At 48.4% G+C, this 288,358-nt stretch overlaps 5 protein-coding genes and 1 long non-coding RNA gene across 11 annotated transcripts; 2 read left to right on the forward strand and 4 right to left on the reverse strand.

Annotated features, from left to right (window-relative positions):
* The first annotated feature begins 5,979 nt into the window (after window positions 1-5,979).
* LOC140399284 (uncharacterized) lies at window positions 5,980-136,663 on the forward strand. The gene is made up of 4 exons (XR_011937672.1): window positions 5,980-6,081; window positions 101,524-101,651; window positions 116,728-116,782; window positions 135,506-136,663. It is a non-coding gene; the product is annotated as an uncharacterized lncRNA (long non-coding RNA).
* usp20 (ubiquitin specific peptidase 20) lies at window positions 81,888-159,531 on the reverse strand. Of its 3 annotated transcripts, none has more exons than XM_072488755.1 (25): window positions 159,393-159,531; window positions 155,644-155,741; window positions 137,670-137,723; window positions 135,227-135,289; window positions 132,683-132,814; window positions 132,322-132,424; window positions 131,449-131,518; window positions 130,155-130,268; window positions 128,087-128,165; window positions 117,887-118,322; window positions 117,226-117,363; window positions 116,630-116,742; window positions 115,701-115,873; window positions 114,579-114,673; window positions 112,689-112,722; window positions 111,927-111,972; window positions 108,705-108,885; window positions 107,423-107,549; window positions 103,690-103,859; window positions 103,281-103,362; window positions 101,486-101,594; window positions 99,380-99,482; window positions 92,040-92,108; window positions 91,632-91,823; window positions 81,888-87,507 (listed from the first exon to the last, which is right to left on the reverse strand). In XM_072488755.1, exons 2-24 carry the CDS (start codon window positions 155,722-155,724, stop codon window positions 91,666-91,668), a joined length of 2,730 nt encoding a protein of 909 aa, XP_072344856.1. In that variant the 5' UTR covers window positions 155,725-155,741; window positions 159,393-159,531; the 3' UTR covers window positions 81,888-87,507; window positions 91,632-91,665. The 3 variants fall into 3 exon arrangements, with proteins under 3 accessions (XP_072344856.1, XP_072344857.1, XP_072344858.1); XM_072488756.1 differs by having other exon boundaries at window positions 155,644-155,733; window positions 159,393-159,522; XM_072488757.1 differs by lacking the exons at window positions 81,888-87,507; window positions 91,632-91,823; window positions 92,040-92,108; window positions 101,486-101,594.
* Window positions 159,532-161,297: 1,766 nt separating this feature from the next.
* c22h9orf78 (chromosome 22 C9orf78 homolog) lies at window positions 161,298-180,794 on the forward strand. 2 transcript variants are annotated; one of them, XM_072488758.1, is made up of 9 exons: window positions 161,298-161,476; window positions 165,270-165,329; window positions 166,482-166,533; window positions 168,909-168,979; window positions 169,465-169,545; window positions 171,238-171,435; window positions 172,736-172,872; window positions 175,424-175,522; window positions 179,833-180,794. In XM_072488758.1, the coding sequence occupies exons 1-9, from the start codon at window positions 161,391-161,393 to the stop codon at window positions 179,922-179,924; spliced, it is 876 nt and encodes a 291-aa protein (XP_072344859.1). In that variant the 5' UTR covers window positions 161,298-161,390; the 3' UTR covers window positions 179,925-180,794. The 2 variants fall into 2 exon arrangements, with proteins under 2 accessions (XP_072344859.1, XP_072344860.1); XM_072488759.1 differs by having other exon boundaries at window positions 161,311-161,471.
* Window positions 180,795-196,776: 15,982 nt separating this feature from the next.
* Window positions 196,777-215,597, reverse strand: LOC140399286 (torsin-1A-like). 3 transcript variants are annotated; one of them, XM_072488760.1, is made up of 5 exons: window positions 215,349-215,592; window positions 211,903-212,168; window positions 202,732-202,907; window positions 199,508-199,635; window positions 196,777-197,914 (listed from the first exon to the last, which is right to left on the reverse strand). In XM_072488760.1, exons 1-5 carry the CDS (start codon window positions 215,542-215,544, stop codon window positions 197,670-197,672), a joined length of 1,011 nt encoding a protein of 336 aa, XP_072344861.1. In that variant the 5' UTR covers window positions 215,545-215,592; the 3' UTR covers window positions 196,777-197,669. The 3 variants fall into 3 exon arrangements, with proteins under 3 accessions (XP_072344861.1, XP_072344863.1, XP_072344864.1); XM_072488762.1 differs by lacking the exon at window positions 199,508-199,635 and having other exon boundaries at window positions 197,732-197,914; window positions 215,349-215,596; XM_072488763.1 differs by lacking the exon at window positions 202,732-202,907 and having other exon boundaries at window positions 197,755-197,914; window positions 215,349-215,597.
* A 5,023-nt stretch (window positions 215,598-220,620) lies between these two features.
* LOC140399287 (torsin-1A-like) lies at window positions 220,621-242,992 on the reverse strand. The gene is made up of 5 exons (XM_072488764.1): window positions 242,780-242,992; window positions 235,894-236,159; window positions 234,438-234,613; window positions 229,786-229,913; window positions 220,621-224,772 (listed from the first exon to the last, which is right to left on the reverse strand). Exons 1-5 carry the CDS (start codon window positions 242,955-242,957, stop codon window positions 224,507-224,509), a joined length of 1,014 nt encoding a protein of 337 aa, XP_072344865.1. The 5' UTR covers window positions 242,958-242,992; the 3' UTR covers window positions 220,621-224,506.
* A 3,356-nt stretch (window positions 242,993-246,348) lies between these two features.
* On the reverse strand, window positions 246,349-265,442 carry LOC140399288 (torsin-1A-like). The gene is given in 9 exon segments (XM_072488765.1): window positions 246,349-248,276; window positions 251,217-251,344; window positions 252,993-253,006; window positions 253,008-253,031; window positions 253,033-253,170; window positions 256,075-256,340; window positions 259,627-259,807; window positions 262,824-263,055; window positions 265,108-265,442. Coding segments are annotated over 7 exon segments (948 nt in total). The 5' UTR covers window positions 259,763-259,807; window positions 262,824-263,055; window positions 265,108-265,442; the 3' UTR covers window positions 246,349-248,034.
* Between the last annotated feature and the right edge of the window lie 22,916 nt (window positions 265,443-288,358).

The following is a 288,358-nucleotide window of genomic DNA, read 5'->3' on the forward strand; positions in this document are numbered from 1 at the left end:
CAGCTACCTACATCCTCCCGAAGTATGATAGACCCGGACACCTCAAAACAGAATTAAGAATACAAGTTAGATTGGGACCTTATAAAGAACCCTCTTTGCCACTTTTCAGCATTGCAATCCCATTCATTTTTGCAAGAGTAACTATCACTGACTTCAGATCAACAACTATCTGGCGCCTTCCTCATCTTTTTTGTTGCCTAGGTTACCTGAACAACATTGGACAGGTCAAGCCCAACACAGTTGTAACGTGGGAAATGCAACTGACCAGCACGGTAGCACTGTGGCTTCACAGTGCCAGGGTCCCAGGTTCGATTCCCCGCTGGGTCACTGTCTGTGAGGCGTCTGCACGCTCTCCCCGTGTCTGCGTGGGTTTCCTCCGGGTGCTCTGGTTTCCTCCCACAGTCCAAAGACGTGCGGTTTAGGTGGATTGGCCATGATAAATTCCCCTTAGTGACCAAAAGGTTTAGGAGGGATTATTGGGTTACGGGGATAGGGTGGAAGTGAGGGCTTAAGTGGGTCGGTGCAGACTCGATGGGCCGAATGGCCTTCTTCTGCACTGTATGTTCTATGTTCTAATAGCCTTGCAAGATCCCCGGCCAGGAAAGCATTAATGATCAACTCAGCTTTTCAGTTGAGGGAGGAATGTTGGCCAGTACACTGGGAGAAATCATCTGCTGTCCTTTGAGATGGTGGGCGGGAGCCCCTGGTCCCCCAGCCGCGTGTTTCTCAGTGGCGCGCCGTTCGCTGGCAACAGGATTCTCTCTTCCTGCCTCTGGTCAACAGGATCTCACGTTGAAGCCACCCTACGCCGTCGGGAAACCCGCGGGCGGGGGGGTGTTGCCAGTGGGAAAAGTGAATCCCAACGGCTGGAGAATTCCAGCCAATTTGTGAGAACTTTCACCGGCACCTGAGAGAGAGGGAGTGTTGTACCCACAATAATGACGCGTAGAGAGTAAAACGGTAAAGAAGGCTTTAATAAGCTAAGAGCTAGCCTGGTGCTGAGACGGGTGCTTACTGGGTGCCGCCCACAAGGCGGCCCCTTATATACGGCTTCCAGGTGGGCGGAGCCAGAGGCAAAGTCCCCCAGGGTTCCAAGCCCGGTCTTAAAGGGGACATCACCTTACATGATGATAAGGGTACAGTAATATAGTAACCGTTCATCACATTCACCCCGTTTTTAAAACAAAGTCCGGCGGGGGTGAAGTGCCATCATAAGTCCATTCGTTTCGGCAGCCTGATCGTCCTCATCGACCTCCTCAGCTCGGGCGGGTGTGCGACGGACACGGACGTCTTAGTTGAGGGTACATCCGGGACCACGGTGGTCGGAGCCTTGGTCCGGGTCGGGGTAGGAGATGGGGGCGCAGGGGAAATAGCTGGGGCTGGGGGGAGTGGCGCCAGCGCCGGCGGGGTGTGTAGAGGGGGGGGGGACGCTTGGGGGCGCACATGGTCGGTGTCCACCGGGGAGTGGGACCGGGGAGCAGGGTGTTGTGGATGCCGGGTCCCGCAGTGGAGCTACGAGGGAAGGGGCGTCTGTAGTGGGGGAACCAGCGGGTGCAAGATCCCGGAGGGAAACCGTATCTTGCCTGCCATCGGGGTACTCGACGTAGGCGTACCTGGGGTTCGCGTGTAGTAATCGGACCCTCTCGACCAGGGGGTCTGTTTTATGGCTCCTCGCGTGTCTCTGGAGAAGAACAGGTCCCGGAGCCGTCAGCCAAGGTGGAAGCGAGACCCCGGAGGTGGACGTCCTGGGGAAGACAAACAATCGGTTGTGAGGGGTGTCATTCATGGCCGTGCAGAGGAGCGACCTAATGGAGTGGAGGGCGTCGGGCAGGACCTCCTGCCAGCGGGTGGTTGGGAGACGTCTCGACCGTAGGGCCAGAAGGGCAACCTTCCAAACTGTCGCGTTCTCCCTCGCCACCTGCCCGTTCCCCCGCGGGTTATAACTGGTCGTTCTGCTCGAGGCAATGCCTTTGCTGAGCAGATACTGACGCAGTTCATCGCTCATGGACGATGTACCCCGGTCGCTGTGGATATAAGCGGGGAAACCAAACAGGGTGAAGATGCTGTGCAGTGCCTTTATCACGGTGGCTGAGTTCTTGTCGGGGCAGGGGATGGCGAATGGGAAGCGGGAGAACTCATCGATAATGGTGAGGAAATAGGCATTGCAGTTGGTGGACAGGAAGGGGCCCTTGAAGTCCACGCCTAGTTGCTCAAAGGGCCCCGAGGCCTTCACGAGCCAAGCCTTGTCTGGCCGGTAGAAGTGCGGTTTGCACCCTTCTGATGCATCATCCGTCTTGTGCGAATCATGGGGGTGGCCATCTTGTCGGCGGCCATCTTCTTGACCCGATACGTGCGACCAACGGCGGCGGCCATTTTACGAATCCAACTGGGCTGCACGGTAGCATTGTGGGCAGCATGGTAGCATTGTGGGATAGCACAATTGCTTCACAGCTCCAGGGTCCCAGGTTCGATTCCGGCTTGGGCCACTGTCAGTGCGGAGTCTGCACATCCTCCCCGTGTGTGCGTGGGTTTCCTCCGGGTGCTCCGGTTTCCTCCCACAGTCCAAAGATGTGCAGGTTAAGTGGATTGGCCATGGTCAATTGCCCTTAGTATCCAAAATTGCCCTTAGTGTTGGGTGGGGTTACTGGGTTATGGGGATAGGGTGGAGGTGTTGACCTTGGGTAGAGTGCTCTTTCCAAGAGCCGGTGCAGACTCGATGGGCCGAATGGCCTCCTTCTGCACTGTAAAATATATGATAATTCTATGATCATTCGTATAATTAATTGAATGTTTGCCTTTCCTTTTACTGTCAACTGCTTTTGCATCGTTTGCTGAATATATTTACGAAGATTGTTTGAAAGATGAAAGTAGGGCAAGAAGAATATTTGGCTTAACATCAGACCGCAAGGGCTATCTGGATATCTCTTATTTTTTTCATAGTAAGTACAGGAAACACAACAGTTCGATATAGATCACAAGGAAACCACATGAAACTATAGTTCTGGAGTCAGCCTTTTATTCGGGCAAAACCCCCCCACGTAATTTCACACCAGGTCTAAGATCAGGTACAGAGCCATCTCACTTCTCTCTCCCCACAATGCATGATTGTACCGGTGTATTCAGCAAACAGATACGGGGCGGGATTCTCCTTTGCCCGACGCCGATATCGTAATCGGCAATCGGGTGGAGAATCCCTGCCGACGCCCAAATCGGGGGCGCCGCCGGTTTGAAGCCGTCTTTTCAGTCTCCCCCCCCCACCCACTCTGAAACGGCGTCATCGCATCATGCGGCGCACGCCGTTGGAATGGCGTTGATGCGTCATTGGCAGGCCCTCCCACAAAGCTCCGCCCCTGATGGGCCGAGTTCCCGACCGCGCGGTTGACGTGTGGTCTGAACGGTCGGGAACCCGGCGTGTCGGCTGCGGACTGCGTCCTGCACCGCCACACTCGGCCGGGATCCGTGCCGCTGGCCCGGGGGGGCTGGGGGGACTGGTGGGGAGTGGTCAGGGGTGGCCTGTGAGGTTGCATTTTGCGGGATGGGTCCGCGCACGGCCGGCTCCGTGTTGTACGGTGCAACCGCTGCGGGTCCTTGCCGAACGCATGCGCGGCCAGGAACCCCGCCATTCTCCGGCCGTTTTCACCGCGGGCGGCGGGAGTTTCACCCGGTGCTGCTGCTAGCCCCTCACTGGTCCTGGGATTGTGAGGGTTTGGTGCCGGTTTTGCCGTCGAAAACGCCCCCAAACTCTCTGTTTCAGCCGGCAATTAGCCGCTGAAATGGAGAACCCAGCCCATACTGTTTTAACTACTCTCATGGTGACATGGCCATCATGTATCCCTCGACCAACACCCTGGAGCAGCCGACCTGTCATTGTTTATTTTCTCAAAATTTAGAGGAGCCAATTATTTTTTTTCCAATTAAGGGGCAATTTAGCCTGGCCAATCCACCTGCCCTGCAAATCTTTGTGGGGGTGAGACCCACGCAGACACGGGGAGAATGTGCAAACTCCACACTGACAGTGACCCGGGGCCGGGGTCGAACCGGGAGCGCCGTCAAGCTAACCACTGCGCCACCCCATTTATTGATTGCATTGTTGACAGTGTTGCTGTGTGCAAATTGATCGCCACCATCCCTGAAAGTCCGTAATTATGGAATCTGACGGCCCCGTCTGCCCGCCTCCAGGATCATCAGGCCCTGTCGAAAGACAGTGGATCATTGGCTGGACCAGGGTGGCAGTGCCAGGGTGCCCAGGTGGCAGCAGGAGTGCCAGAGTACCACCCTGCCCAGAGCCCGACCACCCGGCGGCCTCAGGTGGCCTGGGAGTCCCTCCCAGGTGCCATTAGGCCCGGTCCATGTTTGTGTGGACCATCGCTAAATGGGGCAAAGGTGAGGTCTCCCAGGCGCTGTCGTTTCTTCCTGGGCCTCGGGAGAATCGGGATCGACATATTTCAGAGAGCCTCGCTGCTCTCTTAAACATCTCAATCTGGATCTCGCGAGGCATTCCGAGCCTCGCAAATCTCGCGAGGTACCGCTTTGTGTCACCGAGTCGGGCGGGACGGGGCATTTAGGTCACGCCTGCCTTCAAGGAGGAAAGGGAGAGGGAGAGGTTTGGGCAGCAGGTTCCGGAGCTTCGGGCCCAACACATTAAGGGACGGCCACCAATGGTGAGGGATAGGACCAGGGGTAATGACAGACTGAGAGAGGGAGGGGTGAGGCACGGTAGCACAGTGGTTAGCGCTGTTGCCTCACAGCTCCAGGGTCCCAGGTTCGATTCCCGGCTTGGGTCACTGTCTGTGCGGAGTCTGCACGTCCTCCCTGTGTCTGCGTGGGTTTCCTCCGGGTGCTCCGGTTTCCTCCCACAAGTCCAAAGATGTGCAGATAAGGTGGATTGGTCATGCTAAATTGCCCATTAGTGTCCAGAAAAAGGTTAGGCGTGATTACTGGGTTACGGGGATGGGGTGGAGGTGTGGAGTGCTTATTCCAATGGCCGGTGCACATTCAATGGGTCGATTGGCCTCCTTCTGCACTGTAAATTCTATGATTCTAGACCACGGAGGGATTCAATAAAAAGAACGTGAATTTTACAATTGAAGCATTGCTTAACTGGGAGCCAATGCTTGGCAGCGAGCACAGGGGGCAATGGCATACAGGGACTTGGTATGAGTTCGGACGCGGGCAGCAGAGTTTTGAAAGGCGTCAAGGTTACGCAGGGTAGAGTCCGGGCACAGGCGTGTATGGATAGGCATTAAAGTGACAATCCAGTTCTCCTTCGCAGCTTACGTTTTCACCATCCTATCAGGCTGGGCATTTCAAATCCTCGCCACTCATTTCATTGTTAGGATTTTGTGCATGTTGGCTCTGTGCATTTTGCCAATCGCCTTAATTAACTCTTTGGTTTTGACCCTTCTGATACTGGGACAGTTTTGTATTGTCAAGTCATAAATTTTGCTTTCATCAAATAAAGATGGTAATTTACATCTATGGGAAAACGTTAAGTCCAGCCCCAAAAGAGGAAGAGACTTGAATTTGAAACCGAACATGAATGGTATAATACCTCACGCTAGTCCACGCACAATCATGTTCGATAAAGTGATTGACAGAGTTGGGAAACAATAGAACCATCCTGTATCAATAGTAACTCAGGCTAACAGAGTGTGACAACCAATTAGAGGCAAGCCGGGCTGATCAATTTCATGGTTTCGCTGTAGGTTGGTTGCACCGTTCCTCACGTTGCATTTTCTTATCAGCGCTGTTCCCACACGGGTGTAGGTTATGAAATATAACACGTCTGCATAACAGGAAATTAATCAGTATATCTTTTTAGAAAAATAAGTGACTAGGAAAATGTGAATCATTAACAGACGAACCCGTGTCAATGCTCACCTAACTCAGAGAGGGGCACCTCCTCGGGGAGGAGGGGGGAGGAATTACAGTCACGCCGTATCCTGTGCTCATCTGGGGAATGGGCTTGGGTGGTGTGCTGTCTCAGAGGTTGATGCAGATTCGATAAGCCGAAAGGTCTGCATTGCACTGGAGGGATTCTATGATTGCTGTGGGTCAGGAGTCACATGGAGACCAGACCAGGTCAGGGAAGCTGATTTAACTCCCTAAAATTTAATGAACCAGGTGAGTTTTGACGACAATAGACAATAGTTAAATGCTCACCAGTAGACAATAGACAATATTTAAATGCTCACCAGCAGACAATAGACAATAGACAATAGTTAAATGCTCACCAGCAGACAATAGACAATAGACAATATTTAAATGCTCACCAGCAGACAATAGACAATAGACAATAGTTAAATGCTCACCAGCAGACAATAGACAATAGACAATATTTAAATGCTCACCAGCAGACAATAGACAATAGACAATAGTTAAATGCTCACCAGCAGACAATAGACAATAGACAATATTTAAATGCTCACCAGTAGACAATAGACAATATTTAAATGCTCACCAGCAGACAATAGACAATAGACAATAGTTAAATGCTCACCAGCAGACAATAGACAATAGACAATAGTTAAATGCTCACCAGCAGACAATAGACAATAGACAATAGTTAAATGCTCACCAGCAGACAATAGACAATAGACAATAGTTAAATGCTCACCAGTAGACAATAGACAATAGACAATAGTTAAATGCTCACCAGTAGACATCTAATTCCAGATTTAAAAAAATGAAATTCAAATTTCACTAACACACGCCAAGATCGCTAATACACACCGAGATCACTAACACACGCCAAGATCACTAATGAACACCGAGATCACTACCACACACCGAGATCACTAATACAGGCCGAGATCGCTAACACATGCCGAGATCACTAACAAACACCGAGATCGCTAACATACGCCGAGATCACTAATACACACCAAGATCACTAATGTACACCAAGATGACTAACACACGCCAAGACCACTAACACATGCTGAGATCACTAATACACGGCGAGATCACTAATACACGCCGAGATCACTAATACACACTGAGATCGCTAATACACGCCGAGATCACTAATACACACCAAGATCACTAAAACACCGAGATCACTAACACACATCGGGATCACTAATACACACTAAGATCACTAATACACACTGCGATCACTAATACACGCCGAGATCACTAACACACGCCAAGATCACTAATACACGCCGAGATCACTAAAACACCGAGATCACTAACACACATCGGGATCACTAATACACACCGAGATCACTAATACACACCGCGATCACTAATACACGCCGAGATCACTAACACACGCCAAGATCACTAATACACGCCGAGATCACTAAAAACACCGAGATCGCTAATACACTCCGAGATCACTAATACACACCGAGATCACTAACACACGCCAAGATCACTAATACACGCCGAGATCACTGAAACACCGAGATCACTAACACATATCGGGATCACTAATACACACCGAGATCACTAATACACACCGCGATCACTAATACACGCCGAGATCACGAACAACACCGAGATCACTAACACATGCCGAGATCACTAACACACACCGAGATCACTAATACACACCGAGATCACTAATACACGCCGAGATCACTAATACACACCGAGATCACTAATACACGCCGAGATCACTAATTTTTATTTTTTTTAAATAATTTTTATTAAAGGTTTTCATAAAATATCAGTAACAAAATGGAAAAGAAACCCAACAGGGTTAAGTACAAGACACAGTCCAGAAAAACAACCCTCCATACCCCCTCCACCCCTGTACATAAATAATAAATTAACATTTACACCCCGACTTAATACAACAAGTATATACCCCCCCCCCCCCTCAGACCCTCCAGTGTAAATAACAAAAACAACAAAAAATATAATGCCGGGAATCGAACCTAGGACCCTGAAGCTGTGAAGCAACTGTGCTAACCACTGTGCTACCGTGCTGCCCTTGTGCTACCGTGCTGCTATTGATGATAGTTCTATTAATATATGAATGACTAAGCATTTTTTACAGCTTATGAAATATTTGGCATGTATTAAATATATTAAATTTAACTCAAGGGTCATGGTGAGTGAACAAGCACGATTGTCAATCTTGAGGCCCATTGAGAGGAAGAAGGGCCATTAATGCGGCCCACTCACTGGCCTAGGTTGTCCATCACTGCTCTAGACAGAGTCAAAGGAAGGCTTGAATCCCCTTGGCTGAGGGCTCCATAACCAAGGTTCAGAGATTTAGGGTACGGCTAGGAGGTTTAGAGGGATGTGGAACTCACTGCCTTAAAGAGCGGTGGAGGCAGAAACTTTCATATCATTTGGAAAGTACTTGGATATACGTTGACATGTGGTAACCGATGGGGCTCCGGACCAAGAATTGGAAAGTGGGATTAGGCTCCTTGTCCACCAATGTGGACACAATGACCTAAGTGGCTGTCATAATATCCACTTGTGTATATAATGAGATGCAGACAGGCAGTGATTGACACATAGGATAACCAATCAACACACACGACACAGAACAAGCAGTCACCAGACAGGACACTACCACTATAAAACACACAAGGCATAAAGACTCTCCCTCTTCTCACAGGATACAGCTACAGAGATAGTTAGAGTGCACAAGGCCGTGAGCACTGTCTCCATGTGACAGAGAGCTAATCTGGTCAAGCCAGTCAGTGGTTATCAGTTTAGGTTTGTAATAATCCACAGGAGGCAGGGGTTCCATCACCACACCAGTATTTATTTGCAATAACTTGTATACACGAGCAGCTCCAAACAGGGCTGCTTGCATTCCAGTCAACTTAAGACTGCCTCACAAAGCCTACACAGGTGCTTATATGGGCCCCCTCAATGAGCTATCATTGAGGGAGCTCATACTCCAGTTGGCCAACCAATAATGCCAATTGGAGGCCATTACAAGATTAATAGAGTGTCAACCCACAGCAGATTATGTACAGCAACCAGCAGGTTCAATAAAACAGTGTTGGACCATCTCCCGTGTCGGAAGCCTGTTTCGAGTCTCACTGCATCCAGTTGCAGTCAATGTTAAACCAACTCAGATAACACATCAGTGGCCTCCTTCTGTGTTGTACACTATGATTCCACAATGCCAAGATTCTAACCTCGTATGATCCAATCCATACAGTCATTACCTTTTTTATTTTAAAAAAGTGACAAACATTTTCTCCGGGTTTGTAAAACACTGCGATGTGATTGTATCAAACACGCCATTGCGTTGTCAAGACAACATTGCGATGGAGGTAATGCAACATGCTCTCCCTCCCAAGGCAATGTCACATGCCGAGGCGTCAGGTGACTCACTGAATCAGCTAGTCAAGCCTCTGGCAGGCAAAATATATCAAAGCATTTAACTTCAAGGATCGCATTTGCTTTACTAGCTGGCTATGGAACTAACTAGGAAGATTTAAAAAAATATTTATTCATGGGGTTTGAACGTTGCCCAACCCTAAGTGATCGTCAGAAGGTGCTGGGTGTGGCGCACAAAGACTCCGTGAGACGAATAGAGTGAAGTCGATGAGGCTTTATTAAGCGTGTCTGTTCCCCAGCAGCCCGATAGTAAACTGGCCTGCGAGGGAAGGCACCGGCTTCTTATACTTCGCCTTCAGGGCGGAGTATGAGGTCAACGGCCAACCAGGACCCGGGATCTGTCAGCCAATGACATTAGGGCTTCCAGTCCCTCATGACCCCCAATACATACTACCACATTCACCCCTTGTCAAAAATGAACCCGGCGGGGTGATGCTTCGTATGGTGGTAAGGGTTTACAGTACTGGTCCTGGGAGGATAGAACAGTTACATGGTAGGACCGTATTGGACAGTATCGTCCTGTTACAACTATTTACAGAGGATATAGGAAAAACAAAATGTTCATTGGACAGTCCATCTTTGTTTTACATCGACGCCACGAGTCGGTCGGGCGGTCTGGTCGTCCGTGTCGATCGCCTCGGCCCCGGCGGTGGTGGTGGTGCTTGTACCAGCGTTGTCACCTCCGGGAGCCGCACGGTTTCAGCTGTCGGTGCAAAGGGGAGGGGGACTGATCCTCCTGGGAAGGGGGCGGTCGCGGGGTGTGGCGGTGGCAGGAAGGGGGGCGGTTGGGTTGATGGTGCCGGGGGGGTGTGCGTGGTGCCGGCGGGCGCCAGATCCCGCAGGGAGACCGTGTCCTGTCGGCCGTCGGGGTACTCCACGTAGGCGTACTGGGGGTTTGCGTGGAGGAGGTGAACCCTTTCGACCAACGGGTCCGCCTTATGTGCCCGCACGTGCTTTCGGAGCAGGATGGGTCCTGGGGCCGCCAGCCAGGTCGGCAGCGACGTTCCAGAGGAGGACCTCCTAGGGAAGACAAGGAGATGCTCGTGAGGCGTTTGATTAGTGCTCGTACATAATAACGACCGGATGGAATGGAGAGCGTCCGGGAGGACCTCCTGCCACCGTGAAACTGGGAGATCCCTGGACCGTAGGGCCAGTAGGACGGCCTTCCAGACCGTGCCGTTCTCCCTTTCTACTTGCCCGTTCCCCCGGGGGTTGTAGCTGGTCGTCCTGCTTGAAGCTATGCCCTTGCTGAGCAGGAACTGGCGCAGCTCGTCACTCATGAAAGAGGACCCCCTGTCGCTGTGGACGTATGCGGGGTAACCGAACAGCGTGAAGATGCTGTTCAGGGCTTTAATGACTGTGGCCGCGGTCATGTCCGAGCAGGGAATGGCAAAAGGGAAGGGGGAGTATTCGTCCACTACATTAAGGAAATACGCGTTGCGGTCGGTGGAGGGGAGGGGCCCTTTGAAATCGAGACTGAGGCGTTCAAAGGGACGGGAAGCCTTAATCAGGTGCGCTCCATCTGGCCTGAAAAAATGCGGTTTGCATTCTGCGCAGATGTGGCAGTCTCTTGTGACTGTATGGACCTCCTCTAAGGCGTATGGGAGATTGCGGGACTTGATGAAGTGGTAAAACCGAGTGACCCCCGGGTGGCAGAGGTCCTCGTGGAGGGCTTGGAGGCGGTCAATTTGTGCGTTGGCACATGTCCCGCGGGATAGGGCATCAGACGGCTCGTTCAGCTTTCCGGGCCGGTACAAGATCTCATAGTTGAAGGTGGAGAGTTCGATCCTCCACCGCAAGATCTTGTCGTTCTTGATCTTGCCCCGCTGTGCATTATCGAACATGAAGGCTACCGAGCGTTGGTCAGTGAGGAGAGTGAATCTCCTGCCGGCCAGGTAATGCCTCCAATGTCGCACAGCTTCCACTATGGCTTGGGCTTCCTTTTCCACTGAGGAGTGGCGGATTTCTGAGGCGTGGAGGGTTCGGGAGAAGAAGGCCACGGGTCTGCCCGCTTGGTTAAGGGTAGCCGCTAGAGCTACGTCAGAGGCGTCGCTCTCGACCTGGAAGGGGAGGGACTCGTCGATGGCGCGCATCGTGGCCTTTGCGATATCCGCTTTGATGCGGCTGAAAGCCTGGCAAGCCTCTGTCGACAGAGGGAAGGTCGTGGTCTGTATTAGGGGGCGGGCCTTGTCTGCGTACTGGGGGACCCACTGGGCGTAGTATGAAAAGAACCCCAGGCAGCGTTTCAGGGCTTTTGGGCAGTGCGGGAGGGGAAATTCCATGAGAGCGCGCATACGTTCGGGGTCAGGGCCTATTATCCCATTGCGCACTATGTAGCCCAGAATGGCTAGCCGATCGGTGCTAAAAACGCACTTGTCCTCGTTGTACGTGAGGTTCAAGGCTTTGGCGGTCTGGAGGAATTTTTGGAGGTTGGCGTCGTGGTCCTGCTGATCGTGGCCGCAGATGGTTACATTGTCGAGGTACGGGAACGTGGCCCGTAACCCATGTTGATCAACCATTCGGTCCATTTCCCGTTGGAAGACCGAGACGCCGTTTGTGATGCCAAAAGTGACCCGTAGGAAATGGTATAATCGCCCGTCTGCCTCGAAGGCTGTGTACTTGCGGTCACTTGGGCGGATGGGGAGCTGATGGTAGGCGGACTTGAGGTCCACGGTGGAGAAGACTTTATACTGGGCAATCCGATTGACCATGTCGGATATGCGGGGGAGAGGGTACGCGTCTAGTTGTGTGTACCTGTTGATGGTCTGGCTATAGTCAATGACCATCCTTTATTTCTCCCCTGTCTTCACTACTACCACCTGCGCTCTCCAGGGACTATTGCTGGCCTGGATTATGCCCTCCTTTAGTAGCCGCTGGACTTCGGAGCGAATGAAGGTCCGGTCCTGGGCGCTGTACCGTCTGCTCCTAGTGGCGACGGGTTTGCAATCCGGGGTGAGGTTCGCAAACAAGGACGGGGGTTGCACCTTGAGGGTGGCGAGGCCGCAGATAGTGAGTGGGGGTATGGGGCCGCCGAATTTAAACGTAAGGCTCTGTAGGTTACATTGAAAATCTAAGCCCAGCAAGGTGGGGGCACAGGGTTGGGGAAGGACGTTAAGTTTGTAGTTTTTGAATTCCCTCCCCTGTACCGTTAGGGTAACTATGCAGAATCCCTGGATCTGTACGGAGTGGGATCCTGCAGCTAGGCAAATCTTTTGTGCGCTGGGGAAGGTAGTTAAGGAACCGCGTCTTACCGTGTCGGGATGTATAAAACTTTCCGTGCTCCCGGAGTCGACTAGGCATGGCGTCTCGTGGCCGTTAATTAGGACCGTTGTCGTCGTCGGCTGGAGAGTCCGGGGCCGAGCCTGATCGAGTGTAACCGAAGCGAGCCGTGGTTGTAGTAGTGGGGTGGGGTCCGTTGTTGCCGTCCAAGATGGCGTCGGGGATGGACAAAATGGCCACCCCCATACATCGCCCGTGGCTGAGGGGTCACAAGATGGCGTCGGGGGTGGACAAAATGGCCGCCCCCATGCGTTGTACAGGTCGGGGGCGGTCCAAGATGGCGGGGCCCCTCCTCCCCTCGTGGTGGTCGGGACCCAAAATGGCGGCGCCTGTGGGTCGCACATTGAGTGCTGGGGGGTCTGGGGGGGCGCTAGGACCGCGCGGAGTTCCTGCATTGCGAGCGCCCGGGCCGCGGGCGCTAGGACCGTGCGGAGTTCCTTGACTGCGAGCGCCAGGGCCGCGGGCGCTAGGACCGCGCGGAGCTCCCTCGCCGGGGACAGCGGTGGTCGGGGCCCAGGCTGGCGGGTCAGTACTGCGAGCGCTGGGACCGTGAGGAGCTTCCTCGCCGGGGACGGAGGTGATCGGGGTCCAGGTAAGTTGCGCCGGCGGGTCAGGCGTGGGGCGCGGGACGGGGGTGAGGGCCCAGGTCGGCGGCGCCGGCGGGTCAGGCGTGGGGCGCGGGACGGGGGTGAGGGCCCAGGTCGACGGCGCCGGCGTGTCAGGCGTGGGGCGCGGGACGGGGGTGAGGGCCCAGGTCGGCGGCGCCGGCGGGTCAGTCGTGGGGCCGCGAGCGCTGGCACCGCGCGGAGCTCCCTCGCAGGGGACAGCGGTGGTCGGGGCCCAGGCCGGCGGGTCAGGCGTGGGGCGCGGGACGGGGGTGAGGGCCCAGGTCGGCGGCTCCGGCGGGTCAGTCATGGGGCCGCGAGCGCTGGCACCGTGCGGAGCTCCCTCGCCGGGGACAGCGGTGGTCGGGGTCAAGGTAGGTGGCGCCGGCGGGTCAGGCGTGGGGCGCGGGACGGGGGTGAGGGTGGCGTTCGGGATGAGAAAAACCCCCTCCTCTCCGTGGAGAGTGTTGGCCGGCACCCAAATCGGGAGCGCCGGCGGCGGGTCGTACATGGACTGCGGGGAGGGGGGTTGGGGAGCGTAGGCGGCGTGCAGGGCTCCCAGTTCTCCCGGGGCCGCGGTGGTCGGGACCCAAAATGGCGGCGCCAGCGGGTCGCACATGGCGCGCTGGGGGGGTTGGGAGGCATAGACTGCTTGTAGGGCTTCCTGTGCTCCCGGGACGGCGGCGACCACGCGGGATCGGCACACCACCGCATAGTGGCCCTTTTTCCCGCAGCTTTTGCAGATGGCTGCGCGGGCCGGACAGCGTTGTCGGGGGTGCTTCGCCTGGCCGCAGAAATAACAGCGGGCGCCCCCGGTGCGACTCGGCGTTTGGACTGCGCAAGCCTGTGGGGTGTCCGGGGGGGGGGGGGGTAGGGGGTTTGCCGTGGCGGGTACGTACGGGGCCCAATGGCCTGCCGCGCGGTCGGGGCCGTAGGCGCGGGTATTACGCGCGGCTACGTCCAGCGAGGCTGCCAGGGCCCGTGCCTCTGAGAGTCCTAGCGACTCTTTTTCTAGAAGTCTTTGCCGGATTTGGGAGGATTGCATACCTGCAACAAAAGCATCGCGCATTAACATGTCCGTATGTTCGTTTGCATTCACCGACGGGCAGCTGCAGGCTCTTCCCAAAATCAGCAGCGCGGCGTAGAACTCGTCCATCGATTCTCCGGGAGCTTGCCGTCTTGTCGCGAGCTGGTAGCGAGCGTAGATTTGGTTAACTGGGCGAACGTAGAGACTTCTCAGTGCTGTGAAAGCCGTCTGGAAATCGCGGGTGTCTTCAATGAGGGTGGAAATCTCCGTGCTCACCCTCGAGTGCAGGACCTGCAGTTTTTGTTCGTCTGAGACTCGGCCTGTGGTCGATGTGATGTAGGCCTCAAAGCAAGTCTGCCAGTGTTTGAAGGCTGCTGCCGCATTCACTGCGTGGGGGCTGATCCTCAGGCATTCTGGAATGATCCTGAGCTCCATAGCCCTTTTTAGGCACGCTTAATAAATTGTGGCGCACAAAGACTCCGTGAGACGAATAGAGTGAAGTCGATGAGGCTTTATTTAGCGTGTCTGTTCCCCAGCAGCCCGATAGTAAACTGGCCTGCGGGGGAAGGCACCGGCTTCTTATACTTCGCCTTCAGGGCGGAGTATGAGGTCAACGGCCAACCAGGACCCGGGATCTGTCAGCCAATGACATTAGGGCTTCCAGTCCCACATGACCCCCAATACATACTACCACACTGGGGAGCTGCCTTCTTGAACCACTGCAGTCCATGTGGTGTAGGTACACCCACTCTGTGGCTAAGACCGCGAACACTCCTGCCCAGAGAGGGAGGGAGGTGTGTGTGTGTGTGAGAGAGAGAGAGAGGGGTGCATGTACCTGATATGCGAATCAACTTTCCAGTATCACTCCTCCCATTAAAAATGACAAAAGGAAAGACTTAATTTTTTTTTAAGAAGAGAACTTTTTAGAATACTCATTCCTAAATGGGTATTATTTCCAGGGATTAATTTTAAGGAGCCCGAGGAGGGTGTCTTGGCCAGGGGCTAATATCATAGATTATCATAGAATTTACAGTGCAGAAGGAGGCCATTCGGCCCATCGAGTCTGCACCGGCTCTTGGAAAGAGCACCCTACCCAACCGCACACCTCCACCCTATCCCCATAACCCAGTAACCCCACCCAACACTAAGGGCAATTTTGGACACTAAGGGCAATTTATCATGGCCAATCCACCTAACCTGCACATCTTTGGACTGTGGGAGGAAACCGGAGCACCCGGAGGAAACCCACGCGCACACGGGGAGGATGTGCAGACTCCGCACAGACAGTGACCGAAGCCGGAATCGAACCTGGGACCCTGGAGCTGTGAAGCAATTGTGCTATCCACAATGCTACCGTGCTGCCCCCCATTATATAATATGAGGGGGTCATTCAGCTGATGAATGTGTTTGTGACTGTGTGACTCTTCCTAATTCCTAATATATGGTTAGATACAACTTGAAAACACTTGTTTACAATTGATTTCTGTGTTGGCACCTATTTCATGACAAAAAAAAGGATCATTGACATCATGAGACTGCTTGGGGTCTCCTGGTGCACTTGAGTGGCCACTAAGGGTTCCACGGCTCAATGTTTGGGAACCCCTGCTGGAGATGGTGGACATTGCTAGCACTGTGCATCAGTGCTGGAGGGAGTGAAAGTTTGAAGTAGTTCATGGGGTGCCAATCTTGCCAGGTGCTTTGTCGCGTATGGTGTTGAGCTTCTTGAGTGCTGCAGGAGCGGCATTCATCCAGGTAAGGGTAGAGTATTCCATCACAACAGTTCACTTGGACCTTGTAGATGGTAAACAGGCTTTGGGGAGTCAGGAGATGAGTCACTCACTGCAGACTTCCCAATCTCTGGCCTACATTTGTAGCCACAGTATTGAGATGGCGAGTTGAGTTCAGTTTCTGGTCAGTGGTAACCCCCAGGTTGGTGATGATGGGAATTCAATGATAGCAATGGCAGAGAGTGTCAAGTGGAGCGTGTTAGATTCTCTCTTGACGGAGATGCTTGTTGCCTGGCACTTGTGTCACACAAATGTTACTTGCAATTTGTCAGCTCAAGCCTTAATGCTGTCCAGGTTTTGCTGCATTTGGACATGGACTGCTTCAGTATGTGAGGAGTCACGGACGGTGCTGGACATTGTGCAGCCATCAACAAACATCCCTACTCCTGATGGTGGGAAGATGGTTGGGCCAAGGACACAACACTGAGGAACTCCCGATGTCCCAGGACTGGGGTCATTGACCTTGAACAACCACCACCAATTTTGTTGCGCGAGATATGACTCTAACCAACGGAGAGACTGCCCCTGATTGCCACTGACTCCAATTTTGCTAAGGCTCCTTGATGCCTCATTTAGCCAAATGCAGCCTTGGTGTCAAGGGCAGTCACTCTCACCTCACCTCTGGAGCTCAGTCCTTTTGTCCATGCCTGGATCAAAACTGTAATGAGTGTGGTGATCCACTGTAATAGGAGATGTAAGGTAGGACCTGTACTACAGGTTCGCCGGTAGCTCCTGCCGGCTGGCTCCGCCCATGGAGAACTGTATAAATATGTATGACCTCCAGTGCCCTGCCATTTCGCCAGCTGCAGCAGGAGGCCACGCATCTGACTGTAATAAAGCCACAGTTGTACCCAACTTTAGTCTTTGTGCAATTGATCGAGCATCAATGAGGTCAGGAGTTGAATGGCTCTGGTAGAACTCGAACTGAGAACCAGCGTGAAAACCATTGCTGATTAAGTGCTGCTTGTTTGGATTTGGATTTTGTTTATTGTCACGTGTACCGAGGTACAGTAAAAAGTATTTTTCTGTGAGCAGCTCAACAGATCATTAAGTAAATGAAAAGAAAAGGAAATAAAAGAAAATACATAATAGGGCAACACAAGGTATACAATGTAACTACATAACACCGGCATCGGATGAAGCATACAGGGTGTAGTATTAATGAAGTCAGTCCATAAAAGGGTCGTTTAGGAGTTTGGTAACAGCGGGGAAGAAGCTGTTTTTGAGTCTGTTTGTGCGTGTTCTCAGACTTCTGTATCTCCTGCCCGATGGAAGAAGCTGGAAGAGTGAGTAAGCCGGGTGGGAGGGGTCTTTGATTATGCTGCCCACTTCCCCCAGGCAGCGGGAGGTGTAGACAGAGTCATTGGATGGGAGGCAGGTTCGTGTGATGGGCTGGGCTGTGTTCACGACTCTCTGAAGTTTCTTGTGGTCCTGGGCCGAGCAGTTGCCATACCAGGCTGTGATGCAGCCAGATAGGATGCTTTCTATGGTGCATCTGTATAAGTTTGTAAGAGTTAAGGAGGACATGCCGAATTTCCTTAGTTTCCTGAGGAAGTATAGGTGCTGTTGTGCTTTCTTGGTGGTAGCGTCGACGTGGGTGGACCAAGTCAGATCTTTGGAGATAGGGCGGCACGGTGGCGCAGTGGGTTAGCCCTGCTGCCTCACGTCGCCGAGGTCCCAGGTTCGATCCCGGCTCTGGGTCACTGTCCGTGTGGAGTTTGCACATTCTCCCCGTGTTTGCGTAGGTTTCGCCCCCACAACCCAAAGATGTGCAGGCTAGGTGGATTGGCCACGCTAAATTGCCCCTTAATTGGAAAAAATGAATTGGGTACTCTAAATTTATTTTTAAAAAGATCTTTGCAGATGTGTACCCCTAGGAATTTGAAACTGCTAACCATCTCCACCTCAGCCCCGTTGATGCTGACAGGGGTGTGTACAGTATTTTGCTTTCTGAAGTCAATGACCATCTCTTTATTTTTGCTGGCATTGAGGGATAGATTGTTGTCGCTCCACTCCACTAGGTTCTCTATCTCCCTCCTGTATTCTGACTCGTCGTTATTCGAGATCCGGCCCACTATGGTCGTATCGTCAGCAAACTTGTAGATGGAGTTGGAACCAAATTTTGCCACGCAGTCGTGTGTGTACAGGGAGTATAGTAGGGGGCTAAGTACGCAGCCTTGCGGGGCCCTGGTATTGAGTACCATTGTGGAGGAGGTGTTGTTGGTTGCAATGCCAAAGATACCTCCCATCAGGACAACAGCAGAGATGCTGTCAGCAGCCATAACCAGTGTCTTCAGACACTTCTTGCTATAACATGGAGTGAATCAAATTGGTTGAAGACTAGCATCTGCGATGCTGAGGATTTGAAGATAACAAGGCAAGGCCAGTCTGACTGTTGTTCATGACAGTATGTTGGCTACTGCTCCTGACAGTGTGTGGCAGTAACCACATGTATTACATGTATTACGGTAAGGCCCGTATAGTAGAGGTACATGGGTAAATCCCTGCCTGCTGGCTCCGCCCAGTAGGCGGTGTATAAGAGTGAGTGCTCGCCGGTGCTGCAGCCATTCTGGTTCCAGCTACAGGAGGCACAACATCTTTGCTCAATAAAGCCTCGATTATTCCACTACTCTCGTCTTTGTGGTAACTGATAGTGCATCACTGTGGGCACGTTACTAACTATTTGGACAAGCTAAGTGGGGCAGGGCAAAAGTCAAATTCTTGCTGTCAGGCGCGTGTGACTGATCTTCAGCATAATCCTCATCCCCCCCCCATCCATCAGTTACTTCCAAAGACAAAATGGAACTGAAACCACCTTGCCAGAAATAAATCATTGTCATGACACTCATTAGAAAGAATATAGAATTCCCATTGTGAATGGCGCAGTCATACAGCAAGGTTAAGAACATCAGGTTTGATAATGAACTCGACTATGAAATGGCCTGAAAAAATGTTAAAGTAAAGCACATCGAAGAGGCAACACTGATTGGACATCATGTTTTTAAAATGTTATAAATTTAGAGTACCCAATTCTTTTTTTACCAATCAAGGGGCAATTTAGGACAATCCACCTACCTTGCACATCTTTGGGTTATGGGGGTGAGACCAACGCAGACAAGGGGGGAATGTGCAAACTCCACGCAGACCGGGATCAAACAGACAGGGCCGGGATCGAACCCGGGTCCTCGGTGCCGTGAGGCAGCAGTGCTAACCACTGCGCCACCATGAACAGCATGTTGTAATACAGAAGCTCGTCAAACGCACAGAGTAATATGAATAGCGGAACAGCTGGGTGAATGCCTGACCATCTCTAAAAAATGATAGACTTACAGAAACAATGCGTGAAGTCTTGTCGTGTTGGGTGTTCCGATATACTGGCTGTGGTTCGTACTTCACCAGTTAACCTGTGGACCCAGCCCTATCACTATCTTAGAGAGGCACTCAGCACATGGTCTATGTCTGAGTGGCACGCTGTGAGCTCTGTGCTCTGAGCTATCTCCTGCTGGAAAGAGCGGGAACTGTGGTGTTCCCTGTTTTATAGTGTGTGTGCTCTCACTGGTGATTGGCTGCGATGTTGCATGTGTGTTGATTGCCCCTCTCACCTTAAACCTATGCCCCCTAGTAATTGACCCCTCTACCCTGGGGAAAAGCCTCTGACTATCCACTCTGTCTATGCCCCTCATAATTTTGTAGACCTCTATCAGGTCGCCCCTCAACCTCCGTCGCTCCAGTGAGAACAAACCGAGTTTATTCAACCGCTCCTCATAGCTAATGCCCTCCATACCAGGCAACATTCTGGTAAATCTCTTCTGCACCCTCTCTAAAGCCTCCACATCCTTCTGGTAGTGTGGCGACCAGAATTGAACACTATACTCCAAGTGTGGCCTAACTAAGGTTCTATATAGCTGCAACATGACTTGCCAATTCTTATACTCAGTGTAAATATGGATATCATGACAGTCTGAGCGATAAAGATGCTTTGGAAAATCTCTAACTCAGTGTTACTGAGGCCAACTGTGACACATCCAAGGCACTGCAACTGAAATTAACCAGTGCTGGCCTCATTGGACCGAAGAGCCTGGTAGATGAGCAAACTGCTCCCACTGTTAAATACATCCAACAACTACAGCTTCCATTTGTATGGTGGACCTAGATTATCATAGAATTTACAGCGCAGAAGGAGGCCATTCGGCCCATCGAGTCTGCACCGGCTCTTGGAAAGAGCACCCTACCCAACCGCACACCTCCACCCTATCCCCATAACCCAGTAACCCCACCCAACACTAAGGGCAATTTTGGACACTAAGGGCAATTTAGCATGGCCAATCCACCTAACCTGCACATCTTTGGACTGTGGGAGGAAACCGGAGCACCCGGAGGAAACCCATGCGCACACGGGGAGGATGTGCAAACTCCGCACAGACAGTGACCCAAGCCGGAATCGAACCTGGGACCCTGGAGCTGTGAAGCAATTGTGCTATCCACAATGCTACCGTGCTGCCCTAACAAAGCACGGAAATATCCTAAGGTGCTCGGCAGAGCAGCAGATAATATTTCTGGCCGATGGCATTGTCAATTTTCAGTTTTATTACAATGTAAGTGCATCCCACTCACAAACTCTCCCTGGCCTTGTAACTGCTTCTCAGTGTACATGGGCAGAGGCAGATAATGGTTGGAGGCAGATAATGGTTGGAAGTCATTCAACGAGACTCTAGTTTCTGGAGATTGCTTATTGATTTTTGTGGCGGTAATTTAGAAGCTGCCTATAAGTGTGTATGTTTAATGTAATGTTACAATAGCAGCAGTGGTGTAGAGCTGGGAAGGCAAATGGTTGCTGAGGAGAGCTCGCAAAAGAAGTCGCAATTCTAAAGCTCCATTCTCACCAATCATGTCATCATAAATGTTCAGGGGAACGTGGTTCTGAATTCCCGTCTCCTCATTTCAAAGTCTAAGTTTCAGCTCAGTGGCTTCAACTGCACAAGGGAAATTTATTCAACACTCTTAATTCTGTTTTCCTCTTCCTCAGCCACCGCTGTTTTGCAATGAAACACAGAATCGACCCACGCGGGTCTGACGGGGGAGGGCTGATCCAGTATCCCGTGGAGTTTGCAGAATACGAGCTCCACCGATAAGAGGGCGGGGACACTTAATTAAGTGGGCGGCACGGTAGCACAGTGGTTAGCACTGTTGCTTCGCTGTGCCAGGGACCCAGGTTCGATTCCCGGCTTGGGGCACTGTCTGTGCGGAGTCTGCACGTTCTCCCCGTGTCTGCGTGGGTTTCCTCCGGGTGCTCCGGTTTCCTCCCACAAGTCCTGAAAGACGTGCTTGTTAGATGAATTGGACATTCTGAATTCTCCCTTCGTGTACCCGAACAGGCGACGGAATGTGGCGACAAGGGGATTTTCACAGTAACTTCATTGCAGTGTTTTTTTTATAATACATTTAGAGTCCCCAAATCATTTTTTCCAATTAAGGGGCAATTTTAGCGTGGCCAATCCACCTACCCTGCACATCTTTGGGTTGTGGGGGGCAAAACGAGAAACAGTTGAGGAAAATATAATTTAAGGGGAAGTTAGATAAACAGAGGACGGTGAAGGCAATAGAAGGTTTTGTTGATGGAGAAGAGGAGGCCCGTGTGGAGTGGGACTGACAGTGGTGCAGTGGTAATGGATAGTAATCCAGAGGCCCAGACTAATGCTCTGGGAACGTGGGTTAAAATCCCACCATGGCCGCTGCCAACAAATGCTGGGCCTGCCCAGCGACGCCTAAACCCCATAGGGTGGCAGGGTAGCACAGTGGTTAGCACTGTTGCTTCACAACTCCAGGTCCCAGGTTCGATTCCCGGCTTGGGTCACTGTCGGTGCGGAGTTTGCACGTTCTCCCTGTGTCTGCGTGGGCTTCCTCCGGGTGCTCCGGTTTCCTCCCCCAAGTCCCGAAAGACGTGCTGTTAGGTGATTTGGGCATTGTGAATTCTCCCTCAGTGTACCCGAACAGGCGCCGGAGTGTGGCGACTGGGGGGTTGTCATGATATGCAAACATGCAGCTAATGAACACATAGGATAGGACACGACCAATGAGCAGTCAGGACACTCAGGGGTGGTATCTCACTATAAAAGGGATGAGGCACTCACACCCCGCCTCTTTCCACAGACCAACATCTACAGAGTGAGACAGGGTGTATCCTCAGCATCACACCCCAGCACGTGGCTCAGAGCAAGGCTGGTTCAGTTAGACTCTGTTACCACATTTAGATTAGCGGAGAGACAAACTCATTGAGAACTGTGCTGATAGTTCAATAAAACCCATTGAGCTCACTTCAAAGACTGGAGCATCTTTTACTCAAAACTACATCAAGTGTTGTCATAATATACACCAGTATATCATGGTGCAGATAGACACACACTGATGGACACACAGCGGGACCAATCAACACACACATCACAGCCAATCACCAGTTAGAGCACACACACTATAAAGACAGGTGGCATCAGAGTTCCCGCTCATTCAAGCTGCAGCCTCCTAGTAGGACAGAACTCACAGCCTGCAGCACAGATCTTCACCATGTGCTGAGTGCATAGGCTGGTTAGGACAGGCATAGGTCTTTAGTTCAAGCTAATATCGTGTTAACCCACAGTGAAAGTATGTTCAACAGTTTCTAACTTTAATAAAATAGTGTTGCACTATTTTAAATGTTGGTGGCCTGTATGTGTTCCACGGATCCAGAGCACCCAACACATTACTTGTGTTATTCCAAATTACAGAACACAACAGGGGGGATTTTCACAGTAATATCATTGCAGTGTTATATAAGCCTACTTGTGGTAAAAATAATAAAGATTATTAATAATAAAGATTAATAAGTTGAAAGAATGAAGACATAAACACAGACACTAACATGAACTTGTCTGGCCTCTTTCTGTGCTGTAGGTATGTCACAATAACCTGTGGTGTGTTTACATTGGCTCTTTCTGTGTAGTGACTGAAGTTTTGATGGTCAGCAGCAACAATTTGTAATTGTAACCCAGGCAACGGCTGGAATGAATCGCTGCCTTCGAGAGAGGTTGGGGCGGAGAGGGCAAAACTAAACAGATGCCCTGGATTTTAGTCCCGGGATGAATCAATACTGTTTCGAGTCTAACCTAATTCTGACGCCACCGTCGTAAAATATCTTTATTATTTCAGCATTTCTTATATAAACAACTGCCACGAATAACTGTGTCTCTGACAGATTTACGAAGCGATCATACAATGGGAGGGTATGACCTGTTATCACCCAGCCTCCACGCTTCTGCTGAGTGAATAGTAGCAGAGGATAAAGCCGGTGATAATGGCATTTATTTAAATAAAAGAATCAATAATGAGCTTCACTTCCTGCTCCAGGTTTGCGCCCTTTGCTACATCCACCGCTACTTGAGAGGCTGTGTTTTCTTTTGTCATCCTGTGCGTGTCTAGTCTGGAATAAGCAGCTACCTCCCAGCCCATCAGCACATTGTTTTCCCCCCCTTCCCGAGACAGATTAATTACTTCTCTTTGTAGCATTACTATGAGGGAATACATAGAATTTACAGTGCCGAAGGAGGCCATTGGGCCCATCGAGTCTGCACCGGCCCTTGGAAAGGGCACCCTACTTAAGCCACACCTCCACCCTATCCCCGTAACCCAGTAACCCCACCTAACATTTTTTGGACACTAAGGGCAATTGATCATGGTCAATCCACCTATCCTGCACATCTTTGGACTGTGGGAGGAAACCGGAGCACCCGGAGGAAACCAACGCAGACACGGAGAGAACGTGCAGACTCCGCACAGACAGTGACCCAAGCCGGGATTCAATCCTGGGACCCTGGAGCTGCGAAGCAACTGTGCTAACCACTGTGCTAATGTGCTGCCCAGAAATAAACATATAGAATGGTTGAGAGACTCTATCATTCGTTGTGCGCTGTTACATTTTAAGTCTTCAAGGGTAAAGGTAGTCTTGTTTAAAGAGTGCTCGACAATCCCAACAAAACTTTAGCACGTCTTGAAAGAGATAATGGTCGGATTTATGTTCTCATCGAAGAAACAACGTCTTTGGCAGTGCGGCACTCCCTCAGTACTGACCCTCTGATAGTGCCGCACTCCCTCAGTACTGACCCTCTGATAGTGCAGCACTCCCTCAGTACTGATCCTCGGACAGTGCAGCACTCCCTCAGTACTGACCCTCTGACAGTGCCGCACTCCCTCAGTACTGACCCTCTGACAGTGCAGCACTCCCTCAGTACTGACCCTATGACAGTGCAGCACTCCCTCAGTACTGACCCTCTGACAGTGCAGCACTCCCTCAGTACTGACCCTCTGACAGTGCCGCACTCCCTCAGCACTGACCCTCTGACAGTGCAGCACTCCCTCAGTACTGACCCTCTGATAGTGCCGCACTCCCTCAGTACTGACCCTCTGACAGTGCAGCACTCCCTCAGTACTGACCCTCTGACAGTGCAGCACTCCCTCAGTACTGACCCTCTGATAGTGCCGCACTCCCTCAGTACTGACCCTCTGACAGTGCAGCACTCCCTCAGTACTGACCCTCTGACAGTGCAGCATACCCTCAGTACTGACCCTCTGACAGTGCCGCACTCCCTCAGCACTGACCCTCTGACAGTGCCGCACTCCCTCAGTACTGACTCTCTGACAGTGCAGCACTCCCTCAGTACTGACCCTCTGATAGTGCAGCACTCCCTCAGTACTGACCCTCTGATAGTGCCGCACTCCCTCAGTACTGACCCTCTGACAGTGCAGCACTCCCTCAGTACTGACCCTCTGACAGTGCCGCACTCCCTCAGTACTGACCCTCTGACAGTGCCGCACTCCCTCAGTACTGACTCTCTGACAGTGCAGCACTCCCTCAGTACTGACCCTCTGATAGTGCAGCACTCCCTCAGTACTGACCCTCTGATAGTGCCGCACTCCCTCAGTACTGACCCTCTGACAGTGCAGCACTCCCTCAGTACTGACCCTCTGACAGTGCAGCACTCCCTCAGTACTGACCCTCTGACAGTGCAGCACTCCTTCAGTACTGACCCTCTGACAGTGCAACACTCCCTCAGTACTGACCCTCTGACAGTGCAGCACTCCCTCAATACTGACCCTCTGATAGTGCAGCACTCCCTCAGTACTGACCCTCCGACAGTGCAGCACTCCCTCAGTACTGACCCTCTGATAGTGCCGCACTCCCTCAGTACTGACCCTCTGACAGTGCCGCACTCCCTCAGTACTGACCCTCTGACAGTGCCGCACTCCCTCATTACTGACCCTCTGACAGTGCCGCACTCCCTCAGTACTGACCCTCTGACAGTGCCGCACTCCCTCAGTACTGACCCTCTGACAGTGCAGCACTCCTTCAGTACTGACCCTCTGACAGTGCAACACTCCCTCAGTACTGACCCTCTGACAGTGCAGCACTCCCTCAATACTGACCCTCTGATAGTGCAGCACTCCCTCAGTACTGACCCTCCGACAGTGCAGCACTCCCTCAGTACTGACCCTCTGATAGTGCCGCACTCCCTCAGTACTGACCCTCTGACAGTGCCGCACTCCCTCAGTACTGACCCTCTGACAGTGCCGCACTCCCTCAGTACTGACCCTCTGACAGTGCCGCACTCCCTCAGTACTGACCCTCTGACAGTGCCGCACTCCCTCAGTACTGACCCTCTGACAGTGCAGCACTCCTTCAGTACTGACCCTCTGACAGTGCAGCACTCCCTCAGTACTGACCCTCTGACAGTGCAGCACTCCTTCAGTACTGACCCTCTGACAGTGCAACACTCCCTCAGTACTGACCCTCTGACAGTGCAGCACTCCCTCAATACTGACCCTCTGACAATGCAGCACTCCCTCAGTACTGACCCTCTGACCGTACAGCACTCCCTCAGTACTGACCCTCTGACAGTGCGGCACTCCCTCAGTACTGACCCTCTGACAGCGCAGCACTCCCTCAGTACTGACCTTCTGACCGTACAGCACTCCCTCAGTACTGACCCTCTGACAGTGTGGCACTCCCTCAGTACTGACCCTCTGACAGTGCGGCACTCCCTCAGTACTGACCCTCTGAATTCTGTGTTCACATCTTCGGAGTAAAACAATCTACTGACAACTTTTATGGTAATCTCGTCCCAAACCCCACATATTACGGGCCGAAGATCGATACTCTCACGATCGGAGCATCCCGCAACTTAAGGGCTGGATTCTCCGATTGCCGGCGCCGAAATCGTATTCGATGATTGGCCGGAGAATCCGTTTTTACGCCGAAATCAGGGGGGGGGGGGGGCGCAGTTTCCCGGATGCTCCGCCCCCTCAAAAACAGTGTCATGGCTGAGTGCGCTGCACGCCATTGGGACGGCCACAGGATGTCACCTGAGGCCCTCCCCCGACGCTCCGCCCCCTGATGGGCCCACTTCCCGACAGCGTGGGGCGCATTTTCTCTCAGTTTTCGGGGATCTCGCCTGTTGGCTGCGGACTGTTTCCAGCGCCGCCACAGTCGGTGGGGAAGGAGCCGTTCCGCTCGCCGGCGGGGGTCGCGGGGGGGGGGGGGGGGCATCGGCAGGGACTGGGGCAGACTGGTGGGGGGTGGTCCGGGGTGGCGAAGGGGGTTACAGGGGGCGCTGTCTCGCAGGCCGGATCCGGGTGTGGCCGGCGCCATGTTGTGGGGCGCGGCCGCCGCAGGTCGCCGCCGTGAGCACGCGCGGCCACAGACCCGGCCATTCTCCACCCGTATCTGCAGGTAAAGCCGGGGGCTTTACGTGGCGTGGCTGCTAGCCCCCCACCGGGCGGAGCAACGGCGCAGAGGCGGCCCCGACTTTTTGGCCGGAAGACCAGACCCTTCCTCTGGAGAGAGCCGCAGAATCTGAGAATCCAGTCCTCAGTGTTGACACTGGTGCAGAATTTGTGGACGTTGATGACAGCAAATCTAGCGTCGCTACTGGACCGATTCAGCGACTGTGGAGGGGTTCGAACCGGCGCCACGTGGAATACAATCGAGTTCAATGAGAAACGGGGCCGGATTGGCCGGGTCCGTGATTGACACTCGGGAGGCTGACAAGCTGCAGCCGCACATGGACATTACACTCCCCACACACACTCATCCCAGACAACAAGATGGCACTGGTTGTGCTGGAGCACGCCCGTACAGCTGATGGATTGGCTGGGGCCAGAGGGCACCTAGGGGGATGGCCTGGGAGAGGGACACCTATTCGACCCGTGGCCCTAAGTTCACCGTGAGCTGTCAGCGGCGTGCGCTGCCTTTCCGGCTGCGGCTATCGTGTTCTGTGCCCGTCCACCCCGACCCCACAGTCCATCTCCTGACCATCCACCGCTACTCGCCCCCGGCCCCGGCAGAACCCCCCCTTCCACCCCCAGCCAGCGGCACAATTGTCAGCAAACTATGGCGATGTTGGACACCTCCTGTACCCCCCACTCTCTCAGCAGCCACGACGCCTGTTTCACGGTTTCTAAAAGCACAAGTGAACCGCGCCGTCGGGAGCTCGGCCCATCGGAGGCGGAGCATCGCGAGGGCCCCGGAGAATACCGAGGCCCGCTAATGACATGCAAACAGTGTTTACTGTACGTGCGTTCCGGACCGCACTGACGCCGCTGTCGAGGTGACGGAGAATGGAGATTTGCCGTCAAATTGGCGCCGGCCGGGATTTTAGCATCGGAACGTATTCTCGCGTTTCGCGATTTGGCCGTCAATCAATGGAGTACCTGCCCAGGATTTGTATATGTTCTGGGTTCAGACTCAACCACCATCTTTTTGACTGAACTGGTAAAGTCTTACTTCGTAACTCCCCAATGTCAAACTGCGACAAGGGAGTAAATAGCGCCAGCAAAGGAAGGCAGGGATATGTATGCATTTCCAATAAAGTGAGGAATTCTGAAATCCAGAAAACATTGTTCACTCACCACAACGCTGAATACTGGAAACTCTCACAGAGCTGCCCCTTCACAAAGATCTCTGCGCAACAGGCCCCCAGTGTGGGTCAAAGGACTAAGTCATACAAATAACATGCTTGTAAAGGCAGGGCGGATGTTGGGTACCCTGTAATAGATGATTCCCCCTCCCCCTCCCCCTCAAACCCCCCCCCCCCCCCCTCCCTCCCCACCCACCCCCATGATGCCTCAAAGCCTCTCCACCAACTACAAGGTTCAAGTCAGGAGTGTGAGATGGAAGATGGAATATTTGATTGGACTGAACCAGCTGCAGGAACATTTTTTTAAAAAGCTTGGCCTCATCCAGGACCAGCGGGCCACGGAGTCTCCTTAGTGGGCCATGAGGTGCGGGAAGAGAATTGGAACTGGAATCACCCTGGACAGGATCTTTCAGAAGCCTATGTTGCTGGCGCGATGGGTTCAGTCAGAGGTTACCCTCTCAGCATGATGTCGTTTGACCCGCCCCTTCCATTTTATCTCGAATTGGATTGGTTTATTGTCACGTGTACCGAGGTTCACTGAAAAGTGTTGTTCTGCGTGCAGCTCAAACAGATCATTTTGTACACGAAAAGAAAATACATAATAGGACGAACATAAAATACACAATGTAAATACATAGACACAGGCATCGGGTGAAGCATCCAGGAGTGTAGTACTACTCAGTAGAGAAGATGGGTGAAGAGATCAGATCAGTCTATCAGAAGGTCATTTAGGAGTTTGGTAACAGCGGGGGAGAAGCTGATTTTGAACCTGTTAGTGCGTGTTCTCAGACTTTTGTATCTCCTGCCCGGTGGAAGAAGTTGGAAGAGAGAGTAACCCGGGCGGGAGGGGTCTTTGATTATGCTGCCCGCTTTCCCAAGGCAGCGGGAGTGTAGACAGAGTCAATGGATGGGTAGCGAGTTCACGTGATGGACTGGGCTGTGTTCACATCTCTTTATATCTCAAATAGGGGCTGGTTTAGAACAGTGGGCTGAACAGCTGGCTTGTAATGCAGAACAAGACCAGCTGCACGGGTTCAATTCCCGTACCGGCCTCCCCGAACAGTCGCCGGATTGTGGCGACTAGGGGCATTTCACAGTAACTTAATTGAAGTCAATTTGTGACAATAAGCGATTATTATTATTATATTGAGTTGAGAAATACAGCAGGAACATCCGAAGGCAGCCGAGGGGCTGTCCTCTGCTTTTCCGACCCAAGACAAAACATCGGGGGTGTAATGTTCTGTGTTGTGGCCGTGGTAAAGATGCACGCAGATTATCTAAGTTCTTTGACGAGTAAGATAGTTTATTCACAAAATGAACACATGCAAAGATAACAAACAAATTATAATACAAATGGTAACGAATAAGTGAATTCTCCTGGAGCTACTTCTAATGTGCCTGTCCTCTAGTACGACTTACTACCAACTGCTGATCTGCAGAGTCACATGGTGGAGCATCATCCTCACCTGCTGGTCGGAGGTCGTACATTCAACATTGCTATGCATATCCCCACAGGGGGCGGGAGGGCGGGGTGGTGGGAGTGGAATTCTGCACTTTGGTTAATTGGCCATTTCCGGCAATCTCTTTTGATGTGCTGAATGGTGCATCCCTTTACTGTGCCTGAGTCAGAATTCTAGAATCTTCTGTACTGGGGAGCAGAATGGCCACAAGGATAGCAATAGTTCAAGGGAAAGATCCACCCCTACCTTCCAAGGGCAGCTAGGGATGGGCAATATTTGTGGCCTTATGGCATCAAGCACATGTAAAACCCACAGTCTAAACATAATAACCGCCAACCAGAGCATCCTCCTGGGTACTGTAGTGATCTGTACATCTGCACATACATCTGCACATACACCAGGGACTGCAGACAGATGTAACAGACACAGCATCACTAGAGGGCATCAGAGACGGGTATAAAGGGTCCAGCCCAAGTAGGATCTGCCTCTTTCAGAAGCACAGGGCTAGTGAGCAGCAGCACACAGAGACAGTTCAGCATAGGCAGTTCACCTTAGCTTCCCTGGTCATACCTCTTGACTGTATTATATCTAGTTAAGCTCTGGAAACAGAACGAACCCATTGAATTTGTGTTAACTGGAAGTCTACAATCTTTATTCAGACTTAGAGAATAACATCAGTACCAATAGTCATAGATCAAAAACTATGATTGTGAGTTTCCACCTGACTCGCCCACTTATACCTGTTTCATCAGATGTAGAAAATGTGAAGATGAACATTATTGAGTAGGTTTAAAATAAACGCAGAAATTAAAATTCCGTTCAGTGCATCCAAAACGGACCACTGAAACTCGCCAAGACCTCTCCGCCGGCACCACCTAAACCTGCAAATGTTACCACCGGGGGCAGCAGGCGCCTGTTCGACGCCCCACCACGGCAGCTGGTGGAGTTTAAATCCATTTCACCAAAATCTGGAATTGAAAACTCGTCTCGAGAAGGGTGACCACAAAACTACGATCGATGTTTTTTTTGCCAGACCCACCTGGTTCACGCATGCCCTTTAGGGAAGGAAATCTGCCCTTCCCCGGTCTGGAATACACGTGACTCCAGACTCACAGCAACATGATTGACTCTAAACTGCCCCCACTCTGAAATGGCCGAGCGAGGCATTCAGTTCGAGGGGCAATTGGGGGGGGGGGGGGGGGGGGGGGGCGGGTAACAGGCGCCGATCTTACTCGCCCTGCCCACGTCGTGTTAAAGAACAGGAACCACTGCCTTCATCTCAGTCTAGCCCAATGTCGCAAACCCCTTCCCCAATTATACATTTGCCAAATGAGATGAAAAGAAAAAATGAAAATCGCTTATTGTCACAAGTAGGCTTCAAACGAAGTTACAGTGAAAAGCCCCTAGTCGCCACATTCCGGCGCCTGTTCGGGGAGGCCGGTACGGGAATTGAACCGTGCTGCTGGCCTGCCTTGGTCTGCTTTCAAAGCCAGCGATTTAGCCCAGTGCTACACCAGCCCACAGCCACCAAATCCACATCTTCGTTAAGGGGGTAGCACTTAAGGGGCTATCTCTAAGGGGGCAGCACGGTAGCACAGTGGTTAGCACAATTGCTTCACAGATCCGGGGTCCCAGGTTCGATTCCCGGCTTGGGTCACTGTCTGTGCCGAGTCTGCACCTCCTCCCCGTGTGTGCGTGGGTTTCCTCCGGGTGCTCCGGTTTCCTCCCACAGTCCAAAGACGTGCAGGTTAGGTGGATTGGCCATGATAAATTGCCCTTAGTGTCCAAAATTGCCCTTAGTGTTGTGTGGGGTTACTGGGTTATGGGGATAGGGTGGAGGTGTGGGCTTGGGTAGGGTGCTCTTTCCAAGAGCTGGTGCAGACTCGATGGGCCGAATGGCCTCCTTCTGCACCGTAAATTCTGTGATTCTTTGGATAACAGCAATGAAGGGTTTTCGTGGAACTCTCTTTCGGCTTCATTCTTGAAAGAGAAGAACACAGCGCAAAGAAAAGGGAGGCCTCGTAAAAAATAATAATGAATGTTTATAAATCATGACATCTGCCTTCTCTGCAAAATCCAGAAACGGCTTTTTTGACTTGGGCCTAATTAAATAAAATGTCAAAGGAGCTGGATGTCAGCCTTGCCACAAGAACCATCTTGATGATCTACAGCCCAGCCTTTCCTGTAGGCTGCGCCTCATAACTTCAGCCTTACTCATTGGTCGTTAAGCGACAATTGTTGGCCAGGGCAGCTGCCCTACCACAAGTGTGAGGCAGCAGATGAGCCTGAGGGTCTGTCAAAGCCAGGTTTATAGGTTCTGCACCAGCAAACAAGTCCCGAGATGTTTAGGCAATATTCTGCTCGCCACAGCAACGTCATAAATCCTTAAATAAAAACAGAACATTCTCGAAATACGTGGCCGCTCTGGTGGAGGGAGAAGCTTATAGCTTTGGGTCTTCCCTGGAGCTGTTCTGAAGAGAGGTCAAGAACCTGAAACATTGACGCAGTTTCCCTCACCACGGATGCTCCCAGACCGACTGAGCATTTCTGACATTTTTGGTTTTTGAGGGTGCTATTGGCTGCACGAACAACCAATTAAGAAAACCAGTCGAATTCAGATTGTGGATCATTTGGGTTTGCTGGAAGCAACAGATATTCATGCACAGAGAACCGCTCTTTGCAAACAAAAAAAGGGATATGTTCAGCCTTGTTCCTTTTTGAATTAGCCGGGAGCTTGGACAGTCTATAGTCCCCCAGCGAACCCATTTAGCTGTGTGTTTCCTGGCGCTTACAGAAGGCTATTCAACGCGACTCGCATTGAATAAGGGGCCTGTGGGGCGGCAAGGTGGCACAGTGGTTAACTCTGCTGCCTCACGGCGCCGAGGTCCCCGGTTTGATCCCAGCCCCGGGTCACTGTCCGTCTGGAGTTTGCACATTCTCCTCGTATTTGTGTGGGTTTCACCCCCACAACCCAAAGATGCGCGGGGTAGGTGGATTGGCCACGCTAAATTGCCCCTTAATTGGAAAACAAAATGAATTGGGTACTCTAAATGTATTTATTTTAAAATAATAACGGGCCTGAATGTGGAACGTGAACGCCGCACGCAGTCCCGTTTTGTACAGTATAGATCTCTGATCACCAGATTTCGACTCTCTCCAGCATGAAGGCACCCCCCCAACACCCACGGAGGGCAATCCCAGCCGGCACATGCACACAAACAAAATGCCAACTTGGCACCTTGGCAGTGCCAACCTGGCACCCAAGTGGCACTACTAAGGTGGCACACTGGCACTGCCAGGGTACCAGGTCACAGAAGCAGTGCCAGGGCATTACCCTGCCCAAAGGGCATGCAGCTGGGTCTCTCCGTCCTCCTGGGAGACCAGTGCTGAACAGCCCTCCCCGGGGTCTCTGAGGCAAAGGGTTTGAATCCCAAAGCCTAAGGTACCTCGGGAATCTGCTCATTAGAGTAACATTACTGATTCGCTCTAATATGCAGATTTGCCAAAAGGTGATCCCGCCCATTGTGGGCAGGATTCACGTCGCAACGTCTCTCGAGATCGCGTTGAATCTCGTGAGGCGTTGCGAGCCGGGTAGATCCCGGGAGCGTTGTCTCCCGACTTTCAACGACCCTGCCACTTTTCCAGCGCAGCGTGGCCATTGAACCGTGCCCTGGAGTTCCTTCTGCTTTCACCATGGCAATGCCTCAGCAAATCAGAGTCGACTTAGAACATAGAACATTACAGCGCAGTACAGGCCCTTCGGCCCTCGATGTTGCGCCGACCTGTGAAACCACTCTAAAGCCCATCTACACTATTCCCTTATTGTCCATATGTCTATCCAATGACCATTTGAATGCCCTTAGTGTTGGCGAGTTCACTGCTGTTGCAAGCAGGGCATTCCACGCCCTTACTGAGTAAAGAACCTACCTCTGACATCTGTCCTATATCTATCTCCCCTCAACTTAAAGCTATGTCCCCTCGTGCTAGACATCACCATCCGAGGAAAAAGGCTCTCACTGCCCACCCTATCCAATCCTCTGATCATCTTGTATGCCTCAATTAAGTCACCTCTTAATCTTCTTCCCTCTAACGAAAACAGCCTCAAGTCCCTCAGCCTTTCCTCATAAGATCTTTCCTCCATACCAGGCAACATTCTGGTAAATCTCCTCTGCACCCTTTGCAATGCTTCCACATCCTTCCTATAATGCGGCAACCAGAATTGTACGCAATACTCCAAATGCGGCCGCACCAGAGTTTTGTACAGCTGCAACATGACCTCATGGCTCCGAAACTTCTGCAGCCTTCTGCCCTGCAGTAAATTGTTGTGATTGTTTGAAATTTGGAATTCTTGCAGTTGTCCTCAGGAGTGCAAGACGCAAAGCTTCAGCAACATTTCTCTCTTTTCCGCAATATTCAAGTTCTGCTTTTATTTCAAACTTTCAGCATCTGCAATATTTTTCTTTTGCGTTATAAACTCTTAATTGGCGTTCTTGGAGCATTCTAAACTGAGTCTTTCCATGTCTTTGCATGATTCACCTTTAACTATACATAAGATCTGAGTCAAAACTGTAATATGCTCTACACAGTTCCTTCATTAATGCAGCAGCCACTTTAGAACATTCCAACTTGTATCCCATTTTCCTGAGAATGATAGCCTTCGATATATTTATTATTAATGGCGCGTTTCTTCTCTCCATCATCCCTCAGTATTTCCCCTCTCCTCTTCTGAACTCATTTTCACACGGTAAAGACAGAGTGCGGTGGGCTCTGCTCCCTCATCAGCACCTCTTGGTGCTCAGATGTGGCGACCCTGATGGGTTATTGCTCCCTGGGTCTCGAGTGCTTGGCTGTGAAGTGCCGCACCTACAACGTCCGCGGGAATTCACTTCTGCCACTATTACAGCGCTCTATATTCCACCGCAGGCGGAAGTGGAGAAGGAGCTTGATGAATTGTTATAACTAACTTTGAAAAGAAATACCCGGAGGCCTTGTTCATCGTCGCCGGCAAGTTTAACCAGGTCAATCTCAAGAGTGTATTTCCAAGGGCCACATGGTGGCGCAGTGGGTTAGCTCTGCTGCCTAATGGCGCCAAGGTCCCAGGTTTGATCCTGGCTCTGGGTCACTGTCCGTGTGGAGTTTGCACGTTCTCCCTGTGTTTGCGTGGGTTTCGCCCCCACAGCCCAAAGATGAGCAGAGTAGGTGGATTGGCCACACTAAATTGCCCCTTAATTGGAAAAAAAACTGAATTGGGTACACTAAAATTGTTTTTTTAAAGAGTGCATTTCCAAAATTTTACCAACACATCTCCTGTCCCACCAGGGGCCCTAACATCCTTGACCACTGCTACACAAATATCAAGGGTGCTACCGCTCCATCCCCCGACCACATTTTGGAAAATCGGACCACAAGACGGTGCTCCTTCTCCCGGCATACTAGCAAAACCTGAAGCAGGAGGATATGGTTAAGAAAGTCGTGCAATGCTGGTCTGAGGTAACGAAAGAGCTCCTACGTGGCTTCTTAATCAGTGGATTGGCCCAAGTTCAAGAACTCAGGAGCCAGCCTAAACGAGTATGCTGCAGACTTCATTAGTAAGTGTGTTGAGGACTGTGTGCCAAAGAAGATCGTACTAAACGGAAACCATGGTTTGACCGGGAGATCCATTCCCTATTGAAATCCAGGTCTGAGGCATTTAAGATGGGAGACCTTGACGTCGGTAAGGCCATCAGGGATGCCAAGAGACACTACCAGACCAAGTTAGAGTCTTGGACTGCTGTTACCGAATCAGGTCGATTGTGGCAAGGTTTACACAATTGTGATGAACGGTTACTGCCTTATCATCATGTAAGGTGATGTCCCCTTTAAGACCGGGCTTGGAACCCTGGGGACTCCGCCTCTGGCTCCGCCCATCTGGGAGCCATACATAAAGGCCTGCCTCATGGTCTGTATAGCAGTCAGCTCTCGTCCATAGCTGTAGCATAGTTATTAGTCTAATAAAGCCTTCTTTACTGTTTAATCTCTAAGCATCATTATTGAGGGTACCTCAATTTATTAGGCTAAACTAGATTCAGGATGGACGCAGGCCTCAAACCAGAGAAGTTCAATCTGGAAGCACGAACGCCGGAGGCAAAGGAAATTTTAAAATACTGGCTGCGGTACTTCGAGGCCTACCTGGACTCCGCAGAGACTCCCATCCTGGGGCCACGCAAGCGGCGCCTACTCCAAGCCCGGGTGAGTCACAGAATCTCCGCCACGCTCGAAAATGCGACGACTTATGAGGAAGCGATTGAGTTGCTCCGCAAGCGGTTTGTCAAACCCGCCAATGAGGTGCACGCGCGGCATCTGCTCTCTACCTGCCGGCAGCGCTCGGGGGAATCGCTCGACGAGTTTGTTGAGAAACTCACCGCGCTGGCCAGGGACTGTGACCATCAGGATGTGACAAGGGAAGTCAATATGAACCTGCACATCAGGGACGCTTTCGTGTCCAGCATCCGCTCGACCTACATCCGGCAGCGGCTGCTCGAAAACGGGGCAAAAGACCTCCAGGAGACGCTAATGCTCGCCTCCTTGCTGGAGGTGGCCCGACTTAACTTGGGTACGTACCCCGCGGACTCTGCCAGCCCCCCCCGGACTTCCTCAGACTCGCCCGTAGTACAGGCCTGCGTCACGCGGCGACCCGCTCACCATGGGGGCACACCTTGCTACTTCTGCGGGCAGGGCCAGCACCCACGCCCACGTTGCCCAGCCCGCTCCACGATCTGCAGCGACTGCAGGAAGAAAGGGCACTTTGCGAGGGTCTGCCTGGCCAGACCCAGGGGCCAGAAAAACAAAGAACAGCCGGCCCGAAAATCAGGCTCTCAGGCCCGCAGGCCTCGCAATGCTGCTGCGCACCGACCCGACACGCCCGCTTCTGACGCGTCATCAGCCTCGTGCGAATCATGGGAGCGGCCATCTGGTCGGCGGCCATCTTCTCGACCCGACACGTGCGACCGACGGCAGCGGCCATTTTACGACTCCGACTACCCGCGACTGGGTGCGATCACCCTCGATCAAACTCGGCCAAAACACCTGCAGAACTCCATGATGCAGGTCCAGGTCAACGGGCACGACACTGCATGCCTCTTTGACTCCGGGAGCACGGAGAGCTTTAGCCACCCTGAAACGGTAAGCCGCTGCTCCCTACGCACCCATCCCGCATCCCAAACCATAGCCCTCGCATCTGGGTCCCACTCGGTACAAATCACGGGGTACTGTATTGCAGATCTCTCGACCCAGGGTGCCAACTACACCCGTTTCAAATTTTATATCCTCCTTCACCTCTGTGCACCCCTGCTGCTCGGACTGGATTTCCGGATGGTCGTGGATTATAGCCAGACCATAAACCGATTCACGCAGCTTGATGCGTACCCCTTTCCTCGCATCGCGGAAATGGTAAATCGGATCGCCCAATACCGAGTCTTTTCCACGGTCGACCTCAAATCTGCCTACCACCAGCTCCCCATCCGACCAAAAGACCGCCCCTATACTGCCTTCGAAGCAGCCGGCCGGCTCTTCCACTTCCTCAGGGTCCCCTTTGGTGTCACAAATGGGGTCTCCGTCTTTCAAAGGGCGATGGACCAAATGGTGGACCAGTACGGTTTGCGGGCTACATACCCGTACTTGGACAATGTCACCATCTGCGGCCATCATCAGCAGGACCATGACGCTAACCTCAAAAAGTTCCTCCAGACCGCCCGAGCCCTTAACCTGACCTATAACGAGGGCAAATGCGTTTTCCACACCACCCGGCTGGCCATCCTCGGCTATGTCGTGGAAGACGGGGTCCTAGGTCCCGACCCCGACCACATGCGCCCCCTTAAGGAACTCCCTTTCCCCCGCAGGCTCAAGGCCCTCAAACGGTGCTTGGGGCTTTTCTCCTATTACTCCCAGTGGGTCCCCAAGTATGCGGACAAAGCCCGCCCACTCCTAAAGACCACCACTTTTCCCCTCTCGGCTGAGGCTCAATTGACCTTCAACCGCATCAAGGCCGACACATCAAGGCCGCCATGCACGCGGTGGACGAATCCATCCCTTTCCAGGTAGAGAGCGATGCATCAGACATCGCCCTGGCTGCTACCCTCAATCAAGGAGGCAGACCAGTAGTGTTCTTCTCCCGAACCCTCACCGCCTCCGAGATTCGACACTCTGCAGTCGAAAAGGAGGCACAAGCCATTGTGGAGGCTGTGCGGTGCTGGAGACACTACCTCGCCGGTAGGAGGTTTACCCTCGTCACCGACCAACGGTCTGTCGCCTATATGTTCGATAACACGCAATGGGGCAAAATAAAAAACGATAAAATTTTGAGGTGGAGGATCGAACTCTCCACCTACTCGTACGATATCAAGTATCATCCAGGGGAGCTCAACGAGCCCCCAGATGCCCTGTCCCGTGGCACATGCGCCAACGCGCAGGAGGACCGCCTGCAAGCCATCCACAATGACCTCTGCCACCCGGGGATTACCCGGCTCGTCCATTTCATCAAGTCCCGCAACCTACCTTACTCAACCAAGGAGGTCAAGGCCATGGTCAGGGCCTGCCAGGTCTGTGCGGAGTGCAAACCGCATTTCTATCGGCCAGACAAGGTTCGGCTCGTGAAGGCCTCGGGCCCCTTTGAGCGACTGAGCGTGGACTTCAAGGGGGCCCTCCCGTCCACCAACCGTTATGCCTATTTCCTCACCGTGATCGATGAGTTCTCCCGTTTCCCATTCGCCATTCCCTGCACCGACGTGACCTCAGCCACGGTGATTAAGGCACTGCACAGCATCTTCACCCTGTTCAGTTTCCCTGCTTATATCCACAGCGACCGGGGTACATCGTTCATGAGCGATGAACTGCGTCAGTATCTGCTCAGCAAAGGCATCGCCTCGAGCAGAACGACCAGCTATAACCCACGGGGAAACGGGCAGGTGGAGAGGGAGAACGCGACCATGTGGAAGGCTGTCCTTCTGGCCCTGCGGTCGAGAAATCTCCCAACCACCCGCTGGCAGGAGGTCTTACCCGATGCCCTATACTCCATTAGGTCACTCCTCTGCACGGCCACAAATGAGAACCCTCACGACCGATTGTTTCTCTTCCCCAGGAAGTCTACCTCCGGGGTCTCGCTTCCACCTTGGCTGATGGCTCCGGGACCTGTTCTTCTCCGGAGGCACGCGAGGAGCCATAAAATGGACCCCCTAGTTGAAAAGGTCCAACTGCTCCACGCCAACCCGTTACGCCTACGTGGAGTACTCCGACGGCAGGCAAGATACGGTTTCCCTCCGGGATCTGGCGCCCGCTGGACCCTCCACCACAGACGCTCCTTCCCGCGTCGCTCCCCTGCAGGACCCGTCGCCCCCTACAACACACCCCCTTCCGGCCCTACCACCCGTTGGTGAGCTCCTACCGTGCGCCCCCCTTGCGCCCCCCCTTTACACACCCCGCCGGCGCCGGATCCGCTACCCTCGGCCCTGCCTAGTTCCTCTGCCCCGACCCGGACCGAAGCTCCGACCGCTGTGCTCCCGGATGTGCCCTCAACCGGGACGTCCGTGCCCGCCGCACCACCGCCCGAATTGAGGAGATCGAGGAGGACGATCCGGCCGCCGAGACGGATGGACCTATGATGGCACTTCACCCCCACCGGACTCCTTTTTAAACAGAGGGTGAATGTGATGAACGGTTACTGCCTTATCATCATGTAAGGTGATGTCCCCTTTAAGACCGGGCTTGGAACCCTGGGGACTCCGCCTCTGGCTCCGCCCATCTGGGAGCCATACATAAAGGCCTGCCTCATGGTCTGTATAGCAGTCAGCTCTCGTCCATAGCTGTAGCATAGTTATTAGTCTAATAAAGCCTTCTTTACTGTTTAATCTCTAAGCATCATTATTGAGGGTACCTCAACAATATAACAGGTTATAAAGCAAAGTAGAGTAGAATCTCTGGTAACTTCATTCCAGGAGAAAGAATTTCCCCTCCTCGAGAGCCTCCAATCTTTGGCTTTCTCCGTTGAGACTAAGGACCAGGTTTTCCTGTCCTTCCCATTGTGGGAATCATCATGAGCGGGACGGAAAGATTGACAGATCAGCCAAGGATCCATTGGCTCCAAGAATCCTTGCCAACATTATTGAGTACATTAAAGGCTGAGACAGGCAGATGTTTTGCACAGTAAGCGAGTTAAGGGTATTGGGAGCGGGCAGGAAAGTGGAGTCGAGGCCAGGATCAGATCAGCAATAATCACATTGAATGGTGGAGCAGGCTCGAGGGGCCAAATGTCCTACTCCTGCAAACAATTCAATGCTCATCAGTCGAGGTTAGATCCAAACCCAGGTCCAGAAGGAGGTTAACATGGCGTGCTATCCCAACCACAGCAGATACCTGGGAACCCCACCACCTGCAAGTTCCCCTCCAAGTCACTCCCCATCCTTGTCGTGTTGGGTGTTCTGATGTACAAACGATCCAACACGGCTGGAGATGGTGTAACTCAATTTTATTTACTACTTAACTATAACAGCACACTGCTAACTTGGGTATGTGCATTACCAGCTAATCTGTGGACCCTGTCCTATTACTATCTGGGTGAGGCACAGCACATGGTGAATGTCTGAGTGGCTCGGTGCTCTGAGCTCGGTGCTCTGAGCTGGCTGCTGCTGGAATGAGCGGGAACTGTAGTGTCCCCTGTTTTTATAGTGCGTGTGCTCTCACTGGTGATTGGCTGCGATGTTGTGTGTGTGTTGGTTGGTCCTACTGCATGTCCATCAGTGTGTGTGTGATTGCACCAAGATATGCTGATCTAAATATCATGACAATCCTGACTTGGAAATATATCGGCCGTTCCTTCACTGTCGCTGGGGCAAAATCCTGGGACTCCCTCCCTAGCAGCACAGTGGGTGTACCTACACCACATGGACTGCAATGGTTCAAGAAGGGGGCTCACCACCACCTTCTCAAGGGCAACTAGGATGGGCAATAAATGCTAGACTAACCAGCGACGTCCACATCCCGTAAATGAATAAGAAAAAAAACAACTGCTTGCCTTCCTTTTGCCAATGACATGGCAACCGTCATTGTTTCGTGAAAACAAACTGGTGCTGGCCAAAAGCTGATTCCATAATCAATTCCGCACACTGCCCAAGTAAGTATCTGTTTAATGGAGATAAATTTGTCCACTAAAAAATTTGCATATCTCGTAAACAACTAAGACCAACGGTTCAGAGCAGTTGAACATTGGAGGCACAGTCTTGCAGGTGGTATCTGGGTGAAATCTGACACAAATGAACAGGTCACGATGTTGGAGACATCTCTCAGTTAATGTTCAACTTGCGTAGTTTAGTGAGTTCTTGTAAATTTCCCCTTAGACTTTCTCTCTTGCCGAAGATGTTTGACGTGCCTGTAGTAATCCAGGAGTCACAGAGGGGGAGCTTTAAAACAGTTTTATTCTGTACTCCAAAAGTAAGGCCTCACCTGAGGGGCTCAACACAAATCCCCCAGCCCGGGACGGCATTTGTAGGGCTCGGTAACGAGTCCTAGCTGGCGAGGCCTCTGCCCGTTACCATGGGAGCTTCTACTCAAAGAGGCCCCACAGGGAGAGAGATATGTGATTCCCCCTGCTCCTCCTGAGCGTGATCACAGCGTCTAAAATGCCATTCTTTGTTTGTGCATTCCCAAACATTTTTCCTGGTGTGAACCCACATTAATTCTCCATACTTTACGTAACCCGAGAAAAGATATTTGGGGTGGAGGCGGGGGGGTGTCCTCGCTGAGCGGGAGTGTGGGACGCCTGGCTTCAGCTGCTGAGCAAGAGGGGTGCTGGGTGCGCGGGAGGGGGTGAGGTTGACCTCGATGGGAATTGTTTCAAACTATAGGATGCTTTTCAAAAGACAAATGCCTGCCTTTTCACAGCCTTTTTTTTCTTGCGGCAGGGGTCAGGCCTCGCCTGCGGCACACCATTGGGTCCATTGTCCATTGGGTTACATCCACCATTAGAAAAAAATGCAACGATTTAAAGCAGTGATGGGTATCCTTGTCTGGAACTGCAATCAATTTAAATGGTAAAATGAGAGATTGATTGGACGCACAGTGAGCGCCCGGCTCTCCCAGTTAATGTTGTGAGCAATCAGCAAGCAGTTGCCCTCACTTTATGTGCGAATCACTTCAGCCAGACCAGTAGTGTCGTGTTAGGTACACTGGTCTAACACTGGCTGCAACAGGATGCAGCTTAGATCAGAAAGATACTCCAGACCTTGAAGTTAGTTCAATCAGGTTTATTGAACTAATAGTACAGTGAGCACAGTTCTCTGTGAGTTCGACTCTCTGCTAACTTAAGTGTGGTTACTCTGTCTGACTGAACCAGACTAGCTCTTAGCCATGTGGTGGGGGTGTGAGATTGTAACAACACCCTTGACTGACTCTCTCGATGTTCACCAGTGGAAAGAGGCGGAGTGTGAGTGCCTCGTGTCTTTTATAGACAGATCCCACCCCTGAGTGTCCTGCCTGCTTATTGGTCATGTCCTGTTCTCTGTGTCCATTAGCTGCTTGTCTGTATATCAATATGTGTATGTGTGTGTGTGTGCCTGCATATCATGACAGGTAGGAAACAAATCCGGACGGAGGACAGCGGAATATGGCGGCCCTGCGCGTGGGCAACGCTCAACAAGATGTCTCGTGGGACGCACTCAGAACTCTGATGGCCACGTATGCCCCCCCCCCCTGGCTGCAGGCTGCCCACCGCTGGCTCAAAGGGACCTGACAACTATGAGCAGCCAATTTGAGCTCGATAACAACCTTTGCTGCCTCAGAGCCTGCGACCCCAAAATCGCATCTCGCGACCCCCGACCCACAGTTTGGGAAGCTAACCAGTGCCCTAAGGTGCTACTCAACCACAATACCGAGGATGGAAAACTATAGTTAGCAGCTGAGACTTCGGCTGCTTGGGCAATCCCTGGTGCACCAGCAAAAGACGAAGAAGAGATGTAAAGGATTTTTTCGGTGGACCTTTCAACAAGGGCCACGGGATAGCAACAGAGAAGACTTGCATTGACCTAGCACCTTTCATAACCACAGGATAACTCTTTGCAGCCAATGAGCAACTTCCGGGGTGTTGTCACTTTTGTAATGCAGGAAACACGGCAGCCAATTTGCACACAGCAAGATCCCAATATGATAAAGGTCAGATTATCTGCTTCAGAGGATGAATCTTGACCGGATCGACAGGGAAACCTGTCCCTGACCTTCTTCGAAATAGTGCTTTGACATTTAACTTAGAGTGCAGACAGATGGGGCCTCGGTTTAATGTCTCATGCGAAAGAGGCACCACCGGCAGTGCAGCACTCCCTCAGTACTGGGCTGGAGAATCAGCTTCGATTTCTTTTCATCGAGTCTCTGGTGTGAGACACAACCTTCTAACTCCGAGACACTGCATCATTACCCACCATACTGCAGCCTGCTCTCAATCGGTGGTAGGATTCAGCTTCGACACCGTCAATGACAGGAACCCTGACTAATTGCGCATCCCCCAGCTCAAGGCGCCATTAACCCCTCTGTTGTACAGAGAGAGTAGGGGTGGGATTTTAGGGTTCTGTAGAAGGAGCCCCTCCGCGACGGGTCCCCCATTAAACCCAATGCACTCTGTTTCGTGCAGTTCAGCTACTCACCACCATTGCCAACCGAGGTATCAAGGATGCTACATCTATCAGTATACAACAACAACTTGCAATTAGGAAGTGCCTTTAACATATTAAAACAACCCGAGGCCCTTAAAGCAATATCTAAAGTTGACGCTGCGTCGCAAAAGCAGATATTACAGCACCTGATCAAAAACTTGTTCAAGGAGGGACTTACTAAGGAGCATCTTTAAGGTGAAGGAAGAGATTTGCGGAAATTAGAGCAGGTGAGGCCCAGATACTAATGGCGGTGTGTTACAGTTCATTCAGAGGATCAGAGTTGCTGTGGCAACAAACACGATAGTGATGGGCGAGACACCAACGTTCTTTCCATCACATGACCAACGAGGAATCTTTCCCGCTCTTTCCGAAGGTGCGTGGATTTGTATTTTGTGACACTCTGGCTGTTTGGCCACATTGTGAAGTTGTCAAGTTCTGGGATGGGACTTGAACCCAAACCTCCTGACTGAGAGTCACGGATGTTACCCCCCACCCCCCCCCCCCCTTGCCACAAGACATCCCATTAATGGTGGAGCGATGGAAACACGGGACACACAAGGGGCTAGAATTGGAAGAACACAGATTTCGGAGGGTTGCAGGGCTGGAGGAGATCAAACAGACAAGGGAACAGGGCGGCAAAAAGTGGAGGGATTTTAGCACAGGGATGAGTATTTCAAATTTACAAGTTGGCGAGATAGCTACTAGAGGAAGTCAGGCCAGTCTAATGTGGTGGACAGCTTCAAATTCCTCATCACCAACAATCTGTCCTGGTCCACCCACGTCGACTCTACGGCCAAAAAGCACAACAGCGTTTATTAAGGAAATTCGGCACGTCCACAACGACTCTCACCAATTTCGAGAGATGCACCATAGAGAGCATCCTATCTGGCTGCATCACAGCCTGGTATGGCAACTGCTCGGCCCAAGACCATAAGAAACTACAGACAGATGTGAGCACAGCAGGGTCCATCAGCCCGCCTCCCACCCATTGACTCTGTCTACACTTCCCGCTGCCTTGGGAAAGCGGGCAGCATAATCAAAGACCCCTCCCACCTGAGGTATTCTCTCTTTCAACCTCTTCCATCGGGCAAAAGATACAAAAGTTTGAGAACACGCACTAACAGATTCAAAAACAGTTTCTACCAGACTCCTGAATGATCATCTTACAGACTGAAGTGATCTTATAGACTGAAGTGATCTTATAGACTGAACTAATCTTCCTACGCATCGTCTCTACAATTGTAGCACCAAATACCATGGGCGGGATTCTCCAATAATGGGGCTATGTCCCCATGCCCGTGAAAAAACACGGGCGAATCACTCCGGACTTTCTTGAAGAGTCCAGAGTGATTCTCCTACCTGGAGAGGGCTATCAGGGCCCTGGAATGGTCCTCGCAGCTCCGGCTGCCGTTACGGGGCCCTGCACTTCCGGTTGGGGGTCCGCACCTACGTCGGCCGCCGCGCGCGACATGGCGGACCGCCACCAAGAAGATAGGCCCCTCCCGAGATCGCGCACGCCCACAAATCGGCGGCCCCCGATCGGTAGCCTGGCCGTCCTGGAGACACCCCCCGCCCCCCGGAGAAGGATCTCCCTGCACCCCCGAGTCCACAGCCGCCACGCCGAGGTCCCGACGGGTGGGACCATGAGAGAACCATGCCGTCGGGCACGCGGCCAGCTGCACTCGGTGAATCACCGCGGGGGGCCTCTTTCAATGGCCCCCGACCGGCACCGCGCGACCGGGTTTGATACCCATTCTCCGCCCCCGAGCCGATCGCGGATTTCCGCCTGGAGGCTCGGAGAATTCCGCCCCCTACACTTCACCCAAAATCTATGTTTATGTATTTTCATTATGTGTCCTCGTATATTTATCGTATGTTCTATGTTTTCATGTCTGGAGCTATCTGTTTGGACTGTACGCAGAATAAAATCTAAATCTAAATCTAATCTCAATGCTGATTCTGCCAAAAAATAATCTTCCAGATGATTCATTTTGGAAGAACTGCTCTGTATGACGAGTCAGACACTTTCTGGGGTGACTGTTGGTATGATTCAGTGGGCACTGGGCACATTAAGGAAACGTGAACAAATCTAATATCAAGTGGTAGTGAAATGTGTGCTCATCTTTCAGTGCAAAGACAAAATAGCCTTCAGAGCAGCAGCTGACGTGGCAGCGGATTTGGATCCCGGCCTGACAGTCTAGGAATTTGCCTACACATTGTGTCACCATGGGGCAAGGTGCAGTGCAAGGACTGGCGCTTTCACTCAAATTGTTGTTTGAGAACTCCGAGGCTGAGTCACCCCTTGCCAATCTCACCCCGCCCCCCCCCCCCCCCCCCGCACCTGAATGGCAGCGCAGAAAAGGAAAGTCTTGCCTTCTTACAACGCCTTTTACAAACTCAAGGGGTCCCAAAGTGGTTTGCAGCCAACGCAACACATCTGAAGTGTAGCCACTGTTGTAATGTGGCAAATGCTTCGGGCCAGTTTGCGCACAGCAAGATCCTGCAATTTGATTGTGACCAGAGAATCTGCTTTAGTGACGTTAGCTGAGGGATAGAGACGGGACAGGACACTGGGGAGAACTACGCTGCTTTTCTTCAAATAGTGCCATGGGATTTATGCAGCTCTCCTCAAAGGTCAGACAGGGAGTTGGCACAACATCTCATCTGCAAGATGGCACCTTCAACTGTGCAGCACTCCCTCAGTGTTGTTGGGGCGCCGGCCTAGATTTTGTGCTCACGTTTGTGGAGTGGGTGATTTGACCCAAATACTGCCCAAATATTCCTTGTCAGGAAATGGATTTTAAAAAGAAACGTTCATTCACGAGATGTGGATCAGCCAGCATTTATTTCCCTTCCCTAATTACCGTTGAGAAGGTGATGGTGAGCTGCCTTCTTGAACCGTTGCAGTCTCTGAGGTGTAGGTAGGGTGTGGTTGATACTTAACTGCTCTCCAAAATGGCCTTGTAAAGTGTCATGTGAGAGTACCTTTAAGAAATGGGTGTTTATAAAAATAGCTGTAGTGGATGTCCCTTTAAGAAATGGATGTTTATCAGTGATGTCAGAGCGTGGGTGGAGCTAGGCTGTCTGTATGCTTTTACTTTTGCTTTGGGCTGTCTGCTACAGGGTCTGTTTGTTTCGTTTTAGTTATGGAAAAGCTGCAATCACAGCAAGCTGTGTAGGAATCTCTGCAAGCTTATGAATTTGGTGATTTCAAAGTGGTAACTGTTCTCAGTAGTGAAGCTAAACGTGATGTCTTTCTGTAAAGAGGGTTTTTTTGTCTTATGGATGTTGCAAGGAAAGATTAAGAGTTACTTAGAGAGTACTGTATTCTTTGGTGGATTTATTGGCGTTGATAGTTGTTAAGATGTTTACTGTGGGTTTATATACTGTGGGTTGTTTCCACTGGCGGGTGAAAGCAGAACTAGGGGGCATAGCCTCAAAATAAGGGGAAGTAGATTTAGGACTGAGTTTAGGAGGAACTTCTTCACCCAACGGGTTGTGAATCTATGGAATTCCTTGCCCAGTGAAGCAGTAGAGGCTCCTTCATTAAATGTTTTTAAGATAAAGATAGATAGTGTTTTGAAGAATAAAGGGATTAAGGGTTATGGTGTTCGGGCCGGAAAGTGGAGCTGAGTCCACAAAAGATCAGCCATGATCTCATTGAATGGCGGAGCAGGCTCGAGGGGCCAGATGGCCGACTCCTGCTCCTAGTTCTTATGTTCTTATAAAGTGTTAATTGGTTTCATAAATAAACATTGTTTTAATTTAAAAGTACTTTAACGCTCTGTTGCACCACACCTGTAAAGTAGGCCCGGGTGTTTAGCATAACCAAAATGTATTAAAGGTTGTGGGTCAGGTGATCGCCATGATACACTTTGGGGTTCTCTAAACCCTGGCCCATGAGAAAAACCACTCAGTTCAAGGGCAATTCGGGATGGAGCAACAAATGCCGGCTTCAGTCGCTGATGCCCACGTCAAATGAAGGAATAGATTATTTCCCAAAATGTGCGGACAGCAGCAGCAAACTGGCACCTTCGGTATCATCTTTTTCATCCTAAATGGCAACGTTGAACTGAGGAAATACAAACAAAACAATCACAAAACAGGAGGGAAGGGGCAACAGCCACTACCACGCGCACATTATTGACACTGCAGAGTGAACCAGACGGTAATGAATAAACTCAGGGAAGAGTCACAGATATGCCCGTTCAGCCACTGCTTAAATCACTTGGGTTTTGCATTGAGGTTTAGGTAATCCAATTGTGCAGTAACTGTGCGTTTTGGTGTCTGTGTGGAGTTTGCACTAAGTTATAGTTTCCAACATGCTGGGAAATGTTTTAATGGTTCGCATAAGGAAATGAATGGAAAATAACAAATACAAAGCTGAGAGGATGAAATTGAAGACATTTAAACACATCTGCACCCCCGCTTCAACCGGTGCCGTCCTCTCCTCCAATGCCCCTTCAATGAAGGGTTTTAATAGCTGTGGTTAGTTCAGTGAAAGAGCGGTTTGTAAAGCAAACGCTGCCGGAATGACTCAGAGAGGAAGGGACAAAGGTTTCACCAATCCAATTAGATGGAAGAAGGGTGAATCGGACTCTTTTCAAGCTTTTATATTTGAATGTGTTTTTTTTTTAAAAAGCATTACTCACCTCCCTAGTATTATAGGAGGGTGGTAAGTGTGGGAGAGATTCCTCGTTAGTCAAGTGATGGAAAGATAATGGGTGCCTCTACCACCCCGATCCATAGCTTCCAACCATAATGTGTATTGTCATGTGAGAGTACCTTGAAGAATTGGGTGTCTATAAATGTGTATATAAATATCTGTAGTGAGAGTACCTTTATGAAATGGGTGTTTATTATTGCAGTGATGTCAGAGAGTGGGTGGAGCTGGGCTGTCTGTCAGCTTTTTACTTTCGTTTTTCAGCAGGCTGCAGGGTGTGTTTTAGTTTCGTTTTCAGTGTTGGAGCTGAAGCCAGACCAAGCAGGTGTACTGCTGTTCTCTCTGCCATCAAAAGACTATCTCTTGATCATTTGGTGAATTCAGAATTCTAAATGTTTTCAGTCGTGACTTTAACCTGATATGATTCTGATAAAGGTTTTGTTTTTAAGTCGTATGGATGTTAACAAGGAAAGCTTAAAGGTTTACTTAGTGTTGTAGTCTTTGGGGATTGTATTTGAATTAATGGTTGCTAAGATGTTCACTGTATCTTTTTAAAAGGTTAACTTGAGTTCATAGAATAAACATTGTTTTGCTTTAAAAAATACTTTTCCATTTCTGCTGTGCCACACCTGTAGAGTGGGCCGTGTGCTCCCCATACCACAATCTATTAAAGGTTGTGGGTCAGGTGAACTCCATGATACACTTTGGGGTTCTCTAAATCCTGGCCCATAACAGTATGTAAAAGTGTACGTTGCCACAGCAACTGAGCTTCCTTGTGGAGGGTGCCTGTTGACTCAATTAGCTGGATGGCTAGTGTCGATCAAATTGGTGCCAACAACCCCTGTTCCATCTGATTCCATCAATCCCTGTTCCAGCTGGGGTGGATTCGGTTCCTGTCCCCTTGCCTTATCCGTGGCAGAGAACGAGGTGCTGTGGGTTCCATCTGCCTTCAGGTAGAGAACTGAAGAAGTAGCATTATTGGTAATACATTGCCAATAATCACCACAGATGACATTGAACAGGATATCAAAGTTTTTTTAAATTAAATATTTTATTGAAAGTTTTTGGTCAACCAACACAGTACATTGTGCATCCTTTACACAATATTATAACAACACAAATAACAATGACCTATTTTATAAACAAAAAATGAATAAATAATAAATAACAAAAATGAAAACTAGCCCTAATTGGCAACTGCCTTGTCACAAGTAACACTCTCCAAAAATATAATTTAACAGTCCAATATATAATTATCTGTAGCAACGACCTATACATACTATACAGTATATATTAACAATCCTGAGAGTCCTTCTGGTTCCTCCCCCCCCCCCCCCCCCTCCCCGATCCTGGGCTGCTGCTGCTGCCTTCTTTTTCCCATTCCGTCTATCTTTCTGCGAGGTATTCGACGAACGGTTGCCACCGCCTGGTGAACCCTTGAGCCGACCCCCTTAGGACGAACTTAATCCGCTCTAGCTTTATAAACCCCGCCATGTCATTTATCCAGGTCTCCACCCCCGGGGGCTTGGCTTCTTTCCACATTAGCAATATCCTGCGCCGGGCTACTAGGGACGCAAAGGCCAAAACATTGGCCTCTCTCGCCTCCTGCACTCCCGGCTCTTGTGCAACCCCAAATATAGCCAACCCCCAGCTTGGTTCGACCCGGACTCCTACTACTTTTGAAAGCACCTTTGTCACCCCCATCCAAAACCCCTGTAGTGCCGGGCATGACCAAAACATATGGGTATGATTCGCTGGGCTTCTCGAGCACCTCGCACACCTATCCTCCACCCCAAAAAATTTACTGAGCTGTGCTCCAGTCATATGTGCCCTGTGTAATACCTTAAACTGAATCAGGCTTAGCCTGGCACACGAGGACGACGAGTTTACCCTGCTTAGGGCATCTGCCCACAGCCCCTCCTCGATCTCCTCCCCCAGCTCTTCTTCCCATTTCCCTTTTAGTTCATCTACCATAGTCTCCCCTTCGTCCCTCATTTCCCTATATATATCTGACACCTTACCATCCCCCACCCATGTCTTTGAGATCACTCTGTCCTGCACCTCTTGTGTCGGGAGCTGCGGGAATTCCCTCACCTGTTGCCTTGCAAAAGCCCTCAGTTGCATATACCTGAATGCATTCCCTTGGGGCAACCCATATTTCTCGGTCAGCGCTCCCAGACTCGCGAACTTCCCATCCACAAACAGATCTTTCAGTTGCGTTATTCCTGCTCTTTGCCACATTCCATATCCCCCATCCATTCCCCCCGGGGCAAACCTATGGTTGTTTCTTATTGGGGAGCCCCCCAAGGCTCCAGTCTTTCCCCTATGCCGTCTCCACTGTCCCCAAATCTTCAGTGTAGCCACCACCACCGGGCTTGTGGTGTAGTTCCTCGGTGAGAACGGCAATGGGGCTGTCACCATAGCCTGTAGGCTAGTCCCCCTACAGGACGCCCTCTCTAATCTCTTCCACGCCGCTCCCTCCTCCTCTCCCATCCACTTACTCACCATTGAAATATTAGCGGCCCAATAATACTCACTTAGGCTCGGTAGTGCCAGCCCCCCCCTATCCCTGCTACGCTGTAAGAATCCCTTCCTCACTCTCGGGGTCTTCCCGGCCCACACAAAACCCATGATGCTCTTTTCAATCCTTTTAAAAAAAGCCTTCGTGATCACCACCGGGAGGCACTGAAACACAAAGAGGAATCTCGGGAGGACCACCCTCTTAACCGCCTGCACCCTCCCTGCCATTGACAGGGATACCATATCCCATCTCTTGAAATCCTCCTCCATCTGTTCCACCAACCGCGTTAAATTTAACCTATGCAATGTGCCCCAATTTTTAGCTATCTGGATCCCCAGGTAACGAAAGTCCCTTGTTACCTTCCTCAACGGTAGGTCCTCTATTTCTCTACTCTGCTCCCCTGGATGCACCACAAACAACTCACTTTTCCCCCATGTTCAATTTATACCCTGAAAAATCCCCAAACTCCCCAAGTATCCGCATTATTTCTGGCATCCCCTCCGCCGGGTCCGCCACGTATAGTAGCAAATCGTCCGCATATAAAGATACCCGGTGCTCTTCTCCTCCCCTAAGTACTCCCCTCCACTTCTTGGAACCCCTCAACGCTATCGCCAGGGGCTCAATCGCCAGTGCAAACAATAATGGGGACAGAGGGCATCCCTGCCTTGTCCCTCTATGGAGCCGAAAATATGCAGATCCCCGTCCATTCGTGACCACGCTCGCCACTGGGGCCCTATACAACAGCTGCACCCATCTAACATACCCCTCTCCAAAACCAAATCTCCTCAACACCTCCCACAAATAATCCCACTCCACTCTATCAAATGCTTTCTCGGCTTCCATCGCCACTACTATCTCCGTTTCTCCCTCTGGTGGGGCCATCATCATTACCCCTAACAACCTCCGTATATTCGTGTTCAGCTGTCTCCCCTTCACAAACCCAGTTTGGTCCTCGTGGACCACCCCCGGGACACATTCCTCTATTCTCATTGCCATTACCTTGGCCAGGACCTTGGCATCTACATTTAGGAGGGAAATAGGTCTATAGGACCCGCATTGTAGCGGGTCCTTTTCCTTCTTTAAGAGAAGCGATATCGTTGCTTCAGACATAGTCGGGGGCAGTTGACCCCTTTCCTTTGCCTCATTAAAGGTCCTCGTCAGTACCGGGGCGAGCAAGTCCACATATTTTCTATAGAATTCGACTGGGAATCCATCCGGTCCCGGGGCCTTTCCCGCCTGCATGCTCCTAATTCCTTTCACCACTTCTTCTACCTCGATCTGTGCTCCCAGTCCCACCCTTTCCTGCTCTTCCACCTTGGGAAATTCCAGCCGATCCAAGAAGCCCATCATTCTCTCCCTCCCATCCGGGGGTTGAGCTTCATATAATTTTTTATAAAATGTCTTGAACACTCCATTCACTCTCTCCGCTCCCCGCTCCATCTCTCCTTCCTCATCCCTCACTCCCCCTATTTCCCTCGCTGCTCCCCTTTTCCTCAATTGGTGTGCCAGCAACCTGCTCGCCTTCTCCCCATATTCGTACTGTACACCCTGTGCCTTCCTCCATTGTGCCTCTGCAGTGCCTGTAGTCAGCAAGTCAAATTCTACATGTAGCCTTTGCCTTTCCCTGTACAGTCCCTCCTCCGGTGCTTCCGCATATTGTCTGTCCGCCCTCAAAAGTTCTTGCAGCAACCGCTCCCGTTCCTTACTCTCCTGCTTCCCTTTATGTGCCCTTATTGATATCAGCTCCCCTCTAACCACCGCCTTCAACGCCTCCCAGACCACTCCCACCTGGACCTCCCCATTATCATTGAGTTCCAAGTACTTTTCAATGCACCCCCTCACCCTTAGACACACCCCCTCATCTGCCATTAGTCCCATGTCCATTCTCCAGGTTGGGCGCCCTCCTGTTTCCTCCCCTATCTCCAAGTCCACCCAGTGTGGAGCGTGATCCGAAATGGCTATAGCCGTATACTCCGTTCCCCTCACCTTCGGGATCAATGCCCTACCCAGCACAAAAAAGTCTATTCGCGAGTAGACTTTATGGACATAGGAGAAAAACGAGAACTCCTTACTCCTAGGTCTGCTAAATCTCCACGGGTCTACACCTCCCATCTGCTCCATAAAATCTTTAAGTACCTTGGCTGCTGCCGGCCTCCTTCCAGTCCTGGACTTCGACCTATCCAGCCCTGGTTCCAACACCGTATTAAAATCTCCCACCATTATCAGCTTTCCCATCTCTAGGTCCGGAATGCGTCCTAGCATCCGCCTCATAAAATTGGCATCATCCCAGTTCGGGGCATATACGTTTACCAAAACCACCGTCTCCCCCTGTAGTTTGCCACTCACCATCACGTATCTGCCCCCGTTATCCGCCACTATAGTCTTTGCCTCGAACATTACCCGCTTCCCCACTAATATAGCCACCCCCCTGTTTTTCGCATCTAGCCCCGAATGGAACACCTGCCCCACCCATCCTTTGCGTAGCCTAACCTGGTCTATCAGTTTCAGGTGCGTTTCCTGTAACATAACCACATCTGCCTTAAGTTTCTTAAGGTGTGCGAGTACCCGTGCCCTCTTTATCGGCCCGTTCAGCCCTCTCACGTTCCACGTGATCAGCCGAGTTGGGGGGCTTCCTACCCCCCCCCCTTGTCGATTAGCCATCACCTTTTTCCAGCTCCTCACCCGGTTCCCACGCAGCTGTATCTCCCCCAGGCGGTGCCCCCCCGCCCATCCTCTCCCATACCAGCTCCCCCCTCTCCCCAGCAGCAGCAACCCAGTAATTCCCCCCTCCCACCCCCCCCCGCTAGATCCCCCGCTAGCGTAATTACTCCCCCCATGTTGCTCCCAGAAGTCAGCAAACTCTGGCTGACCTCGGCTTCCCCCCGTGACCTCGGCTCGCACCGTGCGACGCCCCCTCCTTCCTGCTTCTCTATTCCCGCCATGATTATCATAGCGCGGGAACCAAGCCCGTGCTTCTCCCTTGGCCCCGCCCCCAATGGCCAATGCCCCATCTCCTCCACCTCCCCTCCTCCCCCCATCACCACCTGTGGGAGAGAGAAAAGTTACCACATCGCAGGATTAGTACATAAAACCCCTCTTTGCCCCCCACATTCGCCCCACCACTTTGTTCGAACGTTCTTTTTAATAACCCGCTCATTCCAGTTTTTCTTCCACAATAAAAGTCCACGCTTCATCCGCCGTCTCAAAGTAGTGGTGCCTCCCTCGATATGTGACCCACAGTCTTGCCGGTTGCAGCATTCCAAATTTTATCTTCTTTTTATGAAGCACCGCCTTGGCCCGATTAAAGCTCGCCCTCCTTCTCGCCACCTCCGCACTCCAGTCTTGATAAACGCGGATCACCGCGTTCTCCCATTTACTGCTCCGAGTTTTCTTCGCCCATCTAAGGACCATTTCTCTATCCTTAAAACGGAGGAATCTCACCACTATGGCTCTGGGAATTTCTCCTGCTCTCGGTCCTCGCGCCATCACTCGGTATGCTCCCTCCACCTCCAACGGACCCGCCGGGGCCTCCGCTCCCATTAACGAGTGCAGCATCGTGCTCACATATGCCCCGACGTCCGCTCCCTCCACACCTTCAGGAAGACCAAGAATCCTCAGGTTGTTCCTCCTTGCGTTGTTTTCCAGTGCCTCCAACCTTTCCACACATCGTTTCTGATGTGCCTCCTGCGTCTCCGTCTTCACCACCAGGCCCTGTATATCGTCCTCATTCTCGGCTGCCTTTGCCTTCACGACCCGAAGCTCCCGCTCCTGGGTCTTTTGTTCCTCCTTTAGCCCTTCGATCGCCTGTAGTATCGGGGCCAACAGCTCTTTCTTCATTTCCTTTTTGATCTCTTCCACACAGCATTTCAAGAACTCTTGTTGTTCAGGGCCCCATGTTAAACTGCCACCTTCCGACGCCATCTTGGTTTTTGCTTGCCTTCCTTGCCGCTGTTCTAAAGGATCCACTGCAATCTGGCCACTCTCTCCTCCTTTTTCCATCCGTATCCAGGGGGGATTCCCTTCTGGTTTACCGCACAGTGTTTTTAGCCGTCAAAATTGCCGTTGGGGCTCCTATCAAGAGCCCAAAAGTCCGTTTCACAGGGAGCTGCCGAAACGTGCGACTCAGCTGGTCATCGCCGCACCCGGAAGTCTCAGGATATCAAAGTTAAAAAGAGATGAGGTAAACCAAACAGTAGGACAATGCCTAGTTGGGTGGTGTGAAGTCTGGGCAGACTAAAATAACTGCAGCTCTATCGTGTGCTGTCTGGACACAGGGAAGTGGGTCTCATTCCCGCCTTTCTGGCTCGAATTGACTGGCTGTGCTTTTAAATTGAAAAGTCGGTAGCTCCAAGCTGGCCAATTCCGAGTTACATATTCAGATAAAATCATTTGGTCTTGGCCTATTTTGATGTGAAGCCTCAGTGTGGTTGGAGCAGTAGTAGTTCCTCCACCAGCCCTGGAAGAGACCCAAGAAGTCAGGTCTTAAACACAATTTCCCAGTTGCCTCTTGGCCCAAGGAAATCTTGAGCCTCCCCCACCCTGGGCCTCCTCGTTTCATCTTTTGAGGGGGGTGGCACGGTGGGTTAGCACTGCTGCCTCACAGCGCCAGGGACCCGGGTTCAATTCTGGTTTTGGTGTCTGTGTGGAGTTTGCACTTTCTCCCCGTGTCTGCGTGGGTTTCCTCCGGGTGCTCCGGTTTACCCCTTTTTAAAATTCTGCTTTCAAAAATACACACTTTCAAAGCTTCTTTTTAACAATGCTTTCTCTCAACTGCTTCCATTGACGTTTCACTTGCAGGTTTTACTTCTTCCCTCTTCAGAATTTATTATTTTTCACAGTTGTTTTATCGATCAGTTCCCAGACTATATTACTGTGGCACCAAACTTTTGATTTAGCTCTGAAGTCTGCTTCACAACTTTAAATCTGGTTACTGCAGCAGGTTCTGCCTGTCATTACTTAATAGTTCTCTGTTACTGTACCATTAACCTCAGGCTTCTTGGAAACTGCTCGTCAGTTCTTTAGCTCTCTGTACTTGTTTTCTTAACCAATACTACATGATATGGCTTTCTTCACGCAAAGCTCAGAGAGGTGTTCACTCTCCAGCATTCTAAACTAACTGCAAACACATTCAGTTAAAACTAAATTCAAAAGGCCTTTTGACATTAAAAAGGGCCCCAGGGCATTGCTGCCTATGGCGCTGAGGACCTGGGTTAGAATCCTGGCCCTGGGTCATTGTCCGTAAGGAGTTTGCACATTCTCCCTGTGTCGGCGTGGGTTTCAACCCCACAACCCAAAGATGTGCAGGATAGGTGGATTGGCCACGTTAGATTGCCCATTAATTGGAAAAAATAATTGGGTACTCTAAAAAAAATTTTTTTTTAAAAGGGCCCCATGTTAAGAAGTATTGATTCCATGCTTCTTCAACCTCATATTTACTTTTGACTCCGTAACCTTCTCTAAGCACAAAAAGAGCACAGTTGGAACTGAGCAAACCCGCACACATACAAAAACCTTTGTCCAGCATGAACCTAACAAGAGATTTTACCCTTCCAGACACAGCAACATTAAATTAAACCCATTTAAAATTGTAATTTATTTCTAATAATTACCAATACAAATACAATAGTTATCTTACCAGGTCTGGCGTACAGGTATATAGGTATCTGGCTTACATGTGACGACAGAACCCCAGCAATGTGTTTGGGTCTTAACTGCCCTCTTAAATGGCCAAGCGCGCCACTCTTTTTAAAAAATGTTTTAAAAATAAATTTAGAGTACCCAATTAATTCTTTTCCAATTAAGGGCAATTTAGCACGTTCAATCCACCTACCCTGCACATCTTTGGGCTGTGGGGGCGAAACCCACGCAAACACGGGGAGAACGTGCAAACTCCACACGGACAGTGACCCAGAGCCGGGATCGAACCTGGGACCTCGACGCCGTGGGTTAACCCACTGTGCCACCGTGCTGCCCCAAAGCACGCCACTCTTAGTTGTGTTCAAGATGGGTGCTCACCATCAGCTGCTCAAAGGCAATTAGGGAAAAGCAATACATTCTGGTCTGAACAGCAAAATTGGCATCCTTGCAAATTAATTCTTTGTAATACTTAATGAACCAGACTCGCTTCGTGTACTGAAGTAGGACTTAACGTGCGGACTGCAGGGGCAGGGGCAGCAGCACCATTAACCCAGCGAACCTGACACACCCCCCAAACTCAGATTATGGCAAGTGGGAATATCTTTAAAGTCTCAGTTCTGCAAAGGTGGAATCCAGAAGAGGTCTAGTTCTGGGAGCATAATGAACAATTTTTATTGTTGTAGGGAGAGAAACAACATGTCAATCTGATGAATGTGATATAAAATAGTTACTTTAGAGATATTAGTTAATGTAATGTAGAAATAAGCCACTTTGATTCTGGCAGATAGAGACAAAGGGATTTGAGACCGCATGGAAAAAGCAGGAAGAGGTGTGTCTATGAGAGTGATGCTGCATTGATAGGGGCCAGAGAAAGGGATTGGAAGTGAGCCAATCAGAATAGATCAAACAGGTCAGGAGGGATATAGGCTGACCTATGGGCGTCGAGTATGTGAAACTTGATACCATTTGAATTGATTTGCAGAGATCCCTTTGTCTCTTTGTTCATTCGCTTTCTGGGATGTAGGAGACTGGATGTCTCTTATGTTTCTGTGAGATGAATTAAGCTTGCAAGCTAAATAAAATAACTTATTTTTACGTGCGAATCCATCTCGACTTTTATTGAGGCCAGACTGACGGAGAAAGAAATTTGGGAATCAACAAATCAAAACTAGGAGGGGGCGATTTTGAGCTCACACACTCTCCACCAGTGAGAAACCCGGAACGTGCTGAAAATCCCGAGAGAATCAAAAACGTGATTCTCTCGCCAGTATGATTGAGTTTCGGAATTCGTCCCCCCCCCCACCCCTGCCGCCCACCTCCCAACCACATCCCCGTCCGGTGGAGTAGTGCGAATCGCGCCTTGGGAGCCCGGGATCCTCATTTAAATGCATCAGAGGGAAAGGGACATGCCCAGGTTGGCACTGCCAACTTGGCACTGCCTGTGCACCAGGGCAGTGTCAGGGCTGGACCCTAGCGGGAGCCCCATATGTGTGGTGGACTGCGGGGGTGGTGGGGGTAACGGATATTGAAGGGGGGGGATGCCGGCGATGCATGTCGGAGTGGGGAGTTTGGGCTTTTGCCGGTGATGAATTTCGGGGGTGGGAAGGACCCCCAGGGCCAGAGTGACGGTACATCACTTTGTCCACTCACTTATTTTCAAAACTCCGTGAAAAATCCCGCCGCAGGATTCGCACCGTTTTTCTCAATTTAACAGACACTTTGCCGCTTATTGGTAAGACTCCGCCCTCGGAGTGTAACAACTCTTTGGGCTAAATTCTCCGTTATCGGCGGAAAGTCCGCCGATCGGCGCAAAAAACGGCGCAAATCCGACTTGCGTCACGTCGGAAAAATGGGTCGAAAGTCTCCGGCCCGAAATGGGCTAGCAGCGACGTAACGGGATCCGTGCTTGCGCAGTGGTTCACGCCGTGCAGCGTCATACGCGCCGCACGGCGTGACGGCTCATAAGGCCGCGCTGCTCCCCCCCACCCGACCGCAACACCCGACCGGAACACCCGACTGGATGGCTGGCCGCCGCTCAGCCCCGAGGTTCGAGTCACGCGATGTGGAGGCGCTCCTGGACGCGGTGGAGCAGAGGAGGGACGCCCTGTATCCCGGGCACGGCCGCAGAGTTGCCCCACGCCACAGCCGGCGTCTGTGGAGGGAAGTGGCAGAGGCCGTCACCGCCGTGGCCCTGACACCACGGACAGGCACCCAGTGCCACAAGAAGGTGAACGACCTCGTCAGAGCAGGCAGGGTGAGCCTCCCCATATCCCCCCCTCCCCCATATCCCACCCATCCCCATATCCCCCCTCCCCCACATCCCCCTCCCCATATCCCCCCCTATCCCCCCTCCCCCATATCCCCCCTCCCCCATATCCCCCCTCCCCATATACCCCTCCCCATATCCCCCCTCCCCCATATCCCCCCTCCTCCATATCCCCCCCTTATCCCCCCTCCCCCATATCCCCCATATCCCCCCTCCTCCATATCCCCTCTCCCCATACCCCCCTCCCCCATTACCCCCCTCCCCCATATCCCCCGCCCCATATCCCCCTCCCCCATATCCCCCTCCCCATATCCCCCCTCCCCAATATCCCCCATATCCCCCCTCCCCCATATCCCCTCCCCATATCCCCCCTCCCCCATATCCCCCCTCCCCCATATCCCCCTACCCCATATCCCCCATATCCCCCTCCCCCATATCCCCCCTCCCCATATCCCCCTCCCCATATCCCCCCTCCCCCATATACCCCCCTCCCCATATACCCCCTCCCCCATATCCCCCCTCTCCCATATCCCCCCTCTCCCATATCCCCCCTCCCCCATATCCCCCCTCCCCCATATCCCCCTCCCCCATATCCCCCATATCCCCCTCCCCCATATCCCCCCTCCCCATATACCCCCTCCCCCATATCCCCCTCCCCATATCCACCCCTCCCCCATATCCCCCCTCCCCCATATCCCCCCTCCCCCATATCCCCCCCTCCCCCATATCCCCCATATCCCCAAGTGAATCCAGCCCTAACCTTAACCTCTGCAATGCACGCGCAACCGATGGCGTGCATTCATATACCTGCCTAACAGTGTTGCCTTTTACCCCTGCCACCCCCCCCCCCACAGGAGAAGCGCGCACACAACAATAGGGAGCATGTGAGGACTGGAGGAGGCCCCGCTGATGAGAGGCCACTGACCGAACACCAGGAAAGGGCCCTGGAACTGGCTGGCGGACCTGAGGACCGGGAGGTTGCTGATGCAGAGGTCGGGGGCGTACTAGCAAGTGAGCCACCGACAGCCCGTCCCCATATCCCCCCTCCCCTATATCCCCCTTCCCCCATATCACCTGATCACTGCCTGATGTCTAACCATGCATGCTTCATTGTGTATCGCAGGACCAAACGTCCAGGCACCCATCCCCGCAGATGCAGACCGCCCGCAGGATGCCCCTCGGAGGCCACGGGACACGGAGAGACACGGACCCTCCAGCATGCGACGCCCGCAGGATGCCCCTCGCACACCACGGGACACGGAGAGACCTGGAGCAACAGGGAGACGACACCCCTGTCACGTGCGGGGACCACCCAGCGACGAGGGGGGCAGCCACAGGCCCCCGTCACATCCGAGCCAGGACACCACTACCCAGGACACCATTACCCAGGACACCACTACCCAGGACACCACTACCCGGGACACCACTACCCGGGACACCACTACCCAGGACAACACTACCCAGGACACCACTACCCGGGACACCACTACCCGGGACAGCACTGCCCAGGACACCCCTACCCGGGACAGCACTACCCAGGAAGACGAAATACCGGACAGTGACTCAGAGTGGATGGGTGGAGACCCACCCCAAAGTGCCATGGACTCAGAGTGGGACGAAGAGCACGAAACAACGCCACTGCTGTCACCAACACCCTCCACCATCGCAGAAACACTCACCTCGGTTGGGCACTTTAGTGATGAGGCGTCTGCTACACTCACTGGTGCGCACAACACAGCCGTCCCGGTACAGCAGGTGGAGGTAGGAGCAGCAGAGGGGCCGGGCGGTCGGAGGGCAGCCCAGCCCAAGCGAACATCTGCCGCCCAGATGGATCCCCGGTTCCTGGAGTTACCACACCCACACATAGATCCGATGCAACCACCGACCCGGAGACGAGCGAAGAGGGTGACGGGCGGCTTGCGGCGGCTGCAGTCGCAGGTGGAGGAGTCCACCCGCGTCCAGGAGCTGGGAGTGGTGCCGGTCATGCGTGCCACCCAGGCCGACACCGCACGGGTGGCGTCCGCGGTGGAGGCAATGGGTGCAACGGTGTCAGACATGGGGAACGGTTTGCGAGGCCTGGGGCTTTCCGTGCAGGCGGCGTCTGTGGCCCAGGACATGGCTGCCCTCTCACAGGAGGCCATGAGCCAGTGCCAGCGCCAGATGGCAGAGGCGCTCAACGCCATAGCCCAGTCTCTGCAGGCCATGGCCCAGTCTCAGCAGGCCATGTCCCAGTCTCAGCAGGCCATGTCCCAGTCTCTGCAGGCCATCGCTGAGGGCATCGGCGCCAGTGGCCATGTGCGAGCCGGCGTCGCACTGTCACAGACAGGGTTTGCCAACCCCCTGGGCTCCATGGCTGCAAACCTGCAGAACCCTGTCGACACCAGCACGGGCCTCCAGGACTGGCAGCGCCAGATGTCGGGGGGGCGTCGGATGGCCAGTCCGTTCGCATCCCCCACCCATGTAGAGGCCTGGGGGCCATCGGGCACCCCGAGGGAGGAGGAGGTGGTGTGGTCTGTCCCGGCTCCCCCTGCAGGGGAGGTCCCGGTACACCGCGACACCTCGGACTCCCCCCCTTCCGTCCCAGGTGCATCGGGTGGGCAACGGGCTGGACAGGCTGGCAGCTCGCCATCCCAGTCGCCCGGGCCGCAGCCTGGCCCATCTAGGCCAGGACGCCCCAGGAAACGGCCGCCAAAGGGATCCAGTGTCAGAGGGCAGGAATCACAGGAGTCCACCTCCAGTTCTGCTGTACCGTCTGGGGAACCACGTAGACGTAGTCAAAGGGCCCGTAAGGCCAAACAATTAGACACTGAGTAAGTTGGCACGGGTGCAGGGCACAGATGAGTTTTAGGGGCTAGGTCACGTGCATGAACTCGTTTGGTTATTAAAGTCAATGTTACACCTACAGAAACTGCCTTTGTGCTCTGTTCAAAGCGTGCGGGGGTGTCATGTACGTTGAGCGCAAGTGTGTGTGTGAGGGGTGGTCTTACCTCAGCCTCAGGTGAGTCTGCCCCCTTCCCCCTGGGCCGCCATCAACATCCCCCGGGCAGAGGACGGGACCGTGCGCTGCAGTGTCACAGCCGCATGCAGGGATGGTCCGGGTGGATGGTGGTACTGTGGCCATGGGTCAGACATAGTCCAATGATGTGGAGTCAGGAGCTCACCGCAGGGCGGGTTGTCATCATCCTCCATGGCCTGCAATAGACACGCGTCCACCCGCAACTGTGTGAGCCCGGCCCGTTGTGCCGCAGGTGGATCGGCAATGGGGGGGGTGGTGTGCATGCGGGTGGGGTGGGTGGGGTTGGGGAGGGGGGTGAGGGTGCTGGGTGGGTGGATGGGTGGGGGGTGTGGGTGGTCGGCTGTTGCCATCGTGTGCGGTCTGTGGCCATACTACCCGATTCCCACGCTCATCTAGTCAGTGAAGCGGGCGGCTATCAGTCTGTCCCGTGCCCGCTGGGCCAGCCGGTAACGGTGGACAGCCACCCGCCTGTGTCTACCCCGTCTGCCCTGACCATTACCCCCATCCCCCTCATCTGGGAGGACTGCGCCTCTTCCTGCTGCTCCTCCACTCCGCCCTCCTCTGCCTGCGGCACATCGCCCCTCTGCTGGGCTATGTTGTGCAGGACGCAGCACACCACAATGATGCGGCCGACCCTATCTGACCGATACTGGAGGGCGCCCCCAGAGAGGTCCAGGCACCTGAAACGCATCTTCAGCACGCCAAAGCACCTCTCTATCACTCCCCTTGTTGCTACATGGGCATCATTGTAGCGGTTCTCCGCCTCATTGCGTGGCCTCCGTATAGGCGTCATCAGCCACGATCGCAATGGGTAGCCCCTGTCGCCCAGCAACCAGCCCCTCAGCCGGGGATGGCGTCCCTCGTACATGCCGGGGATGGATGACCGCGACAACACGTATGAGTCGTGTACACTGCCTGGGTAACGGGCACAGACGTGCAGGATCATCATGCGGTGGTCGCAGACCACCTGTATGTTCATCGAATAGGTCCCCTTCCTATTGGTGAACACGGCCCTGTTATCTGCAGGTGGCCGCACGGCGACGTGCATCCCATCAATCGCGCCCTGGACCATGGGGAACCCGGCCATGGCAGAGAAGCCCATGGCCCGGGCATCTTGGCTGGCCCGGTCCACGGGGAAGCGGATGTAGCGGTGCGCCATGGCATATAGGGCATCTGTCACTGCCCGGATGCACCGGTGCACCGATGTCTGCGATATGCCGGACAGGTCCCCACTCGGTGCCTGGAATGACCCCGTTGCATAAAAGCTCAGGGCCACCGTAACCTTGACGGACACGGGGAGAGGGTGTCCCCCGCCAGTGCCACGCAGTGACAGGTGTGCCAGCAGTTGGCAGATGTGTGCCACGGTTTCCCGCCTCATCCGGAGTCTCCTCCTGCATTCCCGGTCCGTGAGGTCCTGGTATGACTGCCGGGGCCGGTACACACGGGGCGTCCTCGGGTGCCTCCGTTGCCGTGGGGCCGTGACGTCCTCCTCCCCTTCCTCGTCCTGTCGGTCAGGTGTCCCTCCAGCCTGGGCGGCTGCCGCCTGTCCCTCTGCGGCAGCCTGCGCCGCCTCTCTGGCACGCTCCTCCTCCTCCTCCTCCTCATCCTCATCCAGGGCAACATAGACATTAGCGGCTGCCGCCACGGCGGCCAACATCGCTGGATGATCGGAAAACATGACGGCCTGGTGGGGGGGGAGGGGAACGACGACATGTCATCATTGCCCATATCCCCTCCTCCCCCCAGCCAGGTGGCATGGACCGCATGGGTCCAACTGTTGGAGGCTGGCACCTGGCCAGGTGGACCAACTCACTTGCCCTCGCAGCCCCCTACTGGGCACGGACCCCCCTCCCCCTCCCCGGAACGGACCCCCCCCAACCTCCACCCCGGCACGGACCCCCCCCCCCCATCCCCCTCCCCGGCACGGACCGCCCCCCAACCTCCTCCCCGGCACGGACCCCAACCTCCTCCCCGGCACGGACCCCCCATCCCCCTCCCCGGCACGGACCCCCCATCCCCCTCCCCGGCACGGACCCCCCTCCCGGCACTCCCCCGGAGCCCAGCCCACTCTAACCACCCCCCTCCCCCCCCCTCCGCACACACACACACAACCCGAGACACACCTCTCCCCACACATTCAGACTGCGGCCACGCCATCGCCTGCCCAGAGCCAACCCCCCAGGCCGTCACTCACCTCCACGCTGGTCGGCGTGAACCTGGAGCACAGGGTCACGCCGATGGAAAGGAGGTTTAATTTACGTCGACGTGAACGGTCATCACGTCGACGGGTCTTCGGCCCATCCGGAAGGGAGAATATCGGCAGGCCGAAAATCGGCTGCCTTGCGCAGACCCGTGACATTCTCCGACGGCAGCTGCCACATTAACGCCCCGCCGACTTTTCTCCCTTTGGTGACTTCGGCAACCGGCGGGGGCGGGATTCACGGCGGCCAACGGCCATTCTCCGACCCTCTGGTGGGTCGGAGAATGACGCCCCTTATCTCCTCTGCAATAATTGGAAGGCGCCGGGCAATTGATCTCCTTCTGCAAAACCATCCATATTATCCATTATTTCTCCCCTAATGTGAGCAACTGTAAATTATTGCTCGTTTCAGCAAAGGCTGTACTGCAGCCGAGAGAATCTCAGAGAGAGTCTCAGAGATAATCTCAGTTAGTCTTTCACTTATTCCATCAATTGCTGAAGGCAACATGAAATAGTGATTTAAAAAAAAAAAGTTGTCAAGACAAATCAAATTTAGCTAAAAACAGTTACATAGGACCAGGAGGGGGCCATCAAACCCCTCGAGCTTCTTTCATCATTTACTCAAACCTTGCATGTATCTTAAGCCCCCCCACCCTCCCTCCCTCTGACCTCAGCAACTGTCTGTGGGAGAAAATTCCAGATATCCGCTGCCCTTTGTGTGAACGGGACAGGTCTAATTTTAAAGTAGCAACTCCTTATCTCCTCTGCAATAATTGGAAGGCATGGGGCAATTAATCTCCCCACCCCCCCTCTCCCCCCACCCCCAAATATGGTGAGCAAATCATTACCCCCAGTTAGCATCACTTTCCATCTCATCAGCGAGATTGAAGTTGAATGCAGCGGACTCCCAGGAATTAACCGGCTCCCCAAGCGAGACATCACGTGGCTGTCGTTCACAGCTTTTTAAAAATGTGAAGCTGGCGCAATGGCTGCTGAGGGGAACTGAGGAGGTGTGTAGCCATTTCCATTTTTGTGCATCAATGGCTGCTGCTGCCCCAGTGCTCAGGGTGGGGGGGAAAGAGAGAGGGGCTTCTCGTCTGTGAGGCCTTCAAATCACCTTTAAATATTGTGGGTACCTATAACAAGGGAACTATACCTGCTGCCTGTCTGTCCTACTAAAATTGTCCAGGACAGAGCCCTGTTCTTGGTTCATTGCTGAAGGTCACTAACTCCCTTTGACTGTGAGCAGCCTCTAGCTTCGCAGCCAATTGCTAATTGCCTTGCTGGTTGTGAGAGCACTTCCCAGCTGCAGGTTGTGTTTGCTGCTTGCTCCTGCTGGTGGCTGCAAATGCCTGGAGGCTGCTGTCGTTGTTTCATTATTTTACTGTGGCCGGAAGAAAGGATGTTTTTTCTGGGATACCTGGGGCCTGGTGCACTGGACTCGGGAGGACGTGTGGGTCTGACGGGGGTGTGGTCCGATTTGAGGTGGGAGGACGTTGCGGGACCTGGTGCATGGCATTGATCCAGCCACCTGGTGATACCGTTGGGAGGTGCTTTCGCAGATTACTGATGTGGTGAGTGCTGCGTATGACTGACGTGTCGCCGCGGGTCAGTCACACTGCAGGTCAGAGATGTTCAGTTGCACCTTGAGCTCCAGTGGAGCGTGTGGATGCCGGGATTTGGTTCTGGTGGGATCGCACCTTATGGAGGGGGGAGGGGGAGAGGTGTGGGAGGGCGCCTGTGTAGCTGGGGTTCTTGGACAGGGGTGGCACTGATGCGTAGATGAACAGATTGCTTCTGTGACGGATTTGTGGACGACATTGTAACAATATGGATGTTGTATGGGAGATAAAGGGTTAACAATTTCACGATGGTTAGCACAGTTGCTTCACAGCTCCCGGGTCCCAAGTTCGAATACCGGCTTGGGTCACTGTCTGTGCGGAGTCTGCACGTTCTCCCCGTGTCTGCATGGGTTTCCTCCGGGTGCTCCTGTTTCCTCCCACAGTCCAAAGATGTGCGGGTTAGGTGGCTTGGCCGTGCTAAATTGCCTTCAGTGTCCAAAAAGGTTGGGTGGGGTTATTGTGTTACGGGGATAAGGTGGAGGCGTGGGCTTAGGTAGGGTGCTCTTTCCAGGTGCCAGTGCAGACTCAACTGGCCAAATGGCCTCCTTCTGCACTGTAAATTCTTTGATTCTATGTAAATACATCTCACCACCAGATGGTGATCAAGAGCAATCGCATATATCCGGGATTCTGGGAGAAGATGTTCAGGCGTGAGAGAGAGTAGTTGTGTACTTGAGAGTTCTGTAGAGATAGTTATAGCATAGTTTATTTTAGTAACCTTGTACTTAGGAATATGTTGAAATCTAGTTTAAAGTAGGGTTAATAAATCAGCTGTATTAATTTACATTGCTTGATGTTCTTTGTTCAACACTTCGCATGCAAGACATCCAGACAAAGAAAACAGAGAACGCCAGAGTGATAGCACATTCTCGAGCTTGTCCTCTGTTGAAAAGCCTATGAGGGTGATACCCTGTGTTCGTTTTTTCTTGTGAAGGTGAGCTGTGTTGGTGCCAGTGTGGAGCAGTGATGTTTCCTCGTTGTTTAATGGTTAGGGTAATAAGTGGAATGTTATGTGGCTGATTTTCAAATCTTTGTTACTGTTGACTGTTTAATAAACAAAATATTCTCAAGTGGATTCTTGTACACGTGCCATGTTAAAACTTTTAATCAATCAAACCTTGAAGTTTGCCTGAACTCTAGAAGTGTCAGCACCATAGAGACAGCAGCCAACAATCAAACACTCCAGAGCCGGGTTTCAGCGCTGGGGATAACCGCGGGATCAAAGGGTGAGCGCGTGGATCGGGGAGGGCACCTGAGCACGGTCTCCCTGATGTTCCCTGGTGTCTAGGGGCTCCTGATGTGGCCGTGCGTAAGCGCGCAGAGCGAGGTTCTCCAGCACAACTGGCTCGCTGGCTGGCACTCTGAGAGAAGACAGGACATGCAAGGGTGGGGGAGGGCGTGAGAGATTTGAGGGACCCCGGATGAAAGCATGAAGATTGGATGTGGGGAGAGTGCAGGGTGTCGGCCAGTGATTTGTGGGGGGGTGGGTGGGGTGGCAGGCGGAACTGATGCCAGGAGAGAGGTGGTAACTTACCCTTGCAGCTCGTTGGAGGTCATTGGTCTTCTTCCATTGGACATTGGACGCTGGTCATGCTGCCTGAACTGACAGCCGCTGCCTCCCAGGCGGTATTGGAGGTCCCGCTGCTGGCCCTCCGACCCCGTCTCACATCCGCGCCGGCGAGCAGACTGACCTGGTCGGCATCTCCAAAGCGAAGAGCAGGTCTGCCGCTGCCATGCTCGAGTCTTGACTGGGAGTGAGTGGTGAAGGAGCGTTTAGAAGCAGCTCCCTCTTTCAGCGGTGAGACGCTGAGGCGGCAGTAATGGCGAGAAGCTCGTGGGGACTTATTTCCGGCACTAAGTACGGGCCGGGAACGCACCAACAACGGCCTTCGAGAACCACCCCGCCAATCACTCCCAAAATGACACTTAGAACATTTTCCTTTAAATTGCATCCGATATGTTTTCCAATATGTCACAAGAATGGATGCATCGGCGAACAAATGACTGGGGAATGGGCTCACGCCCTTTGATGAAACCTCCAAGAATAGATCTAATCACAGTTGGCAATCCCGCTCTGTCTTTTGATCATTGACCTGCCAACTAATTTGAACGCGCAATGAAAATATATTGCTGGAAAGAGAGACATGTTGCTGAAGCGCTTGACGGGAATAAGGCAAGAATACCAAATTTCCAACGTCGCGACAAAGATATATGAACAGCAACCCAAGTGTAAACAGGATCTCTGGAGACCAGAACACCAAGGCTTATTCAGAACATGATTAAGTTCTGTGCTAAGTTAACAACTTGCAGCCGTTAGTACCAGTGCGCACTGTGCCAAAACAAAACGCAATTTCATTGCACCACTGCAGGGAGCTACAAAGAGACATCAAACTAAGCGTCTGGCTGAATTTTTAAAAAGGTTTTTAGAATGTTGGAGGGAACAAAGCCCTTTCATAACATAAAGAAAACACCTGCTACCATTTGTAAAGTGCACAAGCAGACCCTGAGGATTATTAAGGACATGTCTTGACCCTGACGTCGCGTTATGAGATGATCTGCCAGAGGGTAGTAGTTCACAGCCTGATTTCGGAATTTACACAATCAACCCTTGCTTTACCAAGAAGCAGGAGATGTAACAACTCCTTTAGCACAAAGATTGTGAAAGAAATGAGCGTTTAATATGTTCCACTATAAAAGAGGATGCACACTGGTGATATTACCACATCAAATTGTCCTGTGATCATTTTACATTAATCATAGAATTTACAGTGTAGAAGGAGGCCATTCGGCCCATCGAGTCTGCACCAGCCGTTGGAAAGAGCTCCCGACTTAAGCCCATACGTCCACCCTATCCCCGTAACCCCACCTAACCATTTTGGGCACTAATGGGCAATTTAGCATGGTCAATCCGCCTAACCTGCACATCTTTGGGCTGTGGGAGGAAACCGGAGCACCCGGAGGAAACCCATGCAGACACGGGGAGAACGTGCAGACTCCGCACAGACAGTGACCCAGCGGGGAATCGAACCTGGGACCCTGAAGCTGTGAGACAGCAGGTTGGGTGTGTCAACCGCACCTCAGGCGAGGGGCAAGGTTGAGAAGGTCATGAATAACTTCAGCCGGGGGGGATTGAACCCACGCTGCTGGCCTCGCTCCGCATCACGAACCAGCTGTCCAGCCAACTGCACGAAACCGGCTGAAGCTATAAATTCCTGGTGACAGATTATGGACCTGTTCTGGTAATGACTAGCTATGGATCCAGATGAAGGTCTGCCCTAGTGCACCACTATGCGACAAGAGAATTGGAACTTGATTAACACAGGTAATTGTTTTGCCCGAATCCCCATTAACTAGTGAAAATATTGATCTGATAGTATCAAATATAATGGCACAATACACACGCACCTCCCCTTTCTGAAAATTAACAATCCACGTTGCAAATAACAAATGGTTCTAAACTTTCAGAGTGAATGGAAACAACACATCTGCGAGCCCTTTGCACCAGTAGCTTAATCTACTTTTCAAATTGTGGAAATAATGGGTGATTCATTTCCAGTGCTTGTTTATTCAGTGTTCATAACACACTCTTCAACGTGTGAAAAATCAATTCCATCAAAGCTCCGCTCAGCAGGTCTGCCGACCTTAACCCTCCTCATCCTGAGCTTTGAGGCTATTTGTCTATCTCGAGTTTCACACCTTTCGTCACCTCCTGCCTTGGCTGACCTCAGCACACACACACACACACACACACACACACACACAACTTCCTCTTGTGAAGAATATACTTGAAGTCCACATTTCAGTTTTCACTGAACAGGATTCAGCTCATTATCAGTCTCTCTCAGCAACTAAACACATCCAGTCCCAGGGGTTTAGGCTAGTGACTTTCCTGTGGCACGCAGAGGTTGTGTTTTTGTGGTGACCTTTTGACACTAAGGGGCAATTTAGCGCGGCCAATCCACCTGACCTGCACACCTTTGGACTGTGGGAGGAAACCGGAGCACCCGGAGGAAACCCACGCAGACGCGGGGAGAAAGTGCAAACTCCACACAGTCACCTGGCGCTGTGAGGCATAAGTGCTGACCCACTGTGCCGCCATGCCGCACTACTGTGCCATGATACCGCCCAAGTACCTGGCTTCGACTGTGTCACAGTCAGGCCAGTACCTCACTCTGCATCGATACTGCCATTTTTCATCGCGATACTGATGGGGGACACTGATCTGCTCCAGTACATTAACAGAAAATGCGGGATTAAATTCAGAAGGTCTGGCAGTATCTGGGAAGAGGGAAAACCAGAATTGATGGTCCTTTTATGATCTGTTCCAGTGGCGCTCTCAGTGACATTCGAAGCAATCACCAGGAACTATTTCAATCAAGTCTGAAAGAGTCATCTTCAATTCCCCCTTCCTCCCCCCTCCCAGGATGGGAAACACATGGTTCAAACTCCACTGTAATATTCATTTGACTTCAAGTCCCCCAAAAATTGTATTAATTCTTTGGGACAGTGGTAAGTAGATTACAATTGATTTAACTCAATGATTTATAAAATGCGACATCAATTTAGTCAGCACTTTTAAAGTAAATTTAATTTGCGTTCAGTTGACAGCGAGGTCGAGATGGCTCTGATTAGGAAGAGAATGAGGAAATTAGGGTTGAGGAAAATGTTGAACAATGGTCAGACAACTTCGCTATCAACAATTGCTGCTCAGTCATTTCTCAGCCCAGATTTCAAATCCCCTGCGATTTAAAAACTATGTGTGAAGAAGTGTATTTGTTGCAATGCGAAAAGTATAACAGGTAAGGCAGACAACTTAGAGCTTGGATTAGTACTTGAGACTATGATGTTGTTGCCATTACAGAGACTTGGTTGAGGGAGGGACAGGATCGGTAGCTAAACGTTCCAGGATTTAGATGTTTTAGGTGGGATAGATGTAAAAGGGGTGGAGAAGTTGCACTGCTGGTTAGGGAGAATATCACAGCTGTGCTGCGGGAGGACACCCCGGAGGGATCATGCAGCGAGGCTATATGAGTAGAGATCAGGAGTAAGAAGGGTGCAATCACAATGTTGGGGGTTTACTACAGGCCTCCCAACAGCCAGCGGGAGATAGAGGAGCAGATATGGAGGCAGATTTTGGAAAGGTGTAAAAGCAACAGGGTTGTTGTGATGGGAGAGTTTAACTTCCCCAATATTGACTGAGACTCACTTAGTACTAGGGGCTTGGATGGGGCAGAGTTTGTAAGGAGCATCCAGGGGGGCTTCTTGAAACAATATGTAGATAGTCCAACTGGGGAAGGAGCCGTACTGGACCTGGTATTGGGGAATGAGCGCAGCCAGGTCGTCGGAGTTTCAGTAGGGGAGCATTGCAGGAAAAGTCACTATAATTCGGTAAGTTTTAAGGTATTGTTGGATAAATATGAGTAGTCCTGGTCTGAAGGTGCTAAATTGGGGGAAGGCTAATTATAACAATATTAGGCAGGAACTGAAGAACCTAGATTGGGGGCGGATGTTTGAGGGCAAATCAACATCTGACATGTGGGAGGCTTTCAAGTGTCAGTTGAAAGGAATACAGGACCGGCATGTTCCTGTGAGGAAGAAAGATAAATACGGCAATTTTCGGGAACCTTGGATGACGAGTGATATTGTAGGCCTCGTCAAAAAAAAAAGGAGGCATTTGTCAGGGCCAAGAGGCTGGAAACAGACGAAGCCTGTGTGGCATATAAGGAAAGTAGGAAGGAACTTAAGCAAGGAGTCAGGAGGGCTAGAAGGGGTCATGAAAAGTCATTAGCAAATAGGGTTAAGGAAAATCCCAAGGCTTTTTACACGTACATAAAAAGCAAGAGGGTAGCCAGGGAAAGGGTTGGCCCACTGAAGGACAGGCAAGGGAATCTATGTGTGGAGCCAGAGGAAATGGGCGAGGTACTAAATGAATACTTTGCATCAGTATTCACCAAAGAGAAGGAATTGGTAGATGTTGAGTCTGGAGAAGGGGGTGTAGATAGCCTGGGTCACATTGTGATCCAAAAAGACGAGGTGTTGGGTGTCTTAAAAAATATTAAGATAGATAAGTCCCCAGGGCCTGATGGGATCTACCCCAGAATACTGAAGGAGGCTGGAGAGGAAATTGCTGAGGCCTTGACAGAAATCTTTGGATCCTCGCTGTCTTCAGGGGATGTCCCGGAGGACTGGAGAATAGCCAATGTTGTTCCTCTGTTTAAGAAGGGAAGCAAGGATAATCCCGGGAACTACAGGCCGGTGAGCCTTACTTCAGTGGTAGGGAAATTACTGGAGAGAATTCTTAGAGACAGGATCTACTCCCATTTGGAAGCAAATGGACGTATTAGTGAGAGGCAGCACGGTTTTGTGAAGGGGAGGTCGTGTCTCACTAACTTGATAGAGTTTTTCGAGGAGGTCACTAAGATGATTGATGCAGGTAGGGCAGTAGATGCTGTCTATATGGACTTCAGTAAGGCCTTTGACAAGGTCCCTCATGGTAGACTAGTACAAAAGGTGAAGTCACACGGGATCAGGGGTGAACTGGCAAGGTGGATACAGAACTGGCTAGGCCATAGAAGGCAGAGGGTAGCAATGGAGGGATGCTTTTCTAATTGGAGGGCTGTGACCAGTGGTGTTCCAGAGGGATCAGTGCTGGGACCTTTGCTCTTTGTAGTATATATAAATGATTTGGAGGAAAATGTAACTGGTCTGATTAGTAAGTTTGCAGACGACACAAAGGTTGGTGGAATTGCGGATAGCGATGAGGACTGTCTGAGGATACAGCAGGATTTAGATTGTCTGGAGACTTGGGCGGAGAGATGGCAGATGGAGTTTAATCCGGACAAATGTGAGGTAATGCATTTTGGAAGGTCTAATGCAGGTAGGGAATATACAGTGAATGGTAGAACCCTCAAGAGTATTGAAAGTCAAAGAGATCTAGGAGTACAGGTCCACAGGTCATTGAAAGGGGCAGCACAGGTGGAGAAGGTAGTCAAGAAGGCATACGGCATGCTTGCCTTCATTGGCCGGGGCATTGAGTATAAGAATTGGCAAGTCATGTTGCAGCTGTATAGAACCTTAGTTAGGCCACACTTGGAGTATAGTGTTCAATTCTGGTCGCCACACTACCAGAAGGATGTGGAGGCCTTAGAGAGGGTGCAGAAGAGATTTACCAGAATGTTGCCTGGTATGGAGGGCATAAGCTATGAGGAGCGATTGAATAAACTCGGTTTGTTCTCACTGGAACGAAGGAGGTTGAGGGGCGACCTGATAGAGGTATACAAAATTATGAGGGGCATAGACAGAGTGGATAGTCAGAGGCTTTTCCCCAGGGTAGAGGGGTCAATTACTAGGGGGCATAGGTTTAAGGTGAGAGGGGCAAGGTTTAGAGTAGATGTACGAGGCAAGTTTTTTACGCAGAGGGTAGTGGGTACCTGGAACTCGCTACCGGAGGAGGTAGTGGAAGCAGGGACGATAGGGACATTTAAGGGGCATCTTGACAAATATATGAATAGGATGGGAATAGAAGGATACGGACCCAGGAAGTGTAGAAGATTGTAGTTTAGTCGGGCAGTATGGTCGGCACGGGCTTGGAGGGCCGAAGGGCCTGTTCCTGTGCTGTACATTTCTTTGTTCTTTGTTTGTTCTTTGAGTACACAGAGGGAGAATTCAGAATATCCAATTCACCTAATCACAGAATTTACAGTGCAGAAGGAGGCCATTCGGCCCATCGAGTCTGGACCGGCTCTTGGAAAGAGCACCCTACCCAAGGTCAACACCTCCACCCTATCCCCATAACCTAGTAACCCCACCCAACACTAAGGGCAATTTTGGACACAAAGGGCAATTTATCATGGCCAATCCACCTAACCTGCACATCTTTGGACTGTGGGAGGAAACCGGAGCACCCGGAGGAAACCCACGCACACACGGGGAGGATGTGCAGACTCCACACAGACAGTAAGCCAAGCCGGAATCGAACCTGGGACCCTGGAGCTGTGAAGCAATTGTGCTATCCACAATGCTACCGTGCTGCCCGAGACAAGCAGGTCTTTCGGGATTTGTGGGAGGAAACCGGAGCACCCTGAGGAAACCCACGCAGATATGGGGAGAATGTGCAGATCCACACAGACAGTGACCTAAACCGGGAATCGAACCCAGATCCCTGGCGCTGTGAAACAACAGTGCTAACCACTGTGCTGAAGTTAGGGCAAAGAACAAAGAACAAAGAAATGTACAGCACAGGAACAGGCCCTTCGGCCCTCCAAGCCCGTGCCGACCATGCTGCCCGACTAAACTACAATCTTCTACACTTCCTGGGTCCGTATCCCTCTATTCCCATCCTATTCATGTATTTGTCAAGATGCCCCTTAAATGTCACTATCGTCCCTGCTTCCACCACTTCCTCCGGCAGCGAGTTCCAGGCACCCACCACCCTCTGTGTAAAAAAACTTGCCTCGTACATCTACTCTAAACCTTGCCCCTCTCACCTTAAACCTATGCCCCCTAGTAATTGACCCCTCTACCCTGGGGAAAAGCCTCTGACTATCCACTCTGTCTATGCCCCTCATAATTTTGTAGACCTCTATCAGGTCGCCCCTCAACCTCCTTCGTTCCAGTGAGAACAAACCGAGTTTATCCAACCGCTCCTCATAGCTAATGCCCTCCATACCAGGCAACATTCTGGTAAATCTCTTCTGCACCCTCTCGAAAGCCTCCGCATCCTTCTGGTAGTGTGGCGACCAGAATTGAACACTATACTCCAAGTGTGGCCTAACTAAGGTTCTATACAGCTGCAACATGACTTGCCAATTCTTATACTCAATGCCCCGGCCAATGGAGGCAAGCATGCCGTATGCCTTCTTGACTACCTTCTCCACCTGTGTTGCCCCTTTCAGTGACCTGTGGACCTGTACTCCTAGATCTCTCTGACTTTCAATACTCTTGAGGGTTCTCCCATTCACTGTATATTCCCTACCTGCATTAGACCTTCCAAAATGCATTACCTCACATTTGTCCGGATTAAACTCCATCTGCCATCTCTCCGCCCAACTCTCCAAACAATCTAAATCCTGCTGTATCCTCTGACAGTCCTCATCGCTATCCGCAATTCCACCAACCTTTGTGTCATCTGCAAACTTACTAATCAGACCAGTTACATTTTCCTCCAAATCATTTATATATACTACAAACAGCAAAGGTCCCAGCACTGATCCCTGTGGAACACCACTGGTCACAGCCCTCCAATTAGAAAAGCATCCTTCCATTGCTACTCTCTGCCTTCTATGACCTAGCCAGTTCTGTATCCACCTTGCCAGCTCCACCCTGATCCCGTGTGACTTCACCTTTTGTACTAGTCTACCATGAGGGACCTTGTCAAAGGCCTTACTGAAGTCCATATAGACAACATCCACTGCCCTACCTGCATCAATCATCTTTGTGACCTTCTCGAAAAACTCTATCAAGTTAGTGAGACACAACCTCCCCTTCACAAAACCATGCTGCCTCTCACTAATACGTTCATTTGCTTCCAAATGGGAGTAGATCCTGTCTCTAAGAATTCTCTCCAGTAATTTCCCTACCACTGAAGTAAGGCTCACCGGCCTGTAGTTCCCTGGATTATCCTTGCTACCCTTCTTAAACAGAGGAACAACATTGGCTATTCTCCAGTCCTCCGGGACATCACCTGAAGACAGTGAGGATCCAAAGATTTCTGTCAAGGCCTCAGCAATTTCCTCTCCAGCCTCCTTCAGTATTCTGGGGTAGATCCCATCAGGCCCTGGGGACTTATCTACCTTAATATTTTTTAAGACGCCCAATACCTCGTCTTTTTGGATCTCAATGTGACCCAGGCTATCTACACACCCTTCTCCAGACTCAACATCTACCAATTCCTTCTCTTTGGTGAATACTGATGCAAAGTATTCATTTAGTACCTCGCCGATTTCCTCTGGCTCCACACATAGATTCCCTTGCCTATCCTTCAGTGGGCCAACCCTTTCCCTGGCTACCCTCTTGCTTTTTATGTACGTGTAAAAAGCCTTGGAATTTTCCTTAACCCTATTTGCCAATGACTTTTCGTGACCCCTTCTAGCCCTTCTGACTCCTTGCTTAAGTTCCTTCCTACTTTCCTCATAGCCTTTTAGCCCTGACAAATGCCTCCTTTTTCTTTTTGACGAGGCCTACAATATCTCTCATTATCCAAGGTTCCCAAAAATTGCCGTATTTATCCTTCTTCCTCACAGGAACATGCTGGTCCTGAATTCCTTTCAACTGACACTTGAAAGCCTCCCACATGTCAGATGTTGATTTGCCCTCAAACATCCGCCCCCAATCTAGGTTCTTCAGTTCCCACCTAATATTGTTATAATTAGCCTTCCTCCAATTTAGCACATTCATCCTAGGACCACTCTTATCCTTGTCCACCAGCACTTTAAAACTTACTGAATTGTGGTCACTGTTCCCGAAATGCTCCCCTATTGAAACTTCTACCACCTGGCCAGGCTCATTCCCCAATACCAGGTCCAGTACCGCCCCTTCCCTAGTTGGACTGCCTACATATTGTTTTAAGAAGCCCTCCTGGATGCTCCTTACAAACTCTGCCCCGTCTAAGCCCCTGGCACTAAGTGAGTCCCAGTCAATATTGGGGAAGTTGAAGTCTCCCATCACAACAACCCTGTTGTTTTTACTCTTTTCCAAAATCTGTCTACCTATCTGCTCCTCTATCTCCCACTGGCTGTTGGGAGGCCTGTAGTAAACCCCCAACATTGTGACTGCACCCTTCTTATTCCGGATCTCTACCCATATAGCCTCACTGCCCTCTGAGGTGTCCTCCCGTAGTACAGCTGTGATATTCTCTCTAACCAGTAGCGCAACTCCGCCACCCCTTTTACACCCCCCCCCCTCTATCCCGCCTGAAACATCTAAATCCTGTAACGTTTAGCTGCCAATCCTGCCATTCCCTCAGCCAGGTCGCTGTAATGGCAACAACATCATAGTTCCAAGTACTAATCCAAGCTCTAACTTCATCTGCCTTACCCGTAATACTTCTTGCATTAAAACATATGCACTTCAGGCCACCAGACCCGCTGTGTTCAGCAACCTCTCCCTGTCTGCTCTGCCTCAGAGCCACACTGTCCCTATTCCCTAGTTCTCCCTCAATGCTCTCACCTTCCGACCTATTGCTCCCGTGCCCACCCCCCTGCCATACTAGTTTAAACCCTCCCGTGTGACACTAGCAAACCTCACGGCCAGGATATTTATGCCTCTCCAGTTTAGATGCAACCTGTCCTTCTTATATAGGTCACACCTGCCCCGGAAGAGCTCCTAGTGGTCCAGATAATGGAAACCCTCCCTCCTACACCAGCTGTTTAGCTGCTCTATCTTCCTATTTCTAGCCTCACTGGCACGTGGCACAGGGAGTAATCCCGAGATTACAACCCTAGAGGTCCTGTCTTTTAATTTACTGTCTAGCTCCCTGAACTCCTGCTGCAGGACCTCATGCCTCTTCCTGCCTATGTCATTAGTACCAATATGTACAACGACCTCTGCCTGTTTGCCCTCCCCCTTCAGGATGCCCTCTACCCGTTCGGAGACATCCTGGACCCTGGCACCAGGGAGGCAACGTACCATCCTGGCGTCTCTTTCACGTCCATAGAAGTGCCTATCTGTGCTCCTGACTATAGAGTCCCCTATTACTATTGCTCTTCTGTGCTTTGACCCTCCCTTCTGAACATCAGAGCCAGCCGTGGTGCCACTGCTCTGGCTGCTGCTGTTTTCCCCCGATAGGCTATCCCCCCGACAGTATCCAAAGGGGTATACCTGTTCGAGAGGGGGACAACCACAGGGGATTCCTGCACTGATTGCCTGCCCTTTCTGGTGGTCACCCATTTCTCTGCCTGCAGCTTGGGTGTGACCGCATTTATATAACTGCGATCTATGACGCTTTCCGCCACTTGCATGTGCCTAAGTGCATCCAATTGCTGCTCCAACCGAACCATGCGGTCTGTGAGGAGCTCCAGTTGGGTGCACTTTCTGCAGATGAAGCCATCCGGGACGCTGGAAGCCTCCCGGACCTGCCATGTCTACATGGACTGAAGTAAGGCTTTTGACAAGATCGCTCATGCAGATTGGTACAGAAAGTGAAGTCACATGGGATCAGAGGTGAGCTGGCAAAATGGATACAGAACTGGCTCAATAATAGAAGACAGGATAGCAATGGAAGGATGCTTTTCTGATTGGAGGGCTGTGACTACTGGTGTTCTGCAGTGATCAGTGCTGGGACCGTTGCTGTTTGTAGTATATATCAATGATTTGGAGGAAAATGTAACTGATCTGATCAGTAAGTTTGTGGATGACACAAAGGTTGGTGGTACTGTGGCTAGTGATGAGGACTGTCAAGGATAGAGCAGGATTTAGATCAGTTTGAGACTTGGGCGAGAGATAGCAGATGGAGTTCAGTACGGACAAATGTACGGTAATGCATTTTGGAAGGTCTAATACATGTGGGAAATATACAGTAAATGGCAGGACAATCATGAGTATTGACAGAGGGATCTGGGTGTACTGGTCCACAGGTCACTGAAAGTGGCAACAAAGGTGGAGAAGGTAGTCAAGAAGGCATACGGCATGCTTGCCTTCATCGGCTGGGGCATGCACAGAGTGGCTAGTCAGAAGCGTTTTCCCAGAGTGGAAGAGTCAATGACTGGAGGACATAGGCTTAAGGTGGGAGGGACAAAGTTTAGAGGAGATGTGCGAGGGAAGTTTTTTTTACACAGAGGGTAGTGGGAACTCGCTGCCAGAAGAGATGGTGGAAGCAGGTACGACCGTGACATTTAAGGGGAGTCTTGACAAATACATGAATAGGATGGGAATAGAGGGCTACGGATCCCGGAAGTGTAAAAGGCTTTAGGTTGGACAGGCAGCATGGTCGGCGCAGGCTTGGAGGGCTGAAGGGCCTTTTCCTGTGCTGCACTTTTCTTTGTTGTAAGAAGGACTTGTAACAAGGGCCTGCCCAATCATTTAACTAGATCAGACAGCCACCGTCACATGCATTCACCAGGAAAAATTCATAGAACCCCTTTAGCGCAGGAGGCCATTCGAGTCTGAACCGATCTTCTTAAAGAGAACCCTACCTAGGCCCATTCCCCAGCCTTTGGACACTAAGGGGCAATGTAGCACAGTCAATCTACCTAACCTGCACATCTTTGAACTTTGGGAGGAAACCGGTGCACATGGAAGAAACTCAGGCAGACAGGGGGAGAAAGTGCAAACTCTACACAGTCACCCAAGGCCGGAATTGAACCCGGGTCCCTGGTGCTGTGAGGCAGCAGTGCTAACCACCGTGCCACCATCTGCTCCTTTCTGGATTAACTCACCAAACTAATGCAGCCTGCCCCATGGTTGGGGGCTATTTTAGGTAAACTTTAAAAAATATATATAAATTTAGAGTACCCAATTCATTTTATCCAATTACGGGGCAATTTTTGTGTGGCCATTCCACCTACCTCGCACATTTTTGGGTTGTGGAGGCGATACCCACGCAAACACAGAATGAGCAAAATCCACACGGACAGTGACCCAGGGCCAGGATCGAACCTGGGACCTCGGTGCCGTGAGGCAGCAATGCTAACCACTGCAGCACCGTGCTGCCCCCTATTTTTGGTAAACTTGACAGAATTGTCCAGACAAATATAAATTGGACACTGCTACATTTAATTAAATGAAAACAGAAAATGCTGGATCAACTCGCAGGTCTGGTTTAGAGCCGAAACGTTAACTTTTATATTTCTCTCTACAGATGTTGCCAGTTCATTCGGCATTTTGTGCTCTTATTTCAGATTTCCAGCGTCCACAGTATTCGGCTTTTGTATTTTAATTATTAAATAATATTATTTAATTAATGAGCTACTAATAACGTGCAACAAAAAACTATGACTGCACCACCTAGTGATCAGAGATAGTAACATTTACCATAATTGGTTTCACAATTATGAAAAACCCCAGTGACAAATATTAACTGTACATACCTCTTTTCCTGGGTTCTCCCATTTTACTTTGGGGTGCCACAATACTAGTTGACCACCCTTCTCCTTACCCTGTCTGTCACCCATTCTTCAATCTCGCTGGGTCGCAGTCTCTTGTCGCCCCATCTGATCTTACACCTTCCTGACAGTCCCATCGCCATCATTCATCTCACCACCTGCCCTCTACACCCCTCTCTCTCGGCAACAGATAAACCATTTCAATGTCTTCTCGGTTATTTACTTGTGCCGGGGATCTTTTACTCCCATCCGAGGGGCAGGCAGTGACTTGGTTTACCGACTGTGCAGCAACCCCTCAGTGCTACACTGGAGCCAGATTTGTTTTAAAGAATGGCTGTACTTCACAAAAGGGGTCGATGACCAACAAGGTGTCGACTTTGCATGTTGGTCTGCTGGGAGAAACAGCTCAGGATTTTCTGTTCAAAAGGGAAATGGAGGAATATTTACGATTACCTTACAGCCCCGGGCCAGAAGTGTTGAAGAAATGCACAACTATCCCAAAGCATCAAAATAAGCAGGTTTGCATGTACTTCCTGTAGTGTTGGGTCCCTTTCTCTTTTACAGAATTAACAATAATTGACCATTTTTCCTATACCTCGAGAAAGTCAGACACCTTGAGGGAGCAATTGAGGGGTTTTACCGAAGGTGGCAGACATTTGTTTATTTAAAGGAGTTAGTCACGGTTAGTTGCTGGTTAAGGTTGTGTGAGGGGTTAGGCAATGTTTGTATTGGGTTTTATTCAGCTTTGTTATTTTGCATTATATAACATGAAATTTGGGTGGCATGGTAGCACAGTGGTTAGAACTCTTGCTTCACAGCACCAGGATCCCAGGTTCAATTCCTGGCTTGGGTCACTGTCTGTGTGGAGTCTGCACTTTCTCCCCGTATCTGCATGGGTTTCCTCCGGGTTCCACCCACAGTCCACAGGTGAGTAGGTTAGGTGGACTGACCATTCTAAATTGCCCGTAGTGTCCAAAAAAGATTAGGTGGGGTTACAGAGATGGAGTGGAGGTGTGGGCTTAGGTAGGGTGCTCTTTCCCATGGGTCAGTGCAGACTCGATGGGCCAAATGGCCTCCTTCTGTACTGTAAATTTTTTAAGTAATTGATCATTTTTTAGATTGCGGAAGTCCGGAAGCAATAAAGGGTAAACAAAATGTTCAGGTGTGATTTGGTTTTCTCCCACTAAGAAGTTTGGAGATAATTGGAAAATCATAGAAAATGATCCAGCACATTTTGATTGCCTATTTCTCCAAACTGAAATTTAGAAAATTACCTTCAAAACCTTTACCTCATAGAGATTCACATTCTCCCTTACTCAAATTCATTGACTTATTAGTATGGGGGCGAAGCAAGGAGGCCCAAAGTGAAAACATGCTACACTACACGATGATCAACTTGTTATCACAATCGACAGCCAGCCTTTTGCGAAGCGAATGTTCAAATTTTGGTAACTGGATTCAAATGAAATGGTAGCAAAGGCAGATTTTTAGGAACTGCTCACTTAAATAGACAAAAGTTATGAAAAAGTGGGAGATTAGCCTACGTTGAGAAACAAGTTTCACAGAAACCCAAGTTCAAACTCCAAATAGTGACCCTCCAAAAAGGGAAAAGAAAATTTGAACAGAATGCACATTTCTAATCTATAATCATGCTGTAATTGCGCAAATGGGCAAGTACGGACATGTGCCAATACAGTGGGATCCCCGATTCGAACTCATAGAAAACCCCACTGCCCGAGTCAATGCGCGTGAAGCTCAAAACTGGATGAGAAAGGCAAACTGGCCCCGCATTGTAAAGACTGGGTTGAGTTTGCACGTTCTCCCCATGTCTGCGTGGGTTTCCTCCGGGGGCTCCCATTTCCTCCCACAGTCCAACGATGTGCAGGTTAGGTGGATTGGCCATGCTAAATTGCCCCTTCGTGTCCAACAGTTAGGTGGGATTGCAGGGATAGGTGGAGGAGTGGGCCTGGGTGGGGTGCTCTTTCAGAGGGTCGGTGCAGACTCGATGGGCTGAATGATCTCCTTCTGTAATGTGGGGATAGTATTCTATGACTTCTGAGAAATTCCATGATGCTGTAAATTAGAGGTGATTACCCAAGTTCCAATCTCAATTCGCTGAAGGGTCCATTCTGAAGTCAAACACACTGATCCAGTCATACATTACACCAAATGCATTTCCAAAGATAGAATTAAGATTTCGGCAACTGAGACATCAAGTGTATTTCTATAAATATATTTAAGTAATACAAAAACATTATGCTATTCGATGGCAACACAATTTAGGAGAATTTTTGCAATATTGAATTGGACATTCATGCAGGGTAGTCTTTGCCGTATAATGATGGCGAAATCTTTTTTCTTATTTCAGAAATTCTTCTGTTCTTTCTGGTTACTGAACCGAGCGTTTCGGAAAATCAGCCTTTTGACGAGAAACTCATTTCACTATATGTGTGGTGCAAGAGATTGCAGGTTAATCACACAATGTACTGTTCATTTCCCCGAAATCCTGTTCTCTAGATTTGTAAATGTTGCCGATCACCACAAATCGCACGGAACGTCAAAAATATGAGCTGTGGAATTTTTCCACTGGGTCAAACAGAATGGCTGTATTTAGTGCAGCGAGACTAAAATCCTGTCACCAGCATGTGCCTGTAGCAGACTAATCAGCTCTGGGCTGATTGCACAAATGTTTGTGAATATAAAAAATATCTAAGGAATGAACAAAACCTTTAAAAGTACATAAAAACATAACTAAATCATAATTGCCAGAATTGGTTATGGTGATCAATAGTTCAAACCGTACAATGGAATGAAGGAATTAACAGAAACTATTCATACCATTTATTTCACTTTATTTAAGTATCTTATGCACTCAACAGCTCCGCATTACTTATGAAGCAATAATGAAACTCCATCACGTTAAGTGTATAATTGTGAGAATAATTTAAGTGTCCAAGTTGTAGTCACTACATAAAATAAAGATTACAGCAGATTAATCCCATCTTTACAACTGTCAAGGTAACACATTATTTGACATTGAATCAGCAGTTTGGCCAACACAAGTGATTCACATTCCAGCTTAAAACCAGAGTAGCAAAAAGTGGATCATTTTGAAAGCTTAGCAACAAGGTGCAGCATTATGGTGTTTTTCCTCTTAACATACTTGTAAAAATTAGTCATACGCATTGATAACATCTCAAAACTGAGGAGGGAACGATATAAAGGCAAAAGTCCATTAGTTAACAGAGGCATCCTGAAAAAGGGAAGGGGAGAGAACATTTTGATAATGGGACACCAATCGACCCCTACTCTCAATTCTCGACACATGGGTTCGATCTTGGCTTTCTACGTAGCATGTTCAATAGATAAGGTAAACCTTGAACCCAGGAATATTCAAGTCCCAAGGAGAGTGACTGACACCTGGTAAATGCTCCTGCAAGCACTTTTCAATGCAAATCCACCAGATGTGGCAATATGCCACTAACCAGCTAAATCAGACCTCTTAAGGGCCAAGACCCATCCAATTATAGGTGATGGATCCTCCACTGTCCAGTCCTAATCTGGTACACGACACTGGCAATTAGGAATATAGGAACAGCCATTCAGTCACTCGAGCACCTTCCAATCAGGCTGCGCCTGGTCTGTACCTCAATTCCACTTACCTGCTCTCCAAACACAACTGCCTCCCCTCAACTTAAAAAAAAAAAAATCTGATCTCACTCTTGAAAAGGAATCAATTGACCCAGTGTTCACGATCCATTTTGGGAAAGATCCAGATTTTCTTTCTCTTGTCTGCGGAAAAAATGTTTCCTGATTTCGCTCGGAATGATCAAACTGGATTTTAAACAATTGTGACCTCTTGTTCTGTGTTCACCAGCAGAGAAAATTAATTTCCTGTGCCTACCCCTTCAACCAAATCCCTTTACCACCTCAATTAGATTTTTAAACATGGGCGACCGGCATTGTTGGAAGTACGTTTAAAACAAAAATTCTGGAGGATTTCAACAAATGTTCGGTTACGAAAATAATTTGCGCCACATTCTTCCTTTCAAATATTTTAAAATGTGCGTGCAATAAAAACAAAGCTTAATCGATGGAAACTATTCCCGAAGAAACCGCACTGAAATGAATATCAATCTGGCAGTAGACCTGGGCGCAGTGTGCTTAGTACACCTAAATCAGTGCGTACACCAGCCTGAAAATATAAGACATATGTGGACAACTGCGCTTACACCAAGTATGTTACAGCTGGCAATATTGTGCTGTGTTTACAGAAGTATCGAAATATTAATGCAGGGGGCAGTCAGTCAATCGACCCACTGTTGTTACTGCGACCATGCTCTAGGGCACTGCTCTTCGTCAGTGTATTCTAAAAATGTGAAAAACAATATATTTTTAAAAAGCATCATGGCTAGTTCACCTCCATATTCTTCCCCCCCCCCCCCCCCCACACATGCCATATCGAATTGCAAAAAAAGAAAATCAATCTTTGGAGGTTTTGCACCGGTTTGGATACGGTAGCTCTTAGATGAGCTTGAATTAAAGTCTTGGTATCCAGTTCCTCTCTCTGCCACACGTGCACTGGCAGGTCTCATGTTTGGCGAACCTCCACTGCTCCGACATATTACAAGTCTTGCATACAGCATGCCTCACACTTTAATGGCCGCCTGCAGCTTAACACTCACGCTGGTGTGGCTCACTCTTGGATAAAAGTTTCAGCTGACCAAAAACATTTCAGCGCTATTCACTCGTTTCAGGGTCTCTTGCAAATGTAGCCGAGATGGCGGCGCAGCGGTAATATCACACGGGCTCACGCTCTGGGGACACGGGTTCAAATACCACCAAGGCAGCTGATGGAATTTAAAGTCAATTCATAAATCTGGAATAGAGAGTTGGTTTCAGTGATGATGACAATGACAACCATCACCGATTGTTGTAGAAAACCATCTGGTTCACTCAGGTCCTTTAGGAGGGGGGGGGGGTGGGGGGGAGAATCTGACGTCCTTACCCGGTCTGGCCTATAGGTGAGCCAAACCCACAGCAATGTGGCGGATTCCTCGCTGATGGTTGAAATCGCCGAGCAATTAGGAATGGGCAAATTCTGGCTGTGATATCCCATTAAAGAATAAATGTAAAAAATGCCTATTGTTAGCAATACCCGGGGATATCTGCTATCGACAAACTCATTTATGAAATATAATTTTTGGTGGACTTCTTCACCCCGACTCTGCCCTTCTCGAAGCCTCACCCTCCAAAACAAAAACAGATGTGTGAAGTTCACTGCTTTTGAAAAAGCAGTCACATTTTGTCACATTGATTAAGTTACACTCAACACAGATACTACCAAGATACCGGAATCTTTAAATCATGGATCAAGCTACATCAGGACGAATATCTGAACTGCATTATTAGCAAAACATCTCACTCGATTTATAAATTGCTTGTCAAAAGCAAACGTCTTTACAAAGTTACTTGAGGGAAATTACAGGATCATATTTTCCTTTTGTTGGTTGGGGGAAATGGTTACTCAAGAAAAATCATTTGATAATTAAACTGTGGTGCAGTAATTCAGTTTAAGGTTAAAATGTGGAGTCTGCTGCGGGGGAGGTGATCAGGGAGCAGTTGGTGGCCAGGCAGAGGTCAATGGAGATGAGCCAGGTAATTCACCACTTAATACTGCAATTCACCCGAGGCCTAAGATCGCTTTCGCATTTGCCTACTCTGCAGATTGGTAGACATGCGGATATACTTTCTGTAGAAACATTTACATCCCCCCTCCCTGCACCCCACCCCCCCACTATCGTCGTCTTCGTCCCTTCTGTACAAAATTAAAATAAATAATTCTTGTGCTCCGTTCTGAGCATGCAGAAAAGTTGGCAACAAACTTCATACAGCAAAACAGGGCTAACGTCAGACACCACACCGAAATTGACAAAAGTACAACATACAAAATTCCAAACTATTCAAAAGGAATGTGTGATTAAAATCAACTTTTACAGACTGTTAATAAAAAATACTGCAACTATCCTGTTAGGCAAAACATTTCTGTGCTCGTCAACTATATACCCAGTACGTTGTACTGAACTGCCTGGATAGAAAGTTCACTTGCTTTCAAAGATCCAGGGCCTAATTTTTTGCGTCAGGGAAGGTGGCATGAAGACAGATCTGGGCCTGCCTGCAGAGGGCAGAAACGTGCATTTCACTTCAACCCAAATATCTTTTGACAGACAGAGGGAGGATTGGTTTGGGTCATGCACAACAAAACGCCAAACTCAAAAAACGAGAAAAAAATTTCAGGTCTACCAGCTAAGAGAAAGAAGCTCGCGAATATTTTATTTACTCAAGGACGATCAGATTTACCACTGCTAAAGAAATGTTTAAATGCTCAATACACTTTCCCCATAACTCTGGCATTCAACATTTTCAACATGGTTGATGAATTAATGGATAAAACCTTGAACCGGTCGGTGCAACACGAGGTTGTGGTCCATTTAAGGGGTAACTGGCTGTACGCCATTATAGAACTACTGCTAATGACACCCACTAGCTTCCAGAATTTAGCCAACCAGTTTTATTATTTAAACGAATCATCCAATAATTTGAATTAAGCAAAATAATTTGGTCTAGCAGGAAGCTAATGTGTGAATTGTCAGTTAATTAAGTAACAGAATCAAGGGGAGGCCACACAGCCGATTTGTTTAAATATGCTAATTTGTCAAGGAGTAGATCACAGAGGCCCTTGAGCTGTTTTACTATTTAATATCATGGCTAACCTCCTCCCTCAACTCCTCTTTCTCTCAATCCCCACAAGAAAGAGAGAGTTCAAAGGATTCACTACCCTCCCGTGAAGAAATTTTTCATCACAGTTCTGGGCTGTCCTCTTTGCAATTCTCTATCACGATGCTCAGACACTGAACATCTTCAAGACAGTTCAATAGATTTTTGGATACCAAGGCAGTTAAGGGATTTGGGGATAACAGGACAAGGTGGAATTGAGGCGGGATTAGCCGCAATCACATTGGACAGCCTTCTCTTGCTCCTCGTCCTCAAGTTTCTGATCCCAGCCATAGGAAACTTGAAACAAAAATTTCCGACGCAGGGATGAAGTGGATTATTACAGTTTTCTATCAATTTAACCTGACGTGGATCCTCCCTTACATTCTGGATTCTGTCCTCAAGATTAATGCTCACTGCAAATATTGTTGCTACTGTGGATTACTCACTCCTCTGCATAGCTCCCTCAGGTAGTATTATGAAGCTAAAATTTAAAATCAAGGGTTATTTCCCCGCACCGTTAAACTTTTGACACAAAGGGCAGCACGGTGGCGCAGTGGTAGCACTGCAGTCTCACGGCGCCGAGGTCCCAAGTTCGATCCCGGCTCTGGGTCACTATACGTGTGGAGTTTGCACATTCTCCCCGTGTTTGTGTGGGTTTCGCCCCACAACCCGAAGATGTACAAGTAGGTGGATTGAACACTCTAAATTGCCCCTTATTTGGAAAAATGAATTGGGTACTCTACATTTTAAAAAACCTAAAAAAAGAAACTTGACACAAAAACGATGGTGTCAGTGGCACAGCAGATTAAAATGGTGAGTTCCCGCTAGGGGAAATTCCTCACGTTCTCTGGATCATCTGGCCAAGCCCTTTAAACCACACTCAAAAGCTTGCATTAAATGCAACATCAGAACAAGCTAACCTGCAAGGTGGCATTTGAAAAACCTACCTGACCAAAGTTAGGAAATGACGCACAGAAAGGGTGAATAATAATTATCAAGGGAATGACATAAAAATGTTTGCACATATGCTGAGGAGATGCAACACCTGCTGCACAGATTACATTGGAAAACGAGCAACATTTGCAACAGGGTCGGCCAGTGTGGCCAGGCGACATTCAACAGGCAATATTTCTGACTCCAGCAGGCACGTTTTGCATTGTCGCATTGAGAAATGAGACAGCTACTGCTTCCAACTTTACATTCTCCCCCACTGTAAAATGTCCACCAAGACCAACGGGAGAAATTCTCTCTCCAAAAAGTGAAGGTTGTCACTCCTTTGTGAAGGTTACTTTAGTTCTTGGGCTCAAGACCATTTCAGCTGTGCAGCACGAGTGTCAGGCCTGAATCGCTGCTGCAGTTTAGATAAATGACAGACCTGCTTGGAAGACCAACTTGTGTGTGTTTTATAGATACACATCGGAAAGACAAAAAAAAATGTAGACTCTACTTAGATGAAATACAGTCAGACATATGCAAGTACAGCATTATAGTGTTTCGCACTACTATACAATCTATTATGCAACACACTTCTTTTGTCCTAGCCGTACATTTAGTCAGGAAGAAATAAAATAGTTTTTAAAAAAAGACAATTTCTACAGTTAAATTACAAAGTGCTCATGTAGATTCATCACAGGTGCAAACAATACAGTGCTCACATCCTTAACGTCAGGATCATAGCCTGCAAAACAAAGAGATTCATCCTTAATAAGTCTCATTGTTATCAATGCTGCTTAAACAACAGCATCAGCAATTTCATGCTGTTCACCTCAATTTTATATTTCAATCCTCAACTTCTTTATCCGCGGAGTGGCTAGAATGTGGAGACTGCTTTCACTGGAAGTTGTTGGGGTGAATAGCTCATAAAGGGAAGTTGGACAAGTGCATGAGGGAGGAAGGAATAGAAGGTTACACAGATAAAATTGGGCGAACAAAAGCGAAAAATTGCATACCTAAAAATAAATAAAACACAGAAGATGTGTAAATTCCCAGTAGGTCAAACAGCATCGGTGTTAAACTGGAGCCTGATGGGGGAGGCACGATGGCAGTGGTTAGCACTGCTGCCTCACGGCACCGAGGTCCCAGGTTCGATCCCGGCCCCGGGTCACTGTCCGTGTGGAGTTTGCACATTCTCCCCATGTCTGCGCGGGTTCAATTCCAACCTCCCCGAACAGGCGACGGAATGTGGCGACTAGGAGCTTTTCACAGTAACTTCACTGGAGCCTACTTGTGACAATAAGCGATTATTATAAAATATTAACCCCAGATGCCAACTGTTACTCTCGGCACAAGTACTGCCTGATCAGTAGAGTATTTCCATATTTCTCTTTCATTGATTTTAGGGTTACACGATGAACTCAGGCGGGACTCACGAGAAGCATAAACACTGGTAGAGACCAGCTGGGACTAGTAATCCAGAGGTCCAGGCTCAGGCTCAGAGGCATGGGTTCAAATGCCGCAATGACAGCTGGTGGAATTTTATTCAAGTAATTAAAATCTGGAATTGAAAACCACTCTCAGTAATGGCGACCATGAAACTATTAATTGTCGTAAAGACCCATCTGGTTCACGATTGTCCTACCATAGAAAGGTTATGGTGCAGAAAGAGGCCATTCGGCCCATTGAGTCTGCGCCGGTACAAAAAAAAGGAAACCATCCACTCATTTTAATCCCACTTTACCGCGTTTCATGTGCAGGTTCAGGTACCTTTTAAATGAATTGAGTGTTTCAGCCTCAGCCACCAATTCAGGCAGTGAATTCACAACGCCCACCACCCTCTGGGTAAAAACATTTGTCCTCCTGTCTCCTCTAATCCTTCTACCAATCACCTTAAATCTATGTGCGCTGGCTCTTTCCCATCCACCCTAAACAGGCCCCTCGATTAGGTCACCCCTTAGCCACCTCGGTTCTAAGGAAAGCCTATCCAATCTCTCCGCGTAGCTGCAATTTTAAAGCTCAGACAACGTTCTTGTAACTCTCTGTACTCTCTTCACGGCAATTATGTCCTTCCTGTAATGTGGTCACCAGAACAGTCTCCAGCCGTGGCCTAACCGCTGCTTTATACAGTTCCATCATTACGTTCCTGTTCCTGCTTTTGTAATCAATAACTTGCCCAATAAAGGTAAACATTCCATATGCTTTCTTGACACCTTGTCCACCTGTCCTGCCACCTTCAAGGACCTGTAGACATGCATTCCAACATCTCAAACTTAGCTTCCTGTTTATTGAGTATTCCCTGGTTTTGTTTGCCATCCCCAAATGCATTACCGCCAACTCTTCCGGATTGAATTTCACTAGCCCCTTCTCTGCCCACTCAAGCAAACCATTGATCGAGTTCTGGAGCCGACAGCTATCCGCTTCACCGTCAACTCCATGTCGAATTTTTGTGTCATCTGCAAATTTCCCAATCATGCCTCCCTCATTTAAGTCTAAATCATTAATATTTCCAACAAGCAGCAAGGGTTAGAACTGTGCCCTGTGGCTCCCCACAGGAACGTGTCCCCCCTGAGTCACTGGGCCAATTTTGGATCCAACTGGACACCTTCCCATGTATCCCATGAGATTTCACTTTTCTGACCAATCTGTCATGTGGGACCTTGTCAAATGCCTTATTGAAATCCATGTAGACACCATTCCACTGCACTAACCTCATCAATCCTCCTGGTTTCTTCCTCAAAAAATGTTGTTAGTTAGACGTGATTGTCTAACTAACCCTCCCCACCGGCCAATAGCCTGCCCTGGCTTTTTATCAACCTTCAGGGGTGCCAGTCCCTCCAGTACTTCCTCTCTCTCTATGCTTATTATATCTAATATTTCACACTCCTCTTCAACTAGAACATCTGCATCATCCCTCTCCTTAGGTGAAGACAGAGACAAAGTACCCATCGAGAACTTGTTCACATCTTAATGACATGAGTGAAGTCAATGGGGACTGTTTTAGCCATCTCTGAACTTGATTATATCATTCTTCTCTTGGCCAGCCTCCATCTTTTACCCCATTCAATTTTCTTTACTCTTTCATGGGATGAGGGCGTTACTAGCAAGGTCAAAATATGTTGTCCATTCCATTGTCCTTGGATTAAGCGGCAGTTGTTCAGCAGATTGCTGTTACGGGCAGCACGGTAGCGCAGTGGTTAGCACTGTTGCTTCACAGCTCCAGGGGCCCAGGTTCGATTCAGGCTTGGGTCACTATCGGTGTGGAGTCTGCACGTTCTCCCCGTGCCTGTGTGGGTTTCTTCCCACAAAGTCCCGAAAGACGTGCTGTTAGATAATTTGGACATTCCGAATTCTCCCTCGGTGTACCTGAACGGGTACCGGAATGTGGCGACTAGGGGCTTTTCACAGTAACTTCATTGCAGTGTTAATGTAAGACTACTTGTGACAATAAAGATTATTATTATATGTAGGTCCGGAATCACACATAGGCCAGGCCAGATAAGGACTATAGATTTTCTTCCTTTAAAGGACATCAGTGAATCGGATGTTTTCTTTTCAAAAACAATGGTCAACAATGGTTGCATGTTCATCACCAGGTTTTAATTCCACATTGTTATTCAATTCAAATATCATCTGGTCATGGCAGGATTCAAACCACAGTCCCCAGAACAGTATCGTGGATCTCTGGATTGCTAGTCTATTGGCAATACCAGCCCCCTGTCTTCCCTAAATTCTACTTATCCAAAACACAACTGCCCGTATCCTAATTTGCACCAAGTCACTTTCATCCGTCACCCTTTGCTCACTGGCCTGTATCGACTTCCGGTTTGGGAACATCTCGGTTTTAAAACGCTCTTCCTTACTTTCAAATCGCTTCATAACATTGTCTCTCCTGACCTCCGTACATTCCCCAGCACTACTAGCTTCATATCTCTGTGCTAGAACAATCCTGGTCTCTTTGTTCATGGCGGCACGGTAGCACAGTGGTTAGCACTGTTGCTTCACAGCGCCAGGAACATGGATTCGATTCCCGGTTTGGGTCACTGTCTGTGCGGAGTCTGCACGTTCTCCCCGTGTCTGCATGGGTTTCCTCCGGGTGCTCCGGTTTCCACCCACGAGCCCCAAAAGACATGCGTGTTGGGCGAATTGGACATTCTGAATTCTCCGAACAGGCGCCAGAGTGTGGCGACTAGGGATTTTCACAGCCACTTCATTGCAGTGTTAATGTAAGCCTACCTTTGACACTAATAAAGATTATTATTATTCCTGATTTTAATAAATGCTCCGTGGGTGGCTGGAACTCCCTCCCTAATTCTGTTCTCTCCTCCTTTGAATTGCTCCTTCTTTCACCAAGCTCGGAGGTAATTGGATAGTCAGAGGCTTTTCCCCAGGATAGAGGGGTCAATTACTAGGGGGCATAGGTTTAAGGTGCGAGGGGCAAGGTTTAGAGTAGATGTACGAGGCAGGTTTTTTTTTTTTTTTATATACAGAGGGTAGTGGGTGCCTGGAACTCGCTGCCGGAGGAGGTGGTGGAAGCAGGGACGATAGTGACATTTAAGGGGCATCTTGACAAATACATGAATAGGATGGGAATAGAGAGATACGGACCCAGGAAGTGTAGAAGATTTTAGTTCAGTCGGGCAGCATGGTCGGCACGGGTTTGGAGGGCCGAAGGGCCTGTTCCTGTGCTGTACTTTTCTTTGTTCTTTGATATTTCCCTGCGTGTGAAGTTTTGTTTGATACCTCTCCTCTTAAACATCCTATCCTGCTATTCATTAGATCGTTGACTGATTGAGATCTTAGTTCCATCTAAAAGCCTCGTCTCTTGAGAGAATCAATAACATTTTGTTTCCTTCGACACAAACATACCTTTCAACCAATTTTACTCTTGGCTCATCTGTGGTCACATGGCTCTGGTTTCTGCTTCTATTTTCCGCTCCCCCTGTGGACTGTCCAAGTCGGTTTGAACAATATTCTGTCGCATGGCAATTTCCGGTCCCCCACTATAGACGGTAAACAGATAGTTCCACGTCTCCTCAGATATCTGGCCATAATCTGCACCTAGTGACAGAACCAAGTCAACAAACGTGAGCAGAAACTTGGCAAGGGAATTTTGTTCACCACCACAGGTTTATATCAACCACTAGTTTCAGTCTCTACTATCACGGACACTAATACCCCCTTCTGATCCAGAGTGTACTTATTTGGAGATGAGATGTTCATACCAATTGAACTTGCTTTGAACTTCTTCCCCCTCGTCAAACTCCAAATTCGTACCTTGTTTAAGTTGGACATGGCCACTTTTAATGACAGCAATTTTGCTGTTGTCGATCGGACCCGGAGGTTCTGGGAGAAGAGAAGAAAATTATACATATTCAGGAGAGCTTTAGCCATATTCACACTGATACATTTCAGCCCCTCTCACTTCAGGCAATTAATTAGATAAAAGCAACAAAACCAAAGTCCCCAATTAGAAAAAGGGCATCAAGGCAGCCCCATCCAGAGGGCTAAATCGCTGGCTTTGAAAGCAGACCAAGGCAGGCCAGCAGCACAGTTCAATTCCCATACCAGCCTCCCCGAACAGGCGCCGGAATGTGGCGACTAGGGGCTTTTCACAGTAACTTCATTTGAAGCCGACTTGTGACAATAAGCGATTTTCATTTCATTATACTCTGGCCAACTCCATCCCCACCATCTGGCAATTCAGTGCTTTCAGAAACGCTCAACCGCCCTCACTTGCTCCATCTTTTTGGAGGGGGTGGGAGCAAAATAAAAATCAAGCAACCTTAAACATTTTTGTGATCGTCTCTGATACAGCAACATTTAAACATTACAGGATTATAGGCTATTTACGTTCACAACAAAACATCATGGGGCTGTTTTTGGGTGGCACAGTGGTTAGCACTGTGGCTTCACAGTGCCAGGGTCCTGGGTTGGATTTCCGGCTTGGGACACTGACTGTGCGGAGTCTGCACGTTCTCCCCGTGTCTGCGTGGGTTTCCTCCGAGTGCTCCGGTTTCCTCCCACAAGTCCTGAAAGACGTGCTTGTTAGGTGAATTGGACATTCTGAATTCTCCCTCCGTGTACCCGAACAGGCGTCGGAATGTGGCGACTAGGGGCTTTTCACAGTAACTTCATTGCAGTGTTTTTTTTTGTTTTTTTTTTATAAATGTTTTATTGAAAATTTTTTCCCAAACAACAATTTTTCCCCTCTTACAAAGCAAACGCAACAATAACAATACAGAAATTTTAAACAATACACAAGTAACAAAACCCCTTTATCTTTGACCTAAACTAAACCCCCCCTCCCCCCCCCCCTCCCCCTGGGTTGCTGCTGCTGGTCATCTGTCTTCCCTCTAACGTTCCCCTAGGTAGTCGAGAAATGGCTGCCACCGCCGGTGAACCCTTGAGCCGATCCTCTCAGGGCAAACTTTATCTGCTCCAGTTTAATGAACCCCGCCATATCATTTACCCAGGCCTCCAGTCCGGGGGGTTTCGCCTCCTTCCACATGAGTAGGATCCTGCGCCGGGCTACTAGGGACGCAAAGGCCACAACGTCGGCCTCTTTCGCCTCCTGCACTCCCGACTCTTCCGCAACTCCAAATAGAGCTAACCCCCAGCCTGGTTTGACCCGGGCCCTCACCACCCGCGAAATCACTCCCGTCACTCCCTTCCAATACCCTTCCAGTGCCGGGCATGCCCAAAACATATGTGCGTGGTTTGCCGGGCTCCCGCCACACCTCCCACATTTGTCCTCCACTCCAAAGAACCTGCTCAATCTTGCTCCCGTTATGTGTGCTCTATGTAGCACCTTAAATTGAATCAGGCTAAGCCTGGCGCATGAGGAAGAGGAATTTACCCTGCTTAGGGCATCAGCCCACATACCCTCCTCTATCTCCTCCCCTAGTTCTTCTTCCCACTTTCCTTTTAGTTCGCCCACCGACTCCTCCCCCTCTTCCCTCATCTCTTGGTAAATCTCTGACACCTTGCCCTCTCCGACCCACACCCCTGAAAGCACCCTGTCCTGTATCCCCTGTGTCGGGAGCAATGGAAATTCCCTCACCTGTTGTCTAGTAAATGCCCTCACCTGCATATATCTCAAGAAATTTCCCCGGGGCAACTTATACTTTTCCTCCAATGCTCCCAAGCTCGCAAAAGTCCCATCTATAAATAAATCTCCCACCCTCCTAATTCCCAACTGGAACCAGCTCTGAAATCCTCCATCCATTCTTCCTGGGGCGAACCTATGGTTGTTCCTGATTGGGGACCCCACCAGGGCTCCCCGCACCCCTCTCTGTCGCCTCCACTGTCCCCAGATATTCAATGTTGCCGCCACCACCGGGTTCGTGGTAAACTTTTTAGGTGAGATCGGTAGCGGCGCCGTCACCAGCGCCTCTAAACTCGTCCCTTTACAGGACTTTCTCTCCAGTCTTTCCCACGCCGCTCCCTCACCCTCCATCATCCATTTACGTATCATTGCCACATTGGCGGCCCAATAGTAATCGCCCAAGTTCGGTAGTGCCAATCCTCCTCTGTCCCTACTACGCTGAAGGAACCCCCTCCTTACTCTCGGAACTTTCCCTGCCCACACGAAGCTCGTGATGCTCCTGTCTATTTTACTAAAAAAGGTCTTCGTGATTAGTATAGGGAGACATTGAAATACAAATAAGAACCTCGGGAGGACCATCATCTTAATTGCTTGCACCCTGCCCGCCAGCGATAGAGGCTGCATGTCCCACCTCTTGAAGTCCTCCTCCATTTGTTCTACCAACCGTGTCAGATTAAGTCTGTGCAAGGTTCCCCAGCTCCTAGCGATCTGAATCCCCAGGTATCGGAAGTTTCTTTCCACTTTCCTTAGAGGCAAGCCTTCTATCTCTCTACTCTGGTCCCCTGGATGTATCACAAATAATTCACTCTTCCCCATGTTTAGCCTATACCCCGAGAAATCCCCGAACCCCCTCAAAATTCGCATAACCTCTATCATTCCCCCCGCTGGGTCCGACACGTATAACAATAGGTCATCCGCATATAACGAGACTCGGTGTTCTTCTCCCCCTCTAATCACCCCTCTCCATTTCCTGGAGTCTCTCAACGCCATGGCCAGAGGTTCAATTGCCAACGCGAACAACAATGGAGACAGCGGGCATCCCTGTCTTGTTCCCCTATATAGTCGGAAATACTCCGATCTATGTCGACCTGTAACTACGCTTGCCGTTGGAGCCCCATAAAGAAGTCTAACCCAGCTAATAAACCCGTTCCCAAACCCAAACCTCCTTAACACTTCCCATAAATACTCCCACTCCACCCTATCAAATGCCTTCTCTGCGTCCATTGCCGCCACTATCTCTGCCTCCCCCTCCACTGGGGGCATCATTATCACCCCTAATAGTCGTCGCACGTTAACATTCAGTTGTCTCCCTTTTACGAACCCTGTCTGGTCTTCGTGCACCACCCCCGGGACACAGTCCTCTATCCTCGATGCCAGTACCTTTGCCAACAATTTGGCGTCCACGTTCAACAATGAAATGGGTCTATAGGACCCGCACTGCAACGGATCTTTATCCCTCTTCAAAATTAACGATATCGTCGCCTCCGACATCGTCGGGGGTAGAGTCCCCCCTTTCCTGGCCTCATTGAACGTCCTCACCATCAACGGGGCCAACAAGTCCACATATTTTCTGTAATACTCCACCGGGAACCCGTCTGGTCCTGGGGCCTTCCCTGCTTGCATGCTTCCCAGTCCCTTAATAACCTCGTCCACCCCAATCGGTGCCCCCAGGCCTACCACCCCCCGCTCCTCCACTTTCGGGAACCTCAATTGGTCCAGGAACTGCCGCATCCCCTCCTCTCCCTCTGGGGGTTGAGACCTATACAGTTCCTCATAGAAGGTCTTGAACACCTCATTTATCTTTCCTGCCCTTCGCACCGTGTCTCCCCTTTCGTCTCTAATTCCTCCTATTTCCCTCGCTGCTGCCCTCTTTCGCAATTGATGAGCCAACAGGCGACTCGCCTTTTCCCCATATTCATACCTCCTCCCCTGTGCCTTCCTCCACAGTACCTCCGCCTTTCTGGTGGTCAGAAGGTCAAATTCCGTCTGGAGTCGTCTCCTCTCCCTGTACAATTCCTCCTCCGGGGTCTCTGCAAATTCCCTATCCACCCTTAAAATCTCCCCCAGTAATCTTTCCCTTTCCTTGGCCTCTGTTTTCCTTTTGTGGGCCCCAATGGAGATCAGCTCTCCTCTGACCACCGCTTTTAGTGCTTCCCATACCACTCCCACAGGGACCTCGCCGTCGTCATTGACCTCCAGGTATCTCTCAATACACCCCCGCACTCTTGCACACACTCCCTCATCCGCCATCAGTCCCACATCTAATCGCCAGAGTGTTCTCTGCTCCCTTTCCTCTCCTAATTCCAGGTCCACCCAATGTGGGGCATGATCCGAAACCGCTATGGCTGAGTACTCAGCTTCTTCCACCCTAGAGATCAACGACCTTCCCAAAACAAAAAAATCTATCCGGGAGTACACTTTATGGACATGGGAGAAGAAGGAATACTCCCTAGCACTAGGTCTAAGAAATCGCCATGGATCCACTCCCCCCATTTGGTCCATAAACCCCTTAAGTACCTTGGCCGCTGCCGGCCTTCTTCCGGTCCTTGAGCTGGATCTATCTAGCCCCGGGTCCAGCACCGTATTAAAGTCCCCTCCTAAAATCAAGTTTCCTACCTCCAGGTCCGGTATACGCCCCAGCATCCGTCTCATAAATCCCGCATCGTCCCAGTTTGGGGCATACACGTTAACCAACACGACCTCCATTCCCTCCAGCCTGCCACTCACCATTACATATCTACCTCCGCTATCTGCTACGATGTTCTTTGCTTCAAATGCGACCTGTTTCCCCACCAAAATGGCCACCCCTCTATTCTTTGCGTCCAGTCCTGAGTGGAACACCTGTCCCACCCATCCTTTCCTTAGCCTAACTTGGTCCGCCACCTTTAGGTGCGTCTCTTGGAGCATAACCACGTCTGCCCTTAGTCCTTTCAAATGCGCGAGCACTCGGGCCCTTTTTATCGGTCCGTTCAGGCCTCTCACGTTCCACGTGATCAGCCTCACTAGGGGGCTACCTGCCCCCCTCCCGTGTCGACTAGCCATTACCTTCTCTAGGCCAGTCCCATATCCCGCCTCCACGCTCCCGCTCGCTCCCCCAGCGTCGCACACCATCCCCGCCCACCCACTCTTTAGCCATTTCCTTTTGGATTTCCGCAGCAGCAACCCAGTTGTCCCCCCCCCCCTTCTCCCTCCCTCCTCCCCTCCCCGCTAGATCTCTTTCTAGCTTGATTGCTCCCCCCATATTACTTCCGTAAGTCAGCTGACTTCAACTGACCCCGGCTACTCCTGCTCACTCCTCGACCCCCCCCATGTGGGGAACTCCCATCCGCCTTGCGCCTGTCTTCCCGCCTTATTCTTTCTGGTGCGGGAACATCCCTTTACCTGACCCGCCTCTTATGGCGCAGCTCCCTTTCCCCTCCCCCTCCCCTTCCCCATTCTCCAACTATGTCCCGTCTTTCCCCCCTCACCGGCGCCCACATTTCCCCAATGTCTCCCCCCTTCCCTGTTTACTTCTCAATTAACTTCCACCGTAACATTAACAATAACATTTCCTGCAGCATCAGTCCCTCAGTTCCGATCCAATTTCTCTTCTTTGATGAAGGTCCATGCTTCCTCCGCCGTCTCGAAATAATGGTGTCTCTCCTGATACGTGACCCATAGTCTTGCCGGCTGCAGCATCCCGAACTTCACCTTCCTTTTATGCAACACCTCTTTGGCTCGGTTGAAGCTCGCCCTCCTTCTCGCCACCTCCGCACTCCAATCCTGGTATACCCGTACCACTGCATTCTCCCATCTGCTACTCCGCACCTTTTTAGCCCATCTCAGGACCTCTTCTCTATCCTTAAGGCGGTAAAATCGCACGATTATCGCCCTGGGTGGTTCTCCCGCTTTTGGTCTTCTCGCCGGAATCCGATTTGCCCACTCCACCTCCAAGGGGCCCGTAGGGGCCTCAGCACCCATCAGTGAGCTCAGCATCGTACTTGCGTACGCTCCACAGTCCACTCCTTCCACACCCTCAGGGAGACCCAGTATCCGAAGGTTCTTCCTTCGCGCTCCATTTTCTAGGGCTTCGATCCTTTCAGTACACTTTTTATGAAGTGCCTCGTGCGTCTGTGTCTTAACCGCCAGGCCCAGGATCTCGTCCTCAATATCTGTCACCTTCTGCTCCACCACACGGAGCTCTGTCTCCTGGGTCTTTAATGTCTCCTTGAGCCCCTCAATTGCCTGTAGCAACGGGGTCAGCACCTCCCTCTTCAGCAGCTCCACGCACCGTCTCACAATTTCATGCTCAGGCCCCCATGTCGCCTGCGCTTTCTCCGCCGCCATCTTGTACTTCTCTCTTTCTGACCCTTTGGTCGACGATTCCTCGCGCTGCAGCCGCCGCCGCCGGCTTTTTCCTCCTTCGTTTGGGGGGGACTCCCTTCTCACACGCCCCACACCGGGTTGCGTCGTCGAAAAATTCCCCGTTGAGGCTCTTAAAAGAGCCCGAAGGTCCGTCGGAGCTGGAGCCGCCGAAGCGTGCGGCTAGCTAGGCATCACCGCAACCGGAAGTCCCTTCAGTGGCCTTGATGAGGTCTTTTCACAGTTGTTCCCTCTGCTGCTAGAATTCACCTTTGATACAGGCCCTCAGGTCAGCTTGCAGCTTTAAGCTTGCCCTTCCCCCGCCTGCATGCTGGAAGAGGCCCTGTTTATCCTGTAGTTGCAGCCAAATCTTTCACTGTTTCTGCGTGTGTCTGGCAACCAAGAGACATACCCTTCCTGGGGGACACTGTCGGGGGAATATTGCCGCCTTCTTCCCACACCGGGAAATGTCAAACAAATGCCGTGGGGGCCCTGTAAAAGAGCCCAAAAGTCCGTTCCAAGCAGGAGCTGCCGAATATGCGACCTAGCTCTGCATAGCCGCACCCGGAAGTGTCCCTTCATTGCAGTGTTAACGTGAGCCTACTTATGACAATAATAAAGATTATTATATAGATTGCCATAATTTGTCAACAGTCCCATTGCTGTTGTGTCACCCAACGACCAGGATGGCAGGAGACGAAATGAAAAAGAAATACTGACAATAACTACCCAACAGGTCTGGCAGCAGCTGTGGTGAGAGAACAGAGTTAACATTTCAGGTTAATGATCTTTAAAGGGCATCATCCTGGAATGTTTACTTTCGTTCTCACTCCACAGATGCTGCAAGAACTGTAGGGTATTCCCAGTATGGTGTGTTATTATTTCAGATTTCCGGCATCTGCAGTATGATGGAGGAGGAACTTGCTGGACCTTGATCTTTTCCATCTAGGCATTCCTGTGTGCCTACAAATGTGCACAACACTCAAGATGACTTTAGACATCTTACTGATTTTAAAGTCACAGTTCTCAATGTAAAATGGTCATATTTAAGAGTGGAGATAAAAAATGTGCTAAGTTTCAACTTCAATCCCAACGATTACTCTGAACTACTGGAGTTCAGAGAAAACAATATTTTTGACAGAAACATTTCCTACCCATCGTTCCTTACCATTATCTTTGCCTTTGACGAAACCTTCCCACTCACGGAACCATTGCATACTTATGCAGTAAATAACACTGGGAGACTCCTCAGCCTGGAACGCTTTGTTTAGCTGGATGGAAGGAAGATAACAAGGAGGGGGTGTCACAAGAATTTTGTTTACTACCCATTGGATGGTATTTGCATGTATTTAGTTTGCATCCAAGGATTCAAGTATTTTAACACTAGCTGAATTGAGATCAATGGCCCATCAAAAGGTGATTAATTTGGATTTTCAATCTTGATCAATCCTCCCAGGGTGGCACCAATACAGAATTTGTTCTGCCCGAAGAGATCAATCAGAAAATCAGTTTTGCATAAAAAAATGAATAGCCTGCTCTCCATTAACAGCCAGCTCGAAAGCACTTCAGCCGTTTATTGTTAAGTGGTGCACTCCCTCCTTTGTTTTAACTTAAGACCATAAGACATAAGAGCAGAATTAGGCCACTCGACCCATCGAGTCTGCTCCACCATTCAACCATGGCTGATATTTTCTCATCCCCATTCTCCTGCCTTTTCCCCATAACCCAATCCCCTTATTAATTAAGAACCTATCTATCTCGGTCTTAAAGACACTCAGTGATTTGGCCTCCACAGCCTTCTGCGGCAAAGAGTTCCAGATTCACCATTCTCTGGCTGAAGAATTTCCTCCTCATCTCTGTTTTAAAGGATCATCCCTTTAGTCGGAGGTTCTAGTTTTTCCTACAAGTGGCAACATCCTCTCCACGTCCACTCTATCCAGGCCTCGCAGTATCCTGTAAGTTTCAATAAGATACCCCCCTCGTCTTTCTAAACTGAGTACAGACTTAGAGTCCTCAACCGTTCCTCATAAGACAAGCTCTTCACTCCAGGGATCATTCTTGTGAACCTGCTCTGGACCCTTTCCAAGGCCAGCACATCCTTTCTTAGATATGTAGCCCAAAACTGCTCACAATACTCCAAATGGGGTCTGACCAGAACCTTATACAGCCTCAGAAGTACTTCCCTGGCCTTGTATGCTAGCCCTCTCAACACGAATGCTGACACTGCATTTGCCTTCCTAACTGCCGAATGAACCTGCACGTTAACCGAGAATCGTGAACAAGGACTCCCAAGTCCCTTTGTGCTTCTGATTTCCCCATTTAGAAAATAGTCCATGCCTAAGTTCCTCCTTTCAAAGTGCATAACCTCACTTTTCCACATTGTATTCCATAGGATTCTATGATTTCCCACTTATTTGCCCACTCTCCTAGTCTGTCCAAGTCTTTCTGCAGCCCCCCTGTTTCTTCAATACTACCTGTCCCTCTACATATCTTTTAATCATCTGCAAACTTAGCAACAGTGCCTTCAGTTCCTTCTTCCAGATTGTTAATGCATATTGTGAAAAGTTGTGGTCCCAGCACCGACCCGAGGCACACCACTAGTCACCGGCTGCCATCCTGAAAGAGACCCCTTTATCCCTACTCTCTGCCTTCTGCCAGTCAGCCAATCCTCTATCCATGCCAAGATCTTACCCTTAACACCATGGGCTAACGTTGAAGATTCCTTTCACTAGTGTGTTGTTGCATCAACTTCCAGAGTTATGGAAGTTGTATTCACGCACAAGAATTTGTAAGCGGCCAATCTGGCACTGGCAGGAGATCTCTCATGGTTGGGAAGGGAATCAGAGAAAGTAACTCAGGTGGATACTCCAATTCCAGAGTGACACAGAGAGGGGCTGGGAGCAGAATAGCCCCATTGTCACGATACATTGTGCGAGATAATGTAAAACGTGGGACTTTAAAAAAAAAAAAACTGTAGAACTTTGGAAAAAGTATTAGTAACTCTTCCTCCATGGTCACTAATTCAAAACACTGGAAACGTCCTTCACAACAGCACTGTGGGTGGGTGTACCTGCAACAAATGGGAGTTCAGCCGCTCAAGGCGGCACCTCACCTCTAGTTGGCTAGTGACGCCCACACCAAAAGAATTTATTTAAAAACTGGCATTTCCTAGACAAGAATTTAATTCTCAAGAGCTCAAACCACTTCTGTAACAGTTACGTAGCAATTCTACAATAAACAATTACTTTTAGGGTGATGCACTATGATGGCTGACCTTTATAAAAGTGTCAACTTCCATTTTCCTCCTTTTAGCAATTGCCTCAATTTCTACTTGGCAAATGGAACAGATGTACAAATGGTTCACAGCAGGGCCACCTCCAAACCTGCCACAATCACAAGACAAGAATATTGAAACGTCCAGCAACATTGTTAGATGATTGGTGAGTGTCAGATTTATTGAGCCTGCGCCATTATTTTGTCAAACAGCACAATTCTTCTCTTATTACTCACGATGCTCCAACCTTTCTCCTTAGCCCTCACCATCCTTAGTTGCCTAATAAGTATGCGCCGTTTTTAACAATCTTAATTGAATCAACATTTGTGATCGACTGGGATCGTGTGCTAAATATCACGCACCAAGGGAAGCATTTTTTTCTGGGATTTTCTTTCAATCAGCGTAGTTCTGGTTTTAAAAACTGTTTTGAAATCCACAACTGAAAGGATGAGTCATTCCCAAACAAACCTCTTCATTACCGTTCATTATTTTAAGCACCTCTGTCACATCAACCTTGACCTCCCCCATCTCTATGGAACATGATCAAGGTTTATCAAGACTCTCATTTTGACAGGGTCCCATCACCGCAGAGGTCACCTTGCTATATCGTCACTGGACTTCTTCCAAGGCCAATATATTCACCTCGTTAGGTTACCCAAAACATACAGCGCTCTAAATGAGCGTATAACAAAGAACAAAGAAAAGTACAGCATAGGAACAGGCCCTTCGGCCTCCCAAGCCTGCGCCGATCATGCTGCCCGTCAAAACTAAAATCTTCTACACTTCCGGGGTCCGTATCCCTTTATTCCCATCCTATTCATGTATTTGTCAAGATGCCCCTTAAACGTCACTATCGCCCTGCTTCCACCACCTCCTCCGGCAGCAAGTACCAGGCACCCACTACCCTCGGTGTAAAAAAACTTGCCTCGTACATCTCCTCTAAACCTTGCCCCTTAATCTTATGCCCCCTAATGATTGACCCCTCTATCCTGGTTAGCACTGTGGCTTCACAGCGCCAGAGCCCCGGGTTCGATTCCCGGTTGGGTCACTGTCTGAGCGGAGTCTGCAAGTTCTCCCCGTGTCTGCGTGGGTTTCCTCCAGGTGCTCCAGTTTCCTCCCACAAGTCCCGAAAAGATGTGCTGTTAGGTAATTTGGACATTCTGAATTCTCCCTCGGTGTACCCGAACAGGCGGCAGAATATGGCGACTAGGGGCTTTTCATAGTAACTTCATTGCAATGCAAGCCTACTTGTGACAATAAAGATTATTATTATAATGTCTGACAAACACAACATGCAAACAGCTCATTCTGTCATTCTCCTGTCAGAGGTGGTGGATGGCTTCTGTTCACCCTCCCCAAAAGCAGCACAATCGAGGCAAAAAACAAAAGCAGTAACCAATTGACAATTATTCCTTTTGGAAGTGATAAAATAGGCTTTTTTTGTTCAAGTCAAAAATCAAATATCATCAGAACACGGATTAAAAAAACAACATTCTTTTCTTTAGAAACAAACATTTAAGGGTGGCACGGTGGCACAGCGGTTCGCACTGCTGCCTCAAGGCGCCGAGGACCCGGGTTCGATCCCGCCCCCGCGTCACTGTCCGTTTGGAACATTCTCCCCGTGTCTGCGTGGGTCTCAGCCCCCACAACCCAAAGGTGCGGAGAGTAGGTGGATTGGCCATGCTAAATTGCCCCTTAATTGGGGGAAAAAAAAAAAGAATTGGGCACTCTAAATTTATATTTAAAAAAAAAGAAAAATTGTTCACGACCAATTTTCAGGAATCTTTACACTTGCCTGTTGTACAGATATTCCCATACATTTTGGGGCAGAATCACTACCAGATCATCAATGTAATGATACTTATTTGGCGGAATGCCTGTAAAAGGAAGAAAAATTATTGCTACCTGCAGTCATGTTGGAAACAGAAAACAAAAATCACTCAGCAGTCAATCCACACAATGGAAACGATGTCAGGGTGACAGAGCTCAGCACGTTTGAACATCTTACAGGTCTCGGACAGCACACTTATCTCTACAACATTCCGATGCTCACAAGTACACACAGATACTTGCAATTTATGAATGTCTGATCTTTATTTATAAGGATTTCTTCTTTTCAAGAATGATGATGCCCTTCACTTCCAGATTTGCTAAATTCTAGACTTATGCAGGTGCTAGATCCTCCATTTATCTCACGTGCTGACCTCCATGTACGCAGAGGAAGGTGTGGTTGGTGATTGGCCCCGGTTCGGTGAAGGTGTTGAACTTGTTCAGCCACTCTCTGGAGATGTAGAACTGGAGGAGGCTGGGCTCCTTTGCATTGGCCAAAGCTACAACCTTCTGTCTCTCACGGACTGCCTCTTCACTGCTCTTCCTGCAACATACGTTCAAAACATAAAGTAGCTGAGGAAAAGAATGGTAGAGGAGCACAACTCGATATCAAGTCACAGATACTCCTCAAAGCACAAAAAAAGGACTTTACTGCTTTCTAGAAAACTACTGAACCCAGATTTATTTGGCTGGACGATAGAAAATGCAAAAAGCTAACCAAAAAAAGTGTGTGTGTGTGTGGGGGGGGGGGGGGGGGGGGGGGGGGGGGGGGGGCAGTATAATCAAGAAATAACTTTCTACATAGTAAAAGTTTTCAACATCACTTCCAAAATTAATAAATGGACTACACAGCCAAGTGGTATATTATAAAAAGCAAGTGAAATATGATGACAGATTGAGTCCATGAGGATTATATTCGTTGGAGATCAGAAGAGTTGGGGGAAGAGGTGGATCTCATAGAAACCTATATAATTTTAACAGAACTAGACAGTGTAGAGGCGATGGAGAATCCAGAACCAGGGGTCACAGTCTGAGGGTACAGGGTAGACCATTGAGGACTGAATGGCCACCTCCTGCTCCTATTTTCTGTTCAAATCCAAATTAACACAGATTATACACAACACAAAAGATTTAGCCACAGTAAACCTAAACTTGAAATTAATTTAATATCTTCTTCCGGGCATCATTTAGAATACAGGCAGAAGTAAACCAGCACGGTAGAACACGTGGATAGCACTGTGGCTTCACAGCGCCAGGCTCCCAGGTTCGATTCCCGGCTTGAATCACTGTCTGTGCCGAGTCTGCACGTTCTCCCCGTGTCTGCGTGGGTTTCCTCCGGGTGCTCCGAGTTTCCTCCCACAGTCCAAAGACGTGCAGGTTAGGTGGATTGGCCATGATAAATTGCCCTTAGTGACCAAAAAGGTTAGGAGGGGTTCTTGGGTTACGGGGATAGGGTGGAGGTGAGAGCTTAAGTGGGTCGGTGCAGACTCAATGGGCCGAATGGCCTCCTTCTGCACTGTATGTTCTAAAAAAAACAATTCATTTTGGCTGACTTCAGTCATGTCAAACTCTCCTGCGAGGGGAGTACAAAAGAGTACTCAGAAACGTTCAGAATGGAGGCAACTATCTCCCTGCGAAATTAAATGTTCACCCACCAGGTTACAGAATGAACGGTGGAACCATGTTCCAGCAGAAATTAATACATTCATGAGTCGAGGGGAAAAAAATTGGTCAAAAACTCAAAGAAAGGCAACCCTTTCAATATTCAACTTGCTAAATATATACAGAAAATAGTGCATCTTCCCGATGTTCCCTTTCAGAAATGTCTTCCATCAGCCGTGGAGATTTAATTTCAATCTCCGACAATGTTCTCAAGAGTCCATAAGCATGCATTTTGTTTCACGACTAATGAAATAACGCTTTCGTGATTGATAAATTATATTTCAGAAAACATTTGCTTCAGTCTCCAGGTGCTTTTTAAAAAAAAAGTCTTAGAAGCTGAAACTAGAGCAGTTTTGTATTAAAAAGTTAGCGAAGCTGTTCCAATTCAATTCTAAAAGACTAAAGCACATTTTCCCAGCACCAGACCCCATGCTGATCCACTCTAGCAACATTAAGCCTCTGTTCTCCAAAATATGGCAATTCTGGGATGGACGCATGGTGGAAGGCTCAAATGCTGGGTCCCAAGGACGATACATAATATTTTAATAATTTGGCTCCCGAGACATCTTTCTATGTTCGGTAATAAGGGGATCAAGGGTTATGGGGAGAAGGCAGGAGAATGGGGTTGAGAAATCTATCAGCCGTGATTGAATGGCAGAGACTCGGTGGGCTGAGATGCCTAATTCTACTCCTATGCCTTATGGTCCTGTGACATTCATAAAAGCAATTTGAAAAAGCACAGCATGGAATTCCACGGGTCACTCTGAGACAAGAACTTCACAGATCAGAGTCTGAATGCAGAAAGCCAACTAATTTAGATTGAAAATTAGACCTCCATTTGTATTATCAATATAACAAATTAAGGAGCAACACAGTGGTGCAGTGGTTAGCATTGCTGCCCCACAGAGCCGAGGTGCCAGGTTCGATCCCGGATCTGGGTCACTGTCCATGTGGAGGTTGCATATTCTCCCCATGTTTGCATGGGTTTCGCCCCCACAACCCAAAAAGATGTGCAGGGTAGGTGGATTGGCTAAATTGCTCTTTAATTGGAAAAAAAAATGAATTGGGGACTCTAAATTAAACAAAAATATACAACAACTTAACCTATATGGACATATATAAAAGGAGCACAGTTTATACAACTCTTTGTAAAGGGTGGCACGGTGACAGTGCTCCGGTTTCCTCCCACGGTCCAAAGATGTGCCGGTTAGGTGGATTGTCGTGCTAAATTGCCCCTTCGTGTCCAGAAGGTTAGGTGGCATTACTGGGTTATGGGGATAGGGTGGGGGCACAAGCTTAAGCAGGGTGCCCTTTCAGAGGATTGGTGCAGACTCGATGGGCCAAAAGTCCTCCTTCTGCACTGTAGTGATTCTAGGATTTTGCAGGCAGCAATTCAAATTTTGATTCACGGAAAGTATAATTTGAAATAAAACCAGTTTTCTTATTATTGATAGGAAATACTTGGTAGGTTTAGTTCACAACTTGGTGGGGCTGAGGAAAGAGAACTGGAAAGAGAACTGAGTGAGAATCCTTTACGTTATTATGATTGTTGCGTACAATTATAAATTAAACACCCTGGCAGAGAAAACAGTGCTCAGCATGCAAGGTCAATAAGAAAAATTGGCAGTGCTAAAGTCCGGAGTCAAAAATCAGCACAATATACAACTGCCTAGTATCTACCAGGTGCTGAGTTGCACAGGGTTTATACTGTGCAGATGGAAAGAGGAAACAGTGCTCGAGTTTATAAATCTGAAATATTCAAATCTGGACAACTTATACTGCAATGCTTGCACTATTGAGATCTAGTTTATGGAATGGTACACAAATCAAGCTTCCAGAAAGGAAAAGTTGTGAATTGATGTATCATTTAAAAAAAAATTTAGAGTACCCAATTATTTTTCTTTCCAATTAAGGGGCAATTTAGCGTGGCCAATCCACCTAACCTACACATCTTTGGATTGTGGGGGTGAAACCCACGCAGACACGGGGAGAATGTGCAAACTCTCCACGGGCAGTGACCCAGGGCCGGGATTCGAACCCGGGTCCTCAGCGCTGTAGTCCCAGTGCTAACCACTGCTCCGCGTGCCACCCCTTGCAGCACCTGTCACAATGTGCCAAAAAGCTTTACAGCCGATTACGCACTTTTGAGTATAGTCACTGCTGTGATGTGGGAAACGCAAGAGCCAATTCGTGCATAGTGAGGTTCCACATTCAGCTATGTGATTGACCAGATTATCTGTTTTTTGGAATGTAGGTCAAGGGATAATTATTGGCCAAGACACCTGGGGGGGGGGGGGAGGAATTCCCCTATCTATCTTTGAAATAGTCCCATGGGATCTTTTTACGCTCACCTGAGGGGGCAGATGGGTGGTGGTTTAAACGTCTCACATAGATCGCTAGATTTTAAGTGCATATTTTAGGCATAATGATTCAAGTATTCCTCACCTGTAAAAAAGTACATAAGCCTCAGCATTCTGTACAACCGTCTCATGGACCTCGGTGACGTACTGATCATCAAACTCGTACCATTGGCCATTAATTACATTCTGGCAATAAGCTATGTAGTGACCACCTGTAAGAACACCGGTTTAGTCCAGGGTTGCATCACCGCAATCAACAGAAACTGAAACGTGCCCAGTCGCAAACATCTGACTGTGCCTAAATTCCGTGTTTGACCCTTAAAAGCTTTAAAGCAGGAGTGCCCAAGCCGTGGCCCCCCAACCATCTCAATCTGGCCCAGGAAGCCAGGCAACTTTGTTCAATTCGTCTACTCCTGACAATTCAAACTTTGCTTTTTGGGGGACTACTACATCATCCAAATGACTTGAATTTTGCGGAAATTTAGTACATAATAAAATAAAACTCCAATTACCAATTTGAAAGCAGGTAATTTTAAGAGGGGTAGACTGTATGCTTCTTACTCACTGGTTTATCGTGCTTGAATTTGGTGGGCCTGGAGGTTGGGAAAGAGCTCCTCTTAAGGCTGCTGCTTCAAATGCTGGATAAATCTTAAAATCAGAACACCAAAAATCATTAACACCAAAAATCATTAGTAAAGCTAACGGGAAAACAAGATTTTGCATCTGCGTGCGTCCATGCACCTGCAGCCCCTTGAGGCTCCATAATCTGTATCAATGCAGGCTTTGAAGAAAATAAAGCTTGCACACTGTAGCTATAAAGCATCAATTGCTCACTTCAGTGATCAACATACTTATGTTTTTCTATGGGTGCAGTAATGTTTTAAAAAACAAATTGAAAACCATACAAGAGTCCACATCAAGTTACTTCATTCAGACCGAAATTGAAAAAACTTAATTGTTTTACAGTCAGAAATTATAATTTTTTTAAAGCAGATTGTGACGTCAAACTAACAGGAGGTGACTGCACCCTTCTTTCGAAAATATTTCCCCCTCGACAGCTCATGAAGGTCATAGACTATATTCCTGAAACACACTTTACATTATCTATTCAAGATAGCTTGTGTAACAATGAATTGAACACTATTTTCGCAGAAGCCAAAACTATAGATTGCTCATTCAGAGCTTTTCAATGGCAATTTTAAATAAGGGGCACAGGTTACAGTAGTTTTATTTCTAACTTGGGCCTTTTGAATAATTCAGTGGTAGAATTTAAAAAAACCATTTACATCTAGAGCAGTCATAGCCAAATACAAGACTCCGTGAGCCACTCATTATCTGTTTCAAAGAATCACATTGTGTTTACTTACTGCCTGCAGTTCCATGATGACAGATAACAGATAAAAGATCGTAGCTTGTGATTTGAGAAGGACTCTCCTTGGAAAGAAAGGGTCGAAGGCCAAGACCTTCCAGTGGGAAAGATACATGGCTATTTACTTTAAAGGAGTACATCACTTCATGTCGAAAGCGCTTCAAGTGAACACAAAGAATCTGGAAATGGGGAGACAAGGGTTTAAAGTTAGAGCTGGCTGTTTAAAACCAGATTACAAATCTTGCATAGGCGGCACTTGTGGTGAGATTTTTTTTCCCCCCCGTCAAAATTCCCCAGTCAGCTTTGCCATGCCAACTATCACAATGTAGTTGCAGGATCTGGCCAGCAGATGATACCGTGTACTGAGTTTCTTTTTTGTCAAATTTTGAGTACCCAATTATTTTTTGTTTTTCCAATTAAGGTGCAATTTAGCGTGGTCAATCCACCTAACCTGCATATCTTTGGGTTCTGGGGGGTTGAAACCCACGCAGACATGGGGAGAATGTGAAAACTCCACACGGACAGTGACCCAAGACCGGGATTCGAACCCGGGTCCTCAGTGCCGCAGTCCCAGTGCTATCCACTGCGCCACATGCCACCCTGTGTGCTGAGTTTCTAAAGTCTCTCTCCTAATCTGTTACCACCTTATATCTAAAGCAACCTTTACCTAGAATAATAATCTTTATTGTCACAAATTGTTACTGTGAAAAGCCCGCAGACATGAACTGATTGAGAGCAAGGACATTGGCAAATTTACTGGAATTACATCACAGTACTGGATGCAACTTTTATAAAAGCAATATAATTGCTACAATGGTATAGTTATTCACAAAACTAACAAAATAAAAAGGCCTTAATCAAGCCATTCGTATGTGGTGCTAATGATACCGTTACAATTCAGAGCCTGGTGGTGATGAAGGATAGAACTGGAAGTCTTTATACATTTACACGCTTTTATTTTACAGAGACACCCATTAAATATGGCGCACCTCCAATCCAAATGCCAATTTTGCTCCCATATAGGGGAACAGATGAACCCCCAGTTACTGCCTATTACCCGAACGCAATTAAACATCCAAATGCACAATTAAGGCCATCAATCCTTCCAATCCCGTTCCCAGATTAAGTTACTGCATTTAGCACTTCATAAAATCATGGAGCACAGAGGGAGGCCATTTCTGCTGTTCAAAGGCATTATCCAATTAGTCCCATTCCCCTGCTCTTTCCCCACAGCACAGTTTTGCTGCAAATTAACTGTTACAATCTCCCAATATAAAATGGGTCAGCTGGGGCAAAGAATTCAAATGCGAGTGGGACACTGGCGAGATGGGGGAAGGGGCGGGGAGCTACTACATCGCAATATCACTCGACAAGTCGACAAGTGCCAGTGCTGCAAAGTTCCCAGTTTTATGGAAGCAGCTCGTGTCTGTCTCCACAGAAATGGCACAGGTCGGCCTGAAGAGGTGGATACAAAAAAAAAAGAGTGGGGATGAACAAGAGGAATGGGAATTGACCTGACCGCCAAGCCACAGTGGATTCAATCCTTGACCCATTTAAAAATAAAACTAACCACAATTGCTGGTTCCTACCTATTGCCACAGAGTCTTTCTTGCCCATTGGGAGGTGGTTCAGAAGTGGCCAAAATTAAAATAGCCAGATAATATGCGGTCACAGCAAGTCAATATTTTTACTTAATGTTTAAATTGAAAAGTGGCTCATGCTGAGTATTTCTTTAAAGGAAGCATGGTTACTAAACAGGATCAAAACTTGTTACTATTATGTTATCAGCAAAAATAAAGGTATCAATTACATACACAAATGTATGGAAGGAAAAGAGAAATTATAAATTTTCGTACAAATTGTGCATAAGGACACAGTTATACGTTCATATTACACAAAATATTCTTGCCAAAACCATATATAGATCATAACAATAGCTCCAAATTATGTTGAACTTCTAAATAAGACACGTGGTTTGAAAAGGGCCATAAAAACCCAGGAATCTCAAAACCAACTAATCAACTCGGAGTCAAAGCTATCAGAGCCATGCAACTTAACAGCTCCAACTTTTCACCATCCGCTGCTAGTGGAAAAGTCAATGACTGACTTGTATATATTTTTTGAAAATTTTTATTTTGGGACTCAACTTATCATTTCTAATCTGCGTGTATGTGCTTGAGTTTTTTACTATTTTTCTTGCGTTTTAGTAACTAATAAACTCACTCTTTCTTTAACTCAAGAAAACCTGATTAAATATGTTCAACGTTTTTAAAACATAAATATATCTGGTCTGGGGAAAGGTATTCACAAGGGATGGGATACTTTTTAAAATCAGCCTCGCTGTGATCAAGGGGCTGTTTAGCACTGGGCTAAATCGCTGGCTTTGAAAGCAGACCAAGGCAGGCCAGCAGCATGGTTCAATTCCCGTACCAGCCTCCCCGAACAGGCGCCGGAATGTGGCGACTAGGGGCTTTTCACAGTAACTTCATTTGAAGCCTACTTGTGACAATAAGCGATTTTCATTTTCATCAACCGAGGGGGTTTGAATAAAGACGAGGAGCCAGTTCATTCCTCCTCCCCCGGGATCATAACCATTTTGGGGTATTCCATCCGGAATCATAAATTGTGGCTCGCGCTGAGATAGTTCCCGGAGGGTAACAAATTGGGGTTCTTCGCCCAGGGACCAGTCGTAACAAGTTGTTGAGGTATTCAACTGAGAAATTCATTGAATCAGGCCTCACCACTGAATTTAGTTTCCTTCTGTTGAACTATACAACGAGTAGTGGTACTGCACTGCAGAACTAGAACATATATGCCTATGATATTCCATTCAAATAACTTAACTTTACCATTGAGCTATTGGTGGAGGGTGACAAAATCTGGTTTGAGGATGGAACGGTAATAGGAACTTGTTTGTTCATGCCAAAAGACACAAAAGCAGAAAATGTATTCAAACCACTTCATGCAGTGTTTATTCTCGTGGCAAGCCCGCTTGTTCAAATTAGCCACTTTCTGTGCTTTGATTTTCTTTTTGCAGCTTAAGATAATAGCATAATAAACGGAAACAGGAACTTCACTACTTTACATAATTAGGCTTCCAATTAGGATGTGTCAACTTATTATAGACAGGTTTGCATATATAAAAAGAAACAACTTCATCAGCAGCTGGTTAATAGACTAGATAAGGACAATTGTGTCAGGTTGGATGTTTGTCACCTACCTCTGGAAGTTTAAGGACCTTACAGTACTTTACTCCATTCCTTAACCTTAAAAGGGAAACGCACAAGATTGGTGATCTTAAAACAATGCAAACACGGCGCTCACATTGCAAACATAAAATGTGGATTGTACCAATGTAAACAGTGCCAAAGCATTAAAATTGCCCTCAAACCCATCAGCTCTGACTTTTTGGACAGTTACATGAAACAGAATAGGAGACGACATTTGCGAGGGGGAGGAAGCAGGCTAGTATAAATCGTTCAATTCGGTTTCTGTTTTACTTCAGTCTGTGATTATCCATAGCTCATGCATCAGAGAACACATAAAAGATTGACATAGAAGTCGGTCAACAACATCCCCCCCAGTGTTACGGAATACCTAGAAATCTGGAAGCGCTTTCTCTCACCACCTACTCCTGAGCTTTGACGAGAGATCACTGACCTGAAACTTTAATTTCATGCTGCACTGATGCTACTAGAGAGCATTACTCGTATTTTCTGGTTTTATTGCACTCTTTTCCCCGCTCTTAAAATAATGCCGTTGCTCATTTTCATCTGTGACACGGCTTCAAATTAACATCTCATCATAAAACAGTGCACAAGGCTTGGACACTAGAACATATACATATGATAATGTGCAACATGCATGAAGTCAGATTGATTCATCGATTATCCGATATGCCAGTTGCCCCCAATCAAAGTGAACCAATGACCTAGTGGAAACACAGCTCTTAAGAAAAGCAGGTTCATATTTTCCAACTTACTTCTTACATCGCTCACAGCTGTACATGTTGTCACCTGCAAAAAATAAAAAATAAAAACACGATTTGAGGGCATCCATTAAAATCTGTTACTTGAAGACTTTTTAAAAACTCAAATTATAGTTCCTAACTGCTGACTAAAAAACCTGACGGGAAAGCAGGACAGATGTGAAACACAAGAGGCCCCAGAAGGCATCTACCCTCCAGGTGAGCATATAGTTCTCATCACATTTACTCACCTGGCTCTCATACCCCTGGGCTAGTTGGAGATTTGAGAACAAGGTGGGTAAATGTGATGAAAACTATATGTGCATGTGGAGGGAAGATGGACTACAATGTTGACAATGTGTGGTTAACCATTTTGATAGGAATAACAGCAAAAGAGCTTATTATTTAAATTATAAAATATTAAAACATGATGCTGTGCAGAGGGACCTGGGTGTCCTAGTGCATGAGTCGCAAAAAGTTGGTTTACAGGTGCAACAGGTGATTAAAGTGGTGATGGAGTTTTGTCCTTCTTTGCTAGAGGGATGGAGTTTAAGACTAGGGAGGTTAAGCTGCAATTGTATAAGGTGTTAGTGAAGTCACACCTGAAGTATTGTGTTCAGTTTTGGTCTCCTTACTTGCACTGGCACTGGAGGGTGTGCAGAGGTGATTCACTAGGTTAATCCCAGAGTTGAGGGGTTGGATTATGAGGAGAGGTTGAGTAGACTGGGACTGTACTCATTGGAATTTAGAAGGATGCGGGGGGCTCTTATAGAAACATAAAATTATGAAGGGAATAGACAGGATAGATGAGGGGAGGTTGTTTCCACTGGCGGGTGAAAGCAGAACTAGCCTCAAAATCAGGCAAAGTAAATTTAGGACTGAGTTTAGGAGGAACTTCTTCACCCAAAGGGTTGTGAATCTATGGAATTCCCTGCCCAGTGAAGCAGTTGAGGCTCCTTCATTAAATGTTTTCAAGATAAAGATAGATAGTTTTTGAAGAGTAAAGGAATAAAGGGTTATGGTGTGTGGGAGGGAAAGTCCACAAAAGATCGGCCATGATCTCATTGCATGGCGGAGCAGGCTCGAAGGGCCAGATGGCCTACTCCTGCTCCTAGTTCTTATGTAAGTGCCTCCTGGGACCTTATTTCAACTGGTTCTGCTTTCCATACAGGTTATTAGTCAGCAGTTGAAAACTGCAACTGCATTATTAAAAAGGTCTGAAAATAGTCAATTGAGGTCTTCCTTTTAAACCGAAGAGCAATGAAAAATAAGTTGCATTTATATAGCACCTTTCGCAATGGTCCAAGGCGCTTCACAGCCAATTAAGTACTTTTGAAGTGTAGCAAGTGCTGGAATTTAGGAAACATCCCAACCAATTTGTGCACAGCAAGCTCCCACAAACAGCAAATGTGATAATGATCAAATAATCTATTTTCAGTAACATTGACGGAGAGTTAATCATTGGCCTTGACCAGGATAAAGCTCTGCCCTGCTCCTTTCTCAACGTGCTATCCATGGCGCCTGCTTAAATGCAGGCATCAGTGTACAAGGGGGAAAACTAAATTCCAAGAGCTAACCAAACGATGCTTGCTTATGTCGTGAAGTGTTGTAGATAGGGGATATAGGGCAGGAGAAATTTCTTCACACCGAGAGTTCTAAGGCTGTGGAATACACTGCCGGGGTTAGCAGCTGAGGCAGAAACTAGAACAAAATGAAACTGGAGAGGTGAATGAAGGAAAATGGGGATATGAGAACAAGGTGGGTAAATGTGATAAGAACTATATGCTCACGTGGAGGGTAAATGCCGACATGGACTGGTTGGGCTGAATGGCCTGTTTCCACGTTGTAACTTCTATGTATTTCTATGAAAAGCAAACAGTACAGAATAAATCTCACTGAACTCGCCTTTCAGCTCATCAGCAGCAAAAAAGGCAGCTAAACAATCTTCTAAAGTCACTACAGGACCCCAGAACCAGCTCGGGATGCAGGACACGACAAACCTGCAACGAGAATTGTAGAAGATCCACGGTCAGTCAAAATGAGTATTTAGTTTCGAGCTGAAGTCAAGAGTTACAACCAGGAGGAAAAGTATAGGTTTTGAGCAGAAAGTAGCTAAGTAAAACGCGAGTGACCATTACAACAGAATTAAAACTAGGTCAGAAAAAAAACAAAACCCCAGTTAAATTTTCAGATCCAGATCCACACTTGAAATATAGAAGATAGAAAATATTAAATCAGGTTTCAGTTTGTGACTTGAAAATTCCGCTATTTTTCCTGATACTGGTTTAATCCCTTGATATTTAACACAATTTCAAGCACTTGGTTATTTGCAACTCTGAATCGGGGTGGGGGGGGGGGGGGGGCGCCAAAATCGATTCTGCAGGAAACGTAGTGAGGCCACTTGTGTCAATTCAGCAAATTGAATGCAATGAAAGGTGCAGTGAGGAGCGGTTGCAGGGAGGAACGTTACAGTGACTCTACATTTGGAGGGCGCCCTTTCATGAGGTCAATGGCATGGAGTTTTGATTGCTCTATGTATCTGCTGACAAAGACACAAGGTAGAGGAACAGACAAAACATCCAAATATGCTGACATGTCCGTCATGCAGAGATGAAGGTGGCAAGTGAGCTGCACAAACATGGCCGGGATAACCCCTCGCAACAACATTTACTTTCTCTTTGCCTTCATGAAGGAGTGCCCATCTTCTGCTCAGTGCTCATCTCCCCGATCAAGGGCATTCATTAAAAAAAAAATCTATTCATTGATGTCAATTTTATGTTTAAAAAAAAAATTAGACAAAGGGAAAAAATGGACCGCAGCAACACAAGTTACCTACAAAAAAGTTTGATCTAGAAGAAATTTAACATATGATCTTGGAAAATAACTAAACACTCAAAATGCAAATAATGCCATTGGACGAAGTGCAAATTTATAATAATGTGCACTAAAACGATACACAGCTTAGAGGGCCCAAAGATACATGTTGAGGTCATGCAGGATCCAGCACGTTTTGCAAACACAATTTACCTTCTTATATAATCCATAATAAATGCTACCCATCCCTGTGTTGTGTAGGCATCAGTACAGATGCCAGGTTTCACTGGTAGGTTTTGGTGGATGGATGCATGTAGCTTTGCCAGGTCCTCCTTCCCAGGAATTGGCAATGACAAATCCTGAAACGTTTCCACTGTGGAAGAAATCTGCAACAGGATAGAAACAAGAATGTTAACACGTGAAACTAGAGGTTTAAATTGGAATCCAAAATTGCTGGCTTGGTGGACTGTGCAATTACCACATTACTTCAGACGAATGTGGAGCAGGAGTAGGCCATTCAGCCCCTCGAGCCTGCCCTGCCCTTAAATAAGATCATGGTTGATCTGATTTTAACCTCAAACCGGCATTCCGTTTACCCCCGATGATCTATCACCCCTTTGCTGGCCATCTACCGATCTCTGCCATCAAAATATTCAAAGACTGCTTCCACCACCTTTTCAGGAAGAGAGTTCCATAGATTCTCTCATGACCCTCAGAGTTAAAAACATTTCATCTCATCTCCGTTCTAAATGGGCGACCCCTTATTTAAAGTGACCCCTGGTTCTAGATTCGCTGACAAGAGGAAACATTCTTTCAACATCCACCCTGTCAAGACCCCTCAGGATCTGAAAGGTTTCAATCAATTTGCCTCACAAAGCTAATGACACAGCAGCATATCTCATTAACCGTCGGATATTCTTGCATAGCTGTGCATCTGCCTCTCAGCTGGGAAAACCATAAAACTTGGCAATTCTGCTTCCAACAAGATAAAGTTTCACTTTAAACTCGCAAGACCTCTAATGAGGGATTCCATTTAGCAAGCATTGGTTACAGAACAAGAAAAGTGAAATGCACGTCAACTGCTCTGGACAGACGCAGGACCCTGTGCCATGTTGCTCTTTAAAAACTAGAGTCAAGCTTACTCTATCGCAGGTGAGACACTGGACTAGGCTCAATATCGACCCATCAAAGATATCAGAAATTACACTGCGATACTTGGCCTGCTTTCTCTTTTTGGCAGATAACAGAAGCTGGGCTAAGTGAAGAAGAAAAGAGTATGGAATTACATTCTGCAGGTAATATGCAATTAAAATTCCATATTAATAAACCATTATTTTATAGAAAACAACAGAATTGCTAGATTTGGGTGGTCACAAGCTGATGAGGTATGCAAGGCCGATAGCAGTTGGATAAAATTATTTGCGGTTCCGAATTAAATGGTAATGGGTTTTTAGTAAGACTACAAAGCTTCATCGCTCCGTGAACAAGATTGTGCTAATACCAGATCCTCATTTGGCCAAAACGTGCTACCATTAAGTTACTAAAGAATGCTTTAAGCACTCTGGTTAGAAACATCAATTTGAATTGCAAAGGAACTCACTTTAAAAAAAATGATTGTTATAATAACCGCACGTGACAGAAAGAACAAAGACTTTCGAACTTCACGTTTAAAAATTCAGCCTATAGAAAAACCCCAAATGAAAATGGCCACCTTTTAAACTACTGGAGAGAAGGTTACCTTTTTTGAATGAAAACGACGATACAGCCCGCATTGGACTTGCCCGAGGTGGGCTGCTGGACAAATTGGAATGCATTTCCTGGTGGATGGGGCTGCAGGACCGTGATGTGCAGCGCATGTTTACATCATTGTCAGGTTCTGCGAGAGATAAACAGGAATCAAAAACAGATATTATAGCCTCCAAACGAGGCTGCTGGGCACAACATATTATGGTCAGCTTTACATTGTAGGTTGGGAGGTTGTCATGAACCTGCCGGGAGACAGCAGTAGACTGAAGGGCCTCAACTGGTATGCGTTTCCCCTGGTAATGAGTTTAGATAATAATCATATGTGAATAGTTTCAGGAGACATAGACGCTTGGGAAGGTCCATGAGAAAAATGTACGTTAATGTAGTCAAGGGAGTTGATGGGGGCAAGATCAACAATGGTATAAATGCCCAGACCCCCCCCCCCAGAACCCAGGAGAGGCAGTTGACATCCAGCATCTCCGAAAGACAGGCAGGTTCCAGCCACCCAGCCTGAAGGCCAGGTTTACAGCAAACAAGCTTCTAGTTCTTAAAAGTCAAGGCAGTGCAAAAAACCAGAGTAGGCACAAATTAATTATCTGCACACAACATAAAGTCCAAGAACACATTTTAAAAAGGGAAATTAAATACTGCACCTGGTGTCTTACAAGTACCATTGGAAGCTACAGAAGCTCTAGCATCTCCTGAGCCTCCAGCATCTCCAGAACTCAAAGATGTGTCCACATCTGCATCTTCATCAATTGGATCCACTGACCCTAGCCTGTGATGCCCACATGAAAACTTTCTGTCCTTCTGCCTCTCCTTTTCCGAAATCCCTTTTCCGCATTCGTCCTGGATCAGTAGCTCGGTCTCTATCTGCTTCTCAGCAGCACACCTGCTCCTGTTCTCTCCTTCCCCTTTGTCGCTGCTCGCGCCGGAGTCGCAAGACAGAAACTCATCCTCCGAGGGGCTCCTGTCACCATCTCGCTTTTCATCCGTGTCACTCGAGGAATCAGAGTCCCGTTCCGACAAGGGCTCCTTCAGTTCTTCGTGGAGCTGATCCATCAAGCAGCGGAGGAATTCCTGCGTGTCCTGCAAAAAAAATCAGAGGCGTAACAGCAGGTGAATGGCAGAATTATCCGTTAACCAGTGGATGACAATTCTGTAGGCGTATTAGTCGAGGACGTTTAGACAAAACCCAATGATCCATGTGAAACTAGCAGTATGAATTGGCAGCCCTGCAATGCTTTCAGGAGCTCTAACATCGACCCAGGACAAGAGGGGTCCCTGGTGGAAGAATGCTAGTAACGCAGCACTTCAATTAAGAGCAAACTCATACTCTGCTGCTTCTAGACCCGAACAATTTTAGCTCTTCAATCACACAGTATGTTTATTTTAAGTGCTGATGGCCATCTTATTGAGTGCTATAGACTGGTAGAAGAAAGGTTCCAGGTCTGGGTATGCCCAGTTGTTCAACCTTATTTCCTACATCGCCTCAAAAAGCACTTTAATGGATGAAAAGTGCATTGGGGCATCCTGGGATCATGAAAAGTGTTTTATGGCTGCAAGTGGTTCTTTTTATGTTGATACTCCAGTATTGAGACATTAAACCAAGGTCTAGTTTGTCCTCCCAGGTGAATATAAAAACCCATTGCATTATTTTGAGGGGCGGGGGGGGGGGGGGGGGGCAGGGTAGATCTCTCTATTTGTCTTGGCTAGCATTTGTTACTTAGCCAATAATGCCAAAAACAAAACAGACGATCTAGTCACTATGACATTTTTGTTTTTGTGTTCTGTCTGTGCTGTCAGGTGTGCTGTCTGTAATTCTGGCTGCTGCGTTTTCTACATTAGAATGATGACGCCACTTCAAAGAAAGTTCAATTTTAGATATGCACATCATCCATATCTTTGCACTGCCCTTATTTTATTGTTTTTACAACTTGATTCTTAACCAACATTTTCATTTATTATAGCCGGTTTTCATTCCTTTTCGCAGATTCTTTCTTGCTGATCACAACCTGTAAGTTCTCGCTGTAAAGCGCTGGCATTTCTGAAAAATGCATTTATAAACCTATTTTCTGTCTTAACCTCTGCTTTTGGGATGATCTTGCATTCCTGTTTACAGATCTAACAAAAGATCTGCCCTAAAACTTTGCAGAGCAAGAGGAAAATGGTCCACTGTGTCTGAGCCAGATCAATCCTCAAGAGAATCATAGAATCATAGCTGTAGCATCGAGACAGGCCCTTCGGCTCAAACTGGTCCATGCCAACCATAAAGCACATCGGAGTTAACCCCATTTGCCTGCATTTGGCCCATATCCCTCTAAACCCTTCCTATCCTTGTATCAGTACAAATGCCTTTTAAATGTTGTCAATGTCCCTGCCTCAACCACTTCCTCCGGCAGCTCATTCCATATACGTACCGTCCTCTGTGTAAAAATGTTGCTCCCCAGGTTCCTATTCATTCTTTCCCCTCGTAATCCTAAACTAATTTTACTGCCCTCTTCTCTCGGCACCCTTGTTATCACCCACTTGCATCAAATATTGCGCATTTTCAGTTGGAAGTTGCTAGTAACAAGTGGACATGGACAAAGGAATTCCTACAGCTACAAGCTCCCTTTTTAAATGCACGGTACCTCAGAGAGTAAGGTCACACAAAATAAATATCTACCTGTAATTCGGACAAAGACAACTTGAAATGTTTAAGAGGGCAGATATTATCATGATTCCCATTAGACTGGGAAAATCACCTGAAGCCATGGAGAACCTTATGTACCAGATGGAAAACTTGATAAGTTATTCCGTCCAACATAAATTGGTTCAACAAATCAAGCAGACTATTGCAACAAAGAAGCAGCATTATTTACTGAAACTGAGCTTAAGTATTACCTGAAATATTGTTCTCTCAAACTTCCTCCTTAGTTTTGCTTCCCACAGCTCAAAGCAATTGACAAATCTGCTTTCATCCTCCATATCCACAGGTTTCATTGAGCTCCAGGAAAGTGTACAAGTTATTCTGCCATGGTACTAGCTGCGCTCACAATAACATTTCTCCACCCCTTTCCAATAATGACTAACAGCACCCACTGGCAGCTGTACTTCACATGCCAGCCCAGGGCAAGCAGAGTTGAGGGCTAGGTCTATTGTTACGGTCATCGTACTAGCTCAATGCAACACTCGTAGCATGCAATGCTAATAGTTTGAAACAATGGCCACTTGTTCATAAGGAAAGACAAGCTGCTGAATTTAAAAACAGACGGTTGATGGTGAACATCAGCTAGAAGAAATAATTCTTTGCGGTATTTTGAGCTACAGTGTGGATAGAGCTGAGCAAAGCTGCAGCTCCTGATGATTATCGTCCCTTGTGGAACAAGTTATCAGATAGGCTTCTTTGACTGTGCAATACAAAGGAACGGCACAAGAACTTTCTGTTTACCCCGTGTAGAGTGCTAGCTATCAGCATGTTAAGCGCCCTGTAATTAGAGGCACTCTCGCTACAACACATGCTTCATTATAATGTACCTTTTGACTGGTCGCCAAACAGCCCGCTATAATGATCATTTATGCAGATTCCTGGCAATAACCAACATTTATATCCATCACAGATGGGGTATTTTCAGATATGCTAAGGAAACAAGCTTCGGGTGAAGGGCAGGTTTTAAAATAAACGTCAGAGAGAGATTGGAAGGTTATTATTTAAAAAGAGTGGATCAACACCTGCAATAGGCTGCCAGAAAGGGCAACTGAGGCATAGCTACTGGATTTGTCTAACAAAAATTATTGGATTCTATAGAGAAAGGGTGTTAATATTCCAGAGAGAAAAATGGACCAAAGGACTTTTCTTATCAGAATCTGTCCTGTGGCCACAGAACCGTTATTTAATAAGGATCTGTATATTGCAGGGGGTCGGGCTTGAAAGCACTAGCAACAGTGCCGCTCCCGATGGCCCCGGGGAAATACTCAGGGAGTCCGGTAATAACAGCTTCATTGAGAATGTGGAGGCAGTTTCGGCGACACTTCGGGTTGGGGGCAGGGTCAAGGGAAATGCCGATTCGGGGGAACCGCAGATTTGAGCCAGGGAAGTGGGGTGGACATTTTCGGAAATGTGAGGAGAAGGGGATTAAGACACTAAAAGACTTAATTCTTTGGGGTTGGTTTGCAGGATTGAAGGAGCTGGAAACAAAGTATGGGCTGGAGCAGGGGGAAATGTTTAGATACATGCAGGTTCGAGTTTTTGCCAGAAAGGAAATACAGAGCTTCCCGGTGGAGCCAGCCTCCACATTGCTGGAGAAGGTGATGACGACAGGGGGACTGGAGAAGGGGGAAATGTTGGCGGTTTACGGAGCTATTTTGGAAGAGGAGAAGGCACCACTGGAAGGGATCAAAGAAAAGTGGGAGGAAGAGTTGGGAGAGAATATGGAGGGGGGGCTCTGGTGTGAGGTGCTCAGAGAGTGAACGCCTCCACCTCGTGCACGAGGTTGGGGCTGATACAGCTGAAGGTGGTATACAGAGCACACCTCACGAGGGTGAGGATGAGACGATTCTTTGAAGGAGTAGAAGATGAGTGTGAACATTGCGGGGGGCCTCCGCTAATCACGTTCATATGTTTTGATCCTGTCCAAAGCTGGAGGATTACTGGAAGGAGGTTTTTAGGGTAACCTCTAAAGTGGTGCACGTGAAACTGGGCCCGGACCCCCGGGAGGCAACATTTGGGGTGTCGGACTAGCCTGAGTTGGAAACGGGTGCAGAGGCAGATGTTGTAGCCTTCGCCTCGTTGATCGCCCGAATTGCGGATACTGATGGGTTGGTGAGCAACCTCACCACCCTGTGCCCTGGCGTGGCGGGGGGACCTGCTGGAATGCTTGACTCTTGAGAAGGTTAAGTTTTAACTGAGGGGAAGGGTGGAGGGGTTCTACAATTCATGGGCATTATTCATCATGCACTTTCAAGAACTGGATAACATCGAACATTAGTTGGGGGGGGAGGGGGTCAGTGTGTGTTAATGGTGACTATGGGTGATTCCTGATTCCTTTTTGTCATTTGTTTATGTGAACATGTGGGCTAATGTTTGGGGTTTGGTGGGAGGATGGGATCGTTGTTATTGATATGGGGATTGACATATTTGGTACTGATTATGGTTTATTGTTGGAGGGTGTAGATTTGGGAGAAAATGTGAAAAAGGAGAATAAAAAAAAAAGGATCTGTATCTGACGCCCACCTGCATGGACACTGCTAGGTTTGCAACATTCAACTGAAGTTCCAAACAGAGGTACAACCCATATATTTGTTAGAATAGGTCATATTCCGCAGTTCAATCCAAATGATTTAAAAAAAAATAAGATGTCCTGAAATGGCTTTCCAATTTTACACATTTCTAAATCTTCGGCATCGCACGTTTTTTATTTTCTAGCTTGGAAAGCACACATTAAACAGATTTAAAGCAAGACAAACATAACTTTGTTGTCAACATAACTGTGATCAGTAGTAAAGGAAAGTTGGCACATTAACTGCTAATTATTCACTGCAACTCCACAAGTCGTGATCACTTTGTAAAGCACCTTCGCTCAGTCGGCAAGCATGACCCAAACCTTTCTGCCGCTTGCCATTTCGAGTCACCATCTTGCTCCCATGCCCACAAGCCCGTCCTTGGCCTGCTGCAATGTTCCAGTGAAGCCCAGTGCAAATTGGAGGAACAGCACCTCATCTTCTGATCAGGCACGATAAAGCCTTCTGGACTTTTAACAGCTTCAGACCATTAACTCTGCCCTCCATTTTCATCGTTTTTTAAAAATGTCCCCCAATGTCAGTATTTGATAAGGTTTTAGATAATTTACTCATTCACCCAAAGCTTCTGATCCCAATTCAACACCACGTTAGATCAAATTCTCCAGGCTGTATGTTGAAAGCGTTATAGCTTCTCTCAATCAATGTACTGAACTGGGTGCCTAAAGCACATCTGTTATGGCGAAAATACTAGAGACTATTATTAGAGGTGGTAGCAGGGGACTTACCCACTAGGAATTGGGTTGAGACCCAAAGGATAAAATCTTACAATAATGGATGGCAAATATTCAGCCTGGAGCCCAGTTACCAGTGGCGTACCGCAGGGATCAGTTCTGGGTCCTCTGCGGTTTGCGATTTTCATTAATAACTTGGATGAGGGAGTTGAAGGGTGGGTCAGTAAATTTGCAGACGATACGAAGATTGGTGGAGTTGTGGATAGTGAGGAGAGCGGTTGTCGGCTGCAAAGAGACATAGATAGGATGCAGAGCTGGGCTTAGAAGTGGCAGATGGAGTTTAACCCTGAAAAGTGTGAGGTTGTCCATTTTGGAAGGACAAATATGAATGTGGAATACAGGGTTAACGGTAGGGTTCTTGGCAATGTGGAGGAGTAGAGATCTTGGGGTCTATGTTCATAGATCTTTGAAAGTTGCCACTCAAGTGGATAGAGCTGTGAAGAAGGCCTATGGTGTGCTCGCGTTCATTAGCAGAGGGATCGAATTTAAGAGCCGTGAGGTGATGATGCAGCTGTACAAAACTTTGGTACGGCCACATTTGGAGTACTGTGTGCAGTTCTGGTCGCCTCATTTTAGGAAGGATGTGGAAGCTTTGGAAAAGGTGCAAAGGAGATTTACCAGGATGTTGCCTGGAATGGAGAGTAGGTCTTACGAGGAAAGGTTGAGGGTGCTAGGCCTTTTCTCATTAGAATGGAGAAGGATGAGGGGCGACTTGATAGAGGTTTATAAGATGATCAGGGGAATAGATAGAGTAGACAGTCAGAGACTTTTTCCCCAGGTGGAACAAACCATTACAAGGGGACATAAATTTAAGGTGAATGGTGGACGATATAGGGAGGATCTCAGAGGTAGGTTCTTTACCCAGAGAGTAGTGGGGGCATGGAATGCACTGCCTGTAGAAGTAGTTGAGTCGGAAACATTAGGGACCTTCAAGCGGCTATTGGATAGGTACATGGATTACGGTAGAATGCTGAGGTGTAGATTAATTTGTTCTTAATCTAGGACAAAAGTTCGGCACAACATAGTGTGCTGTATTTTTCTATGTTCTACGTTCTAATGCAGCAAAGGCTACTTGGATTGCAGACCGTTGCAGTCAACAGGGGTAGGTGGGTGCTACATTTCATCCGCCTGGGAAAACAGCAATTATCTAATTTAGTTTCTATTGTACCCTCATATAACGTTCACTACGGTTTTCAAGGAGAAAACACACAGAAAGCAAAGTCTGACTTCAAGCACCAAAATTGATGACCAATCAAAACCAGATCCCGTTTTATTTACTAGAGTAATGCATAATTTATTTCAAAAACTTTTAAGTGAGGATATTCCTCAAATACATGGAGAAATAGTAAGCATTGGCACGCTGCATATCCAAATAGATTAATGACATGCTGCTATGTAAAGCATGCAGCATTCTATTAGACCGCTAGGATTTTGGGTTGGATTAACTCAAAAGCTCTTGCGAGGTTTTGCAACAAGCGCGCACTGCGCGTGCTGATTCCGTGCCTGCGCAGAAAGCACGCAGTTGAATAGAAGAGATTTCCCGATCGACCGTGATCGATGTTTTGGGCACCTCTGGTGTAGGGGTAGCATATCATCATGGATAGAATACAGGAAACAGAGAACAGGGATAAATGGCTCATTTTCAGATGGGCAAGGGTTAAAGTGGAATGCCACAGGAATTACTGCTGGTGCCTCAACTATTCACAATCTATATCAATGGTTTAGATGCAAGGATCGAGCGTGTGGTTGCTAAATTTGCCGACGACACAAAAGTGGGTAGGAGAGTAAGTTGTGAAGAAGACATAAGGAGTCTGCAAAGGGATAGAGACAGGTTACATTTAAAAAATATATATTTTTATTCAAACTTTCAATATTTTAACATTTTTACAAAGAATAAATACAAACCCAACACAACGCCCCCCCCCTTGACAGCGACAAGATCCCCAAAGTGTAAGATAAACAAGCCCCATCTCTGGTGGAACCCCTCATCTGCCTACTCAAAGCACACTGGCACAGTGGTTAGCACTGCTGCCTCACGGGTCACTGTCCCTCTGCAGTTTGTACATTCTCCCCGTGTCTGTGTGGGTCTCACCCCCACAACCCAAACGATGTGCAAGGTAGGTGGATTGGCCACGCTAAATTGCCTCAATTGGGAAAAAAAATAATTGGATACTCTTAAATTAATTTTTTTTAAACGTATGCCCTGTGCACAACATTTAATTGAATCAACCCCAGCCTCCTGCACGTGGTTGAGGCTTTAACCCTCTGCAACACCTTGCACCATCATCCCTCCTCCAACACCATCCACAGCTCCTCCTCCCACTTGGCCTCAAACACTTCCGTGGATCCCTTATCCTTCTTCATGATCCTAACATAAATCACCGAAATGACCCGCCCTCCAGCCCCATCACCGACCACCTCCTCCAGCAACAAAGAGGGCGGTGCCACTGGAAAGTTCGGGAAGACCTTTCTCGCGAAGTTTCGCACCTGCATGTATCTGAAGCCCTCCTCATGCTGGAGCCCAAACCTCACCCCAAACCTCGTTCTTCCAAAAACAAATCCTTCATCTCTTTCACCACTCTTTCCTCCCACCCCTGGATCAAGCCCATGGTTCCCTCTTATCGGAATCATTTTTGAATCTGTTCTCAACTTAAATTGCCTCCAAATCTTCAGCGTAGTTACTACCACAGGACTCCCCGAATACTTCCCTGATGCAAACGGTAACAGCGCCGTTGCCCGCACCCACAACCCCGACCTTCACAGGAACCCGCTTCCATCCGCACCATAAGGCCTCCCATCTCCTTACTCCAGCTCCGCACCTTCTTGCCCAGTACTAGTAAGTTTGGAAGGGCCAAAACAAGCTCGTAAAATTGAACTTACGAAGCCGCACCCAATCCCACACCACTTGCACCCCCAGAGACCTAAAGTGAGATGTCGCCACTCGGAATGGAACACCCCCATGCCTGGAGAAGAAACCACAAAATACTCGCTTTTCCCCAAATATATACAGGTTAAGTGAGTGGGCAACAATTTGGCAGCTATAATGTAGGAAAATACAAACTTGTCCACTTTGGCAGGAAGAATAGAAAAGTAGCAAACTGTTTAAAGGGGGAGGGACGGCACAGCTTTACGGTACAGTGATTTGGGTGCCCTCGGACATGAATTGCAAAACATTAGTATGTAGGTACAGCAAGCAATTAGGAAGGCAAATGAGACACTGCTGTTTATTGCAAGGGGGGGGCATGGATTCTCCCATCGCTTCAACAGATAGTGTTCAGCAAGTTTTTTTTAAAAATGGTTTACAGTCTAGGTTGATATCATCTCGTGTGTGACATTAGGCCAAGTCTCAATTTTCATAACTGATGGCAAATTTACTAACACCTGCCAATGTAAGATGGCCACCGACAGCACTTCTGCGCATGGGCACCAGTCAATGCACACGCAGATATCACCCCCTCCTGAATGGTGATAGTTTATTTCATTGTCCATGTCTCACCAAAATGGCAACAAATCACTTGGTTTTAAGAGGTTCAGGGCTTCACATCTCAACCTACTTGGTTTTGCAAGTGTGAGATCTTCACTTCAACCTGTCTCAGCTTATAAGGCTATTATCGTTGGCTGAGTTTGTGGAGATTGGTATTCCCCATTAAAGCTAAGATGCAATTACAAGGACCATTCTAGGTTTGTGAAGAAAATTATGATTCGAGGCACGATGATCTGTGGATAGAGGGCATTGTTTAAAGTGTTAATTTGATGCTGCCAGCACCTTAGTTTTTTCAATTCCAGGGCCACTGATGACTGCGCATATGCAGCATTGGCAGCAAACACAGCATATGGAGTCAGTGTTAAGAGGGATGGATGGAGGCATTGGCTTTGTGCAACACTCACTTGCCCTGAAGGCACTTTGTAAGGGGAATGGAAAATAGCACACTTCTGCTGCAGCTGTACAGGGTGTTGGTGAGGCCACATTTGGGTTTGAGTCTCCTTTTTGAAGGGTGGACGTAACTACACTAGAAATCATACGGTTCGTTCGCCTGACTCATGGGATGAATGGGTTGTCTTATAAGGAAAGGTTAGGCCTATATCCATTGGCATTTAGGAGAATGATCTTATTCAAATTTACAAGATCCTGAGAGGACTGGACAGGGTGGATGCTGAAAGGATGTTACCCCTTGGGCGAGAAAACACAACTGGGGGACACGCTTTAAAAATAAGATGAAGATGAGGAGAGTTTATTTTCTAAGGATGGTCGGTCTGTGCAATTTTCTTCTCCAGAGAGCAGTGGAGGCTGGGATATTGTAAAGAGTTGGATAGATTCTTGACTGACAAAGGAGATTCCTGAATGACAAAGGAGATCCTTTGGGCGTCATGGTAGCACAGTGGTTAGCACTGTTGCTTCACAGTGCCAGGGTCTCAGGTTCGATTCCCAGCGTGGGTCACTGTCTGTGCGGAGTCTGCATGTTCTCCCCATGTCTGCTGGGTTTTCTCCCACAAGTCCCGAAAGACAGGCTGCTAGGTGAATTGGACATTCGGATTTCTCCCTCCGTGTACCCGAACAGGTGCCGGAATGTGGCACCAAGGGGATTTTCACAGTAACTTCATTGCAGTGTTAATGTAAGCCTATTTGTGACAATAAAGATTATTATTGATTGACAAAGGAGGTAAAAGATAGAGACCATGATCTTATCAAATGATGGAGCAAGCTCGAGGGGCTGAATGACACACCCATGCTCCTAATTGTATGTTCATATGTAAGCACACCCCGTTAGATACAAAAGTTACACAAAATATACACACAAGCCTATTTCCTTCTCAGACACATTGTCTCTCCTGCCTTACCTGCTGTGCGTAACCTCGAAACATAGGATTAATCAACTTAATGCCGTGGGCCAGGCTCGTAGGAACAACATAGCTTGGACTGCACAAGAAAGAGAAATTAATTGCAGTGAGAACAGGATCAGTTAATCCTATTTTGATACAATCAAGTCTCTTCAGACCCTATGCAATACAGCGGTCAAGTCTCTTGAGACTTTCCTTTCTGGTCCTCATATTAAAAATGTGGGAACCAAACATTTAGATTTACACCCGAATCGGATGGCTTTATTTTCCCCCCCTCCAATTTCAGTTGAGTGTTCCGCTGGATTGTTGCTTGTGGATGAGAATAATCAAGGTGCAGAACAGGAAGGAGAGAAAAAAATCAGTGACTGTCGTTCAGGATTTGGTGAGTTATTAAGGCAAAACATATTCGACAAATGCAAAGTAAAACATTCTATCCCAGGGGCAGCACGGTGGCGCAAGTGGTTAGCACTGCTGCCCCACGGCGTCGAGGTCCCAGGTTCGATCCCTGCTCTGGGCCACTGTCCATGTGGAGTTTGCACATTATCCCCGTGTTTGCGTTGGTTTCGCCCCCACAACCCAAAAGATGTGTAGGGTAGGTGGATTGGGCCACGCTAAATTGCCCCTTAATTGGAACAAAATAAATTGAGTACGCTAAATTTTTTTTTTTTTTTTTTTTTTTATAAACACAAAAAACATTCCATCCCCATTTGACCATGCATCCATCGAGCTGAATGCCGCCTTCTGCACCGTGAAATTCTACAAGCCAATAAAAGGATTTGCGCGGGAAATACCCAACTCCTACACGATGGACATCTTTGCCACATTTTCAGCTCCTGTTCATTAAAGGGTCAACTGCAGAAAACTGAGCATTGTCCACTTCAGGAAACATTCCAACACTGTTCCTACATTCTTAGGTTATACGCAGCACAAGTTTCAATAAAAGCACCCTAACACTGCTCCACGAATGCTTTCAACTGCAGAAGAGGCTTGCTTTGATTACAGAAATTCTCACATGGACGATATGCCTGAACAGAGTGTGCTGGCTCGATGCCAATTAAAACTGGGTTACGGGCAGTAGTTGCGTGTTGTGGACACGTCAGCTGGGAACTCGACTCATTCTGCTCAAATGTATTTCACTAAGGAACCGTGCCAGCCAAAACAGATATTTTCTTCTTTTAGATTTGAGCCCACGTTTCAGGACTAAAATAACCCAAAACAAAAATTTCACTATAGAACAGGAAAGAAACAAACCGCATACACGTTCTTCAAAGAGCAAACTTCAGATCTTTGAAAACTTACGTTACAATACTGGTGACTATGTAAATTGGCAGAACTTCACATTTCTGGAATATTATCCACAACACCAGGGTGTGCTGTGATATATGTCAAAAATTCCTTGTAAGGCTTTAAAAATAGATTAAATTGGATGAGCATCAGCAAATAACCCTTTTGTTTGTTGTATGCATCTACTGGTTGTCAAAGCAACCAGGTGAGATTTATTTAAACTAATTAAGTTGCCTATACAATCTGGAAAGAACAAAGCTGCTATATTCGCATACCAAAGATTCGCAAACCAAGATTTCATAGAATTTACAGTGCAGGTGGCCATTCGGCCCATCAGGTCTGCACCGGTCCTTGGAAAGAGCACCCTAAGCCTACACCTCCACCTTATCCCCATAACCCAGTAGCTCCATCCAGCCTTTTTTGGACACAAAGGGCAACTTAGCATGGCCAATCCACCTAACCCGCAAGTCTTTGGACTGTGGGAGGAAACCGGAGCACTCAGAGGAATCCCACACAGACAGGGGGAGAACGTGCAGACTCCGCACAGACAGTGACTCAAGCCGGGAATCGAACCTGGGACCCTGGAGCTCTGAAACAACTGTGCCAACCACTGTGCTACCGTGCCGCTCCATGGTTTAGAACATTTGATAGTCATTACCGATTCTGATGATGTCCTTCACTGAATCCAACCAACACACAATTTGCTCACCGTTTATCTCGAAGTATCATTTAAGCACTGTAACCTTTGCAAAGCTACATAAACATTTATTATAGTGGTACATACCGCTTTTTGTGCCAAAGCTCAGAGATAAGTTTCTGGTAGCTTTTGCAAAGAGCTGGCTTTTTGTCTGTACGAACCAAGCCAACACACTCCAAGAAGAACTGGGTGAGTGGTGGGCTGCAACAGAAAAGTGGTTACACTTTAGAAAACCGTGCGAGGGTAACTGAATTAATATCATACTGCAAGTGCCATGGCTACAGCCCAACAGAATACTGATTAAATGAAATCAGCTTTTAAATTCTCAAAAGACCTTCAGAGACGTTTAGGGGGTTTATTAATATGGCACATTGCAGTTTGAAAAAAAAAAAATCTAAAACCAAGTCTTAATCACAGGAAGTCTATTTGGAACATTTTAACTACATCAAGTCAATGAATCACAGGGGAGTATTGGCAACTAGCACAGGGAGGTGAACAGGCTGGTCTCCTTCACCTGCATTTGTAGATAATGATGGGTTCACTTACCTTATTTCAGAACAATAAATAGTAATGGGGGCACGAATACTTTGACATGCCATGAGGAGCATGGACAGGGAGCAGCTGTTCCCGTTAGTTGAAGGGTCAGTTGCGAGGGGACACAAGTTCAAGGTGAGGGGCGGGAGGTTTATGGCGGATTGGAGGAAAAACCTTTTTTTTTTTAAACCCAGAGGGTGGTGACGATCTTGGGAGGGTGGTAGAGGCGGGTTGCCTCACATCCTTTTAAGAAGTACCTGGATGAGCACTTGGCACGTCATAACATTCAAGGCTATGGGCCAAGTGCTGGCAAATGGGATTAGGTAGACAGATCAGGCATGCGTCGGTGCAGACTCGATGAGTCAAAGTGCCTCTTCTGTGCTGTATTATGCTGTGATTCTGCCTTTGGACCCAAATTCACAAACCCTTTACCCCATTTTCTATGATCAGTACATATTTGTGTTGTTTGAATTGTTTCAAGATTCAGTAATAACTTTCACAAAAGGGTACTGAATAAATACATTGAAGGGGGAAGGAGGAAATTGCAGGGCTTATGATGAAAGGGCAGGAGAATAGGTCTAAAGAACCAGCTAAGCACAACAGGCCAAATGCTGTATCATCCCACGTGGCTTGATTCTTTGGGAGTCATTCCATTAAGAGCCTACTTTATAAATGTGTTATATATCAGGAAGCTAATGGAAATTGAACATTTATTTCCCTCCCACCAGCTTTTCAGTAAGCAAGGCCAGGTCTGGATCAAACTCCCACCAGGAATCGGTGATGCATTGGTTCAGTTTCCAACAAATTTTATATGAGCAACCTAATCTCAGTGAACAATTTGTCCTACCAGTTGGACAAAGCCTGTAACGCAGCATTCATGTAGCAAGAATTTCCAATGTTCTTCATCCCCGTGAGCCCTGGCAGATAGATTGGAGAGAAAGCAAATCAGACAAACTTCCAGAAAACAATTTCTGGGGTGTCCAAGACAATATACGCTTTTGAGTTAATTAAATCAAATTAACCAATCTGCAAATCAACAAACTAAATTAAGGCGATAGCTCCTTATTTTTAAATTGTATTGTATTGTTACAGTGGCGGCACAGTGGTTAGCTCTGCTGCCTCACAGCACCAGGTTCAATTCCGGCCTTGGGTGACTGTCTGTGTGCAGTTTGCATATTCTCCCCGTCTGCGTGGGTTTCCTCCGGGTGCTCCGGTTTCCTCCCAGAGTCCAAAGGTGTGCAGGTTAGGTGGATTGACCATGATAAAATTGCTCCTCTGTGTCGAAGAGATGTGCAGGTTATGTGCAGTTATGGGGATAGGGCAGGGGATTTGGCCTAGGTAGGGTACTCTTTCAGAGGGTTGGTGCTGACTCAATGGGCCGAATGGCCTCCTCCTGTACTGTAGGGATTCTATGGTTCCATATGCATTTTTACTAAATTAAATTTTAAAATCAATAAATGTGAAGGGATGGCAGCCTCTGATGGGGGGGTCCCCTAATTATACTGATTAATAAAACAATAATTTGAACAAAGGTTACAGAGGTGACAGCCCCTGGGGGGGCACTCCAAGACCAGGTATTTGCACACAAACTAGCTTCATCATCAGACTGAAATCTCTCCGGTTAAGGTCAAACATAATGATTTATATTAATGAACGTCCTCTTTATCAACTCAGCATGTGTTTAGCTCTGGGCACATTTTGTAGTCTGCACTTCTCGTACCTCTTGGTTTTAGCTCATCATCCTCAGACTCCGATTCCCCCTCATCTGCAACAGCAATGGGAACAGTTTTGAATGGACGGTTGCCAAGTGTTGAGCCAGCGCCCTGAAAAGGAAATGCTGAATTACTCCAATGCTCTCAACCAGAAAAATAAAGCTACAAGAGCCATGGGTTGACAAACGTTCGCTAATGTTGTTGCAGAGACGACACCAATAAACTGAACATCAAGATTGCGTGCCCATGATGTCCAGCCACTTTCAGCGATCCATCGGAACAAAACTGTTAAATTAACTCAAGTAATAAAGTCTACAATGGAAAAATAAATCTGATATTTCAAACAGCAGTAATGCCCCCGTGCAGTACCTGCTCTGTTGATCTGCTGGACAGGGCTGGACTCGGTGCAGCGGGCCGCTGTTCCAGGAAAACCTCCTTCTCACACGCGTAACACCAGACTCGGAACGTAGTCAGGTTCACTGTCAGGTTATGCTTCTTAGCCTGCGGTGTTTTGTTTTATAAAAAGAACAAAAGGAAAATTCAGCTGGTTGGCATAGCAAGTGATGGGATCTCAAGAGGGGGTAAAAGGTCACATCTTGGTTTCAAAATACTTTTATAGCATAATATACCAACCCTCCTACAGAGTGCAAATGCTCTCATCACTTTTGACAGTGTTACTTTATTGAAGTCAAACTGATTCTTCTGGCTTCCAAAGCTTCCCTCAAATCAACTGATTGCAGAGGCTTAAAATGTGATTAAAATTCCTTCCCCCTGTATGGAAACCTGTTCATGTTACTTTCCACTAAACTAAGATTTAGTGAAAAAAAGAACAAAATGTAAATGGAGGTGTTCTACATTCCACTTGTTCCGAGGATACTATTAATGTCATATTTATGCAGTGGAAGACAGGCTGTTGGGTGATGTAATGATCCATAGAATCCCTATAGTACAGAAGGAGGCCATTCGGCCCATCAAGTCTGTACCGACACTATGAAAGAGCACCCTAACCTAGGCCCACTCCCCCATCCTATTCTCATAATCCCCCTAACTCTGGACACCAAGGAATTATTTAGCATGGCCAATCCACCTAACCTGCACATCTTTGTCTGTGGAAGAAACCGGAGCACCGGAGGAAACCCACGCAGACACGGGAGAACACGCAAACTCCACAGTCACCCAAGGCTGGAATCAAACCCGGGTGTCTGCGCTGTGAAGCAAAAGTATGATAATTGGAGAAAGAGACAGGGTGACTAAGAGTCTAAACCAACAGTAAGAAGTGCCTTTGATGTTTTAATGAACCAAGAGAACCATACGACAACAACCGGAGTAGTTTTGGAAGTAGACCTTTCAAAGGGGGGTATATACACAAGGTGTAAAAGGTGCAAGTAAAGGTGGCAAAGCTAGGATAAGTTTACTTTTGAAGAGCTAAAGAATGGAGTATAATCAATTCTGGGAAGAAAGCATTTCTGAAGAGATTTGTTGAGACAACAGAAAAATCAAAGGGAAGGAAATACTGAAGTTTATGTGAGGGGGTAGCTGCTTAGTGTGAACAAGGCCAGACCTGGAGAACCAGTTGCTATCAGCCCCAGGAGGATACCCCAAGAGAAAGTGGGCACAGTGTGGTAAGAATTACTGGAATTGTATAGATTTAGAAATCTAAAAGTATTGCTGCTAAACAAAAAAAGAGGAGCATTGGCCCAAAGGCTAGTTTAAATTAAGTACTTTAAAACAGTTCCAAAAGATCCGTTTACTGTGTGAAGCTATTTTTGGGTTTAAATGTAATTTTCTTTTCTTTATTTTTTTTGATAAACGTTACTTTACTATAAAATCATTACATGCAGTTGGGGGACATAATTTCCTGATTTCAGAAACTCTCAATATATTTGACAGTTGTTTCAAGCTTTTGGGCAGCTCAGCATTTACCAGCAGCCATGCCATAACAATATGTACATATAGGCATTTTTCCTCACAGTACAAAAATGAAAATTGCAAGAAAGATACTTCACAATCTGGAAAATATACACAGCACTCTTTTTTTAAAAAAAAATATGTAAATTTAGAGTATGCAATAATTTTTTTTCCAATTAAGGGGCAATTTAGCGTGGCCAATCCTCCTGCCCTGCACATCTTTGGGATGTGGGACTGAGACCCAAGCAGACACGGGGAGAATGTGCAAACTTCACACGGACAGTGACCCGGGTCCTCGGCGCGGTGAGGCAGCAGTGCTGACCACTAAGGGCCACAGTGCCGCCCTTATGCACCACACTGGCAAGAAACCCCGCCCCCCGGATTCTTTCAAACTCCCTTACAGAAGCGCATTTGTAGCTTGGTTTTTATTTTCATTCCCTGGGGCTTTAGATCCCTTTTCTTGGTAATCTTTGAAAGCTCAGAGCATCCTTGTAAGTAGTATTGGACACGAAAAACAAGAATGACATTAATTATAGACAAAGGCCCAACACAAACAAATTATGTTTGAGAATTAAATATCTAATAAGGCGACTGGACTGTTAAACACCAAGCATACAATGAGAAGTAACCTTGAAGACAATTCTTACAACCTAAATGTTGCATTGAAAGATCATTGTCTCGAATAATGGAAGCCTGCAACGAGCATTGTAGCAGCTCAAACCTCAGCGAGTGAAGCACCCTGATAAGAACACTGAAAATCGCAACGCTTGTAATATTGAGGGCGGGAAATTAAATAAAAGACTGGTCTATTGGGACAGGAAGCAGACTGCTTCTATAGTCAAATCTAGTTCCATGGATGCCCAGCGCTCAAATTCACCAGCAGAACTGGGAGCAACGCGGTCATAATTTATGAAGAAGTCTGCAGTATTATCTATCCCCTACCTTCTTGCTGAAGGACTAGGAGAATGCAATTTGCTCCTCTTTCCCCTTTAAGATCTCAATTACCTGAGAATGTAGTGTGCTGTGATCGACATACGATTCCCCACATCCTACATAGGAGCAGCCACTCTGTGTGAAAGGAGGAGATAACAGACAATAAGCAATATTTTGGCTTCATAGAATCAGTAAAATGGCTTGAAAAACAAAAAAATCTGAAATCAGTTACATTTTCTTTGGAGCTCCCTGAAATTTGTAATTTTCCAGCATATACTTATTTTTAATGCTAGTTTGCATGAATTATTTACACAATTCTCACTAATATTTTCCTAACGTTTTTCTATGTAGAGACCTGTAACTGAAATTGGGAGACCAACTGCTCACAAATCTTTATCAACATTCTTCTTGTGGCAGCCAGAGAGGTGAACATAGAGGATACAGTGCAGAAGGAGGCCATTCAAAAAGACTTGCATCAGGGCTTCAGGACATCCCAAAACACTTTGCAGCCAAAGCTAATTAGGTACTTTTGATAGAGAATGAGATTAGTCTTCAATTCTTCACCCGTTGGTGCAAGTGCCTGGCCTCCACCTGTCCCAACTTCACAGCATTGATCAGAAAGTGCTCCCAGCAGCAACAATGGTCATGAGCCTCTGTCTTATTCATCAGTGCCCGACAGAGAAGTGTAAATGCGGTGGTAAAATGGACAGCAGCACAAATTTTGGGCCAGATATAAAACTGGACACTGTTCAAATTGGACAATTAAAATCAAATCACAGTCAGCTCCAGGACTGGTCTGCTGGAAATTCGAACATTGCTAAGTTCGAATACACTGATCATGGGCATCTGCCAGGCCATGTCCGTACCCGTCCTGTCAACCACCCATGAGGAGATAATCGATCCTATTCATATGGGTCAACTGTTTTGGATTGCCCAGATGAAGACAGATTTTCTGACACCTAAATCACCTTATATGGGATACGGTTATATGTGCGGACAATGCACGAAGGAATGGACCTCTGGGGTTGGATTTCTGGTGTCCTGCAGAGTTGCAATCGGCAATACCGTCAGGTATTGCGACCCCCCACCCCAAAACCACATTGGCCGAGGGCCAGAGAACTTCCTGGCAAGGCGAGAAGAGGGGGTATAAAGATCGACCACCAGTACCCACCCCAGCGAAGGCTCGCAGAGGTAGCAGAGAAGATTGGATGACCGACCAAAGACAGAAGGGAGTAGTGTGCGAGACCCACCTTGTGGACAAAAGGCCCCGAGGACTCGAGACTCTAGAGAACTGGGCCTGCAGCTCGACTCAGCCATCAGCTCAGGTAGTATGAAGAATCTTCCCGTGCCAGCCTCCCCGAACAGGCGCTGGAATGTGGCGACTAGGGGCTTTTCACAGTAACTTCATTTGAAGCCTACTTTTGACAGTAAGCGATTTTCATTTCATTTCTTGGGATCATTTAGTATTATTTGGGGATAATTTAAGAAGGGTGACTGCGTTACAGTGTTTAATAATAAATTTGGTTGAATCATGCACTTGTATCTGTCCTCGGCTCATCTCGCAAATAGAGGCACCTGAATAAAACGTTTGAGTAATTAACTGGTTGAAATGTCCCAGGTTTTACAGACAACAATGCGCAGTCCCATTTTGTGTGTTCCCAAAAGCACCAAGTACTACATTTCCATTGCACCCCAGCCCCCTCCAAACCTTTATGGGTCACTGTGCCCCAGATAGCCGGCTTCAGAATTCTCATCCATATTTTCACATTCCCATCCTAGCTTGAGTGACACTCTCCAGCTTTCCCAGCGGATTCCTCCAAAGGGGAGGGGGGGGGGGGGGGGTTACTTCTTGCACTAAGTATCTCCAAAAAAGTAAAAGGTGAACTGCCTGGAATGACTCAAATAGCTGAAATTCTACCTGCCTATTTCACACATGGTACAGATTATCAAGGGCTCAAAGCACATGTCTTTCACAAGTTATTGGATTTCCTTGCCTTGATCTTACACAGTATAAATTTCAATATACTTATGTTAAATGTCATATTGTCTGATAGAGTGCCATCATTAATCAGTTCAACATCTCCATTCAAATTCTGCCCGAAGCAATTTCTTTTTTTGTTTAAACCAGAGCATTAGGGATTTCCAAGCTAATACTCAGATGTTGCACCTTTTAAGTCCTGGCAACTAAAATATGTATAATTGGACCCGTTCAGGAAGCAGCAGGTGCCTAACCTTTAGACTTGCATAAGGTTCTAATATCTGAACCAAGACTGTAGCTCACTAGAGTGAAAAGTATTCCTGTCAGATAGATAGGTTCTTGATTAATAAGGGATCAGGGGTTATGGGGACACAGCAGAATAGGGATGAGAAACAAATCATGATTGAATGGCGGAGCAGTCTCAATGGGCCGAATGTCCTAATTCTGCTCCCATGTCTTAAGTTTGGTTCCATATTTATACAATAAACCAAATTTGAAAGCACAGAAATATATTATGCAATCGAAACCACTCCTCACCTGAAGGCAAGCCCATAGATTTGGTCCACCAACACCACAGGATTGGCATGTTCCCTGAGGAAAAACAAAAACAGACTTTAGTTGAATTATCTCAAATGGTTTCATTCAAGCTACAACCTTACAAGAACTTGACCGGGAAGAATCCAAGGGTATCAAGATGTCCTCTCGGTGGGCGATTTCACTGCCTATCACTAAGAATGGCTTGACAGTACCACTACTGATCAAGCTGTCAAGAGTCCTGAAGGACACATCTGCCATATTGCGAATGCCAGTTGATGAGAACCAACAAGGGTAAAACCTACTTGACCTGGCCTTCACCAATCTGCCTGTTGCAGATGCATCCCTCCATGACACCATTGCACAGTCCTGCTGTCACATTTAGAACATTCTCAGTTGTTGCGTGTGGTACTATCCGGTGGTAAATTGGATTCTGAACAGATCTAGTACCTTTGGAAGTGCTGTGGGCTATCATGGCCTGAGGAATCCCTTTATACTATTACCATCAAGCCAGGCAACCCCAACCCTGGTTCCATGAAGAGTGTAGGAGGGCATGCCAGGAGCAGCATCAGGCATTCTGTAAGATGAGGTGCCAACCTGGTGGAGCTACAACTCAGGGCTACATTTATGCTAAACAACAGAAGCAGCATGCCATGGACACAAGACATTCCACAAGCAACAGATCAGGTCAACGGTCTGCAGTCCTGTCACACAAAGCTGTCAGGAGTGTTCAGGTCCTTGCTCGGAAGCGTCTTGCGGACTCAAAACATTAACTGTTTATCTCACCACAGATGCTGCCAAACCTGATGCTGCTCATGCCTGATTCCTCAATGAAATCCAAACTAAATTATGGCATTGTGTTACACTGTCCCATGAGCCAAGAATTGGTGTGTTTCTGCAGATCCCTTTTTCAACTTGGCAATTTGTTCAATTAAAAATAGCCAGAAGCAAAGTTGGTCTTAAACAAGTTAAAGGTTTTTAAAAATTCATTCAAGAGATGTGGACTTCATTGGCTATGCCAACATTCGCTGTCCATCTCGAATTGTCCTTTAGGTGGTGGTGAGGTGGCTTCACAAACCACTGCAGTCCATGTGGTGCAGGTACACCCAGAGTGCTTTTAGGGAGGGAGCTCCAGGATCTGACCTAGCGACAGTGAAGGACAGCCGATATCGTTTCAAGTCAGGATGGTGGGTGACTTGGAGGTGCTGCCGTTCCTATGCATTTGCTGCTCTTGTCCTTTTAGATGGTAGTGGTTGTGGGTTTAGAAGGTGCTGCCTTCATGCCGCACATTTTGTAGATGGTACACACTGTTGCCGCTGTTCAGTGATGGAGGGAGTAAATATTTGCGGAAGAGATGTCAATCAAATGGGTTGCTTTGTACGGGATGGTGTCAAGCTCCTAGAGTGCTGTTCAGGCAAGGGCGAGTATTCCATCACACTCCTTATTGCGCCTTGTGGGCTGTGGACAGGCTTTGGCAAGACAGGTGGCGAGTTACTCGCCGCAGGATTCCAAGCCTCTAAGATGGTTTTGTAGCCACAGTATTTAATGACTCGTCCAGTTTCAAGTTAATTCTAATCCCCAGGATGTTGATAGTGGGGGAATCCATTGATGTTAATACCATTCAATGTCAAGGGGTGATGGTTAGATTCTCTCTTATTGGAGATGGTCACTGCCTGACACTTGTGTGGCACAAATGTTACTTGTGGATATTATCCAGCTCGTTACAATTTGACGTGGACCACTTCACTATCTGAGGAGTCGTGAATGGTGCTGAACATGGCGCAATCATCACAGAAAGGAAGGAGCTTGGTCCTCGGACACTCCCGAAGAAGTCCTGCAGTGGTGCCCGGGAGCAGAGATGGAACTGGGCGGAGATCTCCAACCACCACAACTTTTTCCTTTGTGCCAGGAATGGCCCCAACTGGCGGAAAGAGTTCTCTCCGATTCCCATGAACTCTTGATGCCACACACTGTCAAATGCTGCCTTGACGTCAAGGGAAGCCACTCTCACCTCACTTCTGGCATTCAGCTATTCAGTTTGAACCAAGGCTGCAATTAGGTCAGGAACTGAGTGGCCCGGGAGGAACCCAAGCTAAGCATCAGTGAGCAGGTTATTGCTATGTGCCGCTTGATGACAGTGCTGGTCACCCCTTTACTGATGATTGAGAGCATACTGATGGGAGTGGGAATTGGCTTGGTTGGATTTGCCCTGCTATGTGTGTACAGAACATACCTGGCAATTTTCCACATAGCTGAGTAGTTGCCAGAGTTGGAGCTGTACTGAAATTGTTTGGCTAGAGGCCTGACAAATTCTGGAGCACAAGTCTTCAATATTATTGCCAGAATATTGTCAGGGCCCATAGCCTTTGCAGTAGCCAGTGCCTTCAAGCTTTTCTTGATATCACCTGTCATGAATCGGATTGGCTGAAGACTGGCATCTGTGATGGAGACCTCCGGAGGAGGCGGAGATGGATCATCCACTCGACACTCCTGGCTGCAGACTGTAGCAAATATGTCTCAGCCTCACTTTCTGCAGGTTTTTGAGTGCGAGAACGAGTGCGGTGGTTTCTTGGTCCTCACTAGTTTTGGGAGCCCCCTCCCAATTACTAATCTCTATCACCCTGTCTCCATTTCACTCTCCTCCTCATATTTGTATCAATGCTACTTGCATCAACCCCGTGTTGCGGGGAGTTCCACATTTTCCCCACTCTGTATATGTTGTCTTTGATGCTTCATTGGAATGCTCAGTGACTACCTTTTATTGATATCCCATAATTTGGGACTCACCAACAGTTACATCACATCTACGCTGGTGAAACTCTCCATAATATTCAAGATAATTTTCAGATCAGCGAGTCCCAGCATGCTCAAATTTTATGTGATTTCAATTCTAATGATTCTTGCAGATGATTTCTGCATTTTAATTGCTTCAATAACCTTTTTACACTGCAGACCAGAGCTGCACATATGACCAAAAGTGCGGTACAAGCTGTTAATCATAGATTATCATAGAATTTACAGTGCAGAAGGAGGCCATTCGGCCCATCGAGTCTGCACCGGCTCTTGGAAAGAGCACCCTACTCAAGGTCTACACCTCCACCCTATCCCCATAGCCCAGTAACCGCACCCAACACTAAGGGCAATTTTGGACACTTAGGGCAATTTATCATGGCCAATCCACCTAAGCTGCACATCTTTGGACTGTGGGAGGAAACCGGAGCACCCGGAGGAAACCCACGCAGACACGTGGAGGATGTGCAGACTCCGCACAGACAGTGACCCAAGCCTGGAATCCTGGAGCTGTGAAGCAATTGTGCTATCCACAATGCTACCGTGCTGCCCGCTAAGTAATGGGTTAAGAGTTAAGTAATGCATTAAGAGACATTGCAATTAGTTGTCTCATTTATGTTAAGTATCCAATGATTGACACTGATATGTAAAGGGACTTCAGGTGGCCCTTGTGGCAGGTGGTGTGTTGTTGGAGTTTTGTGCAGAGGCTGTGGAAGTGAAATAAATTGTGTTTGGTGAAAAGGTACAGAACTACTGACTCTTCATACAACGGTAACTAAAACGTATAACACAAGCATGGTTTCAGATAATTATTTTATTATGTCCATGCTTTTGTACAGTGTCACCCCATAAACGACTCCAATACTTGGCACGTTTTATGTTCATATTTGTTACTACGGCTATTGAATCCTTGGTTCCTCTACCCCATTTCCTTGTTTACAAGGAATAACTGCTCCCCAACATTTCTACCAAAAATAACCACCTCACAATTGCTATATTGAGTCTAATTCGCTTTTGATTTGCCCATTCATCAGGCCTGGTTATATATTTTTTGTACGTTTGTGTAGTCCTCCACCTTATTTATCACATCTCCCCCTCCCTCCCTCGCACCCAACCTTCAACATTAACTTTGAATTTCAGGGAAACTGACCTAGACCTGGGCATTTCAATGTAATTAGTCACAATGAGACCACTGTAGTTAGGCAGATGGACACAGCCTTCCGACGAGATCTATTAAATTCAAGGGAATGGAGTAAAAAAATATATTTTAAAAAGATTAAGCTAATTCTTTGAAACTCGCAGCTTTGTATCAAAGTGCTAAATCATGCTGTTATCAGATGTAGTAACAATAAGTAACCAGCCCAGATGAGTAAACAATTTTCTGGATAACATTCTTTATCATCCACACTACCGGTTCCACAGTTCGTGTGGGTGGGGAGTAGAAATTTTTTTGTAAGAACTTTAAATTAGATAAAAAGCAGCTGAAAATGATAGCGCAAAAGCAAGACACTACAGATTCTGGAAATCTAAAATAAAAACAGAGAAGGCTGGAAATACTATTGGTCAGGCAGCATCTGTGAAGAGAGAAACTGAGTTAACCATTAACTGTTCCTCTCTCCACAGATGCTGTCTGACCCGCTGAGCATTCCCAGCCTTTTCGGTTTGTATTTGAGATTTCCAGCAACTGCGGTGTTTTTGCTTTTGTGCGATCATTAAGCTATGTTTGGCTGGCATAATAGCAGTATTGTTTGCATTGGCCTGTGCCAGTGTGCTGGAGAAACGCTTCACAGGCAGCTTATTGCACTGGGAAGAACGGAAATAGAAAATAAATTGCATTCTTTATTCACAAGCGAGGAAGGTCTGGCACTATCATTCCCTCTGATAGGAAATGAAATAGGTTTGCGTACATGGTTACATGAAAGCAATTTAGAGCTGGTAATAGATTGAAGAATATTTTAAACAGGCCAGAGGAAAGTCATAATATTAATTTACCAGTAACTCATTGTCCATAATATCATCTCTAATGCTAATGATTTTCACTCAAATATATCTGTCCTTCAGAGTGCACCAACAATTTCTCAGTGCACAGTGGGTGGGTGCTGGCAGTGCCTACTTTTGTCTCCTTGACTCAAGCAACAGTAGTGTATAAAAGGATAGATTTTTCAGTGTATCCAAGTCAGGAATGCAACGGGATGGGCAGAGAGGGACGCAAATCAGCTTTGGAAGAAATAAATAAGGTGCTTGGGGTAAATACCATCAACTATCTTCACAAAATATAATGCGAAAGAGTAATTGACATACATCACTGGTTGCATGTTCAACGCTCCTTTCGAGGATACACAAAAATTAAAAATATAACATGGTCGCTAATAAATCCAATAGGAAATTCAGGAAAAATGTCTTTCTCTAGAGAATATTTAGCATGACCACAAGTGGTTCAGACAAATACCATGGAATCATTTAACGGGATGCTGGTTAAACACGGGAGCGACAAAGGAATGGAAGAATAGGACGAGAAGGAGGGGTGAGAGAATGCTCACGGGGAGCATAGACACCAATCGGGCAGAGCAGATCATGTCTGTGAAGCGCTTCTCCAGCACACTGGCACAGGCCAATGCAAACAATATTGCTATTATTCAGATCCCAGACCAGACCCAACAGTGGCTAAGATACTGGACCCAAACGCCAATACTTTAGCTTATTTGAAAGACTGTGTAGAAAGAATGAACAGCTCCAGGGGTGGATTGCATTCTTAAAACAAAGCTTTATTATGACTACAATATTAAACAAAGAATAAAGAAAAGTACAGCACAGGAACAGGCCCTTCAGCCCTCCAAGCCTGTGTCGACCATGCTGCCCGACTAAACTACAATCTTCTACACTTCCTGGGTCCGTATCCCTCTATTCCCATCCTATTCATGTATTTGTCAAGATGCCCCTTAAATGTCACTATCGTCCCTGCTTCCACCACCTCCTCCGGCAGCGAGTTCCAGGCACCCACTACCCTCTGTGTAAAAAAAAAAAAAACCTGCCTCGTACATCTACTCTAAACCTTGCCCCTCGCACCTTAAACCTATGCCCCCTAGTAATTGATCCCTCTACCCTGGGGAAAAGCCTCTGACTATCCACTCTGTCTATGCCCCTCATAATTTTGTAGACCTCTATCAGGTCGCCCTCAACCTCCGTCGTTGCAGTGAGAACAAACCGAGTTTATTCAACTGCTCCTCATAGCTAATGCCCTCCATACCAGGCAACATCCTGGTAAATCTCTTCTGCACCCTCTCTAAAGCCTCCACATCCTTCTGGTAGTGTGGCGACCAGAATTGAACACTGTACTCCAAGTGTGGCCTAACTAAGGTTCTATACAGCTGCAACATGACTTGCCAATTCTTATACTCAATTCCCCGGCCAATGAAGGCAAGCATGCCGTATGCCTTCTTGACTACCTTCTCCACCTGTGTTGTCCCTTTCAGTGACCTGTGGACCTGTACTCCTAGATCTCTCTGACTTTTAATACTCTTGAGGGTTCTACCATTCACTGTATATTCCCTACCTGCATTAGACCTTCCAAAATGCATTACCTCACATTTGTTCGGATTAAACTCCATTTGCCATCTCTCCGTCCAAGTCTCCAAACAATCTAAATCCTGCTGTATCCTCCGACAGTGCTCATCGCTATCCGCAATTCCACCAACCTTTGTGTTGTCTGCAAACTTACTAATCAGACCAGTTACATTTTCCTCCAAATCATTTATATATACTACGAATAGCAAAGGTCCACATCCCTGTGGAACACCACTAGTCACAGCCCTCCAATTAGAAAAGCACCGTTCCATTGCTACTCTCTGTCTTCTATGACCTAGCCAGTTCTGTATCCACCTTGCCAGCTCACCCCTGATCCCGTGTGACTTCACCTTTTGTACCAGTCTACCATGAGGGACCTTGTCAAAGACCTTACTGAAGTCCATATAGACAACATCCACTGCCCTACCTGCATCAATCATCTTTGTGACCTCCTCGAAAAACTCTATCAAGTTAGTGAGACATGACCTCCCCTTCACAAAACCATGCTGCCTCTCACTAATACGTCCATTTGCTTCCAAATGGGAGTAGATCCTGTCTCGAAGAATTCTCTCCAGTAATTTCCTTACCACTGACGTAAGGCTCACCAGCCTGTAGTTCCCTGGATTATCCTTGCTTCCCTTCTTAAACAAAGGAACAACATCCTGGCTATTCTCCAGGACATCACCTGAAGACAGTGAGGATCCAAAGATTTCTGTCAAGGCCTCAGCAATTTCCTCTCTAGCCTCCTTCTGTATTCTGGGGTAGATCCCATCAGGTCCTGGGGACTTATCTACCTTAATATTTTTCAAGACGCCCAACACCTCGTCTTTTTGGATCTCAATGTGACCCAGGCTATCTACACACCCTTCTCCAGACTCAACATCCACCAATTCCTTCTCTTTGGTGAATACTGATGCAAAGTATTCATTTAGTACCTCGCCCATTTCCTCTGGCTCCACACATAGATTCCCTTGACTATCCTTCAGTGGGCCAACCCTTTCCCTGGCTACCCTCTTGCTTTTTGTGTACGAAAAGAACAGCTACAATTTACACCTTAAAACACTACGATTTAATTAAAAATACTATTCAATTTCCCATTAAACAACAAGAAAAGAAACGTACAGATCTCAATCTATCTTACTGTAGGAGAATTGGAGACTCCTCAAAACTAGCTCTCTATAGCTTCTTCCCCACTGTTACCAGACTCCTAAACAACCCTCTTATGGACTGACCTGATTAATACTACTGTATGGTTCACCCGATGCCGGTATCCATGTGTTTACATTGTGTACCTAGTGTTGCCCTATTATGTATTTTCTTTTTCTTTTATTTTCATGTACTAAATGATCTGTTTGAGCTGCTCGCAGAAAAATACTTTTCATTGTACCTCGGTACACGTGACAATAAACAAATCCATCCATCCACATTCCTTGGTTCCACCCAGCAATGACCTCACCTTCGCAAGCTGAAAAACAAATGATCTCTGCAGACTGCAAAGCACCAACTTCCAAGGGGCTTTCCCAGTCAAACCACAGTCTATTAACCTAGACTGAAAAACAATGTCACCTTCTGGCTGCTTGAAAACACGCAGGTCCTGCAAAGCAGAACTATTTGTTTTTATAAGCACGACCATTTGCAGGCAAACACACGCTCACCTCGGGCTGTTAACCATTAAATTTCCCAATATTCTTAAAAAGTCTTCCAGTCGTCACAACATTCGATGATTCGTGAAATCTTGTACATGGCATGCAGGGCGTACTGCTCCCTGCATCAAATGGGGAACGTGCGTGTGTCCAGATATCACTAAAGCTGCACTGTCGTGATTTTATCATGCCCAAGTAACCGGAAAGGTGGGGGAGGGCGGTTGCACGGGAAATTGCTCACTGAAATTCTGAAGATAGATTATGGAATTCTCCATCCATCGGAGAGGAAACAAGGCTGAGTGCGCAATTCATTCATCTGTGGAATGCAATGCAAACCCTCTAGTGTTTGCAGTTTAAAACCTTTCCCACTACATTGGGTGAAATGATAACCGAACAAAACTTTTCAAATAATTATTTACATACTTGGTTGCTACCCGATAAGGAAGAGGAATGTGGTACGGGTTGCTGCAGGAATAATTCCTGCTGATTGGACGATCTTCTATGGCAAGTATTTATTACTGACTCACCAAATTCAAGAGTTTTGACAAATTCACAGTGGGGTAATGTAACATGATGAAGTAGTACGTATTTTTAGTAACCACCCAAGAAACAGCTGCGGCTCTGCACAAGACCAAGTCCTTACTTTCATAAGTATCTGTCGGTTTTGGGGCCTGCATGATTGTGCTTACATGCATGAAGTGAGGGGTGGGTCAGTGGCAGGCACAGAACAAATAAGAATTAATACTTTTAATTGTTTCCTTTGCTGCCTATTGAAAAATTTCTGAACTTTAAATAGTGTGCTTTATCTCCTTTAGCAGGTCTGTTTTTGGAGTAAACAATGTTACTTCCTTGAGAATGCAGTTTGTGAATGCAGTTACAATGCTTTTAAATTATAATTAAACATGCATTAACTACATAAATCCTGAAGTAGTAACTAATTTAAATTACTCCTGCATATTAAAAGAACTGAGGCTTGCTGCTGGCAGATCTGCCCTTCGGCAGTGCAAGAGGAAAGGTCAAAATTAGGTCTGATTGGCTCAGTTGAATTAGCAAGCTCTCGGTAAAACATGATGTATGCTCAAAGAAGTGTGAAAATTCAAGTAAAATTATCTTGGGAAATAATTTGTCCATCCCCCACCTCCCAGGGATCTGGGCTGAGGCCTCTGCATTTCTTACTTATTCTCCCACAGGATGTGGGTTTTGCTGGCTTGTTCATCACCAATTGCCCTTGTAAAGCTGGTGAGCCACCTTCTTGAAGTGCTGCAGTCCATGTGGTGTAGGCACACCCAGTGTTGTTAGGAAGGGAGTTCCATGATTTTGAACCAGTGACAGTGAAGGAAAGGGGATATAGTTACAGGTCAGGATGGGGTGTGGTTTGGATGGGGGGCCGGCATTTCCATGTAGCTGGTAGAGGTTGTGGGTTACATTTGGATATATATTTATCCTATTCGCAGATTGTACATGCAAATTTGCAAATAACGATAAGAGGCACAGCAAGTTGCATGGAAAGGAAGATATAAAGGGACATATGTAAGGGAATTAAACTATGCACGAAGGATTCTAGTGGGGAAGAATTAAGGTACCCAATCAGAGAAGAAGCTTCATGGTGAGAGACTGAAGGTTGTGCAGGAGTAAAAGGATTTAGGCATGCATGCTCACAAATCACACAGGTATAAAAAGTAATCAAAAAGGCAAATGGCACATTGAACAATTAAGAGATTCATTTTAAAATGTGGATGATACACAAGGGAAACTATTTCATCCAGTGGAGTAATCCAGAACGCAACGCAATGCCATCCGCGCTCTCAAGGCCAGCTGCAGCATCATCAAACCAGCAGAGGGCAGTAGAGCGGAGCTGCTGATTGGCTGTTGCGGGGAAATTTGCGTCCGTCCGTGTGCTCAACCTAATTTGAAGGTGTGCCTGTGCAAGAGACCCTAGCTGTTCAAGTGAAGACAAGCATCCAGCAGAAGGCAGTAAGAGCAGAGCTGCTGATTGGCTGTTGCGGGGGAAATTTGCATACATCCGTGTGCTCACCCTAACTTGAAGGTGGTTTGTGGAGGAGCTGTTGTTAAGTGACACTTAAACCCGAAACACTTCTTCAGTGTTTCCCTCCCTACCCCCTCCTGTAACCAAAAAAAACCAACCGCTGTAAAGATCAAGAGGAAGGTTCGAGGGCAGGTAGAAGAAGAAAGAATTTGAACCGTGACGTCACAGCCTGCAGGTAAGGGATTGGCTGGTGACTGGTAAGTAGTTTTACTTTTATTTTCCCTCAGGTGTTACCGTGCGGGGCGAAGAAATTGCTGAGTGAGTGCTTGCTGAGAAGGGGAGTGAATAACAGGTAAGCTCTTTCTTTGTCTTTTTTTATCTAGAGGGGACGGCAGGGAAGGTAGTGCAATGTTCCTCCTGCAGAATGTTTGAGGTGAGGGACGCCGTCAAGTGTCCCTGCTGGTTTCATCTGTGGGAACTGCACCCATCTCCAGCTCCTCAGAAACCGCGTTAGGGAACTGGAGGATCATTCAGGAGGCAGAGGTAGTCATAGATAGAAGCTTCAGGGATGTAGTTACTCCGAAGAATAAAGATAGATGGGTGACGGTGAGAGGGGCTGGGAGGAAGCAGTCAGTACAGGGATCCCCTGTGGTCGTTCCCCTTAGTAACAAGTATGCCGCTTTGGATACTGTTGGGGGGGGGGGGGGGGGGGGGGGGGCTTACCAGGGATAAGCCATGGGGTACAGGTCTCTGGCAGAGAGTCTGTCCCTGTTGCTCAGAAGGGAAGGGGGGGGGGGGGGGGAGAGGAGTAGAGCATTAGTCATTGGAGACTCCATAGTTAGGGGGATAGAGAGGAGATGCTGTGGGAACGAGAGAGACTCGCGGTTGGTGTGTTGCCTCCCATGTGCCAGGGTGCGTGATGTCTCGGATCGTGTTTTCGGGATCCTTAAGGGGGAGGGGAGCAGCCCCAAGTCGTGGTCCACATAGGTACCAACGACATCGGTAGCAAAAGGGATAGAGATGTAAGGCAGGAATTCAGGGAGCTAGGGTGGAAACTTAGATCTAGGACAAACAGAGTTATTATCTCTGGGTTGTTACCCGTGCCACGTGATAGCGAGACGAGGAATAGGGAGAGAGAGGAGTTGAACACGTGGCTACAGGAATGGTGCAGGAGGGGGGGGTTCAGATTTCTGGATAATTGGGGCTCATTCTGGGGTCAGTGGGGCCTCTACAAACGGGATGGTCTACACCTGGACCAGAGGGGTACCAATATCCTGGGGGGGGGGAAATTTGCTAATGCTCTTCGGGGTTTAAACCCCAAGGTTTAAACTAGTTCAGCAGGGGCTTGGGAACCTGAATTGTAGCTCCAGTATACAGGAGGTTGAGAGTAGTGAGGTCATGAGTAAGGTTTCAAAGTTGCAGGAGTATACCAGCAGGCAGGAAGGTGGTTTAAAGTGTGTCTTCTTCAATGCCAGGAGCATCCGGAATAAGGTGGGTGAACTTGCGGCATGGGTTGGTACCTGGGACTTCAATGTTGTGGCCATTTCGGAGACATGGACAGAGCAGGGACAGGAATGGTTGTTGCAGGTGCCGGGGTTTAGATATAGAACATTACAGTGCAGTACAGGCCCTTTGGCCCTCGACGTTGCGCCGACCTGTGAAACCACTCTCAAGCCCATCTTTCAGTAAGCTCAGGGAAGGTGGTAAAAGAGGGAGAGGTGTAGCATTGTTAGTCAAGGACAGTATTACGGTGGCAGAAAGGATGTTTAATGAGGACTCGTCTACTGAGGTAGTATGGGCTGAGGTTAAAAACAGGAAAGGAGAGGTCACCCTGTTAGGGTTTTCTCTAGGCCTCCGAAAAGTTTGAGATGTAGAAGAAAGGATTGCAAACATGATTCTGGATAGGAGCGAAAGCAACAGGGTAATTGTTATGGGGGACTTTAACTTCCCAAATATTGACTGGACACGCTATAGTTCAAGTACTTTAGATGGGTCCGTTTTTGTCCAATGTGTGCAGGAGGGTTTCCTGACACAGTATGTAGATAGGCCAACGAGAGGCGAGGCCATATTGGATTTGGTACTGGGTAATGAACCAGGACAGATGTTAGATTTGGAGGTAGGTGAGCACTTTGGTGATAGTGACTACAATTAGATTACGTTTACTTTAGTGATGGAAAGGGATAGGTATATACCGCAGGGCAAGAGTTATATCTGGGGGAAAGGCAATTATGATGCGATGAGGCAGGACTTAGGATGCATCGGGTGGAGAGGAAAACTGCAGGGGATGGGCACAATGGAAATGTGGAGCTTGTTCAAGGAACAGCTACTGCGTGTCTTTGGTAAGTATGTACCTGTCAGCAGGGAGGAAGTGGTCGAGCAAGGGAACCGTGGTTTACTAAAGCAGTCGAAACACTTGTCAAGAGGAAGAAGGAGGCTTATGTAAAGATGAGACATGAAGGTTCAGTTAGGGCGCTCGAGAGTTACAGGTTAGCTAGGAAGGACCTAAAGAGAGAGCTAAGAAGAGCCAGGAGGGGACATGAGAAGTCTTTAGCAGGTAGGATCAAGGGTAACCCTAAAGCTTTCTATAGATATGTCAGGAATAAACGAATGACTAGGGTAAGAGTAGGGCCAATCAAGGACAGTAGTGGGAAGTTGTGCTTGGAGTCCGAGGAGATAGGAGAGGTGCTAAATGAATATTTTTCATCAGTATTCACACAGGAAAAAGACAATGTTGTCGAGGAGAATACTGAGATTCAGGCTACTAGACGAGAAGGGCTTGAGGTTCATAAGGAGGAGGTGTTAGAAATTCTGGAAAGTGTGAAAATAGATAAGTCCCCTGGGCCGGATGGGATTTATCCTAGGATTCTCTGGGAAGCTAGGGAGGAGATGGCAGAACCTTTGGCTTTGATCTTTAAGCCATCTTTGTCTACAGGAATAGTACCAGAAGACTGGAGGATAGCAAATGTTGTCCCCTTGTTCAAGAAGGGGAGTAGAGACAACCCAGGTAACTATAGACCAGTGAGCCTTACTTCTGTTGTGGGCAAAATCTTGGAAAGGTTTATAAGAGATAGGATGTATAATCATCTGGAAAAGAATAATTTGATTAGAGATAGTCAACACGGTTTTGTGAAGGGTAGGTCGTGCCTCACAAACCTTATAGAGTTCTTTGAGAAGGTGATCAAACAGGTGGATGAGGGTAAAGCAGTTGATGTTGTATATATGGATTTCAGTAAAGCGTTTGATAAGGTTCCCCACGGTAGGCTACTGCAGAAAATACGGAGGCATGGGATTCAGGGTGATTTAGCAGTTTGGATCAGAAATTGGCTAGCTGGAAGAAGACAAAGGGTGGTGGTTGATGGGAAATATTCAGACTGGAGTCCAGTTACTAGTGGTGTACCACAAGGATCTGTTTGGGGGCCACTGCTGTTTGTCATTTTTATAAATGACCTGGAGGAGGGTGTAGAAGGTTGGGTGAGTAAATTTGCAGATCACACTAAAGTCGGTGGAGTTGTGGACAGTGCGAAAGGATGTTCCAAGTTACAGAGGGACATAGATAAGCTGCAGCGCTGGGCTGAGAGGTGGCAAATGGAGTTTAATGCAGAAAAGTGTGAGGTGATTCATTTTGGAAGGAATAACAGGAAGACAGAGTACTGGGCTAATGGTAAGATTCTTGGCAGTGTGGATGAGCAGAGAGATCTCGGTGTCCATGTACATAGATCCCTGAAAGTTGCCACCCAGGTTGAGAGGGTTTTTCAGAAGGCATACGGTGTGTTAGCTTTTATTGGTAGAGGGATTGAGTTTTGGAGCCATGAGGTCATGTTGCAGCTGTGCAAAACTCTGGTGCGGCCGCATTTGGAGTATTGCGTGCAATTCTGGTCGCCGCATTATAGGAAGGATGCGGAAGCATTGGAAAGGGTGCAGAGGAGATTTACCAGAATGTTGCCTGGTATGGAGGGAAGATCTTATGAGGAAAGGCTGAGGACTTGAGGCTGTTTTCGTTAGAGAGAAGAAGGTGAAGAGGTGACTTAATTGAGGCATACAAGATGATCAGAGGATTGGTTAGGGTGGACAGTGAGAGCCTTTTTTCTCGGCTGGTGATGTCTAGCACGAGGGGACATAACTTTAAACTGAGGGGAGATAGATACAAGACAGATGTCAGACGTAGGTTCTTTACTCAGAGAGTAGTAAGGACATGGAATGCCCTGCCTGCAACAGTAGTGGACTCGCCAACACTAAGGGCATTCAAATGGCCATTGGATAGACATATGGACGGTAAGGGAAATATGTAGATGGGCTTTAGAGTCACAGGTCGGCGCAACATCGAGGGCCGAAGGGCCTGTACTGCACTGTAATGTTCTATGTTCAAACCAGCAGACAAAGGGGGGGCCACGGTCAAACGGAACAGAACGGACTACTGCAAAGAAGTATACCAACAACTCAACAACCAGGAACACTACAGACAGTTACCCACAGATCCGACCAAGGAACACATCCGCCAACTCAACAGACTGATCAAGACCTTGGATCCTGATCTTCAGAGCACCCTACGTGCTCTCATCCCACGTACTCCCCGCATTGGAGATCTCTACTGCCTCCTGAAAATACACAAGGCCAACACACCAGGCCGTCCTATAGTTTCTGGCAATGGAACACTGTGAGGACCTCTCTGGCTACATCAGGGGCATCTTGAACCCCATCGTACAAGGTACGCCCAGCTTCTGTCGCAACACGACGGACGTCCTACAGAAACTCAACACCCATGGACCAGTTGAACCAGGAACATTCCTCGTCACAATGGACGTCTCGGCACTCTACACCAGAATCCCCATGACGACGGCATAGCTGCAACAGCCTCTACAGGAATAGTACCAGAAGACTGGAGGATAGCAAATGTTGTCCCCTTGTTCAAGAGGGGGAGTAGAGACAACCCAGGTAACAAAAGACCAGTGAGCCTTACTTCTGTTGTGAATGGAGTGTTCAAGGCATTCTATGAAAGATTATATGAAGCTCAGCCCCTGGATGGGAAGGAGAGAATGATGTGTTTTCTGGACCAGCTGGAATTTCCTAAGGTGGAGGAGCAGGAGAGGGTGGGACTGGGAGCACAGATCGAAATGGAGGAAGTAGTGAAAGGAATTAGGAGCATGCAGGTGGGGAAGGCTCCGGGACCGGATGGATTCCCAGTTGAATTTTACAGGAAATATGTGGACTTGCTCGCCCCGCTACTGATGAGAACCTTTAATGAGGCGAGGGAAAGGGGACAGCTGCCCCCGACTATGTCAGAGGCAACGATATCGCTTCTCCTAAAGAAAGAAAAAGACCCGCTGCAATGCAGGTCCTATAGGCCTATTTCCCTCCTGAATGTAGACGCGAAGATTCTGGCCAAGGTAATGGCAATGAGGATAGAGGATTGTGTCCCGGGGGTGGTCCATGAGGACCAAACTGGGTTTGTGAAGGGGAGACAGCTGAATACGAATATACGGAGGCTGCTAGGGGTAATGATGATGCCCCCACCAGAGGGGGAAGCGGAGATAGTGGTGGCGATGGATGCCGAGAAAGCATTTGATAGAGTGGAGTGGGATTATTTGTGGGAGGTGTTGAGGAGATTTGGCTTTGGAGATGAGTTTATTAGATGGGTACAGCTGCTGTATAGGGCCCCGATGGCGAGCGTGGTCACGAATGGACGGGGGTCTGCATATTTTCGGCTCCATAGAGGGACGAGGCAGGGATGTCCTCTGTCCCCATTATTATTTGCACTGGCGATTGAGCCCCTGGCAATAACATTGAGGGGTTCCAGGAAGTGGAGGGGAGTACTCAGGGGAGGAGAAGAACACCGGGTATCTCTGTATGCGGACGATTTGTTGTTGTATGTGGCGGACGGGATGCCAGAGATAATGCGGATACTTGGGGAGTTTGGAGAATTTTCAGGATATAAACTGAACATGGGGAAAAGTGAGTTGTTTGTGGTGCATCCAGGGGGGCAGAGCAGAGAAATAGAGGACTTACCGCTGAGGAAGGTAACAAGGGACTTTCGCTACTTGGGGATCCAGATAGCCAAGAATTGGGGTACATTGCATAGGTTAAATTTAACGCGGTTGGTGGAACAGATGGAGGAGGACTTCAAGAGATGGGACATGGTACCCCTGTCACTGGCAGGGAGGGTGCAGGCGGTTAAAATGGTGGTCCTCCCGAGATTCCTTTTTGTGTTTCAGTGCCTCCCGGTGGTGATCACGAAGGCTTTTTTCAAAAGGATTGAGAAGAATATCATGAGTTTTGTGTGGGCCGGGAAGACCCCGAGAGTGAGGAGGGGATTTTTGCAGCATAGTAGGGATAGGGGGAGGCTGGCACTGCCGAGCCTAAGTGAGTACTACTGGGCCGCCAATATCTCAATGGTATGTAAGTGGATGGGAGAAGAGGAGGGAGCGGCATGGAAGAGATTGGAGAGGGCGTCCTGCAGGGGGACTAGCCTACAAGCTATGGTGACGGCGCCGTTGCCGTTCTCACCGAAGAAATACACCACAAGCCCGGTGGTGGTGGCTACTCTGAAAATCTGGGGGCAGTGGAGACGGCATAGGGGTAAGACGGGAGCCTCGGTGTGGTCCCCGATAAGAAATAACCATAGGTTTGCTCCGGGGAGAATGGATGGGGGATTTGGAACATGGCAAAGAGCAGGAGTAACACAATTGAGAGATCTGTTTGTAGATGGGACGTTTGCAAGTCTGGGAGCGCTGACCGAAAAATATGGGTTGCCCCAAGGGAATGCATTCCGGTATATGCAACTGAGGGCTTTTGCGAGGCAACAGGTGAGGGAATTCCCGCAGCTCCCGACACAGGAGGTGCAGGACAGAGTGATCTCAAAGACATGGGTGGGGGACGGTAAGGTATCAGACATATATAGGGAAATGAGGGACGAGGGGGAGATTATGGTAGATGAGCTGAAAGGGAAATGGGAAGAGGAGCTGGGGGAGGAGATTGAGGAGGGGCTGTGGGCTGATGCCCTAAGTAGGGTAAACTCATCGTCCTCGTGTGCCAGGCTAAGCCTGATACAATCTAAGGTGTTACACAGGGCGCATATGACTGGAGCACGGCTCAGTAAATTTTTTGGAGTAGAGGATAGGTGTGCGAGATGCTCGAGAAGCCCAGCGAATCACACCCACATGTTCTGGTCATGTCCGGCACTACAGGGGTTTTGGGTGGGGGTGACAAAGGTGCTTTCGAAGGTGGTGGGGGTCCGGGTCGAACCAAGCTGGGGGTTGGCTATATTTGGGGTTGCAGAAGAGCCGGGAGTGCAGGAGGCGAGAGAGGGTGACGTGTTGGCCTTTGCGTCCCTAGTAGCCCGGCGCAGGATATTGTTGATGTGGAAGGAAGCCAAGCCCCCGGGTGTGGAGACCTGGATAAATGACATGGCAGGGTTTATAAAGTTGGGACGGATTAAGTTCGTCCTAAGGGGATCGGCTCAAGGGTTCACCAGGCGGTGGCAACCGTTCGTCGAATACCTCACAGAAAGATAGAGGGAATGGAAAAGAAGAAGACAGCAGCAGCAACCCGGGGGGGGGGGGGGGGGGGAAACCAGAAGGACTCTCAGGGATGTTAGTGTATATGTATAATATGTATAGGTTGTTGTTATAGGTAATTGTATATTGGACTGCTGAATTGTATTTTTGGAGAGTATTTATTTGGGACAAGGCAGTTGCCATTTAGTTTTGTTTTTTAAGTTTGATGTTGTTTATATATTATTTATTTCTTGCTTAAAACTGGCCATTGTTATTTATATTGTTATATTACTGTGTAAAGGATACACAATGTACTGTCATGGTTGGCCAAAATTTTTGAATAAAATATATATTTTTTAAAAAATAACAATTACTACTAACAGGGCAGTGCAGGTATTCTCTAGCATGGACACCGATTATAAAATGCTTCAGTAGCGTTTCAGGCTGCGTCGACTTTATGCAGTATTTGCTTCACTACTCAATCAATATCAGCAATCTTTTACCTTTGATTTTTGCAACAACTCCTCTTTAGTGATCTCTCCTATTGAATCCAGATGAGGGCAGATATCAGCAGCATTCGACATCTTCCCAAACTTTAGCACTGTAACAAGAATTGCAACTATTAAGATTAAACCGTTACATCGATTTATAGGCTGTCCCAATATTATTATTAGATAGTAGGCACAAAAGTGAATTAATCTGTCATCAAGTTCAGCTATCTTATTAAAGACAGTTCTTATTAACACATAAAGGAGGCTGCATGGGCTAGAGGAAAGGTTCAGAATATGAAGTACATCTTGACCAGTCTACTGATCAGTTAACCCAAACAAAATGTCCAATTAGACTTCTGTTAAAAAGACTCTATATTTCACAGGTCGCATACAACTTGTTTGACACCAACTCCACATCCTGATGCCTTTAAAAAACCGAAGTTTGTGGACCACAATATTGTACTTTAATTGTAAATATATAGAAAATATTTTCACGTGCATGGCAACCTTTTAGATTTTGGCACAACATTACACAGCTGCAGTAATCCTACATAGCAAAAAAAATCAAAACAAGATGAAACAGGATGTTTTAACATAGGACATAGAAAATAGGCGCAGCAGTGGATTATTTAGCCCTTTGAGCTTGCTCTGCCATTCGTTATGATCATGACTGATCATCCAGCTCAGTAACCTGTTCCTGCTTTCCCCCCCCCATCTTTGAACCCTTTAGCCCCAAGAGCTATATCAAACTCCTTCTTGAAAACATACAATGATTTAGCCTCAACTGCTTTCTGTGGTGAAAGGGTCACCCCTCTCTGGGTGAAGAAATTTCTCATCTCAGGCCTAAATGGTCCACTCTGTATCCTCAGACTGTGAACCCTGGTTCTGGACTCCCCCGACATCAGGAACATCCTTCCTGCATCTACCCTGTTAGAATTTTATACGTTGAGATTTCCCCTCATTCTTCTGAATTCCACCGAATATAATCCTTATCGACTCAATCTCTCGTCATATGTCAGTCCCGCCATCCCAGGAATCAGTCTGGTAAACGTTCATTGTACTTGCTCTATTGCAAGAACATCCATCCTCATAAGGAGAACAAAACTGCACACAATATTGCAGTGTGGTCTCACTACGGCCCTGTATAATTGCATCAAGATATCCCTGCTTCCGCCATGTATTTGCTCACTCACTGAATTGCCCAAATCAATCTTTGCATCCTCCTCACAGCTCACTCGCCCACTCAGCTGTGGGTCAAATTTGGAGATATTGCATTTTGTTCCCTCATCTAAATCATCTAGAACAAATTCCCATGATACCCCCCACATGTCATGGCCTGTCATTTAGAAAAAGACCCTACTCTTTGTTTCCTGTCTGCCAACCATCTTTTCCATTCATCTCAATACACTACCCCAATCCCATATGCCTTAACTTTACACGCTAATCTCTTATGTGGGACTTTACAAGGTGGCATTACAAGTCAAATCCAGTCACCATGCAATTTCCACATATATATGCACCCCAGCAGGTGCCATGAGTTAGTGGTCAAGCACAGGAATCATGGCTGATTTTTTGCTCTCTCTGATCCACAGCACACAGACCCAACACCCAAGCTGTAGCTCAGAGTGAAGTCAACTTGTCTGAGCAAAGGCTCAGCTACCTTACTGGATTAATTCACAGCCATTAGAGACAGATTCAGGGAAATATTGAATAAGTTTGATGGCAACTTTCAATCTACCTTGATTCATCTTTATAAATTTATTGCTTGGTCTCATCTTAGATAGGGATAACTTTAGCTTAAATCCAACAGCAGTGAGCAGAGACAAAATGTCGCTCTCGAGCTTCGAAGGACCTGCTCCCTAGCTGACTTAATTTGGCTGTGCAAAAACCACCATCGATGGCGATTGGATTTGTTTATATGAAACAATTCTCTTTAACCCAAAAGAAAATCAACCCAGAACGAGCCCTGCTTGGGCGGTCATGGGCTCACGGAGAGATCTTTGGTTGTGTAGCCAAGAGAAGGTACGATTCAGCACAGGTTCCCCCAGACACAGTGGATTCATTTCCTTCAAAACCAACCCATGTCATATTCATTCTGAACAGCTCCTCCATCCCAACCCCATAGAAGTCAAACAGATTGCTCGAGTGGGTGAGTGCTCTATTTTTAACGTTGAACAATTTTAAAATGCAGAAAACATTCAGCTGCTCCGGTGCCATGCGGGGGAGGAGTAAGAATAGTTAACATTTTAGGTGTTCAGAAAAAAGATGCTGAAACTGAAAAGTTAACTTCTGTTTCTCTTCCCACACCCCCGAGACACACGCGCCCACCTCCCAGACGGACTCGCACGCAGCCATCTCCCAGACACACGCGCGCCCACCTCCCAGACAGACACACACGCGCCCACCGCCCAGACAGACACACACGCGCCTACCTCCCAGACAGACACACACGCGCCCACCTCCCAGACAGACACACATGCGCCCACCTCCCAGACAGACACACACGCGCCCACCTCCCAGACAGACACACATGCGCCCACCTCCCAGACAGACACACATGCGCCCACCTCCCAGACAGACACACATGCGCCCACCTCCCAGACAGACACACATATGCCCACCTCCCAGACAGACACACACACGCGCCCACCTCCCAGACAGACACACACGTGCCCACCTCCCAGACAGACACACACGTGCCCACCTCACAGACAGACACACACGCGCCCACCTCACAGACACACAGGCGCCCACCTCACAGACAGACACACAGACGCCCACCTCACAGACAGACACACAGGCACCCACCTCCCAGACAGACACACAGGCGCCCACCTCACAGACAGACACACAGGCGCTCACCTCTCAGACAGACACACAGGCGCCCACCTCCCAGACAGGCACACAGGCGCTCACCTCCCAGACAGGCACACAGGCGCCCACCTCCCAGACAGACACACAGGCGCCCACCTCCCAGCCAGACACACAGGCGCCCACCTCCCAGCCAGACACACAGGCACCCACCTCCCAGCCAGACACACAGGCGCCCACCTCGCAGACAGACACACACGCCCACCTCACAGACAAACACACACACACCCCTCCATGACAGAGACACACAGACGCCCCCCCTCCATGACAGAGACACACACACACCCTCCATGACACAGACACACACACACCCCCTCCATGACACAGACACACACACACACCCTCCATGACACATACACACAGACACACCCTCCATGACACAGACACACACACACACACACACACCGGGACAGATAGAATTTCCCCCCCCCCAGGCAGGCGCACACATGCCCCCACCCCCTCCCAGACAGACACACACACACGTCCTCCTCCAAGACAGGCACACACACACCCACCTCCCAGACACACACGCCCACCTCCCAGACAGACACACACACACCCCACCTCTCAGACAGGCACACACACCCCACCTCTCAGACAGGCACACACATGCCCCCACCCCCTCCCAGACACACACGTGCCCCACATCCCATGACAGAGACACACAGACGGCCCCTCCATGACAGACACACACACATCCCCCTCCATGACAGACACACACACATCCCCCTCCATGACAGACACACACCCCCCCCACACACAGGGACAGATAGAATTCCCCCCCTTCTCTCTCCCCTCCCCCTGTCTGCCCAGTTAAACCCACCACAAAAGCGCCGCTCAGCAGCTTTGAAAAATAATTTTTGAAACCGGATGAAGGACCCGACACGAACCTCTGAGCGGGGACTGGGCGCAGGCCGGTTTCCACACCCCCCCCCCGCGGCGGGCTCCCTTTGCCTCCGCCTCTCGTATTTTCCTTTAACGGAGCACAAACCACCCGGCCACCATCTTGGGAATTGGGACGTCGCGCGGAGCGCTCTGGGGATTGTAGTTGCAGGCGGGTTGCCCGGATGTCGTGCGGCCTCCAACCCACACTGGCCGCCGCGGAGCCCCCTGGGGATTGTAGTTTCCCGCCGAGTTACCCGGATGCCGTTGGACCGCAGCGGTTGCTGTGACGTCCCGGGGCACCGCCCCGCGCGTGCGCCAGCTCCCTGACTGCTGGTCCAGAATGATACAGAACCAACAGGTCTATCTGCACTGCCTTTAGAAACAAAACCTACTGCACACATAAACTTAGAGAACATTTAATTACAATGGCCATGACCTAAGTGGGATTGTCTCTTTATAGCAGAGAAGGTGAAAGGGATATTCAATAGAGGTGTTGGACAATAAGAACACAAGAAATTGGATAAGGACAAGGCTATTTATTTAGCCCTTCCAGCATGCTTTACAATTCAACAAGATCATTGATGGTCTTTTCCCCCCGGTTTATTCGTTTATGGAATAAAACAATTGAATCTCGAAAATGCACAAAGGGGTCGATCAAGTCTGCTCCGACCCTCAGTGAGCATTCCAGCTAGGTCCCACCCCCTCCCTCCTGCACATCCATGCACACTAAGGGGCAATTTTATCAAGACCAATCTATCTAATCTACACATTTTTGGACTGGGAGGAAACCAGAACACCCGGAGGAAACCCACACGGACATGGGGAGAAATTGCAAACTGCCTCACTCACCAAGACCGGAATTGAATCTGGGTCCCTAGTGTTGTTGAGGCAGCAGTGCTAACAACTGTGCCACTACACTGTCCCCACAGTGATGTGGGCATCACTGACAAAACCATTCCCTTGAATTAACTGTCTAGCTGGGCCATTGCAGATATCAGTTTGAGTCAACCACATTACTGTGGCTCTGGTAAGCATGACAGATTCCTTTCCTCAAAGAAGTGAACCACTCAATGATACCTTCATGGTCAGCATTACTGGGACTAGCTTTTAATCCCACATTAATTGGATGTTAAATTACACCAGGTGCCATGGTGTGACAGAGCAGGCACCCAATCAACCATCATTTGGTTTCCCCAAGAAAGGGGGGGGGGACTGGCTAAACGAGTGAAGGAGAAAGGGGAGAAGTGGTGTCACTGAGATGAAAAGCAGGGAGGTCTGACGTATGGTAGTACAGTGGTTAGTACTGTTGCTTCACTGCACCAGGGACCCGGTCCGATTCCCAGCTTCCCACAATTCCCGAAAGACGTGCTGTTAGGTGAATTGGACATTCAGAATTCTCCCTCAGTGTACCCAAACAGGTGCTGCAGTGTGACTAGGGGGGTTTCACAGTAATGTCATTGCAGTATTAATATAAGCCTACTTGTGACACAAATAAAGATTATTATTGATATGGAGGTTAGCTGCAACACTGAAGAGAATGAAAGTGAATTCTGGAGGGCTTTGAGTTGTTCCCAGGAAAATTGCATGAGACATCAGGATTTCATAAAATAAGGGGAGAAATAAAACTGAATTTATACATTCTTCTTTGTAAGTAGTTGGCGCTTGATTGTTTAATTTTTGATATACAATAAAGCTGTGTTTGTTTAAAACAGTGAAAAAAATAGAAAGATTATTGTTATCCTGTGGAGCCCAGTGCTGTGTTGCACAGCCCGTGTGCGAATTGCAACACACTGGAGAAAGAGGCGGGTCACGTGATTTGGGGTCCGCCGCATTGTGGGACGTGTAGTCCAAAAGCGACCGGAAACCACCGTCGGGACCGGAAGCGCCCTCCTGAACGTCTTCCAGAATCTTCCCCCGCCGTCAGTGCGCAGCTAAACCCGGAGCCGTGCTCAGAGTTTGTTCACGGGGTGGTTTGTGCTCGGAAGGGGCGGCGGGAGCTGGGGATGCCGGCGGGGAAGAGTTACCGGAGGAGGCGGGAGGAGGAGTCCGAGGAGGATGAGGAGGACGAGCAGCGGGTGGTCGAGGTCAGGTGAGAGCCGAGGGCCTCAGCGGTTAGGGCAGGCCCCGGCCCGAAGCAGCACATCCACCCCGACCTGAGGGCAGCCCACCCCGGCCCGAAGCAGCCCGGACAACCTGCATTTATATAGCACCTTTAACCTCCCCCCCCCATCCCCGCCCCCTCTTCCCCCCCATCCCCGCCCCCTCTTCCCCCCCATCCCCGCCCCCTCTTCCCCCCCATCCCCGCCCCCTCTTCCCCCCCATCCCCGCCCCCTCTTCCCCCCCATCCCCGCCCCCTCTTCCCCCCCATCCCCGCCCCCTCTTCCCCCCCATCCCCGCCCCCTCTTCCCCCCCATCCCCGCCCCCTCTTCCCCCCCATCCCCGCCCCCTCTTCCCCCCCATCCCCGCCCCCTCTTCCCCCCCATCCCCGCCCCCTCTTCCCCCCCATCCCCGCCCCCTCTTCCCCCCCATCCCCGCCCCCTCTTCCCCCCCATCCCCGCCCCCTCTTCCCCCCCATCCCCGCCCCCTCTTCCCCCCCATCCCCGCCCCCTCTTCCCCCCCATCCCCGCCCCCTCTTCCCCCCCCATCCCCGCCCCCTCTTCCCCCCCATCCCCGCCCCCTCTTCCCCCCCATCCCCGCCCCCTCTTCCCCCCCATCCCCGCCCCCTCTTCCCCCCCATCCCCGCCCCCTCTTCCCCCCCATCCCCGCCCCCTCTTCCCCCCCATCCCCGCCCCCTCTTCCCCCCCATCCCCGCCCCCTCTTCCCCCCCATCCCCGCCCCCTCTTCCCCCCCATCCCCGCCCCCTCTTCCCCCCATCCCCGCCCCCTCTTCCCCCCCATCCCCGCCCCCTCTTCCCCCCCATCCCCGCCCCCTCTTCCCCCCCATCCCCGCCCCCTCTTCCCCCCCATCCCCGCCCCCTCTTCCCCCCCATCCCCGCCCCCTCTTCCCCCCCCATCCCCGCCCCCTCTTCCCCCCCCATCCCCGCCCCCTCTTCCCCCCCCATCCCCGCCCCCTCTTCCCCCCCCATCCCCGCCCCCTCTTCCCCCCATCCCCGCCCCCTCTTCCCCCCCATCCCCGCCCCCTCTTCCCCCCCATCCCCGCCCCCTCTTCCCCCCCATCCCCGCCCCCTCTTCCCCCCCATCCCCGCCCCCTCTTCCCCCCCATCCCCGCCCCCTCTCCCCCCCCATCCCCGCCCCCTCTCCCCCCCCATCCCCGCCCCCTCTCCCCCCCCATCCCCGCCCCCTCTTCCCCCCCATCCCCGCCCCCTCTTCCCCCCCATCCCCGCCCCCTCTTCCCCCCCATCCCCGCCCCCTCTTCCCCCCCATCCCCGCCCCCTCTTCCCCCCCATCCCCGCCCCCTCTTCCCCCCCCATCCCCGCCCCCTCTTCCCCCCCCATCCCCGCCCCCTCTTCCCCCCCCATCCCCGCCCCCTCTTCCCCCCATCCCCGCCCCCTCTTCCCGCCCCCTCTTCCCCCCCCATCCCCGCCCCCTCTTCCCCCCCCATCCCCGCCCCCTCTTCCCCCCCATCCCCGCCCCCTCTTCCCCCCCATCCCCGCCCCCTCTTCCCCCCCCATCCCCGCCCCCTCTTCCCCCCCCATCCCCGCCCCCTCTTCCCCCCCATCCCCGCCCCCTCTTCCCCCCCCCATCCCCGCCCCCTCTTCCCCCCCCATCCCCGCCCCCTCTTCCCCCCCCATCCCCGCCCCCTCTTCCCCCCCATCCCCGCCCCCTCTTCCCCCCCCATCCCCGCCCCCTCTTCCCCCCCATCCCCGCCCCCTCTTCCCCCCCATCCCCGCCCCCTCTTCCCCCCCATCCCCGCCCCCTCTTCCCCCCCATCCCCGCCCCCTCTTCCCCCCCATCCCCGCCCCCTCTTCCCGCCCCCTCTTCCCCCCCCATCCCCGCCCCCTCTTCCCCCCCATCCCCGCCCCCTCTTCCCCCCCCATCCCCGCCCCCTCTTCCCCCCCCATCCCCGCCCCCTCTTCCCCCCCATCCCCGCCCCCTCTTCCCCCCCCCATCCCCGCCCCCTCTTCCCCCCCCATCCCCGCCCCCTCTTCCCCCCCCCATCCCCGCCCCCTCTTCCCCCCCCCCATCCCCGCCCCCTCTTCCCCCCCCATCCCCGCCCCCTCTTCCCCCCCCCATCCCCGCCCCCTCTTTCCCCCCCCCCCATCCCCGCCCCCTCTTTCCCCCCCCCATCCCCGCCCCCTCTTTCCCCCCCCCCCATCCCCACCCCCACCCCAGTGTCAGTGTGCCACCTTAGTAGTTCCACTTGGGTGCCAGGTTGGCACTGCCAAGGTGCCAAGTTGGCATTTTGCAGTGGGCAGCGGAACGGAGTGATTTTAGCACTTTATGTTTCAGATTTCCAGGATTCGCTGTGTTTTGTTTGTCAACCAAGGTCAACTCCCCCGCTCTTTGAAATAGTGCCATGGGCTATTTCATGTCCACCCAAGCAGGCAGATGGGGTCTCGGTTTAACACCTCATTGGAGTGACAAGACCTCCAGCAGTGCAGCACTTCCTCAGTACTGCACTGCATGCCAGCCTGGACATTTGTGCTCATGATTCAGCTTGAGACTTGAACCCATGACCTGACCCAGTGGCGAGAGTGCACCCAACTGAGGTATGGTTGAGAACTTGAAGTCCTAAATGTGCTCTGAATGAATCGATTGCGGTTTGGCAACTGCATCACATGTTCAGTACATTTTATTCTCCTTTCTCCTGATTGCTTTCCAAGATATTGCAGCAATAATTCATTCTTTGTGAACTTGCTGACATTTATACTTATCCATAGTTGCTAATTTAATCTGACAGAGTGACTGGGGGGGGGGGGCTATTTCAGGGTGGCAGGTAACCACATTGATGTGGGTTTGGAGGTATGGAGCCCCCTCCCCCCAAAATAAATTCTCAAAACATATAGTCGGCCTATACATAGAACATACAGTGCAGAAGAAGGCTATTCGGCCCATCGAGTTTGCACCAACCCACTCAAGCCCTCTTTCCAGCCTATCCCCGTAACCGAATAACCCCTCTTAACCTTTTTTGGTCACTAAGGGCAATTTATCATGGCCAATCCACCTAACTTGCACATCTTTGGACTGTGGGAGGAAGCCCACGCAGACACTGGGAGAACGTGCAGACTCCGCACAGACAGTGCAGACAGTGACCCAGCGGGGAATCGAACCTGGGATGCTGGTGCTGTGAAGCCACAGTGCTATCCACTTGTGCTACCGTGCTGCCCGTAAATAAGCATTAAAAATTGAATAAGCCTAAATAAGCATTGAAAATTTCCCCAATTTACTCTATGTTTTTAAAGTTAAAAGGAGGTACGGATTAAGTGTGTTTATTAGGTAATCCTAATTTAGGTTGGGGTGCTAGAGGACTGCTCCTGCAAGTCAGCAATGTGAAGCAAAAGTTATTTACATACTGTGTTTTGACATATGGTTATAGTGTCCTCTAGTGGCAACACTGATGTTATGAAGAATTTGATTTTTTGCGTTGCGTCGATGCAGTATAGTAAGGCTACGAATGAATCCAGCTCCCATCAGTGTGTCCATCAGTGTGACCAGGTGATTACCCCCACTGCTTTGCAAATGACTGGTTGCTGGAAATTTAACAACAAGCCAGGTTATATCAACTCAGTTATTTATTTCATTCTGCCCTCTGGACCTTATCTGATATTCCAAATTAAATTCAAGGACACAACCTTAGGCTTGCCAGTTTGTTGTTAGACATACGAACGCAATAAATATCTTTTATTCTCATTTTCTGAAGTTACTGTGTAAGAAGCTTTTTTCTCCCCAAATCACCAATGGTAACCTACTTTGTTTTCGAAGGTCGAAAGTAGGTGAACTGAAGGAAATTCAGAGTCTGAGGAGAAGGCAAAATGGAGTGAGGTAGGTGCAATTCACATGGCAGCGAATGGGCAGGATCTGTACCCACCATTGAATATTTTCTGTCAAAGTAACAGATGAACAGTTTTGGCATGTGCACATTGTATACCTCCGAGCTTCTGTGAACCACAGTCTTTAAAGTGGTGGGGGAAAGTATCTCTCAGAAGAGTCACATTAGCATGTTGCATTAGTGCTTACAGAGTTCCTTTCTGGACTGAACACAAAGCTGTGTGAGAGTTTGAGTACCAATGACCATAATGTGTTCACGTTAGACATAATGAGGATTGGAGAGGTGACTAAAACCCAAAGCGAATAGCCATATTTTGAGAGGACCAATTATTTTAAGTTTGCGTGCATGCGTTAATTAAGCTGGGGAAAGGTAAAGTAGAGACAACTTGTCTGGGAGAAATAAAAGAGATAAAGGTGCTGACCGCATGCATTTATAATTAGGCCATGGGGAGGTGGATTTATAAGTAACTAGGTTATATTTAGAAATTTGCATGAAGAGATAGATAGGAACTTGGCTTTTCCAGCTGTTACATTTCAAAAGGGAGCAAGAGACTTTTGCAACTTATAAAAGTAAACAAGGGAATGTTACTAAATTTTATTTGACTTGAATGAGGTTTGGAACTCTCCCAGAAACAATAGTTGAAGCTAGAACAGTTGTAAATTTAAATCTGACCTAGATAGATTTTCGTTAAGCAAAGATTTTCAGGGAAATGGGCCAAAGGCTGGATTATGGAGTTAGGTCACATCTCATTAGATGGCGGGGCAGGCTTGAGAGGCTGAATGGACTACTCCTGTTCCTATGTAATGTTAGTCCAGCCAGCAATGCTTGCATTCCATGAATTAATTAAAAACAAAATACACGGGATATTAAATGACCTACCTGTTCAAATCGTCATTGTTCTAAAAGAATCAAAGGGTAGCAATTAGTATTAGATAAAAGAGCTGCGATGTGACTTAAAATTGCAACAGGAGAGTTTTTTAATTGATGAATAACTTTAGAGCTTCGGGTTGATAATTCAGAAAGCAAGATTGAAAAAGTTCAGTGATGCCAACGCAGGCAGTGAGTCTCCACCGTGTCATCAGAAGGAAGCACTGAGCAAAATCAAAATACCTTTAGTCACTTCTCATTCCTGGTTCTTGTTACAGTGCTGCCGCCCTGCTGGTTGGAGAGCAAGTACCGGAAGAAACATCAACTGTGGTAAGTTGCTTCATGTCATAATGTGTGAATTTCAGTGTAGCAACAGCAACAATTTATATTTCAATGGCATGCCTTTAATAAAACACCCCCAAGACCCTACACATGAGTGTCATACAGCAAAGCTTGTCGGCGGGCTACACAGAATATTAGGGCAGAAGGCCTAAAGTGGTAGATTTTACAGGAGTGTTTTGGAGGATGAAAGGTGCAGAGAGGTTTAGAGCTGAAGACCAAAGAAGGAACAATTAAAATCTGGGGTGATCAAGAGGCCAGAATGAGATGAATGCAGATACTGCAGAGGGTTGTGGAGTTGAACGAGATTACAGAGAAAGGGAGCGCCCAGACCATGGAGAGATTTGAAAACCAAGCGTTGATGAATCGGGACCAAGTATAGGTGTGTGTGAATACAGGGGTAATGGATGAATGGGTTAAGAACATAGGCAGCAGAGTTTTGGATGGCCTCAAATCTATGAAGGAATGCACCTTGGGAGCGCATCAGAATAGTCAAGCCCAGAGGCAGCTGAAGATGAGCTGAGGCAGAGACAAAGTCAGCATTGTTACTGAGATGGAAATTGGCGATATTAGTGATGTGGGTGTGTGGCAGGAAGTGCAACTTGGGGTCAAAACCCGTCTGGTTCAGCCTTGGGACAGTTGCCAGGGAGACGAACTGAGCCAGTTGCTAGGGAAAGGAGCTTATAGCAGGGATTGTAGGCAACAGCTTCCGTCGTCCCAATATTTAATCGGAGGAAATTACTACTTGTTCAGTATGGCTTGTTGGATAAGCGATCTGACAAGAAGAGGTTGAAAGCGATTTGTATTCAGAACATGGGCCATCACCTAATACTGGAGCCTAACATGACTAATCATAGAATTTACAGTTCAGAGGGAGGCCAATTGGTCCATCGAGTCCCTTACAAAGAGCACCCTACTGAAGCCCACGTATCTACCCTATCTATCTCTGGAACCCAGCAACCCCCACTTAACATTTTTTGGACACGAAGGGAGAGTTTAGCATGGCCAATCCACCTAACCCGCACATCTTTGGGTTGTGGGAGGAACTGGAGCACCCGGAGGAAACCCACGCTGACACGGGGAGAACGTGCAGGCTCCGCACAGACAGTGACCCAGCCGGGAATCGAACGTGGGACCCTGGAGCTGTGAAGCAACTGTGCTAACCGCTATACTACTGTGCTGCCCACACTAATGGTCGAGTCATTGCCATCAATGGGTGGCACAATGGTTAGCACTGCTGCCTCACAGCACCAGGGACCCCGGTTCAATTCCGGCCATGCGTCACTGTCTGTGTGGAGTTTGCACTTTCTCGCCGTGTCTGCCTGGGTTTCTTCTAATTTCCTCCCACAGTCCAAAAATGTGCAGATTAGGTGGATTGACCATGATAAATTGCCCCTTAATGTCCAGGGATGTGCAGGTTAGGTTATGGGATTAAGGGGATAGGGCGGGTGTGCACTCATAAATGGACAGAGTGCTCATTCGAAGAGGCGGTGCAGACCTCCTGCACTGTAGTGATTCTATGATCACAATGCCTCCTGTATTATCAAAGAACCATTCACCACAGAAGGTGACCCATTCTGCCTCTGACAGCTCTTTGAATGAACCCTGAAAATCTGCACTTCAATTATTTATCCAATTCCTTTTTTAAAATAAAGTAATTAGGTCATAATTTGCCGTCAACGTAACGGTGAGGCTAATGGTACCCGCTGTTATTTATGTGCTGCAGTAACTTCAGGTGAGAAGCAGATGTGGGACTTGAAAGATAAGTATTTTGAAACTGGCGCTCTTGTTTACTGTACTTGGTCCAGTAGTATTGGTCAGGCCTATGTGGCTGAGGTATTTGGGAGGGGGGAGTTCACTCAGGGTTGCACTTCACCCCCGCTGTTAGTACATCTTCATGCTTAGTTGCCTGTACAGCTGGGGGAAAGTGAGCCTGAAGTTTAACGGCTGCTCATGAGGTTTTTTATTGAGCTTGCAGATGGACGACTAGGGTGCAAAAACTGTAGATCGTTTTCTTAAAGCCCCTTCGCCTTTTTCAAACTCTTTTACTTCAAAATCCCTCAAAACTTAACCCACCAACCATGCGTTTAGTTCCCCTCAATTTATTTTCATTCGCTCCAGTGCAAAACCTACTTGTAAAGCGCTTCAGATGGACTTCTGAAGAGCAGCATTGTAGAAATGCACATTATTGAGTGGCTGTGTGATTGGAACAATGTGTCACTGAGCTGGGAATTTTACTTGTCTACTTTTGAAATCAGTACTGATCTTTAAGGAGCATTGTTAATTTATCTATCTGTGAAAAATGTACAAGATATTGTTTTTGTTTATAATGTGCTTAAAAGCTGCAATATGTTTGTTGTGTGCAGGATGACCCTTTTAAACTGAAGACTGGCGGGATGATTGACATGAAGCTCATAAAGGACAAAAAACGAGAGAGGTGGGGAATCTAAAACATGGCAAAAATTTACCAATTATCCGTTAATTTCATTACGTAGTCGAATTTGACCGCACAGAAATAGGCCATTGGTGCCCATGCCAGCACTTTACGTGAGCTCTCCTTCAGGCTTACTCAAAGCAGAATTTATGCTTTCAAGAATGCAAAATGGCAGCCATGTAGCTGTATACGTTTGTGATGTTTAATCTACGAGGATCCCTATTGTTTCTGTGGCGTTAAAGAACATGTTAGGTTTCTTATCCTGTTTCTTTTTTGCTTGTCTGCCACTGACCCATATGATAAGGGAGATTGAGGGGAATGCAAATTGTGGGGAATAGAATGACTGACAAAAGTTTTATATTGATTACATGCTTGAAACGCATCCGAAACAAAAGTACGTACCTCAGGACTTTCCTCCCTCGCTCTTCCACCAACTGGAAGCAAGGGTTGGCAGGTTGGAGAATTGAACATCTTTTCTTTCCTTCCAGGATCGAAGAGGAAGACACGGACTTGAACCTGGGTACATCGTTTTCAGTGGAAACAAATCGGCGCGATGAAGACGCCGACATGTAAGTCTTGACCTTGCGTCGCACTGCTCTGAGAAGGGAGAATGCGCTTTTGTTTTCTCCTGGTTTTACTGTACCAACGCGCACAGCATCAAATTTGTCATGTGTGTGTTGTCTCGCTGTGCATGTCACCACCCGCATGATCAGCCGTGCTCACACTCGTGCTGGGCAGATAACCTCAGCTCTCAGTCGAGCATGGTCACCCTGAATCCACGGAGCTCCTCTCTAGCTCGTGGCTCATCTGTTTCCAGAAAAATGGAACTGTTCCAACTCCGTATTTGGAGTAAAAGGAGAAAACACCGGAAACACTCAGCAGGCGAGAGAGAACCGGTTACTGTTTCAGGTCAATGATCTTTGGTTAGAGGTTTCTGACGAAAGGCCGCCAGCCTGAAATATTAACTGTTTCAGTCTGCCCAGATGTTGCCAGACCTGAGTGTTCCTGGCACTTTCTGTTTGTGTTTCAGATTTCCGACATCTGCAGTATTTTAGTTCTGTAGTACTGCTATCCGGAGTGTCTGGGTGCAGCAGCTCTTGGTCGAAGTGAACTTCGATTCCTCAATAGTTTTTTGTATATTAGGTTCCAGTCTGATTGGATATAAATTCATTTTGTATGATGCTTTTTGTGCAGGAATAAGACTGCTTGCCAGTTGGGGTAATCCAGTCAAAGTGCTGATATGTTGTTCAGAGCTTTTTACGAAACATCATCGCAAATGACCACTTGTCCTGTTGACTCTTGCATATACTTTTGGGAGAGGCAAAGGGTTGAGGGTGAAACGGTCAAACCAAAAAAGAAGACTTTGGAAAAATAATCTCCTTATTCTTATTACAATCATTGGAGGCAATTTGGTCCATTGTGTCCGTATCCAATTACTCCCACCCTCTGCTGTTTTCCCGTACCCCTGCAAATCTTTCCCAATTATTTATCCAGTTCCTGTTTGAAAGTTGCTATAGAATCTGCTTCCAACACTCTTTTTAGCCAGAGCACCCTAGCTCGCAATTTGTTACGTTATAAAAATTCTCAACTCTCCTATGTGTCCACTGGTTACTGACAGTTTCTTTTTATTTACTCAATTGAAATCTATTGTAATTTTAAAGCCTCTATTAAATCACCCGTTATCCATTTTTCACCAAAGGAAATAATTCCAGCTTCCCTCCATCTCCCAGTATCACTGATGTCTTTCATCCCTGAAACTGCTCTAGTAAATATCTGCATGTTCTCCAAAGCCTTGCCATCCTACATCGCATTAAAAATAAGATGGGCAGATATTTTTGTCTCCTTGCGTTTATGGAAGGTCTATGGCAGGTGGGGGGAAACTAATTTCCTCGCGTCCCATCAGAACGTGTAACATAAGGCAGGTATTGTCAATCTCGGGGGCGCGACCCGCATTTTTTTTTAATACGGTCACAGCCTTTTTTTCCCCCAAGTTCGGGGGACCAAAGGGACCCAAAACCATTTCCTCCATTTTTGTCAGCAACAAACAAGGAAAGAGAAAATGGAGGGTCGCGCAGGTCAGCCGACGTGGGTCGCGAAGGTTGGCCGGTTGATAAAAATGGGTCCCCAGGAAAAAAGTTTGAAAAACACTGACAAGGCATTGAGGAACCTGCAAGCTGTTGACCTAATATGACGCGTTACTCTGTTTAGTAAGTGCCTGCATTCACCTCTGTATTGGAGAGTAACCCATTGTTCCGTGTCAGGATGAAGTACATCGAGACAGAACTGAAGAGGAGGAAAGGAATCCTGGAGAACGAGGAGCAGAAGGCAAAGGTTAAAAACCCAGAGGACCAACTCTACGAGCTGCCCGACAATATCAATGTTTCGTCTGCCAAGCGCACAGAGGAAATGTTATCCAATCAGATGCTCAGTGGCATTCCGGAGGTGGATCTGGGCATTGAGTAAGTGTTTATCTTTTTAAATCGACTGTAAGACCAGTTGAAGAAACTGAAATATATGCGGGGTTGTAACACTGAAAAATCTACTTATCCTGCTTCAGAACACATGTTATCTGCAGGGTCTATTTCACTCGCTACAGAATTTGTTTATTGTGTATTAGTAAAAATTTAATGGGCTGCATATGGTGACTCCTCAAAGCGTGGCCAGTGCAGAGATGATTCCCATCACACCTGCTATAAGTGACTGCAATTTTTAAAAATTATTTGTTAATGGGATGTGGGTGCCAATGACAACATCATTATTTATTGCCCATCTCCAATTGCCTTTGAGAATGTGGCGATGTGCCACCTTTGTGAACTGCTGAAGTCCATCAGGTGCACGTACACCCCGCAGCTCTGTTAGGGAGGGCGTTCCGTGATTTTGATCCAGATCCAGATTTTGCGCACAGAATTTGTGTACGGCAACTACCTTGTTTAATATAACCATCGCTGCATTTTACTGGAGAAGTGAACGAGAGGTGTGTCGTAGTTTGGGTCGTGAGTTCTGTTTCGTCAAGGTTGAGTAAATAGACGGTCTTTGCTGTAAGTGCCTACCTAGGCGGGTGTCAATACGTATTCTGGATTTCTCATTCAGATTTCACTGCTACTGGTATTCCAATAGACTGCCATTAGATCATTGAAACTCCTTATCCACTTTCGGTTCCATAGTAACAACGCCCTGTTCTCGGACAAGGTTAGGTGCCTGGATCAGCTACCCTGCCCATCCAACATGATCATCTTGACATATTTACACATCTTAATAACTCTGAATTCTGTTTTTCTACAGGAACCTGTCCAGTTTTTTTCTAGCACCCTTGTTGATTGTCTGACTCCATGCATTTATCACCGTTTCACAGAAACATTTGTGGCTGAATTTCCCATTTTTCTTTTTTTGTCACCCTCAATTTGAAAATGAGAGCCCGCCCCCCCAGTCCTGAATTTTGTATTCTGCGGAGAAAAGAAATTGAATTTGCTTCCTCCTGTAATCTTCAACGTGAATATCAAATTGTCCTCCAGTCTTCTATTTTCAAGAGACAAAGGACATCAAGTAGCCAAAAATGTTTGTTTCTGCCTACACCAACTTTATAGTGTAAAACGGCACAGAAAGGCCATATAGCCAATTGTTCAATTTGACCTAAAGTGTTTCCACTTCAAGTAATTATCAAGTTCCCAATTGAAACTAACCACTCAATTTGCTTCCACTACCCATAACTTGGTTATTTTTCCTCATACTGACTGCGCTTCTTATTTTTTTAACTTTAAGTGCAAAAATAAAGAATATTATCAGCACTGAAGAGGCAAAAGCCCTGCTCCTGGCAGAACAGCGCAACAAAAAGAAAGACAACGGTACTTCTTTCGTACCCACCAACATCGCGGTCAATTACGTTCAACACAACCGGTGTAAGTATTGACGCATCTCTGCGATTGATCTTTATCAAGGCTGCAGTTTGATGGCCTGGTTTTCCTTGTGTACGGCTGGCCCGGGCAGCTTCAATGTGGATCTGAAACAAAACAAAAACAGCAGTTTCGAATAAAGTGCGGAATCACAGGAAGTGGAAGGAAAAGAGCGATGGATAGGTCCTCTGATGGCGTGGCGGGCAAGGTGACGCAAGTGGCGCAGCTGGCAGGGTGATGAAAGTGGTGCGGCAGGGGCAGGGTAGCGCAACTGGCGCGGCAGGCAGGGCGAAGCAGGTGGTGATAACCAACGGCAGGTTTGTACCGCGGCTTCCAGCACTCGCTAGCATTCCCTCGGGCACAAGCTTTTTCCCTTCCAAGAACAAGGAGACATTTTGTCATTCACATCTCAAAGCAACAGGAGTCTTAAGAAGGGGGTGGAGAGTGTATATATTGACAAATTTATTGTGGAGCTACATTGAAAGGCGCCAAATCCAGCTATGTGGTCCCAAACCCCTGCTAATCACCATTGCCGTGTTCACTGGTTTGATCTGCACGAAAGAAGGGACGACATTGGGAATTCAATTCATTAATGGTTGCTATGACATGTAACTAAAAGTAAATTGCAGGTTTACTGCTCAGTGCTGTCAAGTTGCAGTTGTTAGATTTTCTGTCTCAGCAGTGGGAGTGCTATGCGTTCAATCCATGCTGCAGAATTTACCTCCGCATTCTTAGTTTGGTACTCCAGTGCGGAGTAGTGCTGCATTATCAGAGGTATCGTTCTTCAAATGAGACACTGCATAGAATTACATAGCACAGAAATAGGCCATTCAGCCCAACCACTTCACGATAGTGTTTATCCTGCACTAAAGCCTCCTCGCGTCTTTTCTCATTTAACTATATTGTAACCCTCTTATATTGAACAGTACAGCACAGAACAGGCCCTTCGGCCCTCAATGTTGTGCCGAGCTTTGTCCGAAACCATGATCAAGCTATCCCACTCCCTGTCATTCTGGTGTGCTCCATGTGCCTATCCAACAACCGCTTGAAAGTCCCTAAAGTGTCCGACTCCACTATCACAGCAGGCAGTCCATTCCACACCCTAACCACTCTCTGAGTAAAGAACCTACCTCGGACATCCCTCCTATATCTCCCACCCCAAACCTTATAGTTATGCCCCCTTGTAACAGCTACATCCACCCGAGGAAATAGTCTCTGAATGTCCACTCTATCCCCCTCATCATCTTATAAACCTCAATTAAGTCACCCATAATCCTCCTCTGCTCCAAAGAGAAAAGCCCTAGCTCCCTCAACCTTTCCTCATAAGACCTACCCTCCAAACCATTCTGTCCTCCCTCATTCTTATCTAGATTCCTCTTCTAATTATTCTCTTCAGCCACTCTCAGCGGTAGTGAGATCCACATTCTTACCACTCTTTACGTGAAGAAGTTCCTTCTGAATTCCCGATTGGATTTCTTGGTGACTATATTGACAGCCTCTGGTTCTGCTCTTCCCCCACAAGAGGAAACATTCTCTCTCTATCCTTTCTACCAAAGCCTTTCAGAATTTTAAAGACCTCTATTAGTTCACCCATTAGCCTTTTTTCCAGAAAGATGGGAGCCAGCCAAACCGAGGTTCCAGTAGCTTATTTTGACAGGATGCCAAATAACTCATGGTACCACTTGAAAAGCAAGGAAGCCAATGAGTGTCCTCGTCGACATTCTTCTCTCAATACTAAAATTGGGATCCAACTACAAAATGGCTGCTGTCTTGTATCTATAATGGCTGCTGCACTTCAGAACCAATCACTTGAGATGTTCCTGCTATACTTTGGGGGAGGCGTAGAAGTATTATCACAGGACTAATAATCCTGAGATCCAGGGTAAAGCTCCGGGTTTGAATCCCAGCACAGGAGGTGGTGAAATTTGGACCCAATACAAATCTAATTAAATCCCATTAAAGTCTAATGATGACCATGAAACTATTGTTGATTGTTGTAAAAGCCCATCAGGTTCACAGATGCCAGGGAAATCCTTCATCCTTACCTGATCTGGCCTGTACATGTCTCCAGACCCACAGCAATGTAGGTGACTCTTAAATGCCCTCTGAAATGGCATAGAAAGCCACTCCGTTCAAGGGAAGTAAATGCTGGATGCTCAGAATCCATGAATGAATCAGGGGGAGGGGGGGGCGGGTGGGATCCTTATGACCAGATCGTGCCACAATGCTCATTTTAAATGCTGACACAATCCACTTTGGCTTGCGGTTCACGTCTTGTATCTATGCAACAATCCTCTTTTCCAATATGAACGACTCTTTTGAGATACAACCTTTTAACTGTGAGGGACTTGCTAGTCAGGGAGCACAACTTAGGCTGGGAGATTATTTTCTTTACTGCAAAAAAAATTGGTCTTGATTACTTATCCTGCATACCTTTTCTCATAAAGTGTGGTCGTTTTAAAAAATATGATGTGAAATAGTTCAGACTTGTTTGAGCTCCGTACCCGCAGGATCTTTGGTATGCATTTCCCATTGCCTCGTGTTTTTTTTGTTGTAGTTTACCGGGAGGAATTGCACGCACCAGCAAAACGCAATAAAGAGGAACCCAAACCACGGCCCCTGAGAGTGGGAGACACCGATAAACCAGAACCTGAACGTAAGTACATAATGTCAGCATTTCATTGCTGACCCCGAGAAGATAATGGACCAGTAACAGTGATTTACAAACTCAAACTGCTGTTTGCAGATTAAAATCTGTGGCATTCTAATTCCACTTCCACTTAATTCCCTGAACCCGGTCAAGCAACTTCTCCACTCTCTCTGCAATCCCCTCCAGCCCTTGAACTCTCCAGGATGTGTTCAACTAATCTTAGTTTCTTGAACATCCTCGAACATTAATTGCACTATTGCTAGCCCTCCCTTCAGCTGCCAAGGCCATAAGCTCTGGAATTTCCTCCCTAACCTCTCGGACTCTAAACCTCTCTTTGTTTCTTTAAGACTCCCTCAAAGCCTTCCCCATGAACTATGTTTTTGCCCATCTGTTCTAATATCGCTTTATGTGGTGCGATGCCTTACTTTGCTTCATAACACTCCTGTGAAGCACAGTGGGACGTTTCATTACTTTAAAGGTGCTATATAAATGTAAGTTCATTCGAAGGGTGGTGGTTATCCAAACCATTGATGATTCTTCACACAACAGGTTCAAAATCTGAGCTTTGATAAAGAATCATCCAGACTCGAAAGGTTAGTTGTCTACTCTCTCCATGGATGCTGTCAGACCTGCTGAGGTTGTCCAGTATTTTATGTTTTTGTTCTGAATCTGAGCCTGAATGTCCAGGCCAAGCCACGTGGAAAGTGCAGTTGCTTCTACAGAAGAAACATCTGAGCACATGGTGGCCTACTCCGGCCTTGCGGGCCTTCCCGCAGCTGCGTATAGAGTAGCGCCAGCAGCGTAGGACAGAAGGAGTCCATAAGACATAGGAGCAGAATTAGGCCACTTGGCCCATCGAGTCTGCTCTGCCATTCAATTATGGCTGATATGTTTTTGATCCCCTTATTAATTAAGAACCTATCTATCTCTGTCTTAAAGACACTCAGTGATTTGGCCTCCACAGGCTTCTGCGGCAAAGCGTTCCACAAATTCACCACCTTCTGGCTGAAGAAATTCCTCCTCGTCTCTGTTTTAAAGGATCGTCCCTTTAGTCTGACATTGTGTCCTCTGGTTCTAGTTTTTCCGACAAGTGGAAACACCCTCTCCACGTCCACTCTATCCAGGCCTCGCAGTATCCTGTACGTTTCAATAAGATCCCCCTCCTCCTTCTAAACTCCAACAAGTACAGTCCACTCAGCTGCTCAAACCTATTCTGCCCTTCAATCCGATCATGGTTGCTCTGTGCCACACTCCTTAAACCCACTTTAAACCTATCAATTGTGTCCTTTGCCCAAATAAAATCTCGATCGTGAAAATTTCAATTAACCCAGCAACCTCTGTTCAGATTTCTGACGATCCTTTTGTGTGGAAGAAGTAGTTCCTGATTTCACTCCTGAATGGTTGAGCTCTTGTTTAAGATTATACCCCTTTGTTCCAGATTCTCCCCACCAAAGGAAATAGCTTCTCCATATTGAACTCCTTTATCAATTTAAGCAACTCCATTACATCACCCCTCAAAATTTTCTGAAAGCAAGCCAAATGCTACCCGTCTTCATAACTTAATCCTTTGAATACTGTATCATTCGGGCTGTACCCCTCCGAGGGTAATTCATCCTTCCCAATGTACAGTGCCAAAAACTAAACATTGTAATCCAGATGGGATCTGCCCAAATCGTTACAACAGAAGTATCACTTTTTCTTTCCCTTTATATTCCAACCTTTTTAAGGTAAAAGCCAACATACCATCGGCCTTTTTGAATACTTGTGTCTGTGCATTAACTTTCAGCAATTTGTGTTCCTCAACACCTAAACCCCTTTGCGTCTCCGCAACTTCATTGCAGTGTTAATGTATCCTACTTGTGACACTACTAAAGATTCTTATTATTGTTCCTTGTTACTCACTATTAAGGAAAAAAATACCTATTTGTAATTCTTGAATCCAAAGTGGACAACCTCTCAGTTCAGGGTTAATCTCCATCTGCCACAGTTTTGCCTACTCATTTTACCTGCCTATGCCCCTTTGAAACTTGCTACTCCATCAGCATAACTTATGGTGCCTTTAACTTAGTATCATATACAAACTTGGACATATAACGCTATTCCTTCACCTATGTCATTTATATGGTGAAAAGTCAATATCCCACTACAGATTCCTGGGAACACCATTTATCACTACCTATATCCCTACTCTGCCTGCTGCCTCTCAACACGTGTTATGAGGTCAGCTCCAATTCACTTTTTCTGTTAATCTTATCAAAGGCTTTCTATAAGCCCACATGGACAACATCCATTGTCCGCTCCTATCCATGCTAATGATCTTGGAAAATGTAACTAGTTTAATCAGACATGCTGTGTGTCACAGACCGATGTTAACTCTGGTATTCAGTCATCTGTCCCCCTGAAGATAGATTCCAGTCACCTCCACGATTGCTGTTGAACTGATAGGTCTGTGCTTTCCTGCCTTATATAAATTGAGTGATAGTTACTATTTTGCGACCCCAATGTACCATTCCTGAATCTAACACTTTTGAAAAATTATTAAAAATGATCTCCCCAACATCTGTCTTCACTTGATCCACATTTCTCTGCAGCTTTGTAATCCCTTTCATATTCCATTTTAGCACCTCTTGATACTTTCCTTGTTGGTTTTTATAACTGTCTCAGTCCATTGCATTTCTTGTAGTAATCGAGGAAGCCTTTTCTTATAGCTTGATGCAGCCTCTTACCTTGTATGTTCACCGTGGTTGCTTAACCATCGGGAGTGGATCATTTGCGTTTTTCGGTGTAAGAGCAGGTTCTGTATAATTCCTGACATTTTGCATACTTCCCACTGTTTGACTGGTGGTTTACCCATTCATGACTCAGCCCAGTGTAATGGAGTCAATTTATTTCTCATCTCTTTGAAGTTTTCCTGAAGTGAATTTATAGCTTTGTTAGTGACATGCCCAGGGCAGCACGGTGGTGCAGTTGTTAGCACTGCTGCCTCATGCCGCTGAGGACCCAGGTTGGTGGAGTTAGCACATTCTCCCCATGTCTGCGTGGGTTCCATCCCCACAACCCAAAGATGTGCAGGGTAAGTGGATTGGCCACCCTGAATTGCCGCTGAATCGGAAAAGAATTTTAAAAAACGTTGTTAGTGACTTCCCCTTCTCACTTTCAAATCTTAAAATCAAATTTAATCACACAAGGCTCATTTTGTAATATATTCCCTTACCACTAGATTGTTAATTAATTACGATGTGTTAGTGATCACTAAATCTCTGGTGCAATGTCCCTTTGTAGGCTTCAGAAACATCTGTCAGCCTTCACTGTTCCTTCTACCCGAGATGTTCCTGCTGCCTGATCATTCTTACTGAAATGCTTCTTCCTGTACTGTACTGATGTACTGATTTTCTTTTCCAATTTCTCTGCTGTGTCAAAAGATCCTCTCGCCTGAAATATTTGGCTCACAACTTGTAGCCAGGTCTCTAATGACCAACACATCATTTCCCCCAGAGCTGAAATGGTGATATTTCTTGCTTTTGTGTACAGAAAATTTGGATAATGTGCCCATCCTGCCTTTTATGACATAATAGTATTTCTTTCGCGCACATCTTATTGCTAATCCTCTGTACATGCCGACATAGGCAATTTAATCTTATTTTTTTCATCACGTATGTTTTATTTTTGTAGGTATTTTATCACTAACTCTAAATCTTTTCTGATCCCAAGGCATTTTGTTATCTTTAAGATTTGTTGGTATACTGACCTCTGCCCGTACCCCTCCTTCAGGTTGCTGTCATATTGACCCAGGCCCTCCTTTCTCCTTTGCTGTTTAAGGTCCGTCTTGCAATTTCATCAATCCTCACATCCACCTCCCTCTTCCCCCGCCCCCACCTGACAATTAGCGAGGAGAATTATCAGTTGGAATGTCGAGAAGAGCAAACCATGGAGTAATTCTAAACTGAGCTGTTTCTGTGTTAAACAGGCGGTGGTATCATGGCTAAATATTAACTTTGTAGAACACTTACCAGTGGAAATCCTTTTAAGTTCTTTATTGTTTTCCACCCCCCTCTCCACCCCATCCACCATTTTCTAATACAGGCGTCTGTGCTCCTCAGTGCTTTCCTACACACATTGGTTTGCCACAGGCAAGTAAGTCGACAGGGATTCCTTCAAAAGTCAGTGTTCAATCGGTGGTGTTTCTGCTCCATTTCGTTAAAGATCCATCCTGGGGCTAGCTGTATTTTCTGTTTAAATTCTAATTATTTTCTACTTTAAAGGGGCTACTGCAACAATAGTTTTGAGAAATAAATTCTCTTTCTACTTTTGTGCAGAATCACCTCCAAATCGCAAACGTCCTTCCAATGAAAAGGCCACAGATGATTACCATTACGAAAAGTTTAAGAAAATGAGCAGAAGGTACTGACGGGACAGCTCGATTACCTTGTATTTTTCCCAACGTGAATATCGGAACCCTGAACGCCCTGTGTATCAACAAAGACTGATCACTTTCAAACTGTTCTGGGGGACGGGAACGGCGGAAATGAACAGCGATTAGACTTTGCGAACTGAACCAACACCGTTCTATCTAATGTTCAGCCAGAGCAGGATTGAAAAGGTTGGTCTAATATTATACTGCACTGTAAACCCAAAGAAAAGTTTGCTGCTTCACACTGCCTTCCAGCTGTTTCCATTGCTTTGTGGCAGATCACGGATTGCCACGGATATTTACAACTGTTAATTTTAACACAAAATAGATCTTTATGCAAAAGGGAACCGTGGAAGTGAGGTGTGAATTTATCCTAGCTGTCCTACTCTGGTTTATCTGGTGTGGTGCTTTATATGAATTTCCACTTCTGAATCCTGCAAAAAAAAACGCTGAATTGGAGGAAAGGACAGTGGCTCATGACAATATTAACCAGGGCCACTGTTGCCACTGCAGAGCTGAGGTAGCTTTAATCCTCCAATTTGTCATTCTGACAGTGACGGTATTTTAAAAACCGTGTTGTGTCTCATACAGTATAGTGTTATGAAGCACAGTGACACACTGCTGTTCTCGAAGCAAGTAATCTCATCTTCCGAAATTGGATCTTTTAACTCGCTCACTCATCTACCAAACTGGTTCAATAAGACGTGCAATCTCTCAACTTGCTACGATTTCTGTCTGTAAATTAATTTCAGGATAGAGAGATAGATTGATGTTACAAAATAATTCTTTTGTTTTACGTGTAAAAATGTCTTTGTGCTGTAAATGTATCTAAAATAAATTTCTTATCCTTTCATGATTTTATATAAATGTTTTCCTGGTTTATTTTGCATGACAGTCTAATTGGTGCCATAGGAGAGTTCTCAAACTCCACTCGGGTGCTTACAGTGGACAAGGTAAATCAGTAAGTGTGAGGGTGAGCCTCACTGTTATGGGCGAGGCGTTTTCAGAACCCCAAAATGTATCATGGTGTTCAACCAACCTCACCCTTTAATGGATTTGTTGCTTTTCCGAGCACATGGCTTTTTCCCTAGGTGTGGGATTACAATTATGGACACGTGAGTTTTTAAACACGAAACACTGTTTATTCCATGAACTCAACTTAACATCTTAAATAAACATTGGATCTCTTAACACCCCTTACTTCAAAGATAACTCAGAAAATATTGCAATAGTAAATACTTCCTTAAAATGTTCCTTCAAACTTCCAAGAGACTTAACACCTTTAAACAGTATCACATCAGGTTAAAGGATATATATATTTTCTGTAGAATGGCAGAGATATATTAGCTTGGTTGATTTCAGCTCCAGCACCTTACTTTTCTTCATGCAGCTCTCTGGAAACCCACAGACACACCCAAACTGCTTTCTCAAACCTGGCTTTCTACTTTTTAATCAGCTCTCAGCAAAACCAGCCACGTTCTTTTTTTAGCTGCTCTCAGCAAAACCAGCCTGGTTCTTTTTAAAACTGAAACTAAAAACCTGCAAAACACACACTGCAAAATGGCTGAACTGAGCTGAGCCCCACCCACTCTCTGACATCACTGTTTTCTTAAAGGTGCATTGCTTACACATCCATTTCCTCAAGGCACTCTTGCATGACACTCACATTACACTTGTATTAGCAGAGAGTTCAAGAACCCTGACATTGCTATCACAGAGCAAAACCAACTATGACGTTAGATCTTCTGCTATTTACGACTTTGTCTAGCATATAGAGGAAGGAAGGTATTTGTGGTAAGCCTAAAACTGACTGGGTTGCAAGATAAGTCTAGTAAAAGGTTTGTTGCGTTCTGGCTTGCGAATGAAAGAAAATGGCACAGGGGAAAATTAGTTGGCTCACCAAGCATGCCTCACACCAAGCATGCCCCACACCATCACGAATAAAAGCTTCTTCCCCTCTCGCTATATCACACTTTCAATCTACTGGGAGTGACAAAAGGCAGGAGATAAAAACTCTGGGCCAGTACAGGATGAAATGTTCAGTAACATTCCTCTCTGACCGCCACTTTCACCCCCAAACTCCCTCCCCCACTCCTGCCCAATCCCAGACAACTGAAACCCATCCAGGAGATTACACAAACCCAAGTGTTATCTATTACCACCTTCAGACACAATGTAATCTCTGTCACAGTAAGGACCTGGTCCGCTTCAAGCTGTTCAGAGAGTTGAAGCCCAGCCAGCCGTACATTCTGGAGGCGAACTACTCTCTGGGCAAAAGAACTGCCTAACATCCAATCTATTCCTATCCTCTCATAGTTTTGTACAATTTTAAAGTTAAGGTCAGATGGTTTTCTCCCTGCAAAGTTTCACCGAGGCAGATAGGTAACAGATGGCAAGTAACGGAGCAAAGGCCTGTATTTGAAAATTAATTAACACTACTTCCAAAGCCACTATAACCATAAATACATTTGTTTCCCATCAAACGTGGGTAATGCTGCGTTGTTTAATGTCTTCAAAATGGAGCTCAAGTATCTGCTTTCGATATGGACCAGCAAAGCTATTGACTGCCAGCAAACAGAAGACCAAACATTTTGGTGTCAAGAGGAATGCCTCATTCAGTGAGGTTCATTAACTGTTAGGTTAATAGAACAAAGAAAGATACAGCACAGAACAGGCTCTTCGGCCCACGATGTTGTGCCGAACCTTTGTCCTAGATTAATCATAGATTATCATAGAATTTACAGTGCAGAAGGAGGCCATTCGCCCCATTGAGTCTGCACTGGCTCTTGGAAAGAACACCCTACCCAAGGTCAACACCTCCACCCAACACAAAGGGCAATTTTGGACACTAAGGGCAATTTATCATGGCCAATCCACCTAACCTGCACATCTTTGGACTGTGGGAGGAAACCCACGCACACACGGAGAGCAGCCTGTAATGGCAGATTAGTAAAGCAAGGTGTTTCGAAACTCATTACTGTGGAAGGTTTCGAACTTTTAATTGGATGGTCAGTGCTGATAATTCAAACAACGTGCGCACAATGCCAATTTTGGGGGGGGGGGGGGACTTGATGGACCAAATACTGATTATCCGCATTTTTATTTTTAATATTTGCATCTGAAACACTTGAGATTATCAAAACTAAGTAACCTTAGCGTCACCCACTGCATCAGCCCCTTCCAAACCAGCGACCTCTACCACTTGGAAGGAGGAGTATGGGGGAGTCGCCACCTGCAGGGTTCCCTCCCAAGTCGCTCACCATCCTGACTTGGAATGATAGCACCATTCCTTCACTGCCGCATCACACGTAGCTGGATCAAAAACTTGGAACTCTCTTACAGTTGCATCATGTGGATTGGAGTGGTTCAAAAAAGCAGCTCACAGCCATCTTATAGAGAGTTATCAGGGATGGGCAACAAGAGGGAGCTGGTAACACAGCGACAATGTCACTGGACTCGTAATCCAGAGGCCCAAGCTAATGCTCCGGGGGATGCGTTTTACTTTCCAAAGCCCACCACAGCAGCTGGCGGAATTCGAATTCAATTTAAAAATCTGGACTACCAAGCTAGTCTCCGTAATGGAGCGTGTGAAATTATCATTGCTCGTCATAAAGACCCGTCTGGTTCACTGGTATCCTTTAAAAAAGGAAACCTTGCCATTCCTCCCCTGACCAGCCTGCTCTGACTCTAGACTCGCTGGTTGTCTCGTAACTGTCCTCTGAAATGTTCCGTTCAAAGGCAATCCGGGGTGGACATCAAATGCTGGCTTTGCCAGTGCAGCCCACATCCCGCGGAAGATTGAAGAAAAACAAATACTGCTTTTATCCTTGGCTCACATCCTCTGAACCAATTTTTCTTTTTAAAAGCTGGGACAAAATGGCCTTCAACATGACTACTTAATTCCATTGTTAGGCTTTTCTTTTTAAATTAAGGGGCAATTTAGCGTGGCCACTCCACCTAACCAGCACATCTTTGGGTTGTGGGGGTGAAACCCACGCAAACACGGGGAGAATGTGCAAACTCCACACGGACAGTGACCCAGGGCCGGGATTCGAACACAGGTCCTCGGCGCCGCAGTCCAGTGCTAACCATTATGCCACATGCTGCCCTGGCTTTTTTTTTTAAAGTACAGTGGTTTGCACTGTTGCTTCAATGCGCCAGGGACCCGGGTTCGACTCCCAGCTTGGGTCACTGTCTGTGCGAAGTTTGCACTTTCTCCCCGTGTCTGCATAGGTTTCCTCCGGGTGCTCCGGTTTCCTCCCACAAGTCCCGAAAGTTAATCATAGAATTTACAGTGTTGAAGGAGGCCATTTGGCCCATCGGGTCTGCATTGGCCCTTGGAAAGAGCACCCTACCCAAGCCCACTCCTCCACCCTATCCCTGTAATCCAGTAACCCCACTTAACCTTTTTGGACACTGGGCAATTTATCGTGGCCAATCCCACCTAACATGCACACCTTTGGACTGTGGGAGGAAACCGGAGCACCCGGAGAAAACCCACGCATCCACGGGACGATCGTGCAGACTCCGCACTGTCAGTGACCCAAGCCGGGAATCGAACCTGGGACCCTGCAGCTGTAAAGCAACTGTGCTAACCACTATGCTACCGTGCTTGGACATTCCGAATTCTCCCTCCGTGTACCCGAGCAGGCGCTGGAGTGTGGCGACTAGGGGATTTTCACCGTAACTTCATTGAACTGTTAATGTAAGCCTACTTGTGACAATAATAAAGATTACAATTATTATTTTGCCCTCCTTTTCAATAAACAGGTAAGTATAATTCTTGAAACATTGTGTGTCTCTGGCCATGCTCAGAGCCAGTGTGGTCTGGGCACCACAGCTATATTTCCAAGTCTCGCCTTCCAGCGTTTAAAACAAACATGTTCATAAATTATATTTTAAACATGTGTTATGTGTAAAGTGCCTTCCTTTAGAGGTTAATTTTAACTTGCATGACTGTTACTCAAATTATCCAGTAAATTTCATACCATTTTGGCAGATGTTATAAAACTTCCAATAGTGGCGTACACCAGTTGTTAAGAGTGATATTGTCATTAACATTGCATTGATGCTGCTGCCTGGGGTTTTTGGCTACCTACCATTTACCGGATGGGATTATAAATAAATGGTAAAAATCTGTAATTGTTTTTACAAGTGACTACATTTTTAAAAAATGCATACAAGGCAAGGGCTCTTATCTGTAGCAAAAGGACGATCGGACCCCTTTTGAACCAAAGTTTTTAAAAAAAATTAATTGGAGACATCAAATGTTGAAGTCGTTCTAGGTCATCAGCTCAATGGGGAGCACTTTTACCCCAAGAGTCAGAAGATTGTGTGCTCACCGTTCACTGCAGGATTTGAGAACACTTGACACTCCAGTGCAGTTCTAAGGAAGTGCTGGACTATCAAAGGTGCTATTTCTTTTGGATGAGGTGTTAAACTGGGGCCACACCTGTCCCCTCAGGTGGATGTAAAAGATCCCAAGGCCCCTATTTTGGAGAAGAGGTGGTGGTGTAATCCCCAGCACCATCCCTTGGTCAGCATCACGAAAAAGGATTATCTGCTCGCTATCATAGGCGGCACAGTGGTTAGCACTGCTGCCTCACAGCGCCAGGGTCCTGGGTTTGATTCCCACCTCGGGTGACTGTGCGGAATTTGCATGTTCTCCCTGTGTCTGCGTGGGTTTGCACTGGTTTCCTCCCACAGTCCAAAGATGTGCAGGTTAGGTGGATTGGATATGCTAAATTGCCCCTTAGGGTGAGGTTACAGGGTGGGGGATAGAGCCTAGGTAGGGCAACCTTTCAAAGGGTTGGTGCAGACTTGATGGCCGAATGGCCTTTCTGCCCTGTAGGGATTCTATGATGGGAAACTTGCTGTGCTGATACTGCCTGCCATGTTTCCTACAACAGCGACTACTCATCAAAAGTATTTCATTGGCTGCAAAGCACTTTGAGCCATCTTGAGGTTGTGAAAGAAGTTATATAAACGCAAGTCATTTTTTTTATTTTACAAGAGACTGCAGAAATGTACATAAACAGGAAAAGGGACACAAGTTGAATTGACAGCATTGAATTGCAGGGGAGACAGTTGTGATGCCAAGGCTAGGCAGGAAAACTTCATTTTTCCTTTCCATACTTAAACCTCGGAAAGTCAAACCCCATAAAGAAACCACAGGCACCTCATGGGAACGTCCCCACCCCTCCTTCCTTGGACAAAGAAGTGTATTTTGTGCAGAAATACTTGAGGTGGAGAACAGGGTGGAAGATTCCTTCACGAAACCAAAGCATTGCACCACAGGACAATCCACAACAGCTCAGCAAAACACACAATTTAAAACAGAAAATAAAAATCTGTTGCCTTGGTTTGGGGCCACATTTTGTTCCCTCATTTAAGCTCCTGAAACATTTCACCCAGCCAAAACAGCTGGGTGGTCCTTTGCTCCCAGGGTGCTGCCTCAGAAGGTGCATAGGAGCATTGTAAGACGATGAGAGGGAAAGCATATGTGGTTATCCCGGGTCATGAGTTCAATAAATCGCGCAACAAACCTAGCTATCATCACAAGGGATAGCCCACAGCAACACTGAAAAATTGGCCAACTTACTTTTATAAGGAGCTAAAAAAGACAAAGAAATACAGATTTTAGGCACCCACACGTGTAATTAAATGCTTTGCTCCCAGACTTCAAAAAGTGTGTTAACCAACTACTGTCCTACAAATTCTGCTAAACCTTCTCCTTTATTAATTTGTGGAATGTGGATATCGCTGACAAAGCCAGCAATTATGTAGCACAGTGGTTAGCACTGTTGCTTCACAGCTCCAGGGCCCCAGGTTCGATTCCTGGCTTGGGTCACTGTGTGTGCGGAGTCTGCATGTTCTCGCCGTGTCTGCGTGGGTTTCCTCCGGGTGCTCCGGTTTCCTCCCACAAGTCCCAAAAGACGTGCTTGTTTGGTGAATCGGATATTCTGAATTCCCCCTCTGTGTACCCGAACAGGTGCCGGAGTGTGGCGACTAGGGGATTTTCACAGTAACGTCATTGCAGTGTTAATGGAAGCCTACTTGTGACAGTAAAGATTATTATTAATATATTATTACAATTAATCGCCGTCGCTCACTTTTGCCACCTTCTTATCACGTGCCTTGCTAGACCACTTCAAAGGGCAGCTAAGAGTCTGTTGGCCAGGCTCAATGAGGGTGGAATATTTCCTTCCCTAAAGGACATTTGTGAACCAGGTGGGTTTTTATGACGAGCCAATAGTTACGTAGTCAGCATTACATTGAAACATAGAAAGTAGGAGCAGGAGGAGGCCATTCGGCCCTTCGAGCCTGCTCTGCCATTCATTATGATCATGGCTGATTTTCCAACTCAGTAGCCTAATCCAACTTTCCCCCCATATCCTTTGATCCCCTTCACCCCAAGTGCTATATCTAACTGCTTCTTGAAAACATACAATGTTTTGTCTTCAACTACTTCCTGTGTGTCCACTCACGCCGAGTTCACAACGGATGAGAGCACACGCGACCGACGCCGTCAGGAACACAGCCGGTCGGGGGACGGAGCATCGGGGGGGGGGGGGGGGGGGGGGGGGGGGGGAGCCTCGGAGGCCATCAATACGGCGCGCGGCATACTCTCCAAGTACGCCGCTTTGGAGGGGGCGGAACATCGAGAAAGCGCCGCTGCCCCCGATTCAGTTGTGAACGGGGATTCTCCGGCCAATTATGGCGTCGGCCCCAGGTATTTCCATGTCATCCCCCATTAAAACAAAAATCCAGAAAAGGAGGGCATGTTGGTGTTCCTATCGTGATGCTGGACTGCACAGAGAGTCCATAAAGGTCCATAGGCATATCTTTCTATGAGGGAGAGATAATTGGTTCTATCGAGGTTGAGCGACACTACTCCACAAGCACAGGGCAAGGCGAGGAGGAAGGCCGCCATGAACTATCTCAGCCGGTGGTAGGCATTGAATCAGACGCCGTTGGCGTCATTCTGCATCACACTCGAGCAATCTAGCCGAGCTAACCCACTTTCACACACCAGAACTTGAAAAGCATTCATCATTTGTTAAATCTCCCCACCAACCCCCAGCTGACCAGGCAGTGGTAAGTAATGTTCTATAGTTTTCTTTGTCAGGTTTTCAGTTTGACCTTTTCAATGAAAGTTTCAACTCGCCATTACTCTGCACATCTCACCTTTGTTAGAACATATAGTTTCTTTCATATTCACACCATCAGATGAAATTTGGCCCCCCACAATCCAGTGCCATTTTTAATCTTAAAACTGCAACCATTACTCGATTTAACTTGTATGCAAAAATAATCTTGTCAAAAATAAGTGATAAGACCAACAGCCCCAACATTTATTCGCACTGGAGTGCTGACTTTGGGCTGCAGTAGAGTGCTTAAGTGGGAGTTTTGTGACTGAGGGAGTTCGGTGAGGAGGGAGCAAAGTGCTCCTTTCATTTCCTACCTGTCCTCAAAGGTGAGTGGCGGCTTTGCAGCGGGGACCGTGGGGGGAACCACCAGTGGGTTTTCAAAGGTGATATCACAGTTCAGAAAGTGAGGTGGGACCAACACGCATAGCTGATTGATGAACAGGTTTTACAAAGAGCGCGAGAGGAGCTGGGAGTTTGCAACGAATGCAGCTGACTGGTGAGTAAGTCCTGGTGGGTATTCTTGAAACTATATTAAATTGTAAGTCATTGTTTTAGCAAGCTTAGTGACTTAGTTGATTTTTAAAAAATATATTTTAAAATATGATACTCTCCTAACATTTCAAATTTAAAGGGTTTAATCATGGTAGGAAAGCTCAATGCCGTGGTTTGCTCCACTTGCTCTGCGTGGGAATCTGGGAACATTTGCAGTACCTGGGGCCAGCATGTGTGCAGGAAGCGTGTCCAGGTGCAGCTCCTAGAAACTCAGGTTTCAGAGCTGGAACGGCGACTGGAGACACTGTGGGGCATCTGCGAATCTGAGAGCATTGTGGATAGCAAGTTCAGAGAGGTGGCCACATCACAGCTGAAGGGGCTTGAGGAAGAAAGGGAATGGGTGATCACCAGGTAGTCCAAGAGAAACAGGCAAGTAGTTCAGGAGTCCCCTGGGTTCCCGCTCATAAATTGGTATTCCATTTTATAGGCTGGTTCCTCCAGTGAGTGCGGACAGAGCCACAAGCAGCCCGTCTGTACAGGAGGCAGGAAAGAGCGGAAGAGCAATAGTAATAGGATATTCTATAGGCAAGGGAACAGATAGGCGCTACCGTAGCCATCAATGTGACTCCAGAATGGTGTGTTGCCTCTCTGGTGCCAGAGCCCGGGATGTCACTGACCAGCTGCAGGGCATCCTGAAGGGGAGGGTGATAAGGCAGAGATCATGGTACACGTTAGTACCAATGACATAGGTAGAAAGAGGGATGAGGTCTTGCATCAAGAATTCAGGGAGTTGGGCAGACTAAAAATCAGGACCTCTCAGGTTGCAATCTCTGGATTACTCCCAGTGCCATGTGCTAGCGAGTACAAAAATAGGAGAATAGCGCAGATGAATATGTGACTTAAGAGTTGGTGCAGGAGGGAGGGTTTGAAATTCATGGACCACCAGGACCGTTTCTGGGGAAGGTGCGACCTGTTCAAGTGAGAGGGTCCACATCTGAACCACAGCAGGATTAATATCCTTGCCAGCGGGTTTACCCAAGCTGTTGGGAGTAGTTTAAACTAATTCGGCAGAGGAGGGGAACAGACTGTTAGCAGATTAGGGACACAGCATAACACAGAAAATCAATCAGAGGGAATCAGCGGTAATAAGTTTAAAGGGAGAAAGACAAGGCTGGATGGCATCTACTTCAATGTCAGGAGTATTACAGGTAAAACGGATGAGTTAAAGGTGAGGTTGACGTGTGGAATTGTGATATAGTATCTATCACAGAGACACAGTTGAGGGAGGGGCAGGATTGACAGCTCAACATCCTGGGATATAGAATCTTCAGGTGAGACAGAGGGAGGGGTTAAAAGAAGAGGAGGCAAGGCATTGATACTTAAGAAGTCAGTTACTGCAGTAAGGAGAGATGATATCTTGGAGGGGCATCAAATTAAACTTTGTGGATAGAGTTTAGGAATAAAAATGGGACAGCCACATTACGGGTTTTTATTATAGATCCCTAGATAGCGGGAAATTGAGGAGCAAATATGGGTGCAATTTGCAGAGGTGTGTAAAAATAATATTGGGCTAATTATATTAGGTAATTTCAACTTTCCCAACATTAATTGGGATCGTCATAGTGTTTAAGGGCTTAGATGGAGTGGCGTTCTTAAAATGTATGCAGGAGAATTTTTTAATTCAATAAGTAGAGCGTCCAACAAAGGAGGGTGCAGTGCTGGTCCTAATTCTGGGGAATGAAGCCAGGCAGATGGTTGGGAGCATTTTAGTGACAGTAACCAGAATATGGTACAATTTAAGCTTGTTATAGACAAATAGACAAGTTGCAAAAAAAGGTTTTGGATTGGGAGAAACAAATTTTAGTCAAATAAGGCAGGATCTGGCCAAGGTAGACTGGAAAGAGTTACTTGTGGGGAGATCTGCAAAAGAAGAGTGGGGGTGGGGGGGCGTTCAAAAAGGAAATGGGGCAGGTACAGGCCCAACATGTTCCCTCTCGGGTAATAGGAAAGAGTAAAAGCCCAGAGGACCATGAATGACGAGAGATATTCAGGATACGATGAGAAGAAAAAGGGAGGCTTTTTGCAAGTACAAGGGGAACAAATCAGCGGAGGCATCAGTGGAGTACAGAAAGTGCAGGCTGGAGCATAAGAAAGCAATTAGGAGAGCAAAGAGGATAAAAGTTGGGAAAATCCCAAGATATTCCATAAGTATATCAATGGGAAGAGGATAACCAGGGAACGAGTGTGGCCCATTAGGAACCAAGGGTGGAGTAGCAATCTGTGGGTGGAGCCAGAGGATATTGGTGGGGTGTTGAAGGAATACTTCACATCCGTCTTCACCCAAAAGAATGAGGAGGCACATATGGAACTCGGGAAGTTCTTGAGCAAATTGACATAGAGAGTGACAAGGTATTGGAGGTGTTGGCATGTTTAAAAGTGGACAAGTTTCCAGGTCCAGATGAATTGTGTCCCAGGATGCAGTGGGAGGTGAGGGAGGAGATTGCAGGAGCTCTGACCCCAAATTTTTAATTCCTCTCTGGCCACGTGGGAGGTGTCAGAGGATTCGAGAACAGTTAATGTTGTCCCACTATTTAAGATTGTAGAGATAAGCCAGGGAAGTACAGACCCCTGAGCCTCACGTCAGTGGTTGTGAAACTATTGGAGAAAATTCTGAAGGTGGGAATCTATCTCCACTTGGAGAGGCAAGGTTTGATCAGGGATAGTCAGTATGGCTTTGTCAGAGGGAGGTTATGTCTGAACAAATGTAATTAACTGTTTGAGGATGTGACCAGGTGTGTAGATGAGGGTAGTGCAGTTGATGTAGTTTATATGGATTTCAGCAAAGCCTTTGACAAGGTCCCACATAGGACACTTATAAAGGCAAATGCACATGGGATACAGGGTAATTTGATAAGGTGGATTCAAAATTGGCTTAGCTGTAGGAGACATAGGGCGATGACAGACGGTTGCTTTAGTGACTGGAAGCTGATGTCCAGTGATGTACCACAGGGTCCCCTATTATTTGTCATTTATATAATTAACATATATGACGATGTGGGGGGGGTAGGATCAGCAAGTTTGTGGATGACACAAAGATTAGCCGGGTGGTTAACAGTGAGGTTGAGTGTCCTGGGTTACAGGAAGATATAGATGGGATAGCCAAATGGGAAGAAAAGTGGAAGATGGAATTTAACTCTGAAAAGTGTGAGGTGATACATAGAACATACAAGAAGGAGGCCATTCGTCCCATCGAGTCTGCACCGACTCACTTAAGCCCTAATTTCCACCCTATCACCATAACCCAATAACCCCTCCTAACCTTTTTGGTCACCGAGGGCAATTTATTATGGCCAATCCACCTGACCTGCACGTTTTTGGACTGTGGGAGGAAACCGGAGCACCCGGAGGAAACCCACGCAGACACGGGGAGAACGTGCAGACTCCGCACAGACAATGACCCAGTGAGCAATCGAACCTGGGACCCTGGCGCTGTGAAGCCACAATGCTAGCCACTTGTGCTACCGTGCCGCCCTCTTGAAGGGATAATTTGGCAAGGAAATATTAAATAAATGGCATGACACTAGGAAGTTCCGAGGAACAAAGGGACCTTGGCGTTGTGTTATGTAATTTGGAATAACACAAGCTGCCACTTGATGCAGTTTGAGTAAAAGATGCTCCAGACTTTGAAGTGAGTTCAATGTGTTTTATTGAACTATTAGCACAGTTCTCGATAAGTTCAACTCTCTGCTAATCTAAATGTGGTAACTCAGTCTAACTTAACCAGCCTTGCTCTGAGCCATGTGCTGGGGTACACCCTGTCTCACTCTGTAGATGTTGGTCTGTGGAAAGAGGCGGGGTGTGAGTGCCTCCTCCCTTTTATAGTGAGATACCACCCTGAGTTTCCTGACTGGTCAATGGTTGTGTCCTATTCTATGTGTTCATTAGCTGCATGTTTGCATATCATGACATCTCCCCTTTTTAAAAATGTTTTGTTGGCGTATGTGAATGTATTTACATGTGAATAAGTCTGTCTAACGTGACTAATGGAAGACAACAGTACAGAGCAAACAAAACAAATGTTCACAAGTCCAGTCTCTGAGGCTTGTGTCTAATCCTGCTCAACCACCGGAGAGGTGGCGGAGGGGACGACAGCTCCTTGACAGGCGGGATGGATGCCTGATTGGCGGCCTCATGTTGCGAGGTATCAGGACGTGGCAATTCAACATGTGGAAATGAAGGAGAAAGTGGTTGCGGGCAGGCAACTTTGCGCAGTGCCCGTCGATTCCTTCGCACGATGGAGCCATCAGCCATACGTACAACATAAGAGCGGGGTGCGGCCTGTCGAACAACGACAGCCGGGGCAGACCACCCACCATCCGGTATCTGGATCCTGACAGTGTCTGCCGGGGCTAGCACGACCAGATCGGTGGCATGGGCATCATATCCCTGCTTTTGACGGTCTCTGAGCTGTTACATCTTATGCAGCACCGGGAGGTGATACAGGTTGGGCAGGTGTATAGCTGGAAGTGTCGTCCACAGGTCCCTGTTCATCAGGAGTTGAGCCGGCAACATGCTAGTGGACAATGGAGTCGCCCTGTACGCGAGCAGTGCAAGGTGTATGTCGGAAGCAGAGTCCGCGGCCTTGCAGATGAGCTGTTTCACAATGTGCACCCCTTTCTCGACTTTCCCATTGGACTGCGGATAGTGCAGACTGGAGGTGACATGCTGGAAATTGTATGACCTGGCAAACGTGGACCATTCTCGACTGTTAAAGCACGGGCCATTGTCGCTCATGACGGTGATTGGGATGCCATGCCTTGAGAACGTCTCCTTACAGGCTTTGATGACTGTCCGAGAGGTGAGGTCCGGGAGCTTCGGCACCTCAGGGTAAGTCGAGAAATAGTCAATGATCAATACGTAGTCGCGACCATTCGCATGAAAGAGGTCGATGCCAACCTTGGACGACAGAGAGGTCACTATGTCATGCTGTTGGAGCGTCCCCTTGCTTTGCGCTGGCTGGAACCGCTGACAGGTAGCACAGTTCAGGACCATGTTCGTGATGTCCTGGCTGATGCCGGGCCAGTAGACAGCTTGCCGGGCTCTGCGTCTGCACTTCTCGGCGCCCAGGTGTCCCTTATGAATCTGGCGCAGCACCAAGTTCTGGAGACTGAGCAGAATGACAATCCTGTCCAGCTTGAGGAGGATACCATCAATCACCGTCAGGTCGTCCTTCACATTGTAAAATTGTGGGCACTGCCCTTTCTGCCAGCCATTGGTGAGGTTGTGGATGACGCGCTGCAAGAGGGGGTCCTTGGCTGTCTCATCACGGATGAGAACTACCTTCTCATCTGTCGCCAGGAGAGTGCTAGCACGCAGCTGCACCTGCGATTCAAAGTGTGGATGATCTCCAGCAGCTCACTGGGCGAGGTGACGGAGCGGGACAATGCATCAGCGATGGTGAGCTCCTTGCCAGGTGTGTACACCAAGTTAAAGTCATACCTCCTAAGTTTAAGCAGGATTCTCTGCAACCGAGGCATCATGTCGTTCAGGTCCTTGTGGATGATGTGGACCAGAGGCCTATGATCCGTCTCGACAGTGAATGTTGGCAGGCCGTAGACATAATCATGAAATTTGAGGATGCCGGTGAGAAGACCCAAGCACTCCTTCTCAATCTGTGCATATTTGGTTTCAGTGGGTGTCATCGCCCTTGATGCAAAGGCTACTGGTGCACAGGGCTAAAGAGCTGGCTTTGAAAGCAGACCAAGGCAAGCCAGCAGCACGGTTCAATTCCCGTACCAGCCTCCCTGAACAGGCGCTGGAATGTGGCAACTAGGGGCTTTTCACAGTAACTTCATTTGAAGCCTACTTGTGACAATAAGCGATTTTCATTTCATTTCATCTCGTTGAAGCAACACCGCACCAATGCTATCCTGGACTCGCATCTGTGGATATCTTTGTCTCCCGGTCCGGGTCGAAGAATGCCAGGACTGATTCAGTGGTGAGCTTGGCTTTCAGCTTCAGCCACTCTGTCTGGTGTGCCGCCTTCCACTCAAAGGCAGTTGACTTTTTCACCAGGTTGCGTAGGGCCGTGGTGTGTATGGCCATGTTTGGAATGAACTTGCCCAGAAAATTGACCATACCTAAAAAGCGCAACCGCCTTTTTGTCCTCAGGGACCTTCATCGCCTCGATGGCCTTGATTTTGTCTGTGTCCGGGCGCACACCATGCTGAGATCTGGTCGCCTAGAAACTTGAGCGTTGATGTGCCAAAACAACATTTGGACCTGTTTTAACTTTAGGCCGTTGGCATGTACACGGCGGAATACCTTCTGGAGACGGGACACATGTTCTTCAGGAGTCGTGGACCATATGATGATGTCGTCCACGTCCACACAAACCCCTTCAACGCCTTCCATCATCTGCTCCATGATGCGATGGAATATCTCCGATGCCGAGAAGTTGCATGATTGCTAGCAGTCTAAGGTTAGTTAAGTATGAGTTGAAGGATTCATCTTTACCTTGCAATCGCTGCTTGAATATGTAGCGCTCAAAGATTTCATTGGTGTCCATCTCACAGTGGCTGTCAAACTTGTCCGGGATGGTCTGAAACTTTGTCTTGTCCTGGTCTTCGGTGAAGTGAAAGTTGAATATTTCCAAGGCGTGATCACCCGCTGTGATGAGGAAAAGAGCTATCTTCCGTGCATCAGACGCACCATTGAGGTCTGATGCTTCAACATTCATTTCTGCTTGAATGTCCACCAGTTGGCACTGAGATTGCCGGAGGTCCTGAGCTGGTGAGGAGCCTGAATCTTCTCCATGGTGCCGGGATACATTCGCTGGTCGTCATCTTGCTGAGTTGAACTAACTAGATTGAACAGACTCCTGATATCATGTTGTGTTATGTAATTTGGAATAACACAAGCTGCCACTTGATGCAGTTTGAGTAAAAGATGCTCCAGTCTTTGAAGTGAGTTCAATGGGTTTTATTGAACTATCAGCACAGTTCTCAATGAGTTCGACTCTGCTAATCTAAATATAGTAACTCAGTCTGACTGAACCAGCCTTGCTCTAAGCCACGTGCTGGGGCGTGATGCTGAGGATACACCGTCTCACTCTGTAGATGTTGGTCTGTGGAAAGAGGCGGGGTGTGAGTGCCTCATCCCTTTTATAGTGAGATACCACCCGAGTGTCCTGACTGCTCATTGGTCATGTCCTATTCTGTGTGTTCATTAGCTGCATGTTTGCATATCATGACAGGTGTGTTTGTCCATAGATCTCGGAAGGCAGAAGGGCAGGTTAATAGGGTGATGAAAAAGGCATATAGGACACTGTCTTTATCAATCGAAAAGCAAGGTCATGTTGGAGTTGTATAGAACTTTACTGAGGCTACAGCTGGAGTACTGTGCGAATTCTGGTCGCCACATTATAGGAAGGATGTGATTGCGCTGGAGGGGGTGCAGAGGCGATTCACCAGGATGTTGCCTAGAATGGAACATTTAAGTTATGAAGAGAGGTTGGATAGGCTTGGGTCATTTTCGCTGGAGCAAAGACTGAGGGTTGACCTGATTGAGATGTACATGATTATGAGGGGCATGAATAGGGTGGATAGGGAGCAGCTGTTCCCCTTAATTGAAGGGTCAGGTATGAGGGGACACAAGTTCAAGGTGAGGGACAGGAGGTTTCGGGGGGATTTGTGGGAAAACCCTTTTTACCCAGAGGGTGATGGTCTGGAACGCACGGCCTGGGAGGGTGGTAGAGGCGGGTTGCCTCACATCCTTTAGAAAGTACTTGGCACATTATTTTTTTGAATATAAATTTAGAGTACCCAATTATTGTTTTTTCCAATTAAGGGGCAATTTAACGTGGCCAATCCACCTTACCTGCACATCTTTGGGTTGCGGGGGTGAAAGCCACGCAGACACGGGGAAAATGTACAAACTCAACACAGACAGTGACCCAGGGCCGGGATTCGAACCAGGGTCCTCAGCGCCGCAGTCCCAGTGCTTTAATATCTACGCCTGGTTTACCTTTCGGCTGATATGGGGGGCCCTTAACTGAGCTACTGAATTTCATCTTTAACACTTGCCCCCTCCTGAATACAAATGCAAATCTCAAATATTTCCAGAGTTAAAACTAATCAGGAGAAAGAACCCATTTTCACATCTTAGAATTTAATTTAAAAAAATAAAATCCTGTTCACAGTGAAAAGTTTTGTTAAAAAGATCACATTTATAAAAAGTTTTAATACATAATATGTATTTCACTTCCTATTGTTATTCACATAGCGGGGACACTACAACAGAGCGCCGAGGCCGCCCAGGCCTCTGCCAGAGATATTTTGTACAGCAAAAGGCAACTGTTGATAAGACACAAGATTCACCCTTTTCGTGAGGTGTGCCACCATTTTAATTGAATCCGATAAAAAAACCATAAAATTCTATATTTAAGTTTCGATCTGTAAAAGTGTTCAGACAAAGACTCCCTCGGATGTTTTGTGGAAGGCAAAAAGGAAAATCGGAAAATGTCATTCAGGAACTGTTGGTTTTGAACAAGCTTTTCCCTGGATCTGCATGTCCACTGCAAAGAGTGAGAAACTGCATAGCCAAGGCCCAGCTGGGACATTAGGGCAATGACAGAAAAGAAAATCTACCTCCGCGCACCGTCGGTCCTGGGGTTTTGAGGTACAAAGTCACAATACGCTAACAGATTTAGAGAGCAAGGTGCACAAAATAAGGAAATTTACTCAATAGGTTACATTTTCACAACAGCAGAGTGTCTGATTTTGCACCGGCCTGATCAACGATGCCTCATTATAATTTTCAACCAATTACTTCACCACCGTGTAAACAAATTGTGGCATTCCCGATTCGTAAATAGCAGCTTGACATCATCCGAAGAACAACCTGTGGCGAACCTCGATTGGGTGGAAATCGCTGCAGGCTTCATCCACTCCGTCGAGCCAAGCAGATTGTAAATTTCATCAAACACAGCCCCCAGTGGCCCCCTTCAATTTTAATTACTTTTATATATCTACATATAAAAAAAGTGTCCAGTGTAGAAAAGCAAAGTATTTTCCAATTTAAAAAAACGCACACATGCACACTACAAGTAAAAGTCCAATTTGGTGGCCACCGTTTTGCAGCCTTTGTCTGAATAAATCTTTTCATTCTCTGGAAAGTACGTCATTTCGTCAGCTATTTCGGTCATGATCTGCTCGTCCTCCTCGTAACCCCGCATTTTCAGTTCTTCCCTAACGCACAGCTTCACGTGTTTGTACTCCAGGGGAAGGAAAGGGACAAAGTAGTCGATCAGGTTTTTGTCAATGAGGCTGGTGTGCCAGAATCCACCTATCCCAGAAACAAAACAGATAAATATCAGTCACCTGGATTTAATATTCACCGACTGTCAGCAGGCAAAGTACTCAATCTTATAGTTTTGTACCAAATTTCATTCATCCTCACCCCTACAACCTTCCAGCTACAACCCCTGCTCTCGGTCTGGCAAAGATTCAATTGTAAACTTCTCAGCATTTTATTTGTTGTAAATGCCTCCATAGCCTCATTCCTCTCCATCTTAGTAACCTCCTTGAGCTCCACAACCCCCCGCGATCCTCTTGCACACACCCCGATTTTCATTACTCCACTAGTGGAGACTATGCCTTCAGAAACCTAAGCTTTGGAAATTCATTCCTAAACTGCTTTAAGGCTCATTTTAAAATCTTAAAAATAATTTTGATTTACAAGGGTCATGGGCAGCCAGTAGGAAAGTGGACTTAAGGTCACAGTTGAATCAGTAATAATCTTACTGAATGTCAGAGCAGGTTCAAGCGGCCCAATGACCTACTCTTGCTTATGAAAACTGACCTCTTTCACCAAGCCTTTGGTCACCTGAACTAATAATCTTTACTTGGCTAGGTGTAAAATTTTATTAATGATGTTCTAGTGAAGCGCCTCAGGACCGGTTGTTACATGAAAGATGCTATATAAATGCGAGTTGTTGTTGATGCAGGGAGCTCCCAAACTCAACCATTAAGACAAGTTCCAAAGGAGGAGAGTGAGAGGGAGGGGGGGGGGGGAGGGAAGGGGGGGGGGGGGGGGGGGGGGGAGTCAATCCACATCACCACACCTCACTAATAATGCACCAGGGGGACACAATCTTGACAGTGACAGCCTGTCTCTGCTCACTCAAGAGGTAGGAGGGAGGCCAATTGACCAGGATGGATTCAAATTCAAGTTCAAGGTGATACCAACAAATCGTGCCCACCCCAGTCTCCATCTGAAAAAAGGAATGGGAAGCTCTATCTTTTAAACAGACCCTCGTCATGGAGATCAGTGAATAGATGACAATGGGGCTCGTGCATCAGAATCCACCTATTCAAAAAAATAAATGCATCGGTTCCCTGGATCAATCCGATAGGCCTCGCAAATCACAAAGTTCCCAAACTCCATTTGTAGTCTGCATTGAATTAGTCGTTAGCCAAACAGCATCGCGTGCTCTTCAATCAGTCTCAGTGAGTCCGGGTTCGTAAGAGAATAAGGGTATTGGCCATTTTGCCAACTTCCAATCGCCCTGAAGTGGTCAGTACACAAGCGCAGGGGGAGGACCTGGCTTTGCTGAGGGAGCTCCTCACCATCACCCTCCAAATTCTTACGTGAGGAAAGGCCACTTGAACAAAACACTGAAAGGCTACTGGCCCCAGTGGAACAGCATCAGCACATTCGGGAGAGAGTGGCAAAAATGTTCTGTGAACCTATGAACACTGGCACCGTTTTCACGCTGGAAATATCCAACGCACTCTTTATAAAACTGAGGTTTCCAGTAATTGTTTTTGTTACAGCACATTTGCCACACGTAAGCAAAATGTACCTGATAATCAGATTGCGCGGAGGAGATATGATGAACCATTTCAAACCCAACTAAAATGTGGCAAACACACTCACTCTTTTTGTTGTTGAAGACTCCGATGGATACTTTGCTCTCAAGGTCTTTTAAGTGAATAGCTTCCCTTTTGTTTCCTTTCTGCCAAAAGTCCAGCGTTATCTCCGTTATTCTCTCTCCCCCTGCATTGCTGTTCGTGATGGGGGAAAAAAAGTTTTAAGACGAACACAAAACTGTGGGGAGGTAGCGAACAAAAGTCACAAATGACACCCTCTGTGGTTTGCATCCATGGTGCATTTCCCCTCCTCACCCCCAATACAGCCTTGAGTTAACCACACCACCGAGCATCTCTCCTTTATTGGACCCCAGAGGCATGAGCACAAACAACTCGGCCAACGCTTCAGCAGGGTACTGAGGGAGTGCTGCACTGTCGGAGATGCCATCTTTTGGATGAGGCATTAAACCCAAGCTTGCTCTGCCCTTTCCGCGGGCATTGGTGAGGCCACACATGGGAGTATTGTGTACAGTTTTGGTGTCCTTATCTGCGGAAGGATGTTCTTGCTATGGAGGGAGCGCAGCGAAGGTTTACCAGACTGATTCCTGGGATGGCAGAACTGTCATTTTTAAAAAAAATAAATGTTTTTATTCTCCATTTTCCTTCAAAATTTACACCCCACCCACAAACAGTAAACGGTAACAAATACAAAATCAATCCCCTTAACAATACCAATGATCCCATCCTCCCACCACCCCAAACAATGGCCCACCTGTCAATATATGCATCCAATAAAACAAACCCTCCCACGGTGGAAACAAAAAACAAAGGAGAAAAAGAAAAAGGAGTCCAGGACCGCCCATGGTCACTATTGACCTATAGAGTCCACTACCCCTCCACTCAACACCATCCAACCTCTGGAAGAGTACCGTACATGATACCCAAGAGTTGTACACCTCCCCTCCCCCCCTTTTGCCTTCGCAAACTCCTCCGCTGCTTCCGCCGTTCCAAAATGAAAGTCCCTGAGCTTGTAAGTCACCCTCAGCTTCGCTGGATATACAATGCCGCACTGCACCTTGCTAATGTACAGTGCCCTCTTCACCCGGTTGAAGGCAGCCCGCCTCCTCGCCAGCTCCACCGTAAAGTCCTGCTGTACACGTATACCAGCTCCAGCCCACTGCACCACCCGCTTCTGCTTGGCCCAGCTCAGGACCTTCTCCTTCACACTGTACCTACGGAAGCAGAGTCACTACCCTTGGCGGCTCACTCGCCTTTGGTACAGGCCTCCACGACCGATGAGCCTGATCCAGTTCATATCGGGAGGGATCCTCCCCCTCCCCCAATAGTTTCGCCAGCATCGCGGCAAAATACTCAGTCGGCCTCGGTCCTTCAACTCCTTCGGGCAGCCCCACAATCCTCAAATTCTGTCGCCTGGATCTGTTTTCCAGGTCTTCCATTTTTCCTCGCAAATCCTTGTTAATGTCCATCACCTTCCGCATCTCCTTCTCCATCGAGGCAAGTTGATCACCGTGCTGCAATAACGCCTCCTCCACTTCCTTCAGCGCCTCCCCTTGCTTTTGCACCTCCGCCACTGCGCTCGCCACCGCCTTCGTCACCGGGGAAATCGTCTCCTCCACCAGCACACTCAAAACCTCTCTCATCTCCTTCCTCATTGTCTCCATGTATTTTGTAAACTGCCTTTCGAATTCCGCAGCCATCACCTTAGTTATTTCTTCAGCCGTAAGCAATGCGGCCTCCCCTGGTGCTCCAGCCTCCATTTTCCTTGGTGACCCCGCGGTGACCTTTCCACTCCCTGACGGACTTTCAGCTGTTTTCCTTACTGACGTTATTTTGCTCACCCTCGACATTTTTCTTCACTGTGCCTTCACTATGCCGCCTCTGTGTCTTCTCCCTGCTTTTGCCGCCTCCATGGACCTTGGGACCGGGCTTAAAGCCACGAAAATGCCGTTCCCGAATGGGAGCCCTCCATTGTGCGGCCGCCTCCCGCCCGCCATCACCGGAAGTCCTGGCAGAACTGTCATATGAGAGACTAAATCGGTTATGATTATGTTCATTGGAGTTTGGAAGAGTGAGAGAGGATCTCAAAGAAACTTATAAAATTCTAACAGGATTAGACAGGGTAGATTCAGAAAGAATGTTCCCAGTGGTGGGGTCATAGATTGAGGATAAGGGGTAAACCTTTTAGGACTGAGGTGAGGAGAAATTTCTTCACCCAGAAAATGGTGAAACTGTAGAATTCACTGCCACAAAGGTATTTGAGGCCAAAACGTTGTGTAATTTCAAGAAGGAATTAAGATATTGCTTTGGAGGGGCGGCACGGTGGTGTAATGGTTAGCACTACTGCCTCACAACGCCGAGGAGCCGGGTTCGATCCCGGCCCAGGGTCACTGTCCGTGTGGAGTTTAAACATTCTCCCCATGTCTGCGTGGTTCACACCCCCACAACCCAAAGATGTGCAGGGTAGGTGGATTTGCCACACTAAATTGCCCCCTAATTGGAAAAAATGAATTGGGGCTCTAAATTTAAAAAAAATATATTGCTTTTGGGGCTAAAGGGATCAAGGGATTTGGGAGGAAGGCAGGATTAAGGTATTGAATTTGATGATCAGCCATGATAATGAATGGCGGAGCAGGCTCGAAGGGCCAAATGGCCTCCTCCTGTTTCTATTTCCTTTTGTTCTATGGGACTAAAGTACCGCATGACACTCGTAGAGAAGGGGAGTTGTCCCCCAGTGTCCTGCTCAACATTCATCCCTCAATCAACATCAATGAAACAGATTACCAAGTCCATCATTGCATTGCTGTTCGTGGGAAGCGGCTGTGTGCAAATTGGCTGCTGTGTTTCTTACATTAGAACAGTGATTATACATCAAAAATACTTCACTGGCTAAACAGCACTCTGGGGCATCGACGTTATAAAAAGCACAATATAAATGTGGCTGCCGAAAGATTAGAGCTCTCAAGGTGTGGTTTGAACAACTCTTAATTCAATTTGGTGTTCAATTTTTTCACCTTTTATCTGCTTTGTTGGTTGGTGCTCAACAATGACTGCGCGAGCTGGTCATGTTTCTCACCCAGATTCTTTTCAATTTCATCTATAGCAACCTCTGCATCATGAATGGAGTAAGTATGCCAACAAATCTTTCCTTAGACATGTAATACTTGTTGCATTAAAGTGGGCAGCCTTACCCACTTACATTTTCTTTGTAAATTTATGGCCGACTGCGTCCATATGACGAACAATAAATAGACACAATGAATCTAGATGTACCTCAGGAAGATGAATATGGCATTCCGGTACACCACGCCATCAATGTTATCGTAGTAGTCCAAGTAAGGCTTGATGGAGTCAATAAGGCCTGCCTGCATTTTGTCCATTTCATCAAAAATGAACATGGACCTGCCACACAGGGTAACGTTACCCCGAATCCATTTCTGCAGCTGCTCCTGTGGGGAAGCATTTATTTCTGTATAAAGATACATATTCACAGAAATGACATTCCTCTTCCCTACGCGCCATCCCATTTTTCCCCTAGACCAACACGGACGATTCGTAGTCCCAACTCTGTTTCTCGCAGTGTCACTGGCATGATAGCATGTTGGCGTCAGTCATGGTCGATTGATATTACAGCACTGTTACCCCAGGGTGGCACAAACAAAATGTCAGTGGCAGCTATGGTGAGTGAAATTATGGGTGCAACACCTATTTCCTAACATTCACAGGGTACCATGTGATTGTTACAGTTGACATTCAACAGTGAAATAGGAGCATAAGAGGCCACCAGTTTGGTCCATTTGCTTGTGTTACTTATAGCTCCACAGCACAGATATAGACAACCCTATACTCTTTAACATTTTGCTATTTTGGGTGTTTAATTTTTTTCCCCCCATTCATTCAGGGGATGTGGATGTCACTGCCCTTGAGAAGGTGGTGGTGTGCCACCTCCTTGAAATGCTACAGTCTGTCCGGTGGAGGTACACCCACAATGTAGGACTTTGACCTACAGTGAAGAGCAGTGAAGGAATGGCAATGCAGTTCCAAGTCAGGGTGATGTGGATGTTATGCTTCAGTTGTCCAGGGCATTGGTGAGAACACATCTTGAATAGTCTGTACAGTTTTGGTCTCCTTGTTTAAGGAAGTGTGTAAATAGAGTGGCATGGCAGTGCAAAGTGCTTAGCACTGTTGCTTCACCGCGCCAGGGAACTGGGTTCGATTCCCATCTTAGGTCACTGTCTGCACGCTCTCCTCGTGTCTGCGTGGGTTCCCTCCGGGTGCTGTTTCCTCCCAGAAGTCCTGAAAGGCGTGCTGTTAGGTGAATTGGACATTCTGAATTCTCCCTCAGTGTACCCGAACAGAAGCCAGAGTGTGGCGACTAGGGGCTTTTCACAGTAACTGCATTGCAGTGTTAAAGCCTACTTGTGACACTAATAAAGATTATTAAATGCAGTGGAGGCAGCTCAGAAGAGGTTTACTCGATTAATACCTGGAATGGGTGGATTGTCTTACGTGGAAACGTTGGACAGACTAGGATTGTTTCCACTGGAGTTTAGAAGAGTGATGGGGTGATTTGATTGAAGTGCATGAGATCCTGAATGGTCTTGACCAGGTGAATGTGGAAAGGATGTTTTCTCCTGTGGGCGAGTCCAAAGTTAGGGGACATTGTTTTAAAATAGGGGTGAACCTTTTAGGACGGAGATGAAATGTTTTTTTTCCACTGAGGTTTGAGAGACATTGGAACTCTACCTCCGAAAGCGGTGAAGGACTTCCAGTGGCGGCCACGAGCTGATTGGTTGCATACCACTTTGGAGGCTTAGGGTTTGGCCGGTTAGCGGGTGTTTTGGTGGGAAACAGTTCAAAGAAATTGAAGCTGGTTGGTTTCTCCTCCGAGGTTACAATACCAAACAGAAATGGAGTAAAGACCCTGCTCAAGAGTTGGATGACCCTTGTGGCGCAGTGGAGGAACGTACAGTGGAGTTTGCCGTGTCGTCGTCGTTGCCTCTCCACTGTCTATGGAGCAGTTAATGGAGAATTTAAGAAGCTACGGCAAAAGAACCTGTCCTGGGCGATCGAGGCAGCAGTAGCTCCTCTTTGCGGGGCCTTGAAGAGGGCAGATAAGCGGATGGAGTCACAGAGCATTACGATTCGGGAGGGGGATAGGGTGGTCTTGGACCGCAGCGACCGGATCCCGTCTCTGGAAGCAGAGGTACCATTGCTGGCAGAGGCCCACAAAGTGTTGACAGCCAGAGTGGATGACCAGGAAAATCGAGCCAGTCGTAAAATCTGAAGGCCATCCATCTGAAACATAAACTTTCATCGGTTTACTTTTCATATTATTTTTCCTTTACACCCCTCTTTCCCCTGTGTTTGTCTTTCTTGTGCTTGTGTAATGGGTGGGATGAGTTAAAGAGGAGGGGGTAGGAATTAGATAATAGTTAACCAGTTGTATTTGCTGCATATTTAATTATAGTTATTGTTATTAATAAAAATTGTTTAAATTTACAATCCTGGTGACTAGTTACTGGGCAGCCAAAGACTTTGGGTGTTTTCTAAGAATTAATTGTTAATTTCAATTGCTTTGCGACTCAGTGTCAAGTGGGGCTGGAATTGACCCCCCCCCCCTCCCCCATCCCATCCCAGGGTGTCGTAACAACTGGGTTCAACCCAGTTGTTTCGCTCACCCCTTCTTCTCCCTGCCAGAACCATGATAGGGTCCCCATTGTCCTCACTTTCCACCCCACTACCCTCCACATTCAAAGGAAACTCCTCCAACATTTCTTCCAGCTCCAGCACAAAGCTCCTATGAGACACATCTTCCCCTCAAACCCGTTAACATTCGGCAGGGACCACTCCCTCCATGACACCCTGGTACATTCCTGCCTCTTACCTAACTCTCAATCCCACGGCACCTTTCCTTGTAAGTTCAGACAGTGTAACTACTGTCCCTTCACCTCCTTCCTCCTGAGCAGGCAAACCCTCAAACACTCCTTTCGGGATAAGCAATGTTTCATTTGCACTTCCTTCAATTTGATTTATTGTATTCACTGTTCCCAATGGAGTCTCTTCTACATAGGGGAGACTAATGCAGACAGGGTGACTACTCTGCGGAGCACCTTCGCACTGTCCACAAGCATGGCCCTAACCTTCCTGTTGCTTGCCACTGTAAGAAACTGTCATATTTTATATGTTTTGCAGTAATTTTATTAAAACCTGGATTAAGATGCATACAGACAATCGGACTGCTAGAAAGGTGAGTGAGTCGTAAAATTGAGGTAATCATTGATTTGCAGGTGAAGTGTTCTGCTAATAGACTTTGAGAACCATTTAATTGTTTACAGATAGCTAGCTAATGGAATATTGTTTTGGTTTGAAGTACCCATGGGTATAGATATTTCATGACGGGTATTGTGTTTGGTCCTGGCTGAACAAGTCAAGGGACATCTAATAGAAAAGACAAAATAATGCCTTCTGCTTTGGGTACAGATGATGTAGTTAATGGGAGGTGCCAGGTATTTCTGAAGAGTCAGTAGGTCCTAGAACTCTAGTCCGACCAGAGGTGTTGCTGTTTGGTCCTGAAGGTTCTCTCTCCAGATAAACCCATGTAAAATCCTGGTGGTTAACTTCATTCATGAGTGGTAGTTAATATATATCAGTTTGCTTAATTGGAATATAGTGGTAGGTTCAGGAAGTAAATTAAGGTTTCTTCTTTTACCCAATAACTCTTGTAACTTAACTGTAAAGCTCTTTATTTGTTGCTAATCAGGTTAATTCTGTGATTAAAGTTTGTTTTAACATTAAAGATACCTGTTGGTCAGATTTTACATTCCTGTGGTGCAGTAACATTTCCTCAGATTTACAAATTGAAAATAGTTGGGTGCTCATTCGGGGCCTTGACACGCAGCCCACATGTCCATCCTCGGCCTGCTGCAAGGCTCCAGTGAAGCCCAACAGAAGCCGTAGCATCTGATCTTCCGGTTGGGCACCTTGCAGCCCTTGGGACTAATGTTGAGTTCGGCAGCTTTAGATTTTGTACCTTCTCTTCCATCCTAATCCCCTTTAAAAACAAAAATTTCCCATACATGTATTGCCTCAATGCAACCCCCCTCCCTCTCCAGGCCACCTGTCTTTTCTTCTTAAAGTTGCTACATTCTGTTGCAGTCTCTCACAGCCACACTTAAAAAAACTAACACATGCTTCCTCCCTTCAGTTCTGATGAAGAGCCAAAAGGACTCTGTTAACTCTGTTTCTCACCTTGCAGATGCTGCCAGGCCGGCTGGGTTTTGCCAGCATTCTCTATTCTTGCTGAAGATTGATTCTCTTGCCTAACAAGAGTCTTAAGGTTACTGGAGGTAGATAGGAATGAGGAATGCAGACTACAGGGGCTGCTTGGCCCACTTTTTGCATGTTCATATGTGTGATTTGGAGCAGTACATGAAGGGGGGGGGGGGGGGGGGGGGGTGTTCCCATGTGTCTGCTGGCTTTGTCCTTTGAGGCATTAGAGGTGGTAGACTTTTATGGTGTTGTTGCAAGAGCCTTGGTCAGTTGCTGCAGTGCATTTTATATAGGGTTATATAGCATATGCTGCAGTGCATTTTATATAGGGGTATGTAGCATATGCTGCAGTGCATTTTATATAGGGGTATAAAGTATATGCTGCAGTGCATTTTATATAGGGTTATATAGCATATGCTGCAGTGCACTTTATATAGGGTTAGATAGCATATGCTGCAGTGCATTTTATATAGGGTTATATAGCATATGCTGCAGTGCACTTTATATAGGGTTATATAGCATATGCTGCAGTGCATTTTATATAGGGTTATATAGCATATGCTGCAGTGCACTTTATATAGGGTTATATAGCATATGCTGCAGTGCATTTTATATAGGGTTATATAGCATATGGGCACAGAAACAGACCATTCACCCAACCAGTCCAAACCAGTGTGTATGCCCAACCCGTTCACCCTTCCCATCTTTCCTCATCTAAATCAATCAGCATTACCCGCTATTCCCTTCTCCCACTTGCTTGCTTAGCTTCCCTAAACGCTAGTCTCTTCAGCCGCTCCCTGTGGTAGCGAGTTCCACATACGCACCACTCTCTGAGTAAAGAAATATGTTCTGAATTCCCGATCGGATTTCTTGGCGACTGTCTCATATTGACGCCTTCTTGTTCTGATCTTCCCCACAAGAGGAAATAGTCTCTCCGCATCCGCTTGATCAAAACCTCTCAGAATTTTAAAGACCTCCGTTAGGGTCACCCCTTAGCCGCCTTTTATCAAGCGAGAAGAGACCCAGCCTCTGGCCCTTTTTCTGCTATGTAAACCGGCACATTTCTGGAATCAACCTTGTCAATATTCTCTGCACCCTCTCCAATGCCTCCATACCCGTTTTGTAATATGTCAACCAGAACTGCAGGCAGTATTCTAAATATGCTTGAAGCAAGGTTCGATACAGGTTAGCATAACATTTTGTAAATGGCACACACTTTTACCAGTGTGCTGGCGGCGGAGGGAGTGAATGCTTAAGGGGGGGGGGGCTATCAGGCAAGCGGGTTGCTTTGTCCTGGGATGATGTCTGATACCCTACTAAATGTAATTCAATCGGCTTCAGAAGTCAACAGTGATGAATTTCAACGCTTTGCTGAAAAGAGGCATTAACAGCATGCAAAGCTTCCACTCCCGCGCATTAACAGCATGCAAAGCTTCCACTCCCGCGCATTAACAGCATGCAAAGCTTCCACTCCCGCGCATTAACAGCATGCAAAGCTTCCACTCCCGCGCATTAACAGCATGCAAAGCTTCCACTCCCGCGCATTAACAGCATGCAAAGCTTCCACTCCCGCGCATTAACAGCATGCAAAGCTTCCACTCCCGCGCATTAACAGCATGCAAAGCTTCCACTCCCGCGCATTAACAGCATGCAAAGCTTCCACTCCCGCGCATTAACAGCATGCAAAGCTTCCACTCCCGCGCATTAACAGCATGCAAAGCTTCCACTCCCGCGCATTAACAGCATGCAAAGCTTCCACTCCCGCGCATTAACAGCATGCAAAGCTTCCACTCCCGCGCATTAATAGCATGCAAAGCTTCCACTCCCGCGCATTAATAGCATGCAAAGCTTCCACTCCCGCGCATTAACAGCATGCAAAGCTTCCACTCCCGTGCATTAATAGCATGCAAAGCTTCCACTCCCGCGCATTAACAGCATGCAAAGCTTCCACTCCCGTGCATTAATAGCATGCAAAGCTTCCACTCCTGCGCATTAATAGCATGCAAAGCTTCCACTCCCGCGCATTAACAGCATGCAAAGCTTCCACTCCCGCGCATTAACAGCATGCAAAGCTTCCACTCCCGCGCATTAATAGCATGCAAAGCTTCCACTCCCGCGCATTAACAGCATGCAAAGCTTCCACTCCCGCGCATTAACAGCATGCAAAGCTTCCACTCCTGCGCATTAACAGCATGCAAAGCTTCCACTCCCGCGCATTAACAGCATGCAAAGCTTCCACTCCTGCGCATTAACAGCATGCAAAGCTTCCACTCCCGCGCATTAACAGCATGCAAAGCTTCCACTCCCGCGCATTAACAGCATGCAAAGCTTCCACTCCTGCGCATTAACAGCATGCAAAGCTTCCACTCCCGCACATTAACAGCATGCAAAGCTTCCACTCCCGCACAAGAAGGAGGACCTCAAGTGCACACTGCATGTGGAATACCGCTAGTGTTTTGAGTGTCATTACGTCCTGCCCCAGTGCCCATTATTATTGCTGCCATTTCTATGGAGACAAATTAGACTGAGTGACTCAACCTGCTGGATCACATATTTATCAAGGAAGCAATTCTAAGGTCTACAAACAGTACCAAAGGTAAGTTAATATGGCGCAAGCCCAGGATGATTCGACAACATCAGCGTCATAATCGGAAATAGAAATTTCATGCTGTCAGTTGGAAATATCAGTAGCGGTTTATTCATTCCAGCACTCGAGTCGGAGGGGTTGGGAAAAAAAGCGGAGTAACATGCGCAGCAAATTGAGAGCGCCATTAAGAGTCATCTTGGTGGTGTGGACCAGGAAGTAGAGAAGGTTTCCTCCGCTAAAGGGACTGCTGGGTTTTTACGTCAGTCTGGCAGCTTGCATCCAGAGAACATAGAACAGACAGTGCAGCACGGTAGCATTGTGGATAGCACAATTGCTTCACAGCTCCAGGGTCCCAGGTTCGATTCCGGCTTGGGTCACTGTCGATGCGGAGTCTGCGCATCCTCCCCGTGTGTGCGTGGGTTTCCTCCGGGTGCTCCGGTTTCCTCCCAGTCCAAAGATGTGCAGGTTAGGTGGATTGGCCATGATAAATTGCCCTTAGTGTCCAAAATTGCCCTTAGTGTTGGGTGGAGTTACTGGGTTATGGGGATAGGGTGTGGAGGTGTTGACCTTGGGTAGGATGCTCTTTCCAAGAGCTGGTGCAGACTCGATGGGCTGAATGGCCTCCTTCTGCACTGTAAATTCTATGAAATTCTATGAGAAGGAGGCCTTCGGCCCATCGAGTCTGCACCGACCCACTTAAGCCCTCACTTCCACCCTATCCACGTAACCCAATAACCCCTCCTAACCTTTTTGGTCACGAAGGGCAATTTATCATGGCCACTTACCCTGCACGTCTTTGGACTGTGGGAGGAAACCGGAACACCCGGAGGAAACCCACGCAGACACGGGGAGAACGTGCAAACTCTGCACAGACAGTGACCCAGCGGGGAATCGAACCTGGGATCCTGGCGCTGTGAAGCCACAGTGCTATCCACTTGTGCTACCGTGCTGCTTCATGGCCACTTATACTGATCCCAGTTATTTATTTCCAGATGTTTTAAATACTGAAGTAAAAACTGCCATGGTGGGATATTGACTCGCATTACCGAGGCTGGATAAACATTAGGAAGGGAGCAAATAGCAGGGCTTTTGGGGAAGAAAAACAGAGGAACCGGACCGACTGGATAGTCAAAGGAGCTGGCACAGGCAGTCTGGGCCGAATGACCATCGCCTGTGTTTTAAGATTTTATGATTCTATAACCGTAATAAACACCATTCTTTTCGCATAAAGATGACTCACTTTACAGCACTTAATTAGTTTCTCGTGATCAGAGCAACTTTTACACCTAAAAAGACTGTAACACCATAGAATTTGGTCAGGTAAGTGTTGGCACTGTACATTCTTTTTGATTAATTCTCTCCACGTGACAAATATGATAATGATGTCATGTCATTGATTCTTCAATGAGAATGTTGTCGACTTTACACTGTACATTGTAAAAAAAAATTATAAATCATGGGACTGATTTATCTCAGGGCTCAGAAGGTGTTTAGATAGCATTCCATTTCACTTTTCCAGAATACATGCATCATCAGAGCCGCCACAATTAGATAACCACCATAGCTCTGGGTGAGTACATAGAATCCACTCAAATCCTTCAATTAAAATTCAGCTTGTGGCTCATTCCTACATACCCATAACACTTAACTCATTCCATTTGCGTGTTTTAAGTGTGGGCAACACACAACTGAACATGTCCCGTTGAATACTAAGAGGTTTAAGGAAAGATTCTAATAATAATCTTTATTGTCGCAAGTAGGCTTGCATATTAACACTGCAATGAAGTTACTGTGAAAATCCCCTAGTCGCCGCATTCCAGCACCTGTTCGGGTACACGGAGGGAGAATTCAGAATGTCCAAATTACCTAACAGCAATTCTTTTGGGACTTGTGAAATGAAATGAAAATTGCTTATTGTCACAAGTAGGCTTCAAATGAAGTTACTGTGAAAAGCCCATAGTCGCCACATTCCGGCGCCTGTTCGGGGAGGCTGGTACGGGAATTGAACCATGCTGCTGGCCTGCCTTGGTCTGCTTTAAAAACCAGCGATTTAGCCCAGTGTGCTAAACCAGCCCCTTATGGGAGGAAACCGGAGCGCCCGGAGGAAACCCACGCAGACACAGAGAGAACATGCAGACTCTGCGCAGACACAGAGAGAACATGCAGACTCCGTGCAGACAGTGACCCAAGTCGGGAATCGAACCTGGGACCCTGGTGCTGTGATGCAACAGTGCTAACCACTGTGCTACCGTAGATTTGCTACTGGATCAAGCAATGGGAATGAGCCAGGGCAGATAAGAGAAGCAAAAGTTGGGGAGCATCTAGGCAATAGTGACCATAATACAATATGCTTTAAGATGCTGATAGCAAAAAACACAAGTATAACCAAGAAAATGTTAATAGATTAGAAAAAAAGCTGATTTTGAGGGCTTGAGATAGAGCTTACAAAAATAAAATGGGCAATAATATTATCAAACAATGTAGAACAATGGCAAACATTTAAAGTGTTCAACAAGAGTGCAGGAAAAACATATTCTGCTGAAATAAAACAAACTAAATACCTGTCTAATCAAACTGCGAATTACCTTATATTGGCTGAGGTACTCGGGATGTGGGAAATGCAAAGTGGAGACAAACTGATGGACATAGTCACTCTCCAGTCCTTTTCGATAAATGCTTTCTGCGATTATTTTACTAATTAGGTTTTTGCCTGTCCCAGTCCAACCGTGCAGTGACAAAGCTAGGGGCTTTTTGGGATTTGGATTCATCAAGAAACCGCGGACAGCCTTCAAAACAACTTGCTTGGCAATATGTTGTCCGAACAGTTTGTCTTCCAAATCCACTTTCAATCCTGGTTAAGAAAAAGAAACAAAATTCAGATCATCACACAAACGAATGCATTCTTTTAAAGGCAGAGTGTCACCATCATTATTCATATCAATAGAACTATTTTAACTGTTAAGAATAGAATCACACAGCACCGAAGGTCCTTCGGCCTGTCGTCCCTGTGTCAGCTCTTGAAAGAGCAATCCAATTAGTCTTACTCTCTTGGGTTTTCCCCACAACCCTGCAATTTACCCCCAGTTCAAATATTGATCCAAATCCCTTTTGAAAGTTACTATTGAATCTGCTTCCACCATCCTTTCTGGCACTGCGTTCCAGATCATAACAACTGACTGGGTTAAAAAAGATTCTCACGTCCCCTACTTCTTCTGCCAATTGCCTTAAATCCATGTCCCTGTCTCCTCGGGTTGCCTTCCATCCCGTCAGTGGAAAAGGCTTCTCCATTTGTACCATCAAAAACCCTCATAATACTTAACACTTCGATTAAATCTTCCCTTTAGCGTCTCTGCTCCAGAGAGCAGTAAAGAATGTGGGCTACCACCATAACCTTACAATATTTGGACGACCCTCTTCAGCCCGGAGAGTGACCTCCTCCTCAGCCCAGAGAGGGACTCCCTCGCCCCCACCACTCAGCCCAGAGAGGGAACCCCCCCCTCAGCCCAGAGAGGGAACCCCCTAGCTGGACAGTGACCCCCCTGTCCAGAGGGCGATCCCTGGACAGTGCCCCACACCCAGCTCAGATAGTGACCCCCCAGCCCGGCCAATGACCCCCTGCCAGCCAGGACAGTGGACACTCCATCCAGGACTGAGACCCCCCACCCCCCCCAAAGCTGGACAGTGACCCACCCACCAGGCAGGACAGTGGACACCTCGACCAGGACAGTGACCCCACCCTCTCCCCAGCCCAGACAGTGACCCCCCTGCCCCCCCCCCCCCCGCCCCCCCTAAGCCCGGACAGTGACTCCCCGTCTGGACAGTGGTCACCCCAGCCCAGGCAGTGAGCCCCCCCCGCCGCCGCCAGCCCGGACAGTGACCCCCAGCCCGGACAGTGACCCCCCTGCCAGCCCAGACAGTGACCCCCAGCCCAGACAGTGACCCCCAGCCCGGACAGTGACCCCCCCCCCCCCGCCAGCCCAAACAGTGACCCGCAGCCCGGACAGTGACCCCCCCCCCCGCCAGCCTGGACAGTGACCCCCAGCCTGGACAGTGACCCCCCCCTGCCAGCCCGGACAGTGACCCCCAGCCCGGACAGTGACCCCCCCCCCCCCCTGCCAGCCCGGACAGTGACCCCTCCCCAGCTCGGACAGTGACGCCCACCCCCGCCAGCTCGGACAGTGACCCCCCCAGCCCGGACATTGACCCCCCCAGCCCGGACAGTGACCCCCAGCCCGAACAGTGACCCCCAGCCCGAACACTGACCCCAGCCCCCCAGCCCGGACACTGACCCCCAGCCCGGACAGTGACCACCAGCCCGGACACTGACCCCCAGCCCAGACACTGACTCCCAGCCCGGACAGTGACGCCCACCCCCGTCAGCTCGGACAGTGACCCCCCCAGCCCGGACACTGACCCCCCAGCCCGGACAGTGACCCCCAGCCCGAACAGTGACCACCAGCCCGGACACTGACCCCCAGCCCAGACAGTGACCTCCACCCCCCCCCCCCCAGCCCGGACACTGACCCCAGCCCGGATACTGACCCCCAGCCCAGACAGTGACCTCCACCCCCCCCCCCCCCCCCCAGCCCAGACACTGACCCCCAGCCCGGACACTGACCCCAGCCCGGACACTGACCAGAGCCCCCCAGCCCGGACAGTGACCCCCAGCCCGAACAGTGACCACCAGCCCGGACACTGACTCCCAGCCCGGTCACTGACCCCCAGCCCGGACACTGACCCCAGCCCGGACACTGACCCCCAGCCCGGACACTGACCCCCAGCCCGGACACTGACCCCAGCCCCCCAGCCCGGACACTGACTCCCAGCCCGGTCACTGACCCCCAGCCCGGACACTGACTCCCAGCCCGGTCACTGACCCCCAGCCCGGACACTGACCCCAGCCCGGACACTGACCCCCAGCCCGGACACTGACCCCCAGCCCGGACACTGACCCCAGCCCCCCAGCCCGGACACTGACTCCCAGCCCGGTCACTGACCCCAGCCCCCCAGCCCGGACACTGACCCCAGCCCCCCCAGCCCGGACACTGACCCCAGCCCGGACACTGACCCCCAGCCCGGACACTGACCCCAGCCCGGACACTGACCCCCAGCCCCCCAGCCTGGATACTGACCCCCAGTCCAGACAGTGACCTCCACCACCCCCCCCCCCCCCCCCCCCCCCAGCCCGGACACTGACTCCCAGCCCGGACACTGACCCCAGCCCGGACACTGACCCCAGCCCGGACACTGACCCCCAGCCCGGACACTGACCCCCAGCCCGGACACTGACCCCAGCCCGGACACTGACCCCCAGCCCGGACACTGACCCCCAGCCCGGACACTGACCCCAGCCCCCCAGCCCGGACACTGACTCCCAGCCCGGTCACTGACCCCAGCCCCCCAGCCCGGACACTGACCCCAGCCCCCCCAGCCCGGACACTGACCCCAGCCCGGACACTGACCCCCAGCCCGGACACTGACCCCAGCCCGGACACTGACCCCCAGCCCCCCAGCCTGGATACTGACCCCCAGTCCAGACAGTGACCTCCACCACCCCCCCCCCCCCCCCAGCCCGGACACTGACTCCCAGCCCGGACACTGACCCCAGCCCGGACACTGACCCCAGCCCGGACACTGACCCCCAGCCCGGACACTGACCCCCAGCCCGGACACTGACCCCAGCCCCCCAGCCCGGACACTGACTCCCAGCCCGGTCACTGACCCCAGCCCCCCAGCCCGGACACTGACCCCAGCCCCCCCAGCCCGGACACTGACCCCAGCCCGGACACTGACCCCCAGCCCGGACACTGACCCCAGCCCGGACACTGACCCCCAGCCCCCCAGCCTGGATACTGACCCCCAGTCCAGACAGTGACCTCCACCACCCCCCCCCCCCCCCAGCCCGGACACTGACTCCCAGCCCGGACACTGACCCCAGCCCGGATACTGACCCCCAGCCCGGACACTGACCCCAGCCCCCCAGTGCACTGTAAGCAGGCTGTGCCTGTGCCCCGGGCGCTGCCCTCTTTACCGGTGAAGTTGAGTTCCACCCAGTGGGCCTGGCAGCACTCCTGCAGCCTGCAGTACAGCGTGGGGAAGGTGCTGAGGAGGCCGGTCAGAGCGGTGGCCACCCCCACTGCAATGCCCATGCTGATGGGCTCCATAGCCGCCGAGAAAGGGGCTGACAGCAGGAGGAGGGGCAGCAGCGCCCGGGACACCAGCTTCATCCTTCACCCGGCCCGCAGGCTCCAACCGCTGCCGGAAGCCCGCACGGCCCTCACATCCGCCCCCCTGACCAATCGCCCTCTCTCCTCAGTCAAACAGCGGCCGCCATCTTTGTGCGGGGCAGCTGGATGGAGTCCCCCAATAGAGCCACCCAGACAATGTCCATATCCCTATTCCCCCCATCCCTATTGTTAACTTTATTTATTTTAAACCTGGAAACAGAGGGGGGGGGGAATCAGAAATTTTGGAAGGTATAATACAGGTAAGAAATATACAGCAAATGGCAGCACCCTTGAGAGTATGCACTGGCAGAGGAATCTGGGCGTAGAGATCCACAGGTCACTGAAGGTGGCAACGCAGGTGGAGAAGGAACTTAAGAAGGGACACAGCATGCTTGCCTTCATCGGCCGGGGCATTGAGTATAAAAATTGGCAAGTCATGCTGCAGCTGATTTAGCAGGGGCTGGTTTAGCACAGTGGGCTAAACAGCTGGCTTGTAATGCAGAACAAGGCCAGCAGGGCGGGTTCAATTCCCGTACCGGCCTCCCCGAACAGGCGCCGGAATTTGGCAACTAGGGGCTTTTCACAGTAACTTCATTGAAGCCTACTTGTGGCAATAAGCAATTATTATATTATTAGCTGCGTAGAACCTTAGTTAGGCTGCACTTGGAAGATACTGTTCAACACTGGTCGCCACACTACCAACAAAGGAGGCTTTGGAGAGGGTACAGAAGAGGTTTACCAGGTTGTTGCCTGGTATGAAGGGCATTGGCTATGAGGAGAAACTGGATAAACTCTGTTTGTTCTCACTGGAACGGTGGAGGTTGAGGGGTGACCTGATAGAAGTCTTCAAAATTATGAGGGGCATGGACAGAGTGGATAGTCAGTAGTTTTAAACCAGGGTGGAAGAGTCAATTATTAGCAGACATTGGTTTAAGGTGGGAGGGGAAAGTTTAGAGATGTGCAAGGGAAGTTTGTTTGCACAGGCAGTAGGTGGGTGCCTGAAACTCGCAGCCGGAGGAGATGATGGAAGCAGGTACGATAGTGACGTTTAAAGGCCATGTTGACAAATACATGAATAGGATAGGACTCGAGGGATACGGGCCCCGGAAGCGTATAAGGTTTTAGGTTAGATGGGTAGCATGGTCGACGCAGGCTTGAAGGACCGAAGGGCATGTTCCTGTGCTGTACCTTTCTTTGTTCTGACAGGAGACAGAAACAGAGTTAACATTTCGAGTCGAACAATATGAGTAGCACGGTGGTTAGCACTGATGCCTCACAGCACCAGGGACCCGAGTTCGGTTCCGGCCTTGGGTGGGTCAGTGTGTGAAGTTTGCACATTCTCCCCGTGTCTGCGTGGGTTTCCTCCCTGTGCTCCGGTTTCCTCCCACAGTCCAAAGATGTGCAGATTAGGCGAATTGGCCATGATAAATTGCCCTTAGTGTCCTGGAATGTGTATGTTAGCTTACGGGGTTATGGGTGTCGTGTTGGGTGTTCCGAACGGTTGTAGATGGTACAACTCTGTTTTATTATTCTGTACAATAATAACTATTAACTTCTGGCTGTGGGTCGTACTTTACCAGCTAGCCTGTAGACCCAGCCCTAGCACTATCTTAGTGAGGCACTCAGCACATGGTGTATGTCCGAGTGGCGCGCTGTGAGCTCTGTGCTCTGAGCTATCTCCTGGTGGAATGAGCGGGAACTGTGGTGTTCCCTGTTTTATAGTGCGTGTGCTCTCACTGGTGATTGGCTGTGATGTTGTGTGTGTGTTGGTTGATCCATCTACCTGCCCATCAGTGTGTGTGTGTGATTGCACCATGATATGTTAATGTGGATATCATGACAATGGGGATAGGGCCCAGGTGGCATGGCAGTACACCTGGATGGATTGCTCTTTCGGAGGGTCAGTGCAGACTTGATGGGCTGAGTGGTCTCCTTCGGCACTGGAGGGATTCTACGATTCTAATATTGTACCTGGAAATAACAAGTGTTCAAGAATCATATTCAATATTAACTTTCACAGGGAATTGGATAAATCTATGAAGGGAAAAGGATAGCTAATAGCGCACCCATGGTAATATATTGTAACTAACATATTGTAATTTATAATCTGATGGCCTAATTCAGGCTAATATCAGGGAGTCGCGAGTTTAAATCTCAGAGGGTAATCAACCGGTGGAATTCTTTACCGCAGAGGGCTGGAAAGGCTGGGGCGTTATGTATGTTCAAGGGTAGGATAGACAGATTTTTGATCAGTAGGGGAGTTCAGGGTTATGGGGATAATGTGGAAAAGTGGAGCTGAGGATGATCAGATCAGTCACAATCTCAGTGAATTGCGGAGTACATTCAATGGGCTGAATGGCCTACTTCTGCGGCTATGTCTTACTGTTTTTCTTTTACAAACCACAGCACAGCATGGTAATTTTAGATAATTCTAGAGTGCTTTGAAATATATGATTCGCCCCATACCTTCAGTATTTGCACCCCACGACACATTAAAATAAAATGACTGGAACATTTGACAATACATAAACAGGCCATATAGCCCAATGTTGGCTCCTTACTGGAGCAATCAAAATAAAATCCCATGGCCCCTTCTCTCCCCTTGCCTTTTATTTTTATCTGCTTCAAATGCTTTAAGCGCTTTTCCTTTCCGAGCCATAATGGTCTCTGCCTCTCAACAACTCCCTTGACAAAGCATCCCATCTCCCAACAATATCACCGTCAAGGAATTTCTCCTACCCCTTTCCTCCGTCTTCATAACGTTAAATTGCTGAACTTCCCTCATTACCTCTCCAATGCAAATTGTACAACTCCCCCCCCCCAACCCCCAACAATTTGTAAGTGTTATGGATACAAAACTGGACTCGCCATAGCCAAGTGGAGGTCAGAGGCTAGGAATCCTGCAACAAGTAAATCACCTCCTAACTCCCCACAAAGTCAGTTTACCATCTACAAGGCACAAGTCGGGAGTGTGATGGAAGACCATCGACTTGCCAGCATGAGTGCTGCTGCAACAACACTCAAGAACGGCACCATCCAAAACCGCTTGTTTAAAGGTCACCCCATCCACTAACGAAACAGTGGCAGCAGTGTGTACCATCCATAAGATGCACTGTCGGAATGCACCAAGACTGCTCAGACCGAACCTTCCAAACCCACGACCACTACCTCTAGAAGGACAAGGGATGCAGACACATGGGTAACACCACCACCTGCAGCTTCCCCTCGGAGTCACACATCACCCTGACTTGGAAATATATCACCGTTCCTTGATTGTCGCTGGATCAAAACTCTAGAACTCCCTCCCTAACTGCAACGTGGGTCTATCTAACAGCAGTCCACCACCAACTTTGTGTGACTGGAGGCCTGGGTCCAGTAGTGCAACGCAGGGATCTGTGTTGCGTTCCTTGCTGTTTGTAGTGTACTTTAATGATCTAGGTGTGAACTTAGGAGGTAATATCAGGAATTTCACAGATGACACGAAAATTGGTGGTGTGGCAAATAGCAAAGACTCAGTTGACAGGACAATATAGACGCGGCTGGTCAGATGGGCACAACAGTGGCAAATGGAATTAACCCTGAAAGATGTGAGGTGATGCGACTAACAAGGCAAGAGAATATACAACGAAGGGTATTACACTAGGAGGTACAATGCACCAGAGGGACCTTGGGGTGCATGTTCAAAGATCCTGGAGGGCAGCAAGACAGGTAGGTAAGGTGGTTAAGAAGGCATGTTGGCGGGTGGCAGGGTGATGCATTGGTTAGCACTGCTGCCTACGGCGCTGAGGAGCGGGTTTCGTTCCCGACCCCGGGTCACTGTCCGTGTGGACATAGAACATAGAACGATACAGCGCACGATGTTGCACATCGTGTGGAGTTTGCACATTCTCCCTGCGTCTGCGTGGGTCTCACCCCCAAAACTGTGCAGTTGAGGTGGATTGGCTATGCTAAATTGCCCCTTAATTGGAAAAATAATAATTGGGTACTCTTAAAAAATTTTTTTAAAATGTTTTTTTTAAAAAAAGGCATGTGGGATACTTGGCTTAGCCAAGGCATAGAATACAAGAGCAGGGAGGTTACGATGGATTTTCATAAAACACTCATTAGGCCACTGCTAGAGTAGTGTGCACAGTTCTGGTCACTGTAGGAAGGATGTGATTGCACTAGAAAAGGATGCAGAGGAGATTCTCCACGATGTTGCCTGGGCTGAAGCATTTCTACTATGAAGAGAGGCTGGTTAGGCTGCTACGAGCAGAGTAGGCTGAAGTCTTGATTGAAGCATACACAATTATGGACAGGGTAGATAGGAAGACACATTTCTTCTTCGTGGAGGGGTCGGGGGCACAAATTTAAGGTAAGGGGCAGGAGATTTGAGGAAGAATCTTTCACCCAGAGGGTAGTGGGAAGCTGAAACTCACTGCCTGGTAGAGACGGGAACCCTCACAACATGAGCACTTGAAACACTACAGCAGACAAGGCTCCAGGCCAAGTGCTGGAAAAGGAGATTAGAATAGATAGGTGCTCGATGGCCGGTGCACACACGATGGGCCAAGGGTTTCTTTCTGAGCTGTAGAACTCTGAATTCTCAAGGGCAACAAACGCTGACCGAACCAGTGACGCCGACATTTCATTAACTTCATTTGAGGGCAGCACGGTAGCAGTGGTTAGCACAATTGCGTCACAGCTCCAGGGTCGCAGGTTCGATTCCCGGCTTGGGTCACTGTCTGTGCGGAGTCTGCACATCCTCCCAGTGTGTGCGTGGGTTTCCTCCGGGTGCTCCGGTTTCCTCCCACAGTCCAAAGATGTGCAGGTTAGGTGGATTGGCCATGATAAATTGCCCTCAGTGTCCAAAATTGCCCTTAGTGTTGGGTGGGGTTACTGGGTTATGGGGATAGGGTGGAGGTGTTGACCTTGGGTAGGGTGCTCTTTCCAAGAGCCGGTGCAGATTCGATGGGCCGAATGGCCTCCTTCTACACAGTAAATTCTATAATCTATGATTAACAAATTTTTTTTTTTTAGAAAGATAAATAGTGAGCGAGCCCCTTCCTGAAGTAAATAGATTCGGTGCAGCTAGAATAGTGTTGCATAGCAGTTTTATTTTAAAATAAAAAGAATTAGTCAATTTCTTCACAAGTTTGGGTTACAAAACAGCAATAGTGCAAAAACAGTCTTAAAACCAGATCAACAGTGTTATTCATGATAAACAAAGAAAGAATTACAGACCATGATTGTCACAAAAAAATAAGTGCAGAGGTTATTAGTCCAATAGGTTTCACCTTTTTGACACCCAGTGTCAGTATCAAGTGCCCCCATTGGAAAGAGCTTGCCTCCTCTTCCATACCCTGTGCTGTACCCTGTGTCACCATTGGATTTCCCTGTCAAAAGCTTTATTTTTGGTGAATTGTAACCACAAATAATGTATACCAGAGGAGACAAAAACAATTCAAACACTGATTGTTGGAGAAGGTTCAGTTACACTTGCTCTACTGGGACATTTCCCATCACCCAAACTTAGGCTGCGCACATCCTTTCGTGCAAAATTGCTGTGTAGCCAAAGCCAGTGGGATCTGAACTAACGTTGCTGAAACTCACTTTGCATTTGACATGTAGCAACTAAAAGGCAAAGACTCAATGAGCGTGAGTGCAAGTAAGAGGCAGATGAACCACAACAGACAGTAAAGAGAGAAACACATACGAGAGAGAGAGAGAGAGAGAGAGAGAGAGAGAGAGAGAGAGAGAGAAAGAGAGACAATGAGAGAGAGGGAGACAATGAGAGACAGGGAGAGAGTGAGACAGAGATAGAGAGAGACAGAGAGAGAGAGAGAGAGAGACAGAGAGAGACAGAGACAGAGACAAAGAGAGAAAGCGAGAGAGATGGAAGGATGGGAGAAAAAGTGAATCCAGACTCAGAACTCAAGCAGTGAAAAGCATACGTTGCCCAATGCAAGGCATTGCCCACACAAAAGAACATTTTCCTAAAAGACTACGGACTGATTAAAAATGATTTCCCATATTTAAATGATAATTGATCACGTTGATTTTTTCAAAACACCCATTTCTCAATGTAAACACCAAGCTACTGGGATAAGTGCTTCAAAATCTAAAATAGTGAATCATTGCTTAAATCACGGAGACCCATTATAATAGTCTTTATTAGTGTCACAAGTAGGCTTACATTAACACCGCAATGAAGTTACTGTGAAAATCCCCGAGTCGCCACATTCCGGTGCTTGTTCGGGTACATGGAGGGAGAATTCAGAATGTCCAATTCACCTAACAAGCATGTCTTTCGGGACTTGTGGGAGGAAACCAGAGCGCCCGGAGGAAACCCACGCAGACACGGGGAGGACGTGCAAACTCCGCACAGACAGTGACCCAAGCCGGGAATCGAACATGGGATCCTGGTGCTGTGAAGCAACAGTGCTAACCACCGTGCATCAAGACAAACATCCCTAAAGTTCCCATCATATTCTCACAGTGGTGACCATTTCCACTGCAGTGTATTAAAAATTACCCAATTCTAATTTTATACCCAAGCTTAATTTGCTTTAAATGTTTCAGATAAAACCTTTTTCTTCCTGTACAGTAACCCAAAACAATGCATCCTGACCCGAGCAGTGGCACAATGATCTGGGTACATATATCTCCCAACAAAAGATAGGCTGCATTCAGCTGGATGGTACAACTTGGGACTGGAATAAAAATAGTCACTGCAAGCCTATTTGTCACTGTACACGCCAAATAACTTGATGCTGACAAACGGAATTAAGCTAAATTCTTCATAACCAGTTTCTGCAGGAGACAAAACTTCCCGCCTCGAAAACCTTTTTGGACATCTCCCCCAATATCGCATGTGCCTTGATTTAAAATGCCCTCGTGAAGCACCTAGAACCATTTAGTTGCTTTAAAGATGCTCATAGTTGTTGTTTCCTGTCCTTCAGTGAATGACCCCCTTTAGCCAAAAAAATAGAAAGGCAAGTTATTATCCAAATGGAAAGCAGATTCAAAATGTGTCTGGGCAGAGGGATCTGGGTGTCTTTGTTCATGAATCGCAGAAAGTCGGTCTGCAGGTACAACATGTAATTAAAAAAGCAAATGGAATGTTAGATTTTATTACAAAAGGACTGGAGTATAAAAGTGGAGAAGTGTTGTTGCAATTGAATTGGGATTTGGTGAGACCACATCTGGAGTATTGTGTCCCGTTTTGGTCTCCTTACTTGAGGAAGGATGTGGTGGCATTGGAGGCAGTTCAGAGGAGGTTCACCAGATTGATTCCGGGGATGATTCCAGGGATGAAAGGCTTGACTTATGAGGAAAGATTAAAGTTTGGGCTCCTACTCGCTGGAGTTTAGAAGGATGGGAGGGGATCTGATCGAGGAAATAATAAAAGAGTAGACCAAATGCTCCCCCTTGTGGGGCAATCTGGTATGAGAGGTCAGGGATGTAGATTGAGAGGTGGTAGATTTAGAACTGAGATGAGGAGGAACTACTTCTTGCAGAGGGTGGTGAATTTGTGGAACTCGCTGCCCCCACAGTGCAGTGGAATTGGAGTCATTAAATGGTTTCAAGGAGATAGATATATTTCTGATTTTAAAAAACAGGTTAAAGGGATATGGGGAACAGGTAGGGAGGTGGATTTGAGACCAGGAAGAGATCAGCCCTGATCTGATTGAATGGTGGAGCAGGCTCGAGGGGCTGAATTGCCTACATCTGCTCACAGTTGCTATGTTCCTATGGCCCAAGCTTGCCTTCACTACCCTATTCCAATTGGTGGTTCGGACAGATGTTAAACGCTCACTGTAGACAGGGGTTCACCGGGTACTTGGCACCGAGTGCGGCTTGGTTGGCACCACCCTTGCCTCGGAGGCACAAGGTTCCAGAGGTTGCGATCCACTCGAGGACTTGAGCACAGAAATTTAGGCTGACACTTCCAGTACTCGGGTAGGAAAGTGGAGCTGAATCTATGGTCATGTGGCAGGCTCAAGGCGCCACATGGTCTTCTCTTGCTTCTATTTCTGACTTTAATGACATGGACCTTTCCTTCAGTACAGCTAGCGCAAATCCAACGTGTAAATGATACTCTGCAATTTTAGCTGAAGCGTCAATCTCGTTGTACAACTTTCTAATTCACCTCGATTGATTGCACCTTGAAGAATTGCACCATCCACATGTTTAAACAAAATTTGTAAACATGCAGGAGAATTACAGGATATTAACTGCAAGCTGAAAGTGCTGGTAACTCTTGCCATGGCATCATTACAGTGGTGCCAAGTTATTCTGTCTTGTGTGCAATCTTTTAAAAAATAAGTTTAGAGTAGCCAATTATTTTCTTCCAATTAAGGGGCAATTTAGCGTGGCCAATCCACCAACCCTGCACATCTTTGGGTTGTGGGGGTGAAACCCATGCAGACACGGGGAGAATGTGCAAACTCCGCACGGACAGTGACCCGGGGCCGGGATCGAACCCGGGTCCTCGGCGCTGTGAGGCAGCAGTACTAACCACTGCACCACCGTGCCGCCCTAGTGCAATCTGTTCTACAGAAAAGCACAGATAACCACCCAAAATATCGTTAAAAAAAATAATAGGTTCATTTTCTCAAAGTGTGGACAACGTCGCATGCTAAAGTGAAACTAAAGAATTTCTGGTTGCAGGCAACATTCTCCATAATTTAGGAATTGAATTTCCTCTTCAGTGCCTGAAACTTCAGTTTGCACTGGGCTGCCTGGATTTTCAGTCAATCGAATGTAACGCATAAAAAGGCACAAATATCCAAGCTTCAATTGTGTGCTTTCCAAAACACAAAATTTACGTGCAGAAGAGGCCCACAAGTTTAGGAAACTCCAGGATCAAGTCTGTCACCTAGGCAAACATGAATGCGCTCAGCTCAGGTCTCCCCAAATGAGAGATTTAGTTTGCCTCACCATATGTCAAGCGATTTGCTTAAAAATAAAAGGCAATAGTCTACATCTTTGTTTCACTGCCACTTGACCAGTAATCAACCTTTGCAGCCACAGTTTTGCAGCCCTTGGTTGAAAAGACCCTTTGCTCCTTTGGAAAGTATACCACCTCTTCTGCTACTTTGGTGGCCACTTCGTCAACGTCGTTAAATTGCCTCGCTTGTAGCTCAGCTTTTGCGCACATCACCACGTGCTTGTATTCCAACGGCAGAAAAGGAATGAAATAGTCCATTAGGTTTTTGTCAATGAGACTGGTGTGCCAGAAGCCACCTGTGGAAATAAAAATCAAAAAGAACAAAGTGCATCTCAGTCACATTTGTGTAGTTTTTAAACTGCTCCGATTCTTAACATAAAATCCTAACATAACCATCCCAGGGCCTAAACACTCTTTTCAACTGAGGCAGCGCTTCACGAGCACCTCCTTCAATCTGGTCCATTGCATTCGCTGCCCCCAATGCGGTCTCTCTGCACCCAGACTGGGTGACCGCTTTGGAGAACGCCTTTGGTCTGTCGGCAAGGAGCACCCAGTCCAGACCTTCCTGTCGGTTGCCATTTCAACTCACCGTCATGCTCTCACGTTCACATGCCCGTCCTTGGCCTGGTGCAAAGTTCCAGTGAAGCCCAGCACAAACTGGAGGAACAGCACCTCATCTTCCGATTGTGGTGACCCTCAGGTTAAATCACCACCAGTCAGCTCTCCCCCTCAAAAAAGGGGAAAGCAGCCTATGGTCATCTGGGATTATGGCAACTTTACCTCGCCTTACTTGCTGCATTAAAAAGGCTTTTCTCAGGTCACTGCTGGGTGCTCACTGACTCTCAGTCCTTCCATTGAGAGTTTTTCCTCTATCCACCCTGACTAGACCACTCATGATCATAAACACTTCTCAAACTTCCACAGCTTCTCCAAAAGATAAAGGTAACTGGAGTACCCCAATCCTGGAACTATCCTTTCTGCACCCTCGCTAAAGCCTTCATACCCTTCCCAAAGTGTGATGACCAGAATTGAACACAATATTCCAGCTGAGGTGGAACCAGCGAGGTTAATCTAAAACCTAAACAACATTTCCTGTTTTCAAAATGTAACATTCAGTTAGTCACCTGGATCCTTCAGGTGGTCTCAATGTTTTTTCCCCCCATTTTTTATAAATTTAGAGTATCCAATCCATTTTTTTCCAATTAAGGGGAAATTTAGCGTGGCCAATCCACCTAGCCTGCACACCGTTCGGTTTGGGGGCGAAACCCACGCAGACAGGGGGAGAATGTGCAAGCTCCGCACGGACAGTGACCCAGAGCCGGGATCGAACCTGGGACCTCGGCGCCGTGAGGCAGCAGTGCTAACCACTGCGCCACCGTGCTGCCCTAGGTGGTCTCAATGTTTAACATTTTGTTCCATTGGACAAGGGAAGCTCGTATTCAACTTTTGCTCTAATTGTACAACACAGGGCATTCAGTTCAGTTGGATTGGGTCTGCTCTTTGAAAGATCTATCCAGCCCTGCTCCTTCCCCATGCCGTGCAAACATTTCCTTTTTTAAAAACCCACGCAAACACGGGGAGAAACTCCACACGGACAGTGACCCGGGGCTGACGGAAGGCTCACCGGCCTGTAGTTCCCTGGATTATCCTTGCCTTCTTAAACAAAGGAACAACATTGGCTATTCTCCAGTCCTCCGGGACATCACCTGAAGACAGTGAAGATCCAAAGATTTCTGTCAAGGCCTCAGCAATTTCCTCTCCAGCCTCCTTCAGTATTCTGGGGTAGATCCCATCAGGCCCTGGGAACTTATCTACCGTAATATTTTTCAAGACGCCGAACACCTCGTCTTTTTGGATGTCAATGTGACCCAGGCTATCTACACACCCTTCTCCAGACTCAACATCCACCAATTCCTTCTCTTTGGTGAATACTGATGCAAAGTATTCATTTAGTACCTCGCCCATTTCCTCTGGCTCCACACATAGATTCCCTTGACTATCCTTCAGTGGGCCAACCCTTTCCCTGGCTACCCTCTTGCTTTTTATGTACATGTAAAAAGCCTTGGGAGTTTCCTGAACCCTATTTGCCAATGACTTTTCGTGATCTTCCTACTTTCCTTATATTACACACAGGCTTTGTCTGTTCCCAGCCTTCTAGCCCTGACAAATACCTCCTTTTTCTTTTTGACGAGGCCTACAATATCTCTCGTTATCCAAGGTTCCCAAAATTTGCCGTATTTATCCTTCTTCCTCACAGGAACATGCCGGTCCTGAATTCCTTTCAACTGACACTTGAAAGCCTCCCACATGTCAGATGTTGATTTACCCTCAAACATCCGCCCCCAATCTAGGTTCTTCAGTTACAGCCTAATATTGTTATAATTAGCCTTCCCTCAATTTAGCACATTCACCCTAGGACCACTCTTATCCTTGTCCACCAGCACTTTAAAACTTACTGAATTGTGGTCAGTTCCCGAAATGCTCCCCTACTGAAACTTCTACCACCTGGCCAGGCTCATTCCCCAATCCCAGGTCTAGTACAGCCCTTCCCTAGTTGGACTGTCTACATATTGTCTTAAGAAGCCCTCCTGGATGCTCCTTACAAACTCTGCCCCATCTAAGCCCCTGGCACTAAGTGAGTCGCAGTCAATATTGGGGAAGTTGAAGTCTCCCATCACCACAACCCTGTTGTTTTTACTCTTTTCCAAAATCTATCTACCTATCTGCTCCTCTATCTCCCACTGGCTGTTGGGAAGCCTGTAGTAAACCCCCAACATTGTGACTGCACCCTTCTTATTCCTGATCTCTACCCATATAGCCTCACTGCCCTCTGAGGTGTCCTCCCGTAGTACAGCTGTGATATTCTCCCTAACCAGTAGAGCAACTCTGCCACCCCTTTTACATCCCCCTCTATCCCGCCTGAAACATCTAAATCCTGGAACGTTTAGCTGCCAATCCTGCCCTTCCTCAACCAGGTCTCTGTAATGGCAACAACATCATAGTTACAAGTACTAATCCAAGCTCTAAGTTCATCTGCCTTACCCGTAATACTTCTTGCATTAAAACATATGCACTTCAGGCCACCAGACCCGCTGTTTTCAGCAACATCTCCCTATCTGCTCTTCCTCAGAGCCATACTGGCCCTATTCCCTAGTTCTCCCTCAATGCTCTCACCTTCTGACCTATTGCTCCCATGCCCACCCCCCTGCCATACTAGTTTAAACCCTCCCGTGTGACACTAGCAAACCTCGCGGCCAGGATATTTATGCCTCTCCAGTTTAGATGCAACCCTTCCTTATATAGGTCACACCTGCCCCGGAAGAGCTCCTAGTGGTCCAGATAACGGAAACCCTCCCTACCTACACCAGCTGTTTAGCCACGTGTTTAGCTGTTCTATCTTCCTATTTCTAGCCTCACTGGCACGTGGCACAGGGAGTAATCCCGAGATTACAACCCTAGAGGTTCTGTCTTTTAACTTTCTGCCTAGCTCCCTGAACTCCTGCTGCAGGAACTCATGCCCCTTCCTGCCTATGTCATTAGTACCAATATGTACAATGACCTCTGCCTGTTTGCCCTCCCCCTTCAGGATGCCCGCTACCCATTCGGAGACATCCTGGACCCTGGCACCAGGGAGGCAACATACCATCCTGGAGTCTCTTTCACGTCCACAGAAGCGCCTATCTGTGCCCCTGACTATAGAGTCGCCTATTACTATTGCTCTTCTGCGCTTTGACCCTCCCTTCTAAACACGAGAGCCAGCCATGGTGCCACTGCTCTGGCTGCTGCTGATTTCCCCTGATAGGCTATCCCCCCCGACAGTATGCAAAGGGGTATACCTGTTCGAGAGGGGTACAACCACAGGGGATTCCTGCACTGACTGCCTGCCCTTCGTGGTGGTCACCCATTTCTCTGCCTGCACCTTGGGTGTGACCACATTTATATAACTGCGATCTATGACGCTTTCCGCCACCTGCATGCTCCTAAGTGCATCCAACTGCTGCTCCAACCGAACCATGCGGTCTGTGAGGAGCTCCAGTTGGGTGCACTTTCTGCAGATGAAGCCACCCGGGACGCTGGAAGCCTCCCGGACCTGCCACATCTCACAGTCAGAGCACTGCACCCCGCTAATTGACAATGCGTCAATTAATTAGTAAATTAAATTTAAAAGTTTTTTTAAAAAGTTACTGTTAACTATATGTTTCCTAGCACTAGATTTCTACTATAAGTGTGAAAGCTAAATATAGTAATCTCCGATCTCTGGCTTAGATACCCCTCTAAATAATAATTAAGTAATTATGTTTAATTAGTTTACCAATGCTTAATTTTTTTAATTTAGTGTAGATTCCCAACCAGCCAATCAGGTCACAGCTTTTCTGAGATGTCACTTCAGTTTCCACCCCCCCCCCCCCAAACACAATTTGAAAAGGTAATAAAAATAAAAGTGAGTAAAAATCACTTACTTACCTTCCGAGGGTCTCAGATACTGTCTGGTTCTCTCAGTGCAGATTAAAAGTTACAGGCCAGAAGAAAGAGAGAGAACAAAACAGTAGGGAAAAAGCACCTTCTCCCACTCTGCACCAAGTTCCAAATTCCCACTCTGGATGTGTCTCACTCAGGCTCTGTCTCTTTGACCTGCGCAAAGCTGCCTGGCAAGATGCACATACTCAGTATTTGAAATCCTGAGATTTGGACTCACAGTCTCAAACTTCTCATTCAGAATTCTTCAATACCGGGGGCAGCTTTTAAATTTCATATTAATCAAATGTTCAGGAACGAGAGTAATTTACAAAAACCTGGAATGTCCAAAAATCAGAGGGAGACGCTGCAAAGTGGCAGCATGCCGTTTTCATAGATCATAGTGTAGAAAGACCATTCAGCCCATCGAGTCTGCATCGGCCCTTGGAAAGAGCAACCTACTTAACCCCAAACTTCCAGCCTATCCCTGTAACCCAGTGACCCCAACTAAACTTTTTGGACACCAAGGCCAATCCACCGAACCCGCACATCTTTGGACTGTGGTAGGAAACCGGAGCACCCGGAGGAAACCCACGCAGACACGTGGAGGACGTGCAGACTCCTCACAGACAGTGACCCAGCTGGGAATGGAACCTGGGACCCTGGAGTGGTGAAGCAACTGTGCTACCTTTTGTCCGGAGTTTTGCAGCCAACTTCGGCAGAGCTGACCATGGAAACGAACTTGAAGGGACGCAGTTGGGTTGCGCTGTGGGCATACCCTTGGCATCAGGGGGTCACATTTAACCCGTGCCCTCTCCCACTCCCTGCTCAAAGAATGCTGAACCAAGACTTACTGTTTTTGTTGTTATAGACTTCCAAGGACAGACTGTTCTCCAAGTCTTTCCGTTGAATATCTTCCCTTTTCATCCCACGTTTCCAGAAATTTAGCGCGACTTCATTGATCTTCTCACCACCGGCATTGCTGTCCGCAAAGAACGCAGAGATGGGCGTCATGTCATCCGCTTTAACTAATGCTTATTTCCAGAGTGTCAGCAGCAGCAAATGTAAAGCGAAAGGTCAAAGATTTTAAGTGGTTGGCAAAGGGGAACGGAGAAGTTTCTTCAGCGTGACAGCTGTTGCTCAGTTGGCTTTAGATCAGAAGGTGTTGTGTCAGAGCCCAGTGCAGGATCTTAACATAACATTCAAGGCTGACATTATCAGAGGATAAAAGAACAGGGATTCTCCACCAATGGGACTATGTCCCCACATGCGGGACTTACCTGGAGAAAGTCCAGGGTGATTCTCCGATTTGCAGGGAGCTAGCAGGGCCCCGGAGTGCTCCTCACAGCTCCGGCTGCTGATACGGGGCCCTGCACTTCCGGTCGGGGGTCCGCACAGGTGCACGGCGGTGGCCTTCGGCGGCCGCCCCGCACGACGTGGCCAATCCACACCACGGACCGGCACCGAAAGCATAGACCCCCCCCCCCCCCCAACATCGCGCCCGCCCGCGAATCGGTAGCCTGGCCATCCTGGAGGGCCCCCCCCCCCCGATAAATGATCCCCCGCAGCCGCCACGCCGAGTTCCCGACAGGTGGAACCACGAGAGAACGCCACCGGGAACTTGGCCAGCTGCACTCGGTGAATCGGCGGGGGGGCCCCCCCATCCGGCACCGGGTCGACCGCAATTGACAGCGATTCTCTGGGGACCGGAGAATCGCGGGAGGGGCATCGGACCCGACTTCGGGTTTTACGCCCATTGTCTGTCCCCGCGCCGATCGCGTTTTCGCCGTGGAGGCTCGGAGAATCCAGTCCCAGAGCTTTATCTCTTACTTGGCTGTTCCTCTCACTTGGTTTTCCTGCACTGGGACTGTCATTAATGTATTCGCTGGAAGTGGCGTCGTAACAGAGCCCCGCTAGATTTAATAAGAATAGGGCAGCTCGGTGGCGCAGTGCTTAGCACTGCTGCCTCATGGGGCTGAGGTCCCAGGTTCGGTCCCGTCGCTGGGTCACTGTCAGTGTGGAGTTTGCACATTCTCCCCGTGTTTGTGTGGGTTTCACTCCCACAACCCAAAGATGTGCCGGGTAGGTGGATTGGCCACGCTAAATTGCCCCTTAATTGGAAAAAATGAATTGGGTACTCTAAATTTAAAAAAAAGACTTAAGAAGAATGAATGCCGATACAGAGCATTTATTTACTCTCCCCTCCACCCCCCTCCCCCACCTTAAATTGAATGTCCCCAACAAGTTCAACACAAACAATAGTCAATACATCAGACGGTCTGGAGGTCGTCACTCTCTGAACGGCTGATGGCGAACCACTGGTGTTGTCTCCTTCACACTGGTGGTAACCTCTGGCGTTTCCGTCTTTCCACTAACGTCATCGATGTTTGGCTTAACCGGTGTTGACGTAGGAATTAGAGGTTGTCCCTCTGTCTGATCGGAAGGGGAGGTGTTGCATTCCTCAACAGCGTCTGCTCGTGTTCAGGTTGTAGGCAAGGTTAAGTCATGACTTTGAAGGGTCGAACCTGGATTTTCCGCAGACCCGGATTGCGATCTTCCAGCCAGCAACTGGTCTGCATGTCCTCTCCAGATAATGTCAAATCGAATCTGGACAGTACAAGAGACAGGTCCAGTCCAGGCAAGGATTGTGGCAGGAACCCATTTCTCCCCGGTAGAATAATTCCTAGCCAAAACCCCTGGCCCTCGGTGGAAAACTCGATGCTTTGCCTGGCTTTCCCGCCATTACATTTGAAAATGAAATGAAAATCGATTATTGTCACAAGTAGGCTTCAAATGAAGTTACTGTGAAAAGCCCCTAGTCGCCACATTCCGGCGCCTGTTCGGGGAGGCTGATACGGGAATTGAACCGTGCTGCTGGCTTGCCTTGGTCTCCTTTCAAATCCAGCGATTTAGCCCTGTGCTAAACAGCCCCATTTGCATTTGCTGTTGCGATATCTTCAGTTTTTGGAGGTTTAAACAGATTGAACGCAGAACATAGTTGTCTTTTCACCATTGGTAATGCAGGAGATGTCTTGGTCGTAGAACGTGTGGTATTCCTATACACCTGGCTGAACTGGTCAAGACATTTGATTAGCGAACCTTGTTCCCTGGTTGCTCTCAAGGCATATTTCATAGTTTGGACAAAACATTTTGCTGCTCCATTGATAGCAGGGTAATGCGGTGCAGACTTAATGTGTTGAAAACCATTCAATATGTTGAAAACCATTCTCTTGAAAGAAACATGTGAATTCTTGTGAGACAAACGGAGGTCCGTTAACGATTACCAGTTGTTCGGGGAACACAAAACGACTGAACTCTTCTCCCAGCTTCTCAAAGAGACTCTGGCCACTTGGTGCGAGCACCAACCATTACCAAGAGCACATGTCCTTCAAAAGGTTCTGCACAATTGACATGCATGCAATGCCAACCTTCTTCAGGCCATTCCCATGGATGCAGCATGCTACGAGCAGGTTTCTTACCTTTGCACGGGAAGAATGTGTTCTAGCTTTCTCTTCAATTTCTACGTCCAGTCTATGGCACCAGAAATAACCTTGCTACTTCCTTCATACATGCGATTCTGCAATGGCCTTCTCCAACATCCCGTTTTCTCATTGGTGGCAGATTGATCAGTCTGAGCCCCCATAGAAGACACCCTGACTGAACTGAGAGCTCTGTGATCCTGCAGTAGGAGGCTTTCAAATTTGGTTCACAACCCTTTGGGAGAAATAGTTTCTCCTCAACTCGGTTTTAAATTTGCTACCTCTTACCCTAAGGCTATTTACCTCTCGTTCTAAAATGCCCCACAAGAGGAGCAATGTGTCATTCAGCACATCTCCAAACTCACAATATCTTTCAAGTCTTTTAAGCGCAGCCTCTTCATTTCTTTATGGAATCTAAAGTCCTCTGCAATCACCAAGGGCTGCAGTGAAAAAGGTGCTTCCAAAACATCTACAATCTACTTGTACGTCTTAACACCTGGTATTTCTGGTTGCACTAAATTACAGTGGAGATTGAACATTCCCCTCCCCCAGTAAAGCGCAGGAAAGTGGGCAGCTTAATATCTCCAGCTACTTTGTTTTCCTGTGCAAAATAGTCAAAACGCTCAGTAGGAGCTCCATCACTCCACATTTCCAAAGGGTCCCATGATGCCGAGAACCTTTGCCACTCTTCTGCTAATGAAGGTTTCCCGTATGCACATTTCTTAACCGTATTTTCAGCAGCTACCGTGATTCCTTCACACATAAGGCAATAACTCGAGCTTCAGCCTCCTATTTATCACAGACAGCTGTATAATCTGTGCGGCAGACAGATTGTCATTACTCACGGCCATCTAGCCCATTAGTTATCCGTAGCATGTGTCACACCGGCTGAAAAACTTTCCTTTCCAACTTTTTGTTTGCACATTTCTTCGTCCCAGGTGGCCAGCTAGCATACGTTCATCGTCCACATCGACAGTTCTTGTGCTGCGTTTTCGAGGTGTGATGCCAGGGAGCGTAGAGGTTTAAAACAAAGGAGCTTTATTGCAGAGTGCTTGCCCTTACATTGCTGTTCTTCTCGGTTTCCCGGGCTAGGACCTATGACGTCACATCCAGTTAATATATTAATGCAGCAGAACTTCCCGAGAGCTAATAAGAATTAATGCAAATACGTAACACTGTTTGTGGGAGCTTTCTGTGACATTGACCAGATCATTACTTTTGTGATTTTGGCTGAGGGGGTAATTCCCCTGATTTCCTTCAAAATAGTGGTATGGGATCATTTACGTCCACTTGCGGACAGTCAGGGTTTCAGTTTAACACTTCATCCAAAGGTTGGCACTCCGTCAGTGCTGTACTGGAACGTCAGCCTCGATATTATAAGATTAGGGCTGCAATATAAATGCAGGTTGTTACTGTTAGACATTGAATCATAGAATAGAATCCCTGCAGTGCAGAAGGAGGCCATTCGGCCCATCGAGTCTGTCCTGACCTCCTGAAAGCCCACTCCCTTGTCCTATCCCAATAATTCCTTAACCTAACCTACACATCTTTGGACACTAACCTACACATCTTTGGACACTAAGGGACAATTTAGCATAGCCAGTCCACCAATCTGACCATCTTTGATCGGTGTGAGGAAACCGGAAGAAACCCACGCAGACACGGGGAGAAAGTGCAGACTCCGCACCGTCACCCAAGGTCGGAATCGAACCCAGGTCACAGGCGCTGTGAGGCAGTGTGCCACCCTGATTAATTTCCACTGGAAGGTGTACAATAGATGGTTGGCAACACTGCTCAAGTGTTACCCGCTCACCCCGTACCACCCCACCACATTCCAGTGAAGTCCCTGTGTTTTCACCCGGGAGAGGGGAGATGAAAAAAAAAAAAGCAGATTCACTGGGAATGTCATATGGGATGCATCCACCATTTTCCGCTTATTGGGCATGCTGTTCAGCCTGCCCTCTCAGACATAAAAGAGAAAAGAAAGCACATCGCTTGCATTCACCCAAAAGCCAGCTCGTACTTGCCTCAGGAAGATGAACATGGCCTTTCGATAACTCACTCCGTCAAGCTGGCTGTAGTATTCCAGGAACGGTTTAATGGAATCAATAACCTCGGGGGCCATTTTGTCCATTTCGTCAAAGATAAACAGGGACCGCTTACACAGGCTAACATTCCCACGAATCCATTCTTGCAACTGTTGCTGAATTCAGCCGTTCAGGAAATAAAATTTAAGAAGAATGGTTGAAACCACTGAAAGCCAAAAGCATTTATAAAAAAAAAAGCAATTCTATTGACTAGCTCCACTCTTTAGGTGGTTCTAAACCTGGGACTATTTCCTTTAAGGTCCGTGCAGAGCTTTCTATTGTTCACAAGGGAGATAAAATAATTCACATTTTCAGCTGCAAATGTTTACCTGCCCTAGTGATATTCTTTCATGGAAATGCACTTTTAGTATCAAGGATAGTTTGACATTTATGTCCAGAATGTGCACCATTCCGTATAATTCTGCCACCACTACTGCATATAATGGCACCACAATTCCCAGCCAGAATGGAGATGATTTGACAGACGTTGCCCACCTCCAAGCATCAGATTATACCTCATCCCCTCCCTTTGCTCTGGTGCAGTTATCCTCTATTACCAGCACATTCTGTCCCAGTGTAAATGGGAACAGTGATCAAGACCAGAAGGCTGAAAGATAGTTGCTGAGAAAAGGGATGGTGTGTGAAAGCAAGTTTCAGCAATCACACGAAAGAAGGGAGATCAAAGAAACAAAGGCAAGGTAGGTAAGAGAGACAAACAGAAACACCATTGGGAGAGAAACAAGCGGAAGTTCAAGGCCTAGAACAGAAGTGGGAGGAAATACTGAAACCCAGCACAATGTCACTGACAGCACAACTATTGGCCCATGGGCAGCACATTGGTTAGCACAGCTGCTTCACGGCTCCAGGGTCCCAGGTTCGATTCCCAGCTTGGGTCACTGCCTGTGCGGAGTCTGCATGTTCTCCCCGTGTCTGCGCAGGTTTCGTCCGGGTGCTCCGGTTTCCTCCCACAGTCCAAAGATGTGCAGGCTAGGTGGACTGGCCATGATAAATTGCCCTTAGTGTCCAAAAAGGTTGGGTGGGGTTACGGTGGAGACGTGGGCTTGGGTGCTCTTTCCAAGAGCCGGTGCAGTCTCGATGGGCCCAATGGCCTCCTTCTGCACTGTAAATTCTATGATATTAGAGCGCGATCATTTTGAAACTCAATGTCGAGCCAATGGGAAAAATTCAATGTAGCAGAATCAGAAGGGCATCGAGTATCAGTCTACAGCCTGACTGGATCAACGTACAAGACCCAGGTTTGATGGGACAATGGAGAACGAACTTTACTCTGTATCTAACTCTTGCCGCACCTGCCCTGGGAGATTTGGCTCTAATTTTGAATCCTGTACAAGGGACACTCGACCATTAGAGAGAGAAATAAGAGGTTAGTAATTACCTTGTACTTGCTGGTGTGTTCAGCAATGCCAAAGTGATAACCGGTCACAAACTGGTGAACATATTTGCTGTCCATTCCATTTTTGTAAAGGTTTTTAGCTATGATTTTACTGACAAAGTTTTTGCCAATACCAGTCCAGCCATGTAGCGATATGGTGAGAGGCTTCCTCGAGTCCTTGTTACTCAAGAAACCTTCAAACGCCTTTGGAATCACATCAATTGCAATGTGCTGTCCAAACAGTTCCCTCCTCAGGTCAGCTTCTAATCCTGTTTTAAAAGTAACCAGAAAGATTGGTAATTATAGATTCTGGACACCCCTGATTTTTGTATTGATGTAGGGAGTACAGCAGCAAGCAGGGCAGAGTATAAATATGCAATTGTGTTCCAATTGGAGCTGGCAACTTGAGACACAATGCAAACCCCAACAAAAAACTTTCAAGGCTGATAACCGGACATAATCCAGCAGAGGGCAGTAGAGTGGAGCTGCTGATTGGCTGATATGGGGGCAATTTGCATACGTCTGTTGTGCTCACCCTAACTCAAAGGTGTACCTGAGCAAGAGACCCTAACTGTTCAAGTGAAGACAAGCATCCAGTAGAGGGCAGTAGAGCGGAGCTGCTGATTGGCTGTTGCGGGGGCAATTTGCATAAGTCTGTTGTGCTCACCCTAACTTGGAAGGTGGTTTATGGAGGAGCTGTTGTCAAGTAAGCCATGGGGTATAGGTCTCTGGCACAGAGTCTGTCCCTGTTGCTCAGAAGGGAAGGGGGAGAGGAGTAGAGCATTAGTCATTGGAGACTCCATAGTTAGGGGGATGGATAGGAGATTCTGTGGGAACGAGAGAGAATCGCGGTTGGTGTGTTGCCTCCCAGGTGACAGGGTGCGTGATGTCTCGGATTGTGTTTTCGGGATCCTTAAGGGGGAGGGGGAGCAGCCCCAAGTCGTGGTCCACATAGGTACCAACAACATAGGTAGGAAAAGGGATAGGGATGTAAGGCAGGAATTCAGGGAGCTCGGGTGGAAACTGAGATCTAGGACAAACAGAGTTATTATCCCTGGGTTGTTACCCGTGCCACGTGATAGCGAGATGAGGAATAGGGACAGCGAAGAGTTGAACACGTGGCTACAGGGATGGTGCAGGAGGGAGGGTTTCAGATTTCTGGATAATTGGGGCTCATTCTGGGGTCGGTGGGACCTCTACAAACGGGATGGTCTACACCTGGACCAATATCCTGGGGGGGAAATTTGCTAATGCCCTTCGGGAGGGTTTAAACTAGTTCAGCAGGGGCTTGGGAACCTGAATTGTAGCTCCAGTATACAGGAAGTTGAGAGTTGTGAGGTCATGAGTAAGGTTTCAAAGTTGCAGGAGTGTACCAGCAGGCAGGAAGGTGGTTTAAAGTGAGTCTTCTTTAATGCCAGGAACATCCGGAATAAGGTGGGTGAACTTGCAGCATGGGTTGGTACCTGGGACTTTGATGTTGTGGCCATTTCGGAGACATGGATAGAGCAGGGACAGGATTGGTTGTTGCAGGTGCCGAGGTTTAGAAATTTCAGTAAGCTCAGGGAAGGTGGTAAAAGAGGGGTGGCATTGTTAGTCAAGAACAGTATTACGGTGGCAGAAAGGACGTTTGATGAGGACTCATCTACTGAGGTAGTATGGGCTGAGCTTAGAAACAGGAAAGGAGAGGTCACCCTGTTAGGGATTTTCTATAGGCCTCCACAAAGTTCCAGAGATGTAGAGGAAAGAATTGCAAAGATGATTCTGGATAGGAGCAAAAGCAACAGGGTAGTTGTTATGGGGGACTTTAACTTTCCAAATATTGACTGGAAACGCTATAGTTAGAGTACTTTAGATGGGTCCGTTTTTGTCCAATGTGTGCAGGAGGGTTTCCTGACACAGTATGTAGATAGGCCAATGAGAGGCGAGGCCATATTGGATTTGGTACTGGGTAATGAACCAGGACAGGTGTTAGATTTGGAGATAGGTGAGCACTTTGGTGATAGTGACCACAATTCGATTACGTTTACTTTAGTGATGGAAAGGGATAGGTATATACCGCTGGGCAAGAGTTATATCTGGGGGAAAGGCAATTATGATGCGATGAGGCAAGACTTAGGATGCATCGGATGGAGAGAAAAACTGCAGGGGATGGGCACAATGGAAATGTGGAGCTTAACAAAGAACAAAGAACAAAGAAATGTACAGCACAGGAACAGGCCCTTCGGCCCTCCAAGCCCGTGCCGACCATACTGCCCGACTAAACTACAATCTTCTACACTTCCTGGGTCCGTATCCTTCTATTCCCATCCTATTCATATATTTGTCAAGATGCCCCTTAAATGTCCCTATCGTCCCTGCCTCCACTACCTCCTCCGGTAGTGAGTTCCAGGCACCCACTACCCTCTGCGTAAAAAACTTGCCTCGTACATCTACTCTAAACTTTGCCCCTCTCACCTTAAACCTATGCCCCCTAGTAATTGACCCCTCTACCCTGGGGAAAAGCCTCTGACTATCCACTCTGTCTATGCCCCTCATGATTTTGTATACCTCTATCAGGTCGCCCCTCAACCTCCTTCAAGGAACAGCTACTGCGTGTCCTTGATAAGTATGTACCTGTCAGGCAGGGAGGAAGTGGTTGAGCAAGGGAACCGTGGTTTACTAAAGCAGTTGAAACACTTGTCAAGAGGAAGAAGGAGGCTTATGTAAAGATGAGACATGAAGGTTCAGTTCGGGTGCTCAAGAGTTACAAGTTAGCTAGGAAGGACCTAAAGAGAGAGCTAAGAAGACCCAGGAGGGGACATGAGAAGTCTTTGGCAGGTAGGATCAAGGATAACCCTAAAGCTTTCTATAGATATGTCAGGAATAAACGAATGACTAGGGTAAGAGTAGGGCCAGTCAAGGACAGTAGTGGGAAGTTGTGCTTGGAGTCCGAGGAGATAGGAGAAGTGCTAAATGAATATTTTTCGTCAGTATTCACACAGGAAAAAGACAATGTTGTCGAGGAGAATACTGAGATTCAGGCTTCTAGACTAGAAGGGCTTGAGGTTCATAAGGATTGGTTGTTGCAGGTGCCGAGGTTTAGAAATTTCAGTAAGCTCAGGGAAGGTGGTAAAAGAGGGGTGGCATTGTTAGTCAAGAACAGTATTACGGTGGCAGAACGGACGTTTGATGTGGACCCGTCTACTGAGGTAGTATGGGCTGAGCTTAGAAACAGGAAAGGAGAGGTCACCCTGTTAGGGATTTTCTATAGGCCTCCACAAAGTTCCAGAGATGTAGAGGAAAGAATTGCAAAGATGATTCTGGATAGGAGCAAAAGCAACAGGGTAGTTGTTATGGGGGACTTTAACTTTCCAAATATTGACTGGAAACGCTATAGTTAGAGTACTTTAGATTGGTTAGCAATTCTGGAAAGTGTGAAAATAGATAAGTCCCCTGGGCCGGATGGGATTTACCCTAGGATTCTCTGGGAAGCTACGGAGGAGATTGCTGAGCCTTTGGGCTTTGATCTTTAAGTCATCTTTGTCCACAGGAATAGTGCCAGAAGACTGGAGGATAGCAAATGTTGTCCCCTTGTTCAAGAAGGGGAGTAGAGACAACCCAGGTAACTATAGACCAGTGAGCCTTACTTCTGTTGTGGGCAAAATCTTGAAAAGGTTTATAAGAGATAGGATGTATAATCACCTGGAAAGGAATAATTTGATTAGAGATAGTCAACACGGTTTTGTGAAGGGTAGGTTGTGTCTCACAAACCTTATTGAGTTCTTTGAGAAGGTGACCAAACAGGTGGATGAGGGTAAAGCAGTTGATGTGGTGTATATGGATTTCAGTAAAGCGTTTGATAAGGTTCCCCACTGCAGCTTATCTATGTCCCTCTGTAACTTGTAACATCCTTCCGCACTGTCCACAACTCCACCGACGTTAGTGTCATCTGTAAATTTACTCACCCATCATTCTACGCCCTCCTCCAGGTCATTTATAAAAATGACAAACAGCAGTGGCCCCAAAACAGGTGGCAAATGGAGTTTAATGCAGAAAAGTGTGAGGTGATTCATTTTGGAAGGAATAACAGGAAGACAGAGTACTGGGCTAATGGTAAGATTCTTGGCAGTGTGGATGAGCAGAGAGATCTCGGTGTCCATGTACATAGATCCCTGATAGTTGCCACCCAGGTTGAGAGGGTTATTAAGAAGACGTACGGTGTTAGCTTTTATTGGTAGAGGGATTGAGGTTCGGAGCCATGAGGTCATGTTGCAGCTGTACAAAACTCTGGTGCGGCCGCATTTGGAGTATTGCATGCAATTCTGGTCGCCGCATTATAGGAAGGATGTGGAAGCATTGGAAAGGGTGCAGAGGAGATTTACCAGAATGTTGTCTGGTATGGAGGGAAGATCTTATGAGGAAAGGCTGAGGGATTTGAGGCTGTTTTCGTTAGAGAGAAGAAGGTTAAGTAAGAGGTGACTTAATTGAGGCATACAAGATGATCAGAGGATTGGATAGGGTGGACAGTGAGAGCCTTTTTCCTCGGATGGTGATGGCTAGCACGAGGGGACATAGCTTTAAATTGAGGGGATATAGATTGAGGGGATATAGATATAAGACAGATGTCAGAGGTAGGTTTTTACTCAGAGTAGTAAGGGCGTGGAATGCCCTGCCTGCAACAGTAGTGGACTCGCCAACACGAAGGGCATTCAAAGGGTCATTGGATAGACATATGGACGATAAGGGAAGAGTGTAGATGGGCTTTAGAGAGTGGTTTCACACGTCGGCGCAACATCGAGGGCCGAAGGGCCTGTACTGCGCTGTAATGTTATATGTTCTACAATAATAGAATACCATTCTCAGAACACCAGCGAAAGATCCTGGAAACAAAACTCTCATCCTGGACTGGGGTGAGCACAGTAAGAAGTCTTACAACACCAGGTTAAAGTCCAACAGGTTTGTTTCAAACACTAGCTTTCGGAGCGCAGCTCCGAGGGTCTCTGTCTCACCTGAGGAAGGAGCAGTGCTCCGAAAGCTAGTGTTTGAAACAAACCTGTTGGACTTTAACCTGGTGTTGTAAGACTTCTTACTGTAATCTACTGGCAATCAACTCCAAGCCCAGGATGAGAATAATTGTAACTGTTCAATCTCATTTCTACACATTATAAATGGTCATTAGAAATGTCATGTAATGTTTTTTCTTACTTTTTATTTCTCTACCCAAGCTTTCTTTTCCTCTACTTCTCGTTCTGTACCCGATTTGACTCTAATTCACCCCCGCCTTTGCAGTGTATCGTCATAGACGTCTACAGTATAGAAAAGGCCTTCGGCCCATCCTGTCTGTGCCAGTCAAAAACAACTACCTAAGTATTCTAATCCCATTTTTCAGCACTTGGCCATTTGCCTTGTCTGCCTTGGCATTTCAAGTGCACACCTAAATACTTTGTAAATGTTACGAGGGTCTCTGTCTCCACCATCCTTTCAGGCAGTGAGTTCCAATCTCCCACTACCCTGAGTGGAAAGGTTTTTTCTCACATCCCCTCTAAACCTCCTGCTCCTTACCATAAATCTATGACACCCTGGTCATTGATCCCTCCACCAAGGGGAAAAGTTTCCTCCCATCTAGTCTAGCGATGTCCCTCATAATTTTATACATCTCAGTCATGTCTCCCTTCAGTCTTCTCTTCTCCAAGGAAAACAACCTTAGTCTATCCAATCTCCCTTCATAACTAACACCCTCCAGCTCAGGCAACATCCTGGTAAATTTCCTCTGCACTCTTTCCAGTGCTATCACATCCTTCCTATAATGTGGATTCCAGAACTGCGCGCAATACACCAGCTGAGGCCTAAACGTTTTATACAGTTCCAGCATAACCTCCTGCTCTAAAACTCTATGCCTCAGCTAATAAATGCAAGTATACCACATGCCTTCTTAACCACTGTATCCACCTGCTCTGCTACCTGTACATGCACACCAACGTCCCTCTGCTCCTCAGTGCTTCCTGCCGTTTATCATGCATTCTCTTGTCTTGTTTATTGTTCAATCTTTGAATCTCATTGTTTCAGGGGTTACTTACTTTGGTCCCACTGTTCTTTTTTAAATGCTTTCATGGGATCTGAGCACTTTACTTTACAACCAATGATGAACTCTTGAAGTGAAGTCATTGTCGCAATGTAGGAAATGTGACAGCCAATTTATGCACAGCAAGCTCCCACAAACAGTAATGTGATAATAACCAAGTAATCTGTTTTTGCGATGTTAATGGAGTGATAAATATTGGGGATACCTCCCCTGCCCTTGCGTAAAATACTTCAACTGGACCTTTAACTCGAGTAGGCAGATTGGTTTAATATTTGACAATCCATTACACTCAGAGCACCACACTGCAGTTTCAGTCTTGATTTTTGTGCTTATGCCCCTGATGTGGGACCAGAACGTATGATTCAAGGGGCAAAAGTGCAGACAGCCAAGCCACAGCTGGCATACAAAATAAACATCCTTATTCCTCCACGAGTTTCCAAACAAGAGCTGCAGCATTTCACCATCAATACTGATGATAGATTAGCAAAACCAAAATCAGGTAAGATCACTTAGATTTTAAATACAAGAAAAAAAAAATAAGCCCCCCAAATCTGTACCAGGCTCTGACCCCTGACCCTGCACCTGGCTGCGATCCCTGACCCTGCACCTGGCTGCGACCCCTGACCCTGCACCTGGCTGCGACCCCTGACCCAGCACCTGGCTGCGACCCCTGACCCTGCACCTGGCTGCGACCCCTGACCCTGCACCTGGCTGCGACCCCTGACCCTGCACCTGGCTGCGACCCCTGACCCTGCACCTGGCTGCGACCCCTGACCCTGCACCTGGCTGCGACCCCTGACCCAGCGCCTATCTCTGACCCACCCTGACCTTTCACATCCAGCGGTATCCAGTCCTTGGTGCAGCATTCCTGGAAACGGCAGTTGAGATAATAATAAGCAGTGGAGGCGGCCCCGGTCAGCAGGGCGGCGGTGGTAATGGGCTCGAGCGCGGCGGCCAGGCCCGGGGAGAGGAGCAACAGCAGCAGAGCCGGGCCCGGGATCGCCATCCTCAGGGCGGCCACCAGAAGCGGGAAAAGAACGTACTTCCGCCCCACTCATTGCATCCGCAGACGTCACATCCGCCCCGCTGCCATCGCCGCTTAACATTGGTCACAGCCTGACACGTGGGTGGATGGTCTCTGCATATGATTAGGGGGCGGGTCCACATGGCAGGTGTGGGGCTGAGCCACCTGCACTTGGCTGTGTGGATGATTGTCTGTTTGGGTGGGTGTCTGTCTGTTTGGGTGTCTGCCTGTCTGTCTGTCTGGGTGAGTGTCTGTCTGTCTGGCTGGGTGGGCGAGTGAGTGAGTGTCTGTCTGGGTGGGTGAGTGTCTGTCTGGGTGGGTGAGTGTCTGTCTGTTTGGGTGTCTGCCTGTCTGTCTGGGTGGGTGAGTGTCTGTCTGGCTGGCTGGCTGGGTGGGTGAGTGAGTGTCTGTCTGGGTGGGTGAGTGTCTGTCTGTCTGTTTGGGTGGGTGTCTGTCTGGGTGAGTGTCTGTCTGGATTGGTGTCTGTCTGTCTAGGTGGGTGAGTGTCTGTCTGGGTGAGTGTCTGGATGGGTATATGTCTGTCTGGGTGGGTATCTGTCTGGATGTCTGTTTGTCTGGGTGGGTATCTGTCTGGATGTTCGTCTGTCTGGGTGGGTATCTGTCTCGATGTCTGTCTGGGTGAGTGCCTGTCTGAGTGTGTGGGTATCTGTGTGTCTGGGCGAGTGTCTTATCTGTTTGAGTGGGTGGGTCTGTCTGCATGTATCTGGGTGGATGTTTGGCTGTCTGTCTGCGTGGGTGTCTTGTCTGTCTGGGTGGATATCTATCTGGGTGGGTGTCTCTGGGTGAGTGGGTGGGTGTCTGCGTAAGTGGGTGTATGTCTCTTGATGAGGGTCTGGGTGGGTATTTGTTAGGGTGGGTGTCTGCCTGACTGGGTGGATGTCTGTGTGCTAGGTGAGTGGCAGCGATGCCAACTCTGGATGGCCGTATTCTTATTTATTCTCTCACAGGATGTCAGCATCACTGGCAAGAACATAATTTGGTGCTCATCGCTAATACTCTTTCAGCACAGTTGTGTAGGTCTCTCCACTTGCCTGGATGAGTGCAACTCCATCAACACTCAAGAAGCTCAACATTATCCTTGACAAAGCAGCTCCACCTAATTGGCATCCCATCGAGACTCATTCAAGCCCTCCACCACCGATGAACAGTGGCAGTCCCGTGTGCATCATCTGCAGAGGGTAGCAGGGTGGCGCAGTAATTGGAACTGGTGCCAAGGTCCCAGGCTCGATCCCGTCTCTGGGTCACTGTCCGTGCGGAATTAGCACATTCTCCCTGTATTTGCGTAGATTTTGCCCCCACAACCCAAAGATGTGCAGGGTAGGTGGATTGGCCACGCTAAATTGCCATTTAATTGGAAAAAATGAATTGGATACGCTAAATTTAAAAAAAGGTTCCTTGCAGCACCTTCCAAACCCACAACCACTATCATCTAGAAGGGCAAGAGCAGCCTGGGATCACCACCACCTGGAGGTTCCCTCCAAGTCACTCACCATCCTGACTTGGAAATATATCGCCGTTCCTTCACTGCCGCAGGGTCAAAAACCTGGAAATTCCTCCCTAACAGCACTGTGGGTGCACCTACACCTCGGGGACTGCAGCAGTTCAAGAAGGCAGATCACCACCACATTCTGAAGGGCAACTAGGGACGGGCAATAAATGCTGGCCTAACCAGCGCCGCCCACATCCCGGAAATGAATTTGAAAGTCACATGTAGGCCAGGCCAGGGAAGGATAGAGGTAGTGCAAAGGACATTAGTGAACCAGATGGGTTGTTAGATTTAGATTTGTTGTCACATGTACTGAAGTACAGTGAAAAGTATTGTTCTGTGCACAGTCCAGGCAGATCGTTCCACGTATGAAAAACATAGGACGTACGAATACACAATGGACATCGGGTGAAGCGTACAGAGTGTAGTGCTAACAACAGTAGAGAAGTTGCATAGAGAGATCAGTATAAGAGGGTCATTCAGGAGTCTGGTAACAGCGGGGAAGTAGCTGTTTTTGAATCTGTTCGTGCGTGTTCTCAGACTTTTGTATCTTCTGCCCGATGGAAGAGAGAATAGCCTGGGTGGGAGGGGTCTTTGATTATGCTGCCCGCTTTCCGAAGGGAACGGGCGATGTATGATGATCGATGAATATTTCATGGTCACCATTACTGAGACTACTTTATATTTCAAATCAATGAATTGAATTCAAATTTCACCAGCTGCCGTGGTGGGATCTGAACCCATGTCCCCACAGCATTAACTTGAGCCTTTTGATTATTAGTCCAATAACATTACCACTACTTGACCATCTGCCCAACCAAGACCTGTGTCTCAGTGGGTGTTTTTTTAAAATAAGATGTGGATGTCGCTGGCAAGGCCCAGCGTTTCTTGCCCAGGCTTAATTGCCCTTGAGCAGAGGGGCTTGCTAGGCCATTTCTGGAGGTAAAAGTCAACCACTGTGGGCCTAGACTCACATGTAGACCACACTGGGTAAGAATGGGAGATTTGCAACTGTAAAGGACATACGTGAACAATCATAGAATTTACAGTGCAGAAGGAGACCATTCGGCCCATCGAGTCTGCACCGGCACTTGGAAAGAGCACCATCCACCCTATCCCCAGCAACAAAGGGCAATTTATCACGGCCAATCCACCTAACCTGCACATCTTTGGACTGTGGGAGGAAACCGGGGCACCCGGAGGAAACCCACGCAGACACGGGGAGAACGTGCAGACTCCACACTGACAGTGACGCAAGCCGGGAATCGAACCTGGGACCCTGGAGGTGCGAAGCAACTATGCTAACCACTGTGCTACCGTTAATTGATGATGGTTTCATGGTCATCATTACTGAGACTGGCTTTCAATTCCAAACTTTTAAAAATTCATTTCTGGAAATTTCCTTTGATTAGCCTCATTCATCACCCAACATGTGCATTGCATTCTCACAGTGCAACAGTTTCCCACAGTAACAGATAAGATCTTCCCTGTTGGTTGGACAATGCTTGACCCTCAGGCCAAAGCTTGCACCCATCTTATGGAATCACAGAAAGACAGGATGGTGCCAGCACAGAAGGAGGCCACCTGGCTTCTCAAACCCATGCTGGCTCTCTGTCAGGAGCAATTCAGCTGGTCCCACTCCCCACACTGCAGATTGTCCAATACCCTTTGGAAAGTTATCATTGAATCTGCATCCACCGACCTTGCATTCCAGGTCCTAATGATGACTTTGGAGTTTGAGGCAGGGGAAATGGGAATAAAATCCATGCAACAAAAATTAAGTAGGGGTGAAAAACATCTGCTTCCGCCCAGCAGGAGGATGGCGCAGATACCTGAATCTGGGGTGGGGGGAAAGCTAACAAAGAAAACTTTTTAAAAATTACTTTTATTACATTGTTTCACAATACGACAAATGCATTTGCATCAGATAATTTGCACATAACAAGGCCAAACAGACTGCAATGAAGCCTATAATCAATTTATGTTGGTGTTAGTTGAGAGACACATATGGGGCAGCCCAATGCAGGATTTCCCTGCTCTTCTTCAAATAGTGCAATGGAATCTTTAACGTGCGTCTGGGAGGGTACACGTGGTCTTGGTTGGATGATGGCAAGTCCCAGAGTGTAGCACCCCATCAGTACCGCAGTGAGTCTTTAGCATGAATAATGCACCAAATTGATCTGAATGGGGCTTCAACCTGCAATGTCCCCACCCTACTCTAGGGCAGCAGGTTATTTAGGTATTCTGAGCAAACTAAGCACATTGAAAGGTCAAATTCAGTAAGCCCAAGAGTACATTGTTTTGGACCAGTTGCGCCTGCTCTATCAGTTATGTTCACTGAACTGCTGCTTTCATTCTCAGTTTGCAGGAGGCTCTGCATCTCCCTTGGTAGTCCTGCCTCCCACAGATGTACCTATCTGCTCTTTAAACACCTCAGTTGATTACGCATCTAAGGCCCTCCTGCGGCACCAGTCGTCATTTGTACAAACCTCTAAGCAAGGAGGTTCCTTACCCCGGAGTGTTCCACAGCCAGTTGTTTTTTTGGATCAACATTCTTGCCTTTCTAGCACAGCCACCTCCCCTTTCAGTAATGCCACTTGTGGCAAGCTAATTCAGTTGGATACTTGCTTTCACCGTCTTTTGTTTTCTCACCAATGATCTTGGCCCCAACTTGAAACTTTAGCGCAGAGAACAAACAGCGAAAATGCACAGCACCACAGATCTAACACCCCCCCCGAAACATTTGTTGTTTTTTTTTTAAATTTAAAAAGTAATTTACTTCTACTATTATCTGTGTTGCACTGCGGTATTTCTCTGTAATCAACCAGCAATTAATAAGCAACAAATTTCCAGCGATTTGTGACACAACCCAACAGCGGTAGAAAAATACTTACAGCGTGGCTAAACGGGATCCTGGGTTGAAAGAAATGGGTGTAAACACCCTAAATATTTCACTCACACTTCACTGCAAAAACGAACCCTACAAACAAAGTTACTTTCAGTGGGTTAGCACTGTTGCTTCACAGCGCCAGGGTCCCAGGTTCAATTCCCGGCTTGGGTCACTGTCTGTGCGGAGTCTGCACGTTCTCCCCGTGCCTGCGTGGGTTTCCTCCGGGCTCTCCGGTTTCCTCCCACAAATCCCGAAAGACGAGCTTGCTAGGTGAATTGGACATTCTGAATTCTCCCTCTGTGCACCTGAACAGGCGCCGGAGTGTGGCTACGAGCGGCTTCTCACAGTAACTTCATTGCAGTGGTAATGTAAGCCTACATGCGACACTAATAAAGATAAGATTATAAAAATTGCTTCCGTTGGGTGTTTTCTAATGTCGATCAGACAACATGATCATCCGTTCTTCAGCTTCCACAGGAGCATGTGTTAAACACCAGAGAAACACTGGGCAGTTACCCATTTGCTTGTTGCGATTTTCAAGGTAATGATCTAGTCGTGAGGGGGTTTTCAGTTAACGGAGATTGGTGCCTTGTCAATCAGTCCCAGGGATTCTGTCCACACCAAAGAGACACGTGGAACCTTCCTCCTGAAAACTCCATCACTTAGAAATACAGGTTCACTTTGGAGACCACTGTCTTACAGCCTTTCACTGACAGCAGTTTCTCCTCTTTCGGATAGTAGACCAAGCTGCTTGCTATTGTGGCGACAATGCCCTCATTCTTCACGCCTCTGGATTCAAGTTCAGCTCTCACGCATGACATGACATGTTTAAACTCCAGGGGTAGGAAGGGAATAAAATAGTCAATCAAGTTGGTTTGGATGAGGTTAGTCTGCCAGAACCCACCTGTAAGAGAAACATTTTTTTCTTAATGTTAACATGTTGGATAAAACAAATAACTCTGCTTGTTTTTTTAATCTTTTAGTCCCCTCCTTTCAGCGCCAGTTTTCTCCTCTCCTTCTCTCCTATGAGCATTCTCTCTGATGCTCATTGCCCACCATTGCATTACTCTTGTAATCACTGACACTGTGAAACTTGCGGGCGAACATTAGCAACCTGGTTCCATCCTCGCCCCATCAATGCCCAGGAGTAGATTCAGCAGGAGTCACGGGTTAGTGAGCAGAAAAGAGAAGCTCGAGAGATTTCTTTCCTTTTCCCTGGGACTGAGAGCAGTTGAGGTGAACCCTCCCCCACCCCCCCCCGAATCACACCAGCACAACTGTTGCACTCAGTATCGAACTGGAGATCGAAGTCGAGGTTTGATCTGATCACTACGCTTCTGCTAGCCATTGGTTAATTTGCAGGCACGCCGTGGGCTCAATCAGAGTAATTGTGGCTTAAGATGGGCATTTTTTGGTGATCCCACTAGTACCCTCCATTGCTTTACTGAACCAGGTGTGTCAGAGGTACAAGGTGCTGACAGGCTGGGCTGGGACTGAGGAGAGGGCTCTTTTACCTTTTTAGGAACAAAGGAACAGGAGGAGTCCATTCAGCCCCTTGAGCTAGGAGATCATGGCTGATCTGCAACTTCGCTCCACATACCCACCTTTGCCCCATAATCCCATAATACATCCAGGTGACAAGTATTTACCAACCTCAGATATAAAACTAACAATTGATCTCGCATCCAGTGCTATTTACGGAAGAGTGTTTGAATCTTCCGACACCCTTTGTGTAGAATCGTTTCCTAAAAGTCTGGTTCTAATTTTTTGACTATTCCCCTAATCTTATACTCCCCAACCAGTGCAATGGATTCTCCCATTCTCTCCCATCTGTTCCCTTTAATGTCTTTAATATGTCATTCAAATCGCCCCATAACCTTCTGAATTCCAGCGGACACAACCCTAGGTTTGGCTAATTCATCTCAGTTGAATTTGAACCTACGTCACAGAAGTGAGAAGACAGATTGCTGACACTTTGAGTTTTTATTGTTGTTAGAACATAGAACATACAGTGCACAAGGAGGCCATTCGGCCCATCGAGTCTGCACCGACCCATTTAAACCCAATCCCCGTAACCCAATAACCCCTCCAAACTTTTTTGGTCACTAATTGGGCAATTTCTCATGGCCAATCCACCTAACCTTAAGACCATAAGACATAGGAATGGAAGTAAGGCCATTCGGCCCATCGAGTCCACTCCACCATTCAATCATGGCTGATTTCAACTCCATTTACCCGCTCTCTCTCCATAGCCCTTAATTCCTCGAGAAATCAAGAATTTATCAACTTCTGTCTTAAAGACACTCAACGTCCCGGCCTCCACCGCCCTCTGTGGCAATGAATTCCACAGACCCACCACTCTCTGGCTGAAGAAATTTCTCCTAATCTCTGTTCTAAAGTGACTCCCTTTTATTCTAAGGCTGTGCCCCCGGGTCCTAGTCTCCCCTGCACATCTTTGGACTGTGGGAGGAAACCTGAACACCCGGAGGAAACCCACGCAGACACAGGGAGAACGTGCAGACTCCGCACAGACAGTGACCCAGCGGGGAATCGAACGTGGGACCCTGGCGCTGTGAAGCCACAGTGCTATCCACTTGTGCTACCCTGCTGCCCAATGAGTTGTCTCCTGCCAGAATCTTAAACCAGTATTTGAGGAAAAGGACATTTTTAGGCTTCATCCCCGATTCATCCTTTTAGCATAGAATTAGAAAATGGTTTCAGCGCAGAAGGAAACCGTTCAGACAATTACCCATTTCTGTTTTGAAAACCATGACTGAATTTCTCTTCTTCATACCCTCAGACTGTGCATTTAAAAGCCGAACCACTCACTGCGTTCAGAAAAAAGCTTTTCCTCATGTCATCATCACTGTTTCTTTTGCCAATCACCTTGATTCGGTGCCCTCTACACTCTATAATAGGAACAGGAGTAGAAGACCATTCAGCCCCTCGAGCCTGTCCCACCATTCAATGAGATCATGTCTGATCTGTCGACTAACTCCATGTACCTACCTACCTTTGGCCCACATCACTTAATGTCTTTGCTCAACAAACATATATCTACCTCAGATTTAAAATGTTTCTGCCAACGGGAACAGTTTCTCCCTCTCCACTCTGTCCAGATGCATGATTTTGAACAGCCCTCCATCTAACCTTCCTCTTTCAACAGCCAATGACCTCGGCTTCCCCAGTTTCTGTACGCAACTGAGGTTCCTAAAGAATGATAGAATCGTAGAATTTACAGTGCAGAAGGAGACCATTCGGCTCATTGGGTCTGCACCGGCTCTTGGAAAGAGCACCCTACTTATACCCACATCTCCACCCCATCCCTGCAGCCCAGCAACCCTTTTGGACACTAAGGGCAATTTATCACGGCCAATCCACCTAACCATCTTTGGACTGTGGGAGGAAACCGGAGCACCCGGAGGAATCCCACGCACACACGGGGAGAATGTGCAGACTCCGCACAGGCAGTGACCCAGCGGGGAATCGAACCCGGGACCCTGGAGCTGTGAAGCAACTGTGCTAACCAGTGTGCTACTGTGCCGCCATGGAATGCTTGGAACCATTCTTCTGGATCCTTTCTGCTCCCTCGCTAAAGGTTTTGAGTCCTTTCTAAAGTCCAGCGCTGGAGACAAAATACTCCAGTTAAGACTTCACCATTGTTTTTCAAGGTTCATCATGACTTCCTTGCTATTGTACGCGATGTAGAGGAGAGGAACAAAAGCAATATAGACTATGTCCACAATTGTTCAGGGCTGTGCCTGAGGGGGAATGTGAAGCAGCCCAAATTTGTTTTGTCGATAGATTTTTGTGCACCTTTGTATCCTGAGTGACACAGACTTACTGTTGGAATTGTTGAAAACCGTCATGGAGAGTTCCTCTTCCAGCTCACTCAGCTTAATGCTCTCGCTTGTCTTTCCACTCATCAAAACGCTTAAGGTATGTTCATTTATCTTGTCGCCACCAGTATTGCTATTTGGAGGCAACGAGAATTGGGTGTCATTGATCATCCCCAGCAAGACCAACAAGCATCACTCCAACAGTGAATTCAAGAGACCCACAGAGTGATGATAATGTAGGACTTGTTACCACATGGGGCAGTTTGAGACAAATAGCATAAATGCATTGAAGGGGAAGCTAGATATAGATGTCAGGAAGAAAGGAATAGAATAACTGATAGAGGTGAAAGAGGAGGGGGTGGCGAAGGCTGTTGTGAAGCGCAAATGTTGGCATGGACCATTGAGCCAATTCTGTTCTGTAGACTCAATGTAATTCAATGTAATATAGGCAGGAAGGTGCTTTTTAAGTCATTTGAGATTTCCTCTTCATAGTTTTTAAAAATAAATTTAGTGTACCCAATTAATTTTTTTCCAATTAAGGGGCAATTTAGCGTGGCCAATCCACCCACCCTGCACATCTTTGGGTTGTGGGGGTGAGACCCACGCAAACACGGGGAGAACGTGCAAACTCCACTCGGACAATGACCCAGAGCCGGGATCGAACCTGGGACCTCAGCGCTGTGAGGCAGCAGGGCTACCACTGCGCCAGTGTGCTGCCCTCCTCTTCTTCATAGTTAAGCTTTTACATTTCTAACTTTCTAACACTTTCTAACCCAACTCACAGGGCGGGAATCCAGTGGGATCAGGTGGGGTGGCAGCTTCACCCTCTGCTCAACATTGCACACACATAACTTTGGTGGGAAGTTGAACCAGGTTGAGTGTAAAACCAGCATTGCACCCAATCCCACAGGTTTCCTCAGGGGAAGGTTGGAATAAAATTGGCCCGTTGTGCCCAATACTTAGAAATATCATGATGTGGAGATGCCGGCGTTGGACTGGGGTGAGCACAGTAGAAGTCTTACAACACCAGGTTAAAGTCCAACAGGTTTGTTTCGATGTCACTAGCTTTCGGAGCGCTGCTCCTTCCTCAGGTGCTTCCTTCACCTGAGGAAGGAGCAGCGCTCCGAAAGCTAGTGACATCGAAACAAACCTGTTGGACTTTAACCTGGTGTTGTAAGACTTCGTACTAGAAATATCATGGGCGCGAATCAGCGACCCCGTTGCGCCTGGCGCGTATCCAGCCACAACTGGCGAATCGCGCTGATCCCCGAATCGGGTTCCGCGCCAGGCCGACCGTGAGTCACGCACGGTGTGATCTGAATCTCGGCCTCACTGGGCCATAAGGCTCATTTATATATCCGGATGCCGGATTCACCCGTCGCTCGGGACTCACCGGCTGCGCCAGGGAGACCTCCCCAAGGTTGGGGGGGATTAGGGGGGGGGGTCAAAAGAGTAGGGGGGGCCTTGAAAGTGTGTGGGGCGGGGGGGGGGGGGGGGGGGGGGGGGGGGGGAGGAAGGTTCAGGCTGCCGGACAGAATGGTGCCCCGATCTGCGAGGAGCCTTTCCCGCTGGCAAGCTGCAGACCTGGTGGAGAGAATCCCCCCCCGGGGCCAAGAAAAACAGCAAAGTGCCGTTGGACAGCGGGATGTATGTCGGTGGCTGCAGAACGGGGTGGATCAGTGGACTTTAACTTCAATCCGTGTCTCTTCGCCAGGTTTATTGGTTACTGATCATGAATTGGAACCCTGTCCTAACCTGCTGGTTACTTGGTTGGCACCTACCTCAAGAAGATGAAAAATTGCCTTTCTATAATCCACTTTTGTCGACTTCACTGGTGTAGTCCAGGAAAGGCTTGATAGCGTTGATGAGGCCTGGATGCATTTTGTCCATTTCATCAAAGATAAACATTGACCTGGGACATAATGTGACATTTCCGCGAATCCACTTCTGTAAATCATTCTGCAAATTAAAAAGAAAAATTCCCAACAACAGTGGGCTTGCGTCACTGCTATGTTCTTTTCAATTTTACATCACTTGTCGATGCCATTAGTTTATTGAAAGATAAATACAAGTGACCAATGACAATCATCTTACCGCGATTTAACACAAAATGGCCCAGAATGGGTCGATATTCTCTGGAGGTGATAAGAATGACAGGTGATCTCCCTGGAACACATAACATTCTTAAGGCTTTGACAGTGTAGATGCTGAGAGACTGCTTCCCCTAGCTGAAGAGCCTCTCGCGGAAAGAGGTCAGCAATTTCGGACCGAGCTGACAAGTAATTTCTTCGCCGATAGGGTTGCGAATCGTTGGAATTTTCTGCCCCAGAGATCTGTTGATGCTCAGCGTTGAGTATATTCAAGACTGGGATCGATAGCTTTTTTTGACACTGGGGGAATCAAAGGACATGGGTAGAGTCTGAAAAAGTGGAGTTCAGGCGGAAGGTCAGCTATGTTCATGTTGGATGAATGGCAGAGCAGGTTTGACAGTGGGTCGATTTCTCCGGTGCCAATTTCTGACGTTCTCGGGTAGGAGAGAAAAATGCAACAACAACAAAAAATTCCTCCCAATATCATTTACAAGTAATTGGTGGAACACATCGCACCAGCTGTTAGATGGACATCAGCTATGAGCTGAATGTCCCGTTAGTTTGGTTTGTCCAGCGGAGGTCACCCACACACAGTAATGTACCAATTTTGTTCAAATGTCTGTTTAAGTTTTTAACATTTTTCCAAATAAGGGGCAATTTAGCGTGACCAATCCACCTACCCTGCACATCTTTGGGTTGTGGGGATGAAACCCTTGTAGACACGGGGAGAATGTGCAAACTCCACATGGACAGTGACCCGGGGCTGGGATCGAACCTGGGTCATCGGCACCGTGAAGCAGCAGTGCCAACCACTCCGCCACCGAGAAATCGACCCAGTCCCTCAAGCCTGCTCTGCCATTCATCCAACATGAGCATGGCTGACCTTTCGCCTGAACTCCACTTTCTCAGACTCTACCCATATCCCTCGATTCCCCTAGTGTCAAAAAATCCCTATCTGTGATTCTTTCTGATACCGCCCTTTGTTTCATCTAAACCAGCCACAAATCCCAGGAAACCGGATAATACCTTTCCACCCCCACCCGTGACCAGCTGCCCAACCTTACACTCCCGCAGACTAAACACCTGGCATTGACCATGATGCCCTGGATATGCACCTTGTAGGGAGTCCTGGCTGATAAGCAATGACATTTAATACAATACATTGGCACAAAAATAAATAAAAATGTTGTGCTTCTCTCGCTAATAGTGTTGGGTTTAAGGTAGTTTAAGACCCAATTTCAGAGGATTAGGGATGCTCACCGTCAAATAGGGTTGTTTAAAATGAAATATTGGGATGCTAGCATCGCTAGCAAGGTATTTGTTATTCACCATTCACATTGCCCTTGAGAAGGTGAACCGCCTACTTGAACCTCTGCAGCCTGCACGGAGACTGCGCTCCCACTCATGCTGCTCCGGAGGGAATTCTAGGATTTGCACCCAGCGACAGTGGAGGAAAGATGATGGGCGGGATTCTCCGTTCTCCCAGACGCGTGTTTCACTGGTCCCGCCGCTGTCACGGGGGGCGCGATTCTCCAAAATGTAGACTAAGTGTTTGCGCCGTCGTGAAGGCCGTCGCGTTTCACGACGGCGCAAAACGGGCGCGGGGGAGGACCGATTCTGGCCCCCACTTCCCGGCGCCAAATGGGCCACGCGCCAACCCCGCGCATGCACAGCTGGGCCGCGCATGCGTGGGGGACGTCTTCAGCGCGCCGGCCCCTACGCAACATGGCGTGGGGGTTCAGGGGCCGGCCGGCCAAAAAAGTAGGCCCGGGGGGGGGGGGGGGGGGGGGGGGGGGGGCATGGGGGGGCCGGCCCGGTGATCGGTGGGCCCCAATCGCGGGCCAGACACCTTCGGAGAGACCCCCCCCCCCCCCCGGGGACGGAGCCACCCCCCCCACCACCACCACCCCCACAGGCCACCCCCCCAACCCTTCGCACAGAGTTCCCGCCGGCAGCGACCAGGTGTGGACGGCGCCGGCGGGACTCTGCTTTTTCCACGCGGCCGCTCGGCCCATCCGGGCCGGAGAATCGGCGGCCCCCGCCGCGTACAGCGGCCCGCGATCGGCGTCGCGTCAAACGGTGTGGCGCGGTTGCGGCGACTCCGGCCCGGGGCTCAGAGAATCGCGCCCGGGAATCCTGTTGAAACCACCTCATGCTGCCGGGAAACCCGGGGGTAGGGGGGTGCACTGCCGACAGGACCGGAGAATCCCATTAGCAGCCAGAGAGTTCCAGCCGAAAACCTGCAATCAGCAGTCCATGTTCTACATCAGTTTTGGTCCATGATAAATGCAAAGCAAAACGCAACAAACTTCATTTCAGAAATCATCCAGCATTAAAAGCTGCACAAAATCAGGATTTTCACCTATCTGTGAGTTGCTAAAACGGGCTGGATTCTCCGATTTGGCGACTATGTCCCCACTCTGGCGTGCGAACGGTGGCGTTTTACGCCAAGAAAACTGGGGGGAAATGGCCACTGATGCCCTGTTTTGCTGGGGGCTAGCAGGGAGGCAGCATAGAGCTCCCGGTTCTAGCTCCCGATGCAGCCCGGAGAATTGCCGGGTCCGTGGCCGAGCGTGCGCACCGCGGCGGCCTGTGTGCCCCCGGCCCTAAATAATGTTCCCCCTACCCACGGATCGGCCCTCTCCCGACTGTGGCAGCACTGGACTGAGTCCGCAGCCGCCACGCTGAAGTCCCAACGGGTGAGACCACATGCGACCCATGCCATCATTACACCGGAGATCTTACAAACTAGAATTATAACACAGCGATTTACCTGATACTGGTCAATGAGTTGGACATGAGGGAAATGGAGAGTAGCCATAAATACATGGACATACTGGCTGGTCAGTCCATTTTTGTAAAGGTTCTGTGCTAATAGTTGACTCACAAAGTTCTTGCCAGTGCCACTGTGACCGTGTAGAGACATGGTGAGGGGTTTCTTGGGATCAGGGGTACTTAAAGAACCTTTAACCGCTTTCAGGATGACTTCACTTGCAATGTGCTGCCCGAACAATCTGTGCTTGAAATCCTTCTCCAACCCTAAATTCATAATCAGCAAATAGAAGTCATGTTAAAGAAGAAAAAGTTGCATTTGTATAGCGCCTTTCAACCTCAGCTCAACTTAAAGCACTTAACAGCCAATGAAACCGTTCTGAAGTATTGACACGGTTCAGGCCTCGCTCTCTCTCTCTCTCGTGCCCGCGCTCGCTCTCTCTCTCGTGCTCGCGCTCGCTCTCTCTCTCATGCGCACGCTCGCTCTCTCTCTCGTGCCCGCGCTCGCTCTCTCCCTCACAATGGCCTCACAGTGCCAGGGACACAGGTGCGATGCCAGTCTTGGGTGACTGTGTGGAGTTTGCATGTTCTCCCCTGTCTCCGCATGGGTTTCCTCCGGGTGCTCCGATTTCCTCCCAGAGTCCAAAGAAGTGCAGGTTAGGTAGATTGGCCACGTTCAATGCCTGGGGTTGCAGGGACAGGGCGGGGGAGTAGGCCTCAGTAACGTGCTCTTTCGGTGGGACGTGCAGGGCTGAATTCCCTCCTTCTGCGCTGTTGGAATTCTATGGATTTAAAAATTATTATTTGTTCATGGGACGTGGCCATCGCAGGCTGTGCCAGCATTTATTGCCCATCCCTAATTGCCCTTGAGGGCAACCACATTGCTGTGGGTCTGGAGTCACGTGTAGGCCAGACCAATTAAGGATGGCAGATTTCGTTCGCTGACGGACATTAGTGAACCAGGTGGGTTTTTACGACAATGGTTTCATGGTCATAATTAGACTTTTTAAATTCCAGATTTTTATTGAATTCAAATTTCACCATGTGGAGTGGCGGGATTTGAGCCTGGGACCCCAGCAGCCAATTTGCTCGCAGCAACCTCCCACAGACAGCAATGTGATAATGTTCAAATAATCTGATGTTGATTGAGGGATAAATGTTGGGCGCCCCGGACACTGGGGAGAGCTTCCCTGCTCTTGTTCGGAATGGTGACATGGAATCTCTCACGTCCACCTGAGAGGCAGATATGGCCTCCGGTTTCCTCCCACAGTCCAAATATGTGCAGGTTCAGTGGATTGGCCGTGGTAAAAATTGCCCGTTAGTGTCCAAACGATGTGCAGGTTAGGCGGGGTTACGGGGATAGGGCGGGGGACTGCGCCCAGGTAGGGGGCACTTTCAGTGGGTCGGTGCAGACTCGATGGGCCAATGGGCTTCCTTTGGCACTGCAGGGATCCTATGATTGGGCAAATCAAAGCCGTTGGGGGGGATTTTCTGTGCGCCTCCCCTCCCCTGGGACGTGCTACCCGTCAGCCCTGCCATCGGCCGGCGGGCTGGCAGGATATTCTGATCCCGCCTTTGTCAACGGGGTTTCACGTCCTAGCACACTCCAACGTCGGGAATCTCATGGCGGGATTTGCCTTCAGTGGGCCAGGAAGATCCCGGCCATTATCCTACTGGCGAATATTATTGCAAATGGTAGTGCGAAGCAAATGGGAGGGAAGGAAGTCGAGAGTTATGATGATAGATTTAGATGTGGAAAAATGGGAGGAGGCTGGAGTTGAGCGTTAAGTACGACATGGAATGGTTGGGCCGAGTGGCCTGATTCCAACTCAGATGTCCTATGTAATCCTCTGTTGTTTGTGTATTCTCATTACAAACGCTGTAGCCTAGCAACTAACTGTAATATCTGAGATACAAAATTCACTAAATATTGAAATGCTACCACTCGTGTTCCAAAGAAGGGTCATACTGGACTCGAAGCGTCAACTCTGCTTCTGCCTCCTTAGATGCTGTCAGACCCGCTGAATGTTTCCAGCACTTTCTGATTTTATTTCAGATCTGCAGCATCTGCAATATTTTGCTTTTCTATCACCTGTCCTCGCGAAGTGACATTCTCACTGAATCCGCAGCAAGAATGCACTTGTGTTAAACAAAGTACAGACGGGTCAGGAATCATGGAGACATTTGATACTCTTTGCTTCTGATGTATTTTTCCTGAAGCTTGATTTGTAGTTAGCTGTGGCTGGTGTAACGTCTGTGAAAAGGCGAAGAATATTGGTCAAAGGATAGAATAACCAGAGTTGTGGACTTGACAATAACCACAACACTTTACATTTATATAGCACCTTTAACACAATCAAATGTCCCAAGGTGCTTCACAGGAGCGGTTATCAAACACAATGTGACACCAAGCGACGTAAGATTTATTTTTATAAAAATAAATTTAAAGAGCCCAATTCATTTTTTCCAATTAAGGGGCAATTTAGCGTGGCTAATCCACCTACCCTGCACATCTTTGGGTTGTGGGGGCGGAACCCACGCAGACACGGGGAGGATGTGCAAACTCCGCACGGACAGTGACCCAGAGCCGGGATCGAACCGGGTCCTCGGTGTCGTGAGGCAGCAGGGCTAACCCACTGCGCCACCGTGTCGCCCGAAGGAGTTTTCTTGGCTCTTCATTGCTGGGTTGTAGGCTGTGGGTGACCAGCAATTATTGCCCATCCCTAATTATCCTTCTACCCAGTGGCTTGCTGGAGTGGCTATTTCAGAGGGCAGTTAACAGTCAAACCGCACTGCTGTGGATCTGGAGTCAGCTGTCGGCCAGACCAGTTCAAGTATGGCAGATTTCTTCCCCTATAAGGACCTTAGTGAACCAGATGGGTTTTTACAACGATCGACAAAGGTTTCACGGTCATCGTTAGATCCAGACTCTTTTTTTGAAATTACACCATCTGTCGTGGTGGGAGATACTGGGCCAGATGACTAATAGCTTGGTCAAAGGGGAGGATTTTGAGGACGGTCTTAAAGAGGGAGAGGTGGAGGGGTGGAGAGGATGAGGAGGGAAATTACAGAGCTTCGGGGTTATTTAGGAAGCTGAAGACATGACTGCCACTGTAAAATTAAAAGTGGAATCTGCAACAGGTCAAAATTAAAGGAAGTCAGAGATCTTGGGGGTGGGGGAGGGGGGGGGCATTGCAGAGCTGTTGGGGTTACAGAGATACAGTTTAGGCCACAGGAAAATAAGAAGTTTAACATTGAGGCATAGCTGGACCACGATCCAATGTAGGTCAGCGGGCCCAGGGAGCGGGATGCGAATGTGACTTGGTGTGAGTTAGGATACAGGGGGAGCAGAATTTGGAATGAACACATGCTTGCACAAGATGGAGGACATGAGGCCAGCCGGGAGAGCACTGGAACAGTTAAGGCTGGAATCCAAATTAGGGTTAGGGATAGGGTTAGGGTTATTTTCAACAGCCATTGCCATTTCAGTGACATGAGCAGCAATCGCAAGGTAAAACGTACAGTTAGAAAGCAGTTTAAATTAAAACTTGACCTTTTACATCCAGCGATATCCACTCATTATCACAGCTCTCACAGCTGAAGTAGGAATAGGTGAACATTCCCATGTATATTATTCCCCCCAGCGCTACCAGCATTGCTATAAAGTATCCACCATTCAGCATTGCCATGTTTTGTCGGTCTGCACCTGGTAAGTTTTATTTTCGTGCGAATGGCTGAAAAACAAATGTGGCATTTTGAAAAATTAAGCAGCAGTTTTGATGAATTTGTTAAACATCCCGTAGATTTTGACTGTGATGGGCTTCAAGCATGTTAGCTGTGGACCCCCTGCCTCTGAGTCAGCCGGCTATGGGGTCAAGTCTTAATCCTGTGATTGGAGTGTATGGGGAGCCACGGTAGCACAGTGGTTAGCACTGTTGCTTCACAGCTCCAGAGTCCCAGGTCCGATTCCCGCTTGGGTCACTGTCTGTGTGGAGTCTGCACGTTTTCCCCATGTCTGCGTGGGTTTCCTCCGAGTGCCCCGGTTTCCTCCCACAAGTCCCAAAAGATGTGCTTGTTATGTGAACTGAACATTCTGAATTCTCCCTCTGTGTACCCGAACAGGCGCCGGAATGTGGCGACTAGGGGATTTTCACAGTAACTTCATTGCAGTGTTAACGTAAGCCCACTTGCGACACTAATAAAGATTATTAGCATTATTATTAAAATAATCTGGTCCTCCCTGTGAAGAAGAGTTTCCTAATTCCATCCCTGAAAAGTCTAGCTCCGATTTTTGGACTGTACCTAGGCTCGCAAACCAGCAGAAATAATTTCTCTCTATCCTTCCGGTTCCCCGCCATATCTTGAAAACTTTAACCAGATGACACCGTAAATTCCGGGGAACTCAACCCGAGTTTGCTCTGACCAAGAGTCGTCCAGATTTGCAATGTTAGCTCTACTTTCTCTCCACAGATGCTGTCAGACCCGCTGAGAATTCCCAGCATTAGCACGATGGTGCAGTGGTTAGCACTGCTGCCTCACGGCGCCGAGGTCCCAGGTTCGATCCCGGCCCCGGGTCACTCTCCGTGTGGAGTTTGCACATTTTCCCCGTGTCTGCGTGGGTATCATCCCCACAACCCAAAAGATGTGTCGGGTAGGTCGATTGGCCATGGTCTCTTAACTGGGAAAATAAAATAATTGGATACTCTAAATTTATTTCAGAAAATACCCAGCATTTTCTGTTTTTGACCCAGTTTGGTTCGCCTCTCCCCGTAATTTAACCTTTGGAATTCAGATAACATTCTGATAAATCTATTAAACACTTCCTCCAAGGCCAATATATTCATTCTAAGTGAGTGGCTGTCACGGTGGCTCAGTGGTTAGCACTGCTGCCTCAGGGCGCCGAGGACCCGGGTTCGATCCCGGCCCCGGGTTACAGTCCGTGAGGGGTTTGCACATTCTCCCCGTGTCTGCGCGGGTCTCACTCCCACATCCCAAAGATGTGGAAGGCAGTGGATTGGCGACGCTAAATTGCCCCTTAATTGGAAAAATTAAGTGTAGTACCCAGAATTGCTCATATTGCGCCAGGTGCAGTGTATCGAACCAGGGTGGCTGTGGCATAATTTCTACCTCCTTGTATCCTAGTCCTCTCAATATGAGGACTGTTTGACTGTTTTCTGTACCCATCCCCAGCATTTTAAAGATCTATGTACCTGGAATCCCAAATTGCTTCCAGCTTTTTGCCATTTAGAAAACATTCTGCTGTTTAGGTCCAAAGTGGATGGTCTCACATTTGCCCATATTGAAATCCATTTGCCACAGTTTTGCCCATTCACTCGCCAACATATCTTTGGAAGCAGTGTAGGTAACATTTTTAGTCCATCATCATCTATACTGAAACGAATTTGCCAATTGAATGCTGATCACAGTCTTCCTTCGCATCAACTACATCCTTCACTTTGGTGCCGTCTGCAAATTTAGGAATTATGGGCTGATGTTTCCCACCAAGATTTTACTCCGGACAATTTCCGGGTCACAACCCAGTTTGCTACGCTAACGAGGCCGCAGACGCAAACATCCTGGAAGCACCCAATTAAGAACCTGCCTTCAGCATCACTCTCCAATTAGGGATGGTGGGCAGGTTGAGGTGGTGGGAGGGCACATCAGCGGACAATTTTAAAGAACAGATGCTGCCGTGAGAGTGCTGCTGAGGTGAATCATAGAGTCATAGAATTTACGGTGCAGAAGGAGGCCATTCGGACCATCGGGTCTGCACCGGCCTTGGAAAGAGCACCCTATCCAAGCCCACACCTCCATCCCATCCCCGTAACCCAGTAACCTCTCTAACCTTTTTAGATGCTAAGGGCAATTTAGCACAGTCAATCCACCTAACCTGCACATCTTTGGACTGTGGGTGGAAACCGGAGCACCCGGAGGAAACCCACGCAGACACGGGGAGAACGTGCAGACTCCGCACAGACAGTGACCCAAGCCAGGAATCGAACCTGTGGAGCTGTGAAGCAACAGTGCCAACCACTGTGCTGCCATGCCGCCTCTAATGGGAGAAGAGAGAATAGATGCAAGAGAAGGCAGCCATCTCTGTACCCATGAGCACTGTCTGTGACAGCGTTCTCAATGAGCTACCCTTGTAATAGTGAGCCTGGGCCTATGGATGACTTCATGATAACTTTAATGTTCGAGGGCAGCACGATGGCGCAGTGGTTAGCACTTCTGCCTCACGGCGGCGAGGTTCCAGGTTCGATTCTGGCCCTGAGTCACTGTACATGTGGAGTTTGCACATTCTCCCTGTGTCTGCGTGGGTCTCGCCCCCACAACCCAAAGATGTGCAGGGTAGGTGGATTGGCCACGCTAAATTGCCCCTTAATAGGTGTGGTGAATGTATTCACCATCGTATAAGCTGTCTGTATAGCAATGTCCCAATGGTAATATGATCTCCTTCCAGGTATTGTACTGGAAACCTGGTGGGCTCCACCCCTCCTCGGACGGTATATAGACCGGCCGCCTGGGGGCGGCGCTCATTTGTACAGCAGTCACAGGCAGGCAGGTTCTTGGTTAATAAAGCCTATGTTCACTCGCTCTCATCGTCTTGTAGTGAATTGATGGTACATCAATTTATTAACCAAAGACATCGCTATGGAAGCCGCTCTAAAGCCTGATAAACTGGAACGCGACGCACGAGCAGCAGAAGCTAAGGAAATCTTCTCCCACTGGCTCCGCTGTTTTGAGGCCTACCTCGACTCCTTCGAAACGCCTTTCTCCGATGCCCTCAAGCTGCGCATCCTCCACGGCCGGGTGAGCCACCGAATCTCGGGTATGATGCAGGACGCAGCCACGTACGAAGCGGCGGTCGCGATTCCTAATGGGCAGTTCGTGAAGCCCGTGGACGAAGTGCGGCACCTCCTCACTACCCGCCGTCAACGCGCCGGGGAACCGCTGGACGAGTACCGAGAGAACTCGCCCGTAACTGCAATTGCAAGGACGTGAAGGCCGATGAGCACATGAAACTGATGATCCGGGCCACCTACGTGGCTGGGGTCCGGTCTAACTACATTCGGCAGAGGCTGCTAGAAAACGGGGCCACTGATGTCGCCCGTGTCTGCGTGGATCTCGCCCCCAACAACCCAAAGATGGGCAGGGTAGGTGGATTGGCCACGCTAAACTGCCCCTTAATAGGAAAAAATGAATTGGGTACTCCAAATTTATTTATTTTTAACTTTAGTGTTCAGATTGCGTGTTATTTTCACTCTGCGTCAACCTCCCATTGTGCACCGACTGCCTGTGAGTTAATGAGCTGCCACTGGTAAGGTTTCCCTGGCAAAGTCGTTGCAAATTGATTCAGTAACAATGCAATTAGCCTCCCTCTCCACTTCTAAGTGGACTGTCGGTCAGGCACACAAGCTGACTGGGAAAAGTGGTCGGAGACGGGAACACATCAGCGTTCCCGTCCAGTGACATTTGTTCTCATTTTCCAACCACCCCCCCCTCCACCTCCAAGGGCATTGTGAAAATTAGCCCCCACCACCACCAACACCAACCACGTCACAGTACAAATTCCCAAGACCAAACCTTTGAAACAAATTAAGAATGACAGTCATCACAGTGCTGATCCCTGAGGAACAAAACTTCCCACCTTTCTATCAAAGAATCGAGGAGCAGGAGTAGGCCTTTCAGCCCCTCTGTTGTTTTGTTTTGTGGCCAGCTTTATTCATGGGATGTGGGGGTCGCTGGCTGGCCCAATTGCCCAACCCTGAGGTCAATTTAAGTGTCAACCTCAGGAGTCACATGTAGACCAGGAAAGGTCGACAGATTTCCTTTGCAGGAATTTTTAACGACAATCATAGATTTCATAGAATTTACAGTGCAGGAGGCCAATCGGCCCATCGAGTCTGCACCGGCTCTTGGAATGAGCAGCCTACCCAAGCCCACACCTCCACCCTATCCCCATAACCCAGCAACCCCACCCAACACTGAGGGCAATTTTGGACACTAAGGGCAGTTTAGCATGGCCAATCCACCTAACCTGCACATCTTTGTGACTGTGGGAGGAAACCGGAGCACCCGGAGGAAACCCACGCGCACACGGGGAGAACGTGCAGACCCCGCACAGACATCGAACCTGGGACCCTGGAGCTGTGAAGCAATTGTCCTAACCACTGTGCTACCGTGCTGCCCAATAGTTTCATGGACTTTAATTCCAGATATCACTGAATTCAAATTTGCTGAGGACATTGCCCTGGGTCTCTGGATTACTAGCACAGCGACAATAGCACCCCGCCACTGCCTCCCCGGCTCGCTATCCATCCTCTCGCATTAGTCTAATGTGAGGTACCTTAGCAAAGACAGTCTGAAAAACCCAATATGATGCATCTACTCCATCAATCTTGCCGATCCTTTCTGTTGCCTCTTCAAAGAATTCAATAAGGTTTGTCAAGTGTGACTTCCCTTTGAAAACCTGTGCTGACTAGTATTTATTATGTTTTAAGTTACTTGCGATATAACAATGAAGGGGCAGTGGGTCAAGGGGCCAGAGGGTTAAGACTCCCTCCTGGCCAATATTTACCCCCACTCAACATCATCAAAAGGGATTATCTGGTCAGCGCTACATTGCTGATTGTGGGATCTTGCCGTGCTCTAGTTTTCCTCCATTAGAACGGAGGCGGTGTTTCGAAACTTACTGAAAGGCGCCATATAAATGCTCCCCTTCAAAATGGACAACTGCATATGTGAATTGATCATTGTCACAGCCAGTTATTTGCTGTATAGATCGATTTTAAAACGCCTATGTGAACATAGTCCGAAATGAAGGACCCTGCTCTAAAACATTACACCAAATACTTTAACTCGAGGTCTGAATTACTCAGCTGTGCAAGGCTCATGAAGCGGAAATGCATCGCGATCAGGAAAGAGAGAGAAATGTTAATACTTTCTCAACAAGCGCCCTCAAACTTCTGCTACTGGGATCCCTGTCCCGGCCAGGAGATTAAAACTAATTGTTTCTTTCACAAATGAAACTTACCTGTTGCAGCCCTGTCCTGCGTGTAACACAGGTTCAGAAGGACACAAGGAGAAAGAGAAAACGAAAGTTTGATTTCACTTCCTGAGCAGTAAATGGGGTGCAATCGGTCCTCCCACTAACTGATTTACTCAGGGAGAGAGGAAAGATAAAGGGGTCCCGTCATCCACTCAAACTTATTTTTTTAAAAATTTAGACTACCCAATTCTTTTTTTTCCCCAATTAAGGAACAATTTAGTGTGGCCAATTCCCATCTTTTTGGATTGTGGGAGTGAGACCCACGCAGACACGGGAAGAATGTGAAAACTCCACACGGACAGTGCCCCGGGGCCGGGATCGAACCGGAGTCCTCGGCGGCATGAGGCAGCAGCGCTAACCACTGTGCCACCGTGCCAAACAAGAACAAAGAACAAAGAAAAGTACAGTAAGAAGTTTTACAACACCAGGTTAAAGTCCAACAGGTAAAGTTGGACTTTAACCTGGTGTTGTAAAACTTCTTACTGTGCTCACCCCAGTCCAACGCCGGCATCTCCACATCAAAGAAAAGTACCGCACAGAAACGGGCCCTTCGGTCCTTGTGGTGAACGTATTATAGTAACCATTCACCACTGTACTACATTGTATCACGCTGGTGCCCATGTGGGCTCCACCTATGGACCATTGTACTGTACTGTACTGATTGTATCATGTTGGTGCCCTTGTGGGCTCCGCCCCCTTGAGGGGAGGTATAAAGAGCAGCTGCCTGTAGGCGGCTCTCATTGCAGAGCAGTCGCAGGCAGGCACTTTTCTAGTTGTTCTAGCTGCATAAACGAAAGATGCATGGCATTGAGGGTAAACTGGTAGCATGTGTAGAGGAGTGGTTAACTAACAGAAAGCAGAGAGTGGGGATAAATGGGTGTTTCTCTGGTTGGCAACCTGTAACTAGTGGGGTCCCTCAAGGATCAGTGTTGGGTCCGCAGTTGTTCACAATTTACATAGACGATTTGGAGTTGGGGACCAAGTGCAATGTGTCAAAGTTTGCAGACGACACTAAGATGAGTGGTAAAGCAAAAAGGGCAGAGGAAAAGCCTCTGACTATCCACTCTGTCTATGCCCCTCATAATTTTGTAGACCTCTATCAGGTCACCCCTCAACCTCCTTCGTTCCAGTGAGAACAAACCAAGTTTATTGAACCTCTCCTCATAGCTAATGCCCTCCATACCAGGCAACATCCTGGTAAATCTCTTCTGCACCCTCTCTGAAGCCTCCACATCCTCCTGGTAGTTTGGAGACCAGAATTGAACACTATACTCCAAGTGTGCCACCCTGTTCTCTCCTCAAACCTAACACTCATGTTCCTTAAATCCCCAATTAATCCAACCCAGGCCCCTCAGCCGTTCCTCAAATTCCCTCACCATTCCTCGTGCCCACATCCCATCCGCTTCACCCCCTCCTCAACTAACCCCTCGCCCACTCCCCAAATCTCTCGGCCCCTCCAATAACCCAACACGTCCCTTCAACTCCCTGACCGTCCCTCAGACCCTCATTACATCTCCCTCACTCCCTCCCCAACTAACCCAACATCCTCATTCACTCTCTGACTCCTTCATCCCCTCACCACCTGACACAATCTCCCTCATCCAATCCATCATTTGCCCCATCCAGCATTTCTCCCACCCATGTTTTAGATGTATAAAATTACGAGGGGCATAGATAGAGTAGACAGGAATACCCCTTTGGTGGACGGGTCGCTGACCAGGGGGCATTGATTTAAGGTAAATGGCAGGAAGTTCAGAGGGGATGTGAGGAAAAAATTATTTCACCAGAGGGTGGTGGGAGTGTGGAACTCGCAGCCTGAAAGGGTGGTGGAGGCAGAGACCCTCATAACATTTAAGAAGGATTTAGATGCGCACTTGGGATCCCAGAGCATACAAGGCTGTGGGCCAAATGCTGGGAAATGGGATTAGAAAGTTTAGGTGGTTATTTTTGACTGGCACAGGTGCGATGGGCTGAAGGGGCTGTTCTGTGCTGAATGACTTTACGCCTATCTGCCCCTCAGGATTCCAACCCCCTCACCCATCCCCAGCCCCCCACCTGCCTCTCCACACCATCTTCCTCAACACCTCCCCAACTTACTCATCCAATCCTCACCCCACTCTCAATCTCCATGTCCTCAACATCCATCACCCTCGCTGCCCATTGCAACCTCCTTAATCTACTGTACGCCCTACATCCCCTTTCCCAGTTTATCCTCCTAATCCTCTCATCCCCATTCTGTCTTCCCCAACCTTTCCATGCACATCCTCATCCCCAACACCCTCTACATTCCCCCTATTTTCCCTATCCCCAAGCCTCCCTGCCCCCTCTCCACCTTCTCCCTCTCCACTCCTTCATCCCCCAACCCCTCCGACTCCCTGTGCTTCAACCCCCACCCTCCCGCCTTGATAACCCCCAACCCCTCCCCTCCCACCCATCCATTCTCCTCTCACCAACCCTAACCCCTTTTTTTCTACTCTGTGCCTCCCACCACTGCAAACTCCCTCCACCCCACCTCCCCAAAGCTCTTGCTCCCACTGACAGATTCATCCCTGTAGTTACCAGGCAAAACATGGCCTGTTGCCTTAATGGATCTGTTATAAGTGTCTTTCTTCAAGCTACATTAGTTGAATTTATAAACTACCCTGGGACATCCAGTGGTTGTAAAAAGGCACCGTGAAATTGTAAGCCTTTCTCTGTTTATAAATTTGGATATTTTATTGATTGATTGATTTGACTTATTGTCACATGTACCGAAGTACAGTGAAAAGTATTTTTCTGCGGCCAAGGGAACGTACACAGTACGTACATCGTAGACAAAAAGAATAATCAACAGAGAACATTGACAATGGTACATCGACAAATAGTGATTGGTTACAGTGCGGAATAAGGGGCCAAACAAAGCAAATACATGAGCAAGAGCAGCATAGAACATAGAGAATAGTGTTCTTATTGGGAACAGATCAGTCCGAGGTGAAGTCGTTGAGGAGTCTTGTAGCTGTGGAGAAGAAGCTGTTCCTATGTCTGGATGTGCGGGTCTTCAGACGTCTGTATCTTCTGCCTGATGGAAGGGTCTGAAAGAGGGCAACGCCTGGGTGTGAGGGGTCTCTGACAATGCTGTCTGCCTTCCTGAAGCAGCGGGGAGGTGTAGACAGAATCAATGGGAGGGTGGCAAGCTTGTGTGATATTTAATACGTTGTAAGATCACACACAGCAAGCAAAACAAAACGAGAGAAAGGAAGATGGAATTAAGAAAGAGAGATAAAGGAGACAATGTAGGAAGATACATGGCAAGATCCTTTGGCTGTTCACGTTGGCGGGATTTTCCGGTCCCGTCGATGGTGCACCCCACCGCCGGTTTCCCGGCGTCACACGGTGGATTCAACGGCAATAGCGGGCCACCTCCCGCTGCCGAGAAACACACCACGGGGAGGCCAGAGAATCTCGCCCATACTTTAAAAAAAATCTCAAACAATAATTACATTCTGAAGGACTGAGTTTTGTCATTTGTAAAATTACATTTTCAGCGTCAGAGAGGCTGCTCGTGAGTAATTAAGATTTATCACACCACTAAAAGTTCACGTGCATCGGAGTGAACAAGGCAGAACTTCTTGTAGGTGACTGGTGGACAAGTGGCACAAAGTCGCAACCTTTCTGTGTCACAATGCAGAATTTATTGGCAACGTACTGACACAGAGAAGCTTGTGGAGACGCAGGGCAATCAGAAAGCAGCTTCACGAATACTGAGGCCCGAAACAAAATCAGGCAGCATTTCACACAAAGAAATAGTGGAAACCTGGAATTCTACCCCCCAATGGGCTTCAGTTGGAGGTTGCAAGTAAAGAAATCGATAGATTTTTGTTGGGTAATGGTATCATGGATATGGAGCAATTTAGCGAAGGTGGATGAATAGAAATTAAGTGCAGATCGGGCATGATCTCATTAAATGGCAGAGCAGGCCTAAGGGGAGGAATGGCCAACTCCTCTTCCTGATGGGCAGCACGGTAGCATAATGGTTAGCACAATTGCTTCACAGCTCCAGGGTCCCAGCTTCGATTCCGGCTTGGGTCACTGTCTGTGCGGAGTGTGCACATCCTCCCCGTGTGTGCGTGGGTTTCCTCCGGGTGCTCCGGTTTCCTCCCACAGTCCAAAGATGTGCAGGTTAGGTGGATTGGCTATGCTAAATTGCCCTTAGTGTCCAAAATTGCCCTTAGTGTTGGGTGGAGTTACTGGGTTATGGGGATAGGGTGTGGAGATGTTGACCTTGGGTGTGGTGCTCTTTCCAAGAGCCGGTGCAGACTCGATGGGCCGAATGGCCTCCTTCTGCACTGTAAATTCTGTGATGTTCCGACTTCTCCCACAATCGAGGATTTTATGGGGCAGGGTTTCATCCTCTAGAAACTGGGAGAAGCAGGCAATTCTTTGAGGTTTCTTAATTTACACTTCTCTGGATTCCACTGCGGAAAGCACTTCCTCATCAATGCAGCTCTCTCATGCTTCTGAAGCGTGGCCAGGGTGGGATAGCCAGAGAGAGAATAGGGGCAATCTGCTCTGAAATCATTTAAAACACCAGTTTTTCATTGTCGGCCCTTCAATAGAAGTCACAATTCAATAGCTCTGCATAGTTCTCTGTTGAATTCCTGGCAAAAGGACCTTCTTGAAAGAAAAATTGGAGGGTATTCCTCTCTCCTGTGTTATTAAACAGAGCATTGTGAAGTAATAAAGTAGAGCAGTATAGGAACCTGGAGGATTGGGGAGGTTAAAGAGCGTTGCCTCATTCGGTTCTGTTATCGAGACAATGAAGTCCTTTTGACAGATGGGATTAGCGGCCCTGCCGTCTGTCTTCATGCTTCCTGCACACACAGAGGGGAGACAATTTATTCTTGTTTGGGAATGGAAATGTGAAAGTGGCGCTGTAATCTGTAACTGAGAGCGGACCTACCGAGCATGGCTGATGAAAACAGAGACGTTCTCTGATTTGCCGAGGTCCGATCTTTCTGATTTCCATATTTCCCCTTGGTCCAGTTTGAAGTGAAAGTTTTTTGCGTGCATTGTTTGCTTTCCTATGTAGCATCACTAGAGGGCCTCATCCCCTCAACTTTAAACCATTAATTTGTAATTCCTCGACGACCAAATAAATTGCTCAAATTATCATTGGATTGGCGCAAGTTTTGAATCCACATTGTGTCCGATAATGTGGGTCTGGAGAGATGACCATGGCGAGTGTAACTCTCCTCAAAGCTCTGAGGCACAGGTTTCGAGTTTCGAGCCCCACTCTGGGGGCAGAATTCTCCGAACCCCCCTCCCCCCAAGGGGGTTCAATGGCAAGTGCGGGGTGGGGGGGGGGTAGAAGGAGGGGGCGGTGGAATTCGGCAGGAGGCCCAAATATCGTTTTGACGCTGGCATGAACTGTAGCGGGTTCTTCCGTAGTTGCCCGCCATGGAGGATTGGGAAACCAATCGGAGAGCCCGGAGTGAACCTCATTTGCATCCCGCTAATGGGATCCAGATGAAGGCCAGACCGCCCACGTCCGATTCGTTCTGGTGCCGGTGGAAAAGCTCGCTGATGCGAAACACACCACCAGGCCGACCCTGGATCCATTAACTTCGAGGTCCCGCCGGGTAAGACCAGGTTAGAACGGCGGCAGCGGCACTTGGGTTTTTTTGTACGGCCGCTCGGCCCATCCCGGGCCGAGAATCGGCGGGGGTGCCCCGTGGAGCGGCCCCCGGGCGGCGCCGTTCCGACCTCGCCGGCGCCAATGGTGCCAATTCTCCACTCTCCGGAGAATCGGCGGGCAGGCGTCGGGGCGTCGTCGCGTGATTCGCGCCCACCCCGGCGATTCTCTGCCCCGGCCTGGGCTGAGAGAATCGCGCCCGTGGTGCCCATGTCACCTGAACTGGGGCTGCCTCTGTTGGACGTCGACGACCACCCTGGACCTCCAAAGACCACAGCAGTGGGTGGGGGAGCATCTACAGGCGGAACCTCCAGACTCGGGGCACAGTTTAACCAAAATATTTCTAAGTGTCATTTTGGACGAGTTTGACGGGATGTTTTTCGCCGTTTTTTGGGAGATCCACACCGGTATTTACCCACACTGAGGTTGCGATCTACCTGCGCGCGACCTGCCGGAACCCGGGAGCGACACGGCCAGTAGACCCCGGGAGAGGCCTCCCCTGGGATTCCCGACGGCATTCCCACAATGGGCAGGACCCAGTCTCACACGGCTAAGTGCATTCAAGAACCCACTTAGCCATTCTGACGCCGGATCTAATCGGCCTTGCGGATGAGACCCCAGCCATGCGCCCTGAACGGTACCTGGGGGGGGGGGGGGGGTTCCCAGGTGATTGGAGACCCCCGGGTGGTCAGCCTCCATGTACCTGGACACTGCCAGCCTCGCATCACCAACCTGGCACCCTGACAGTGCCACCCTGGTGCCCAGATGGCACTGCCAAGCTGGCAGGAGCATTGCCATAGTGCCAGAACGCGATGTCTCGCGAGATCTCTTTAAATCTCGCGAGGCATTCCCAGCGTGGCAAATCTCACGAGAGGCCATTTGATTGCGCCCTCAGTGCCCTGGAATAGGGGCTATCCTCCAGCCTCCGGCTGCTCCAAGGGATCAATCTGCTGTCCCAGGAGGTTCATCTTCTCTCTCCATGGTGGGTCAGTGGTATTGGGTGAATTTTCAATATGGCACCCGGATAGGATGGGGGAGTACGCGCCATCAGGCCTGCCCTGACACGCAATATACCGCAAAACACCCAGTTACATCATTAATGAAGCTGGACAGGCTCGGCTTGTCTCTGCTGGAGTTTAGAAGAGTGAGAGGTGACTTGATTGAAACATGTAAGATTCTCAGGGGTCTTGATAGAGTGGATGTGGAAAGGATGTTTCCTCTTGTGGGTGAATCTAGAACGAGGGGCCACTGTTTAAAAATAAGAGGTTACCCAATTAAGACAGAGATTAGGACCTTTTTATTTCCTCTGGAACATTGGAGTGAGAGATTGGAACTCTCTTCCTCAAAAGGTGGTTGAGTCCTTGGATATCTTTCAGGCAGAGGAGGTAGATTTTTGATAAACAAGGGCTATCGGGGTAGGCAGGAATGTGGAGTTGAGGTTAAAATGAATGAACCTTATTGAATGGCAGAGCAGGGTCTACTCCTTCCTGCTCCTAATTCATGTGCTCGTATGAAATGACCAAAAGTTCTCTAAACTTGTATGACTTACGTTTATATAGCCTCAGGAAGTACCAAAACACTTTAAGGACCAACAACGTACTTTTTCCTCCCTCGTTGCCGTTATAATGCAGGAAGCACGGGAGCCAATTTGGAAACAGCAAACTCCCAGATACAGTGGGTGGGATTCTCCGATCGCTGCTTTTGTGATGCTCTGGCCCCTCAAAAACGGCGGCGGCGGTGAGTACGCCCCACGCCGTATGGACGGCCTCAGGACGTCACCCGATGCCCTCCCCCGATGCTCCGCTCCCAATGGGCCCAGTCCCCGACGGCGTCGTTCACGTGTGCTCGCACCGTCCGGGGACCTTGCGGACTCTGTCCAGCGCCACCACAGTTGGGGGGGGGGGGGGGGGGGAGCCGTTCCGCTGGCAGGGGGGGCTTCGGCGGGGGTACTGATGGGGGGGTGGTCCGGGGGTGGCAAGGGGGAATAGGCAGGCCGGCAGCCGGTACCATGTTGCACAGCGCAGCCACTGCCATCCGCCAGCGTGAGCACGCGCGGCCATGGGCCCGGCCATTCTGCGGCCGTATCCGTAGGTAAAGCCAGGGGCTTTACGCTGCACAGCTGCTGGGAGGATCAGTGCGGGATCGGCACCGACTTTCTGGTTGTAAGACCAGACGGACCCTGTGAACATAGCCGCAGGATCGGAGAATGTAGCCTAGTGATGGGATGATAGCGAGATAGCCTGTTCTTAGTAATGTTGGTTGGGGGATAAATGTCTCCAAAACAACCAAGGAAGGCCCCCTTGGCCTTCAAAATAGTGCAATTGAATTTGTTACATGCAGAATTTGTTACATGCACCTGAGAGGACAGATGGTTTAATGTCTCGTCAGAAAGCCAGTACGGCACTCCCTCAATACTGCATTGGAATGTGAGCATTAGGTATGAGCCTGGATTGAGACTTCAACTCACAAACCCTGGCTGCAGAAACGCGAGTGTGCACCGGCTGACCTCTAAACTAAAGTAAATGTCTTCAGTTTTAATTTGGAAAGTGTCCAGCTCGAATACAGACATTGATGTGTTGGGTGTTCTGGATCACATACAGGTCACCAACACTTGAAGTAGTGCAACACTATTTTATTAAAAGGTTAACTACTTAAACATACTTGAACTGTGGGTAAATACAATACTAGCTTTAACTAAAGACCTTGTCCTAACCAGTTGATGCACTCAGCACATGGTGAATGTCTGTGTTGCAGGCTGTGAGCTCTGTGCTCCTAGCTAGCTGCTACTCGAATGAGCGGGAACTCTGATGCCCCCTGTCTTTATAGTGCGTGTGCTCTCACTGGTGATTGGTTGCGGTGTTGTGTGCGTTGGTTGGTCCCACTGTGTGTCCATCAGTGTGTGTCTGCACCATGATAGACTGGTGTATATTATGACAGACATCAAGGCTTAAACGCCCCATTTAAAGTGAACAATATGTAATAAAGTGCACGATCACAATTCTGTAGCTGCCAATAAAACAGTAAGCGTTAGTTTGTGTGTCTAGCATGCACTCGGGTTTGCTGAAAGGCTAGGGACCTGCTGTCTTTTTTAACGTGTTTGGGGTCCAGTAAATCCTGAAATACCTGAAAAGATTGTTGTGGATCTGTGGTTCATGGGATTAGGTTGGTCTGGCAAGAGCTCAAAATGCCTGGTATTGTTGCTAATCTTAGCTGAAGGGGATAATGCTGATCTAGTGCAGCTCTAAGTACCTGGCATTGTTGCTGGTTTACTCTGGGAAATGTGGCAGGTTTGTAAAGCCCCAAGGACCTGATCTTTTTCCTCTGTACTGAATGATACATTGATGGGGGCGGGGGTTATAATTGAGGTAGGTCGGAGGAGCAGGGCTGCTGGAGCCTGGTGTTATTACTGCTCTATATCGGCAGATTCTGCAGCGCAACTATATCTGCCCGGTGAAACTCTCATATCCGTGTAGACTTTCAATTCATGACACTTCACATCTTGTTATCATTTTTGTTTACTATTTGCGTACCCGTTTTATTCCCGCTGTAAATTTCTGTGCCCTTATTTGTAACAGAGAATGCCTATGTAAATAGTCGGTAGCCATGATGTGGAGATGCCGGTGTTGAACTGGGGTGAGCACAGTAAGAAGTCTCACAACACCAGGTTAAAGTCCAACAGGTTTGTTTCGAATCACTAGCTTTCGGAGCGCAGCTCCTTCCTCAGGTGAATGAGGAATTTCTACATACCTCTTCATTCACCTGAGGAAGGAGTAGTGCTCCGAAAGCTAGCGATTCGAAACAAACCTGTTGGACTTTAACCTGGTGTTGTAAGACTTCTTACTATGTAAATAGAGTCATCACTAGCATTGCATAATCTGGCCAAAGGATGCTCCTTCTGCTCTCGGTGCTTTCTGGAAGCCCTTCTCAGGTGCCATGTTTCTCCTCTGTAGCCCTTGGTGATCTAACCCAATGTCTGGATGTGTGGCTTGGTGTGATGTTCCTTGTGGAGTCCCTCACGGTGGCTAAAAGTCGTAGTGCTGACAAAGAACATCAAGTATTTCAAACAAAGCTAGTTTATTTACACCACTTTAAATGATTCGCACACCTGACTAAGTAATAGCTAAGAAAAGAACAGTATTAAATCTATGGTACAGAAATATATAATATCTCTCCAATACAACTAACACACTATCTCAACCCTTCACTAACACCTTCTCCAACACCTTCTCCCAGAACCCCAGGAGGCACAGTATATTTATATGACTACTCTGTGGTGCCATCTAGTGTTGAGATACATGAACACCATCTTGTTAACTGTTTACACTCCCCACATATACATATCATTACGTTTTGGTTTAAAACGCTCCTGTGCAACGCCTTGGGATATTTCATTCTGTTAATGGCGCTATACGAATATAAGTCATGTAATTCAACAGTTTTGACTCACTATCTTGTCCAGATGCTCAGACTATTAATCAGGATCGGATTGGTTGTCCTGTGCTTCAAGGGGTTTCGACCTTTTAGCCACAGACCACAAATAAATAAATCGCATGCTCAGCTGGAATCACAGAATGATCTAGAAGGAGGCCTTTCAGCCCATCACACCTGGGGGGCTTTTGAAAAGAGCCACCCAATGAATTTCACCACCTGCTCTTTCCCTATAACAATGCAAATTATTTTCCCCTTCAAGTATTTATCCACTCCCTTTCTAAACCAGCGATTGAATCTCCTTTCAAAACACTTTCAAGGCCATGCATTCCAGATCATAACAACTCAATAATAATAATATTTATTAGTGTCACAAGTAGGCTTACATTAACTCTGCAACAAAGTTACTGTGAAAATCCCCTAGTCGCCACATTCCGGCGCCTGTTCGGGTACACAGAGGGAGAATTCAGAATATCCAATCCACCTAACAAGCACGACTTTCGGGACTTGTGGGAGGAAACCGGAGCACCCGGAGGAAACCCACGCAGACACGGGGAGAACGTGCAGACTCCGCACAGACAGTGACCCAAGCCGGGAACCGAACCCGGGACCCTGGCGCTGTGAAGCAACAGTGCTAACCATTTGATTTCCCCGCATCTCCTCTGGTTCTTTTGCTAATTGCCGTAAATCTGTTTTCCTATAGTTAACAACCTTTCTGCCGCTGGAGACAGTTTTTCCTTATTTTCTCTATCAAAATCCTTCAAGAAATCAGAACACCTCGACGATATCTCCCTTTGACCTTCTCTGCTCGATGGAAAACAACCCCAGCCTCTACAAGCAGGTAAAGTCCTTCGTCCCGGGCTGCGTTGCAGCAAACCTCTGCACCCCCTTCACATCTTTCCCAATGTGCACAAGTCAGATAGGCGTGGACAAATGGCAAATACTACAGCTGCCCAGAAGATAAAATAAACAGTAAAACAGGGGAACTAGGAAAACTGGTCTCAGCTGTCTTTTTTCCTTCTGGAAATCAATGCAAAATCTATTCGCCAAGTTGGTGAAACTTATTAAATTTTAATAAATGAGGATAAGCTCCATAACTTATGAGTCTTCCAATTAAGAGCCTGGTTTCCTGAGCTCCATGTCTCTGAAGCCTGGGGCCTGCTGATTCAGCAGGTGGCAAACTCACTGTTGATGCTACCAGAGGGCGATAGCAAGTGAGGGAGACCCTTTGCAAAGGCCCAAACTGGTGTACTAAAACTGGCTTCCAATCTTTTTAACATTAAAGGGTGTTTTTGGATGTACATTTATGAGCATTTTAATCATGAACAGGCACTCCTCTATAGGTAAGTTAAACATTATTACAGCTCACTAATTGTTGGAGAATTGTGATCTAATTCTAATTCTATGTGAACAACTAAGACAGATGTAAGGCACATTAACTGCAGCCGCAGGATGCATGTAAGGTCAATTGCAATTTGAACAGTATATTGAGAAAAAGGCAATTTACTCTATTGTAGAGTTTTACAAATGTTTAACTCCCTTACAGCAATAGTATAACCAGTGCTGTGGAGCAGGGGCTACATGCCAGGGTCCTGTGGTGCAAAACGTACCAGGGCCCTGGTGCAGGAGCAGGGTCCTGTGCTACAAGCTGACACCCTGGAGTGCAGTAACTAAGCCAGGGACCGCTGTGCAGTAGCTACTAAGCCAGGGCCCTCTGCAGCAGGAGCTATAGGGACTGTGGTGCAGGACATATACAGAGTTACAAGCCAGTGCCCTATGACAAGAGCTACCGTCTATGGCACTGTGAAGCAGGAAATATAAGCTAGGGACCTGTGATGCAGGACTAAGCCAGGGCCCTGTGATGCAGGACTAAGCTAGGGCCCTATGGTACAGGACTAAGCTAGGACCCAGTGTTGCAGGACTAAGCTAGGGCCCTGTGGTACAGAGCTAAGCTAGGGCCCTGTGATGTAGGACTAAGCCAGGGCCCTGTGATGCAGGGCTAAACTAGGGCCTTGTGGTACAGGACTAAGCTAGGGCCCTCTGGTACAGGGCTAAGATAAGGCCCTGTGGTACAGGACTAAGTTAGGGCCCTGTGGTACAGGACTAAGCTAGGGCCCTGTGGTACAGGACTAAGCTAGGCCCCTGTGGTACAGGACAAAGCGAGGGCCCTGTGGTGCAGGATTAAGCTAGGGCCCTGTGATGCAGGACAAAGCTAGGGCCCTGTGATACAGGACTAAGCTAGGGCCCAGTGGTGCAGGACTAAGCTAGGGCCCTGTGGTGCAGGACTAAGCTAGGTCCCAGTGATGCAGGACTAAACTAGGGCCCTGTGGTACAGGATTAAGCTAGGGCCCTGTGATACGGGACAAAGCTAGGGCCCTGTGATACAGGACTAAGCTAGGGCCCAGTGGTGCAGGACTAAGCTAGGGCCCTGTGGTGCAGGACTAAGCTAGGTCCCAGTGATGCAGGACTAAACTAGGGCCCTGTGGTACAGGATTAAGCTAGGGCCCTGTGATACGGGACAAAGCTAGGGCCCTGTGATACAGGACTAAGCTAGGGCCCAGTGGTGCAGGACTAAGCTAGGGCCCTGTGGTACAGGACTAAGCCAAGGCCCTGTGGTGCAGGACTAAGCTAGGACCCTGTGGTACAGGACTAAGAAGGGCCTGTGGTGCAGGGCTAAGCTAGGACCTGTGGTACAGGACTAAGCAAGGGCCTGTGGTACAAGACTAAGCTAGGATCCTGTGGTACAGGACTAAGTTAGGGCCCTGTGGTGCAGGACTAAGCAAGGGCCTGTGGTACAGGACTAAGCTAGGGCCCTGTAGTACAGGAAGAAACAGGGCCCAGTGGTACAGGAAAAACCAGGGCCTGTGGTACTTGTTTAAGCTAGGGCCCTGTGGTACAGGAAAAACCAGGGCCCTGTGGTACAGGACTAAGCTAGGGCCCTGTGGTACAAGACTAAACCAGGCCCTGTGGTACTGGACTAAGCTAGGGCCCTGTGGTACAGGACTAAGCTAGGGCCCTGTGGTACAGGACTAAGCCAAGGCCCTGTGGTACAGGAAAAACCAGGGCCTGTGGTACAGGACTAAGCTAGGGCCCTGTGATACAAGACTAAACCAGGGCCCTGTGGTACTGGACTAAGCTAGGGCCCTGTGGTACAGGACTAAGCCAGGGCCCTGTGATGTAGGACTAAGCTAGGGCCCTATGGTACAGGACTAAGCTAGGACCCAGTGTTGCAGGACTAAGCTAGGGCCCTGTGGTACAGAGCTAAGCTAGGGCCCTGTGATGTAGGACTAAGCCAGGGCCCTGCGACGCAGGGCTAAACTAGGGCCTTGTGGTACAGGACTAAGCTAGGGCCCTCTGGTACAGGGCTAAGATAAGGCCCTGTGGTACAGGACTAAGTTAGGGCCCTGTGGTGCAGGACTAAGCTAGGGCCCTGTAGTGCAGGACTAAGCTAGGGCCCTGTGGTACAGTACCAAGCTAGGGCCCTGTGGTACAGGACTAAGCTAGGGCCCTGTGGTACAGGACTAAGCTAGGCCCCTGTGGTACAGGACAAAGCGAGGGCCCTGTGGTACAGGACTAAGCTAGGGCCCAGTGATGCAGGACTAAGCTAGGGCCCTGTGGTGCAGGATTAAGCTAGGGCCCTGTGATACGGGACAAAGCTAGGGCTCTGTGATACAGGACTAAGCTAGGGCCCAGTGGTGCAGGACTAATCTAGGGCCCTGTGGTGCAGGACTAAGCTAGGGCCCAGTGATGCAGGACTAAGCTAGGGCCCTGTGGTACAGGACTAAGCTAGGGCCCAGTGATGCAGGACTAAGCTAGGGCCCTGTGGTACAGGACTAAGCCAAGGCCCTGTGGTGCAGGACTAAGCTAGGACCCTGTGGTACAGGACTAAGCCAGGGCCCTGTGATGCAGGACTAAGAAAGGGCCCTATGGTACAGGACTAAGCTAGGACCCAGTGTTGCAGGACTAAGCTAGGGCCCTGTGGTACAGAGCTAAGCTAGGGCCCTGTGATGTAGGACTAAGCCAGGGCCCTGTGACGCAGGGCTAAACTAGGGCCTTGTGGTACAGGACTAAGCTAGGGCCCTCTGGTACAGGGCTAAGATAAGGCCCTGTGGTACAGGACTAAGTTAGGGCCCTGTGGTGCAGGACTAAGCTAGGGCCCTGTAGTGCAGGACTAAGCTAGGGCCCTGTGGTACAGTACCAAGCTAGGGCCCTGTGGTACAGGACTAAGCTAGGCCCCTGTGGTACAGGACAAAGCGAGGGCCCTGTGGTACAGGACTAAGCTAGGGCCCAGTGATGCAGGACTAAGCTAGGGCCCTGTGGTGCAGGATTAAGCTAGGGCCCTGTGATACGGGACAAAGCTAGGGCTCTGTGATACAGGACTAAGCTAGGGCCCAGTGGTGCAGGACTAATCTAGGGCCCTGTGGTGCAGGACTAAGCTAGGGCCCAGTGATGCAGGACTAAGCTAGGGCCCTGTTGTACAGGACTAAGCTAGGGCCCAGTGATGCAGGACTAAGCTAGGGCCCTGTGGTACAGGACTAAGCCAAGGCCCTGTGGTGCAGGACTAAGCTAGGACCCTGTGGTACAGGACTAAGAAGGGCCTGTGGTACAGGACTAAGCTAGGACCTGTGGTACAGGACTAAGCAAGGGCCTGTGGTACAAGACTACGCTAGGGCCCTGTGGTACAGGGCTAAGCCAAGGCCCTGTGGTACAGGAAGAATCAGAGCCCTGTGGTACTGGACTAAGCTAGGGCCCTGCGGTACAGGAAAAACCAGGGCCCTGTGATGCAGGACTAAGCTAGGGCCCTGCGGTACAAGACTAAACCAGGGCCTTGTGGTACTGGACTAAGCTAGGGCCCTGTGGTACAGGACTAAGCTAGGGCCCTGTGGTACAGGACTAAGCCAAGGCCCTGTGGTACAGGAAGAATCAGAGCCCTGTGGTACTGGACTAAGCTAGGGCCCTGCGGTACAGGAAAAACCAGGGCCCTGTGATGCAGGACTAAGCTAGGGCCTATGGTACAGGACTAAGCTAGGGCCCTGTGGTACAGGAAAAACCAGGGTCCTGTAGAGGTGCTAAAAGCCAGGGCCTGTTTTACATCAGGGGTCACTGCATGCAATCTAATCTGACACTCACAAGTCAAATAACCGGATGAGAATTAATGTTAACATTCGCATGATTGAGTGTAATCCTGTGTTCAATTCCTGGTAACTAAAAGGAGGCAAAGGACACAGGAAAGAAATGGGTGTAATTTTCCAAAGTTAGGTGTGAAAATATTAGTCCTGGCATTACACACCCAGGGCACTAATCTTGGCCACTTTTTGTGTTCGGAGAAGTTTTTTTTACAGTGATACTCTTATATTCTTGAGATGCAGGAAGAGGTGGATGTTACAGTTGAATGATCATCTCCCAGTCTCCACCAATTGCTGTCATAATACAGAACAGTGGAGTAGCTTCAGTACATGTCCAAAAGACATGAGGCTTCACATAAAACTGAAAGATATAACCAACCTGAGCGTGACTGAATACTACGCCCATCTAGCACGGAAGGAGCAGAAACATTTAAATTCAGGCTCTTGTCCTCTTTGCTGAGTTGGGTTGTGGGATGTGTGGAATTTTAACTTGCACGCAAGTAAATTAAAGAAAGGCTTCCATTTCTATACCACCTTTCATTACCTTTTTCGACTTTTAAAAGCGCTTTACAGCTCACGGATACATTTTTTTGGAGTGTGTCCTCTGTCGTAATACAGGAAAAGCAGCCACCAGTTTGTGCACAGCAAGCTCCCGCAAACAGACAAGAGAGAATGAGCAGGTCATCTGTCTTGGCGATGTTGATTGAAGGATGAACAACTCTCTTGCTGTTCTTCAAAATGGTGCCTGGAGATTGTTTGCATCCACTTGAGAGCGTAGGTTTAATGGCTCACCCTCAGGCTGGCGCCTTCCACAGTGCAGCACTCCCTCAGTACTGCGTGGGGATGTTTGCCTGGACTAGGTGCTCAAATCTGCAGATACTGAAGCAAGCTGTGCCATATACAACAAGACCTGGACAACATTCAGGCTTGGGCTGATAAATGGCAAGTAACCATCGCACCAGGCAAGTGCCAGGCAATGACCATCCCCAACACAAAAGAATCGAGCCATTTCCCCTTGATATTCAATGGCATTACCATCACTGAATCCGCTACCATCAACATCATGAGGTTTACCATTGACCAGAAACTGCACCAGCCACGTGAATACTATGACTGCAAAAGCAGGTCAGAGGCCGGGAATTCTGTAACTCACCTCCTGACTCCTCGGAGCCTGCCCATCATCGACAAGGCACAAGCATGATGGAATGCAATCCTCTTGCCTGGATGAGTGCATCTCCCCAACACTCAGGAAACATGACACCATCCAAGCGTGTTATTAAAATGGCGAACTCTGAGGTGCAGAGGGATCTGGGCCTCCTGGTGCATGAATCGTAAAAACGTTAGCTTGCAGTTCAGGTAAGTGATTAGGAAGTCCAAAGATGTGCAGGTGTAGGTGGATTGGTCCTGCTAAATTGCCCTTAGTGTCCAAAAAGGTTAGTGGGGTTACTCGGTTACAGGGATAGAGTGGAGGCGTGGGCTTAGGTGGGGTGCTCTTTCCAAGAGCCGGTGCAGACTCAATGGGCCGAATGGCCTCCTTCTGCACTGTAAATTCTATGATTCTATGAAATGGAATGTAATTTATTACAATGATATGGAATATAACAGTAGGGATATTTTGCTACAATTGTGCAGGAGTCAGACCACATCTAGTTTTGACTCCTTATTTAAGAAAGGACTTAATTGCATTAGATGCAGTTCAGAGAAGGATCACTTGACTGATTGCTGGAATGGGAGAGGTTTTCCTTTGAGGGAAGATTGGACAGGTTGGGCCTGTAGCCTGTACTGATTGGAGTTCAGAAGAATGAGAAGCGATCTTTTTGAAGCATCCTGTTTGAAGATCCTGAGGAGACTTGTCAGGGTTAACTCCTCGGGCGGGATTCTCCGCGAATCGGCGGGACGGGCCACTCCGGCGTCGGGCCGCCCCGAAGGTGCGGAATCCTCCACACCTTCAGGGGCTAGGCCGGCGGCGGAGTGTTAGGCGCCGCGCCAACCGGCGCCGAAGGGCCTCCGCCGGCCAGCGCGAGTTGGCGCATGCGCGGGAGCGCCAGCGTGTGCTGGCGTCATTCCAGCGCATGCGCAGAGGGGTTCTCCGCACCGGCCATGGCGGAGGTTGACAGCAGCCGGTGCGGAGGGAAAGAGTGACCCCCACGGCACAGGCCCGCCTGCAGATCCGTGGGTCCCGATCCCCCCCCCCCCCCCCCCCCCCCCCCCCCCCCGAGGACTCTGCAGGTTGCCCGTGGAGCCAGGTCCCGCCGGTAAGGATCTGTTGTGATTTACTCCGGCGGGACCGGCCGAAAACGGGCGGCCACCCGGCCCATCGCGGACCAGAGATTCGCCGGGGGAGCCGCTGCCAGCAGCCGCCGACCAGCGCCCCACGATTCCCGCCCCCGACAAAACCCCAGCGCTGGAGAATTCGGCAGCCGGCGGGGGCGGGATTCACGCCGCCCCCCCCCCGGCAATTCTCTGGCCCGGCAGGGGGTCGAAGAATCCCGCCCCTCTCCTCACAAGTGGGGTCCAAGTCCTTGACCAGCGCCTGCTGTGGCACACTTATTTTTATCTTACTGGGTAGTTTTACTTGTACCTCCCCAGCTACGACTTTCAACCGTTCTACGCTTAGGGATGCTGGAGGTTCGTCGTCTAACTCCTTGTTTTACCAATACCTGGGGATCAGGATTTGCCATTTTTCTCGTGTTAGGAAAAGGGAATTTGCCGCGGTAATTTATTTGTGTTTTAAAGATTGTTTCAGCCGCTGAAATTTCCCTATTGCCTCCCAGTTGGTTACTTTTGTATCAGATTCAGCTCATCTCTTAAATTTGGACTTCAGTCCAATTTTTGATCAGATTTTGAATCACTTGTAATATGTCCAATCCCGGACCTGAGACCGAATTACTGTTAGGGACAGGAGACAGAGGCAAAATTAAATTCCTTTGTTCTATCTCTGTCTGAAAGCGAAGGGGGCTGGGTTCTCCGTTTCTGTGACTAATTGCCGGAGAATCCGTGGTGTTCCACGACGGGGAAATCGGCACAAATCCCTCACCGATTCCGGTACGGGTAAGAGGCTAGCACCGGCGCCGCGTGGAACGCCCGCAGATCGCGTGGGGAACGGCCGGAGAATCGGCGGGTCCCGGGCCGCGCATGTGCAGGGCTGACAAGCTGCAGCCCCGCCCGCCTACACCGGCACCGGTCACGCCGGGAGACATGGCGCTGGCCCTGCCGGACCGCGTACCACCCCCCCCCACCCCCCGACCCCACAGCCCACCCCCTGGCCACCCCCCACCACTCCCCCCAGCCCGAGCAGAAGTCTCCCCGGCCAGCGACATGGATCCCGGCCGAACGTGGCGGCGCTGGACACTGTCCGCAGCCGCCATGCCAGGTTCCCGACCGCTGGGACCACACGTGGCCCGCACCATCAGGAACACGGTCCATCGGGCGCGGTGCATCGCGGGTGGGCAGGCAGTGCGCAACCCGATGACACCACTTTGGAGGGGGCAGAGCTTTGCCAACCACCGTCAAATTGCCGCATGCCCCGATTGCGTCATCAGCAGCCGTTCTCCGCCTGATCGCCAAAACATATTTCGGCATCGGGCTGCGGAGAATCCTCCCTGAGGTGTTTCTTGCTTGAAAAATAGGCTGTTGCACTTTTTCGAAAAACCCTTTGTGGAGTCAATTTTTAAAGCAGCTCAGAACAAACTGGTTAACACACACACACACGTATGATATCACTTCACATGTTTGCCAGAGACCAGGGGCGAAATTCTCCCCCAACGGCGCGATGTCCGCCGACTGGCGCCAAAGACGGCGCCAATCAGACGGGCATCGCGCCGGCCCAAAGGTGCGGAATGCTCCGCATCTTTGGCGGCCTAGCCCCAACATTGACGGGCTAGGCCGACGCCGGAGGGACTTCCGCCCCGCCAGCTGGCGCGGAAATGCGGCGCATGCGCGGGAGCGTCAGCGGCCGCTGAAAGTTTCCCGCGCATGCGCAGTGGGGAGAGTCTCTTCCGCCTCCGCCATGGTGGAGGCCGTAGCGGAGGCGGAAGGGAAAGAGTGCCCCCACGGCACAGGCCCGCCCGCGGATCGGTGGGCCGCGATCGCGGGCCAGGCCACCGTGGGGGCACCCCCCGGGGTCAGATCGCCCCGCGCCCCCCCCCAGGACCCCGGAGCCCGCCCACGCCGCCTGGTCCCGCCGGTAAATACCAGGTTTGATTTAAGTCGGCGGGACAGGCAATTTCTGGGCGGGACTTCGGCCCATCCGGGCCGGAGAATTGAAAGGGGGGTCCCGCCAACCGGCGCGGCCCGATTCCCGCCCCCGCCCAATCTCCGGTACCGGAGACTTCGGCGGGGGGCGGGGGCGGGATTCACGGCGGCCAACGGCCATTCTCCGACCCGGCGGGCGTCATTCTCCGACCCCCCGCCGGGTCTGAAAATGGCCGCTGGCCGTCGTGAATCCCGCCCCCGCCCCCGCCGAAGTCTCCGGTACCGGAGATTGGGCGGGGGGCGGGAATCGGGCCGCGCCGGTTGGTGGGACCCCCCCGTTCAATTCTCCGGCCCGAATGGGCCGAAGTCCCGCCCAGAAATTGCCTGTCCCGCCGGCGTAAATTAAAGTTGGTATTTACCGGCGGGACCAGGCGGCGTGGGCGGGCTCCGGGGTCCTGGGGGGGCGCGGGCGATCTGACCCCGGGGGGTGCCCCCACGGTGGCCTGGCCCGCGATCGGGGCCCACCGATCCGCGGGCGGGCCTGTGCCGTGGGGGCACTCTTTCCCTTCCGCCTCCGCCACGGCCTCCACCATGGCGGAGGCGGAAGAGACTCTCCCCGCTGCGCATGCGCGGGAAACTGACAGCGGCCGCTGACGCTCCCGCGCATGCGCCGCATTTCCGCGCCAGCTGGCGGAGCGGAAATCCCTCCGGCATCGGCCTAGCCCCTCAGTGTTGGGGCTAGGCCGCCAAAGATGCGGAGCATTCCGCACCTTTTGGCCGGCGCAATGCCCGTCTGATTGGCGCCAGTCGGCGGACATCCCGCCGTTGGGGGAGAATTTCGCCCTAGAAAACCAAAGTGCAGGAGGAAAGGAAGTTCCTTCATGGAGAGGATCAAGTTCAGATGGGCTCATGGCCTAAGACAGAAGTGCAGAATTCCTTTAATGATGAGTACTTGATGTTGATGTACATAGACTTAGTCTGATTGGCAGGTAGTGGCCAGCGACTTCCTGATAAACAAGTTTAAATGGAGGCTTATTATGGACTGCTTGGTCAGCCTGGAATCCAGCTGTCAGATATTTGTAGGTTGGGGTTGAATCAACAGACTGTCTGGCTTCCGATTTTCAACTGCGTGTAGAGATTTCAAAATGATCACTTGAATCATGTGACCTCCTTCACCCACAATGATTTCATAACATGGATGTTTATCTGGTGTCTGGATCTGGCTTTTGTTTTGTGGTTGATAATATGCCAGTCATTAACCCCTGAAAGAGTCGTTATCCATATTAATGACCCTGCTCCGAGTAACTATTTTCTTGGTAGACCCTTGGACTTTGCTACAGGGCTAAGTTTATAAAGATGTAAATACGCCCATTACCTTTCAATAGTTCCTTTTTGAAATGGACCTTGACAGTCACAGGTGTGAGATTCCGCATGCAACGTGTCAGGGCAGTCTAGTGCAATGCATATCAGTGATCACCTTACAATTCCAGACATCAGGTGACATGTGGCAGCCATCCTTTCGTTCAGCAAATTTCATTTTCACATAAGTAGAAAAGAATTAAGTTTTACTTCCATAGTTTATGATTTTTTTCCATGTCTTGACTTAGAGACTTATCAACACTTATAAGGACAAGGGCAGCAGATGCTTCAGAACACCACTGCCTGCCAGTTCCCCTCCAAGTCGCACACCTTCCTTACTTTGAACTATATTGCCCTTCCCAAATTGTCACTGGTCAAAATCCTGGAACTCCTGCTTAATGGCACAGTGGATGCACCACAATTACACTGGATGGACTGGATTAGTTCAAGTAGGTGGCGCCTCACCACATCTTCTCGAGCACAAATAGAGATGGGCAACAAATGCTGACCCTACCGGCAACACTCACATCCCGAGAACAAAAAGAAAATGGCTGGAGTGGGACGTGAACCCCTGACTTACTGAAAAACCTGAAAGTTTGGCCATGGCACATGGTTTCAAAAGAGCGTAAAGTACAAGATAAATCAAGATCGCGTTCACTGGATTTTATAAACTTGTACAAGGTAGGACATTTGGAGGACCCTTCCTTTTTGGCAGTAGTCTGATATTTGTATTCAATAAATAGTTAAGTTGTGTGAAACTCTTCCCACAGTTTCAGAGTGAAATCCCGGTGGTGAAGTCATTCTATTACTCACTCTTCCCTCCTGCGAATATTTCTAAGCTGTATCTTGTTCTAGGGTACTCAGGGCCGTACTTATTTTGACTGTTTGGCTTCGTTTTTTTTCCTCACCGGAAGAACAACAGCTAAATGATGTAACTGGGGACTCCGACTTCCCGTGTAGAATCCCGACGAACATCAGACCTTACGTTGAAACTTTGTTTTGAAACAAAAATGATGTTGGGGGTGTGGAAGCCTGGCGGGGGTGGGGAGGGGGCTGGTGTGCGGGGTGGGACGGGGGGGTGTTTGCGGTGCAAGCGGCGAAATCAGGTTCTCAAGCAGAAACCTTTGAACCTTCAGCAACATTGTGGTCCCACAGATCCCTTCACAGGCAGAGAGGATTTGCGATGACAATCCTATGGATTGAATCAATTGAGCTGAGAAATAAGGCCTGACTGTGAAAGATTTAAAGTAGGTTAAAAGTTAAATCTCCCGGAGACCGATCAAATGCATGTGTTGCTTCCCCCTATGGGGCTAACGTGCAATCAAGCAATTATTGTTCCAATGATATCTCTTTAAATCTCCTAATTCTTCCTACCTCTATTGCCTACCATCCATCCCCGAGCCTGAATTGCCACTTTCAGCTTAAAGAATCCTTTCTACCGATGAAAATAACTTGGGCAGAAGTCCTGGAAATGCGATTACAGTAGATACATTTAATAAAACGGCAAGTTTGTTTTATTGATGTTTCTACTAACAATATCTGCTAAGTTCTGGACCGGGCAATTTTGCTGGCAGGGGGAAAGCTGTCGGTGGGGAATGCGTTTGAGAAAATATTACCAGAACGAGTGAGAGAAGTCTTTCTTAAATCGAGTGTTATTCTTTGGCTAGATATGTGGTTGAATTGTAAGAGATTGAATGAGTAAACCCAGGTGATTGTTTATTTATATTGTTGTTGATGGCTATTTTCCAGGTAAATGGAGCCAGGTTCCGCAGTGCCAGAAATGTTCCTGAATGGACAATTAGCCAAAGAGTTTCTGTGTGCACAGCAGCTTTGATTAATTAGGCTGCAGATTTAGCAGGCTACGTTTAATCAAGGTTAAATTAATCACTTTCAATACTGCCTTTTAAACTCCGGATCATGATTTATGACGTGGCATGGCCTGACTGCTCGAGGTCCTCCAAATGTCACACTTGAAGGCTCCTCAAAGAGCCAGATTCGACATTTTGAGTTTGTTTGTACCAAAGCGCACAGCTGCCGCTGGAGAAACGCTTTTCGAATGGCAGCGGAGCAAGTTCACGCCTTGCACTTTGTTCGGAATTTTTGCTGGTTTAAATTTTTATCCCCTTTGCATTCAGGACTAAAATATTTAACCTCAGCATCGACGGGTTTATTAAAGGGACCTGCATTTATATGGAACCTTTCATAACCCAGAATGGCCCAAAGGTCTTTACAGTCATCTAAGCCCTTTTGAAATAACGTAGGAAATATAGTAACCAATTTACGCACAGCAAGCTCCCACAAACAGCAATGAGAATGACCAAGTTGACTGCAGGATAAATATTGGCCAGGGCACCATGGATAACTCACCTGCCCTTCTTTGAACTTGTGTCATGGGACCTTTTATATTCTCTTCATACGCAGTGAGTGTGGGCCTTGGTGGGGGTGTGGGTGGTCATCC

This window comes from Scyliorhinus torazame, chromosome 22, assembly GCF_047496885.1.
Source record: "Scyliorhinus torazame isolate Kashiwa2021f chromosome 22, sScyTor2.1, whole genome shotgun sequence".
Classification (NCBI taxonomy): domain Eukaryota; kingdom Metazoa; phylum Chordata; class Chondrichthyes; order Carcharhiniformes; family Scyliorhinidae; genus Scyliorhinus; species Scyliorhinus torazame.

What these genes read in the sequence shown, in the direction of transcription:
- LOC140399287 (XM_072488764.1), bottom strand. Translation starts at nt 242,957, where the DNA reads ATGGCGATCCCGGGCCCGGCTCTGCTGCTGTTGCTCCTCTCCCCGGGC. An exon ending in GATACCGCTGGATGTGAAAG is followed by an intron (nt 236,160 to 242,779) that starts GTCAGGGTGGGT and finishes CTTTTAAAACAG; the next exon opens with GATTAGAAGCTGACCTGAGG. An exon ending in GCCATGTTCATCTTCCTGAG is followed by an intron (nt 229,914 to 234,437) that starts GCAAGTACGAGC and finishes CTTTGCGGACAG; the next exon opens with CAATGCCGGTGGTGAGAAGA.
- c22h9orf78 (XM_072488758.1), top strand. Translation starts at nt 161,391, where the DNA reads ATGCCGGCGGGGAAGAGTTACCGGAGGAGGCGGGAGGAGGAGTCCGAG. An exon ending in CAGCGGGTGGTCGAGGTCAG is followed by an intron (nt 161,477 to 165,269) that starts GTGAGAGCCGAG and finishes TTGTTTTCGAAG; the next exon opens with GTCGAAAGTAGGTGAACTGA. An exon ending in TTACGTTCAACACAACCGGT is followed by an intron (nt 172,873 to 175,423) that starts GTAAGTATTGAC and finishes TTTTTGTTGTAG; the next exon opens with TTTACCGGGAGGAATTGCAC.
- usp20 (XM_072488755.1), bottom strand. Translation starts at nt 155,724, where the DNA reads ATGTCGAATGCTGCTGATATCTGCCCTCATCTGGATTCAATAGGAGAG. An exon ending in ATCTATGGGCTTGCCTTCAG is followed by an intron (nt 135,290 to 137,669) that starts GTGAGGAGTGGT and finishes CCTTTCACACAG; the next exon opens with AGTGGCTGCTCCTATGTAGG. An exon ending in CCAGCAGATCAACAGAGCAG is followed by an intron (nt 132,425 to 132,682) that starts GTACTGCACGGG and finishes TTTCCTTTTCAG; the next exon opens with GGCGCTGGCTCAACACTTGG.
- LOC140399286 (XM_072488760.1), bottom strand. Translation starts at nt 215,544, where the DNA reads ATGAAGCTGGTGTCCCGGGCGCTGCTGCCCCTCCTCCTGCTGTCAGCC. An exon ending in GGTGGAACTCAACTTCACCG is followed by an intron (nt 212,169 to 215,348) that starts GTAAAGAGGGCA and finishes TTTCTTAACCAG; the next exon opens with GATTGAAAGTGGATTTGGAA. An exon ending in AGTCTTCAACAACAAAAAGA is followed by an intron (nt 197,915 to 199,507) that starts GTGAGTGTGTTT and finishes TTTCTGGGATAG; the next exon opens with GTGGATTCTGGCACACCAGC.